The sequence below is a fragment of the Lynx rufus genome, unplaced genomic scaffold (genome assembly GCF_022079265.1).
Source record: "Lynx rufus isolate CCGP_SWC_20201006 ecotype Redwood Valley unplaced genomic scaffold, mLynRuf1.p SCAF_10, whole genome shotgun sequence".
NCBI lineage: Eukaryota > Metazoa > Chordata > Mammalia > Carnivora > Felidae > Lynx > Lynx rufus.
The window spans coordinates 53,999,768-54,288,125 of NW_025814824.1; the positions used below are offsets into that span (position 1 = coordinate 53,999,768).

The 288,358-nt window shown below is 36.3% G+C and overlaps 1 protein-coding gene across 1 annotated transcript; it reads left to right on the plus strand.

Moving 5' to 3' along the window:
- The first annotated feature begins 93,397 nt into the window (after positions 1-93,397).
- LOC124524356 (multifunctional methyltransferase subunit TRM112-like protein) lies at positions 93,398-229,790 on the plus strand. The gene is given in 4 exon segments (XM_047096579.1): positions 93,398-93,572; positions 229,473-229,601; positions 229,604-229,624; positions 229,627-229,790. Coding segments are annotated over 4 exon segments (489 nt in total).
- The last annotated feature ends 58,568 nt before the right edge of the window (positions 229,791-288,358 follow it).

Below are 288,358 nucleotides of genomic sequence, written 5' to 3' on the forward strand. Positions count from 1 at the left end.
GAAGAGCAAAGCCACTGTGTAACAAGACAAAATTAATTTTAATATAAAGTCACTGGTTTCTCCCATTTATCTCCTACCCCAACCTCTCTTCAACCTCTTAGTTTTCTAAACCAATCAGACAATCACATTTACATTTCAGGAACCACAGCCTTTTTGAAAGTTTTTATTTAAATTACAGTTAACATAGAGTGCAATATTGGTTTCAGGTGTATGATATATTGATTCAACACCTAGGAACTACAATCTTTAAGCAAACACTAAACAGAGCTTTCGGACATGAGGTTTCACCTAAGTTTTGAGTCATATGTCCATAGGCACGAGTACTTTATTCCTTAGAACTAACGGAAACAGATTTAGAAGAGTAGAAAGAGAAGGAAAAAGAGACTGTCTCCTTTTGCAATTAAAAATTAACTGATGTGAAGTACTGGCACCAAGAAAAGTAATGGACCAAGTTATGACGTTCTTTACTTATATAATTACTGTTCGTCTATTTATACAGTTACATCTACGATTCCTCCAAGGGACATAAGGCAGTACAAAATGTTAAAGATGTTGGCTGGGGCTGAACAGAAGATGAGGACTAGAAACATGCATCTAAGAACACTTGAACTAATACTTGAATTTCAAAGAGGAGAGAATGGGTGAAATCAGATTGGTTATTTTCAGATCTCTGCTTCCGAATATTGGTCTTGGGATTTGAACTAAAATTACATCCATCTTTCTAAGGGTGTTATGGTAAGTGACAATAAAATGCTGTTTTAAGGTTCAGTTCTAAATTTTGAAATTTCTTATCCCTTAGTATAGATACAGTTTTGAGGGAAATTGTAGCAAGACTGCAAACCTTACCATTTTGTTGCATTTTCCAGTAAGTGGAATCAGGCCACTCATAGAATAAAGGCCACACGTGTGAAAATAAAGAAGGAAGAAAAAAATAAGAAAAGAAGGAAAAATTAAAAAAAAAAAAAGGCTAAGTATTTCCAGCTTAGCTTCAGGTAATATGCCCAGACTTTTTAATTCCAACTGTAAAATGTTTTTGCTGCCTCTTCTTATTGTGCCCTTCTTTGCCCAAAGGCTCTATGAAATACGCATTATTGTCAATCTCTCTTTTTTTTAAAACCACTAATAATTCTTTGCAATTATCTAAGTTCATCTTATGTATTGATTTCTCTGCATATCTATGAGTGTGTGTATGGGTCACTTAAATCCTCATTTTCTCTCCTCATTAATGTCTATTTGCTATTATTTTTGTTATTACTATTCTCTTCCTTGTACAAAAGAAGAAATATCCAAATGATTTCTCAGACTTTTTCTCCTTTTGAAAAGAACAAATAAGACAAAATAAATAAAATCATTTTAAATTTTAAAAAAGGAAAGCAGTCCAACTGCTTGGAAAAGTGATGATTTACGTTTAGTAATCAGCAATATCAACCGATGGGTCATAATTGAACCTATGTTATTATTAATAGAAATCAAATTGAGTGTGTTGTACTCCCTGCACAGAGGCAGGATGGACCCCATAATTGGCTTGGATTTTGAGACTGATAATGTCACACATGTACTAAGAGGAGAAGAAAATGTTTTCAGGGTGTCTGAATGTCTCAGTCTGTTGAGTGTCAGACTCTTGATTTCAGCTCAGGTAATGATCCCAGGATTATGGGATCGACCCCCCGCATAAGGCTCCATGCTGACCGTGGAGCCTTCTTAAGATTCTCTTTCTCTCTCCCTCTGCCCCTTTCCCCTGCTTGTGTGCTCTCTCTCAGAAAGAAAGAAAGAAAGAAAGAAAGAAAGAAAGAGGGAGGGAGGAAGGAAGGAAGGAAGAAAGAAAGAAAGGAAAGAAAGAAAGAGAAAGAGAAAGAGAAGGAAAAAAAGAAAAGGAAAGAAAAGAAAGAGGAAGGCAGGGAGGGAGGAAAGGAAGGAAGGAAGAGACAATGTTTTTTTCCCAAGCACGTCCAAACACGGCTTGAGACAAGGGAGAGGCAACTGGCTTGGGGTGTTGTTACGTGTTATGGTGACTAGGGACCCAAGCTTGGTTAGTTTCTGAGATGGGGCTGGGTTGGCTTGGCATTCCTACTTCTACTAGGAGGGGACACTCAGTCTTTCTTTCTTTCATATTGCCCAGACAGAAAAGGGGAGTGGTGGGGCCTGAAATCTGTCAGCAGTCATATGTCACACAAGGAATAGGAATCTTTATTACAAGTGATAAGAAGGATACTAAAGAGACTTTGGGAATGGAAAAAGCTACAGAAATTTTTGAACAATGGGCCCCTGGGTGGCTCAGTCGGTTAAGCCTCAGACTCTTGATTTTGGCTCAGGTCATGATCTCACGGTTCTCAAGATGGAACCCTGTACTAGGCTGTCAGTGCAGAGCCTGCTTGGGATTCTCTCTCCCTCCCTGTTCCTCCCCCACTTGGTCTCTCTCTCTCAAAATAAACACTAAACAAAAATTTATGAACAAATAAAATAAATTCGCATTGAGTTCAATGGTTACATGCAACTGATAACATCTCACCCTTTCAATGTTTTATAATTGTCTTCTTTATATACTAAGATATAGATGTGAAGGTTATTAAAGCTGTTATGGCACCTCCACTCTTAACTGTCAGGGCTCATTAATTCACATGATGGTTGGACAGTGTCCTTTTACTCACTTATTACTAAAGGATCAATGACAATAAAATACTCAGAGAAAAAAAATTCCGTTAGGAGCATACACAATATTAAAATATGACTTGTGTCTGCTTCCAAAGGGCTATCTTTACACTAGATAACAATTTTGTCATGAGAAGAGCCATATTAATTGATGAGTTAGAAAGTAGTAAATTAAAAGTACCGGGAGAATTGGTTAGATTGTGAAAAGGGGAAAAAACTTCTTCGAGTCATACCTCATACTAACACTGATGCTGATTCCCGATTTAGTATAAATGTAATAAATTTTTAAAAGCTTCAATGCTGAGAATATTCAGTGAACATAAACAGAAAATATGACATCCCAGCCTAGAAATCAGCACCCCGGGAGATTGGCAGACTTGACTACATGAAAACACCACCTGTGCTAGTGGTAGTTCTGGTGATAACAATGATAATAACAATAAAACTCCCATTTATCTATTTCCATAGTAGGAAAGGGAGATTAAGAAAAAGTTACAAATTTCCAGTTATAAAATAGTCATGGAGATGAAAAGGACAGCATAGGGAATAGAGTCAATATATTGACTATATATAAATATATACATATATATGTATATATGTGATAGCCATAATCATAGAACATATGTATACATTATACTGTAGTAACACTGTATGGTGACACATGATGAGTACATTCGTCATGCTGAGCACTGAGCAACATACAGAACTGTCAAATCATCATGTTGTACACCTGAAACTAACATAACATTCTATGTCGACTGTACCTCCATAACAAAAAATAAGAATAAATCTCCCACATCAAGAGGTAGTCGTAATGAAAGAAAAATAGCAACCTGCAAAAATGTGTACAATTAACATTGTATGTCCTTAGAGCTTAAAATTTATAATAAGACAACTTCCGTAGCTAATTAGACAAAGAAAAATTATAAGCCATTTTAAATGAAACAAAAAATAATAGGAGACATGATGATCTCAACAGAGAAAATAGAAATGCAGAAGAGAGAGAATATACTGGCACAGCAGTTTGCAGCTACGGTAACTGGAGAAAAATTATATAATACTCTATCCGGAACAGTGTAAAGATATGGACACCCTCGTGTGCTGCTATTAGAAACACGAACAGGGACATTTGAATAAGCAAGTTACCAAAATATGTCGGAGCTTCAAAATGTATATTCATTTAGTCCCAGTGAATTCGACTTCTGGTTATAACTTGGGGTTAAGTAAAACCCAAATCTAGAATAAAATAACTTCATGAACAAATATGCAAGTTATTTATAATGCAATTTCTTATTATGAAAGACATGCATAACATTCAATATTGGATAGAAAGCAGATGATTTTTAAAAATCTAACCTATATCCATTATATGGAATGCAATGCATGTATTAAAATAAAATAGTTGTTATAAAATGAGATAATAACATGAAAATTCTTATTGGAGATTTTTTAAACCAAGTGCACATTTGAACATTAAAGATGATCACTAGAATGTAGACTCCCCCAAAGGATGGGGGATGCTGTCGCTGTTGCTATTGTCATTGTAACTGACTGACAAATTCCTACCACACAAAACAGAGCCTGGCAACCACGCTGGTGTGGAACAAGTATTTATTTACTTAATCACCAAGATGTTCTGCATTGCTTCCGCATATGGAAATAGAGCAAAATATTATCTACAATCATCAATGTGTAATGAGATTACGGGCATTGTTTTCTTTCTCTCTAACTGCCTATCAAAACCTTTTAAAATTGATCTGTGAAAATAAAATTACTTTTGAAAATGAGGTAGAGGAAGAAGGTGACGGCACCCATGTGCCTTACCCATTCTAACTGTGAGCCAAATTTCTGGAGGTTTACACGGGTAAGGGAGTGCCACACACACAAAGGAAATTTACCTGGGTTGGCAGAGAGGAAACACATTATTCATTATGCTAGTCATGATTTTCATTATTAGACACCACCAGAAATTTCAGGAGGGTGACCAATACAGTCCCACCTGGACAGATACCAGTCACTGTAAACTTGAATACAGATGTCGGAGTAGGGCAAGGGACCACTTCAATTCCATTGACATAAGGCCATTTAGGACTACTCCCATTTGGGACTGGAGTAGGGAGAAAAAGATATAGGAGAAACCTGAGAAACTGATTCACCCCTAAAAGCCTGCAAAAATTATCATGGTGGAATGGGTTTACTAAATTGGACAAACATATTTCTTTTCATTTCCCAGCTAATATGTAGATTAAGGTTTTATAAGAAATATATGATCATTTATAGAAAAAAAATACATAAAAGATGCATTGTATTTATAACCCTTAACATAATATGAGAAAAATCTGTGACCCTGCTATTCAGGAGGTATTTTTTTGATCATATGATTACAATACCCCAGCTATATAAAACATCTCTACAAATTTAAATAAAAAGGTTACTTTAAATAGTCTTATGTAAGGAAAGGGATGAAATATTGAGTTTGTAGCTGGTTAAAGAAGAGAAAGACTATGGCTGTCAGGCCTCCTTTGTGAAAGGACATAATCAATTTTCCTACAGCAGGCATTTCCACACCCGTGGGTTGAGATTACATGCATAAATACTACACATCAGTCTTCAGTTTTTAATGCTTGGACCAGACAGGCTCATAATTTTTCAGAGATACTGACATTATTGATCCGAGTCTTCTCTTACTCTAAATAAAAGGAGTCCAAATTTACCAAAGGGTATGATCTGGAAGCTCAGTATTTTTTAAGGATGGCATGGACTGTTATCAGGGAGGCTGAGTGCCCTCCCTTATGAAGTCCTCAAGAACAGACTGTGCAAATTCTTAGTGGAAATATGTAAGGAATTCCTGCATGAAAGGTCAGGTTACATGTAGATCAACTAGTGATCTTATCATTCTATATTTTTGTCCTATTTAGCTTTACTTGGTTTAGAACTTAACTCTATCAAACTAAGCATTTTTAAAATCTCAATTTTAGCACTAAAATGTTATGGGAAACTTGGATCTTGTGAAAATGAGATATATATGCCTTAAATGATAAATAAAAATGTGTGTGTGTACGTGTTTGTGTTCATACGGGTGTGTGTGTGTGTGTGTGTGTGTGTGTGTAGTATAACAGAAGGGAAATACTATTAATCATTTTAATTGGAGCTGTTTAGTTTAGATGGCTTTAGTTTAGATGGCTTCCTGAAACCAGGAACCCCAATCACTAGACTATAAGATCCTTCAGAGTATTGACTTAAATACGGGTTTTTTTTGTTTATTTTTTATTCTACAGTACTTAGCACAGTGCCTGGTATTATATGTATGTGAGTTTGTGTGTGTGTTTGTGTGTGTGTGTGTGTGTGTATACACACAAACTCACATACATATATATATAAACTGATAAAACACTATACAACACATTAAAATTTTTTATCTACTCATTCCTTCTACTCATTCCTTCATGTTTAGTAGGCATAATTTCTTGATATAGAAAAGTATTACAAAAACTTCTTGTCCTTTTTGCACAACTCCAATGTTTTGGTTTTCTCTCAAAAAATTAATTAACTAATTATGTCGATACTTATTAAATAACCATACTTTGTCCTTAATTTTTTTATTATTCTTTGGCTCAATCAGTATTATTCAATATTATTCCAGTCAACATGCTATAGAATGAAGCATGGGAAATCCAAGATTATTAAGACAGTCTTGCTTTTCCTTTTTCAAAGTCTTACAATTTAGTGTGTATTTTAACAATTTCATACTTAAAACAGTAGTTCACAGTATTATGTAACACAGATATGATATACAAAGTATTATGTAACACATATGATGCAAAAATATTATATGCCTTGAAACAGAAGAGGGATGATTTTTTCCTTTCAGAGAATGGATATATGTAAATGAGTACCGGAAAATAAAGAGATTCTTGAATAGCCACTTAAACAATCTGTAATTTACTTGATAAGTGATGAGTAGGCTTTGAAAATTTGAGAGCAGGAGATAAATGTGGAACCTAAAGATAGTTGATGTAAATGTACTTGTTAGACTGAAGTAGGAAAAGCTTGGTGAAGAGGAATCAGACAAGAATTCTCTGTTAAGAGTAGTTCCAGCAGAAGCCGATTAGTGCCTGAATGAGGGTCATGAGACAAGACAATGAAAGAAAATGGCATGATGAAGAAAAAGGCAGCAAGATTTGGGGAACTTTTTGTGTTCTTTAGTAAGAGAGAATTGAATATAACATTTGGTTTTTGAGACACAAGTTTCACTTTAGAACTATCAATTATCATCTGGATGGAAATTATCTTCAAGATTAGGTACCACATCAGTTTCCTATTGTTTGTAACATATTTCTACAACCTTGGTATCTTAAAACACATTTATTATCTTATAGTTCTTGAGGTCAGAAATCAATCAATCTCATTGGGTTAAATTCAAGGTGTTAGCAAGACTGGCTCCTTCTGCTGACTATGAGAATGTTTTTGTAACTTTCTCAACTTCTAGAGGTCATCTTGAGAACCCTTGGCTCATGGTCCCTTCCTTGTTGAATCCAATCTGTTATTTCTGTGGTCATATCTCCTACTCCTGTTCACTCTGATCCTTCTGCTTCTTTTTCTATAAGAACTCTATAATTACATAAGCCCACTTGAATAATATAGGATACTCTTTTCACCTCAATATCCTTAGCTTAATCACATCTGCGAAGTCTTTTCTGCCATATCAGGTAACCTATGCACGGGTTCTGAGGATTATTAGCATGTGAACATCCTTGGGACCATTATTCAGCCTATTATAGCCATGGAGTCCTGCATTTGGGGAGGAGGTAGAACTTGAGACAAAGACTTGAGAGCCATTAACGTGGTCTGAGAAATGATACTCTACAGGCAAATAAAATCTCCAGAATAAAATACTACCGAGAGTTGTTAAAGAGGCATTGGAGGGCCTGCAGTTAGTAGGAAGAAGACTAGAAGTTGGAGTAATGGAAACATTGAAGTGGATCCTGGCCTGATACTATTCAAGTAAGTTTTGTGAAATGACTTGATCAACTTTGGCAGCTAATGAAAGATTAAGGGGAGAGAGCCGATAAAATCTTACTGAATTTAGCCTAAGAAATTCTGTTTCAAAGCACAGTTGTAGGGATTTGAATCAGATCGATGACCATTGTGTAATGAAGCTGAGAGTGTAAATTTTGACATGATCTTGGATTACACTGAATGACAGCTCTTTTGGTTGCCCGTTGTGTAATCAGTGATAATTTATTTGAAATTCACTCAGGAGATTGAAAATGGAAATAATGATACCTGTGTTGGAGGATTGTTGTGAGAATAAATGGTCATAATGATTATGAAAGTGTTTTGTACATTGTCATCAAATAGAGGTTTTCCACTGGTAAGAATGGCATTATAGAGTTTTTAAAAGATTCACCCTTTTTCTCTGATATAAAAAAAAAGTTTAGCAAACAAAGAATATTAACAGGAAATAACACAGATAATACATTATTAAAATAAGTTCGGCAGCAAATTTGGGGTGGGTTTGTTGTAGGTGTCATTGAGGCTATCCATTTTGTATAGAAATGTTCAGAGGCTGAGAATGGCCAAGATTAATGTTGGGGGAACTTAGTAATTAGAGGGCCTAGTAAACCATTCTCCTGCTTCTAAAGAAATGGAATGCAGGGACTGTTGACTTTTTAGCTGATTTTTAGCTGAAGAAAAATATCTTAAGTAGGAATAGTTTAACACCCTGGCACTGACTATGACTTTTAAGATTTTTGAAAATAAGGATTAAAGAAACATTAATTAAGTGGGAGACTTCCTGTGGATCATCAATAGAGACGGCAAAGTAGACTGGCTGTAAAAGGGAAAGAAGGAAACAAGTAAATCACAAAGGGGTCATACTCATTAAAGACCTATTCTTATTAAGCACTGTGCTGGTTTCAGGAATATATTATTTAATCCTCAAAAAAATCTTTGAATTAACATTATTACTCCCATTTATTGTGCATACAGTTAAAGAAGCTAAGAAACATATCCACAGCCCCAAGGCTAAATGACCGAGCCAAAATTTGTGTGGTTTGCTTAAATTTGATGTTTCCACTCACATCCTCAATCAAGTGCTGAAACCATGTAGAAAATTGGAAGTGTAAACAAAGTAGAAATTCCTTTTATCCAGGGCCTGAGGACATCATAAGCAACCATAGAAAGACCAGGGTAGAAGTACAGGTTTTTATTAAAGTTAGAAGTTATTTAGGTTATCCAAAAAGATATTTTGCCTTTGTATAATGATTTTTTAAAATTGCTTGAAGGATAGTTATCTAAGAACTCCTTCCAGGAACTCTAGCATCAAAAACCTAGATTATATTCTGGTTTGGTTAACGTCTCAAAATGGATAATGTTTGATCCTTAAATAATTTATCTGTATTTGTGAAAGGCGTTACTGGAAAATGATTAAAATCATCTCACTAAATTATTGACATTTGTCCTTCAAGATCCAACTGAAAATTTTACATAGGGCAAACTGCCAATAAGGACAGTGTTTCAGCTAATAGAAAGAGAAGTTAATCTCTATAGTAAGTTCTATTTAATACTAAGTCAGTTTGTATATAACTGTGTTTTATTATTTTATTTTTTTAAATGTTTATTTATTTTGAGAGAGAAAGCATGTGCAAGGGGAGGAGGGGCAGAGAGAGAGGGAGAGAAAGAATCCCAAGCAGGCTCCCACGCTATCAGCACAGAGCCTAATATGCGGCTCAGTCTCATGAACCGTGACATCATGACGTGAGCTGAAACCAAGAGTTGGATGCCTAACTGACTGAGCCACCCAGGTACCCCTGATTGTGTTTCATACCCTTATTCTTTCATTCACTCAGGACTATAGAGTTAATTCTAGGTTCTTGTGGTATAATTTAGCTCTTTCTGAAATAGTCCATCATCTTGAATATTCTCAGCAAGCCTTATCAACTGACATTGTCGTCTCCAGGAAATCCTAAGTGCCTTACATCACTGGCAGCTTTCAGCCCCATCCTCTCTGTGAGGAGTTGTGTTCACAGGAATTGCCACTCTTGGTATTACGTGGACTTAACATCCCACCCACAGTCGACTGTATCACTGACAAATTTTTGACCTAAAAGTTACCATCAATAGATATATATGGAAGCAGAGATAAGGAGCAGCTAAGTCACCAAGTAATTGAGCATTCGTGTAGTCGTGTACTCATGGCTCCAAAATGTTTCAATAGTTGGGCCAATTTAATAGCTTTTGAAGAACCTATAAGGTTACCATTCAAAACAGCCTCGAGTGATTTACTGGCCAACTCAAGCACAGGCTAAAAAGCACTCTTCTTTTTGTAAGCAAGTCTGTATGGACTAAAGAAGCAATACATATGGTCATATTTAAATATCAGAGAGAGTCTGATTTTCCTAAGCCTTTAAACATTTGTTGGGATCATAAGAGAGTATGGTGGATAACAGTTTTTAATACATCTACCTGTTGTTTAGATTAATGGGAAATACTGGTTTACAGAAAAACAAAAACAAAACAAAAAAGCATCCTTGTACTTGTTTCCACTGTTGCTGAATCTCAGTATTGATTCTGGTTGAGAACCAGGCTGAATTCTGTACTACTTAAAGATAGATTGCTTATGAAAATTGTAGGATAGGTAATTGTAAACATTAAAAATTCCAACTATCAGGGGCGCCTGGGTGGTTCAATGGGTTGAGCATTGGACTTTGACTCAAGTCATGATCTCATACTTCGTAAGTTCGAGCCCCACATTGAACTCACTGCTCCCAGTGCAGAGCCCACTTTGGATCCTCTGTCCCCCTCTCTCTTTGCCCTACCCTGCTTGTCCGCTCTCTCTCAGAAATAAATACAACATTTAAAAAATTCCAACTACCAGGTTTTATGAGTTGAATTGTATCTCATCCCCTCCCCCCATCAAAAAAATCCCAGATACATTTGAGTCTTAACCACCAGTACCTCAGAATATTACCTTATTTGAATAGAGTGTCTTTACGGAGCTAATCAGGTTAAAATTACATCATTAGAGTGAGTTCTGATCTAGTATGACCCTTATAAGTATGCCCTTATTAAAAGTAGAAATTTGGACACAGACACACATACAGGGAGAAGACAATGTGAAAAGAGAGGGACGATGGCATCTCAAAGCATGGAATACCTGAAGCTACCAGAAGCTGGGAGAGAACTATGGAATAGATCCTCAGCCACAACCCTCAGAAGGAACCTACCCTGTTGACACCTTGCTTTGGGGCTCCCAGCTTCTAGAACTGTAGGAAAATATTTTTCTATCATTTTAAGCCATCCAGTTTGTTTTACTTTGTTATAGCAGCCCTAGAAAATTAAGCACCAGGTTATTGTGTTTTAAACATGACCATCTTTCAGGAAAGGCACTCATGTACAGCTTCCTGCCTCCAACATGGTCATGTAAGAGTGACCTTAGGCCTGGAACATTTCCTTTCTGGGAGAAAAGACCCCCTCATAGCCTTGCAGGGCTCGTCACTTTGTGAGGGAATATCTCTCGCTGTTGCAGATGGGGTGTATACTACTTGCTCTGCTTAAGCGTGTGCATATCTGTGACCCTCGGGCATGCCACAGGCTTTCCAGATTTCAGACCTTATGAGAGAGGAGTCAATGTCATTCTACTGCAGCACTAGCTGAGCTGTGTGCAGCTACATTACCCCAGTTGGCTACAAAGTGGATCTGCTTTCCATGGATGGAACGACCAAAGCACTGAAAGTGGCTGTGTACTCCTCCTCTCCTCTTGCTATAAGTAAATGTTGTACCACTTGAGCCTGACATGCATAGTGTCTATTCTCAGAAACCTTGAATCGTTTTCCCTGAATTTCATTTATCTATTTTTTTTTTAATGTTTAGAGAGTGCACATGCACAGAGGAGGGCAGAGAGAGAGAGAGAGAGAGAAAGAATCCCAAGCAGGCTTCATGCTATCAGTGAGGAGCCTGATGTGGGGAGCTGATCTCACAAACTGTGAGATCATGACCTGAGCCATAATCAAGAGTTGGATGCTTAACCAATTGAGCCACCCAGGCGCCCCTTACTTATCTATTTTTTAATCATTGCCACACAACCTGGCCACCCAGTAAACTGGAAAACAGCATCCAAAATCTTGGAAACACCTAAAGGTTGCATTAAATAACAGTACAGTAATTACTGGCCAAAAGGATCATGTCTCTTAATGTTTGAGTCATCAGAAATGCTGTCAGGTTAGTAAGACAACTGCCTGGCTGTGTGGCAGTCAAAGAATATTGTCTTGTATATTCTTGTATATTCTTCCAGTAAAACTTTAATCCTTATTTTATATCTAAGCCAATTTTAATGGGTTATTTGATCCTTCCTTCCTCCCTTCCTCTTCCTTCCTTCCTTCTTTCTTTCTCTCTCTTTTCCTTCCTTCCTGTCTCTCTTCCTCCCTCCCTCTTTCTTTCTTTTCTTTCTTTCTTTCTTTTTCTTTCTTTCTTTCTCTTTCTTTCTTTCTTTCTTTCTTTCTTTCTTTCTTTCTTTCTTTCTCCCTTCCTCCCTTTCCTTCCTTCCTCCCTTTCCTTCCTTCCTCCCTCCTTCTCTCTCTTCCTTCCTTCCTTCCTTCCTTCCTTCCTTCCTTCCTTCCTTCCTTCCTTCCTTCTTCCTTCCTCCTTCCTCCTTCCTCCTTCCTCCTTCCCTCTCTCTCTCTTTCTTTCTCAACATGGCAATTCATTAGCAAATTTGCAAAACTACTCCCCTGGTGGCTAGAGTGGTGAGCGATAGGCTGGAGAAAACAAGATGTAGTAAAGCCTTTCTCTCACAGCTGTGGGGAATGCTGACATCAAGTAACCATGTAGACAGAAGAAAGACCCATGCCAGAGGGAATCCAAAAGGGCCCTCAATACCAATGATCCAAGAAAGAGAAAGAGTTGGATTTGGAGCAACAGATGAGAGAGAGAACAGGAAATAAGTACAGAGTACAAGGTCTAGAGCAATGGCTCTCAAACCTAGTCTCACATTAGAACAGCCTGGAGTGCTTTCCAAAGCAGCCGATGCCCAGGTTCCTCCCAGAAATAATTAAATCAGAATATCTGCAGGTGAGGCTTGAGCGGCACATTTTTTTTTTTTTTTTTTACATTTCCCCAGGTGCTTCTAATGTGCAGCCAGGGTAGAGAATCACTGAGCCAAAGCAAGTACAGAATTTTCACGGGCAATTATCTGGAAAACGTGTTACTATTATATGCCTAGGACTTCTTGGCTGATGTACCAGCCTTAAAAATCTGAGACAACTGGACACATTTAAAAGCACTAGGCAAGATACTGTCTTCAACTTTAATCCTCATGTTAATGAAGCTACAGGTTTTTTTGCTCTCAAAGTTAATTGACCTCTATTATTTATGTGTAGAAAATTGCTTTACTTAATGAGTCCAAAAGAACATAATTTTACATGTTACCCTGAATTTAATTGATTTTAATTTTTATCATTAAGTCCCCTGTCCTCCAATATCACTATACTGTTCGATTGTAAAATATTTAAATATAAGAAGAGCCATAAAGAAAATTACAATAAAATCTCAGGTAGCCATAATAATTTTAAGAATTAAAAACATTACTAACACAGGTGAAGATTCCTGGGTGCCATGTCTCAATCTCTTTCACTTAATCCTAAAAGTCAAATCCATAAACTTGAATTTAGTGTTTGTCACTCCCATCTGTTTCTTACTTACATTCTCCTCTCAACCTTGTTTTTGAAATCCATTGTTATTAGTATACATAAGTCCAGCATATTCATTGTTTAAATATACCATCATATAGTTATATCACGATAATTATTCATTCTCCCACTAATGTTATTTAGGTTATTTCCAGTTTGTTGTTTTTTAAAATAGGTTTATTGAGAAATAAGACACATACCATAAAATTCCTTTTAAAACTGTACAACTTAAGTGTTTTTTTTGTTTTTTTTCCCCAGAGTTTTAAAAATATCACAACTATATGATTTTAGAGCATTTACATCATCCAGAAGATATCCCATATTCATTAGACGTGACCTCCACTGCTTTCATTGCTATGTGCCTGGCAACCACTAATCTAGATTCTGTTTCTGTGAATTTGCCTATCCTGGACATTTCATATAAATGAAATCATACAAATGTGGCCTTTAATGACCTGCTTCTTTAAATTAGCATAAAGTTTTCAAGGTTCATCCACACTTTAGCATGTACCAATACTTTATTCTTTTTTTATTGCTAAATAATACTCATTGCATATCTATGCCACATTTATTTAATGTTTATTTATTTTGAGAGGGGTGGGGAGAAAAAGAGTGGGGAAGGGGAGGGAGAGAGAATCCCAAGCAGGCTCCATGCTGTCAGGGCGGAGCCCACAGAGAGACTCCTTTTCAGGAACCATGAGAACTCCTTTTCACCTGAGGTGAAATCAAGAGTCAGAGGCTAAACCAACTGAGCCACCCAGGCACCTCTATCTATGCCACATTTAGTTTATCATTCATCACTTGATGGACATTTGGGTTGTTTCCACCTTTTGGCTATTATGAGTAATACTACTGTAAACATTAATGGATAAGTTTTTGTGGGACATATGCTCTCACTTCTCTTGGGTTTATACTGCTGGATCATTTGGTAACTCTGCTTCATACTGTGAGGAAAAGGCAAAATAGTTTCCAAAAGCAGCCTCACTATTTTAATTATCACCAGCAATATATTCTACTTTCTCAACATCCTCAACATTTCTTATTGGCTTTTTTATGTCTTTATAGCATTCCAAGTGGGTGTGAGGTGTTTTGGTGTTTTAATTTTTAATTTCCATTTTGCTAATGATTACCAATGTTGAGCAATCTTTTACGTGCTTATTGGCCATTTGTGTGCCTTTAGAGAAATGCCTATTCAAATATTTTCTCACTTTTTCATGAATCTGTCATGGTAGACAAGTCACACAGTGAGATACAACACATATCCTGCCAAGTGTAAATGATTTTTATTAACCAATAATAAAAGATGCTTAAATAGAGAATAAAGCTAACTACTACAACAGATACTTTATATGACTGAATATCCAAATGGTTAATAAACTTAAGGAAAAATAATCAAATCTATTAACTTGTAAGTAAAATGAATATTAAAGACACAATGAGATACCAAGGTATAGTAGGATACTAACACATATCCACAAGAATGGCTAATGTAAAAAAGAAGAAAATACCCAATGTTATCTATGATATGATGAAAATGATGTACTCCTGTTAAAACCACTTTGGAAAATTGGCATATTCTAAAACTGAACGTGCTTCATGATCAAAGCATTTCACATCAGGTAAATATATACCCAGGAGAATGGGTATATATGTTTTCTCATCTAAAAAAATATAAGTATTCATAGCAGGACTTTTACTAATATCTGAAAACTATAAATAATCCAAAATGCCCATCAGCAGTATACTGCAAAATGTATGGTATATCTAATGCAATACTATTCAGAAATTAAAACAAATGGACCACAACTTCACATGGTAATATCGACAAATCGTACAAATATAAGGCTGGGCAGAAAGAGAAGCCTGAGCAAAAAGAGCCAGACTGAACTATACTTGGAAATGGCTTCAGAAATCACACTAGTAATTATCTCTTGGTCCAGGTATTACAGATATGGCTTTACTTTATAGAATTCCACTGAGCTGGACACTTATGATTTGTCTACTTTTGATTGACACATATATACATGTACATATATATGCATGTATACACACACACACACACACACACACACACACACACATTTTCCTTTGGAAAAAAATTCTCTCATTCTCTTGCTTTTTTATCTTTCCCTTTCAAGTGACTTCTTCCATACCTTAAAATACAAGCTTTCTAAAGACATGATTCTTTCCCTTTTGCTCTTCAGTGTAGAAACTAGAGCCATGAAGAACTACTAGGAAACTAATTTGGTAAAAAAAGGTATGATGTGATGTGGTCCTAGGCCAAAGGTGATGGGGATTTAAAAAAATCATGAGAGAAGAGAAAATTTCAGTAAAATATGATGGAAGCAGTGAGGTATAAAGGAGAAAACTGGATCAAAACTAAGTGTCTTTATCCCAAGATCCCTAATGGACTCACACAAATTGTATTGAACAAACAATAAATCCATGCACGGGTAAATGCCTGTAAATCCCCGCCTCGTTATTGTGGAGCTTTGTATAAATAGTCAATGTGGAAAAAGTTCTCATCGTGAGTTCATTCAAGATTCCTGTGCACATTACGTACATCTGCTGTTAAATGTTTACTAACTGAAAAGAATCTTAATGAAATCAGGAACAAACTAGTTGAGGGATCATCAAAAAGTTTTCATTAGGAGTATATGTGACTCCAAGCACCAAAATAGCATCTATGTCCATTAGAGAGTTAGTATGTTGTATATAAAGTTCTTGCCAAGCATATGTGATTGCAGAGATTATTATTTAGCTACCAGCTATCATAAAGCATAGAGAATATATGGCTAAAGTGGTTCTCTCAATAATCATCTGCATTTTATCATGCACTAACATATACATTCTAAAAGACAGGAGGGTAGAATTAAGGCCAGCAGATAGAAGAAGATTGCACTGGAGACACATACCAATCATCTTTTATTACTAAACTCTGCTCTGTCTCTGATTTGATTTTTAGCAAAGTATGCTCGGTGATGCACTTTTAGGTTTGAAGCAGATGACATTAGTTATATTACTTACAGCTGCACTGGAACCTCAGCGCAGTGTTATTTCAAGAGACATCTTTCTTTATATACAAACGCATACAGGTTCACGAGATGACTTCACCTATCTCTTTATTTTGCTTTTTGTGTTGTTTGGGAAGCTATGCATTATCATCACCAGAAGGGCCACGGAGGTGTGACATATTACAGATAATGAGGCAATTATGAAGTTCATTTAGGGGTTTGGAAAAGGGTAAACAACAATATATTTACAACACACCAGATGGCAAATGGATATCATGTTTATTTTATATTGTCATGCTAAAATCTTCTGTGTAATGTGTATTCCACTCATCAAGGTGGTTTTAGAAAAAAACACAGTGTACTTGTTTTTAAAGGTGACTCTGCAATTTCCAAAAAAGTGTGTAATTATATCTCTGGAATCAGAGACATTTTAAGCAAATTTAGTAAGTTGCCTTATTTGGTAGCAATGTGTTCAGGAGATATTTTAGCAAAACCTTTCATATACACCTACTGTCTGATTTAACCTCAAATTATGGGTATTCTGGGGCATGGGTAAAATAGGTCATGGCGATTAAAGAGTACACTTATCATCAGGGCCTGGATAGCTCAGTCGGTTAAGGGTCCCACTTTGCCTCAGGTCACGATCTCACAGTTCATGGGTTCGAGCCCTGCATTGAGCTCTGTGCTGACAGCCCAAAGCCTGGAGGCTGCTTCTGATTCTATGTCTCCCTCTCGCTCTCTGCCCCTCCCATGCTCATGTGTGCTCTCTCTCTCTCTCTCTCTCACACACACACACACACACACACACACACACAAATAAACATTAAAAAATTTTAATTAAAAACAGTATATTTATCATGATAACAAAAATTAAAAAATAAATTAATACTACAGGGGCGCCTGGGTGCCTTAGTCAGTAGAGCGTCCGACTTCAGCTCGGGTCATGATCTCAAGATTTGTGAGTTCAAGCCCGGCGCATCGGGCTCTGTGCTGTCAGCTTGTAGCCTGGAGCCAGCTTCGGATTCTGTGTCTCCTTCTCTCTCTGCCCCTCCCCCACTTGTGCTCTGTCTCTCTCTCTCTCTCTCTCAAAAATAAATAAATGTAAAAAAATGAATTAATTAATACTACAGATCAGGAAAAAGTATACTTGTCATGTCAGTCTACGCTCAGTAATGGGTTTAGTTCTAATTCCACCAGAGACATTTCAGGATATTTCTTAGGCTAAGTGAGCTTTTAAAAAATTGTTAAAGAGTAGTCTTGCAACAAATGGTGCAAATGGGCATACATATGCAAAATATCAAAGTTGGACCCCTACCTCACACAGTACAATAAAATTAATGCTGACTGGATATCAGAGCTAAATGTAGGAGGTGAAGCTATAAAATTTGCTCAAGAAAATGAAAAGGTAACTCCTAGAATGGGAGAAAACATTTTTAAATAAAACATCTAACAAGGGCATTGCATTCAACATAGAAAGAGAAATCTTACCACTCAATAATAAAAAGACACGTAACTTGCTTCATAAAATGACCAAAAGAGTTGAATAGAGATTTCTCCAAATAATACAATGAATGGCCAAAAGGCACATGCAAAGATGTCTAACATCGTTAATTATTAGCTAAATGTAATTTAAAACCACACTGGGGTACCATTTCACTAGGATGGGCATAATCAGAAGGGCAAATAAAATAACAAGTGTTAGCAACAAATGCAGGGAAATTGAAATGTTATAGCTTATAAAATTGTGCAGCCATTTTGTAAAAACATTTAGCAGTTTCTCAAAATGTCAAACATCCAGCAAATCTACTCCCCTAGCTATATACCCAGAGAATTGAAAGTGTAGGTCCACCCATAAATTTGCACATTGTGTCACAGCAGTATTATTCAGAATAACTGAAAATTAGAAACCTAAATGCCGATCAAGCGATGAATGCATAAACAAAACGTGGTTTAGGCATACAGTGGAATACTATTTGGAAGTAAAAAAGAATGTGGCACTGACACATGCTACAACATAGATGAACTTCAAAGAGATTATTAAAGAAGCCAGTCACAATAAAACACATCACTCAATTTATATTAAATGCTCAAAATGGGCAAATTAAATTCATAGAGACAAAAAGCACATCAGTGGTTGCCAGGTACTGGGGCTTTGGCGATACGGAGAGTGACTGCTAATGAATATGGATTTCTTTTTGGGATGATGAAAATATTCTGAGATTAAATAGTCGTGATGGTTGCATAACGATGTTAAATATGGAAAAGCCACTGAAGTACACATTATAAAAGAATAGATTTTATAAAATATGAACTATATCTGAGTAAAGCTGTTGTTTAAAACAAACAACAATAAGGAATCTCGTGGGGCACCTGGGTGGCTGTCACTTAAGTGCCTGACTCTTGATACAAGCTCAGATCGTGATCTCACGGTACTGAGATCGAGCCCTGCATCAGGCTTCACACTAAGATTGGTGCCTGCTTGGGATTCTCTCTCTCTCTCTCTCTCTCTCTCTTTCTCTCTCTCTCTCTTTGACCCTCCCCTGCTTCCTCTCTCTCTCAAAATAAAGTTTTTTTTTTAAAAAGTAAGGAATCTCTCTATAAACTTTCATTAAATTATTGCACTAGGGTATATTAAATAAAAAAGTCAGAGAAAAGTGTATATAATTCACAACTGTGTATCTAAAAGAGAGAAAGGGATATGAATATATGCACCTATTGGCTTATTTTTTAATAGAAAAAAATCAAAAATTTAATTTAAAAACAATGGTTACTTATTGGAGGAAGAATAAAGAACCAGGACTGGGGAGATAGAGACAGAAACTGACACTCTAAACATATACTCTAGTTTGTAGATTTGAGTTCAGAACCTTGTAAATACTTTCTACAGTTATGCAGCAAAATTAAATAAAAAATCAGTCCCTATTGAAAATTAAATTAAACAAATGAGGCTGTGTATGAAATTAGTGGCATAACCACACAGAGTGAGACTATTTCACATTAGTTTAAGAGTTTACAGTATAGTAGTAATTCCATCATCTAATGGGATGTGCCCCAAGGATAAAATAACTAAAGGAAAAATCTTCAGCTCTTCTCAGGAATTCTCCTGTTGGTGGTAATGTTGATATTTTCACACTGGCACTGCCATATGTGTATTGTGGGATAAATAAGTAATTTATGCTAGTAATTACTGAGGTCACTGAGAATTGGGGTTTTTGGTGTAGAGAAAAGGGAATAGAGTCACAAGATTGAGGTTAAATAAAATCTCTGTAGTCCTGAGTGGAAGTACCAGTGTGACTATATTTTGTCTTAAAATAAAATGTCTCCATTAACCAATCAGAAAATTTAAAGAAGCATCCATTGGCAAACTATTGTGTCTGTCTCAAACTTCATCCACACTGAATGATCTGACTTAGCAGTTACTGCAAAACCACATTAGAGCTGGAGCAACAAGAAGTCATTCTTGACGCCTGCTACCCCCCTGTGTCTTCAGTCATAGGCATCTTTGAGAATTTCTGCCCCTTAACATCCACCACAGAGCTTCTTACTGAGGAGTGAGAATGTTTATTCCTGTTCACACAGAAACAGAGGCACACTCACACACACGCTCAGTCTATCTCACTCTTCACGCTCTGACCACAGAACACTGTTGACACACAAAACACTGTTGACACTTCTGGTCACCAAACGTGTGGAGGTTTTTCCCCGCACCAACTGATTTTTTTTTTTATGACACCAGCTGGGTGTCCTACAATTTACCTGAATTCTAACCACTATCTACCTGGATACAGAGTCAGATTCCACAGTTTAAGGGTTCAGTCCTACAAGACTGTCCCCCAACTCCAGATCAAATGCCATTCTCAAGTACAGATTGTTGCCTGTGCTTCTGACTGACCAGTTAGAGTGGAGGTTCCTATGACCCCCTCTTTGTCCTCGGATGCCAGTCTCAAGCTCAGGTTGTTATCTGTCTTCCAGACAAGCTGGCTGTAAACAAGATGTTCCCACAAACCCTTCCTTGGGTTTGATTAATTTGCTGGGGCAGCTCACAGAACTCAGGGGAACACTTCAATTTACTGCTTTATTACAAACCATAAAAGAATACAGATGAACAGCCAGATGGAAGAGATGCATAGGGCAAGGTATGGGGAAAGGGACACAGAGCATCCACGCTCTCTCTTGGTGTGCCACTCTCCCAGCACCTCCATGGACGCTCTCCGAATACCATCATTTTGGGATTTTATGGAGGTTTCATCACATAGGCATGATTGACTAAATCAGTGTCCTTTGGAAATTGATGATTCAACCTCCAGCCCCTCTCCTCCCCCTGGAGGTAGGAGGTTGGGACTGAAAGTTCTAACCCTCTAATCACTTGGTTCGTTCTCCCAGCAACCAACACCCCCCCCCATGTTTAGGTGAGGTCCCAAAGTCATCTCATTAACATTAACATAATGAAAACACCTTTATAGCTCTCATCATAGGCTATTCCAAGGGTTTTAGCAGTTCTCTGTCAGAAACAGGGGCCAAGACCAAATACTTATTTCTTGTTATGAATCACAATATCATAGATGCATATACCATGAGTCTCTATTTCAATATAATTAAGAAAAATGTGTTGAAAAAAGAAATAGACCCAGGCATCGGAAGAAATGAGCTCTGACTAGAATCTCTCATTTTGTAGACATTTTACTCTGAAAAGATCTATCATCTCTGCAGGTCTCAGTTTCATCACCAATAAAATATAAAATTTGAAATAATAGTACCCAAGACATTTTGCCTCTGAATTTTATGATTTTATATAGTTATCATGATACCTAAAATGATACCAGATATTTCTCACCAGAAATCCTTCTTAGCAAAATATGAGTAGTGTCAAGTCAATGAGATGGACGTGAAGGTTCAAACCCAGTGGCTAATATCACGGACACTCAAGACGTGGTACGTACCATGATGGTAGTACTAATTTCATAATATTTATTGTTATTTCTCTATTCTTGGACAAGAAAAAATAACAAATGCATTTGTAGGTGCAGGTTTCTGCTTATCATTTTTATTGCTGAAGCAATTTTTTACATGCAAGAGATACAAAGGTGTTTTCTCTTATTCCTGGATTTGTTTACATTTGATAAGCCATTGGTCAAATGCTGCTTCCTATTTGCTAGAAATAATAACAATATATTCAAACTCATTCATCCATCACTGGCTTCCCTAATTTATCATTAGAAGAATACGATAAAATCTTATTTTCTATCTTACTTTTGGTTCTTTGAAAATATTTAAGACTTGATCTGTGAGTAATTGATTCATAATTATTCACAATAATGCTGAGTTGGTTACTCTTGCATGTATAAAAACAACAAAACTTAACTCTTTGCATAAAACATTCTCAAAGTACATAGCCCTTCAGAGGGTAGGCTATAAGATATGTTGAAGAATTTCACTTTATTGTTATTTTTAATTTGGTCTAAAATGAAGGGATTTGTTTTAAATTTAGATATAAACTTTGCTTTTTAAGAGGATAATCTCAAGGAAGAAAACTACGTATTTAGCAACATTATGGCAAAAATGGAACTTGCCAATGTATATACAATTACTTTTATGTAGAAAAAGCAAGCTTTCAGATACTGATAAAACATGCAGCTTATTTATTGAAGGCTTCTCTTAGAGATTAGAATGTATTTACATGCAAGTGTTTTCTAGATCCTAAAGTAATACTGAGTCTGGTTAATTTCAAGCACATGGTACTCAGTTTATAGTCAATTATTTAGCCAAATTTAACTATGACAAATCACATTTAAGTGACAGAATTAGACTCTTTAAGCATAAAACAGTGGGAAGTTATGAAAAATCCATAGGCTTTTTAAAAAGATATACTATATTGAGAAACAATTAGTTTGAAAATACTGAAATGTGTACCTTTTAAGATTAGTAAGTGTGCTATTTATGGTTTAGAGCAAGTTTTAAATTGTGTGTGTGTGTGTGTCAGTCCATTAAAAAAAAATTCAACTGAGTAAATTTGAAGTTGAAGATCTAACGTCTTTATTAAACAATTCACGAATCAGCAGAACCCCATCTAGCAAGTAGAGGGAAGAGGAGTTGCACAAAATGGAAAGTTTTTATAGGAAGGAGGATGGAGCAAGAAAATTATTAGCAAAAAGAAGGACAGTAATTTAGGCAGGATCATCCTCAGAGGAAGGGCAGGGGCAAGTATTGGGTGTATTATCTCATCTTTCTCGGTGTGATGGAGAAAGCACACAGGACAGAGTACCTTACTGATGCAACTTAGAAAGTTCCTTAGCTGACCTGGTTAAGATTACCTTTCTGGGGAAGGCTGAAACTGCAAATAGGTTAGATATTAAATCCTGGTTTGGTGATTTGGACTGGCTCAAAGTGATCCCACTTGGGGCCTCTGTTTGTTTGTTTCAGTCTCTAAAATGAAGACTGTGAAAATATCTCATTATCATAAAAAATTGTTGTACTTCTTGTAGAGACTGCTTTTAGGCAAATAGGCTTGAGCAATGGAATATACAAAGGGCCCACAGGACCTCCTGGCCAGAAACAGACGGGCACATCAGGTGAGCCACCTCAAAATACCCATAGGTCCTAACGGACCAATGGGCTACTTACAACCAGGTTCTGTTACCAAAAAAGAGGGAATTCCATATGTCGCCACACCTCCTCATCTTCCCCCTTTAAAAGCAGCCCTCACCCACTGCCTAGCTGCAGACAACCTTTCCTCCTACGTCCTACCCACTGCCCCCGCCAGACATATTCAATAAACTTCTGTCTCCTTCTTTCTGCCTCAGGTGAATCATTTCACCTCCCCTGCACCAGCTTCCACTCATCATCACCCCAGATTTGGGGCCCCCATCTGAACAAGAGACACTCCATTTTGACACCATACTTTTAATATCCCTAAAGTATAGGTTTATGGGAAAATGAACTATAATTTCTGTCTTAGTTAACTATACATATAGGAAGGCTGGATCATGAGACCATTTCATCTTATTGTAAGTGAGGTTATTATTTGCAATTCTCTATTTTGTCTATGTAATTTCTTTCTCTTACAGCTTTATATCTGCAGATGTAATTTTTACTCACTTTACAACAAATGTGCTTTTTTCTGGTTTTTGTTTTGCTTTGTTTTGGTTTTGCTTTTGATATTTTCTTTGTTTCAGCTTTTATTTTTGTTTTTTTACCATAGACATGCTCTGTTTCAGAGACTGAGTAAACATTTTTCTGGGAGCAACATCACTTTTTCCCTCTGTATCCTTGTACATTCACAGCCAAGAACATTCCTGATAAGAAGAGAAGTCACAGGAGAAGGAGAGGGAAAAAATAAAAAGGAAAAAGAGAAGGAGAAGGAGGAGAAAAAGGCAATTCTAACTCAATAACGATAATGGCAACTGCTGTTTGTATGTGAAAGACTATTTGTGATAGGTATTATGCTTGTTGCCTCAAATATGGTACATTATTTCACTAATTAATGGTAATCCTGTAATATAGGTGTTAATATCCCTATGTTTTAGAGAGGAAAATAGGACTAGAGAATTTAAAGCATTTTCTTGAGTTGGAAAAGATGTTCATCTGTTTGTATGGTATTTCACAAATATTTTGGACTTATCTTCTCCACTTCCAATGTCACCTTCTTGTAGAACTAGTTTTGATTATTTGGGCTGGGTGCTGGACAGAATCTAGATTTAAAAATTAACATGTATAAAAATCGCAAGCACAAAAGGACAACAATTACTATAATAATCATAACACCTTAAGCCAAATAATCCTGACAGAAACAACCATCCTTCAGCCATAGCAACAGTATTAAACTGGGATGTAGCCTTTTATGGAATCTGCTGATCATTAGTAAAGACATGTGATACCAATAATAAACTGGTATGTCAACTTATTTTACAATGTTTTCATGAGTACATCAAATTAAAAGGAAATCTAAAATTTTCTTAAAGAATCCGAAGAGAGTAGAATGATATTTTATTGATGATTTTATATGGCAGACATAATGCTACCTTGGATTTATTTCTTTACTCTTCATTTGAAGACAGAAGGTTCAAAATGTATACCTCTTGGAAATAATAGTGTCTGAATAAATCTATAAAATGAATTTGAATATCAAGCTTATCATTAGTCAAATTTTTGGATGCCTCCTATAAGTGTGTGTGTGTACACACACACACACACACACACACGGCATAAAAATATGCCAAACTATATAGTTAATTCTTCCCCCTTAAGAATTCAGGTGCTACTAACCTACTATTCACTCCTTTCCCGTCTGAAACAAAAGTAGAGAACATTGTCAGGAAAAAAACATTTTCCATATCATTTATCTTTAAACAAGGCTGCATAAGAATATTTTAACAAACAAACCTGTGGCTCCTTTTAATTTTTCAGCTAAAGCAGAAAAACCAGGTCATCACGGATGTGGCAATTAAATAAGTAAGCCACCCTCTGTGCATAGTTTCCTTTCAGGAGAGCTTTCCTTCTTAAAAGAATGTTTTCCCCTATATTTAAAAAGTGTGAGGGTGACATTTTGTAGCCAATTAATCACAGGTGACTATTGCTGGGGTCTCCCCCCAGAATGTTACTTTAGGCTCTGTTTACCGATGAAAAGCCTTAGTCACAAACCATATAAGTGATCAGCATCAGGGCTAGATGCTGTCAGCGGGTCTCCAGGGATATTTTTGCTTTAAAACTTAAATACCTTGGCATTCAAGTAGCAGTAACATTACCAACACCTCACCCTTGATTAAAAATGTATATTCCTTGGGGCTCATGGTCAAGATTTTAGATCTTTCTCCAACTTTCCCTCAGGCATTGCAATCAACTTGAGAGAATAGTTTCTCTTTCTGGTGATTTCAAAGAAATAAGGCCAGAGGTGCTGTTTAAAGGGAAACAGTTAAAAGCATTTTGACACATTCATATCTGGCCCTTTCACGTTTCACCAGCCAAGAGGCTTTTCTCCACAGCTTTTCTCATCCCACAATCTTCTCCCATTTCAAAGTACCCTGTACCTATCCAGTGTGAACATTATTGTATGAGCGCATTACAAGGTTTTTTGTTTGTTTCTTCCACATTTCTGCATTATTTCTTTTGTATTATCTATGTTGGATTTGAGGTTTGATTTTATGGAATGTTATAATCTGGAAAAATAGTTTAGAGCTTTAAGGAAACACACACACTTTCAGATGAAAAACTGAGGCTAAGAAATGTTACATAATATCCCCAAGACTTAATACAAAACATCAGGTACTTCTTCCTAGGCAGGTACTAACTTCCTAGAACAGAGTTAAGACTCAAATTCTTCTTACAGTTTCTAATTTTGGCAGATCAGCTAGTCTGCTAAACTGGCCTTTATACTCAGGTTGTAGTTTACTCCTGTCGAAGTTTCCCATGAGGCTTCTGTGCCTACCAATGATGAGAAATGCCGAGCCTTAATATATTAGACTATAGACATAGAAGTTCTAAAATGTTTTTGTATCAATGAAGGTTGGAAATGGAGCTCAGCCAGACATCCAGAAGCTGTGGTCTTTAGCTCAGGACATGATCAGGGAGTTCAGACAAAGCAGAAGTCGCAGCAATGCTTTGAAGCCAAAGCCATTTTGGTTCAATGCTGGTCTGTGCCTGTTCACATGCTATGACCTGAAAGGTTTCTCATGGTCTTATTGGTCTCAACAATCCCATGTCTCTCTCAAATCATTTGCATTATAAATGATTTAGAAAACAAAAAAGTTGCCTAAGAGCTGGTTTGAATATATACATAAAGTGGATAACACTACTCTTTATTATTAAATTTACTATTTAAATTTATTATTTTTTATTTTATTATTTTAAATTTTTATTATTAAATTTTTATTATTAAATAAATAGTAATAACTTACTATTTGATATTAAATAGTAAACATTTATGAAACCTACTATGTACCAGTGTTCTAAATGCATCTCATATATTATGTGCTTTAATAATAAGACAACCTATGGATTTTGCCCATTATCTTTTTTTTTTTTTGGAACAGCAGGAAAAAGTTTATTAGAATATACGATTAGAAAGGAAGAATGGTAGGAAAGCTCTCTTTACAGTGAAGGGACATTCGAAAGTGAATGCACCACCCATTATCTTTTATAATGCTCAAATGACCCAATAAATTGTGTCCATTTTAAGATGAGAGCAATTTTAAGGGCACACAGCTAAAATGTAACAAGTTGATTTTCAGCTGCTGATCTATCTCACCCCAGGCTCTTTACCATCATCATTTGCCCTCATTCATAAAATGTATTGAACACATATGTGTCAAGCATCTGTTCTGCTACTTTAAAAAAATGAGATTTTTGGTCAAGAGCCTTAGGAATTGGGTATGTGAAACGTTCTTCTAAAAGTCCACTCAACTATCTTTGAGTAAGATAGTTCAGTTATCCTGATAGACTTAAAAGGGATGGACAGGTATTGGGCATGGTCATGGGATGCCCCCAAAGAAAGATAGCACACATAGAATGAAAGGGTTGAATCACAACAAAAGAAATGCACACTTAAATAAAGTGATATATTGTGACAAAATTCATAATCAAAAAGAATATTTTATTACTGGATTTTTCTGGACCTCTTCTCTAGGCCAAAATGAGTGGCAAAATCTTTGAATTTAATAAATAAACGGTGCCTTTTCCCATCAGGCACAAAGGAACTTACACAAAGTGGATTTCATATGATTGCAAATAATGTAAGGCAAGGGGGTTCAGAATACTTTGTGGCTTTGAAATGATATATATTTGTAGGATACAATTTTATATCATATATTTAGCATGCCTTTCATAAATCAATGCTCATGCAATGTAATATTTTCATATTCAGCATATTAAATGGACTTGCTTCATTGTCATTTTTAACCACATATTTGACAAGAATAGAATACTTTGAAATTGAGAAAAATAACTAGTAGGCTGGCTGTTACTTGGAAGTTTTCTGTATTTTTAATGTTTACATTTTGCCACTTAGAAATGTATAAAATCAACCCAACTGAGAGAAGGAAAATTAATAGTAAGGTGGACTTTTCACAACACATTGAGGAGTATGCTGACATAACTAAATGTAAGTCATAGACTCATCTACTGAGCTACAATTTTTGGCATTAATATTTTATATTCACTCATTCAACAAGTTTTCACTGAGGGCCTTCTGTGATCAGGCATTTTACTAAGATGAGTGAATAGAGATAGGTCTCTGTCCACACAGTGGCCAGTCTGTGTGAATACAACATACATACCTACTTTCCTTTCTTTAATAATATATATGCTTCTCTCTGTGTGTGTAGGAAGGTATTTGTGCATTTCATTTGTTTTAGGTTTGCAGTGGATATTCTGGCCAAGCCCAAAGTGCAGTTTAACTTAGGTTGAACACAGAACCATTCTCTCGATACCCCCCACTTACAGTGTCTATTTGCATTAGCTGATGTAGATAGAGGTTTCCATTTTATAACAAAGGCAAATGGAAGAAGGACAGGTGAAGATGCGTTGAGCATCTATAAGGCGAGAGATGACCTTGGACAGACTAAACTGGGAGATGTCTTGAATAACCATGTAGCCAGTAAACCGTGGTGAGATGTTGGGGCTTGATCTGAACGCATAACGAACCAACCTAGATCTTTAAGAGAGGACTGTCTCCCTCTGACTTGAATTTTTAGGAAGACTCTACTACAGATTAAGCATACACTAGAAGAAAGGAGTTGCTGAGACATGGAAGGGTGAGTTTAAGAAAGCTTATGGAGGCAATGTGGAAAAAGAATAGGCCTAAATACTTCTAAAACCTAATGACAGACATTTTTGAAGACATAAGCTGATATTTATAATACACTAAATTAATGAATGTATTTCTACTTTGCAATGGTTTGTAACAACATAATGAGTTTATTGTTGTTGGTTGTTATGTAAAGAGGCATATATTCAAAACTACATGTCATATTTTCATGGTTTTGCAGATTCTATCATGGCTGGATTCTTTTTAATGCTGGAAAGAGGCACTGATCCAGAAATCTTCTTATTTACCATAGCATCCTTGCAAGGTTACTTTCAAATGGTTATTTCAAACTAAGATTTTCTTTTGCCGTAACTGCAACTTCTTAGAATAGATTTATATTTGAGGTGATCTGATTAGCACCAGAGTTGGAGGGATACTGAAACCACATTCTTTTGCAACCACAGACAGGAGAAGAAATAGTTCCATTTAGGGATAATGCTTTTAGAACTTGATATGAAAGGGGGGAAAGTAATTGCATATAACTGCATTAAATTACAGCAAAGCCTGGGCCAGACAAAGATAGCAAACTGTCTAAAGAATTTATGTCTGCCCCAATCCAGGAACTCTCTCGCTATTTAGAGCGACCTCTACAAAAGTGTTAAAATTAATTCTAGGAAAACTATGTCTATAGACTTCCATGATATTCATCATCAGGGCTGCCAAGAGCCCAAATTCTCAGCTAGCCATCTTTGTCTTTGAATGTCTGCATCGTGTCTGCAATTGCCTACTGCAGACCCTGTCCCTCAGCCCTGTGAAGCATTCAGGGCTATGAAAGTGCGTGGAAATTCCTGCCCTCACCTCCTGGGCATCACCTCCTTAAGGCAGAACCTCAAGATATGGAACTTATCTGGACTTCCACAGCAATAAAACACACTTGCTTTCTTTTTCTTACTCTCCCAGTTGGCAGATAATGAATAAATGAACGAATCCAAGTTAATGTGATAATGGGGACAGCAGGGAAGCCTTTATTATACAAAGCCCTGGAAAACAGGGCCAAATTATTCTATTCATTGTAGATTGCATCTCATAGTAGATACAGCATAAAGCTTCCCAGAGAATTAAATAAATGACTTCTAGTAGGGGAACTTTAGCCTGAAAAACTGTTTGGGCACGAGTCTTTTTCAATGTCTCTTTTATCTATCATACCACATCAAATTCTTTGTTTTTCCCATCCTGCTTGTAGAACTGTCTAGAATACATACAAATACACAAGTGTGCCTCCTAGGCTAATGCAATCTTTGGGTTTTCTCTTTAGGCTCCCATTCACGTTTTCTGACGCTTTTCTCTCCTTCCCCATCTACTCTTTTTTCCACCTCACTTACTTTCTTTCTATTTCTTCTTTAAGATAGGTGAAATTATAAAAGTGTCAGTAATTTTCCTATTTTTTTGTATTTTTTTCAAGGTATAAAAGGACTTTTATCATTTTAGTGAAGGGACAGAAGACTAGGTAGTCTAGTTGGCATTAATACAACCCCATTTGTGGATAAAAGAAACAGTGATTTCAAGTGCATTTGACTTACAAGTCAGTACATGTGAAAAAAGGCTATAGATACTGATAGAAAAAATAAAGAGCAATAAAACCCTGGCAATGACCATTCTCTCCCTCTGTGTATGTATGTATGTGTGTGTGTGTGTGTGTGTGTGTGTGTGTGTGTGTGTATACATACAGACACACATACACAACCCATTAGAAAGAAGGAAATCCTGCAACAACATTGGATGGACCTTGAGGGCATTATGCTAAATAAAACAAGAAAAATAAGCCAGACAGAAAGACAAATACTACGTGATCTCCCTTATATGTGGAATAAAAACAAAACAAAACAATTTTTTTTTACATGGAAAACTTGATATGTTCCATGAAAACTCTTCCTCTGGTGGGTCCTGAACTGTAATTTTTGGGTCCTTGGCAGTGAAAAAAAAAAACAAAAAACAATGGCAAAAAGCAAAAACTACTATTGCTCTTTTCATGTACTTTCTGCTTAGACTTTTTAGGTTCCTTCCAGCGCGACTTTGTAATTTAACAAATAAATGGAGAAGAAAATCAGGAGTGCATCTGAGGCCCTGTAAATCACTACTATATATACTCCAGCTCTGCCAGGACTGTTGGAACCTGTGTCGAGCAGCAACGTCATCTGCCCAGCCAAAGCTCACGGTTCTTAGTCACTTGCCGGTATTGAAAGCACTGGTAACTTGCTTTCGAAAAAGAAGCTGACACTGCCAACAAATCTCTGTGTGCTTCTGGTCTCTTCGGACTCATACCCTACCTTCACCAGACATTCTTAAAGGCAACGTTAAGTATCTTTAATTGGCACATATGAAATGCACGGTAAATGGTGGTTTTTATTTTTACCACTGCCATCACCACTGCCCCTGTCACCACAATACTATCAACAGCATTCACACCTCGTTTGTTCAGACCACACTACTTTCTAGAATGGATAAAATAGAAATCCAAGCATTAGTCTGAATAGCTCACTTTTTCACATCAGATATGTTATTATAAACAACTGAACCTTTAGACCTCTGAAGGTTTACTCTTCATTAGCTAGCATTTAGATAACAGGGTCATTTATGCTGTAACGGTTATGGGATGTATCTTAAAATGAATTAATAATATGGCCTTCATTTTCCTTGTTTGAGCGTCATAAAAAGCTCTTTGGCGACTTCCATCTGATTATACAAAAGAACACAATGACCTACATTTAAAGAACTTTCTCTGCTCTAAGGATTGCAGCCTTCAATGATACAATTCAGCAAGTTCTACATGACACTTTGTAAGATATGTCACAGCCAATATATCATAGTGCAGATTTTTCATGGTTATTATTAAATCCCCTAAAACCATTGACTCATGGTGTCCTTGACATAATAAACTTCTTGTTCCTTAAAAATTCGTTACACATGTGCAGTAAACCAGAATTATGCTTGCAACTTACATTTCAATCTTGACACAGAAAAACACCTGTCCCTCAAGTTCAGTATATCTAACTTATTATTCACCCTTCTCTCTTCCAGAGCTCAAAAATTACCAGTTAGTAAAAAGAGGATGTTTTCTTCTTCTGTTGCTTTTCTATACACATTTTTAGTCATAGTATAAAATGTATATCATTTTTGTAGAAAGCGGATTGCAAGAAAATAAACCTTGGGGTAACTGTACCCCAAAACAAACTGAAAAATCTTACCTATCCTACATATTAATTACCACCCATGAGGAATTTTGCTGGGAAAATAAAATATGGATACAGCATGAAGTAGTGTTGTTTGCTACTGGTATGAAGAAGAGATTGCTCCTATAGGTTTTAGTGTCAAGAAAGAGAGAATTGATTTCTCGTGCTGAAGCTATCACATCATCTGAACCTCTGCATTAATTTTGAATACAAATGTCTTAGATAGTTAAAATATTGATCATCTATCAGTCTATTCAAATGCACTGTTTCATCCTTAGTGCCTCTCCATGCATCTCAGATTTTTTAAATATCCCTTACATCCTGGCACTTACAGAAATGGCAAAGTTGTCATCTAGGCTCTAGATCAAACTCCTTGTCCTACATAGCTCTGCCATTAACCAGGTAACCTAGGCTTACTTAAACATTGTGCCTTGGATTCCCCAGAGATATGCCAATGGTCTAACTGAATTATATCAGATAGCATCAGGAAAAGTATATATCAGCATAAAGTATATGGACCTAATACCAATTACACTATAAACAATAATTCATTCTCTTGCTGATTTCCACTGTATTACAGTATTCAAAATGAATCACTCTTATTTTACAACTCTGGAGCTCCACTGATTCCTCTCAGTGACTTTTAAAAGATATTTAATAAGCTGTTCAACAATATGAGTAGATAAGGGTGCCTGGGTGGCTCAGTCAGTTAAGCATCAGACTCCTGATTTTGACTCTTTGATGTATTCTTTGTTTTTTATTTGAGAGAGACAGAGAGAGAGAGAGAGAGAGAGAGAGAGAATGAGCATGCACATACACGAGCAGGGGAGAGGGGCAGAGAGAGAGAGACAGAGAGACAGAATTTCAAGCAGGCTCCCTGCTCCGTGCAGAGCCCGACTTGGGGCTTGATCCCACGACCCTGGGATCATGACCCGAGCTGAAATCAAGAGCTGGATGCCTAACTGACTGAGCCACCCAGGCACCCCTAAATCCACAAAGTTTTAAAACAAATTATTATCAGCTTGTACTGAAAGGGACAAAGGCAGTAAAAATGAAAAGAGGCAGTTTGACCCTTGAAGTACCATGGGCAGAAGCAGGCTGAGAAAACCACTCAGTTGTAAACATAAATATTTTCTTACAGGAAAGGGAGGATGACTTCATGAGGTAAAAACCCAAGCTCAGAAGACAGAGCAAAAAGCAATGGAGAATCATCCACCAGAATTAAGACTGACTTATGACTGGGGAACAAGCAGCTGGCAAAGGGCACTGTTTGGTTTCAGAACTGATGGGATGAATGATTACTGTGCGTCTCCCATTTCCCCCTTTCTGAGTGGAAGGGTCTACTGCCCTTATCTTACGCTTGCCTCTGTACTGAATGCTGAATATAGGGAACAGATAATTTGCCTTATTAGTTTACAGGTTTTCAGAACGAGAGAAAACCAACGGAGCTGCAATTGATACAGCACAAACCAACAAATTCATCCACACCAGCAGCTGAATCAGATAAGGTAGTGCCTCTCAACCTGAGCCTGATTATCTGACAGGATGAGATGGTGGGGGCGGGGGGTGGGGGAGAGTGGGGCTACAAGGGGATTGTATTGAATATGTGGGAGGGATCAGAGCCGTTTGGTTGAAAAGGCAAACTGTGGAAGATTATATTTTTTATAATGGTCATAGTAATATTTCAGTTCAACCTTCTCTTCCAGAATCTTAGCTTTTCCCTATCAGGTAGAAGGCTTTGGAAACCTGAATTACGAAAAGATATAGCAGAAGTGTCAGTGATACTGAGTTGTATGTGAGGACAGGTTAGAAAGACAATTCAGCTTCGACTGGGCTTTCTCTCTTTTAGGATGCTTGTTGTTTTGGAACCTAGACATCATGTCTTAAGGAAGCTTAAGCCACATGGGGAGGTCATATTAAGGTATCCAGATAGATAGCCCCTACCAAGGTCTCTGATGACGGACAGCATCAATTGCCATATGTGTTAACAAACTTTGAGGTGACTTAGCTTCCAACCTTTGAGCAAACTAGTAAAAAAAAAAAAATTAAAAAGAAGCCAACTAGAACAAAGAGAAGCTGTTCCTGCTAAGCCCTGCTCAAATTGCAAACTGATGAAGACAAAAATATTGTTTTAAACCACTAATTTTGTGAATGGTTTATTTTACACGGTAATAGGTTACCAAAACATGCAAAATAGGCATCCTTAAAATGATATCACATCTATATAAATAAATAGTATGATATAAAATAGCATACATACTTTTGGAAGTTAAAAATATAATTTGTAAAAATATAAAATGTTACATATAAAATATATGTTTATCAATATGGACAGGTTTTGAATAGATAATCTTAAAAATGGTAATTTGCCAAAAAATATATACAGGTATATATATATTACAACATTAATATGTAATATAATGAATTGGTTGTGAAACATAGAATTAGTAAAAAAATAAATACTGACTGGAAGAATTTATATAAATTTAGGAAAATAGTTCCCTTTGAGGGGTGAGGGAAATGGAAAAAGAATTTTAAACTTATTGAATATGCTATTTATCTTACATAAAAATTAAGGGAAGAAAAATGAAGATACATGAACTTTACTAAAAGGAGTGGGAGTTATATTTTCAGGATTTTGTTTTGTTTAGCTTTGTTTTGTTCTGTTTTTACAGATAAATATTCATGAAAAAAATTTCAAGGTGGGAAAGAAGAGAATTGACATGGCCCACTGGCCCCAGGACCATCCCAGAAGGCAGAGCAAAGACACAAAGAGATTGGAAACTAAATGTTCTCCAAAGCGAAAATGGGGTAGTAATGGTGAAGAAATAAAGATACAGTATCACAAAATCCAAAACTAAAGAAAAAAAAAAGGCATAATCTAGTGAAATTTGAGAACCTCTAATAGAAAAAGAAATTTCAAGAAAATTACAGGAGTTGAGGACCAAAACAAACAGACACCAAATTATTTATCTACACACAAATAGAATTAGATTTCCAACAACTTTTCATCAATAAGCACAATTCTAGACTATAATGAAGTAAGGTCATAAAAATTTGGGAGAGAAATGAAATTCGCTATCCGGACAAAATATAAATCAAGTCAAAGGGAGCAAAATATTGTCATTTTCTTACAGGCCAAGACTCAGAAATGTTACTACCCAACAACCATTTCCAAAATAATTTCTTGAAAATGTAGTATGTAGTTAGGTAGGTAGATCAATAGATAATTAGATAGGTTTGAGATTTAAAACAAGGGTAGACATGGGGGAGGGGAAGGAAAAAAATAAAATAAAATAAAATAAAATAAAATAAAATAAAATAAAATAAAATAAAATAAAATAAAACAAGGGTAGAAACAAAAACAAATAAAGCTTGATTTAAAAGCTACATAATTTTTTTAAGTTTATTTTTATGTGCACACATGTGCATAAGATGGGAGGGGCAGAGAGAGAGAGGGAGAGAGAGAATCCCAAGCAGGCTCCGCATTGTCAGCACAGAGCCCTGTGTAGGGCTCAAACTCATGAATCATAAGATCATAACCTGAGCTGAAATCAAGAGTCGGATTCTCAACTGATAAAGCCACCCAGGTGCTTCAGGAAAGGATAAATAATTGTTGATTAATAATTTTAAAATATCAATTTGGCATTAAAACTTTAATTCTTCGGGGCGCCTGGGTGGCGCAGTCAGTTAAGCGTCCGACTTCAGCCAGGTCACGATCTCGCGGTCCGTGAGTTCGAGCCCCGCGTCGGGCTCTGGGCTGATGGCTCAGAGCCTGGAGCCTGGTTTCCGATGCTGTGTCTCCCTCTCTCTCTGCCCCTCCCCCGTTCATGCTCTGTCTCTCTCTGTCCCAAAAATAAATAAACGTTGAAAAAAAAAAATTAAAAAAAAAAAAACTTTAATTCTTTTTTATTAAGTAGTTTGAGGTAGAAAGAAAGTTTAAAACAGAAGCCAAGTTCTGATAACAAGATTATTTCCTTCATTGGGAAAGTGCACTTATTAATTACTTTTAAATATTAATGAAAAACATATGTAAATGTTGGTTAAATATTTAAGATAACTAAATAGGTATAGGATGCTTAATAAAAATATCTTTGAAGATAAGGTGTTGGAGGAAACATACAGTAAGTAAAACGCATAATTTACTCATATGCAGAAAATATTCAACAGTCAATAAATTATTATAAAGAACACAAATGATTTAAAAATGAGGTTTACCCATAAATATGCATAAATATACATTTAGCGAACACAGTAAAGGTAAGCCTAACACAATTCTTTGAAAACAAAGACTCACAAATATTTTTTAATCGATTACAGATGTTAGAAAATCTTTCCTTTCCAAAAAAAAAGGCAGAAAAAAGGCTTAAATCTTTTTTTATGTGAACAGAGGCAGAAAAATCAGACAATTAAGAAAAAGAACAAAGCAGTATCAGCTGAAAAACAATTAAATATAAAAGATTTCAATGGGATATGGAGAGGAAAAATGAATAATTCAAGGACAAATATCTACCTTTATGTACCTATAAATATATAACATAATATACCTCTGAAATTTATAACCAAATACTGATAAAACTGTGAAAATAAAGTATATAAATGTATATGCTGAGCACTGTAATTCAAAATGGAATTTTTCTGGAGTATGTAACATAATAACTCAGATAGAGATGTCTTGAGCTATTTTTTATTCAATAACCTTCTTTTTGTAGGTTTCTGGTCAACTCTCTTCTACTCTTATGTTTTCATAAATGAATTACTAGATTTCAAGTTCCAACTTCCACAATTCTATCGCTAGAACAAATAATGATAATAACGAATGGCTGACTTTACAAGCATTTGTGTCACAGCAGTGGATAATCTGTCTTAAATATAGAAAGATTTGAGGCATCAATTATAGAAAAAATATGAAATATCAATCTTATTTTTAAATATAATATTTATAAAGTAACAGAATCTATTAGAACAAATTTACAAAAAATATGAAAATGAAAAGAAGGGGATATTGTTTGACCTACATTCCCAAATTTATTGACTGAAACCTAATAAGAATCCACAGTCTATTAAGACAATCTTCAATACATGTATTTAGTCTCTGTTTTCTTATTGTTGTTGCTTTTGTTTTGTTTGCTTTCTATATGAAGATAGTGAAACATCTTATATTAAAGCAAATATCAATTCCAGAAAAACAAATAGATTCAGTGAATTAAGTCAATTAATATGCATAATGATTTACTGTACTTTAACTTAAAAATAAAAACTATCCAAGTCACAGATGAAATTGATTTCAATTGTATTCTTGGAGTATAATTTTTCTATTTAAAGCTGACTTCTATTCTTACTGGTAGAGGAAATCCATGGAGAAAGCAGGGATTTTATACAGCACAGAAATTAGAACATACATTAAACTACAGACAGCTGCATAAATTGTCAACTCTTCCATATAACACCACTAAAAAAATACTCTGAAAATAAAATTTAAATTAAGCAAAAAGAAAAAGTCTGCTACCTATGGAATTTTACTGCTTTCCATTCAAACTGGATAATTCCTGAAGAAGAGCTCTGAGAGAGCATCATTATACATGTACACCTGCATTGCTAAAACTGCTTAAACACTATTACTTCTGGTGGCAATTCAACTGCAACAGCAGGTAGTTTATTTTTAATTGCATCTGGTGTTCTTAATGCTCTTTGTGACACAGAAGCTGGTGCATAAGCCATTCCATACAGCTATGCAATGTGAATATTTAAAACCATTAAGTACTTTTTTGCAGTCACTGGGTCTTATAACTAAAATATTTGCTCTGTTAAGGTGAACGCAGGTGTTTATAAACTCGTTTTCTAAAAAATGATTTTCAGTTTCTTCAATTTAACAAACTTTTACTAAGCACAGCTTGTGTAAGAGAATTGGGAACATCAAGGGAATGTTGAGTATGGTTATGATGGCAAAGTTTCTAAACTCATGGTCCAATTAATACAGTAGATATATATCTTTCATGCTCATACTAGCAATGATCAAAAGTGCATAAAGAAAAGAACCATAAGAAACTAACCTCCAATATGAATCCACATCTGCTCTGCATCTTAGGCATAAGTTACTAATATCAAACATGAATTACAATGACTGTAGCATTCACTTGAAAAAATACAATTGAATTATCACAAAATGACTCTGTTTATTTCTTTAGATACAGAATGGAAAGTGAGAGGCACCTGGGTGGCTCAGTTGGTTAAGCATCCGGCTTCAGCTCAGGTCATGCGCGATCTCACAGTCTGTGAGTTCAAGCCCGCATTGGGCTCTATGCTGACACCTCGGAGCCTGGAGCCTGCTTTGGATTCTGCATCTCCCTCTCTCTCTCTGCCCTTTCCCCACTCATGCTCTGTCTCTTTCTCTCTCAAAAATAAACATAAAAAATAATTAAAAATTTAAAAAAAGTGATACATTTATGAAAGCTCTGAGTTAGGACTACATTTTAGTATTATTACAAGTCTTGATTTCTCATTATTGAAGCATTCAGAACTTACTGAGGTTGATTAATTAGTAGCCTCAGAGAAAAACAGTTTATAAACTATAATGCCAACTCACTACATTGTTTTGTCTGTGAGTCCATTTTTAGTAAATTTTTATAATATATTTAGCACAGGTCCTGGATATTATGTAATAACATATGTTCCTTTCTTTTACATGTCTTAATTTACATGTCCTTCTTCCCGTCATTTTTGTCTAATCATTAAAAATTGTATAGACCTCACTCAGGACATGCATTTTTTTTTTTTAGAACTTCTGAGTTCCTCTATTTGAGACCATCTAAAATACTAAAGTAGAATTTACTGCATAAAATTTATATCATTTTTCTGTACAGGATCTCATGCCCCCGACTCTTATATTTTACCTCTAATTTGTTTGCAATTTTGACGCTATACTTTTTTTTTAATGTTTATCTATTTATCTTGAGAGAGAGAGAATGAGAGACAGATAGTCTGAGTCAGTGAGCACAAGTCAGGTAGGAACAGAGAGAGAGGAAGAAAGAGAATTCCAAGCAGGCTCCACTGTTAACTCAGAGCCCTATTGGGGCTCAAACCTACAGAACTGTGAGATTGTGACCTGAACCAAAATCGAGTCAAACGCTCAACCAATTTAGCCACTCAGGCGCCCTGAGGCTATACTTTTGATAGCAATCTTCTTTTATGTGTGTAGGAATCTCAAACAATTAAACGCACAGATCAATTACTTCCCTGCAAAAATGATTATCTTACATTTATTTTCTTGGCTTTAATGGAGTCTGAATTAACTTCACATTATTCCTTTTGTCACATTTCTCTGAGTTTAAATTTATCTTTTTCAAATAAACTTATTTTTCTTATTTTATATAATACATATTTATAATAGAAAATGTAGGAAACCCAGAGAAATTGAATGGAAGAAATAAATTATGTAGTGCCCAACTATCTGGAACTGTTCCTTGTTACAGTTGGGCACACATATTACCAATTTTTGCATGTGTGTACATGTACATTTAATTTTCTACTTTGTTGTGTTTTAAGCAAACTATACAAAATATCCAAGCTAATAATCCTGATTTTAAATATAGATTTGGTTATGACAGTTAAGATATGGCCTTTGTAGAAAATGCGAAAAATACAGAAATGTGTAAAATTGTTCGTAACCTTCCATCCAAAGTATATTAAAAATTCCATATAGAGTTGCATGAAACAGTGTGACAAATATTTTGATTTCTAAAGAACATGAGTATATATAATATGATATATAAAATTTTCTACTGAGTCACCTAAGTACTTTTTGTTTTGTTTTCATTTATTTTCTTTTTATTATTTTTCAGCGGAGAAGATGGATAGACTACCTAATGGCAACTGATGCGGGTCACCAAATCATTCTTTATACACTCTTCCAACTATTACTTGTCAAAATTCCTTTCCAAAATATATTTAAAAATCAGCATCCATATGGTTAAGATTTTAAATATTGAGACAAGGATAAAAGTCTACGGAACAGTTTTACATGTGTTACGAAATCAATTGTTTTTCTTTTCAGTTTTCCCTCAAACATCCTCTCTCCATAAATGCAGGTAAGACTCAAACTGTGTTCATATTTGTAATGTAAGTGTCATTTGATGGCCATGTGGCTACACAGCATGAGGTAGCTATGATGAACCATGATGAAAAACGACAGGTGCAAAATGAGAAAAGTTTGCACACAACAACCTCTGCTTTATGAAGGCTTCAGGGTTACCCATCATCGGAGAACCTTGATCTGCTGTGGCTCAAAACAAGGAAGGGAGTCCACCTGTTTTGCCTGAAGCAATAATTAAGATCAAACAAAACATGCTTTGCAACAGTAAGACATGACAAGTAGGTGAGGAAAAGGCTTTTCCAGGAATGCCAATACAAGTCACTTTCTCCAAAAAAAGTCTGGGTTATTATCAAGTAAAGCGCTGTGGTAATAACCCAGCGGCAACTCAGATTAAAGAAAAGCAGATATAAGCAGGTGGTAGAACAATATTTGCATTTCCACAGAATAAATAATTTTAAATATTCAGGCAAAATGAAAGGACAGAGAACTCATTAGTTTGAGCTATTTCCTATGGCCATGATATTTCCACATTTTCTATGGCACCTCACTGAGCTTCAAGAAAAGCCTGAACTGGAGTCTATTTGTTAAATCGTAACTTTCAACATCTGACAGTTTGGCTAGTTGTAATGGGTTAATATTTTTTCTTACACATGACATGTATGTATATATATATGTATAAGCATATGTGTGTGTATACACACATTCGTAAAATACCTATAATCACACGGTGCATTTTAGATGAGAGAGTTGCTTATATAAAGGATGCTTTAGCTGCATCTGTTTGATACATTAGAAAGCTGACCTAGTAACTGGCAGGCACAGTGAATGATTTCACTCCACCCCTCCCACCAACTGAAAATGTATTTAAAATGATCAATCCATATCCTCTACTTAGTGAATCTTGTTTTTGTTGGGGCCAGAGAAATATGGATGGCGGTATTCTCTAAGACACAGCAAACTGCCTCAAAAGGAAGCAATCTCAAAACCCTACACTTTTTATAGATTCTGAACAACTATGATAATTGGACCTAAAATAATCAGTGCCTGTGGACACACATAACCACCACGACAAATAACAGCATAATCTACTCAAGACCAATTAGAACCTAAAATCGGATGGCTTCAAATTCCAAAGTTTAAAAATAAATCCCCAATGCAAAGCAACCATCACACTCTTCCTCTCACTCAGAAGATGGAAATCATAAAATATCTGCATAAATGAAATATGCCTATTGACTATTCATATTAATTATAATAGTAAACCAATACTTCCTAAAATTTTACTTAATTTAAATGTTAATAATGAAAGTAATTTAATATAGTTTGAAAATAGAGAAATAAAAATATTCTTCCATATTCCAATGCAGGCAAGAAGACATTCTGAGTATTGAGAGGAAGTTTCTTTCAATATTTATCCATGAATAAGAATTATAATGTGTAAAGCACCCATAAGAGTTGCTGGCATATTATAAAAACTCTGTAAGACTTTATATAAAAATTAATGAAAAAAGGGGCACCTGGGTGGCTCATTTGGTTCTGTGTCTGGCTCTTGATTTCAGTTCAGTTTGTGATCTCATGGTTTGTGAGATCGAGGCCTGTGTCCCCTGTGATAACAACACAGAGCCTCCTTGGGATTCTCTCTCTCCCTCTCTCTCTTTGCCTCTCTCCTGAGTGTGCACATGCACGCTTTCTGTTGCTCTCAAAATAAATAAGTGAGCTTTTAAAAATATTTGAAAACAAAAATTAATGAAAAAAGTTTGCACACACCAACATCAGTTTTATGAACATTTCAGGTTTACCCATCAGCAAAGAACCCTGACCTACTATGGCTCAAAACAAGAAAGTCCATCTGTTTTCATTTATAGTTATAATCTTGAGACATATAGTGTTTGGCCATGTACTGTTTAACAAAAAGGCTTAACATCTGATTATAATCATTTTTATGAAAAAAATAAAAGAACAGCACATGACATGCATACATATAAAAGGGTATAAAATGAAAAATTAACTTCACACTAAGATTTTCAATCCCACTTAAGAGGCATAACCACTAACATATTTTCTTGTATCTCCTTCCACACAGATCCCTTATATACCTTACAAATGTATTCAGATGTATGTATACATGTTCATGCATGAATGTGTACATCATATTTAGACTAATTTTTCATTAAAATTCTGTATATTATAACCAGTGTATTTTTACAAACCAGTATGCCTTGGAGATATATCATATGTACATGTATGTATGTATCTGTGTATTCATATTTAAATGAGTAAAATTCTCATCTCAGTAGGAACAAGAGAAGTAAATTGTTATTCAGATATGTATCATTAACAGAAAAAAAACCTTACATATAACTTTATACTTAGTGGCCAAATACTGAACTAACTATCCTCCCATAAATTCAAAAACAGGACCTGAGTATTCACTATCACTCCTCCAAAATTCAATTAGAGGAACTACAGAGTTAAACAAGAAAAAGAAATAAAAGTATGCAAATTTCAACCCAAAGAGTAAAGCTGTCAATATCATAAGATGACATGAGTGTTACAGAGAGAAGCCAAAATTCTCTACAGAAAAACTATGACTACTGATGAATAAATTTAGCAAAATTCTTGGATACAAGGTCACTGTGTAAAAATGAGCCTGTATGTAGTTGGCAAACTGTGTTTAAAGAAGAGAGTAATTGGGGCCCCTGGGTGGCTGAGTGGGTTGAGGTCCGGCTTCGGCTCAGGTCATGATCTCACGGTTTGTGAGTATGAGCCCCGTGTCGGGCTCTGTGCTGACAGCTTGGAGCCTGGAGCCTGCTTCACATTCTGTGTCTCCCTCTTTCTCTGTTCCTCCCCTGCTTGTGCTCTGTCTCTGTCTCTCTAAATAAATAAATAAACATTAAAAAAAAAAGAAGAGAGTAAATATTTGAGCCTTTGTGGGCTGCTCAATTCTGTCACTGTAGCATTCCTTCAGTTTGTTCCACACTAGAAGATGCCATGAGCCTCTGCGGCTCTGAGCATGTGGTACTAATGTAGCACTGTGTCCTATTCACATATTTCTAAATAGTCCCTTGTCCCTACCTATTCTGATATTCAATCAGATTTGTTTATCTTGCAATATAATTCCACCTATAACATACTTCTAGATATCCATTAATATTTCTGGTTAAATAGTAGTAACTTTACCCATCTGCTGGTAATAATTCAGTGTTGTTGTTTTTTTTCCCCCTTTGGTATCATGCACAGTTACTTCCATTCATGTCAGGGATTTTAAGCAAGTGGGATATGTCATTTTAAAACCAGTAGTCCTGTCCATCGATTACTCATCCAGAAAAGCACTTCTGTTGGTCTAAAGGGAACTATGGTAAGAAATCCTCATTATCCAAGCTTCTGCCTGATGTTACAAGCACAGTTTGAGAAACTGAGGATTTTTACACTAAACAGGAATATCAACCCCGTATGAAGTACCAACATCCCCTTGTTGTTAATTTTGCTTAACACTTATAGGAAACTGATTGCAGGAGGCACTATCACCAAAACACTTTATTTGCAATACTCTATTACCCCGAGACACTGGCTCTTTCACATGCGTATATTTTAGTGCCACAGTCATCACAGGGAAGAAATTAGGTCATACAGAACAGGTTCGCCCTAACTTCTAACTTTATGTACCATTTGACTTCATAAGAAAACATCAGCAGAAACTGTTCTAAGCATGCTAATAAACTCAAAGTTCCATGTTCTTTAAAGAGATCACATTAAAATAGTAATAGAGATCCATTCTGTCAATGGGAAATGGACAATTTTGGTTACCAGCAAAGGCATATAAGACATGGTCCAATAAATCATTGACAACTATATTAACAGTAACAACTTCATCCAGTAGGCTAAATACAGAGATTTTTATATATTTTATTCTACATAAAATGCTAGGTTAAATGCTTTAATTTCCAGTCACAGCTCAACTGGCATGCATTCACTGAGCTTTGCCTGACCCTCTAGTTCTTTTATCATTCCATTCCACGAAGCTGAATCTACTCAAACTCAATGGTAAATTCAATATCTCTAAATTTCTAGGGTTAATGCTCACTTGAGACAGGAAGAAGGAAAGGGGCTGTGACCTATTATTCTGCAACTTTTCTTTCCCATCTTTTGAAACTCTCCTGAAAGACTATTTTTACTTAGTTCTTAAGATGTAGTGTCTATTAGGTTTCCCCATCATGTTGAATGATTTTTGTTCCTACTGTTAAAGTTTCTATTCTGCTTCCTTTCATGGTCCCTGATGAGCCTGTATCAGGATCTTGTCTTCCTCCTGACAATCTGATCTCCAAGAAGCCTTACTATGGAATACTATGGAACTGAAGCCATTCTTGTTAGACCTATCCAAGACCCATGTTATATTCTGGGTCAGAACTACACCTAGACTTTGAAATGTGGCCTCACTTTCCTAATAAGAAATGTCTAATTTCAGTCTCAGGCTTCAAAGTAGGCATTATATAATAGTATCTTAACTTATAATAATCAATGTCTTTGTCTATATAAGTAAACTACAACTTGGAAACATCATGTAAATGTTAATAAAAATCATTTTTAAAAACAGACTCTTACTAAACATACTCTAATTATACAATCCAAATCACACTTTTTGGTATTTACCCAAAAGAGTTGAAAACATATGTTGGCACAAATAGCTACACACAGATGTTCACAGCAACTTTGTTCATAATTGCTCAAACTGGAAAGCAACCAAGATGTTGTTCAGTAGGTGAATGGGTAAATAAACTGTGGTACATCTAGACAATGGAATATTGTTCAGTGTTACAAAGAAATGATCTATCAAGCCATGAAAAGGTATGGAGGAATCTTAACAACATATTACTAATTGCAAGTAGCCAGTATGGAATTATATATGCTATGAGTCCAGATATATAACATCCTAGAAAAGGCAAAATAATGAAGACATGAAAAACATTAGTATTTTCCACGAGTTAAGGAGGAGAGAGAAAGAATAGAGCATAGAGGATTTTTAGGAAAGTGAACATGCTCTAAACGGTGGATACATGCCATTATAAATTTGTTCAAACCCATCCAATGTACATCACCCATAGTGAAACTTAATGTAAACTGTGGACTTTGGATGATAAGGATGTGTCGTTGTAAGTTCAACAATTGTAAGACATGTACTACTCTTGTAGAAGATGTTGATAATGCAAGAGGCTATGCTTGTGTAGGGGCGGAAGGTATGTGGGAATCTCTGTATCTTCTTCTCAATTTTTTTGTGATCCTAAAACTGCTTTTAAAAAAGTGTGTTTTAAAAAAACCTGACTCTTAATTATATCATAATCCATACATTCTTCTGAGATAAAAATCGTAGCATCATTCATAAATATCTTTTTTGTCCCACCAGAGTGTAATATCACTTGAACTGTTAAATATGAGCTTTAATTCATAACTATCTGAAAGAAAGCCATTTTACATGATCAGAAACTTAATTATTAAATATATAGAAGTTTAATTTCAATATTTGTAGGTACATATAGTGACTCAAATAACAGTCACACCGTATTTCTAATTGCAGATTCCATACAAATATCGTTTTTTGAATAAAAGAGATATTTTCCTTTTACCTGTCTCTGTCAGATGTTTTAATTTCTTTTTTTTCTTCAACTTTTTTAATGTTTATATATTTTTGAGGGAGAGAGAGATGCAGAGCATGAGCTGAGGAGGGGCAGAGAGAGAGGGAGACACAGAATCAAAGCAGGTTCCAGGCTATGAGCTGTCAGCACAGAGCCCAACGGGTGGGCTCAAACCCACGAACCATGGGATCATGAACTGAGCTCAAGTTGGATGCCTAACCAAATGAGCCACCCAGGTGTCCCAGATATTTGAATTTCAATTGATGATTCTAAGATGCTTTAAAATGTTTACAAATTTCTTCCCTTTTAGCTTTCTTCATATTATTGATTGGTTCATCTTTTACCTTTTTGAGTAGAAAAGCATAGAAGTTAGTTATTTCTTATTTTAATAATAAGGAATTCTTGAATTCCTAGGGCATGGAAAAATAAGATTGTTTTGCAGTATATAACCTTCCCACCACAGAAGAGTTTTCTGAGTCTGGCACAAAGTGATGATTTAGCTTTTAGAGCAGCAGTTTAAAAGTAATTTTAAAAATAGGGGATATCATTACAAAGAAGACTATTATTGTGTAGCTTAAGTATTGATTTAATTAAGCATAATAATTTTATCAAGTTAATTATCTTATTTAATTATATAGTACTTATTTAGTACTTATTTAGCTACGTTAATCATATTATACAACATAATTCTGTAATTAACTTAATAACTATCCGATTATCATGATCATCAGTGTCAGCAGAAATGGTCACAGATAAACACAATGTTCCAGGAATAATAGGTCATAAGTTACTCTAAACATAATAGGTCATGTGTTTGCAGAGGCTTGAGGCATTGGTGAGAACTATATTCTATGTTAAGGTTAGTCTGTATTTACCCCAAATCTTCATAAACTGGATGCCTTAGTGACAGTTCAAGCTTAACCTGCAAATGAGACAATGGCTAGAAACCTTGTGAATGTTAAAGGTTGTTCACTGGACATTAAATAGAACACACCTTTGGGGCATCTGAGTGGTTCATTCGGTTAAGCATCTGACTTAGCTCAGGTTATGATCTCATGGCTGGTGAGTTCAAGCCCCGCATTGGGCTCTGTGCTGACAGCTCAGAGCCTGGAGCCTGCTTCGGATTCTGTGTCTCCCTCTCTCTCTGTGCCCCTTCCCCACTCGAGCTCTGTATCTCTCTCTCTCTCTTCCTCTCGAACACAAACATTTAAAAACATATTTTTTAATTAAAAAAAAACATATCCTTTTAACTAGGAGATCATCCATTGTCTGTACATGGATTATAACAAATCTACCTCACATCATATTCACAATTACTTTATTAATCTCTGCAATTGAGTTTTAGAGTTTCCTTTACAGTTGCAACTATTTTAATCTTTTTAATCCATTAATTCCTGCTTTTATATAATTTATAAATATCACCTTTAGATTATGTCCTTGCTGTTTTTAAGGTATTTGATTAAAATATTTAAAATGTATTTTAAATTGTTCTTTATAATAATCAAAACATTTAGAGTTATAGGAGATTTTTCCAAGTGAATATATGCTTATATTTCATATATTTTAATAATTTTATTTACTTATCCTAAATTTTTTTCTAGTGGTATTTTTTTCATTAATGGCCCAAAATTATTGAGGAAAAAACACTGAAAATGAAGCTTAAAGTCTTTGGGTTTTTCTTTCTTGGCTTTTCTTTGTCTTATTAAATGAAATATTAGTTGTATTACACACAGAAAATGCATGCAATTTTTACCTTTTAGAATCAATTAAGGTTTTATTTACAATGTAAGATATTAATTTTCTAAGTCACCAAAGGAATTTACTGTAAGAGAAAATAATTTATATAAATCATTTCTGATCCATCTCTATGGATCAATTACTAATTCAAGGATAGGCTGTAGAAAAGGAAATGGTGCACGTATACTGGTTTTAATAGAGAATGAAAAAAATAGAAATACTCTCTTCTATCCTAATTTACCAATATACAGTATATTGACAAGATCATGGCATTCTACCTCAAGCTGGATGTGATCAATGAAATGTGACAGATCTCTTTACACTGTGATTTGACTACAATTGGGTTCCTGATTGTGTGACTACTGTCTACAAGCAGCAAGTTTAAGTAGTATTTTGTTCTTCAAACAAGCAAGGAATCACATCAAAGTAGAACCACACCAAATTTCCATCTTACTGATCTCTGTCTACTTTGCCTACAATCATCATCAGGGCTCTCTGCTCATTCATGAATGAGGAGCACTCATCCATCTTCCCAAGGTTGTCCATCAAAAGTAGGCTTTTAACTCCAACTTACACAGTAGGGAATAACAGGCTAGTGATTATTAGATCAAATACTCTCATCTGTCATTGGGGCATGACAATGACCTTTTAGTAGTAAGGCTATCAATGAAGAATATAGATGATGAATTCATAGTCATGATCATAAGACAATTCTTAAGATATGACACAGCATACAGAAAAAGAAAAAATGCATATTTATTTTTAATTTTTATTAAAAATATTTTTCTTTAGTTTTTTTCTACTATATTCTTTACTTTTCTGTATATTTTTTCAAATTCTATTTTACCCCCATCATCTCATTTCAGTCTACTTCAGTGTATTCATTTTTTTCAAATTCTCAAACGATTTCCTTTCTTTCTCCCCCCCCTTTTTTCTCTAATCTGTCAAACCACTTTTAACACCCAGACCGAAATACACCTAGGATCTAGCATCATCTATTTAATTTGTGTGTCTGTATATTTAATATTTAATTTTAATATATTTTTTAATTTTAATTTTTTTAATTTCAATTTTTCTACTTCGTTAATTCCTTTTCTCCCTTCAAAATGACAAAATGAAGGAATTCACCCCAAAAGAAAGAGCACGAAGAAACGACTGCCAGGGATTTAACCAACACAGATAAAAGCAAGATGTCTGAACCAGAATTTAGAATCATGATAATAAGAATACTAGCTGGAGTCGAAAATAAATTAGAATCCCTTTCTGCAGAGATAAAAGAGGTAAAAAATAGCCAAATGAAATTAAAAATGCTATAACTGAGCTGCAATCACGGATGGATGCCGTGGCAGCAAGGATGGATGAGGCGGAACAGAGAATAGGCGATACAGAGGACAAACTTATAGAGAATAATGAAGCAGAAAAAAAGAGGGAGATTAAAGCAAAAGAGCATGATTTAAGAATTAGAGAAATCAGTGACTCATTAAAAAGGAACAACATCAGAATCATAGGGGTCCCAAAAGAGGGACAGAGAGAAATAGGGATAGGAGGGTTATGTGAGAAAATCATAGTGGAAAGCTTTCCTAACCTGGGGAAGACACAGACATCAAAATCCAGGAAGCATAGCATACTCCCATTAGATTCAGCAAAAACTGATCATCAACAAGGCATATCATAGTCAAATTCACAAAATACTCAGGCAAAGAGAGAATCATGAAAGCAGCAAGGGAAAAAAAGTCCCTAACATACAAGGGAAGACAGATCAGGTTTGCATCAGACCCAGCCACAGAAACTTGGCAGGCCAGAAAGGAGTGGCAGGATATATTCAGTGTTTTGAATCAGAAAAATATGCAGCCAAGAATTCTTTATCCAGTAAGGCTGTCATTCAAAATAGAAGGAGAGATAAAAAGTGTACCAGACAAAAATTAGAGGAGTTTGTGACAATGAAACCAGCCCTACAAGAAATCTTAAGGGGGACTCTCTGAGAGGAAAGAAGATGAAAAAAAAAAAAAAAATATATATATATATATATATATATATATATATATATATATATATTTGTTCCAAAAGCAACAAAGATTGGAAAGGACCAGAGAACACCACCAGAAACTCCAACTCTACAAGCATCATAATGGCAATAAATTCATATCTTTCAGTACTCACTCTAAAAGTCAGTGGACTCAATGCTTCAATCAAAAGACATAGGGTAACAAAATGGATAAGAAAACAAGATCCATCTATATGTTGTTTACAACAGACCCACTTTAGACCTAAAGACACCTTCAGATTGAAAATAAGGGGATGGAGAACCATCTATCATGCTAATGGTCAACAAAAGAAAGCCAGAGTAGCCATACTCATATCAAACAATCTAGACTTTAAAATAAAGACTGTATCAAGAGATGCAGAAGGGCATTATATCATAATCAAGGGCTCTATCCACCAAGAAGACCTAACAACTGTAAACATTTATGTGCCAAATATGACAGCACTCAAATATATAAATTAATTAATCACAAACATAAGGAAACTCATTGATAGTAATAGCATAATAGTAGGAGACTTCAACACCCCACTCACAGCAATGGACAGAGCATCCAATCAAAAAATCAAGAAGGAAAAAATGACTTTGAATGACACACAGGACCAGATGGACTTAACAGATATATTCAGAACATTTCATCCTAAAGCAGCAGAATATACATTCTTCTCCAGTGCACATGGAATGTTCTCCAAAATAGACCATATACTGGGACACAAATCAGCCTTAAGTAAGTACAAAAAGATCAAGATCATACCGTGCATATTTTCAGACCACAACGCTATGAAACTTGAACTCAACCACAAGAAAAAATTTGGAAAGGTAACAAATACTTGGAGACTGAAGAAAATCCTACTAAAGAATGAATGGGCTAACCAAGCAGTTAAAGAGGAAATTAAAAAGTATATGGAAGTTAATGACAATGATAACACCACAACCCAAAAGCTCTGGGACGCACCAAAGGCGGTCATAAGAGGAAAGCATATAGCAATCGAGGCCTTCCTAAAGAAGGAAGAAAGATCTCAGATACACAACCTAACTTTACGCCTTAAGGAGTTGGAAAAAGAACAGCAAATAAACCCCCCCCCAAAGAGCAGAAGACAGGAAATAATAAAGATTAGAGCAGAAATTAATGCTAACGAAACCACAAAAACAGTAGAACAGATCAATGAAACTAGAAGCTGGTTCTTTGAAAGAATTAACAAAATTGAGAAACTACTAGCCAGTTTGATCAAAAAGAAAAAGGAAATGACCCAAATAAATCAAGAATGAAAGAGGAGAGATCACAACCAACACAGCAGAAATAAAAACAATAATAACAGAATATTATGAGCAATTATATGCCAATAAAATGGGCAATCTGGAAGAAATGGACAAATTCCTAGAAACATATACACTACCAAAATTGAAACAGGAAGAAATAGACAATTTGAACAGACCCACAACCAGTAAGGAAATCGAATTAGTAATCAAAAATCTCCCAAAAAAACAAGAGTCCAGCGCCAGATGGCTTTCCAGGGGAATTCTACCAAACATCTAAGGAAGAGTTAATACCTATTCTCTTGAAACTGTTCCCAAAAATAGAAATGGAAGGAAAACTTCCAAATTCTTTCTACGAAGCCAGAATTACCTTGATTCCAAAACCAGACAGTGAACCCACTAAAAGGAGAACTATAGACCAATTTCCCTGATGAACATGGATGCAAAAATCCTCAACAAGATATTAGCCAACCGGATCCAACAATACTTGAAAAATATTATTCACCACGACCAAGTGGGATTTATACCTGGGATGCAGGGTTGGTTCAATATTTGCAAAACAATTAATGTGATTCATCAAATCAATAAAAGAAAGGACAAGAACCATATGATCTCGATAGACGCAGAGAAAGCATTTGACAAAATACAGCATCCTTTCTTGATAAAAACCCTCAAGAAAGTAGGGATAGAAGGAGCATACCTTGAGATCATAAATGCCATATATGACGACTCAATGCTAATATCATCCTCAATGGAGAAAAAGTGAGAGCTTTCCCCCTAAGGTCAGGAACAAGAAAGAGATGTCCACTCGCGCCACTGTTATTCAACATAGTATTGGAAGTCTTGGCCTCTGCAATCAGACAATGGAAAGAAATAAAAGGCATCCAAATCAGCCAGGAGGAGGTCAAACTTTCACTCTTCGCAGATGACATCATACTCTATATGGAAAACCCACAAGATTCGACCAAAAAACTGCTAGCACTGATTCATGAATTCAGCAAAGTTGCAAGATATAAAATCAATGCACACAAGTCAGTTGCATTCCTATACACCAACAATGAAGTGACAGAAAGAGAAATCAAGCAATCAATCCCATTTACAGTTGTACAAAACACCATAAAATACCTAGGAATAAATCTAACCAAAGAGGTGAAAAATCTATACACTGAAAACTATAGAAAGCTTATGAAAGCAATAGAAGAAGACACAAAAAAATGGACAAAGATTCCATGCTCCTGGATAGGAAGAACAGATATTGTTAAAATGTCGATACTACCCAAAGCAATCTACATATTCAATGCAATCCTTATCAAAGTAACACCAGCATTCTTCACAGAGCTAGAACAAATAATCCTAAAATTTGTATGGAACCAGAAAAGACCCCGAATAGCCAAAGCAATCTTGAAAAAGAAAACCAAAGTAGGAGGCATCACAATCCCAAACTTCAAGCTATACTACAAAGCTATAATCATCAAGACAGTATGGTACTGGCACAAGAACAGACACTCAGATCAATGGAATAGAATAGAGAACCCAGAAATGGACCCATAAACACATGGGCAACTAATCTTTGACAAAGCAGGAAAGAATACCCAATAGCATAAAGACAATCTCTTCAGCACGTGGTGCTGGGAAAACTAGACAGCGACATGCAAAAAATGAACCTGGGCCACTTTCTTACCCCTTACACAAAAATAAACTCAAAGTGGATGAAAGACCTCAAAGTAAGACAGGGAGCCATCAAAATCCTTGAGGAGAAAGCAGGCAAAAACTTCTTTGATCTTGGCTGCAGCAACTTCTTACTCAAGACGTCTCCAGAGGCAAGGGAAACAAAAGCAAAAATGAACTACTGGGACCTCATCAAAATAAGAAGCTTCTGCCCAGTGAAGGAAACAATCAGCAAAAACTAAAAGGCAACCGACAGAATGGGAGAAGATATTTGCAAATGACATATCAGATAAAGGGTTAGTATACAAAATCTATAAAGAACTTAAACTCAGCACCCAAAAAAACAAATAATCCAGGGAAGAAATGGGCAAAAGACACGAATAGACACTTCTCCAAAGAAGACATCCAGATGGCCAACCAACACATGAAAAAATGCTCAACACTTATCATCAGGGAAATTCAAATCAAAACCACAATGAGATACCACCTTACACCTGTCACAATGGCTAGCATTAACAACTCAGGCAACAACAGATGTTGGCGAGGATGCGGAGAAAGAAGATCTCTTTTGCATTGTTAGTGACAGTGCAAGCTGGTACAGCCACTCTGGAAACCAGTATGGAAGTTCCTCAAAAAACTAAAAATAGAACTACTCTATGACCCAGCAATTGCACTACTAGGCACTGATCCAAGGAATACAGGTGTGCTGTTTCAAAGGGACACATTCACCCCCATGTTTATAGCAGCACTATCAACAATACCCAAAGTATGGAAAGAGCCCAAATGTCCATCGATGGATGAATGGATAAAGAAGATGTGGTGTGTATACACACAATGGAGTATTACTCAGTAATCAAAAAGAATGAAATCTTGCCATTTGCGACTACGTGGATGGAACTGGAGGGTATTATGCTAAGTGAAATTAGTCAGAGAAAGACAAAAATCATATGACTTCACTCATATGAGGACTTTAAGAGACAAAACAGATGAACATAAGGGAAGGGAAACAAAAATAACATAAAAACAGGGAGGGGGACAAAACAGAAGAGACTCATAAATATGGAGAACAAACTGAGGGTTACTAGAGGAGTTGTGGGAGGGGGGATGGGCTAAATGGGTAAGGGGCACTAAGGAATCTACTCCTGAAATCATTGTTGAAATATATGCTAACTAATTTGGAAGTAAATTTTTAAAAATACAAAATAAAATTAAAAAACAAAAGATATGACACAGCATAGGGCACCTGGGTGGCTCAGTCGGTTATCATCCGACTTCGGCTCAGGTCATGATCTCAGAGTTCGTGAGTTTGAGCCCCGTATCTGGCTCTGTGAGGACAACTTGGAGCCTGGAGCCTGCTTTGGATTCTGTGTCTCCTCTCTGCCCATCCCTAACTTGTGCTCTGTTTCTCTCTCAAAAATAAATAAATGTAAAGAAAAAAAATTTTTTTAAAAGATATGACACAGCAGTTAGCATTTGTAGGTGTTTTTAGTTGTATCAAATGAAGCCTCTTGAGTCACTTGGCAGTGATGCTGAAAAATTAAGTATTTCAGAATGATTTTTAGGCGAGTTTTTAAGGCCAACCTCCAGAAAGAATCCTAGTTATTTCAAACTCATATTTTGTACCAATATGCACACGAGGTACTCGTAATGGCCATGTCTTTAACATGAGTTCTATTTTGAGATTGAGAAGAAATCAAAACAATTTGATCTATAGCGACTAACCTGCCCCATCTCTTCCTTATGGGTTTTGTTTATGAAGTTCTTCCTTCAGTAGTTCAAAACTTTTACTACCCTGGAACTCCGGCAGTTTTAGTTTAACAGAGACACACAAGTCAAAACTGTGGACCCAAGGCTCAATTCTTTAATGTGTTACTGTTATGCTCCATTTGTATCTTTTTCCCCACAAATTTCTCATTGAAAAAAATAACAACAAACTCATCAAAATCTCATAACATGCATGGCTTTTCCATTCATTAACCCCTCTAACTGAATATAAATGACTGTACCTAAGGCATACATAAGTTGGGCATCAGATAAATTACAAAAAGAAAGCAGTAAAATTTTGTTTCTCTCCACATAAAATGGAAAACATCATGCCAATGATAATATAGATAAAAAATAATCATGATATTTTGCTACTTCTGAAATAAGATATTAAGCTGCTTTTTTCTTTGGTCACTTCTCTTGGAAATGCATATGTTTATATATGCTTAAATCTTAGAAATAAGATGACTGAGAAGGAACAGTTCTAAGTAGAGGGTGAGAAGTCAACCACTATTCCTCTCCTTCCTTTTCCTCGTTCCCTTTTTCCTTCTACCCTTCCTTCATTTAACTCTTTTCAATAAACACTCTATTTAAAGCCAATTAGGGACTGGAACTTATAACAAGGCTTAACATATATTTATTATTCTATGCCAGAAAATGGCAATAAAAAGGCATGTATACCTTATTCTTCAATGGTTTTGCAATCTGCTAAAGGGAAAGATATATGTTAAAAATTACATTATAGTGGGATAATACAGAAAAAGAAAACTCTTCAAGCTAAAGTCTCACTATAGAAAAAAATAATAATACTGTTATTGAGGAACTTAAAGGAGTTTTCAAAGAAGGTGATATTTTATCATGCTTTGGAGGGAAAACTAGAAGTTTTCCAGGTTGACAAGCATAAAAACAAGGATACTAAGCAGAGGAAACAAAGATACTAAGTAAGAGTCAGTTTCTTTGAAGGAAGTCTGTGCTAGTGCATCAAAAACCTGGCTGATCCTTAAAATTAGAAATATCTGGAGATCTTTAGGGGCTGGGAGAGAGAAAAAAATACATGTCATTTCTATACTCCAGGCTTAAAAAATCAAAATCTCTATTTTGGGGGGAAGGTGGGGATTGGGTGTAGAGATCTCAATCAGCCTTGACACAACTCTATAGTCAACTGGATAGCCAACCAGATAGTCAACTGGGCACTGGATGATTTCAGATGGTCTTACCCCTGTCTGGCAGTTGCTGGCGGTTCGCTTGAGTAACAGGAATGATGTGGCCAACATTCTCTCATTATTCATCAGATTAGTCCAGGAAATAAGGTTGTTGCAAGACTTGAAAAAATGTGTCCAAGCAAGCAAATGTTTTTGAAGAGTAAGTTAAGAACAGGTACCATAAAATCTTCTGAATTCCATTGGCAAAGCTGGGTAACCAGGCTAACCCATATTCAAGAGTTGGGAACATAAATTCTACCTCTTAATGGGAGGAAATGCAAAAGTGCATTAGAAGGGCGTGCCTACAGAGGTGGGGGTGGGGGGGCTCGATATGCCACAATACAGTTTGTTATTATTTGTATTCAGAAAGACTTGCAGATCTAATATATATTTTACATGTAATATATGTGTGTGAAAATTTAAAGATGCTGATTTGGGATCACCATCTAGTGTTTTTCTAAGATAACAATATTGCCCTTTGTTATAAGGGTGATGACATTAAAACTTAATTTCGGTGTGCATTCTAGTCTTTTCCTATACATAAAAGCAAACTGTATTATGATAGAAACTTGACACTTTCTGGGAGGCATATGAGCCAATCTCTTTGCCAATCTCTCCATTAGTAAGCATCTGCATAGTGCACATAAGAAAAATGTAAAAGTGACTTTTGTACTGTAGCATATCCTTTCTAATGTATACAGTTCATAAGAAAGATTTGCTCCTTATTATTCCACACTTAAACTTATCAGAAATGTACATGTAACCCTAGGGTTAAAATGAGCTATAAGAGCTAGCTAGCATCATTATATTGGCATCAGACACCCCCACATCTTAAAGTAAGTTTCAAGGCCACCAGGGATATGCTAAAAGATAAAGATTTTCTCCCAGAACTAATGATCACCACTCTTAGGTCATGTCAACAGTTGTAGCAGTCAGTGGGAAGGAAATCAACCAGAATATATATGTGTATGTCTTTGAATATATTTTTATATTTTTGACAAAGATGACAAGTGCAGAGATGATGAGTGGAGGCTGGAGGGACACTGGGAAATGTGTGTGTATGTGGCTGGGGCTCCTGTTCCCCTTAAGCCAATGGCAGGAGTTTCAAGGAATCTTTTTGCAAGTATATATTTCCTGGAGTTTTACAAAATAAGGAAAGCTTAGAGAGGGAAAGAGAAAGGTGAGGAGGCCAAACATCCCACTGTGGATGTCTAAACCTGAAACAAAGCTGAAATAGGATAGGGAAGAAGCTTTCACTTAAAAGAATTTGAAAACTGTGATTATTTCACTGGACTAGATACCTTAATTTCTTAAAGGAGACTGTCCTTTTGACTAAAATAACGTTTAACTTGGAAAACTGCGAAATGTGTTTGTTTTTTAACGCGAGGAATAACTAACATTCAGAGAGGATTGAAGAAACTGGAAACAAAAAAAAACCAAAGTTGTTTCATATCTTTATCCTATGAAAGTGTGGTTTGTTTAACAAAAATAGTAGTTTTTTTAACACCAACACAGAAGATATATTTTCCCCTTTCTTGTCACTTTTCTTATTAAAGTTGAGAGTCAGGTTCTGTTATGAACTGAATTGTGTCCCCCCAAATTCACAAGTTGAAGATCTAATCCCAAATGTGCCTGCATTTGGAGATAGGGTTTTAAGGAGGTAATTAAGGTTAAATGAGATCATAAAGGTGGAGCTTTAATCTGATAGGAGTAATGTCCTTATAAGAGGAAGAAACAGAAGACAGCTCTCTCTCTCTGTAAGTATAATATTCACTTGATTAAACAGATATTGTGTCAGCTAACTCTAAGTAAATTAGTTCTATACAGAAGTATAAATGCATGTGGTATAATACTTTAGGTAAAAATGACAGACAGAAACAAAGAAAGGAGCGCAATAGTCAGAGCACTGTGTATTTAATTTTTGAGTAGCTTCATGGACATCAGCAAACAGAATATGAATACTAAATATAAAAATATTAATGATACGCATCGTCCGATGTACTGATGTATATTGGGCTAATTAAGTGGAGTCCCATTTCCTTGTCTTCTACATAATTACATAATTACAAATGCTATAATATCTGAGTTTTCTAAAGATTATTCCCAATCAACATGACTGAAAACATATCTTAGTATTTTACATGAGAAGATGCTCATTGAAAAAACCAATTAAAATTGTTGCTGCTCTATCTGGCTGCGTATGCTATGTGCCAGATGTTTACAAAGCTGAAATTCCCAGGGGTATTATAATATGGTTTGGAAAGCCTGGAGGATTACTGAAAGAACTTTAAATTCCACTGTAATCTATGACGAATAAAATTAAGAAGTAATAATACTTTAACTTATTCTTTCCATCTGTATGTTTACCAGTTATAGAATTCACCTGGCCAAACTATACTCTTATATGTCACATTTTACTATTATTTCCCAATAACTAGAAAAATCACTTTAACATATTTTGCATGTAGGTAGGTATGTATGAAATGGGGCTATGTAGAATATTGAGAATTAATAATCCTTTTGTGTCATATTTAAAACTTCCATATTTTCTCTTTGTGTATTTGTATTTCATATTCTGTACATCAGGTAGCACCTCAAGTTTGGGTAACACTGCAATAAATTATTATCTTAACTATATGACAAACTCTCTAATATATTTGATTGATATGCTATTCTTGGGAATCAATGAGATTGACTGCATAATTTGTCATACTCTTATAATAGTAACTATTCAACCTATCACCAGTCTAGAGTGTTGAGGTATTATGTATCATTGCCAATAGTGTATAATGCCCCAAGCTAATGATGTGAATAAAATATATGTAGCTGTATTTCTGCTTTAATTTAGTATGGTGTTTAGTCCCATGACTAAATCCATTCCTAAATCACCACCACCTCCATCAACCCAACTGGCTCTGTCTCCTGAATCATCCATACCCGCCACTCCCAAACCTGCCATCACACATTATGATAAAATCAAGGTAAACATTCCACTGGCTCCAGGGAGAGAAAGGATCTGATTTCACTGGAAACAGAAGGACCTGAGATAAATAATTTTATAAAATATTTTTAACATGTGAAGTGCAAGATCAATGATAGCCTTTATCACTTTATATAGTTGATAACATTTAAGAGGTACCACCAAATCAGAATTGAGTAAGATTAACCCATTTTTCACTTCTGAAAGTAATGTAATTAGAGCTCATTATAAAAGGAGTCATTTAGGATGCTATAAAGTATTATTTAGTCACTAATTTGAACATTTTAAGCATCAGAATTAGCTTTATATTTTAAAATATTTAAATTCCTAGAATAAGAATATACATACATTAAGAACTGACAATGAAAATATTCATGTGATCTAATATTACTTTTTTATTTTGTAGATGACAAAACTGAACCTTATGGAATGTGTCATTTTCTTTATTTCAGTAGAATAAAACAGCAAGGAAAAAACCTGGAAGACTCATATTGATCGAAATGCAGGTCAATACCTAATTAAAGCTATTACATACCAATCTGCCTACTTTTCAAAATCCCACTATGACCACCTTGGTCCACCATCATCTCTTGCTTGAATTACTACACAGCTTCCTGCTTGTACTTCTCCTTTCTGCTCTTACCCTAAATAAAGTCCATCCTGCGGCTATATTTATCTAAACTTTAAAAATATAATTCAATCATGGAACTCTATTGCTCAAAACATTCCAATGGAAGGACTAGTATAGTCATGTTAGTCCTATCATTTTAGCCAACCCTCTTGCAGACTGTTAGAAATGAAATCAGACAAAATAGTTTTACTTAAATTTTTGTGTTTTGTTTTTATTTTTTAAGTAAGCTCTATACTCGACATGGGGCTTGAACTCACAACCCCGAGATCAAAAGTCACGTGCTTTACTGACTGAGCCATGTAGCTGCCCCTAAAATTTTGTTTCTGAAAGAATCAGAGAATATCAATGAATTTAAGATTTCTAGATACAAGATCTAGAAGAGGAAATTCAAAAAGGTGATATTAATATTGGAGTCATGTTATGGAGTCATTTGTAGATTCCCAAAGTGACTGATTAGACACTAAAAACCTAAAGGAAGCTTTTGGCAGATTCACAGACTTATATGCAAATTAGATTTCGGGGCTTACTAGCAAATGGTAGTCTGGGTAAAACTCCCAGATACTGACTTGGAAACGTGAGTGGAGAAATGCTAGGAGCAAGAGTGAACTCAAAAATTTCGGGCCCTCAAATCAAGAAATCTTTAATAAAATTAAAGTGATATGGAAATATTATTATCCCTAGCATAGCTTCTAGCCAAATAGAAAAAGAACCAGTCTGAAAAGTGACAAAATCATTCAGATTTTTATAATTTTCTAAAAATGTTAATAATGCCTGCCACTTATGCAAAAACAACCAGTCATAAAGGGAAGAAAGATAATAACAGGAAAAAATCCAACAGAAACTGAAGATAGTACAAACAGATCTATACGAGGTCTAGGTAATAGAGTCATAAAACATAGGCAAAAACAAAACAAATCCTTCTGACATTTAATATTTTTGAAGCAATAAGAGGTGGAGAATTTCAGTGGACTGGAACCTTTAATTAGCAATATGAAAGTATAGAAATAAAACACACAATAACTGAAATTAAGAATCCCATTGATGGCTTCAACAGTAGATTGATTATACACAATTGGAGTGCAAGCTGGAGGGAAGACCACCAAAAAAACAAATAAAATAAAGACTGTAGAAACAAAAACATGTAAGAAAGTATAATGGGAGGTATGAAGCCATGGCATGTGTATAACCGAAGTCTGAGAAAAGCAAAAGAAGAAAATGGGGAAGAAGCAATATCTAAAATGATAACAATGAGGGGGCGACTGGATGACTCAATTGGTTAAGTGTCTGATTCTTGGTTTTCGCTGGGGCCACGATCTCACAGTTTGTGAGTCTGAGCCCCACATCAGATTCTGCACTGCCGGTGCAGGACTTGCCTGGGATTCTCTCTCTCCCTCTCTCTCTTCCACTCCCCTGCTTGCATATTCTCTCTATCAAAATAAATAAATAAACTTAAAACAAATAAATACAATGATAATAACGAAAAGCCCACACAGAATAATGCACACACGTGCGTGTGCTCTCTCTTTCATACACACACACACACACAAAATTGCCAAGCATCTCAAAATAGAATAAAGTAGAAAATTTGTAAAGGAATAAATTTTTAAAAGACAATAGAATTAAATCTAGCCATATGCCATCAACAACATACACAGTTCAGCAATGAAATAATAATCTTCAAAGTTTTAACAAAAATCTGTGAGATGGTCCAAGTAGATTAACACTAACAGAAACATTAAAATCTGTCTGTCAGGATGAAGGAAAAGAGTATTTGGAGCTTCAGGAAGAAATAAAGGGCAAGAGAAGACAAATATATGAATAAATTGATATCTAAACAATTTAACTGAAAGAAAAAAACCAACGTTATAAAAATTGACAAAATAAAATGTTATGAATATAAACATTCCAGTTGTTACTATTTAAAAAAATTCTTATGATATGAATATTGACTATATAAACACTAATGATTATGTTGATAATACTATAAAAGTTGCAACATGGGGAAGTGGATTTAAGTGTTTTAAGAACCATAAACTGCATAAATAGTCATAAAAATATTAATATTAGTTACTAAGTAGTAAAGGATCCATGAGAATTTATAGAAAATTCACTAAAATAATATTAAAATAATGTATTACTATTAAACTAATAAATGGTAATAGACTAAATAATAAACAACAATCATTCAAAAGAAAAGAAAAAAGTAGGCAAAAGTAACTTAGAACATTCATAAAAAATAGAAAACAACATCATACCTTAAAAATAGAGAAACATATCCCAAAAGACTATCCCCTTCCCTGCCACTCAAGTATAGGCATTTGGTGCCCGCTGAAGGCAGAAGGCAGAGGAGAACTAAGAGAAGCAATAGACAAAGTCAAGTGCTGAAAGTCATCATGAGGCAGCGCTTGGCTGATGTTGGGGAAAGGCAAATTAATTTTGAGATTTGTATCCATTTGGTGAAGGCCCATTGTTCCTCCAGATGGTTAAGGGCAGGGCAGGAAAACTGAGACAGAATGGCATGCTCTTAGATGCCAAATATGCTAAAGGGAAGTTTGTGATTCTGTCCTCAAACAAGTTTCAGACCATAGCGAACTGAGTCTAAGTAAAGCAACAGAAAAAAAGTTCAGACCAGTAGAACCAGAGGTTTGATAGGCTCAAACCACCACTTGGTCTCCACTAGCACGAAAGACGACACAGGAGGGGTGCCTGGGTGACTCCCTCAGTTGATCTTCCCACTTTGGCTCAGGTCATGACCTCATGGTTTCTGAGTTTGAACCCTGAGTTGGGCTCTGTGCTGACAGCTCAGAGCCTGGAGCCTGCTTTGTCTTCTTCCCTCTTTCTGCCCCTTTACCATTCTCTCTCTCTCTCTCTCTCTCAAAAGTAATCCTTAAAGAAAAAAGAGGACACAGGCAACATTTTTGAAGAGAATATAGTATTTACTTCAGTAAATAGTATAGTATAGTATAGTATAGTATAGTATAGTATAGTATAGTATAGTATAGTAAATAGTATAGTATTTACTTCAGCAGTTTTTACACATGATGTCTGCTATTCAATAAAAAAATAAGACATTCTCACGTGAAAAATGTGACACTATATAACCCATTGACAAGAGGGACCAGCCAACAAATCCAAAACCACACATGACTAAGATGTTTGAATGATCAATTACAAAACTTAAAATAAGTCTAATACATACGTGAAATAATCTTGTGGGAAAGGCAGAAAACATGGGTTAACAGGAAGAAAATTTCAGCTGAGCGAAAATATTTTAAAAATTGCAAATACTATATGAAATAGAATTATTCGAACATTGGAATAATATTGGAAATATTAGCATTAATATAATAATTATGTTAACAGTATTAATAACATTGTTTTATTTAATCATGACAATATATAGTATTTAAAATATGTTGTTTCATTTTTTTTTAATTTATTTCTTTCGAGAGAGAGAATGAGTGGGGCAAGGGCAAAGAGAGAGAGATGCAGTTGTATCAGTGTTGTGAACGCTGAGCCCGATGTGGTCCTTCAATCTCACAAACCCTGAGATCATGACCTAAGACAAAATCAAGAGTCGGTCGCTCAACTGAGGCACCCAGAAGCCTGATTGTTTTACAGTAAATAATCATAATACTTTATCAATTAAATATGAATTTAGATTTACCCATTTATTTGCCTTTTTTGTTGGTTGTTCCTAAATCTCTACATAACTTTTGAAAATTAGGTAGAATTTACGTTAGTATTAAGCATTTTCAACAATCTCACAGGTTTCTTTTTTGTTCTCTTGTTTGTTTGCTTTCTGATAATGTCCTTATTTCCTTTTAATCTTTAATGTTTTTTCTCATTTTCATTTTTTTATTTTTCATTTTCATTTAACTTCACTTTTATTTGTATTTAAATTTCATTTTTATTTTTCATTTTTAGTTATCTTTATATTCATTTTTATTTTATTTGCTGGGTTTAGAATCATAGGTTGGCATCCTGATGATGTTATTCCAAGAAGGGATAATAAGATCTACTAGTTGGTAAATGCTGGTATTGTTACTAACAATAATCACTGAGGCTAAATTTTTGCCTGAATTTGCTTATTGGCAAATTTGGGATTCTGAGTTCTCTCACAATACTCTCCTTACTCTCTGATTTGTTCTTTAAATTTTTTCTCCCTTTTTAATCCTTATGTATTTGATTGTTTTATTTTTTTGTTGTTGTGGTAAAAAAACACATAAAATTTACCCTCTGAACAATTTTAAGTGTAAAGCACAGTAGTATTAACCATATGTACCTTGTTGTATAACTGATATCTAGAACTTTCTAACCTTGAAAAACTGAAACTGTCTTACCATGGAATACAGATTTCCTTTTCTTTCTTCCTCCTACCACTGTCAACTACCATTCTACTTTCTAAGAGTTTGACTACTTCAGACACAGCATGTAAATGCAATCATGAAGTATGAGTCTTTTCATGCCTAGCTTATTTCATTAAGCATAATCCTCCAAAAGTTCATCTATGTTGCAGCATATAATAGGATTTTCTTCTTTTTCATAGCTGAATAATATTCCATTATATGCATTTATTACATTTTCTGTATACATTCATCTGTTGATGAGCATGTAAGTTGTTTCCACCCCTTGCCTACTGTGAATAATGCTGCAATGAACATCTCTCTTTCAGATCCTGTTTTCAATTCTTTTGGATATATGCCCAGAATTGGAATTGCTGGATCATATGTTAATTCTATTTTTAATTTTCTGAGTAACTTCTATACTGTTTTCTATAGTCTCTGCTCTATTTTACATTCCCATCAACAGTGCATGAGGATCCCAATTTCTCCACATCCTTACCAACACTTGTTATTTTCTGTATTTTCCTGGTAATGGCCAATCTCACAAATTTAAAGTGATATCTCACTTTGGCTTTAATCAGCATTTCCCTGATGACTTTGATGTTAATGAACATTTTCACATGCCTTTTGGCCATTTGTATATCTTCTTTAAATATATGTCTAATCAAGTCCTTATCATATTTTTAAACTAGTTTGTTTTAAATTGGTTTGTCATTAAGTTTGAAGTTCTTTATATGTTAGGGGTATTAATCTCTTATCAGATAATATGGCCACAAATATTTTCTCCCTTTGCACAGGTTATTATTTCACTCTGTTATTTACTCTCTTATTTCCATTGCTACACAGGTTTCCTTGTTTTAGTTTGATGTAGTCCCATTTGTGTAATTACTTTGCTTATATTACCCGTGTTTTCGGTGCCATAACCCAGAAATCACTGCCAATACCAATGTTATGAAGGTTTCTCTTCCGTTTTCTTCTAGGGGTTTCACAGTTTCAGGACTAATGTTTAAGTCTTTAATCCATTTTTAGTTAGTTTTTGTATACGGTATAAGGTAAGGGTTCAACTTTATTTTATTTTTATTTTATTTTTTACATGTGGATAGTTTTCTAAGCACAGTATGTTGAAGAGACCATCCTTATCCTATTGAATGATCTTGGAGCTCTTGTCAAAGATTACTTGACCATATATATGAAAGTTTATTTCTAGGCTATCTATTCTGTGCGACTCATCTGTATGTCTCTGCCTTTTTGCTAGTACCATACCGTTTTGATTACTGTTGCTTTGCAAGACTTTTGAAATTAGGAAATATGAGGATTGCAACTTTGTTTTTCCTTCTCAAGAATTTTGTGGCTATTTGTGAGTTGAGATTCCATATGGATTTTATGATTTTTTTTCTATTTCCACAAAAATTCCATTGGGATTTAGATAGGTATTGCATTAAATGTATAGAACACTTTGGGTAACATGGACATTTTTAAAATATTAAATCTTCCAACTTATGAACAGGATATCTTACCATTTCTCTAGGTCTTCTTTAATTTTTTTCAGCAATAGTTTTTGTTTCAGTGTACAAGTCTTTGCCTCTGGGTTAAGTACTTTATTATTTTTTTATACTATCGAAAATAGGATTTTTTTCTTAATTTCCTTTTCAGTTTGTTCATTGTTAAGGTAGAAAAACAGAACTGATTTTTATATGTTATTACCCTTTTGATTTATTGATCACTCTCTTAAATACTCTTGGTTTCTTGACTTGACTAACTGCCCAATGACGTTTTTATCTTTACAAACCCGGAAACCCACCTCAGGTTGTTGCCTAGATTATTAGCTGCCTCATCAAGAAGATCCTTTTTAGGATCTGAATCATCCTCTTTGATGTTCCCTGGTGAAAATCATTTTTTTAAGTTAACATGAAGTTGCCACTACCACTTCACAAGGAGGAACAAATTCAATAAACTATATTTTCTTAGGCATCACCAGGTAGATCCACAATTTTTGAGCTGTCCCCGTGGATGACTCATCACCCAAGTCCTGGGCTGCCATGAAGTATGAGTGTATGTCTGTTTCCCTTTCTGTAAGGACATAGATTATGACGGTCCCTTGTTGATCAGCTTCCCTGTATTCCTGTGACAGAATATGACAGTGATAGTTTTCTTGTGTTCCACGTGAATCTACTTTTCCTATAAATAGCATTCTAAGGCAGTAAGTCTCCATTTCTTTCAAAACACATTGTTTGTTTTTTGAAGATAATTCCTCCAGAGCAGCCTATTCTAGTGGTAATGCAACCAGATAACAGTAACCAGATGTGAATGCCGGGTGAGCACAGCATAGTATATATACTACACGTCGCTTTTCGTAGCTGAGAACTCTGATTCCTTTTCACTGCCTCCAGTTATTTTTTTTCCCGTTTTCACTATTCACAATGACTTTTTATGGGGCGCCTGGGTGGCTCAGTCGGTTGAGCGTCCGACTTCGGCTTGGGTCATGATCTCACGGTCTGTGAGTTCAAGCCCCGCGTCGGGCTCTGTGCTGACAGCTCAGAGCTGGGAGCCTGCTTTGGATTCTGTGTCTCCCTCTCTCTCTGACCCTCCCCCATTCATTCTCTGTCTCTCTCTGTCTCAAACATAAACATTAAAAAATTAAAAAAATAAAAAAATAAAAAAAAAAAAAACAAAAACTTGTAAGGGTGATTAAACCAACCTCGACTAATTTTCAGGGATTCTATCCCTGTAACTGCAATTATTCCAAAGCATAATGATTTGGGAGTAGAGTGCACATTTTATTTACTTAGGAATATACGTGCCTGAAAGTTATAGTCTACGTGACTTAATGGGAAGGGAATCTGCACAGCATTACACACCCCTGAACTTGCACCCTGGATCTGCCACATGCTAACTATGTAACATTGAGCAGACTAATTTCTTCACGTGGATATGCCTGTCTTAACAGGACATGTAAAATGCTCAATCGTGGCAATTACCATTAGACATGCTCAGGCTGTCTTTCTACCTCTTATTTCTGTATTCCCAGATCCAAACCACTCAACTGCTCTGAAGCCAGTTTCTCATCTGTAGAAAATGAGGAATGCCTGTCCATTCAATCCCACACAGTTGAGGTACAGGTCAAATGATACAATAATACATGAGATCTGTCTGTAAATTAAAAACCCACCCTATTAATTGACGAGCAACATAATGCATTGTGATGAGATGATGATCGTGATCAAGACAAAAGAATATTTTTAGGAAAATTGCTGGTCGTTGATTCTCTGCTGTGTTTATTTAAAAGAAATGTTGTTAAGACAAACTTCTCATAATTAGCATTAGAAGGATGATTTCTAGTAAAAATCACTGCAATTAGTATGCATTTTAATATTATTAAGGCCAAAATCATTGTAACTAAGAACTTATTTAATCAAAGGGAAAAATATTCTGAGGCCTCCATAATCAACTGGCAATTTTAAAATTAAAAAATAATCAAGTGGCTATATAACACAAGTGATACGATTGTTAATAAAGCTAAGCACAAAGTAGATGGAATTTGAAAAAATTTCATGTTTTCCAGAACACTCTGGATGATACTATGTATTTAAATATCTCTTAGTTCAACCTGATAGACTAAAATGATTCATATAGTTTCTTCACATTCCTCAAGTTGAATGTTTATCACAAGTGTCCTAAAATATGTGGAAACAAAAATTATAAACCCCATGTTACTTATTTATTGCACATTAGAAACAAAAGAAACACACAAGTTTCTTTTAGCAATCGTCATTGACAATATCTAAGAAGAATGAAGAGAGATGACCCAGGTTCTTGCGGAAGACATGCCTTGAACTATAATTTAAGTTCTGTGAGGCAGTGAAGAAAATGTTAGCTAAGATTTATATACTAATTCCTTATCCTGACAACATAAAGTTCAACTTCCATTTAAACTGCTTTGCTAACAAGGACTAAAAACTTTCTCATAATTACTGACATTTTTGTACTGAGAAAAAAAACTTGAGAATACAGCAAATTTGTTAGAAGAATGCACATTGCTAGGATGTTAGAACACTGTGTATAGCTGGGTTGTAAACTGTAATAATCATTAGGGAGTCATTTTACCAAACAACCTTAGTGATAATTAACTCATTAAATGATCACTGATTGGGTCTAAGCAACCAAGCTTTTGCAAAATGGCTATGCCGACGCCCTCAAAATTAAAAACAACTTGAAAATTGTCTCTTTCTTGTGAATGTGTTTTCAAACTAAAATTAAGTATCTTAAGAAATTAACTTTAATAGAGATGCAGAGCCACAACTGTTTCAGCAAAGATAGGTTACCTTTTTCCAGAAAACAACAACAACAACAACAACAACAACAACTATCATTGGTTTAAAAACTTCAGCCTTCATGCTAAAGAGTTCTCTTCAGTCAACTTTAAGTTTTTGTGGTAGCATTATACATCTTCATTGTTTTTTTTTTTCCCACACAAACTACTACAAAGTTGGTTTAATTCTTCTATAAAGTTAAGGCTTATCTAAACCATTTTGTGGTAAAAATATTTAAAATCAGTACATAGATGGGGTGCCTCAGTGACTCAGTCTTTTGGGCATCCAACTCTTGATTTCAGCTCAGGTCATGATCCCCAGGGGCGTGAGATCCAGCTGCACATCGGGCTCCCTGCTGAGTGTGGAGCCTGCTTAAGATTCTCTCTCTTGCCCTCTACCCCTGCCATGCACATGCTCTCGCTCTCTAATAAAAAAAAAAATAAAAATCAGCACAAATAAAATCAATAATAGAGTACCAAAACCTGATAGGAAGTACAGAATACCTAGAATATAGAGAAGTATATGAAACCTTATGTATATGCCACTCTAGTTTTTGGCAGACCTTAAATGTTAACATCCCTATTCCATGGAGGTCACAAAGATATGTGGTCTATAAAAGTGGTCCAGATTGATTGAAGCTCTTTCAGGTGTGAGTGACCAGATACATCCTTATAAATATTACATTAATATACATCTACACTTCAATTATTTTCATAATATTTCTCTTTATAAAGGCCATGTTTTATTATTTTTGAAATGGAAAAGAGATAATAAAACATCAACCCAATTATACTGTAAATATGATGCTATAAAATATATTAGAAGCTAATTTTAACCTAAGGCTTATTAAAATGATTAGGAATATATCCTTGGTAATGGTAAAAACCATCAAAGGAATTGAGTCATAGTTAATTTTGTTGTCTCGCAAAAAATAAAATGCCTTTAGGAGGCAGTATTCTATGCTCATTGAGGGCATGAGCTGTGAAAATAGAAATATCCTGCTTCAGACTATAGCTTCACCATTTGTGGCATGACTTTGGGTGACTTGAAAATGTATTTTTTGTCTTCAAATTTCTTATCTAAAAGATGAGGATATGAATAATATGCCTAGTAGGTACTACAAAATGAAGGTATAATAATAACACCTCATGGCCTTGGTATCAGAAATAAATGTCACAATGCATGTAAAACACTTTGAAAATCACCTAGGATACAGTAAGTAATAATTATTTATTATTATCATCATTATTATCACAATTAGCAGCAGCATAATCATCGCCATTATAATTTTAACAGCGTGGCTGTGCCTATGCTTTTCTTTCAAAGCACCATGAGAAGTATAACGTAAATATAAATCAAATGCTCCTCTAGTGTCATCATCACGGTGAGTGCATGAACAGATTAATTTATACTGAAAAGAGCTGCAAATCAATATATCAAAAATGTCCTCACTCATTAGACAACTGATGCAATGAAATGAAGGTGCTTAGTTTTCCCCTAGATGTTAATGTTCCATGAGATGCCTGATGTGAATTAAAGAATTAAACATATTCTGTAACCTAAATGGAAATCGCTTCTCCAGTAATAATAAATAGGTTCTGTGTTACAAAGGAAAAAAAACTGTAAAATTTAACTTGGTTTATCAAATACCCTAGTTCACATCAAAGAGGTTATAAGACTAAAAAATGTTGAGAATTATGGATATCATTGTAACTCACCACTTTTAAGCCACTATCCAAGCTCTAGTGGGAATCAGATCATACAAGTATGCAATTTAATATCAAGGGACACTATTTTCTGCCAGGCAAAGCAAGAAAGAATAATAAAGCAATACCTTCATTATTTGGAATGCATCCAGGAAGCATTTAAAATGGACTCTTAACCGTGAAATTATAAATTACCAAGTATATACACTAAAACTTATGTAATTTCATTATATGAACATCCATTGGCCTTCATTTAGAGACTATTTATTCTCATCACAAATAAAAGTACATACAGTTAAGGTATTTGGTTTTCAAGTTTATAAATGTTGAATAAACTGTCACATTTACTCCAATATTATATACTTCATTACAAATGATTTCAAATGGCTAAAAATAGAAAAAAAATCTGCAAAAATAAGTCATAACTCAAAATGCACAGGCTTAGTTATGAGAAAGGTATTAGAGCACAGAACAGTAACTGATATTTATAATAATGACCTTCACTTATTTAAAAGTTCTTATTATATTTAGTAGGCTATGTTGAAGAATGCCAGGAAATGTATAGCTCATTATCAAGGGACTTCCATCCAAAGTAGTCAAAACCCAGAAGATCGTTACTTAAAAGGCATTACACATTCCGTGATTTGGAAGTGCTATCAAGAATGATTTATTTTTGTATATGGTGTAAGGAAGTGGTCCAGTTCATTCTTTTGCGTGTAGCTATACAGTTTTCCTAAAATCACTTATTATTTAAAGACTGTCTTTTCCCCATTGTATATCCTGCCTCCTTTGTTGTAGGTTAATTGACCATATAGGTGTGGGTTTATTTCTGGGCTGTTTATCCTGCTCCATTGATAATTTATGTGTTTATTTTTGTGCCAGTATTAACTAACAATAAATCATTTAGCTTTTTTGGACGACTAAAGTGTAACTCTAACTATATAAAGAATATTATTAAGTAACAATAAATAATCCAAAGACAAAATTAAAGAAAGGATAGATACGTGTGGTAGATGGAATTATTTATGCCAGTGTTCACTTCCTTTAGTTGTATAATAAATCCACACCCTCGCCATAGATTTATCATAGACAGGATGTTCTTTCCCACCACTGGACTTGGTGCTGTCCATGCATCTTGCTTTGGTCAATGAGATATTCTCAGATATGAAACAACAGAGACGAGAAGTATATTGGTGCAGCTGAACTTTCCCACTTGTACCTCTGTTGTTGGAATGAGAAGAACATGCTCTGTGAAGTGGCTGCCCCATCAGCCTGGGTCCCAGAATGGTGACGTAAGATGGAGTTGCTCCAGCCAACCCACAGCCCCAGAGTCTGAAGCAGAGCTGTTCCAGCTGATCCCAGACACGCAACACTCAGCATAGCCCTCTTAGCTGACTCACAGATCACTGAATATAAGAAAGAAGCCTTACTTGGTACTAAATACTGTGGTGTTACTGTGCAAAAACTAACTAGACAATGGCAAATACCATTGATTCATTTTAAATGAGTCATTGTGCTTTCTCATGAGAGTTTTTCTGGCTCAGGAAATGGGGAAGGAGGTGGTATTTCCACAGTCTTTTCATCTCTTAGTTTCTGAGGTGACTACCACGGCTCTTTAAATTTCAACAAAATGTAGAAGGCATAGTGGCTGGAGCAAACTAGGCACACAAAACTACTCAGACTATCAACTTATTTTCAAGGAGTCCAACAATCTCTTCTAAGTGAATTTATTCTTTTTATGGCCTCAGTGGAGACTGAAAAATCCATGGTTAATATGAGTAAAACACATTTATATAATCTATTTGATTACCTCTAGCTGGAGAGGTACCAGCTAGAGGTGAAAAACACCTATTTAGTTTTTCAAACACCTTTTAAGTAAAATAATACTAGTTCTTACAATAGTAGGAACTCACTAGTTGTATAATTTTCAATAACTTTGCTTCAAAGGTCAATGTGGTAAGAGTAGATTTAGTACCAAGAAGTTCCAAGACAGCAATGATGAGGCAACTTGTTTTAGGTCAGAAGAAGCTTAGAGTCCTACCAAGTTGCTAAGATGTGTTCAAACATACCCATAAGTACTAATAACTAAGCACAGTTATTCCTTGACTGCAAAACCATCTTGTGAATGGAATCTACAAGCTTCAGATGGCAGAACCCAAAGACAAGTAATCAGGCACGATGGTGTTTGTATGGAACCCCATACTAACCAGCCTTGGGTTGGCCCGCTCTAGATTATATGCTATGTGTTAAGAAAAACAAACTTCCATTGTATTTAAGCTACTTTCATTTTGCGTCTTCGTTAATATTTGCAAACGCAGTTTTAACGGATATCTATGGTGCTTATGCAAAATTGAATGACAATATATTTATAACAATAATTTGTAAGTTTTTAACAAACTTTTTGTGGGGTTTTTATGTCATATATTTCTTAGTATGCCAGAGGGATTTTAATTGTATGCTCTATAATTATTCCTATACAGTTTAATATTAATTTTCACTATCTCAACCAAATATTCACATTTTATTAAAAAAACATATAGGCCAAGGTTTTTCTGCAGCAAACTTTTAGCAGCATACACATGGGCTCATTTCTGACATATAATATCTTCACATAATAATAATATTTGGTAAACCCATGGTCACTGATACAGTGATTTTTTCTGATTATACTTTCATTTACATTTTGACTAGGTGCTATATATTTTACTAATTTCTGTGAATAATCAAATGTCTTATTTATTCTTGTGATATAAGTAACAATTATCATGATCTTAATCATCACAATAAGCATATAAATAACCTGATTTTTAGCTATAAATTAACGATCACAAATCTTAGCTAAACCAATACATCACTTGAAATATTTCTCCTTCCTTTCTGCCTGCTTGCCTTCCTTCTCTTTTAAAGATATAAAACACAACAACCTTACTGATATGAATAAGGAACTTGTAACCACAATTTCTTATACTGAACGAATGAAACTACTCCTATAAATTATGCATTTTATACTTGCCTGTGTGTTACAAGCAACAGTTTTCTTAGTGATACACCGAAGCTGTATTTTTTTTTTGAAATTTTTAAAATGATACCTATTAAAGTCAGCACTACTGGCTTTAAAAAGGTCTACTCCTACTTTATACTGAGCCAGAGTATCATTCACTAACATTCTGCCAGTGTATGACCACAAAAACCTAAAAAGACAGGTAAAAATAGTATCCTCTAACGGCCTTGTACACTAAAAATTATCCTGCGTACTAAGGTAATTTCCACTAACCTTACGTTTGATGAGAAAAATAATCGTTGACCCATCTATGCTGACCCTCCTGGAACAGTTAAGCATTCTCAAAGTACATATCCCCCAGGACTGCACCTATCTCCTGGATAAGAAACATGGAAATTGGGGAGCCATTATTTCATAATAGGGAGGCTGAGTATTTACAAGTGGCCATGTACTATTTCCCTACTATTCTTTTTCTTATTTTTGATTATGGAATAGCATCTTCTAAAAAACAAAAAAGGTATTAGTGAATCATTGTGATTTACTACCTCCTAGGCATCTCTAGAACTAATAGGTGTATTTGTAGGAAAAGCTTTTAATATTAAGTGAGAAAAACCGAACACAAAATAGATTTGGCAGGTACCATTTGTTGAAAGTGGTTTACATGAATTAAACCTGTATTGGAAAGATTTAGGTGAAAAATGAACCCACAAGGCAGTCTCTATTCATTTGAGTCTCAAAGACTCTTGAAAACAGAGACCACATAACCAGGAACCTTTTTCCTCAACTCTCAACATCATTTATCTTACCATTTGGATCCTTTTTTGCTTACTGGAAAACAGTATCTATTAAAAACCCAAAGCCAGTCCTATCTCAACACTCATCTGTTGTACTCTTACTTTGGGCAATGCCATGTTTCAGGCTTTGGGAACTCAACAATGAACAAAACAGAAAAAACTCTGCTGATATCTCACATTGTAGTAGAGGAAGATAGAAAATAACTGATAATATGTTATTTATTAATTCCGGTGGCTATAAATGTTTCTGGAAAAAAAATAAAGCGGGGACAGGGTGATAAAGAATTCCTTGAGTGGAGCTAGAGGCCATATTTGGGAAATGTTGTCAGAAAAGACTTCTTAAATAAAGTAACACTTGAGTGGGGACGTGCAGGAAATGAGAAAGCAACCAGTGTGAGTTTGGGGGGAGGAGATTTTCAGCCAGAGAGAATGACTCATGCAAGGGCTGTCATGCTGAAAACGAGTTGAGGAGTTGAGTAAGAGCAAGAAGCCAGTGTGGAGAGACCACAGGAGTGGTGGAGTGGAATGAAATGAGGAAAGAGAACTAGCATTAATGAAGAACCTGTAGGCTATTTAAGAACTTCTATATCACAAGAGATGGATGTTATACCAAAAGAAATGGAAAGCCATTGGAGAATGTTATAAATGATCAGGCTTAACTTTAATAGGTTCACTGTGGATTCCCCAGTGAGGATACCCTAGCAGGCAAAGGAGACCACTTTAGAAACAGTACAGAAAAATGGTCCAAATGGTGACTTGGACCATAGGAATAGTAGTAGACATGGAAAAAAGAGGCCACATTCTAGATGCACATGTTTTTCTCTCATAACAACTATTTGGCTAAAGAGTTTTGCCATAAGGACTTTCAAATTATACCACTTTTCAGACAACTTCTCTGTTTTTTTATGGTACAAGGTCTTTTTGATACAATAATACACACTACATAAATATGCTATAACACATAATATTTCAACATCATGGTACCAGGCTAAGATACTCACTAATCTACTTGACATGACAGTTTCTAGTCAGAGAATATTGTGTGGAACAAAGTAGAATTGTTTCATGTTTGGGTGAACCTGAAATGTTTTGCTTTATAGTCATATTCCAAGAAGACTGTATGAGTAGAATCTTCTCCAAGGCTTTAGTTTAACTTTCCTCAGGTATTTTTTAGTGCACTCATGTTTGGCTCTAAAGATCTGTTTGTTTTTCTGTCATGGTTATATATTTAGTTTACCTTTATATTTAGGGACAGTCTGAGGAAAAGAGCACCATGACCCCTAAAAGATTCCCTCTACTTCTCTTTGAAGGGACTCCTTTGCATCCCTCCTACATCATCCATCACCCACTAACAACTAGTCACTTCTTCCTTTAGAAAATACAGTCAACTCTACATAATGCACTTGAGTGTATAAAAACATATCAGCATATTTAATTACCAGGATCCTATCCATAGTTTTGGCTGCACTTTGTGCTTGCTTTTACTTTCCCTAACTTTTATTTTTTTATTTTTTCATTATTGCTGGAGGGAGAAAAAGGTGTCTTCCTAGGGCTTTTGTTAGCATATAACTCATCATGTGGTCATTCTCAGGTCATGGAATGCACTCTAAATCCATAGGGTTTATTTGGAGATTTTACAAATGTGCACATACAAAAAAGCATATATAACAGGTGCTTACTAGGTATTCAGTTTTCTTGGTGGCTGTCACCAAAACTGAACAACAGTGTCTTTCTCATTTTAAAAATGAAAATACAGTTATTTAAAAGTTACAGAGGCATTCTCTCTCAGAGGTGTCTGAGTGCAGCATCGGCATCAACCCAAAAGTAAGTGCTTCCTTAAATGTGGCATCCTCAGTGCCCAGCAGGCCTCGCCCTCGTCCTGTCTTTTCCATGAATTCTTAACGATTATTATTATTAATTACTTTTTTCATTATTATTAATTTTTTAATGTTTATTTTTGACAGAGAGAGAGAGAGAGAGAGAGAGAGAGAGACAGAGCATGAGCGGGGGAGGGGCATATAGAGAGGGAGACACAGAATCCAAAGCAGGCTCCAGGCTCTGAGCTGTCAGCACAGAGCCCGACGCGGGGCTTGAACTCACGGACTGCGAGATCATGACCTGAGCCGAAGTCGGACGCTCAACTAACTGAGCCACCCAGGTGCCCCACCTTTTTCATTATTTTTATGTGGACTAATGAGACACATCCCCTTAACTTATTTTCCTCATCTACTTAATGTAGGAGCATATCATTGGATTTTAGAGCACTGTTATTTGGTTTCAAAACTTCACTCAACTACCTACTTTCAGTATCGATATAGGCCAATTACTTACACACAATTATGCCTTGGTTTTCTCATCTGTATAAGGATGACATATTTAGCACAGAGCTAGTTTTTCCCATATCTCAGCCCTTCAGTTTCACTTACCATCAAATCCCCACTTGATGACTATGTTTCATCAAGGGTGTGTGAATAATATATCTCTCTCAATCCCTTTTTTCGTTCAAATGATTCAATTCAAACAAATTACTATGGAAAAAAATGAAATCCCCCTTTTGGACACATGCAAAAGGACTGTAAATACAAACAAAAGAAAGGGAGGGAAATGTCCATGTATATAGGTAGACCTCTAGGTCTATGATTGATGACAGTATTTTTCCAGTCTGAAGTCCTCCTACACAACAAAATTATTCCCTCAATCTCACACAGTAGTTGAATTATATTTTCTTTGAAGTTTTTATCTTGTTGTATTTTAATCGCAGTATAGTTAACGTACAGTATTATATTACTTCCAGGTGTTGTTTTCTTTGAAGTTTAAGTGTATTTTGGTTTTTTATTTGTTTCATTTTTAATTTTTTTTAACATTTATTTTTGAGACACAGAGAGAGAGCCTGAGTGGGGGAGGAGCAGAGAGTTGGGGGCAGCGGGGGGGACACAGAATCCAAAGCAGGCTCCAGGCTCTGAGCTCTCAGCACAGAGCCCAACACAGAACTCGAACTTACGGACTGCAAGATCATGATCCAAGCGAAAGCTGGCCACCCAACCGACTGAGCCACCCAGGTGCCCCAAGTATATTTTGAACAATAGAAACTTTGGAGCTGGTTTCCTTAATGATTCAAAGTAGACTGTGATAGATACTTTTATCTACTACAACTGTTTTACGGGGAAAAAAATAGTTTGTGCACTATATTTCTTCATATAACATCACATTTATGAAAAAATCAAAGCACATAACTAAATATTTAAGGTTCTTCTATAATATTCTCAGTCAGTCTTGTACAAACCAATGAAAACAAAATAAAATGTATAGGAAAATTTAGCCACAGTTAGTCGTATTTCTGGTATTAAAAATAAATGTCTTAAGGGGCGCCTGGGTGGCTCAGTTGGTCAAGTGTCCGACTTCAGCTCAGGTCACGATCTCATGGTTCGAGTCAGGCTCTGTACTGACAGCTCAGAGCCTGGAGCCTGCCTCAGATTCTATGTCTCCCTCTTTCTCTGCCCCTCCCCTGCTCGCACTCTGTCTCTCTCAAAAATAAACAAACATTAAAATTATATAAAAAAGTAAATAAATCTCTTTTGACTCAGTAAAGACAATTGGGATTTCTACATGAATCTCTTCAGGATTTGTTTGTCATGACCAGTCTCCAAGAACAAAATCTACTTTGGTGCAGATGATAATTCATGTCTATAGTCCTACCAAGTGCAGAATTAATGTAGAAATGTGGAGTGTATATGAGAGTGCAGGAAGCCTATTAGACTTTAGTCTATGCAGCTGGAAATCCATTCTATATATCTGCACATATTGTCTCCCTATAATTCCAGGTATGCAGTTTTTAAGTTTCTTCATTGTTTTTACAAAGAAAACCTGTATGTATAATAAAATCAGGCTTTAATTAAAATTTATATAATCTGTTACAGAGGCTTGTGCACAGCAGATGTTAAAGAAATATTTATTAAATGGAATAAATGAATAATTACTTGGGTAAAAAGCCAGTCTGAACTAATAAAGATTCAAAATCATGAAATCTTTACAAATTCAGGGTTTGGGGACTTTTTTTTAAGATTTAATGTTTATCAATTAAACACAAAATAAAGTTGTGCATAGTAGCTGTCCATAGGGTGATTGTATAATCACTAGAGAAAAAGTTCAATTTAACACATCAATTATTTTTAAATAAATTATTTTATCATATTTAGTTGTTTGAAAACAGTGTATTCTCTGAAGAAGTTTTAAATACTTTCTTTGTAATCTTGTTTGCATTATTAACTTTGGAACTAAATCTAAATAAACATTAGTTTGCCCACATTCCAATTAAGGGAAGTTTAATTAGCTTTTACTGCATTTCACTGTTTTCCTTGTGTTGAATGAGGGACCTGGGAATATGGCTTTGTTGCTGGTGTAACAAACAGCCAATAATACCACAGGGCCTTGTCACTGCTAAGTGCAGCAAGCATGTGCGGTCTGTGGACGTGGTCGGTGCTGCTGTGCGTTGTCTGTGGAGAACACACCCATTGCTTGAGAAACCACTTATCTGTGTTCTCTCTTTTCCAGTCTTTCTTTCTTTTTTCCCCCCAATTTCTCTTTTCCTTTTTTCTGTGTCATATCCTTGTCTCTAATGTTTTAGTAGCATACGTTCCAAGTCATGAGATAGGAAAGTAGATGAAAGGATTCTTCTTGCCTTTCCAGGAAGTATACAAAGTTGCTCTATGAAGATAAACCAGTTTTTAAGAGTTTAAAGACTTCACTGAAGGGGGTGCAGTGTGGGGAGTATTAGCCAGTCTAAGGAACGTGGGGAGCTAAGTGCAACAAAACATACTCTAGCAGCACCTAAAATGCTAAAAGTTCAAGACTGAGTCATTAAGTTCCCAAAGCCAGAAGGATTTTAACAGTGGAGTAGTAGTAACTTATCAATTTCAAGGTCCTAGAATCATTTCCCCCATTGATATAGAGGGAAGCCAAGTGATTCACGTAAAAAGCTAAATAAAGGAACATTTATTCATTGGCTGATCCCAGACTCCTAAACAGAAGTAAAAAGAGGCCACAAGTGAATGGTTAAAACATCATTCCTCTCATTTTTTTAAATGCACAGAAATAAAGAAATAACAAACCCTCAAATCTGCATTTAAGATTTACATGGAATCACCTATGCCCCCTGCTTTCTAACTTCCTGAATGTGCTTTCCTTCATTTTTCCACATTCAATATATTAAAAAAAAAACAAACAAAAAACGGAGCCATCTGCAAAGTTCAGAGTAAAAATAAAGTGTGACTTCAGAAAACACTCACTTAAGGAATGGTTCAACTCTGAAGGCAAGAAACAGACATTCCTAAACAAGACACAACATTCCTGAGTTCTTCTTCAAAAAATAAATAAGAGGGGCGCCTGGGTGGCTCAGTCGGTTAAGCGGCCGACTTCGGCTCAGGTCATGATCTCGCAGTCCGTGAGTTCGAGCCCCGCGTCAGGCTCTGTGCTCACAGCTCAGAGCCTGGAGCCTGTTTCAGATTCTGTGTCTCCCTCTCTCTCTGCTCCTCCCCTGTTCATGCTCTGTCTCTCCCTGTCTCAAAAATAAATAAACGTTAAAAGAAAAAATCTAAAAAAAAAATAAAAAAAAACAAAAAATAAATAAGAGAAGAAGAGAGAAATCTTTTTATCAAAATCCAGACAATCTAGTGATAAATAAAATAAATAAATCAGGAAGAGAAAAAGTATGACAATAAGATACAGTGAGTCTACATCTAGAATTAATATTCACAACTCAGAGGAAAACTGTTAACATTCTATATAATAGAAATACATAAACCTTATTAAAATGAAAATGTTATCAACATTCAAACATGAGGAGAGAGTAGGTGGGAATCAACCATAGAGGAATAATTTGTTTACTGTTCACAGAAGGGGGAAAATAGTACTTTGCAAATTTGAAACATGGTGTTTAAAAAATGACTACAATGTATAAATGTGTTCTGTAATCTTTTCAATTTGCCTTAGAGGAATAGTCAAGGAAATATAATCCATTAAAATGAAGAAAGTTTTATTTGAAATTCAACAGTTAGTTTGGTTTCACTTGTGCTGTTTCTGTCTTACAAATTAAAGCAAAACTAAATTTGATGGCTTTGTATTAAACAGTTTGTACAGTACATAATTTTCATTTGAATATCTTTCCTGCCTAGTTCTCAGTGTTTCCATCTGCATAGATGCAGAGAAGTGTCTGAAAATATATTCAGCTGAGTTCAGGATAAGTATTTCTCAATGGAGGATTTTCAAGTAATTATTTACCATTTGCATTTTCTGCATTGTTTCCATTCCTAAAATTGAACATAAATAATGTTTATAGAATTGTGGAATCCCTATTCTCAAAACAAAATGTACACTCTCAGAGGAGGTCTATTTAGGACATAAGAAAAGACTGAGAATTGTTTTTTCTACATCTTTGAAATACACCTTAGTTTGAAATAGTCCACAGTTCTCATCTTTTTTAATGTGCTTTTGCAAGTTTTTCACACCTTCACAAACATGAGCTCTTTCTGTCAGTGTGAAAGACATAGCTTATACACACACACACACACACACACACACACACACACACACACACACTGAATGCAGTAAGGTAAATTAACTCATTATAATTTGATGCAAATAGTTTATGTAATTTATTTAACTCAAGCAGAATAATACATAATAAATTAAAAATAATGTCATACTATGATAAAAATTTCCAACACTCCTAAGAACTTAGCGAACACACTTCATCAGGTATGACATAAGCCCATTCTGCAATTTTATTTGGTTTTGTAAAATTTATTTTATTTTTTTATGTTTCAAGTTTTTATTTAAATTCTAATTGGTTAACGTATAGTGCAATGTTGGTTTCAGCATACAATTTAGTGATTCATCACTTACAGATAACACCCACTGCTCATAACAAGTGCCCTCCTCAATATCTATCACCCATCCAGCCCATCCCCTACCTACCTCCCCTCCAGCAACCCTCAGTTTGTTTGCTAGAGTTACTAGTCTCTTATGGTTTGCCTCCATTTCTTTCTTCTTTCCTTCCCCTATGTTCATATAATTTGTTTCTTAAATTGCACATGAGTGAAATTATAAGGTATTTGTTTCTCTGACTGACTTAATCTCGCTTAGCATTCTGCAATTTTATATCCTAAGTCACTGAATTTTTTGCCAAGTTCATTTTTAAAGTAACATTTTTTTTCTAATAATCTGTTGAGATAAATTTGAATTTTACAAAATCCACATGCTGCACATTTTCTCAGTTCATTTTTTCCACACGCCATTTGGATGGTTGTCATGTTTGACCTAAACGCATCATTCAGTTGCTCTGCGTCCTGCTCTAACTCTATAGGACTGAATGTATGTTCTGTTTGCTTGGTGTCTTTTCTCATATTTCTAGTCTGTTTTCAGTGTGTTTTTATTTATCTTGGTCTGTTTCTTAGGGTGCTCAGATCTAGAAGATAAGTCAAAGCCTTTCCCATTTGATCTGCTGAGGCAGCCGGCAGGGGCAGCTTCTAAAGCGAGGACCTCGGGGCGCCTGGGTGGCCCAGTCAGTGAAGCACCTGACTTTGGCTCAGGCAGTGATCTCAGGGTTCCTGAGTCTGAGCTCCTCACTGGACTCCACACTGACAGTGCAGAGCCTGCCTTGGATTCGCTCTCTCTCCCTCTGAGTCGCTCTCTGCCCCTCCCCGACCTGTGTGTACACCCTCAAAATCAGTAAATAAACTTTTTTTTTTTAAAGGTGAGGAGCTGGAAGATGCCTTCCTGCAATCTCCTCAGGGGCTTGGGGCTACAGGGGTCAGAGGTAAAAAACTAAGTAGAATGGAGATGAGTCTGAAGAGCTACTGTTTTAGAATTCTTCACTGAGGTCACAGGGATCTGGGATCAAGCACCTCCCCGAAACCAACACTTTGAAGTTCAGAACACACTGATTTCTGGAGGCTAGTCCAGCTCACAGGGGGAAGAGTACTGCTCCTTGCTACACTTCAGTAGCACCTGACACTTCATAGTAATTAATCATAAATCGTGAGAGGGTCGTAGTATCATGGGCATCCCACAAGAAAATAAATACAGATCCTCAATGGCATTTTAATGGTGTTTATAAACAAAATTTATATTAAATATAAAATTTGCAAAGTTTAATAGCATTATAATGTATTATATAAATGCCCCATAATTTCTTTAACCATATCCACATGATTTTTAGCCTTCTGCAAGAAAAAAAGTGTTTATTTTAATAAAACAGAAGTTTCTGTTATGGCAATAATTAAACAAACATTTACACAGTGCCTGTAGTAAAAACTATACCAATCTAAATTATATGTGGATAATTCCTCCTACTGCATGCAGAAAATTGCTTACAGACCAGGCTGTACAGAGACCATGCTGGGTCCTCTTCTCATGTCATCTATCTCCCCTCCTGCTGATTCTCAGAAGCTTTTGTCTACCTTGTACTGCTCTTGACCTACCTTGCTGTGCAGACTGGTTTCCTCATTTGTCTATTTGTTTCTATGATTCATTGACCTCTTTCTCATTTCCTTTTTTTTTTTTCTAATTTTTTTCTTTTTTTAGCTTTGGATTGAAGTACATCTCTGAGTTTACAGGAAAGTTTACTTTTTATCCTGAAAGGGCAGGGCTAGGGGTTGTGCCTGGTGTCCATTTACATAACTGAGATATTTATAGAAGTAATGGAAAATATGCACAACAAAAATGATAGAAATGTTGAAGCTTGAAATGTTTACCTAAAGAGGAGCAGCACCCTTTAGTCCCACAGTTGCTCTCCTTGCCTATCTTGCGTACATCTTTTTTTTTTAATTTTTTTAGTGTTTATTTATTTTTGAGAGAGAGAGACAGCACGAACAGGGGAGGGGCAGAGAGAGAAGGAGACACAGAATCCGAAGCAGGCTCCAGCCTCTGAGCTGTCAGGACAGAGCCTGACGCAGGGCTGGAACCTACGAACTGTGAACCGTGAGGTCATGACCTAAACCGAAATTGGAGGCTCAACCGACTGAGCCGCCCAGGTGCCCCTCCAGCACATCTTTTATTTGCAGAATATCACACCTCTCCTCATTCTGTTGACTTTCCTTACTATCTGTAAATCCTTCAAATACACATGTCAAACCAGTCTACATCACAGCAGATTCTCCGTCACCACCCCTCTGTCCATCTAGCCTCTAAAGAGGACTGTTCAACTGCTCATTCTATAGGGAAGGCAATCAGACACATTGTATCCTAATCCCAAAGGTATGAAGCCCTCAGGAAACCAAAAGCCAATGAAGACAAAGTACAGGAAGGACTGGAAACCCCACAGGACATTTCAGATTCAAGACTTCCTCCACATTCCCTAAGCCTTGCTCCTGGACTTATCCTTCAAAATAAATCACTGGGCTCTTATGTTGTTTGGATTGTCGGTGTGTTTCTTCTTCCCATTTGTCTTTCCCTTCTCCATTGCACTGATCTCTTTCCTCTCTCTCTCACACACACCTATTTTGCATAAGCTCACATTCATTTTGTGGCACACAATATATGTATGTGTGTGTGTGTGTGTATGTGTGTGTATACACACATACACACACACACTTACTTACTTACTTATTTATTTATTTATTTATTTATTTATTTATTTATTTAATCTAAGAAAGAGTTACCTTTACACAGTATAGAATCCCCCCTCCCCAGCACTGCTTATATCCCTTGGTACACCAGAGTGGTTAAGAGCATACAGAGGGGAGCTAGATATTCTGGGCTTAACTCCCCAACCTGCCATTACATTCTGGTATTTGGCAAGTTACTTAAGCACTCTGTTTCTCAGCTTCCTCATATTTAAAGGGGAGGTGATAATAGTAGCTACTTCATAGCATATTTCTGAGCATTAAATAAACAATATATGTTCACACTTGGAAGCGTCCCTGGCATATGACAATGTCATTGTTATCATTATTACCACTGAGAAGGAATATATACTTGGAAACAAACCATCTCTTTTTAGGATTTCCTATGTCTTTGAAACAAAACAAAACAAAACAAAACAAAACAAAACAAAACAAACGATAGGGAAATTCTCAATTTTACAACACCTCTGAACATAGCCCGACCAGGAGCCAAATAGGAAAAAGCAACATAGTCATAATTTGAAAGCACCTGTTAAAGGTTGCCACAGGGGCCAAGTGAAAACTAAAAATTCCAGGGCAGCCAATCCATTACATATGGGTAACTGTCTACAAACATCAGTTTTGTTGTTCAATGACTATTATTCCTAACTGTTCAGGTTCTTGATACATAGTTTGTGGATTGCAATGTAATTTGTACTGTTCCCAAATCATCTCTGCAAATATTATTATTTTTCTATTTCCTCAGTTGAAAGAAAAGCTTTGAAAACGATTTGCTTCACATGTGGTGTAATAATAGCTTTCACATAAATAAACAAGTTACTTTTATTTTATTTTGTGAGTAGTTATTTTTATTCTCATCAGTTTAGACTCTATCCTGGTAATGTGTCATGGGCAAATAAAAAAATGTTTCCTGCAATCTAAAACTGAAAAATAGCAACATTTTTCTGAGTCTGGCTGTGTTTATTGGCAAAGTAGAGTTACAACAAAATGCTCTGGCAAGATTTTATCAATCCATGCTGCTAGAATATGTCACACTGGAGAACAATAGCACCACGCAGGGAAAAAAACAAAACAAAACAAAACATGAATTAAATACTTTTTCTTCTAAATAGGCTTGAGTCTAAGCCACTTTGCCAAGTATTTTAATTGTGCCCTGAAATTAAAACACAAATCCAAATTCTAATCCCCATAAGCACTTCTCCATATTTGTGTAAACTGTGCTGCATTGCTATGAAGTTTCTTATTATTGGGGATATTTAACCTCATACCGTTTGCCGCAACTGGACAGCTGGGTCTGAAACAGAGCACGGTCAAATTGGTAACATTTTGCAACACAGTAAATGTTTTTTTAATTCATGAGAACGACAGCGGATGGGGCAGATGCTGAGACCCTTTTGCTCTACAGACTTGAGCTATGCATCATTAGCCAACCCAACATGTTTGGATACTCATCTACAATACAGGAGCGTGATTTGTACACCCGCATCCTCCAAACCATCCAGCATATGCTAATCAACTGGTTCAAGGAAAACATTATTCCCAACCTCAAGGTTAATAAAGAAAGAGTGGGCATTGACATTAAACTGATTAAAGCAAAATTCCAATGATATAGACACACTTTGTAGTGTATGTGTATATACGGTTATCGATTTCATATGAGGAAATATTATGTAGGAATAGTTTTCACGGACTGTCTAATGCAAGTATAGAACTATACAGGTATATGTATATATACTGTATATGTATATAGATCTGACATATACTAGTTTTGGTGACATATTGGATAAAAATCACAGCATTGTGTGATATACTCATTAGTGCATATTTTCAACAGCGGTAATACACTTACCTAGTTGATGGTAGATAAATGTACATTAACTTTAGAAAACTGAGGTGAGTTAAGAACTAGCTAGGCCCCTGTAACTGTCTTTGTCAAACTATGCAATGCACTCTATCTAGAGACATTTTTGTCCAAAAAATTTTTTCTATATATTTCCTAGGTCAGTGGGAAATTGAGACTGATTGGAAATCACTTCAATAAACTGTCTTTTAAACAGAATTCATAAGTTACACTAGTCCAAGGCTCCTAGGTAAATGTGAACATTAGAAAAACCTATGTATTTTTTACTGTGAATATTGATCAAGTTTTAACTAGAACAGATATTTAGGAAACAATCATATTTAATAATGATGAGAAAATGATAAACATTTATTTAGCGCTTGTTGGTCACCACTCCTTTTTTAAATGTATCAACACACGATTCTCAGAACAATTCTGTAAAATAGGTATCATTGTATTTCCTATTTTACAGTTGAAACACCTAAAGAACAGAAAGGGTAAGTAATGTGGCCAAGAATCACCAGTTACTCATTAATGCAATGGGGGTTGGACACTACCAGCCAGCTCAATCAGTTCGCCTCACTGCCTCTTGTGTTGTAGAGAAGCAATCAAGGGTTTTAATCCAATGACTATGTTAGTTATCGCCAGAGCAGTGAAGGTCAGAAATAGTTAGTAAAACTAAATTTTACTTTGCATAATATATAAATGGATATATTATCATTAGTACCAGAAAAGATAAGATAGCTTGAATGTGATGATCTATATGAAGAACTACTTGTAAAACATTTATTTTAATTATTTCTAATAACAAAAACAAAGGAAATGACATCTCAAAGTCCCCTTAAGATAGAACATCTGTTTGCGCGCGCACGCGCGCGCGCGCACACACACACACACACACACACACACACACACACACACACTCCTCTCTACGGGAAACTTGCTATTTAAACAATTTATTCAATTTTCTTTCCTTTTTTTTTTTTACTTTTGAAAAATGTTTTTAATGTTTATTTATTCTTGAGAGACAGAGAGAGAGAGAGAGAGAGAGAGAGAGCGCACAAGCCAGGGAGAGCAGAGAGAGAGGGAGACACAGAATCTGAAGTAGGCTCCAGGCTCTGAGGTGTCAGCACAGAGCCCAATGTGGGGCTTGAATTCACGAACTGTGAGATCATGACCTGAGACAAAGTAGGACGCTTAACCAACTGAGCCAACCAGGCACCCCATCCTATTTTTTTATTTCAATTTTTTTTTAGCCTTCCACCATGGCATTCAATATTATTTTTCAAAAAAATCACTATGAAATCTCTCTGCAACTACCATTTGTTTAACCATCGTCATCTTGTAGAAAATGTAAGCCTTTTTAAAATATGTGATTAAGGGGAGGTGCCTAGGTAGCCCAGTCAGGTAAGCATCCGACTTTGGCACAGGTCATGATATCACGGTTTGTGGTTCAAGCCCCATGTCGGGCTCTGTCCTGACAGCTTGGAGCGTGGAGCCTGCTTCAGATTCTGTGCCTCTCTCTTTCTGCCCTTCTCCTGCTCATGCTCTGTCTGCCTCTCACTTTCTTTCTCTCTCTCTCTTTCTCTCTCAAAAATAAATAAACATTAAAAAAATATGTAATTAAGAACATTGTAAATAAATCTTAGTCCACATTTCTTATAGGGTTCTTAAAAAAATAATTTCTAGATAAGAAATTACTGCAGAAAATAATATAAAATTGTGTATGACCCTTGATATGTACCACAAAATTGCCTCCAAAAAAGAACGCTTTAATTTATACCAGTGTATAAAAGCTCCTGTCACCACTAATAATATGTTTTGAAAATGTTCTGCTAATTTAGAAGGCAAAAAATCCAATCAATGCTTTAATTTGCTTTTCTTTCATTACTTACTGAGGTTGTACATATTTTCCAACGTCCTTAGCTACTTTTTATTAACTGTGAGAATGAATTTGCATGCTTTTATTTGTAATACCAAACTGATTTGAACTTTCTAAAAATGCCAATGTTAGCTTTTTTTTCATGTATGTTGTTCTGTGGGTTGTTTTTACATTTTATTTATGATAAGAATACATTTTACCATGCAAGTAATAAATTTACTTGTAGAGGGACACCTGGGTGGCTCAGTCTGTTAACCATCCAACCCTGATTTCGGCTCAGGTCATGATCCCATGATTTGTGATTTTGAGCCCAGCATTGGGCTCTGTGGTGACGGCATGATGCCTGCTTCAGATTTTCTCTCCCTCTCTCTCTCTCTCTCTCTCAAAATAAATAAATAAACTTAAAAAAAATTATCTTGTAGAATTGTCAAGTGTCACTAGATCATATAAGGGCAAAAATGAAAGTACCTCTTTTTAAAATCCACCAATAGCATTTTAGTCCATTCATGCATAGATTCTTTGTTCTTTTTTGTACTCCTTTGAGTGCATTCCACTTTACTTTGCTTACCTCTGTCCTCACTTTACATGCCTCTCTTCCTGCCTCTTCTCTTTCAGGCATAACTCTCTCTATCACTCTTCCTCCTTTCCCTCCCCATCCCTCTCTCCGCTCTGGGAAAACACCTTTATACATACAAAATGGAATCACTGGTGATCATACCCTAGTTAATTCTTCCACCACCCACTTTCCCCCCCACTTAATCATGGGCATCGTTTAGTGTCAAGACATATGGCATCGCCTTATTCACTTTAGAAGTTGGGTAGCGTAACACTGAACAGATGTATTGTAAACTTTGTACCCAGTCTCATAATTATGGACACTTGGACTGTTTCAATTTTATAGCTTTTATAAATCAGTACTTTTATAATTAATACTAGCAATGAATCATCAGGCATATATCTTTGTGTATGTCCATTGTTATTTTGTTATGATTCTTAGGTGTAGGAAATTAAAGCTTTGTGTAGCAAAGTTTGGTTTCACAAATCTTCCTCTTGGAATCAGCACTTAATGGAAATCCAGAGACCTAAATTCTTGTACATTGCTGAAGCATATTAAAAATTTTAAAACTCTTAAAATTTATACAAATTTATTGTTTACTTGTGATATTTTTATTAAAAACCAAAAAAAAAAAAGGGTGCCTGACTGGCTCAGGCAGGAAAGCAGGCAACACTTGCTCTCAGGGTTGTGAGTTCAAGCCCCACACTGGGTGTAGAGATTACTTAAAAATAAAATCTTTAATAAAATTTTTTTTCTTCACCTTATAGCTTGGTTTTAGAACATTTCACTTTAATGAAAATGGAACTAGAAAATTGGATGACAAGTCTTTACTAAGAGGAAAAGTCAACTGATGCCTCTTCCTCAATGGTACTTTGGGAAAAGCTAAAATTAATTCAAAACCACAATTCAAGTTCAGCATTTAGAATAGAAAAAGCTACTTATATGTTTTTATTCTTTTATTTTTAAAAGCTGACTATTTTTAAACTATTTTTTTCATATGTAAGTAAAACACATTCATTTTTGGAAATTAAAAAAAAAACAGCATACAAAGAAAAAAATTAATTTCACCCATAATCATGACACTCAGAAGTAATCTTGCTGATATCTGAATGTCTCCTTCCAGATATTCTCTTTGCGTATACAAACATATGCAAATAAACTACTCACACACACTATACACACACACACTATACACACACATACACATTACGCTATATTTATTATATTGTACTTCAGGGTTTTACTCTTATTAGTATCCAATTTTGTTTTTAAAAAATATATTTAAAGATTACTAAACTATTTAAAATTGTTTTAACATTTATTTTTGAGAGACAGAGAGCACGAGTTGGGGAGGGGCAGAGAGAGAGAGGGAGATACCGAATCCGAAGCAGGCTCTAGGCTCCAAGCTGTCAGCACAGAGCCCAGCGCGGGGCCTGAACCCACGAACTGTGAGATCACCACCTGAGTTGACGTCATACCCTTAACCGACTGAGCCGCTGGGGCACCCCAGATTATTAAACTATTTAGCAGAAAAGTCATGATTTTGTTTCGGGTCACCAACTGAAAAAATTGTCTAGTTATTTAGTCCAAACACAGCATATTCAAAGCATCCCTGTTGCTATGTTTGTGTGTTCACTAACCACATTCAAATCCCTGAAAATGAGGAAGTTCACTTAGGTTCTCAAACCTAAGCACTGGGACTACAACAGTGACATGACTTTAGCTACTTGGGTTTCAGAATACTAAAAATAGGGTTAAGTGTTATCAGACAACTGGTATCATTATACTGTCAAATAATACTTAACCCAGAACATATGGTTACATCTGAATGAGAAAATCCTATAGAGCGGTGAAGACATACGTTTAAGACAAATGAAAATATCCAAGAGAACTAATCAGCAGGTTGCCATAATACATTTTATTTACATGAGCAAAGAAATTCTGATTTCATATGCATAAAGAATCTTTGGGGGCCCCGGGTGGCTCAGCTGGTTAAGCACCTGACTGACTTAGGTCATCATCTCACGGTTATTGAGTTCAAGCCCTGCACCTCTGTGCTCTCATGTCAGCACAGAGCCCACTACAGATCTTCTGTTCCCCTCTCTCTCTCTGCACCTCCCCTGCTCGCTCTCTCTCACTCTCTCTCTCTCAAAAATAAACACACATTAGAGAATTTTCTGTTTCTTCAAAGACTACAGGCAGCAGAGGTGTGAAAAGTATCAACAGGATATTTGTTCTACAATTTAAATTTTTCAAATGACTCTGGAAAATAGAAACCTGAAAAGCTTCATCCCAATAAAAGTGACTATTGGAGCTAGGGTCAAAGTGATAGGAAAAGTGCAAGAGAACGCAAGAATAGTTGAAGTAGGAAGGACTTCAGGATTAATAAAGAAAGAGGGAAATTCGGCAAGGTCAGGAAGAGCACATTGTGACTGAAGTATCGCAAGCTGCCAATAATCAGACTGTGTCTATGAATTCTACACTCTCTACAAAACAACATTTCTCAATAAAGAAATTGACAAATATTCAGGAAGACGACCATCTAACTTTTTGAATTGTTTGATTTAAGCTAAGCATTGAGAAGTACCTCATTTAATCCTGAGTGACACACTGTGGCATCTTATATCTTATGAGAGGTTGAAAGTAACCATATGCAAAATAGTTGTCTTTAATAATCTTAGAGGCAGAATCCAAAGAATCTAGGAAATTTTTAAGCTAGCAACAAATGAGAAACATGAACATGCAAGTAGAAAATACTGAGGTAAACATTATGGTATCAGTAGGTATTGACATTAACGAAGCAAAGTCAATTTTATCCTGGGAGTCCCAGGAACATTCATTTACAAGTCTGCAGGAGGAAGCCTATGGCGAAGATCAAAACAGCAGCTAAGGAGGGTAAGAGACAAACAATTTTGATATTTGATCAGACTGAGATCTAGGGTATCTTACAGGTATACTTGCTTATCCACGTGAGTTTTGAAAAAGTACCACGCATGGTGCATGGTGATTCTACACAGGGCTCTTTAATCTATTTCAGCTCTGTGTGTGGTCTAGGAAAGGGATAGAAGTAAAGCTACTCTTTAACTAAAAATATCCTTAGGAACAACAGTGATGTGATGTGTATCAGGGAGGGCACGTATGAGAGGCACTTAAAACTGACTGAAACTGAAATTATTTGTGATAATATGTTACTGTTATCAAATATTTCACCATAATACTTCAGTTTCATTTAAGTATTTCAAATAAGAGTGCTTTTGAGGGTGGTTTACTTTGATTTCAACCAAATGAACAAGTGAGCCATATTTTCTAACTACTTTATGAGATAGTAAATCATGTTAAAAATCACATATAAGTTCTACACATTAATGTAGAATGTTTAAATTGGATGAACATCTCAGTAATCTTAATTCATGTCTCATCCACTTAATGTTCATATATATATATATATATATATATATATATATGCTGAAAATTAAGTCAAAGTCGATAAAAAAGGATCACCCTTTCTGTTTCTCCTCAAAGGTTGGAAATATAACAGAGAAAATATTATAGCATAAAGATAGGTAAATATTCTGTATCATGATTGAGATAAGCTTTTGAAACCATGGCTGATATACTATACTTGCCTTACCATTGCATTCTGAATGTATCCGATAATACAGAAAAGCTTCCTTTCTAGATTATTTTCATTTCTCATCACTTGGTTATTTGCAACATTTGATTATTCTTTCTCCTTGCTAAATAAACTAATGCTGCTTCTAGTACTGTTCCTGATTCAGAACTTAATTAAATTTGCTTTTTCTTTTAATCTTAATCATCAGGGTTAGCTTAAGAGTATCTTCTGAATTTGGATTCACTATTTTCCTAATATGTCTTTCCTTTCTCCCTCTGGGTTGATGAACTTTTTATCCACAAATAAACTCTGAGAAGTGTTGAACTATACAATCTAGCTTCTAAGTCCCTCTCATTTAATATGTAAGGAAGTCTTAGTTGTAGGATTTTTCTTTTTAAAATTGCTAGCATGTGAAAGTAAATCTTATGGAAAATAAAATGGGTGTGTGTGTGTGTGTGTGTGTGTGGTCACAAATCTTAAACAACTTTGACCCAGTAATCATAATTGTTGGAAATTATGCTAAGAAAAATTTTCAAAATATATATATTGACATTTATTATAGCATTATTTACAATAATGGAAATGGAAAGTAACATATTATAATGTAAATATGTCAGGCAGTTAGCTCAGCATGGGAAACTGATTAAGTAGTTTACAGTTATTTAAAATTATATTATGAAGTTTGCAGTTTCTGTCAAGTTGGCAAATGACAAGGGTACCTGGATTCTCATGATTAGACATGGAAAACTATAGAGGCAAACATAGGATAACAGAATTAATGAGAACAAACTCACTCTAATATCAAACCAGTTCAGGTGATTTGGTTACCATTCCACTGGTTTCTCCTGATCTCAGCAGACTCCCTTCATGTTTGACAGTCTTGATCCTCTATTCACCCATGTCTCAAGATTCAGCATATGACTGAAGGGAGGAGCCACTGCTCTCTGGTTTTCTGGAAAATTCTGATACCTCTCTGGAATTTAATCTTTAGGCTTTTATTTTTTTTTAATCTCCAGCACTTTGTTGGCTTTAAAAACACATGACTTTCACTATATCCAGTTTAATCTAACCCTTACAATACAAACAATTCTTTGGGAGGTCTGTATTCTAGCTGGAAGCAAAATACGTGGAGACAAAAAGCTCTCATTCATTATAATAGTGATAACTGCTATTTATTGAATACTGCTGTGTGTCAAATCCTATACAAATCACTTTGCATACAACAGCTCAATTAATGCTTAAAAATAGGTAGCGGTTCCATTTTAAATCAAGAAATGAGAGAACAGAAGTTAATAACTATATATAAGTATCACACATCTAGAAAGCTGTGCCACAACTGAGCTTTGAACCCACATAGAATTTGCTCCAAAGATGAGACATGATATTGATTTTGCCTGATGTAGACAACATATAATATAGTGTTACAGCCTGGAACCTGTCAAAACATCTTATGGATAGAATCAACAGGGGCCTAGGGAGGTAGACCTGTCCCTCATGTAGATGCACAGAGACTGCCTCCTGACACACCCAAGATGGAAGAACCATGTGTCTTAAGCTGTTGATGATGCCAAAATCACTCTCACTATGCTGACCGGCATTATACTCAATGAATCAGGAAATGTGAAGAAGCAACAGAAAATGGGAAGAAGCAGCTTGAATGCTACATGCTTTCATCCCCTGGAGCTAGACAGGACAAGGATAGGCAGTGATGTACAAAAGCTACTGAAAATTAACAATTGATTCTGGGCATTCGAGAGATGATTCTTAATTTGGGAGCATCAATTACGTATCCCGATTTACATTTTAGAGACAGGTATCAGAAGGGTAGAAAAAAAAAAATTCCACTGGACCTGAAGAGTGCTGCAGCAACTGAGAAGCCAATTAAAGTTTGATAAAATTGCAGAAGATACAAACATCTCTTTGGGCAAAATGGATTCAATCCGAACAACAGTGTTATCAGCATTAGCATGAAACAATGTAATAAGAAGAGAGATCTGTGTAAAAAAAAAAAAAGTATCCCAAAAGGAATAAAACTCTAAAAAGGAAAACAGAAATTCAAATATTTTTCTCTGAATCAATACGTTACAGTGGGAGAATGATAATTGTCTAAATTGACATTCAGATTTTCCAACTAAAATGTAGATTTTTATCTTCCTGGCATTCATTTTATATTCTCTGAGCCAAAGCTCATAAAGATAAATGCAACATATGTTAGAGATGGAAATGATTGTTTTGGCAATGTCTGCAATGTCCTGAAGCTCCAGAAAAACTATGTTTTAGGTGTTTTTCTCACGTTGGCATAAATTCTCAAGGGTGGGAAGGGGATATTCCTTCAAAAGTTGAAGAAGTTTGCCTTAAATCTAAAAATAATTTCCACGTCCTTGGCTTTCTGTATGTTTGACTGAAATGCCATTAGATGTTCAAATTCTCGTGTTTTATTTTAAACCAACTCCAAGCAGAGTTTTTTTTTAATTTTCTGTTAATATTTGATTAGTTGGTATGATAGAGCAATATATAAATATTAACCACTAAAAATTATACATCGGGTTAAATGAATTAACCGGTATGTAATCCAATTCTCCCTTATTCAGCCTTATATTCCCCTGTCTCTGGTTCAGTAATCCCAAGTTCTATACGTGTTCCCTCATTCCTGCCAGTACACATATGTCATATGCTATTGTATAATTAATCAACTCTTGCAGGGAGCAAACCATTTCTTAAAACAGCAAGGGCTGTATTACTCCCCACTTTCAAAACACGCTAAAAAGTTATTCGCCTGCAGGCAAAGATTAGAAATGGTGCCATATCTTGTGGAAGGCAAGCATCAGTTTGTGAGCTTTTTGTCTCGGGTAAGGTTCTAGTAGACTCTAAGCCCGGGATGCTCATCTCCCCATATGTAGGAGGAAACTGTACCTTACAGCTGGAAAGTTCATGAGAGTCTGGGGTTTAAAGATCTGCAGGTTTTTCTACCAAAATATAGTCACAGGTCACAAAGTCACACTCTTTCTCCATTTAGGGCACAGACTTCGGCCCAGAAGACCTACAGAGGCCTGCCTTGGTCTCTGCTATAGCTGTGCTCTCCTTACAACTACAAATCAGTCAGCTTTTCCCCAGGTATCCCTGCACCTGCAGAACGAAGGTGCTCTTTATACAATGCCATGGAGGTTTTCCGATTTTCCAAGGGGCCATGAGTTAACAGTCGACTAGCACGGGCTTGTCATTTTCTTTCTTTTTTTCCAAGGATTCAAAGGCTACTAACCAAAGCCAGGCAACACCTCAGCCCTGCAAAATACCATTGCCCTCTAATGTTTAAATGCCACAACCATTATAGAAGTCAGAGTTTCAAACTTCACCAGCATAGGATTCCTATCCACCACAATCAATTCTTAGCGATACATTTTACAACCTTATGGAGACTCTTGATCCTGCCACAAGCCAGGGATTTTTGCCTTCCCACTTTGTCAGCCAACAGGGTCCTTATCACCGACAACGAAAGATCCAGATCCACATCCAGAATCCCATAAGCAGCGTGTGCTTCCTGTGGCCATTCTCCCCACTCTCTCAGCCTAGGCTCTCCCCGAAAGGTAAGACTTTCAAATCAGTGGTGTGTGTCACGTGTGGGTTATCATGGGGCGGGAGCATGTAGACTGCCCCCAAGAAAGTTAAGACTGAGACCACAAAAAAAAAAAAAAAAAGGAAATTTTTTCCACCCGCTCTCAGATGTTGTTAATCAAGTCTTACTCTTGATAATTTCAGATTTGGCAACGTGTCAAAGTTCTATGTTGGACTTTCAGAGTGATCACAGCAGAAAGACACAGAAAATCTCCAGGAGAAAGATGGAGTCCTGATGAAATGAGAGAGCTGTTCACACCTCCACAAAGCTGGTTGCAACATCAATGGCTGACGCGAACACACAAACAAAAGACTGAAACACACAAAAAGTGCTCGGGACACTTGAAGCAGTGGACCAGAGGCATATATTTTCTGCTCTATAAATCCCTGAAGAGATTCAGGGCATGAATTACAACAATCTCACCTGATTTGTCATCCATAACCTCACACCTTTTCATTTTCCGTCAACAGTTAGGAAACATTGTCATTCCCTCTCCGTGTCAGTAACCAGGTTCCTCGAACCTGCTAATGCCAGGAAACTGTCTTATCATCCTATGGGATCCAGAAAACCATGACTCCTTCAAAAGATCCAGACCCTCTCCTCAGTAGGAAGTGAGTAATAGCTCTTTCAAATTTTAGCGTCGTAAAATCCTTTCTTTCTGTAGCAATTTCTTTACTCACCACTCCTGACACTGAGCGTGGTTTCCCTCCATGGCCTTGAAATTCATCTTCTGTCCTTTTGGAATCACCTCATCTACTCCTAAACCTGGGCCCACAGAGGATTTTCTCACGACTTTCGGTGCGTAGAATATAACCATGGCATCAGTCTGCAGTTACAGGACACATAAGTAACCACTCTCAAAGGCAAAGGTATTAATACTTCAAATCTAATTCAAGTAACTCGAGTTCTTTCCTCATTGATGGCACTTCCTACAGTTTCTTAGCTTTCCCTTGATTATTCTCTAGGAATTTAGTGTTGGTGTCATTTTCTAGGAATTCACGCTCAGGAACGTCCACTTGAAAACAATTCTACACCTGAAGCGAATATTACACTGTATGTTAATTAACTGGAATTTAAGTAAAAACTTGGGAAAAAATGAAACATTACTTTTAAGCCACACTGCCCACTCACCTCCATTTTTCTATTAATAATAATTCACCTGTTACTCCTGCTTCTTAAGTTCAATTTGAAAAAATAAAGTAACACCTCCTATTTTCCAGGTAGTATGTTAAGGGCTAGGAGCAATAAATACATTACACCAGTCTCTTCCTTGGAGGATATTGCTATTGAATTAGAAGAAAAACATTATTCAAAATGAAATCATAATGTGGAGAAGGATATAGAATGTGATGTTACTATGCTTAAGAATGTCAAATTTTATATTTAGATTCGCACATAGTGACTTAAAAATCTATATGAGCATTTTTTAAACTGGAAAGAATACTTTCTCATGAAAACAAAATCACGTGTACATTATTTTAAGGAAGCAGATGGAAGAAAAACTATTTCTTTATACCAAGTATCTGGTATTGTTTTGGATGCTTGTCATACATTGTAATACTTCATTTTTACATGAGAATATCAAACTGTCAAGATAACTATATTATGCATCCTGTCTTATAGATGAGGAAACAGATTAATATCAGCCAACTTATCTAAGGCCACATAACTATTAGGTGGCATCGCATATCTTTTGTTACAATGTATCACTTTTTAAAAAATGTTTCTTTATTTTTGAGAGAAAGCAGGGAGAAGGGGTGTGAGCAGGGAGGCAGAGAGAGGGAGAGCCTCAGAATCCAAAGCAGGCTTCAGGCTCTGAGCTGTCAGCACAGAGCCCGACGCGGGGCTCGAACTCATGGACTACGAGATCATAACCTGAACCGAAGTCAGATGCTTAACCAACTGAGCCACCCAGGGGCCCCATACTAAACAATATACTAGTTTTCTGATTTTGACGTATTGTCAATCACTGGAAATCTTAAATTTATATTCTATAACTACTATTTTCACTACTCCTACCAGCATTGTTTTGTTTGTTTCTCTTGTTCCTCTACCATGGCCCATTAATTCTATTATTCCTACTATTACTACCGCCATTCCATACTGTTATGCAAAATACCTACTAGTAAACATGAGTCAACAGACTTAGGTTTGAATTCCAGTTGTACTGTGTACTTTTTGTTTTACCCCTGTAAGCTATTACTTTAAAATAATTTATACAATTCTATAAGGAAATTCACTTGCAAAAATACAGATAATTTCATCACTGAGAAATATTAATGTTAACATTCTCATGTATTTATTCATTTTTTTCCTAGTGAGTTTGTTTTAAAAAATGAAATGCTATAAATATAGAAGGAAAATTCGTGCATTTGTGCAATTTTGTGATAACTTCCTCAGGATAAATCTTAGAAGTGTAAATAATGACTCAATGGTTATAAAAATGTAAGAGATTCCTTTTAATATTTCCACATTGCCTTATAGTATGAGTTTACCTAATTTCTTAGTAGTGCTTTTAAAAATATTCTTATGCTACCATTTATTTCATATGTTATCTGATTAATCAATAACCGTACTTTGTGGGTTTTTATTTAGCATTTTATCAAATATTAGTGAGCTTGAATATGTTTTAGTAATTGTTGATGGCTTGAATCTTTGAAAATTTTTCTTTTCTATGTTGTTAGAATATTACCTTTGCATTTTCATATCTTATTCTTCTTACTAAATTACTAGTATCTTTAAGACCTTGATACTTATGTTTTTAATACCTTTAAGATAGTTATCCTAATTTTTCTCTTTTTTCTCATTTTATTTGAAAGTTAACTTTCCTGTTATGAATTTTTTTTCATGTCAATGTTTTAATTGTTTTCCTTTACGATTTCTTACATAGTGTTATGCTTGTAATCCCTTGCCTTTTATTTTAGATTTATGTTTATACATTATTTTACTTCTCATGAGATTTTATTATTTATTTTTTTTTTTAATTTTTTTTTTCAACGTTTATTTATTTTTGGGACAGAGAGAGACAGAGCATGAACGGGGGAGGGGCAGAGAGAGAGGGAGACACAGAATCGGAAACAGGCCCCAGGCTCAGAGCCATCAGCCCAGAGCCCGACGCGGGGCTCGAACTCACGGACCGCGAGATCGTGACCTGGCTGAAGTCGGACGCTTAGCCGACTGCGCCACCCAGGCGCCCCGAGATTTTATTATTTAAAAAACAATTCTAAGAGTCTTTGGATTTAATTTTAATTTGGAACATTTTATGAGAATGGAATATAATATTGTTTTTATTTTTAATTACTCTAAAATCACTAGTTTTCCTAAAAATATTCTTTACTTCTTTCCTACATAAAAAAAGACCATCTTTATATATGGTAAATGCTCCTATTTAGATCTGGATCAACTTCCAAGGTTTATATTAGTCTATCTACTTTTGTAGGACAACTGATATTTTATAATTATTTATTGTATTTTAATCAGTTTAAATACATGATTATGCTATCCCCACTCCTCTCTTTAAATTTTTTTTTCAAAATGTTTCTAGATATCAATATTTAAAATTATCTAAAAAGTACTCATGGATGTGGCCATTACCAACTTACTAGGGTTCTTCTTCTAATTCAATGAGATCTAAGTTTCTATGAGGATAGACCACTGGCTAACTCTGTGACCATGGGTAATTTACCTACCCTTTCTAATTCTTTTCCATCTGCGGAAGGAAGTAATGCCTAATATTTCTTTCATGAGGCCAAATACTAAAGAACATAAAATGAGATCAAACATGGCATTACTTCTACCAATGCTTGGGATAAACTTGGAATTTGGTAACTATCACTTCCTTTTTTTCTTTTAATGTTTATTTATTGTTAAGAGAGACAGAGAGTGAGCAGGGTGGGAGCAGAGAGAGAGGAAGACACAGAATCTGAAGCAGGCTCCAGGGTCTGAGCTGTCAGCACCAGAGCCCGACACGGGGCTCAAACTCACGAACCATGAGATCATGACCTGAGCCAAACTTGGAGGCTTAACCAACTGAGCCACGCAGGTGCCCCCTGGTAACTGTCACTTCTTACGTGATTCAAGTGATGAGGAGGAGCATGCAGCCTGCTAGCAAAGCCCTACACCTTTGATGCAACTTTCATTTTAATGACCCCTGACAACACACATACAATGGCCAATTCAAGGCTTCTAGCTTCTCAAAGTCTCAAAACTGGCACCACTCAATTTACACATATTCATGACTTACTCCTTGCTGATCAGAAGTTCTGCCCTTTGGCTGTCATCATCTCCACTTGTTTCCCTCTCTGGTGGGAAAAGACTAAAGCCTTTTCTGCAGTATTTGTCAAATGCTATACCCCCCACGCTCTAATTGATTCACGTAGCCTGAACTCCCAAGTGTACCTTACCCCTTTATTCTGATTGTCTACGCTTCTTTTTTATGTTTTCTCCAGAGAATTTAATGCTTAGGTACATATTGCTTCCTATGAGTCACTGTATTATGCTCATTATTGGAATAAACTCATAATATCCTTGAAAGGAAATAAAGCAATATTATTATCTCATCATTGATTATCATTGTTTATACATGTTACTCAATAGATACTAATAAATTGATAGAAATGAATTCATGAAAGATAATGAAAGATAATGGAGAGATTGTACTATCTGTGACAGATGATGATTGGTCTAAAACTAAGATAACATTTCCCTTTTTATTTTGCTTCCTTACTATCTGATAATTCCCAAAGATTTTATAGGACATTAAATTGTTTTACCTTTAGAAATTAACGTTATTTGTCAACTATACTTAAATTCAAATTTTTTAATGTTTATTTATTTTTGAGAGAGAGAGAGAGAGAGCAAAAGCAGGGCAGGGGCAGAGATAGAGGGAGGACACAGGCTTCAGGCTCTGAGCTGTCAGCACTGAGACTGAGGCAGGGCTTGAACCCTTGAGCCATGAGATCATGACTTGAGCTGAAGTCACTTAACCATCTGAGCCACCCAGGTGCCCCTCAACTATACTTAAATTTATAAAAGCACATTATTTCATGGATTGCAGTTTCCATGGGAAAGCAAAACACAAGGAGCACAAAGTAAAAGGATTTAATTATAGCTAAATTTCTTAAATTTAAATAACTCTCAAAATTGATTTGTGTTGCACATCCCACATTCTAAATGATGTACCTAAACATTATTTGTTATTTAAAATGGTTTCCGGCACATAAAGGCATTCCATTGAGGCAATTAATAAATTAAAATAACTCAAAGAATAATCCAAGAGAATATGTAAGGTTATAAAGATCACCACGCTAATATCTCTTTTTTTCACATTAATGGTTTGGAATTAGTGATTTAAATACAATAAAAATATTCAAGCCACAGAAACAATTTTCATTCTTTACTTATGTTCTGCATTAATAGTGTCATGTTTCATCATTATTGCCCTTGACCATGGGTGTGAAATTAGATGAATCTTACTGTGTTTACAAGTGATAAAGAGAGTTATGTCTCCAAATATTATTTTATTAGGAAAAGAATAAAGAAAGACAGAAAATGAAGTGTCCTGTGAAGGTCACTATTTACACAGATGAATTCATTTGCAAGAACACACATAACAAATCTGTTCCTTTATGTATTAACAAAGTAATTTCATGGTTGAATAAATTTATGTAATTAGCTATCATGTTTTAGCATAATAGTGCCTTTATCCATAGCTGGTGAGTGATATTTAAACTTTCCAAAACGTAGCCTCCGAGTAACACAGTAGCAAGTGCTTCTTAATAATGGTAAAATATGTGTACAGTGCATTGTGGTTTACAAGGCACTTTCACATGCATTGTCTAATGTAATCTTCAAAATAACTAAGACAGTTACTTAGATGCAAGTGTTCTTTCTAGTGAGCAAGTGTAGAAGTTGAAACACTGGAATATGAAAGATGTCTTTCTCCCGAGTCACTGGCTACAGAGTTAAAACTAAAATATATCTCTCCCGGTTCCTAATTGTACTTTTCCAAGTATTTTTTTTTCCTTTCATGTTTGTGTCCTAGGCCCTATAAACTAAAAATATATATTCAATCTGGCAATAGGGCTCTGACTTATTTTGTCTTATACCTGACCTAAACCCTTTCACCCTACCTTTCTAGATCTTTATTCCGTCCTTTAAACTGCCCACTGTTTTAAGTTTTATTCAGCATTATCAGCTTGCATTGACTCCATTCAATAACAGTAGCTAGTTAAGATAAAATTTGATATTTTTTGTAATTAACAGTATGTTGGAATTTAAATTTTATACAACCAATTTTAATTTTCTGCTTTGCCCTTAAATGTCTACTCGACTGTGAGGAATATCTCTTGATGTATTTATTATCAAGATTTATTCAATTTGTTGTATTTATTTCTATATTGTGTTTATAAAAACTCTTCCTTATATAGTGATAATAATATGTTCTACAATAAGAAATTTTTCTAATTGTCCTATCAACCTATAACTAACTGACAAAATTCTATCCTGAATTGAAAGTATTAATTCATTAAGAGTATGTTATTTAAAAAAACAAAAGGGGGGGTGCCTGGGTGGTTCAGTCAGTTGGGTTGAGTGTCCAACTCTTGGTTCTGGCTCCAGTCACGATCTCATGGTTCATTAGTTTGAGTCCCACCTTCGGCTCTGTGCTGATGATGCAGCGTTTCCTTGGGATTTTCTCTCTCTCTCTCTCTCTCTCCCCATCCCTCTCTCTCTCTCTCTCTCTCTCTCTCTCTCTCTCTCAATAAATAAATAAATAAATTGAAAAAATTTTAATGACAAAATCACCTTCACTTTTTGGCATCATCTCATTTCTTGTAAACAATAATAATGTTTAGACATAAAAGTTAAATTTCTTCCATTACTACCATTAATATTAACACAGATTATTTTAAAAACATTAGCACCTCTATTTGTTATTAAGAAATGACAAGAAAATAAGACTAATACTTTTCAATGAACTATTAACAAATAGAAGGGTCCAAAAACATAAGACATAAGGCATATGAAAGAACAAGTTGTCCAAAAATGATCGGCACTCAGAAGGCCTGGTTATTTTAGTTGTTGGTTTAGTTTTACTGTATTTGGTTACTGACTTTTACAACCAAGAATTTATCTGATTAGTTTTAATTTTAAGCAATTTATCATTAAGAATTATATAGTTGGTATCCCTCAGTGTAAAAAGTATGATTGTTTTCAAAGTTTAAAATGCTATTTACTTATGTATACTTACATTAAGAATATGCCATGAAAAGATATTGTACTCATCCTTTAAAACTTAGAATTTATCTGGGGCGCCTGGGTGGCGCAGTCGGTTAAGCGTACGACTTCAGCCAGGTCACGATCTCGCGGTCCGTGAGTTCGAGCCCCGCGTCAGGCTCTGGGCTGATGGCTCAGAGCCTGGAGCCTGTTTCCGATTCTGTGTCTCCCTCTCTCTCTGCCCCTCCCCCGTTCATGCTCTGTCTCTCTCTGTCCCAAAAATAAATAAACGTTGAAAAAAAAAAAAAAGACTCAGAATTTATCTTGAAAAACATTAGGCCAGTCTTGAATATACCATGGCCTTGAATGACTTGAGGTATGAATAAGAATAACTTTTCTGCCAGTAAAAGTAGCAGATTCATAAACAGTTGGAGTTTAATAAATTATCTTTGAGAATGTTTCTAATAAATAAAACTTAGCTTTATTTGCCTTACATTTTCATATATAGCCCTATAAAGCCAGCATTGAGTAAAAGCAAAATTTTTAAACCTTCCTAGTAAACTTTTGATTCTCTGTGCATTTCTTAGATGGGAGTTCAATGGTTGCAATTTTTTTTCTCTTTGTATCTCTGGGAAGTCATAAATTGTCATCTCACGCTATAATTATTATAATTACTATTGTTGCCAGAGCTACTAATTATTTCAGATACACTATGCTCCAATGCCTTAACCTTCACAGTCAGTCCATCTCATGACACAATTGATAATTTGGAAAAAAAAAAAAAAGTATGTTACTGCACCTGCAAATTACAAGCGTTCTCTTTCTACCCAACAAGGAAGCTACAAATAACACTCTTTAAAAAATTAACTAACCCACTTTGAAGGTCTGCCTCCTGGAGCTAGTCCTGGTGACAATGAGATTTGGGACCCAGCAGAAAGTAGACGGTATGCTAAAATGTTTCACTGAGGAGATGGTGGAAGAGATTATTTAGAGATGTGTTTGTTACGCATAGGGATGATAAAATACTCAAAACTAAAAGCAAAATGTATTTACCAATTTGACAGGGCAAGAGTGAAGGACAGTGTTATCAGAGCATGAAAAGACTGTAAGGTCTAGAATAGAAGCCATTTAATAGGACTATAACCATGGAACATTGGCAATGCCAATGGGAGAAGAAACTACCTTAATTTCATATTCCACACTCCTATTTTCTAATAATGTCTATTCTTAGCCAGAGCCAACCAGATATTTAAATCCAAAAACGTACCGAGTTGAGATCTGTAAGAGCGAAACTTCTAGTAGCCTATAAAGGTCAGAAAAAGTCAGGGAATGGATTTGGGGATGGAGATTGAATACAGAATAACCAGCACAAAGAGAATGATGTTCCACCTTGTTAATAGTGAAAATACTGTGAACTAAATGAGACAACACCAAGAGGTAATTCTAGATACCAACCAGAAATGCTGAAGATGCCAACAAGTAATACCAAGTGTTGGTGAAGTTGTAAAACCATGAGAACTGCTTGCAAGAGAGAAAATTGTTATAAACACCTCCGAAAAGAGTTTTCAATTGTTTATTATCATTGAAAATATCAATACTCCATCATGTATCAGTCTAATTCTAGGTATATATCCAACAGAATGTATTCACAAGGTTACCAGAAGACATTTATGGAAATATTCATAGCAGCAGTATTTTTAATAACTACAAATAGGAGTAATTCATATGTACATCAAGAGTAGGATGAATATTAAACCTCAATAAAACTTAAAAAATTGAGTGGATAATGAAATTGTGATTTATCCAATTAATTGAGCAGCAAAAAATTAGTGAAAATGAAGGATTGCACTTACATACAACAATGTGGATAAATCTTACAAATGTAGTCAGTGAATGAAACACACATGAAGGAGCATAGTGGATGATTTTGTTGTGTAAAATTTTTATAAATACAAAACTGATTCATACTCTTTACAGATATACTATTAGATGGTAAAACCAATAATAGAAAGCAAGGAAATGATTACCGTAACAATCAAGACAGTGAGTACATTTCAGAGAAGGTGAGAGTTAACAACAATCAGGATGTTATATGTGGGACCTTCTGGATTTACAGAAATGTTCATTTTTTTTTTTACTTACTTGGTAGCATATTGGTATTGACTCTGTGATAAAAATATTGAGCATGGCAAAAAAATCTTACAGAATAAAATTATATTTGCCATTTGAAATGGGTTTTAAATGTATAGGGGAAAGCAACAATGAAGATTTTCTCAGCCCTGTGATCTGTGCTTTAGTGACCACTTCTTTCAACACTTTACCAGTGAGCAAATAACACCCACAGTGTACCTCAAAAGTTCTTCATTTCAGGGGGCAGTGTGACGTTTGGAAGAATGGATTTGGGAGGTAGAAGATATGATTTTGATCACTAGTCTTACATTCATTAGCCAACATGAGTTGGTGATTGGCAGTTTACTTAAAGACAAATGGAGTTTTCACTTCTTTGTAAAATGGGGATAAAGGTAACTAACTTCCAGAGAAGCTGTGATGAATAAGTGAGACCATCTACTTGCAGAGTAGGTAAAATGCATTGTGAACAATCCTGGACTCCAAAATGGTCACCGTAACACAAAATTCAAAATGCTCTTTATGCTATGCTCTAAATCTAGTGAGGGATTCTTCTCCACTGTCCTCCTGTAGTAACCTGCTTCATTCTCAGAAATATCTTACTTTTGAGGCTAAGATCTGCCCTGGTCCTCACAGCCTGAAACAAAAGCTCCAGCTCCACTACTCTCTGCCCATGCTTGGCTCTCTGCTCGGTCCCCTCTTTAACACTGCCTTATGTTTGTTTTCCTTTGAGTTTCTCTATTAAAAATCTTAAAGTCAAGAGTACCTGGGTGGCTCAGTAGGTTAAGCACCTGATTCTTGATTTCGGCTCGGGCCATGATCTCATAGTTCCTGAGTTCAAGCTCCACATCAGGCTCTGTACTGACATCATGGAGCCTGTTTGGGATTCTCTGCCTCCCTCACGCTTTGCCCCTTCCCTGCTCCCTCTCTCTCTCTCAAAAATAAATAAACATTAAAGAAAAACATAAAGACTTAAAAAAATCTTAAGTTCAGAAAGCATGTCTCATCTATTTCTGTATCTCCTAGAGAGTGTTTCTCACTTAAATAATGGGTACCCAGGGGCGCCTGGGTGGCTCAGTCGGTTAAGTGTTCAACTTCAGCTCAGGTCGTGATCTCACAGTGCATGAGTTCAAACCCTGAACTGGGCTCCATGCTGGCAGCATGGAGTCTGCTTGGGATTCTCTCTCTCTCTCTCTCTCTCTCTCCTTCTCTCTCTGCCCCTTTCTGGCATGCTCACTCTCTCGCTCTCTCTCACTCTCTCTCTCTCAAAAATAAATAAATAACTTAAAAAAGAAATAATAGGTGCCCAAAGAGTGAACCTTCCTGGAAGAATGTATGGATGATTGCTACCAAAAATCTCTCCTAGCACTGTTGATTTTTTTTTTTAATTTGAGAGAGAGACAGACAGACAGACAGACTGTGACTATGAGTACAAGCTGGGAAGGGCAGAGGGCAGGGGAGACACACAGAGAAAATCTTAAGCAGGCTCCACACTCAGCATGGAGCCCTACACAGGGCTCAATGCCACGACCCTGGGATCATGACCTATGCTGAAATCAAGAGTCAGACACTCAACCAACTGAGCCACCCAGGCGCCCCATATCCTAGTGTTTTGAAAGAGGGAAGTTGGATAACAACACAGATTTTTAAGAAATACTTGATTTAAAAATGTACACATTGTCCCTGGTCAAACCAGAAAGGTATAATCCCAACACAGATGGAATTTTTATCTTCTTCCCTGCCTGCTTTACTTATATTTTATTTTCAGAAGTTTAATATTCCCAGAATCAAGGGATTTAGAAAATCAGATCAGTGTGGTAGAAACAAAATCAAAACAAAAGGAAAGAACCTCTACTACCTCATGTTAAGATAGATGTGTAATATATCTTCTTTGAAGGCAAAGAATTTTTTTTAACTGAATCCAAAGTACAGAATTAGGAATGTAAAATTCACACTTTTGATCTTAGACCTCCATTTTTGTATCGTCAGGTGAAGCCTTGGGGCTGCTAAAGAATACTCATGGACTTCCAGACCAAAAACAGTTTTAAAAGAGGCTTGGAAGCAGAGGTTAAGGACAGACTTTGACACGTAAAAAGAAAGAGAGAGATCAGAAGTCACTGTATTCAATTATACATTCTTTTCTCATCTAGTGCTGGATCTCACCCAATCTTAGTAATCGTAAAACAAATAAATAAATAAAAATGGTCTACATTTACTTCTTTGTATATCAAATGTGAATGTGTAATTTAATGCAGACTTAAGATTGTCTGGGTCTCATCTTATGTTTTAATTTTATTTAACAACGGTGATTTGTCAAACAATTAGGCTGTACAAGGCCATTGAAGAGCTACAATAAAGTATGGTTTTGAATTAAACCAAAATAGATAAATAGATAGATAGATAATAAAAAATATTTTACCATGTTAATAAATTTTTTCCTTGGTACAAATTGATACATTATTTTTTAAATATATTTGCATATTATTTCTGGTCAAAAAAACCTCATAGCATATTTTAAGTATATCATTTCTCACCAAGTATAATGATATCTCTAATTATGTAGTCAAATTTCTAATGGAAAAAGATATGATACAGAGTGGGAAGTGTTTCTGACAATACTGGGTGGCCTCAAAGACACTTCATCTTGAAAAGATGATTATGTTGCTGGTCTAGAAACTGTACATTGTCACAACATCAAGGTACAATGAAAATTTCAGGCTAAATTCAACATAATTCAATTAACAGGTAGCAATTAATTATTTTTCACTAATAAGAAAAGAGCCATGAGCCTTTCCAGTTATGGGAATGTTTACACTCCCATGAAGTTATGTTTTTTCCTGGTTTGAGAAAATAATTAAGGATGAAGTCATTGATTGGTATAAAATAATAAAAGTATGGGTATGTAGTTATTGAGTGATATTTCGGTTAGAACATGAGGAAGCTGACACGATATCTAGGTTCCCTTATAAAGGATTTGTCAAGATCATTGTTTTCTTTCACCCAACAGTGTTTGCTACCCTCATTAATGATGATGCATTTATTTTCAGTTAGTTACTACCTATTATAACAACAAGGTATTCCTAGATAATTAATAATTGCTGGTGTGCTTATGTTTATTTGGTCAGTGTTATAGAGGACAAACTTGCAATTAAGTTAAATGAAGCAGCAGATATTAAAGCAGTTAAACTCAATACATTTCAGCATTGTTGTTGTTGTTGTTGTTGTTTATTTTCCAATTTAGAATATGCATCTTTTTTTAATTCTGCACAGGAGAAATGATGCTTCATGGTTAATATTCCCTAAAGCAAACCCTGGGTCTGATGGTAGAACCATGCTATAAACTATTTTGTTTACATCACAATTTTATTTTCCACACCAGTTTTGCTATATTCCCTTTTTGCTTGCTTTTTACGTGATAAATCTGCCTTCTTTACTATTTTTCTAGAAAAAAAAAATTTGCATCTTCAGAAGGGCAATTGGTTATGGCTTTCTATAATGTGGGACTGAAGCAGACTCTGCTTCATTTGTGGAAGACTGATCAAAAGCCATTTTTATTTTGATACTAGATTTCCTTTGTACACAAGGACTTTAATTATGAGATTTTAGTAACTGGTAGAAATTTAGTAATATAATTTCATAATCACAACCTTGGGTAAGTTATTACTATGTTTCTCCATTTCCATACTGGTAGAATAAAAAACGTTTACAATATTGCCTGGTATATCACAATAGTTGTGTTTAATGGAGTTAAGCTATAATGATCATCATTAGGTAACAGATTCTCTTCACACATACCTAAACGGATGGAAGCATGAACATTCATAGATGTCATACCAAATGCAACTCAATGAAACCTCAAAATACTGTGTCTTCCTTAAAGAAGACATTTGAGTACAGTTAAGAATTTTATACATCTCGAGGCACCTGGGTGGCTCAGTCGGTTGAGTGGCCGACTTCGGCTCAGGTCATGATCTCACAGCTCGAAGGCTCAGGAGTTCGAGCCCCACGTGTGGCTCAGTGCTGACACTCAGAGCCTGAAGCCTGCTTCAGATTCTGTGTCTCCCTCTCTCTCTGCCCTCCCCTGTTCACGCTCTGTCTCTGTCTCTCTCTCTCTCAAAAAATAAGCAAACAAACAAAAAAGAATTGTATACATCTTTTTATTATGGTATGTCTCTATTTGGAAAGATAGCAGAAGCTCAAAATGTCCTTGTGTGAGAAGGCAGATTAAAGCAGTTCTGATTATGTAGTCTTATTTTAATTGAAATTTTTGTTGACCCATCAAATCCATCTTGAGTACTTTTTCAAGGAAAAAATTAAAAATATACAAAGATGGCACCTGGGTGGCTCAGTAGGTTAAGTGTCTGACTTTGGCTCAGGTCATGATCTCCCGGTTCGTGAGTTCAAGTCTCTCATCAGGGGGGCTCTGTGCTGACAGCTCAGAGTCTGGAGCCTGCTTTGGAATGTGTCTCCCTCTCTCTCTGCCCCTAACCCACTTGTGTTCACTCGCGTGTGCTCTCTCTCTCTCAAATATAAATAAAACATTACAAAATTTTTTTAAAAATATACAAAGAGATGTAAACATGATTATTCACTGCAGCATTGTTTAAAGCGCTAAAAAATTGAGAAACACCAATCTATTCTATAGTAGCTTGTTAAATGAGTTACAGTGCATCTATCCATTTAGTGTTGTAGTCATTAAAAATGCTTGAGAAAAAAGGTCATGTTATTGACTTAAGATAACCAGATACACAACCATGTATCTGCATATGATTGATCCTCTCTCTTTTGTGCACACACACACACACACACACACACACACAAATGCACAAAAATGTTTTCAATCACATACAAAAAGTATGGAAGAATCTTCAATATAATGAAAATAGTAGTTATATTTAAAGTTGCAATTTCAGGGGCGCCTGGGTGGCGCAGTCGGTTAAGCGTCCGACTTCAGCCAGGTCACGATCTCGCGGTCCGTGAGTTCGAGCCCCGCGTCGGGCTCTGGGCTGATGGCTCAGAGCCTGGAGCCTGTTTCCGATTCTGTGTCTCCCTCTCTCTCTGCCCCTCCCCCGTTCATGCTCTGTCTCTCTCTGTCCCAAAAATAAATAAACGTTGAAAAAAAAATTTTTTTAAAAAAATAAAGTTGCAATTTCAAGCGATTTTCAATATTTTTCTGTTTATTCTATTATTTTCTAAATAAGCCCACTCCATTTTGATGACCACAATAAAAGATTTTAATTATTTAAAGCTAGACCAGAAGATTCTGCAATTAATGAACAATTAGATAGTATCCAATGAGAAAGAAATGCAAAAAATAATATAAAAATTCTGAAAACATAGTAACTAAACTGAAGGAATCCTTACAGGTCAGAGTGAACCACACTTAAAAAAATTTGTTTTACATTTATTATTTATTTTTGACAGAGAGAGACAGAGCATGAGCGGGGGAGGTAGAGAAAGAGAAGGAGACACAGAATCTGAAGCAGGCTGTAGGCTCTGAGCAAGCACAGAGCCTGATGCGGGGCTCAAACCCACAAACTGCGAGATCATGACCTGAGCCGAAGTTGGATGCTCAACTGACTGAGCCACCCAGACACCCCCAGAATGAACCACACTTTAAAAGAGAAATGCATCCAGAGCCCACCTAAGATGGAAAATATCAATAATTAAAAATCTGAAAATATAAGAGGAGAAGAAGATGTAAGGGCAGGAAACCAGAATCCCATTTCAATTTATAAATAAGAAAGTACTTAGGAAAGACATATACTGCATAAATGTAATTTTGAATGTATATAGGTTAGCTCAGAATTCCAAAAAAGATTAGAGATTGCAACATGAAATGTAAAGCAAGAGATATGCTCTGAGAAGAAAAAGAGGTGTATTTTAATACAGTAGAAAATAGCCAATGTAGAGACTTTTCTGGACTTCGATGGGTAGGGAAATCTGGAGACAAGACGGAAGCATTCCATCAGAGGTTATAATACTGTCAAATCAAATCAACACAGATAAACAGGGGCACCTGGGTGGTTCAGTCGGTCAAGCATCTGACTCTTGATTTCAACTCAGGTCACAATCCCACAGTTTGTGAGCTCGAGCCTTGCATGAGACTCTGTGCTAACAGTGCCAGAGCCTGCTTGAGATATTCTCATTCTCTTTTCTTTCTTTCTTCTTTCTTTCTTTCTTTCTTTCTTTCTTTCTTTCTTTCTTTCTTTCTTTCTTTTCTTTTCTTTCTTTCTTTCTCTCTCTCTCTCTCTCTCTTCCCCCCCCCCCCACCATCTCTGCCCCTCCTTGGCTCCCGCTCTGTCCCTCCCTCTCGCAAAAATAAATAAACATTAAAAAAAACAGAGATAAAACATGGAGTTTGGTTATAGAAGGTGACTAGTTCAGCTAGAGTAGAAAATATAGATTGGGCCATGATAGAAATGAGATTAGAAATTTAAGAAGGGTTAACGTGAAGGAAACTTGAAAATAGATCTCAAGCTTAATTTGGTGAACAATAATAGCAACAGTATCACAGTGTGTGAACACTGAATGGGGTATCAGACATTCCCTCCAATTTTCTGCAATTTTTAATGAGAAAACTGTTTACATGTCTTGATCATAAGGATGGTATCAAGGTCTGAGTGCAAATCATATTCTTACCTGTGACAGAAACAATGGGATCTTGTAATGATGACCTATTTGGGGGACAATAATCTCTAAACTATACGGAGAAAATATTAGCAAGAGTAATGGAAGTAGAAACAAACTAGAAAGATCCAAGAGTACCTCCAAAGATATGTGTAAACATAAATGCTGAATATGTTACCTGGAAATGAGAGTGAAGTATGAGTCTTAAAGAATTTTCAAATCAAGATGTGACAGAATTTAGGGAATATAAGAATTAAAAAATAAAGAAAAAGCCATCAATTCTAGATTTCTGAGCTAGAAGACTTTGATACAACTAGGCATTATTCAAAGCCAAATTGCTGAAAGCAATGACATATATATGGGAAACTGACATACAGATTAGTGATTAAGAGGAAGTAATCACGCCAATTTAAGTCTTTATAGGCATATATGGAATCAAAATTGTGGGATATCACACTGTTTCTGTGGGTTCCTTTTTAAAAAAACTGTTTTCCAGAAAACCTTGAACCATGCACATAATCATAAAGAGGATCTTGGGCTTTGAGGAATGCATTTCCAAATATTCAATTTACTCGTTTGTTTCTTGGAATTAGTCATGTTTCTAGGAAAAAACAAGATTAAATAAAATGAAAATTATTATGTCATTGGGCCTCTCATTCCAAAATGGAGACCAAAAACCAAATTGAGATTTTCAGAAGATATCAGTCAAAGAACTAATCTCAATCTCTCTCTCTCTCTCTCATTCCTTCACTTCCTCTACTGTCCTCTCCTTTCCTGTCCCTCATTTCTTATCACCTTCCTGCCCCTTTCTTTTTTTTTTCAATTTTTTAATGTTTATTTATTTTTGAGAGGGAGAAAGAGACAGAGCATGAGTGGAAGAGGAGCAGAGATCTGAAGCAGGATCCAGGCTCTGAGCTGTCGGCACAGAGCCCAACGTGGGGCTCGAACCCACAAACTGTGAGATCATGACCTGAGCTGAAGACGGACACTTAACTGACTGAGTCACCCAGGCATCCCTTTCCTGCCCCTTTCTTATACATACACACTAGTACCAGAAGTTTGGAGAAAAAGTAAATATAATACATGTAAGTAAATATTGACTTGACATATTATAGTTGTGTAAGTTACAAACTATAACTCATGAAATTGAAATTGCCAGTACGCTCAGGCTTTTGCCCTTTGTTTTCCTCTTCATCAATTCTTAATTCATCTTTGCTCCTCTAAATGCCTAAGACATAAAATTACCTACTTACTTTCATCTACCTTCATCTCTGGGGAAATCAAGGGCTCCTATCCTGGTTTCATGAGGCCTTACTTACCCTTTTGTTCAGGCTAACCTACATCTAAAATAGCCTTTGACACTGCATGACGCCATCTCTTATCAGCATTTCTCATGACAAGTGTCTCCTTTTCCTGGCTTTTTTATATCTTTTACCATTTCTCTTACAACTTTTATAACTGATCTTTTCTCCTTTCTCAGACAAATGTCTGTTTAATTAGAAGCAATACAGGGCTTTCTCTGGGAGCAGATTAATGATAGATGTATGAGTGTATCTATGGAAGGTACCGACATTCAAATTAAGTACAATTCAAAAGTTTTACAATGAAATCAGATCACAAGAAAAAAAAATAAAGCGATGAATAATCTACCCATGAAATATATTCAAAGAACTATGCAAATCATTTACAAATGTGTGTAACATCTAAACATATTATGGTTCAGAATGCGTACTCGCATTTGTTAAATTTTATTTTTTTAATTCACTTTGAAATACTCTATTGCTTATATATTTTTACTCTGAAAAAATTATTAAGAACATAAAATTGTCATATAGAAATATAAAATGGAATGTATGGTAACTTTTATAGGCCCAATAAAAAAGGATCTATAAATAAATATAAAAATTTTAATCAATCAGGAGGATTAAAAATAGGTTAAGGTTCCACTCTGTAATTAGCAGAAAAACAGAGCATGTAAATCATCTATTTTGGGGGTAAAATATACATGTGATCAAACTATAATTTGATGCATACAATACTAATTTTTCTTCCAGAGGTCACTGAAGTAATATCTATAAATTCTCAATTTTTTAACAATTTTTTATCAATAGACAATATATCTCACTACTTTTCTACATTGTTGATTAAAATTGAACAGGATGAGCCAAAAGAAAAATGTCTCCTTCCATTTGACAATCATTGATCATTTATGCCATTGTTTCTGGATAATATAGTTCAGGCAAAGCTTTTAAAAATTGCATTTATACATCATCTCAGTTTTTAGCCTCTCACCCAAAGATGAAATAAGACACTTAGAGAGTATTTTGCTAAAATATAGAAACCATATCTTTTTGTATATGAATGCTGCTGGAAATCATATCATTCTGGTATTACTTATACCATGTGGTAAACATTGTACAGGTACAATAAGCTGTTGACTGAGTGGTCCAGTCACAAGGTAGGGCTAATGGCTCATTCTACTAAGCGCGTTGTGGGTAGAGGTGTCATGTGTCTGTTCCAGATCAAAGTATAAAGAATCACTGTGATGCCTGCCCAGTGTCTTCCCTTGATGCAGCAACTAAGAGGATGCATATCCCAGATGGTTTAGTTAGTAGATGCTGAAGCTTCTGTCAGCCTGGATCCCTGAGTGACAGTGTGGAGAAAAGAACTCCAAAAAAATATGTAGATACATTTTCGCTGTGTTAAGCCCCCGAGATTTGGGGGACTGTCTTTTATTACCATATATCCTAGCCTAACAAATATGAATACGCCAGATACTCTTATTTGTTAATTTGTGTTAACATTTCTCTGGAGTATGTGTCAATCTTACTTCTAGCTGTCTTATCTAATTATTTGCCTTTATTTTTTTCAATTATTTAAACTTGTAGAGTCAAAATAATATTCCTGTTTCTACTTCCCTATCCTGCCATAACCTAGAAAATAAATTTTAGTCATACAAACATCTTTATCAAAAAACTTCTGAATCTAAAACATCCATAAAGTTAAGTGAAAGCAGAGTTGCCATTCTGTGGATTGTCGGGTTTAAAAGGGGCCATCTAGAAAGAGGTGCAGAGCAGATGAGTTATTTACAGTGGTAGAGAGAAAGATAGTTCTAATTGATTTATTTGAAAGTTTTCTAACATAAATGTATAAAAAATTTATATTTAGACCACTTGAATTTCAATAATATGGACATGTTTTATTTTAAACCATATAGTCTTAATATCCAGTATTTTGAATAAAATAATGAAAAACTCACTAAAAAAAAATGGTCCCAAAGACAAACATTGACAGAAGAGATGTGAATATCTTCAAACTTGTGAACAATGTTCAACTCACCAGAAACAAAATAAATATAAATTAAAATAGCAATGAGATACACATTTGACTATCATATTGGCAAACACTGAAAAAGCTAGAGAAAACAGAGTTGGCATGGTGTGAGGAAACTCACTATTTACAGATAGCTTTCTGAAGTGAAGAGTGGTGCAAATTTTCCTTCATTTTATGTCAAAATACAACAAGTATTTTCCAGAAAGTTCTAATTATAATGGAAATAAATGGAAGCAGCTTTAAAGTCCAAAATAAGATACTCAAAAAAATAATAATAAGAGGACTTCATATGCAATACAAGGGAATCACTTACTGTTGGGTTAGAAACACATTTAAAAACAAAAAATTTATTCATTTTTAATAAATATTTATTCATCCTCTACTTCTTATCCTATAATTGCATCCAGATATTCAAGTCACTGAGGATGTAGTGGTGAATAGACGCATCCCTGCTCAAATGTAATACATAAATTGAAGGAGTGATAGAGTAATGAAAATGGAAATCTGGATGATATGGCAGGGATTCGTGGGTGACGTAGAGAGGACTGTGAGGTAAAACTTTGCTGACAAGGTGTAATATAACTTGGACCTAAAAGACAAGCAAGAGCCTTAGAGCCTTACATAGTGGAAGGAAAGTTCATCTGGACAAACCAAGACAGAAGCTCTACCAAGGAAATGAGCTTGGTGTTCAAAGAACAGAAAGCAAGCAAAGTTTTGAGCCATAGGTCATGGGAAGAGTCCTGGGGAACAAATTCAGAGTTAAATAACCAAATCAAGGTACTTTAAGGCTAAGGTAAGAAGAATGGACTTGAGCGGCAGAGGATTTTTACCAAGGGACGTAATCTAGAGGTGTTGGCATTTTAGAGATCATTCTGACAGTTGTACCAAAAATGAACTGTAGAGGGAGCTAGACGGAACAGTTCTAACCAGTACAGCGAATACCACAGTATTAAGAAATTAAAATGGTTTGGGACCAGTACGGCAGCTGTGAAATGGAAAGTGAAATAACTCAATATACGTGGTTGCTCCTGTCTTAAATATAGGATTTGACGGAAAGGAGGATTTTGCAGGTTTTTGATAGAGCTACTGAGTGGGTTTTATTTGTTGTAATGAGGAATACGGGGGTGGGCAGGGGAAATACATTAGGGATCCGTGGAGGAGAGAAATCATGAGTCCTAATTTGGTCATTCTGAAAATAAGAAAAAATTGTTAAGTAGGCTACTACATATATAAAGTTGGGGCTAGGTAGATTGGTCAGAGAATATGTTTAGGAGACCTCAGCACAGAAATGGTTTTATCAAAACAACAAATGAGAACACTAAAGGAGACAGTATAGAGAAATATTTTGTAAGTTTCTTAGTTGAGGTCCCTTTAAAATCTAAGCTCCTTAATATTAACCAAAACTCAATCATGTTTTTTTCTATTGCCAGAAAAATATGAAACTGAAGCTGTTATTTAATAAGTTATAGATAGTCCTGTAGTACCACATTTCATATAAAGACCATTCACCAATGTTTGTTTTTCTTTTTTTAATTAGTAATTTAGAAGTGAAGACTTACTTTGTTTTCTATTAGGGTAGAAGAAATCTAATAGTATTCTGTTTAGGTTTTTTTTTTCAAGCACTATGTGGCACAAAGCTATTTTTTCCCCTAAGACTAACCTGACTAAAACATGGATGACTACACTCCCTCTGTGAGCAGAAATCAACCTGTTCTTGATTTTATGTGAAAAACTGGATGGTAGCACTATTTGGATGCACAGAACATTTGAATTTTTTTTGTCCGAAGTGTTATGATCAACAGTCATTTTTAAAACTTCATGATTCTACTGACTACTTTCCTTACCAGAACCCAGACATGAAAAGTACTCATGTCTTCTCAGAAAAACAAAACAAAACGAAACAATCTTGCTGTGCTGAGGGAAATATAAAACCATTATTTAGAAAACTGTGTGGAGGGATTGCAGTGCCTCAGACCTAACTCACTGGTCTCATTACATCACCCTTAAAAATTACCTCTAATTCTGCCTCTTCAGAACACATGGATTTTACTTCCCTCCAACCCCCATACTTTGGCTGAATCATTTAGGTTGGAATAAACATTCTGTGGGGGAGAAAACATTTTATCACTCAAAAACTTATATAAGTGAGGACATCACCAAGGCAGATTGAATATTGGCTGCTACCACAGAGTCAGAAATGGCTTTGATAGTGAATGGATTTAAGCTGATGTTGTTTCTGCTATTATATATATACACACACACACACACACACACACACACACACACACACACACACATTATATATATGTGTGTGTGTGTGTGTGTGTGTGTGTGTGCCCTAATTTCTTAAATTGTCTTTTATGCCTGGGATTTCTAGAGAAAAAGAAACAATGGCTTCATTGTAGGGACTTGACCTGGGATCAAATGACTTTATCTTTTTCCTTGCCATTGATACATGTAAACATGATTTACTGCCTAATATAGAGAAAAAATTAGCTAAATGAAATTCTAGAAAGGATAAAAGAAAAATATTGCATTGGAGCTGTATCTTTTGATTTAATATAGTTTGAAAATGAAACGGTATTTATTTTTACTGAACATATCAACATGGAGATAAACAAAACTTTATTTTCGAAAAGACAGGGTATCCTTATATGTAGAGTTCTAAGAACATAAACTACTCTCTCTTTCCTTTTTATGTTTCTAAGGACCTGAATTCCTGTGTTTAATTACATTTAGGCAGCACATATTTGTGTAAGCATTATCAGTCGCTATTTGGAATAAATATTAAAAGAAACAAGCTAGAAATATCATCGATTGTCTTGTCCGGACAGTAAATTCTAAAATCACTTTGTGTATTCAGTATATTTTATACAGGCAATTATAACTGCACATCTTCAAGAGTATGAGTTAGATTCTTGTTAGTCTAGAATATAAACATAAATTTTCAGGATTTTGTAACGGACACCAACACATACTCATCACCCTAAAGCCCAGTATTTCTTCTTTAAGAAGATAATGCTGAATGAAGCCAGCCACTTCAACCTCTTTTCAAGTTTACATAAAACGAAAGATGAACATAAGAAATCATGTGAATCTCAGAGGGGCTGAGTCTCTGTTAGAAAATATGCCCTCTGTGCAGAAGCTTTTTATCTTCATAAGGTCCCAGTAGTTCATTTTTGCTTTTAATTCCCTTGCCTTTGGGGATGTGTCAAGTAAGAAATTGCTATGACCCAGCAATAGCACTGCTAGGAATTTACTCAAGGGATACAGGAGTATCCTGTGCATAGGGGCACTTGTACCCCAATGTTTATAGCAGCACTCTCAACAATAGCCAAATTACGGAAAGAGCCTAAATGTCCATCAACTGATGAATGGATAGAAAAAATTGTGGTTTATATACACAATGGAGTACTACGTGGCAATGAGAAAGAATGAAATATGGCCCATTGTAGCAACATGGATGGAACTGGAGAGTGTGATGCTAAGTGAAATAAGCCGTACAGAGAAAGACAGATACCATATGGTTTCACTCTTATGTGGATCCTAAGAAAGTTAACAGAAACCCATGGGGGAGGGGAAGGAAAAAAAAAGAAAGAGGTTAGAGTGGAAGAGAGCCAAGGCTTAAGAGACTCTTAAAAACTGAAAACAAACTGAGGGTTGATGGGGGGTGGGAGGGAGGGGAGGGTGGGTGATGGGCATTGAGGAGGGCACCTTTTGGGATGAGCACTGGGTGTTGTATGGAAACCAATTTGACAATAAACTTCATATATTGAAAAAAAAAAAAGAAAATACGCCCTCTGTGACGTCTGGAAAGGATTCATTTCTTCCCTTCCACTCCACTGTCTGGCAGGGCTATTCAGGGCAGACTGAATTGCTGGTTAAGCGTCATGCTATACATTCCACAATCAATGCACTCACCAGCATGCACACCTGGCTTTCAGTGGTGGGAGGGAGCAAAAGTAACATTTAGAGGCTGCTTCTTGAAAGAATGTTCTGAACAGGCACACAAATGAATTTGACATATTCCCCTAGGACCTCAGGAAGAAAACTGTAAGCTTAGGTATCTGTCTCGCGATGCCTTTCCTATACGTTGAGAAGTAGCTGGAGATTAAGACCTATTCAAAGGACTATGAGATTGTTCAGCAAATTTCAGTTTTATCCAGATTGCAGTGCCTTCTGGAATCTAATTATAAGTGACCAGGTCATGTCTAAAAAGCCCCTCGGAGTGCTTCCGTCACCGAAACTCACAGTCAGAAAAATGACAAATAAAGTATAGTTCTATTATTTTCGTGGTCAAAATCTGAAACTTCAAAAATCTGTCAGTGGATCAACTTGTACCCCCTCTAAAAATCTTTTAGCAAGCCAGAATTTTGAGAGGATTCTGTTCTACTGTCAGAAAATTTTAAAATGGTGTTACTTGTGCAAATGAACTCCAAGTAACTCATGATAGCACCTTTTGTGTAAAGCACAGGGCAGATTATATATAATCTTTCTGGTATCTTCCATTATTACCTGGGTTTTAATAGACCTGCTGTTTATTGATTTCTCTACCTAAGTAATCATTCTGGAATTGATGCATAATGCTGCTTGGGCTAAATAATTGATAGCACGGAGATTTACAGCGAAAGCTGTGACAAGCCAGAGGATGTGGCAGAAAGAGGCTTTGGCAATAGAGCAATAAATGTAGTCAGAAGAGGCCGGTGCTGTCAGGATAGGAATATCATATGATTAATTGCTCTATTACTTCTCCTTGATCTATAGAAAAGCAAGAGGGGAATAAAAAGGAGTCAAAAATAAAGCAGCTTGTTGAACGTAGCTGCTTCTTATTTATTCATTGGAGTAGAGGGGGAGAGGAATGTGCCTTAGTTTCTGTCATTTCTTTATTTACCAAAGGCAGACCCAAGAACTGATCTTGTTGAAGCTTTACAGAAAACCACTGCTATTCCATAATTAAAGATTCATTCATGTTACAAGGCTATTCAGAAAGAATGTCCATTTCCAATGAATAGCCATCACTATGAACGTGGCTTACTGAAGGAAAATAGTAATGGCAAAACTGTCAATACAGAGACCATGAAATGCATCAGAGAATAGTTACGATGCCTGAAGGAGATTCAGTAGTTAAAATACGTGTTGGCTTTGTTTTTAATTTTTGATGATAAATTATATTGGAATTCACTGTATTTATGGTGTGTTATTAGAAAGTTATACTCTAACTTTATTACACACACACATTAATGACTTCACAGAAGGAGAAAAATCAGTTTTACATTATATTGTAGTAAACAATTTCAATATCACAAATTATTCAGATTTACCCTCTTTATGTTTAGTTATTTGTACTGCAAATGGGAAAAATAAAATTCAAGAACTTTTCTACAGTAGTCTCATTTCTCAGGAAGTCAATTCTAAATTTTAGTTCAGTTTTTATCAATGTTATCAAGAGTCCAGAACTCTTTACCTGAGGGATAGTCCTGGTTATGTGCGTATCATGTCGAACAGACAGAAGGAAATACGTAAAAAAACACATACAGTGGGGTATATTTTAGAACCCTTCAGTGCCAAAATAAAAACTCAGTAATTTGGTTCTGGTAGGATGGGTGTGGAGAGGCTAGAGCTTCATGTATGCCTTCTGTAGTTAAGTTTACTTTTTTTGGTTTCCATAGCCACCATCTTATAACGTGTGCAAATTTGACTACCTCAGCTACTCCCAATTACTTCGCTGTTCTGAATGATCTTTTAAGCAGGGTATATCACATGAGAAAACAGCACAGCTCATCTGTTTAGTACAGTGCAAACTATAATCGTGGATTGTTCTTTCCCATTCATCAAAATAACGTACATTTCTGATATTATTTCTTTCCTCCATCTCCTGCCCATCATAAAATTTTACCTCCATGTTTAAAAAATAAGTTTTGCGAAAAGGTTGCCTACCCATAAATTTAAATAGTAGCACTGGTCTTCAACCCTTTAACATGATATGTTGGTTTTCCTCTCATTTAGCTTTAAAGATGATGGGGTGCCCCAGACACTGTGAACGGGGATTTGTTAAAAATATATGTGAACACTTTGTTCTTATTACTATTTGAATCTGTGAGATAAATGTCAAATATAACTACCTCTACTGAAAAAAGAATACTTACGTAAAATAAATAATTAATAATTTATTCCATTTTACTTATCCTTCCAGTATCCATTTTAAATCTTATACCAGATCCTTTTCCAAAATTACTATTAGTTACTGAAAAGGAGCACTTTGTTAATGTACAAACGTAGCTGCTGGAAATGTATTAGTTTACTAATTTAGGACATAATAGCCAAGGCCTATAATAGGTGCTATGAAGAGACAACTACATCTTATTATCACAAAGAAGATTAAACGTAATTCAGATTGTCTTTTCTTTCCCTCTGTTGACACTTCACTTCAACTGATATAAAATGAATACATCAGACTGAGCGTATCAGACACTATACAAGCCAATAAATCTGGATCCTATCTAACTCTCCAGATTCATGGAATACTAATTTCCCCTTAGCTTTTTAGGATCCAGTTCATGTATTTACGTTCCTTCTATTCCTCCATTTTGGGCATTTACATTGTCCTTGCCTTTACCAGAAATGGTCTGCTCACCAACTTTGCAACATGATCTCTACTTGTTAGAAGTCCTACCTGAAATGTCACTTCCTGAGTGAGGACTTCTCTTACACACAATCTGCAGGTAACTGTCTATTGTATCACTACTTTATAGCATGTATCAGTATCTGAAAGTATCTCTTTTGCTTATTTTCTTGTCGTGTATTTTTTTTCTCCCATCATTTATCTATTGTAGTAAGCAGAAAAATGGCCTTCCCAAGATAGCTACATCCTAAATCCTGGATCCTGTGAATATATTACCTAACATGGCAAGAGGAACTTTCCAGGTGTAATTAAAATGAAGGACCTTGAGACAAGGAAGGTCTCCTGGATTGTCCAGGTAGGTTCAATTTAATCACGTGAATCCTTAAAAATGGAGAACCTTTCCTGTCTCTAGTCAGTCTAAAGGAGATAAAATTACAACAGAAAAGCATGAAAGAATGCAACATTGCTGGCTGTGAAGATGGAGAAAGGAGTCCCAAACCAAGGAATGTAAACAGATTCTCTTCTAGAGCTATCAAAAAGGTACTAGTCCTGGGGCACTGGGGGGTTCAGCAGTTGAGCATCCCACTCTTGATTTTGGCTCAGGTCATGATCCCAGGGTCGTGGGACTGAGCCCTACATTGGGCTCCACATGCTGAGCATGGAGCCTGCTTAAAATTCTCTCTTTCACTCCCTCTGCCCCTTCCCCCAAATCACACACTCTCTCTAAAAATAAAAAGAAAGAAAGAAACAAAGAAAGAAAGAAAGAAAGAAAGAAAGAAAGAAAGAAAGAAAGAAAGAAATGGAGTCCTACCAACACTTTGATTTTGGCCACTGAGAACCGTGTTGGACTTCTGACCTATAGATTTGTAAGATGTGTGTGTGTGTGTGTGTGTGTGTGTGTGTGTGTGTGTGTGTCTGCATGCATGCTAAGTTACCAAGGTCATGGTAATTTGTTAGCAACAATAAAAAAACTAATACAACTATAAAACCCTTAATATAAGAAACCTCATCCATCTGTTTCACTCTATGGCCAGAGCCCAGAGATGTGACCGGTACATAAATAGTGCACAATAGTTTTTTTTAAATACATAAATGTATGTAGTGATTAACCAGAAATAAACCTTTCCTTAAAGTGACATAACTGATAAGACATTTTCCTTTTTTTTATATAGCTAACTAATATATTAGGTAATTTCTGTTCTCCATTTTTCTCTCATATATTGTGTAAAAGTCATAAGTCCTACACTAAAAAGAGTCAGTTGTTACTAAAGATAACCTCTTTAACTTTGGTGCAATGAATGACTAATAAAAGCTCCTTCTCTCACTCCCCAAACATTTGCAAAAGTAGAGAGAAAAATCAGCACCATATGCCCATCTCTCAACCTCAATATTTATAAGGTTGAGACAGTCATGAGAACTATTCATGATCAATCTTGCTTCCTCTCATTCCCACACATTTCCCTCTCTTCATATTATTCTGAAGCAAATCTAAGAACTCATATAATTTCAACAGCACATATCTCAGTTTGTATCTTTACAAGATAAGGACCCTAAATACTTTGGTAAACATTTTCTGAAGTTCCCCGGGGATTTTGCACCCTTTGATTCTGAGGTAGGCCCTCCCTGTGATTTGATTTGGTCAATTAGAGGTTAGTGGATGAGACGCACAGACGCTTGAACCAATTTTTACATGTTTCCTCTGACTTACTCCTTCCTTCTGCGTGTGAGAACATGCCCAGAGTAGCCTACCAGAGCAGGAGACCCACATGGATTAGAGCCAAGTCACCCCAGCCGACCATGCTAAAACCATCCTAGCTCAGCTTCTAGACAGCTGACTCCAGACTTGGAAGTCCAACTATAACTACCTGCGATTACCCTCCTACAGACTTGGGTGGTAACAAAGTTATAGTTGTAAATCGCTGAAATTTGAGTGCAGGTAACAAACATGATGGCAGTAGACAAGTGACACAAGAGCTCTATTTATACATCAGTGATGGGGTAATGGGCATCCACGAACTCATGTTTACTGGGGACAAGATCCAGGTTTGGAGAGACCAAAATCTTTGGAGAGTTGGAGAGCCTCATTTTAGAAAAAGAATAAATACTAAAGTAGGTATGAAAGTAGATATATTTTTAGAAAAAGGAAATAATTAACAGAAGCCTTGTGAATATAGATAACTTTCTTCTGAGCTTTATTTCATCATTCTACCAGGAATGGTTGGACAGAAGTGCTTTTTTTTTTTAATGCTTATTTATTTTTGAGAGAGAGAGAGAGAGAGAGAGAAAGACACAGAGAATGAGTAGGGAAGGGGCAGAGAGAGAGGGAAACAGAATCTGAAGCAGGCTCAGCACAGAGCCAGAGCCCAACTTGGGCTTGAACTCAAGAACCTGGAGATCATGGCTTGAACTCAAGAACCACAAGATCTTTACCGGAGCCTAAGGGGGACGCTTAACCAACTGAGCCACCCAGGCACCCCACACAGGAATACTTCTTAATTGCAATCTGGCTTCCCAGAACATTTTACAAACTCCAGCACCCACAGAGGCCCATGTGCATAAACAACCTAAAAGCTTAAATTTGTCAGTTTCACTTTATATTTACCTAACAAGAAGGTTAAAGGAAGCACTATTAAAATAAGATAGTATTCTAACAATGGCTTTTCTGGTGTTTCCACGAATGATTCTGGGGTAAGAAGCAAGCAGGCAAAATTCCTAGGTATATGTAGAATCACCATGTTCATGAAGGAAGCTATGTTGTTCATGTTTCAGAAGTGAAAGGAGCTGCTTTGTCCTTCCATTAGTTCTGTGTTTCACATACTTCCGAACTTCTGGTACTTTTACACATTTTATTTAAGAATGAACTCAATTCCAGTGTGTTCAGTTGTGATACCACTGAAGATCTGACAGGGCCGCTGGGAGGAACACCTTATTGGATCTTAACAGTGTGCTAATTACTTATGACATTTATGTAAGAAGACAATTGTGCCCATGGGGAAAAAAAAAGGAATACATTCTTTTTACTGATTGCGTCCCTAATCTCAATTGTATATGTCACCTGAGATAGGATGAGATATTCAAAATACAGAAAATACTTCCTTCCTGAAAATGCCAAAACCATTAGCTTGATTTGCATCAGTAAATGGGAGTACAAAGCTGAACCTGTATTGATGACAATATCAGTGATTTGAAGGTTGATTATTTTTTTATTTCTACATCTTTGATTTAGCAGAGCCTAAACTTTTTCTTTTTTTATTTTTTTTAAATTTATTTATTTATTTTGAGAGAGACAGAGAGTGAGTGTGCAAGTGGGGAAGGGGCAGAGAGAGAGAGAGAGAGAGAGAGAGAGAGAGAATCCCAGTCTTCATGCTGTCAGCATGGAGCCCGAAGTGGGACTTGAACACACAAATCATGAGAGCATGACCTGAGACAACATGAAGAGTTGGATGCTTACCTGACTGAGACACCCAGGCGCCCCTAAATTTTTTCTTCCAGCCTCTTGCCATGGGTGTCAAATGCAACTCATAAAATTAGATTGTATAAAGACATTTTGGACCATCTTTTTTATGGGATCCTTTGTTTCAATCTTTATTTTTTCCTTGCCTATAGCAAAGCAGATACTTATTAAAATTAATGTATTTCTGAAATATAAAACAAAGAATGTAAAAGTGCCCAATATTTCAACTCTCGCTCCATTCTGTTAACTGGAACTGCGCTAAATTTATTAGTGTTGAAAACTTTAATAACCCTTACCTTTTCCCAGCACATGTGTCTAGCAAGACGAGCAATAAAAGTACTCATAAATTCTCCTGTAAATTTTTCAAAGTAGTTTAAAAAATGAATGATTTGAACGTCAGATTTTTTTGTGTTTATTAGAAAGGTTATTTACTATGTATTGTTACTTTTCTGGTAAACCAGATTGACAATCAATTATATTCAATATTAAAAGAGTCATTTATGTGGTTCTGGTTCAACTTACTTTCTATGGGTTTACAATTCTGAGTATGTATTTTCTTAGCTTTTAACCTATGTATACACCGCACTTTTATTACTATCCCAGGAGTGTAATAGTAAACATGGGTTATTTTATGTTGTGGTGAACTTCAACTCTCAGTGGATTTAACTAAAAAAGGTCAATTTCTCATTCACACCACATGTCCAGTACCAGTTTCGTAGGGATGTTGTTTCTGGTGGCCAGTCAGGGACCTAGACTGATGGAGGCAGTATCATTTTATAACAGATCATATGACCCTAGGCTTCAAGGTCTGCCATTGGGGAAAGGGAACAAAGAGAATCACATAATGCACACAGAGCACATCTAACTATGAGAATGGGTAGTAAAGTTCTCCCATGTGCCAGAAAAGAAGGGGGAATCAGGTGAACTGGTGAGCAGTAGTGATTTACCAAGGTTTTTGTACCCAAAATTGTGGTTCATTATCTTTCCCATCATTTTCTTCTTGTGAATAAGCCCCAATAAGTGATTCACTTTGAACCTTATATAATTATTTATATCATGCAAAGGAGAAAGCCAAATCAGATAAAATTTTAATTAAGTATTTAAAATCATAGAGTCTTCCAATTATGCTTCTGGCCATTTCTTTTTTCAAACCTGGAAGACAGAACTCTCCATTCACATCACTGTTGCAAAGGGAGGACACGTATTAAACCAAACTACGTTAATTTTTGCTTTGCTGTCTAATAAATCATGTGGGTAATTGTATAGCTGTATAAAATAGATTTTAAAAATTCTTTGTACTAATAGATTATGAGGGAAAATGTTCTATTGCCAATAAAAAGGAGAAAGGCAGTATCAAGTTGAAGACTTCAGTAACTGAACAATATTAACAATTATTTCAAAACATAATACAATTAAAGATGTCTTATATATAGAACTTAAGTGTTCAACCCAATCAAGATTGATTATTAAGAGCTTTTGCGGGGGAATTTATCTAGTTTCCTTCTCATAAATGAATACCACTTAATCTTCTGGGTATCTTAAGGTTCGTGAAATTGATATTGGGGTGGTGGAATGAGGACAAAAGATTTCTGCCTGGAGCCTCATAAATCATCTACATTAAAAAAAAATGTAATGACAGCCACTCTCTTAGATGCTATTTTTGCTGTCGGTGTGCTAAGTTCAGCATATTTTGCCAACTATTTCTTTAAGGTATGGGTTTCAATAATCGAATTACTCTGGGTCTGGGTAGTATAAGTGTTCTAGCATCTACCTGTAGGAAAATAGAAACCAAAACAAAAGTGTGGGTTCCAAGAATGAGGCAGAGGATTTGATTACTGGAAAACTTAATTTAAGCATTATTAATCTGTGTCCCATTTTGGTAATGTGTAAATCAGCTCACTTTTTTTTGATAACAAATTAAAACCAAGACCCTGAAAGAGATGAGGTTATTAACCCTTGTTCCCCAGCCAATTCCCATTTAGATAATTGCACTGTGCTGCAGAGCTAAATTCTGCCAGTAATTTCATTTTGAAAAATAAAATTAGACAGCAGATTCTGGCACCCTTTTCCAAATTGTACTGTAGTTCTATAACTGTACTGTTCAACAGCTGCTATGTTCCACCCTGTAAGTGGTTATGTTCCCAATTTTCCAAAATAATTCATTTTTGTAAAAATAATACATCTCATTTATATAGAGCACTCCATTTCATGATGACAATGTTATTTCCATTCAACCCACATAAACAGTGTCAGTAGGAGACTGAGGATAATTTCACAGATAATGAAACAGATGCCTAGAAAAGAGAAAGTAAAGGGCACATGGTGAACCATAACTCTACTTCTTTTCAAAATGATCCCCTAAACCTTCTCTAGGATGCTTGTATCTGCCCACAAGGTTTCTTTATTATGTCTCTACATGGAACGATAGGGGAGTCAGCTATATCCCATGGCAGATGAAATTAGAAACATAGGATGCATGAAAAATGAAAGCAAATATATACAAAAGTCCAAGAATATTAACCAGCCTTCTCACATGCCTAATATCTGTGATCAATTTGGTAATTCTAAAATATATAAAAGGCATGCTTTTTAACTTAATGATACAAATGAGTAAAAGAGGGGACCATGTGATTGTGCAGGTTAGGCACAGTCATGGGTAGAGGGGCAAAGTTGCTCTAACAGTACAGTGTGTGCCCTAAATGTGATGTCCCTTATCCTCTTTGCCCATCAATCTTCTTCAGACTCCTTCTACAGATGTTAGCAAGACTAGTATCTAGTCTACCAAAAAGACACAGGAGTACAGTGGTGGAAGTCGTGTCTTTCTCCCTAACAAAAGTAAGTGCAATTTTGCTCTGCTCTTTTTCAACTTTTATGCCTCTGATGCTTTTCCTTGACCTGTTTCATCAGCTAATACTTCCAAAAACATATGAAATAGTGGCAAGGCATAGGTTACTCTTAGAGTTTTGGATAAACATCTAATAACTTGTATAAAGATGAGAGCTCAAAAGGTAATTTGTATTTCATCATGTAAAAATCCATCTGTTCCCATTTTATTGAGTGGTTTCACGTAAGGAATAGGATTTGAATTTTGTCAAAATCCTTTTCGGCTTCTAGTAAGATCATGATATGCTGTTGTTTTATTTTTCCTATTAGATCAATGTAAGATATTTAATGGATTTACTAATACTGAATTACCTTAGCATTTCTAAAACAAACCCCACTTGGTCATAATGTGTCATAACTGTAGTATACTCTTGGATTCTTTTTGATTAAATGATAGTTCAGATTTTTGCTTTGCTCTTCATAAATGAGGTTGGTCAACAGTTTTCTTTCTTGTGCTCAACATTTTTCAGGTTTGGGTACCGTTCTTATAACTGCCATATAAAATTTCTGAAAGCTTTACTCAATTTTCAATGCCCTCAAATAGTTTAAGTAGCATTGGAATTAAAAAAAAACACAATGAAGTATTTAAGAATCCCCCTGTGAAACTATTTTGGGGCTACTGCTCTCAGGCAGGAGAGCTCTGCCACATTTTTCTATTTCTTCTATGAAATTACCCTGTTTGAACTTCTGTTTGGATTGAATATATCCCATTGGGGCATATTTTATTTTCCTAGAAAGTTATGCATTTCATCTAGATTTTCAAATTTATTTGCATGCCCTTTTGTTTTTTGAGGCCATTGTCTCCTTATCATGACTTACTTTGCATATACTTGTTTCTGCCCTTTGTTTTCTATAATTGCTTTTATTTCATGATTTTTAAAAGTTGTTCATTCCAGCTGCTCCTTAGTTCTACTTTTGTCAACAATAACATTAAAAGCTGCCTTTATTGGGGCACCTGGGTGGCGCAGTCGGTTGGGCGTCCGACTTCAGCCAGGTCACGATCTCGCGGTCCGTGAGTTCGAGCCCCGCGTCAGGCTCTGGGCTGATGGCTCGGAGCCTGGAGCCTGTTTCTGATTCTGTGTCTCCCTCTCTCTCTGCCCCTCCCCCGTTCATGCTCTGTCTCTCTCTGTCCCAAAAATAAATAAACGTTGAAAAAAATTTCTATAAAAAAAAAGCTGCCTTTATTAAGTTGTCTCCATCCAATATTTTGATTCAGTTTAACTATCTTGAATACTTTGTGTTCGGTATTCATTCGTTTTTAAATTCTGAGTGCACAAGTGGAGAATAGAGTCTATTTTTGTTGCATTGTGTCCAGAGAATGTTTAGCATTTCTGTATTTCTGTGTTTATGGAGATTTTCTTTACGGCCTGATATATTGCAAGTGTTTGTAAATGTAGCATGAGCGAGTGCATTCCTCCCTGTTGGGATCTGGAGCTCACTATAAATCTCTGAGATCAACTTTACTGATTGTGTTGTCACGGTCTCTTCAATATTGGAAAATATTGTTTTTCTACTGATTCTGTCTTGATCTCAAGCTTGTGAAGGTTCCTTCTGATTCTTCTTGCATCACTTTCTTTTTTATGCGGTTATTGCTATGAGTATATAAATATTCACAAATTTCTTCACCATGAATTTTTGCCTTTGGTGTTATAAGGTCCTCTTTCTATTAAATAATACTTTGGGGCTCATGCCTGATTATTTTACGGTCACTGTATATTTTTCATGTATGTGTTATTTTTAACTTTTCTGAACCTCTCTTTTATTTTAGGTATGTTCTTTTGTACAGGGCACAGAGATGGTTTCTGTTCTAAAGTCTTTCACTATATGTATTTTTATCATTTTTAAGAAAGTTCTTATCTTCTAAATGTTTATTTATTTGGGGGCGGTCAGAGAGAAAGAGGGAGAACTAGAATCCACAGCAGGCTCCACACTGTCAGTACAGAGCCCAACGTGGGGCTCGAACCCACGAACCCTAAGATCATGACCTGAGCTGAAATCAAGAGTCACATGCTTAACCAACTAAGCCATCCAAGTGCCCTGAAAGTTCGTATCTTCTTTTATAAAAGCAAACAAACCATACAAACCAAATATATGACTGCAATTTATGTATGGGGACTCAAAAACATAAACTTTGAGCCAATACATATTAATTAATCTATATGTTAGCTTAATGAACTGAAAGAGATAATCTCCATTTTAGGAAATTCATTTTTTACATAAGGCCTAAAATCTGTATTTCTCTGATTCCATGCTTACCTATGTAACCCTAGTAAAAAGGAAAAGTATACTAAAGACCTGAGGGGCCTGAATCATATTTTCTATTTTACAAATTAAAATTCCAACTATGCTTTCACTTAAAATTATTTATATTTGTAACACCTTTGAAAACTATTACTCTAAAGAATCATTTAAACACCGTAAAACATATAATACATACATATAACATACATAATGCCTATGTATATAATTCATAAATAATTTGTGTGTTTTAAAAAGTGGGAAATAAAGTAGGAACAAGCAATGGGTGTGTAAGTATCACGAATTATAAATTTACCATGATAATAGAAAACAGAATGCCAAAGATAGAATTGATACATTATTTTTAAAAAGTCAAAACCTTTTATTTATTTATTTATTTTTTTATGTAATTTATTGTCAAATTGGTTTCCATACAACACTCAGTGCTCATCCCAACAGGTGCCCTCCTCAATGCCCATCACCCATTTTCCCCTCTCCCCCACCCCCCATCAACCCTCAGTTTGTTTTCAGTATTTAAGAGTCTCTTATGGTTTGCCTCCTTCCCTCTCTAACTTTTTTCCCCCTTCCCCTCCCCCATGGTCTTCTGTTAAGTTTCTCAGGATCCACATAGGAGGGAAAACATATGGTACCTGTCTTTCTCTGCCTGATTTCACTTAGCATAACAGTCTCCAGTTCCATCCACGTTGCTACAAAAGGCCATATTTCATTCTTTCTCATTGCCAAGTAGTATTCCATTGTATATATAAACCACATCCTTATTCATTCATCAGTTGATGGACATTTAGGCTCTTTCCATAATTTGGCTATTGTTGAAAGTGCTGCTATAAACATTGGGGTACAAGTGCCCCTATGCATCAGCACTCCTGTATCCCTTGGGTAAATTCCTAGCAGTGCTATTGCTGGGTCATAGGGTAGATCTATTTTTAATTTTTTGAGGAACCTCCACACTGTTTTCCAGAGCGGCTGCACCAGTTTGCATTCCCACCAACAGTGCAAGAGGGTTCCCGCTTCCCCACATCCTCTCCAGCATCTATAGTCTCCTGATTTGTTCATTTTAGCCACTCTGACCGGTGCGAGGTGGTATCTCAGTGTGAAAACCTCTTATCTTTTATCTTGTCATGTGCTCCACATATCTAATCGTATGTATGTTTTTCCTTCGGAAAGTGACAGGAGTTAATTCCATATTTCAAAGTATGAGCACTGGTGAGTGCCCAAATGTTTGTATGCACTTCCATGTTTACATAATTATGTGCTTGACGTGCTATTTTCTCTGCCAAAATTCTATAGAGTGCTTTAACTAAATCACTTTTGTTGGCCATATCTTTACTGCTTCTGTCCCCTAACACAACAAAAGAATGGGAATCAAAGGCTGTCTTGAAGGTGCATTTGCCCCAGGAACGAACATTCTGCACCAGGTAGTCTAGCTCCCCCCAGAGGTGAATGAGGAAACCCGCACAGAAAAATTGCATGCTTTCTTGCCATGCAAAGCATAAATGGCATCTCATCATTGTTTCTATTTTAATTTCTATTTTTCTAAACTCAAAAAGGAAAAATACCTTCTGGTTCAAACTGTTATCCATAGCAGGGCACCAATTTTAAGAAATAAGGTATATTTATATAGGATTTATATAGTTATAAAGGATTTCAAATTCACTTTAACAACTATGCTCAACACAGGAATATGACTTATCTATAAAGATAAATTTAGACTAATTTGATTTATGAGTTTAGGAAAACTAAATCATTAAGCACTTCCAATGTCTCAAAACTTACCCAGTTTATTATTCTGACTCTCATCTGCCAGCCCTTCTCGTGCCCTGTTCAGCTTTTGTTCTCTGTGCCTTTGAACACTACTTTTGAAACCAAAATAGGATTTTAAATATATATAACAGAAATGCTTCACCTTGACCACTTTGAACTAGGTCAATCTGAAGTGCAGACTTGGAGGTGAATGATTCTAAAACCCATTAATCTGTAAGGCCCCAAGTGTCTTCTTGCCATTATTCTTTGCTTTGCTATTTTATATATAAGCCACACATCTGACAGGCAGACTCTGAAAAGGTTGGCTTGAATCTGATATCCACGGTCCTCTTCCGTTTGGGGAGAAAACGAATTTTATTGAAGAAAGCAGTTTTGCGTTATATCACAAGTTAGAGAAATAGTCATTCCTCCAAAAGACAGAAAAAATGAATCCAGATGAAATGAATTAAACTGAAGGGGCAAAGGGCTCCCTCCACTTTCACTGCATCCATCGTGTCACTGTCTTTTTTGTGGGCTCCTTTTTGTTTTTGACCAAAAAAATCTTTTTGGTAATAAGCTACTCCCATTAGCTGATCTGGATGGCTGAGGACTAAACTTTGTAGAGATTATATAATTAACAATTTCGACAAGATACTGTAACGTCTTACCAAATTGCATGTGGTTTTTCAAGAGAGAAGGCTGAAGAGAGTAATTCACTTAATTCACCAGATATTTTCAACAAATTATTTATGATCATCACTATATGTCAGTACTGTATTAGGCATTAGGCTTAGTCCTACTGAGCTCACATTCTAATGGGACATGATCTACTAGTGTGGAAACAGATCCCTCATCAAATGTCACTTTTCTGAGGAAACTCTCATCAACTTACATAAATTATCACTCCCTCACATCTTATCTCCCTTTGATTCTCTTGATGACAATTTCTGACACATAGGATTTTATGGCTAGTTTGCTTATTTATTTAAAGGTGGAATTTCCCAGAAAACAGGCATTTACGGATCACTGCAGCTGAGCCATGTAGTGAAAAAGGTGAAAAGATAGTTCACCCTGAGCTGAGAACTCCTGCCTTGTTCTGACTTACCACAAGTTGAAGAAACCTCACCCCAACCTGCTCTCCTCCCTCATTTGTGTGTTCTCAGAAGTGGGGAATATACCATCAGTTTGTGGGAACTCTAGAACCCAAATAACTCAGTAGACTGATCTACAAATCGGAGGTAAGCATCTCCAGTGTAAGACAATCCCAGCAAGTGCTTTCCCAAGCAAACCAAAGGCGACTTAGAAGTGGGGAGGCAGAGTTGCCAGGGGAGAGAGCGCTGGGGCTCTGAGTCAGGGTAATGGGAAATAGAGGGTGAGCAGAGATACGGCGCTGGACCTTGATGACGGGTACATCTTCAGAGGAGTGAGACTGGTGACCTCCTTCAGAGAATGCAGTAATTTATATTTAAACTCTGGACCACTTTCCTTGCCTCTTGTGTACTCAATAACAAAGATCTAGCTTCCTGTCTTTTTCCATAAAAGGTCCATGGCTTTCTGTCAACTACCTGTCACTCAACGACAGCCCTTTGGCTGACTGCCATTTCATACTTTTAATGCATTCATCCTCCAAAACAATTCCACTTCTGTGTTTCAAAGGCCCAGCTGGAGAGCTCAGAGAGATGAGTTCATCAAGAATTTGAGAAATACATGTGCTTGAAAGTGAAACATACTGAGCAAGAGGCACAAAAACCGAAGGGGGACGAAATAAAAATACAGTCAAAGGAGAGTTCTAACAACAATATAAATATATGATAGCAAATTCAGGTCCTCATCTCCCCCTCTGTAGGTCCAACCACATCTGCAGGATCTCTGAAATGCAGTATTAATGATCAAGGAGAAAAAAAAAAAAAAAAAACAACAGCTTGGATGCACAGGAGGCATACAACAACATTCTAAAATCAATCATGGGCAGGGGCATCTGGATGGCTCAGTCGGTTAAGTGTCCGACTTCGGCTCAGGTCACGATCTCGTGGTTTGTGAGTTTGAGCCCTGTGTGGGGCTGTGGGCTGACAGCTCAGAGCCTGCAGCCTGCTTTGGATTCTGTGTCTCCCTCTCTCTCTACCCCTCCCCCATTCATGCTCTGTCTCCCTCTCTCTCTCAAAAATAAATAAACATTAAAAAAAATTAATTCAATCATGGGCTTTTTTGTTCTAGGAATCTCTCCCTGTTCATGTGGTTCCTGTTCTCAATTATTGCTGGGAATTTAGTGTTTAATACGAATGAAATATTTCCACTTATTCTCTCCTGCTGTTTCATTTTACACTTATCATTCTATTGGTTAATAATAGAATATAAAAGCTACACATTGAAAATGATCGGTAATTTACGGATATTACTACAGAATTAGCCATCCTCACATGAGTTTTTATCATATTGAAAGTAAAGTCCAATATATTTAAATTTAGCAGCTGTTCATACAATGTCTTGTTTATATAGCATACCATCTGCTTAACTTAATCCTTTAATATTAACATTCAAAAATACAAAAACAGCCTCTTTTCTGAAATGGAACTACCAATATGGAATGATTATATTGCCTCTATGGATGAAAAATAATCTATATATTATATTTAATAATAGATATGCATTAGGCACATATTGTGTAGGAAAAAAAAAACTATCAGAGGCATCACAAACATAGCAGCCAACAGAACAGGTAATATCTCTGTATTAACTGAATGTATCCTCTAGGGAGGGAAGGATGACAGAAAACAAAAGAAAAACAATGTAGAATGTGCCATATGTTGATGAGGGATAAGAAGGGAACTGAAGTGGGGAGAGGAAACCAGAAATGGGGACGAAACGTGATTTGAGAGGTTTCCCCTAAGGAGGTGACATTTTGACTTCAAATCTGAATAAGATGGTAAGAAACCATAGAGGCATTTGGAAAGAAGGGCACCTCAGAAGAGCTATTCGCTAGGGCAGCCCATCTTGGGTCAGGACATTGCAGGTAGAGTAGGCCCGTGGCTTGAGCCGAGCAAGAATGAGGGAAATTCATAGGATAGGAGGTGGAGAAGACAAGCCAGCTTGTACAGGTTTTTACAGCCCATCACAGGGATTAAAAATATTGTGTATTAGAAATATTTTTGTCAGTGAGCATTTTCTTTTCTAAGAGAAGTATCTTAATTTCCTGATAGAAATAGGAGGTCAATGGAGGTATTCATCACTCTGTGAAGGAAAACAGAAATTTTCCTTCATGTTTGCTGGCATTTTCTTTACCAAGAAATATGTTTTTCATATTCTTCGACATCCCAAGTTTTCAATAACACCTCTTTGATGCATGGTCTTCTTAATTTATGATTTTCAAATAAAGTTCTGGATCTTGGTCAAATGGGTTGATGTAATTGCCTGTGCTGGAGCAAGCATCCCCTAAAAGTTAATGCTTCCTCATTTCCTTAGTAAGGAAGGTCTCATTTCCTTCAGAAAGACCACTTTGTATTTTCGCATTGCATTATTTTCACTGTACTTACTGTGAATGGAAGTCTTGACCTTATTGTGATGCTAACAACTCCCTTTCATAAGCTGAGTTATTTGCAAATCATCTTTCATTCTCCTGACATAAGGAGAACAGGCCCAATATACCCCTTCTCCTGAAAGGCTGGCTGAAGAGGAGATGACGAGAAGGAATCTCTGATCATCCTGCAATATCTGATTCCTTAATACATGGTGTTGTTCTACACAGGAAGTGAAACAATGTATCAAAACATGCCTGATTATTATTACTTTATTATTCAAATCATCATCATCCTTATGCTTTATCATATTAAGGCAGCCTATGAATATGGTAGGTAATGCTTTGGCTTCCCAATCTTACTTTGGGCTGATGACAGACGTGCAGGCAATTACATTCTCATTTAGCCAATCTTTATTTTTGCAGATATTTCTGGTTAATCTAAGTGCACATCTTTAAATTCAACCTAGTGAGGGGTGCCTGGGTGGCTAGGGCGGGTGAGCGTCCGAGTTCGGCTCGGGTCATGATCTCACAGCTCGTGAGTTCAAGCCCCGCGTGGGGCTCTGTGCTGACAGCTCAGAGCCTGGAGCCTGCTTCGGATTCTGTGTCTCTCTCTCTCTGCCCCTAACCCACTCGCATTCTGTCTCTCTCTCAAAAATAAACATTTTTTTTTAAATTAAAAATAAGATAAATAAATAAATAAATAAATAAATAAATAAATAAATAAATAAATTCAACCTAGTGAAATTGATCTGGTTATATTTATTCTACTCTTCCCTCCCTCTGAGGCTTTTTTGGATACTGATGATCTCAATACAGGCAGTTTTTATCACTCTAGTTTCCTGCCATCTGATAATTTGTAATAAGTGTCAGCTAAGGCCTCATTCACATTATGATAAAACTGTTTTAGCACAATGCAACTAGCAATATAAAACCCTGCTGTGTAATACTAGATTATTCTCTGTCCATTGGGGTTGACTTCCATCCTGAATGTGATACACCAGAGAAGATTATTTATCCAGTTTAAGATTCTTTGCAAATTCATCTTTATAAATAAGACCCAAATTCACTTTTTTCACTTATAAAAGTGATACAAGCAGCATCTTTGCCACATGTCATTGCCAAACCCACATCTTATATACTTTTTTAATATTATACCATCACAGGACAAAAAATCAAGATGGCACATGACACTGCAATAGACCTAGCCCTTTATGAACCCATTTTGTCTACTGGGAATCATTCTTTCCTCTGTATACAATCACGATCATAATATGCATTCATAATTGACATTACTTTTTAGTTTGTCCTCCACATCACTTCCTGATTAGGACTGATACTTCTTGAGATATAATTTTATTGTTTGCAAATGGAGAGATCATCCTTGCTACCTACTCATCTCAGAGGCCCAATAACATTAACTAGGGTCTTTGTGAGATCTATGGGAAAAGGGCATTGCTGTGACAACCTGCTATTATTGTCACGGCCTCTTAATAACTCATTTTCCTTTAAGAGTGCTATGATCTGGATGTTCCCCAGCTCCTTAAATACCCATAACAGCTGCATAGCCACATCTTCTAATAAATGTGCTAAGAACTTAAAAGCCATCAAATGTTTCAAAATCCTTAGTTTACAGCTATTCTGCTGACACAGTGCAAAATTATGTCAAGTGGTCAATTTCAGAGGATTCCCAGGAGTCTTCCAAGTGGCTTCATTTAGAAAACCCTTGATGTTAGCAAGTACATCGACTTGGACTTTTGTCAAATTTTTACAAGAGCATGGCTCTGTTCCAGTTTTAGGGCATCTGTGTTACATTTAGCACCTTGCGAACTCTGCTAATAGCCTCTACGCTGGTTCACAAAAGCTCTATGTCATGAGTTGTAGAAGATCCTGTCAATTAAGACATTGTAATGGTCTGCATATTTGGATAAAGATTTGGTTAGGATCACTTCATTGTTATGATATCTACTGGGGTCGAGACATTATATTTATATTGCTAACAATTTTTAGATTACCAAGTTTGACTAAAATATTATTTTTGGTTTTACCTATTTCAGAAAAAAATGTAAGAAGAAAATAAAATTGACTTAGCTACCAACCACCAAAAGAAAAGCAATTTTCATCAACTTTATACACATGTGAAGCTATGAAAAATGTTGTCTAAAATTAGTATCATGAGCCATATGTAATTTTGGATCACGTCTTTTTACTATTACATAATTGTCTCTCAACGTAGAAGATACTCTACAAAAGCATGACTTTCATGGTTAACTATATTTTAACATTTTCCCACCTGAAAATTAACTCAACATTGGTTATGATTACACACTTGGATTAATGCCCATTTTTCAATATCATAACTACTTTAGCAGAGAATATTTGAATACATAAAATATTCTGAATATGTTTAATGTTTTTACAAGATAATTCTCAGAAGAAAAATTACTTTGATAAGTGAAAATACATTTTTTAAAGCTCTCGCTATAAAACTATCAAATTATCTTCCTCAAGTGTTTACACTTTTACACTTTTGTTGATAGCAAGTAGTAATTACGTGCTTCACACCAAGACTAACCATAGTAATTTTAATTATATTTGTTTGCCTTAATTCACATATTATTGATTACTGGCACAATTAAAAATATGTGCAGTTTACTTAGCAATTGATATTCTTTGTAAGTTTTCAAAACTACTTTTGTATTATATTGAAGTTTTTTCCTTCTTTGTCCATTTTATTTTTTTAAGGGAATTTATTTATTTTCAGAGAAAGAGAGAGCACAAGCAGGGGTGGAGCAGAGAGACAGAATCCAAAGCAGGCTCCATACTGTCCACACAGAGCCCGATACGGGGCTTGAACTCAAGAACCACTAGTTCATAACCTGAGCCAAACCAAGAGTCGGATACTCAACCAACTGAACCGCCCAGGTGCCCCTCTCCTCTTTGTCCATTTTAATGTTTCCTGTCTTCAGTTATATTTTTTGTTATTAAAAATGCCATCCTATTCTATTCTTTTTCTTTCCCAGTTGGTTCTATTTCCACCCTTTCTTTGAATCTTAACTTCTGATATCTTATTTATGCTGTCAGTTTGCTTCTTTTTTCCTAGGAATTAAATAGATTTTTTTCTGTTGTTACCTTTAAGTTATTGAGACTTCTCTTTCTCTATCAAAGTCAAAATGCATACCTATTAAAACAAGTTTTGTAACGTAAGCACTTTAGCATTTTAAGGTAGGTTGTTTGCTCTGTGTCATCTTACTACCCAGTGTTTCCTAACAGTAGGTGGTTTTTTTACTCGTGCTTTTATTAATTTTAGCTCATCAGTCATTTCTGTTATTCACTTTATGTTATGTTTCATGTGCATGCTAAGCCAAAAGAATAAGGCTTTCTGTTTTCCTTGATTTGGCATTTATTTTAAGTCACCTCTTTCTCACTCTTGCTTCCTACATTATACTCATTTCCAAGTTGCCTGGTGTGTTTCCTGGTCAATGTTCATAAATAGCTATATTTCTATTGACTTTACACATCTGATAACGAGGGGGAAGGAGGAGAGGGAGAGAAGAAAATGATACACTGACGACAAAAGCTTAACACTTCGTTCAGCAAACAGTGCACAACACACGCACATGCACACACACACAGAATGTGAACTATCGTTGTATCTTAAAGTGAGTCTATTCTCCTTAATTACACATATAGTTGGTGAGCTCACTCTACATACTCAAGGTTATTTTCAACTTAGTGATACTTTTTCTATTACATTTACTCCTTGAATTTAGAACACGTGTACTCACATTTATCCCCCACCCTTACCACCTCTCCCTCCTGCCATCCCTCCCTCCTTCTCTCTTTCTCCCTCTGCTTCTCCCCCCCCCCACACACACACACATACAGGACACATTAAATCTTCTACCGCACTTTTAATTCATTAGGTTTTTTTGTCTTTGTTTGCAGCGTGTAGCACGTTATCTGCAGTTCACATTGTCTGATTTTGAATTTGGCGATTTTGTTTTTAATATAAAATCAAGCTTCCCCTAATTACGTTGTCCTATATATGGCCTCCACTCACTCCTTTAACACCTCACTGGGTTTTAATCTTCTTTGTGGCACTTATGACCACTTAGCAAGTTATAAATTTATTGTCTATCAACGAGGGACTCTGTTGGTTTGTTCATCGCTGCTTTCACTATCGAGAACGGTTTCTGGCATCAATTGCCACTCAATAAATACTGCTAACAAATGAATAAAAATCAATAAATGAATACTCAATATTTGATTTACGACCATTAACTAGGATCCTATTGCTTATTCCCCGATCCAGTGGAGTAATTTGCTTTACCCCCTTAGCTTCCTACATCTCTTGAGTTTTCACATAGCTTTATTGGCAATTTGTTAATATATAAGCTTTCATCAGAAGGACGCTAACTTCACTGATGCACAGTTTTTCTCTGCTTATTTCAAGGGTACCCGGAAGAGGGCTGGGAACTTCCCCATTTCTCTAATTGACATGATTACCTACAGCAGGAGCACACTGTGAAAAAGCTCTGGTTTTACATAGAACCCAAGTTGCCAAAGGTCGACATGTCCTACTCTCTCTTCCCTAGCTGCAAGTATACTGTCCACAGTCATGTTCATAGTCCTTAGGTAGTTAAAAATCAACATTTGATGGGCTGACCTAAATTGGAGCTCTTAGCACGCAAATACTTGGAATGAGTTTGGAATACTTTTGTGTCTTCATAAGCCATTCCGTGTTTGTATGATGACAAATTACCATTCACACTATTTTCTTCCCAAATACAAACTCATTTTAACATACTGTACATGGGGGAAAAAAGGCAGAATGTTTCATTTGACTGGCATATGAAAGGTACTCTTCTCTGTTTCAACTACCAAATCACATTTTCCCTCTTTTTCAGTAGTTCTTTGGTAATTTCAGTTGAAATGGGGTGGGGATTGGTGAAAAGACTTAAAATGAAGTACACAAAAATAATCATGAACTAGTAACCGATAGCTAAAAGTATTCTTAAGGGCTCTTACTGATTACTATAGCTATTCTAATGATTCAGGAATACTCATAATTTTATTGGTATCTTAATATATCCACAAGCTGGGCAGAGCTACAAGAAGCTACTGGACAAACATTTCCATCACGTGTGTAGAATACCAAAATGTTTGACAATTTCTAAAAAAACGTACCAAAAACCTACGATGCATTATAACATAATATGTATTAAAGTCAATAAAAATTAATCAAATATTTGGTAAGCTAAAGCTATGAAAAACAATAAATTTGAAATTCCTACATAGTTTGATAAATACTAAGTTTAATATGCTAGTATAATATGCTGTATCCTTGAAAATGAATAAAAAACAAATATATGCCAGATATAGTTATCAATACTAATGGGTTTTTAAGCTGAAGGAAAAAAAATTTTAATGCAGTTCAAATACCATTTACATAAAGTTTAAAAAGAAACAAAATATTATATTTGTGTACATGAAACATATAAGGAGAATAAAAATATGGGAAACATAAAATTCAGAATCATTGCTTTCTCTAGGTCCTAAAGACATATGAGGGAAGCTCTACACAGCTTTGGGTAGGGGGGGTGCTTCATGAGAATTTATTTAATAATACGTTAAAGTATGAAACTAGGTACATTGTTTATTTACAAATATATATGTAATATTTTGTATTATGAAATATTTCACAATTATAGGAAATGGGAAAATCTTCACACCAGTTAAACAATGTTATTATTTAGCAAAAATTTTAGACTAAATAAATTAATAAAATGATAGATAATTTCCTATAGCTGTTCATGTCATTTCTTTGCTCTTATAATATCTCTCTTTTTTCAGTCTCTGCATTTTCAACATCTCACCAGTTTCCAGTGGATATAGAGAAAATTTTATCCACAAAACCCTCATAATTTGTCTAGTAAGTTGTATCTCACTACCTATCAATTTATCTTATGTTTCAATATTTTAGCTACTTTATTTTCTTATGTGTTTTTCATCTGAAAAGATAATATTCCTTTCTCAATATGGACTTCTTCACAGAAGCTAATACAATGTCTCACATATGAGGGCAATAATAAAATTTTGAAACCTCCAACGAATGAATATAAAACATAATTTGAAATGTACTTTTGTCGCTTTTATTAGAGGGAGGTTTTTTTTCAAGTTTTTATTTCAATTCCAGTTAGTTAACATACTATGTAATATTAGTTTCGGGTGCAGAATTTAGTGACTCATCACTTACAAAGGACACCCGGAGTCCATCACAGCAAGTGCCCCAGCCGGGATTTTTAAATGAAACACTACATCGTATTGATTCTAAGATGATTTTTTCCCGCCTGTTAGTGTCTTTAAAAACAAAGGCAGTATAGATTTTATGATAGGGAAAGAAAGGATTAAATAGGCAGAGATGGAAAGGATAGGACCTGAAGTCCCAGGGTATGGAAAAGCATGTATTTTGGAATGATGCTGGGAGTGTCTCACCACAGCAAACCCCCTCAGGCATAAGGTTCCTCTTAAGAATGTAACAGACACCACCCACACCCCCACAGGTTTCCCCTCCGGAATTTGACAAAAGACCTAAGTACCATAGACCAGCCCTCATACAACAGAAACCAGCCCAATAGGAATGGACAACCCAGCACCTAGAGTGATCAAGCCAGTAAGGGTAGAACCTGAGAAGCAACAAGGGGGAAAGGAAGGGGGAAGGCTGACAAGAACCTTATAAAAAAAGGACCCTTGCCTATAGTCCTCGGGCATTTACTTTCGAATGTCCCCTCTTTGTAAAGAGAGCTTTCCTACTCTTCTTCCTTTCTAATCTTATATTGTAATCAACTTTTGCCTGCTGTTCATTTTGTGCCCACCTCTGCATTCTTCAAAGTGGTGAGACAATGAATCCCAGGTATTGTGGGAAAAAAACCCTGCAACAATTTCACATAATATGGTACTTGAATTCATATATGGAATTTCATATTCCAAACAGAAATTTCTATTCTTCTGTTTATGTGGGGTCTCTAAGACCATTTTACTGTAAGATTTTAAAAATAAATAAATAAATAAAGATATTTATAAGCTTTTTTTGTGGTGCTTAAAATGGAAGAATTTCTTCTTTAGACAGGGAGAGTTACTGGAAACAATTATCTAGGCATTACAAAATACCATCGATATTTATCTAGATAATTAATTCTGATAACTACCGTTTGTTTATAAAATAGGCTAGCTACCTATTCTATTAATAGTTCTACTTTAGGGCTGTCATTCTACTCTTTATTTGTACTACTTCTCCAAACAGATATTCTAGGTAATGATGGCTTGTAATTCCCCAAATATATGCGTAGAGAGCAACTTTGAGGTACTTGCTCTTCATGCATTTACTTAACTTACCAATACAATAGTAACATACTCATTTCACAAGGTGAAACCCATGTTTTTCTTGGTAATAATTTCATTTAGGAATTCAGCACACACTGAGGACAACCACACATGGAGGTGAGCACAAGGGAACCTAGCCAACTCTGAGATAACCATCTTGAATTCTGTCCGCAAGAGGTACTCTTTGCTGAGTTGTACCAGGATAACCCATTCAATTCCTCTACTTTGACCAATGAACACACAGGTAAAATAAAGTGAAAATGCATTATTCCTCCCAAGGTTGCTTTCTTGAGGGACATGGAAATATTCTTCACCCCTTTGCATATGCAGGGACAGGAAGACTGGGAGCCAGGTCATTGGACTGCTACAAAAAAAGCAAAGTTTTCCTGCCATCTCACGATATTATTTATCCTTGAATGCTGTGGTTTTATATAAAATTTTAAATAAATCTGATTGTTGACTAAGAATGTAACTCCTATTTTTATTTTTCACTGGTACTCTGAGAATCGTTTTCTCAAAAAAATAGGAAAAAAAATGCTGATCTTATGTAGGTATGTGCAAAAGATTCTAAATTTATGCAAAACCAGTTTATCATTCTCTAGAGAAGATGAGGCAGGGACACGGAGAAGGAAGAGAGAAGTCAGAGAGGCCAATGCCCAAGAGGAATGATAGAACAGGTAAGAGGAATATTTGAATGGAAGGAAGGAGTATTTCCCACCTTGATGAACAATTAATAGAATGAAAAAAGACTCAGAAAAAGTAGTTTCCTCAAACATTAAACTCTTATCACTGATGCGGTTTTGGAGGGGTGGGGTTCCAGAGCTTATGGCCAAGAATGAATTCTTGAGATGTCTCCTGTGCAAAAAAGAGATTTTATTAAAGCACGAGGACAGGACCCATGGGGCAGGAAGAGATTCCCTGGGACTGTAAAGAGAGACTGATTATGTATTTGGGAGTTGGGGGAGGTAAAGTCAAGGGGAAGTTTCCAAATGGATTTTTGTATGCTAAGGAAGACTCACAGGCTACTAGAGGCCAGGCTATTGTCAAGCTAAGGCCATTTTTCCCTCTGGTAAAACATTAACATTAAGATAGCAGGGAGTAGGGAGAAATGTTCTGCTCTGAATGTGCCTCAGATATTTGTCAATGGGCAGCAGGTTATAAGGAAATTTAATTTTATCTGCCATTTTCTTCTACCTCTGTTTCCCACATCAGTCAGCACCACTGCCAAATATCTATCATTACATGGATGTTAGCAAACCTCACCCTCCCTCCACAAAACAAACAAGTTTGAAGACTGCATAGACCTTGTGTATAATGGGATGTGAAATAGAAAACCCCCTCCTGAGCAAAAGAGAAGTGAACAAAAACAACCCATTGTTTCCCTCCGAATGGAGTAGTAGGTATCCTGCCCCCCTTATATTGTAATTGACTTCCATTGTAGAAGTACTCTTTGCCTATTTTCTTTTTGAAAAGGAGAAACAGATCATCACTAGTAGTCAACACCCTACAGGCTGCAAGAGGAAGCAGATACGGCCACCAGGTGCAAGTACATAAGCACACACAGTACTCGTCATTTCAGTTTCATTGGTTTGATGAAATGTATTCATGTTATGATGTCAGTCAAGCCATACTGGGAAAACAGTTTTTGTTTGTTTTGTTTTGAACTTTCAGGTCACTTCTATGTTGAGCCTTGCCTTTGTTGTATCTCTCGGCCTGCCTTTGGCTAGGACTGTATAAACTGTAGCATCCAGGGGCGCCTGGGTGGCTCGGTCGGTTGGGTGTCCGACTTCGGCTCAGGTCATGATCTAACGGTCCGTGAGTTTGAGCCCCGCGTCGGGCTCTGTGCTGACAGCTCAGAGCCTGGAGCCTGTTTCAGATTCTGTGTCTCCCTCTCTCTCCGCCCCTCCCCTGTTCATGCTCTGTCTCTCTCTCTGTCTCAAAAATAAATAAATGTTAAAAAAAAATTTTTTTTTTAAAAATAAAAAAAAAATAAACTGTAGCATCTGAACGGATGTTGAAATTTTCTGTCCTGCCATGATCATAACCTCCATTTCCTTTCTTTCTTTTTTAATTTTTTTTAACGTGTATTTATTTTTGAGAAGAGAGAGACAGAGCATGAGCAGATGAGCAGAGAGAAAGAGGGAGACACAGAATCTGAAACAGGCTCCAGGCTCTGAGCTGTCAGCCCAGAGCCCGATGTAAGCCTCAAACTCACAGACCGTGAGATCATGACCTGAACCAAAGTCAGATGCTTAACCAACTGAGCCACCCAGGTACCCCACCTCCATTTCCCTTCTTAAATGATCATAGTAAAAAAAAAAAAAATTCCCTATGATCTTAGATCCAGTGCAGTAATTATGCTTATGGCCATCAGGGAACAGAAACCTCATTCCTAAGATTCTAAGTATCTGCTCCTGACTTCCCGTAGAATTTCAGGTCCATAGAGTGCTGCCATTAAAACGTATATTAATGTTTTGCTTCTGACAATATTGTAAGATAGGTAATCTGAAAAACCATCTAGTTATGAAAAATCTGCACACACTAGGAAAATATAAAAAGCATGCTTTAATTTGCATAGTAGGTTTTATGTCAGTAATAGAGTTCATTTTGCATAATAGGAAAGTAGCTTCTATAGGAATAATCTTCACAAAGATAATTATAGAGATTAGACAAAAGAAAAACTATTTGAGGCACTGTAGAATTATGAAAACTAAGCACAATATCAGGAGAAACGTGATCTTTGAAGGAATCCTGTATTTGCTTCTTAGTGCTGTGTACCAAATTCCTACAAACTGATCTTAATACAACACTCCTTTATTATCTCATAGTTCTGTTAAATAAGAGACCTGAACATGTTAGGCAAAATTCTCTGTTCTGGTTCTCACAAAAATGATATCATGGTGCCAGACAGTTACGTACTAATCTAGAGCCCAGTGCCCTCTTTCAGGTTCATTCAGACGTGGGCAGAATTCAGTTCCTTGATGGATATCATCAGGGAGTTTTCCTCAGCTCTAGATCCTGCTCTTATGTTTTTGCTATTGTCAAAGCCAACAATGGAGGATTTTTTTGTCCATAAAATCCTCCCTAATGCTTCAAATCTCTTTCACCAAGGGAAATTTCACCAAGGGTTTATATTGAGCATGTACTCCAGGGGAAAGAATCTTGGGAGCCATCTCAAAATTCTGTCTACCACAGAACCACTCCAGATAAATGCTCATTTACTTTTTTTCTCAAATTTTTATTTAAATTCTAGTTAGTTAACATATAGTGAATGTTGGTTTCAGGATCACGATTTAGTGATTCATCACCTACATATAATACCCAATGCTCATAACAAGTGCCCTCCTTAATGCCCATCACCCATCTAGCCCATCTACCACCCACCTCCCTCCATCAACCCTCAAGTTTTCCTTTAGAGAGTTAAGAGTCTCTTACGGTTTGCTCCCCTCTTTTCTTCCCCTCCCCCATGTTCATCTGTTATGTTTCTTAAATTCCACATATGACTGAAATCATATGGTATTTGCCTTTCTATGACTTATTTCACTTAGCATAATGCTTTCTAGCTCTAGCCACATCGTTGCAAATGGCAAGATTTTGTTCTTTTTGATGGCTGAATAGTATTCCATTTGTATTATATACCGCATCTTCTTTATCCATTCATCAGTCAATGAATATTTTGGCTCTTTCCATAATTTGGCTATTGTTGATAATGCTGCTATCAATCTAGGGGTGCTTGTTCCCCCCTTTGAATCAGTATTTTTATATCCTTTGGCTAAATGCCTAGTAGTGTAATTACTGGATCAGAGGATAATTCTATTTTAACTTTTTGAGAACCTCCATACTGTTTTCCAGAGTGGCTACACAAGTTTGCATTCCCACCAACAGTGTAAGAGGGTTCACCTTTCTCCACATCCTCAGCAATATCTGTTGTTTCCTGTGTTAAATTTAGCCATTCTGACAGGTATGAGGTGGTATCCCATTGTGGTTTTTTTAATGTTTTTTTTAATGTTTATTTTTTAGAGAGAGAGAGAGAGAGAGAGAGAGAGAAAGAATGAATGGGGGAGGGGCAGAGAGAGGAAGAGGCACAGAATCTGAAACAGGCTCCAGCTGCCAACACAGAGTCTGAGGTGGGGCTTGAGCTCACAAACCCTGAGATCATGACTTGAGCCAAAGTCAGACACTTAACCAACTGAGCCACGTGGTCTCTCCTCTCATTGTGATTTTGATTTGTATTTCCCTAATGATGAGTGATTTTTACCATGACAGCATTCTACAGAGCACAAGAATGCTGAGTGACTATATCCCAAGTAGAAAGCCAGTTTTAGTGTCTTGGGATATTAGAAAACAAAGACCAGAATGTCTAGAACAGCTGGAAATCAAGAGGAAAATTTTCAGAAAAGAAGTCATAGAAAGGAACAAAATGCCTATATATGAACTGTTAAATTTTTGATTGACCCTTATTTTATTATGTTAATTTGGTAAATAGTATTGATTAATTTTCCAATGTTGAATCAGTTTTATGTTCCTGAGATACATCTCATGCTGTATTACTTTCATACACCCCTGGATTTTATTTAAAAGTATTTTGTAGAAGATTTTTACATGTATGTTCAGAGAGATATGGATCTATAGTTTTCTTTTCTTGTAATGTCTTTATTGGATTTAGTATTAGGCTAACATTGACCTCAAGAAATGAGTGGAGAATCATCCCCTTCTTCTGTAGTCTAGAAGAGATTATATTAATTGGTATTATTTCTCTTTTAATATCATGTAGAATTTTCTAGTAAAGTCATTGTGGACTGAAGTTTTCTTTTTTGGAAGGTTGCCTTTTAGTTTCAGATCCAAACTATTATTGCCAAAACTGGCATCAAGGAGCTCAGTCTCTTGTCTTCTAGGAATTTTAGTTTTAGGTCTTTAAGTATTTAAATCATTATGAGTTTATTTTTTGTGTATGATACAAGGTAGGGGTCCTGTTTGATTCTTTGCATGTGGCTGTCTAGCTTTCCCACCATAATTTATTCAAGAAACTATCCCTTCTCCATTGTGTATTCTTGGCTTTTTTGTCATAAATTCATTGGCCATTTCTGCATGAATTTATTTCTAGGGCTTCTACTGTGTTCCATTGATCTATGTATCTGTTTGTATGCTAATATCACACTGTTTCAATTACTGTATCCTTGTCATATAGTTTGAAATCAGGAAGTGCAATGCCTTCAGTTTTGTTTTTCTTTCTCAGTATTGCTTGCTTATTGAAGGTCTTTTTGGTTCCACACAAATTTTAAGGTCGTTTTTTATATTTCTTTGAAAAATGCTATTGGAATTTTGATAATGTTTTCCCTGAATCTATAGATTGCTTTGGGTGTGGACATTTTGATAATATTAATTATTCTAACCCAGGTGCACAGAACATTTTAGCATTTACTTGTGACTTTCTTCAATTTTTTTCATCATCTTATAGTTTTCAGCGTAAGGATTGTTTCTGGCTTTGGGCAAATTTATTACTAGGTATTTTCTTCTTTTTTAAAAAAAATGTTTAATCCAGTATAGTTAACATACAGTGTCATGTTAATTTCAGGTGTACAATATAGTGTTTCAATAATTCTATAGGTTACTCAGTGTTTGCACTCTTAATCCTCCTCATCCATTTCACCCATTTTCCCACCCTCTGGTAAGCATCACTTTGTTCTCTATAGTTAAGAGTCTGTTTCTTGGCATTTTTTTTCTTTGGTGAATCACCAAATTCTATTCCTGAAACCAGTATTACAATATTTGTTAACTAACTAGAATTTAAATAAGAATGTAAAAAAATAAATAAATGAGCCTAAAGCACTGTCACTACCCTACTCAAAACCTTCTGCAGGCTTATTTTAAGTTTTTGAAGTTTTTTTGGTTAACTAATAAGCTCCTTCCATGCTCTTACTACCACTTTCCATAACCTCTTTGACATGACTAGTGTCCTCCGATGATTTTATTTCACTCACAATGGCTGTTTCTCAAGCATATCCAGAATCCTTCTGCCTCAGAGTGCTTGCACTCACTGTGACCTTTACCAGAAATACTTTTCTTCCATCTGTTCACATACTTTTTCTCATTTCTTTCACATTTTTCTTGCATTTAACTATCTCAGGAGATTCAGTTCTTATATCCCCAACTTGTAAGAATATAATTCCATAAAAATAGCAGTTTTAATCAGTTTTATTCCACTGCTCTCCTGCCACCACCTAGTAGATGCTCAGTAAATACTCGCTGAATAAATCAATGAAAGAATTCAGTATTTCTCTCTTAGTAGACTAATAGCTTCATGATTTTATAATAAAAAACAACAGTTGGTCTCTACAATAGCTGATGACATAGCTGAAACTTTACCCCAATGACTTGGAGCAACCATATGGTTCAAGGTAAAGAAAAAAAATCTGTCCTGTTTCTAAAGGATGAGTATCCTAGAGGAGCTGAAACACCAGTCTCTGTTGAAGTTCAGCGTGTCTTCTCACATGGCTCTTTCCTGGTCTTTCCTAACTTCAGAGAGATATGAAATCAAAAGCCAAATTCCAAATACAATGCCCAGACTCAATGCAAACGGGATATCCAAAGATGTTTATCCTATTTAAAGTCCTGAACAAAAATTTAATGAATAAAACATTATTTGTATTTCACAAATGTCTGATTAGGCAACCACAATGACAGGTGACTTTATTCTTAATGTGTACAAGAATCCTTTTGTTGCTTGTGCAAAATGCAGATCCTCTGAACCCATCGCTAGAGATTTTACTAGTCAATTTTGGGTTGGATCCAAGATCTACATTTCTAACAAGCAACCAACACTATCTATGATGTCAACCAAATAGCAAAACACATTGAACAACACTGACATACATGTTTGAAAACTGAATGCATTACTAATAGTGGTTACTTCGAGAGTATGTCATATATCTTCCTTAAGAACCCACAGCTATAGCACACAGCTAGTTAAAGATGCAAAAATTCTTATCTCAGCCTTGTCTTTTCCATTTGAGTCAGGTCTAACAATAATACAATATCTAATTAAGAAAAATGTTAATTATCTTCATTATCATTTATTTATTTAGGGGTTGGTCATACATTTGCAATTAAAATCAATCCATCTATTCAAAGTTGGCATTTCTAAATACCATCTCCGCTCTCGAACAAATTACTTACTTTACAGCACAACAAACCATATCATACCCAAACATCTCTGGGGGTCACACTGCACTCAGACTGAAGATAGGATACTACTGATAATCAAAAAGACTGTTCTGGGATAACAAGTACAGGTTCATTTATTGGAAATCAACCGGGAAAGTCAAAAAGAATAAGAAACCTCACTTACTAGTATCAGTTCTGCCACTGGCTAGACTTATTTTCTTTATCTGTGAAATCAAAGAGCTTGAATAACAATTTCTACTTTCTTACTTGCTCAAGGTTTTATCTTCAATGTAATATCTTTACAAACCAAGAAAATAAACTCATGAAAAATTTTGTCAAAATTTAAAAATAAACACTTTTTTTTTGAGAGTGAGCAAGCAGTGAGGGGAGCAAAGGAAGAGAGAGAGAGAGAGAGAGAGAGAGAGAGAGAGAAAGAGAGAGAGAGAGGGAGAGAGAATGAATGAATCTTAAGCTCCACGCTCAGTGCAGAGTCTGACATGCAGACTCACTGCAGTCATTCCATGACTGGGGGACCATGACCTGAGCCAAAATCGAGAATTGGACAGTCAGCCGACTGAGCCACCCAAGCACCCCCCAAAAATAAACACTAATTTTTAGATGAAATTGTTTTAGTGATCTAGAGAATTAATTCCTTGGGAAGTAACTCCACTTAATTCCGTATAGGTTGTGTACAGCAGATCTCACTAAAAATTTATGGAAACTAATTAATGGTATGTATTCATATTCCTCATAATTATGAATATTTGTCAGAGGAATAAAATGTATTTAGAGAACCTATCAGTGATCTCTGATGTTGCTGGCAATCTAGCGCTCATTCTCAGAGACCACAACCTTGTGAACTAAAATGGATAAATCTCTTTACTTCAAAAGCAAATTAATCCCAGTTCCTTTTTGAAGACCTCAAGTCTGTGTCATCTACCTGAAGACAAGAAGTTATAAAAATGACTGAACTAAAAAGGGAAAAAAAGTCCTTGGAGAACAATCACTAATCTTTACTGCATTAAAACTGGGTTGTGGTGGTACTTCATGGTAATATAGTTCTCAGGTGAATACTGAAAATTACATGTAAGAAAAATAAATCTACACAAACCACCTTGACATCATACACATTTTTATTGTCATAAATTCCCAGACCATAGTAGATCATTATTCATGGTGATTATAAATTAATGAATTATTAGTGCCCTTAGCTATAACCATTGTTTTACCTTTTATGAAACAAAACGTAGTGCAGAGTTGTCAGCATTTGTACATCTATTGGATTTTTCCTTCTCTCAGGAAACTCTGGCATACCATATGGCAGGGTGGTCTAGCAATATTTAGAACGTGATATCTAAAAGAAATGTAAGGTACCACAAAGAGTTTTCCACAAAGTGTATTTGTAGCAATTCGTAGAGTTAATCCAGGCGGCTCTAATTGTTTCCTAATTTCCTTCAGGATCCCTGGAAGCAATTTGGGAACTGTTGAATTTATGCCGCAACTTACTTTCCCATGAGTTCTTAGACCCTCGCTACCAGTCCAGATGCCAAGAGTAACTCATGGAGTCTTGACGGCACTGTGCTTCACGGTCCATGAGGCCTCATTTCGGGTGCAATAATGTATAGAAGAACAACAAAACGGATGGGGTGGGAAGGTGGGGGAGAAAAAAAGAAGAAAGGAAAGAAGGAAAGAAGGAAGGGAAAGAAAAGGAAATTAGTGAAAAGGCAGTATAACAAGTTAAATCATTTGAAAAAGACTGGAAGGTCATAGTAGGGCAACATCATGGAATTCTTTGAATGCACAGAGTGAGAAACTTAAGAGGTGTACAGCAAGTGACTTGAGATTTAACAACTTGTGGCAAACATCTGGTGACCTGTTCATCCTCTATGTCGCAAATGTTTGTTTCTTGTCAATATGAAGAATCACACCAAGATATATCCATTTGCCATGATTATAATTGCTGCAAAAATTTGGCTCATTTTCTTCGATTTAAGAAACATAGATTCGCTTTATAAATGTCTACTGAAAAAGGGAGGAAGTAAAAAAATAGGAAATTTATAGTTTTCACTTTCTCATATTTCCTGTAGCTCCACAGCAGCTTGTTTTTTGTGAAACATTTGCTTCATGCTGTGAACTGACAGCCAGTCTTCACAGTGCAATTCTTCTTAAGTGAGGACAGTTCAACATCTCTCTCTTTTTGGCAAGGAATCAATAGTGCATTAAATTCTACAATGTGCATTCTGTTGGCAAAATCTCGCCATTTGCAATGACATGGATGGAGCTAGAGAGTCTTCTGCTAAGCAAAATCAGTCAGACAAAGACAAATACCATACGATTTTATTCAGATGTGGAATTTAATAAACAAAACATATGAGCAAAGGGAAAAAAGAGAGAGAGAGAGAGGTAAACCAAGAAACAGACTCTTTAACTACAGAGAACAAACCAATGGTTACCACGCAGAAGCAGGATGGGTGACATTGGCAACAGGGATTAAAGAGCACCCTTGCTGTGATGAACACCAGGTATTGTACGGAAGGGCTGAATCACTGCACTGTTACCCAAAACTAATATCACACTGTAGGTTAACTAACTGGAATTTAAATAAAATTTTAAAAAAATATTTTATTGTATTAATTTGTTTTCATGATAATACTTGAAATTTACAAGGATAAGCAGATGGCGTCTGTCCTGAATTGGGCAAAGATGAGATCTAATCTAACTTTACAAATGAGGGATCCTACCCCTAGTCTTCCCAGTCTCTGAACAGTTTAGAAAACCCAGAGAAACTGAAGATGCTACATCAAGATCAAGAGTTTATATAAGGAAGAACAAAAAGTTCACTAATACAATACATAACACCAAAAAAAAAAATGAGATATTTGGTTTTGTTCTTGCTAAATTAGGGTATCTCATCTCTTGTCTGGGAACAGAGAGAGAAGGTTTCCTTAACAGACCGTTTTAGGTTTTAGAAAAACCCTGCTTAGGCCATTATTAAGAAGATTAATTGTTTGAGGAAAGAGGAGCACAGCTCATGGCTCTTGGAGGTCAAAACCAGAGTAGACCAACAGTGGGTTAAAATGAAAGTCTTTATGTTTAACTTCTTTAAGTGGAAAAGGCAGGTGTGAGGTTCTGTGCTGTATCCATCTTAGATATGTAGGAGAGGGTGGGGACCTTGATTTACAGACATCTGATGAGCCAGTGTCTGATTGGGGAATTTGTTAAATCATCCAGAAAAATCACACTTGCCTCATTACTTCACTTCTGTTCTTGTGGGCACGATGAGGGGATGGTATGGTCTACATGCAGGACACTATAGGAATATGGACAGGGGATATTAAAGAAAGGGTTCTTTGAAATGAAGCTAAAATTAACTAAAACTCTAGATTGATGATGTATCATGTCCACTTACTAGACCTCTGTGTATCTTTATTGCTTTTCAACTTTCATGTTGGTGAAGAAATTTCACTCCTCAAGTTTTGTTTTATTGACTGTAGTTCTTTTGTTTTCTCCTGTGAAAATGCATATACGTGGGTCAATAATCTGTTAGTTTCTGGGCAATATATTGATCCTTCTATTTGATTTTCTGTTGTCTTTGTCTGTCTTCCAATATACTCTCATCTCTTTGAATATTTGCTAGAGTAAACTAATATGCTCTAACAAGGAGTTTAATTATATCTGAGCTGCATAATATTTTGGGCGTTTTATCTACTTGAACTCAAAGTGAACCTGAACCTGGAAAGCTGTTGCTGAGACTAGACTGCTGATGGAAACAAAAATATGTATCTCTGGTTACTCATTAAATGTAAGAGTGTATAGTTTTTAAAATCATAACTAGAAATCCATGATCATAAGGCTCATTAAAATTCATGTGTATAGAGTGAACACAACTTTTAATGGTATGATATCTTAAAAATTCTAGGGGCACCTGGGTGGCTCAGTTGGTTACGTATCTGACTTCAGCGCAGGTCATGATCTCGTGGTTTGTGAGTTCGAGCCCCACATCGGGCTCTGTGCTGACAGTGTAGAACCTGCTTGGAATTCTGTCTTTCCCTCTCTCTCTCTCTCTGCCCCTCCCCTGCTTGTGCTAGCTCTCCCTCTTTCTCTCTCTCTCTCTCTCAAAATAATAACTTAAAAAAATTCAAGTTCTATTCAAGTGCTTCACAGATTGAGTGATTTAAGAAAAAAATCCTAAATTAGGAAAACACTAATCACAAAAAAATGTCCAAGAAACTAATTTCTGTAATTGAATTCTATATTTCCAAATTTTTAAAAATAAAATGAAAAAAAAAAATAAACCCAAAAGAATAACAAAGAGAAAAAAATACCTTAGAAAGTTTTAGTTCTGGTAATGGTGGCATATCTATTTATCAGAGCAATGCTCCTTCATTTGACAATTAAATACTTAAAGGGGAGCCTGTCTGAAGTCACGTGAGAGCAAACAAGACCAGAAAAAAACTGGAGGAACTTTGACCCTAGGGAGAAAGGGAACATTCATAAGAGTGCCCAAATTTATACAGATTTTCTACTGAGGGGACCACAGTGTCTCTAAAGTGCTCTATCTATAAGGTTCACATCAAAGTCTTCAGACTAATTGGCCTCTTAAACCAAAGGAGATTGGGACTTTCCAAATTATGGGAAATTGAGACTGGGTAAGTCAGGAAAAGGACAAAGCCATAGTGGAAAGAACCCCCAAATCTGCATAAACTCTTCCACTAAATACTTGATTAACCCCTGAACTGTTCTTATGCGGACAAAACCCTTAAGAGTTCAAGGAAAACAGTATATGGGAGCTGAGAAAAGATTTCAATGGCTGCCCACCACAGCAAAGGCAGAATTTGGTATTTGGTTCCCTTCAAGTAAACATAGTTTAGAAAATACCTAGTGTCTTTTGCTGACACCCCAGAGTACACAGCTTTAGGAGCAACAAATGTATTCTTGGACAATGGCTGCATTGTAGGATTATGGGCAAACTGAAAGACCCAACCTAACAAAACAAAACAAAAATAAAAACCCACAGGAGTCTAAGGTAACCTTCTGTAAGGTTACTGGCAGAAAAATAAGAGAAGCAAAGTTTCTGTAATACTCAGAAAAAAAAATCCAAACATATCCAAATTATATCCAAACTTTGTATGTAATACAAAGTTACCACTGTGTAGAGAAACAAGGAAATATGAATCATGGGCAAGGGAAATACCATTAGATAGGAAAATAAACCCACGAACTACAATGTTAAAAGTAGCACAAACCATGAAAGTGATCTGCTAAATATAAGAGTTGATGCAAGAATATGGATAAAATGAGTAAGTAAATAGGAACTTTAAGGATATGTAAAAAGGAACAAAACAGGAAACATAGCACTGAAAACTAAAATAGAAATTTTTTAAATCACTAGATGAGATTAACACATCAAAGTCAACAAACAGAATAAAGGAAACCAATATAGGAAATAGAAAACTAACACATATTTAGTTAAGCCAAATTTGGCAAAGAAGAGCAGAAAAAATGTTGTCAAAGGACAGAAAAAAAATTATACCACGCAAGAGTAATAATAAGAAAACTATCGTGATTATATAAATTCAAAACAGAATTCAGGTTGTGGAGTGTTACAAATTATTTCATAATATTAAAGAGTCAATTAGTAAGAAGACATAACAAACTCAGTGTGTGATGTAGACGAAATACAAATCTAAAACAAGAAAATAAATACATTTTTTTCTCATGAAAGAAGGAAGAAACTTCCTTTCTCCCCATTCTTAGAGCATTTACTTTGGAAAACTTATAATTGTGGATTTTTTTTCCCCTGCCCCTCCAAGATGCAGGTATATCTTTTGAAAAGATAAATAAAGCCTCTCACCAGTGTCACAACCCAGAAATCTTTTCCTCAAGGAAAAGCTGTCTGGTAATATAATCACCAAGAAGAGCATATCCTTACTGCCCAGTCTCCTTGGAAGGAGAAGGGCCTGACTTGAGCTGGCTCCAAGTTTGAAACCTGCCACAGAGATGCAAGAAATTCATTTTCCTTTAGAAAAAGGCAATTAGCAAACACAAGTGGCTAACCAATTACCAGATAAATTTAGGATGAAGTATGTGTGTCACACGTGTTTTCAAGTCCTCTTTCTTGAGTTCTCATTTATCTTGAAAACATGTATGAAATGGGTCATATCTGCCTGACTATATAAGAGAATGAGATTTCTCTGTTTTTGTGATTTCTTTAGTTGATTGCCATCATACACATCACATTCTGGATTCATGCTTATTTAATACCAAAACTGTGTTTTCTTCAACTCTTTTTTTTTTTTTTTTTAATTTGAGAGACACAATCTCAAGCAGTCTCCACGCTCAGCACAGAGCCAATGCACGGATTGATCCCACAACCCTGGGATCATGACCTGAGCCAAAATCATGAGTCGGAAGTTTAACCAACTGAGCCACCCAGGTGCCCCTTCTTCCACTTTGTGGAGAGATATGCTAGTTTGTCAAGAGATTTTGTTTCAAATTATGTTGTCCCAACTATATGTACAATAACAGAACTTTAAAATACATGAAGCAAAATTGGTAGGACTAAATGGAATAATAGTAAAATCTATCCTTATATTTTGATTTTTTTAAACTTTCCTCCCTCAATGAGTGACAAAAAGTTGATAAATTATCAATAGATGCTATACCTGATTTAAAAAACACTATAAGGGGCGCCTGGGTGGCGCAGTCGGTTAAGCGTCCGACTTCAGCCAGGTCACGATCTCGCGGTCCGTGAGTTCGAGCCCCGCGTCGGGCTCTGGGCTGATGGCCCGGAGCCTGGAGCCTGTTTCCGATTCTGTGTCTCCCTCTCTCTCTGCCCCTCCCCCGTTCATGCTCTGTCTCTCTCTGTCCCAAAAATAAATAAACGTTGAAAAAAAAAAATTAAAAAACACTATAAGATAAACTGGTAAAATACAAAATGCATGTAATTAATATAAATAAAATATAAATCAATTTTATAAAACATTACATTGAATAACGTCAGAGTACACATTTTTTTTCAAGTTCAACTAGGATATAAGACGTACCATAAAGTACTCTTGGTAAATCATTTCAAACATTGAAATATAAAATATGTTCTCTGACAAAATGTAATGAAATTGAAAATAATTAAGATTTCTAGAAAAGCCCAATATTTGGAAATTAAGCACCACACATCTAAATGAACCAAGGGTTGAAAAGGAAATCATATAATTTGTGGTTCTAAGAGATAAATGTAATATTTTATACTCATATTAGAAAAAATGTATTAAATTCATTGACTAAACATCAACTTTAAGAAACAAGGAAAAAAAGACAAAAGCAAAGCTAGTAGGAAAAGGACATAATAATGAATGCCAAAATTAGTGAGTTGGGGATAGAAGTAGAAAAAAAAGAACAAAACTGTAACCATCCTTTGAAAAGGGCAAGAAATTTCCAAACATGCTGTAGAATCATGAAAAAAAGGAATATAAATATGGTAAAGAATGAGACAAAGGATAGCATGGAAAAAATGGAAAAAATTCCTTCATATAGTGATTTAGGAAAATTAATGCAAGATTTAGAAAAATTGTTTCAGGGGTTCCTGGGTGGCTCAGTTGGTTGAGCATCTGACTCTTGATTTCTGCTCAGGTCATGATCTCAGGGTCATGAGAAGGAGCCCCATGTGGAGCTCTGCGCTGAGTGTGGAGCCTGCATAATATTCTTTCTCTGCCCCTTCCTCACTCAAGTATGTGCACAGTCTCAAAATAAATAAATAAATAAATAAATAAATAAATAAATAAATAAATATTGTTTATTGTTAGGCCTACTTGTCATCAAGCATCATTCTATGATCACAAAGTTTATTTGTACATTGATAAATACTATAATAGTAATAATAATTCTATATTATAAATTTGTTATGTTGTATTTAGTATGTTTTAGTAATTATCATCTATTCATATTTACTCCTTCCCAATTTATTTGCAATTTTATTAAAAGCTTTAAATTTGATTTCATAATGACAGAATCTGATTTAGAATTCAAATTTCTTTAAAGCTCTGACTGTTTAAGACACCTGACATTTCAAACCATCACTTTCTACTCAGGCAGTCACTTGTTTAAAAAGATGTGTATTCATGCACATATGTGTGTACATATATTTTATACACATTAAATGTTGTAACATGTGGATGTGGCCTAATACAATTGGATTTCATATTATCTAGATAAAATAATCACATCGCTGTAGTAGTTAACTATTGAAATTGTGATACTTAATATCCAAGTAAAACCTTACTCTTACATAGGTATTTTGTCACAATTTATTTTATTTTTTTTAACATTTATTTATTTTTGAAAGAGAGAGAGAGAGAGAGAGAGAGAGAGTGTAAGCCACGAACCACAAGAAAATGACCTGAGTCAAAGTCAGATGCTTAACCAACTGAGCTACCCAGGCTCCCCAATGTTGTAATCTCTATTAAATATTGAACTATTAAGATTAAGAGCAGAGTCACATGATATTCTAGGGACAAAGCTACTGATGCACAAATAAAAGCCGCATGAAATTCTGAATCAATAGGCTTTCTTCATATAAACTCATGTGAAAAAAAATGAAATACTATAGTGTCTCTTAATTGCTCACCACTTTTTACTGGCATGAAATTATACTGGCCCATCAGTGGAAAAGGCCAGCTTATTTACACAGTCACTAGCCTAGAAATTCACAAGTGGCAAAAATGATTGCCTATAAGTGTCCTATGTTCTTTTGTAGGAGATAGTGACTTCCACAACTTCTTTCAACTAATCCAATTAGGATATAGTTTTTCACACACTATTTCTGTAACACATGTTAAAAGAAAACAAAACCTCCAAACTCCTCAAATGAGTATAATCTTTAATGCATTATATACACAGTCTCTCTAACCAGCTAAAGAGTAGAGATTTTAAAAACTCAGAATCATCTGTTTAGTAAAGAAAACACATTTAAACCTAATTCTAGCCAATGAAAAACAAATCACATTGAGACAAAATGTGATCCCCATGCTGTTGAGAAACCCAATGAGCCCATATTCAGTAACTGGCTACAGCAGGAAATTCCACAATTTAACTGTTCACTCTCAAAACTTCAAAGGATTTCTCTTATTTACTTTCTAGAGAAACACGACTCAACGGTTAAGTGTCTAATTTCAGCTCAGGTCATGATCTCATGGTTCGTGAGTTCGAGCAGCACGTTGGGTTCTGTGCTGAAAGCTCAGAGCCTGAAGCCTGCTTCGGGCTCTCGCTCTCGCTCTCGCTCTCGCTCTCGCTCTCGCTCTCGCTCTCGCTCTCGCTCTCGCTCTCGCTCTCGCTCTCGCTCTCGCTCTGCCCCTCCCACCACTCACGCTCGTGCTCTCTCTCTCTCTCTCTCAAAAATAAACAAACATGAAAAAAGAAAAAGAAACAGAACTGAGTAATTACAGGATGGTCTTAAAATCTCCTAATTACACATTTTATTTTCTAATAGTCCACACAAAGCATTAAGAGTTTCACAGTCAACGCACAGTTAGATAGGGTTACAAACATGCACTTTCAGTCTGGGTTAAACTATAACAAAAATGAGCAGAAGTAGGTCTGCTTTTGATGGAACAAAGGGATCTGCATTTTCAGATGTCAGTATTCATGATATGTCTACTCTCAAAACCAGGGTGATGAGAAAAAAGATGCATTTATTACACAATCATGAGACTGGTATGATACACAATTTCAGACACTGCTCTTTGAAAAAGCACACATTTTTACAAACCCATATCTTATCATTCTTACTGTATATATTTATCAAGTATTGACAAGAGTTTAATTGAAAAATTTGGCAATTACTAATAAAGCTGCTATAAACACCCATGTGCAGGATTTTGTGTGGGCGTAAGTTTTCTACTCCTTTGAGTAAATACCAAGGAGTATGACTGCTGGATCTTATGGTAAGAGTATGTTTAGTTTTTTGTAAGAAATTACAAACTGTCTTCCAAAGAGAACATACCATTTTGCATTCCCTCCAGCAACGAATGAGAGTGTATTTATTGTTCCCTGTCCTCCAGCACTTAGTATCCTTAGTGTTACGGATTTTGGTGTTCTCATAGGTATGTAGTGGTATGTCTTTACTACTTTAATTTGCATTTCTTTCATGACATATGATATGGAGCATGTTTCCATATGCCTATTGGCCATCTACCTTCTCTGATGAGGTATTATGCCTCACATTTTAAATCAGATTATCTGGTTTCTACTGGTGAGTTTTATGAGATCTTTATAAATTTTGGTAACACATAGCTATGGGACACTTAAAACGTGGCTAGTCTGAATTAAAGTGTGTAGTAATTATAAAATAGACACCAAAATCTGAAGGCATAGTATGACAAAAACAAAAAAAATCTCACATTTTTTACATTTCTTGTAATTGAAATAATAATATTTTAGGGAATTGATTAAATTAAGCACATTATTAAAATTAATCGTATTTTTTCTACTTCTTTTTAACGTGGCCGCTACGTTTTTCTTTTTTTTTTAATATATGAAGTTTATTGTCAAATTGGTTTCCATACAACACCCAGTGCTCATCCCAAAAGGTGCCCTCCTCAATACCCATCACCCACCCTCTCCTCCCTCCCACCCCCCATCAACCCTCAGTTTGTTCTCAGTTTTTAAGAGTCTCTTATGCTTTGGCTCTCTTCCACTCTAACCTCTTTTCTTTTCTTCCCCTCCCCCATGGGTTTCTGTTAAGTTTCTCAGGATCCACATAAGAGTGAAACCATATGGTATCTGTCTTTCTCTGTATGGCTTATTTCACTTAGCATCACACTCTCCAGTTCCATCCACGTTGCTACAAAGGGCCATATTTCATTCTTTCTCATTCCCACGTAGTACTCCATCGTGTATATAAACCACAATTTCTTTATCCATTCATCAGTTGATGGACATTTAGGCTCTTTCCATAATTTGGCTATTGTTGAGAGTGCTGCTATAAACATTGGGGTACAAGTGCCCCTATGCATCAGTACTCCTGTGTCCCTTGAGTAGATTCCTAGCAGTGCTATTGCTGGGTCATAGGGTAGGTCTATTTTTAATTTTTTGAGGAACCTCCACACTGCTTTCCAGAGCGGCTGCACCAATTTGCATTCCCACCAACAGTGCAAGAGGTTTCCCGTTTCTCCACATCTATAGTCTCCTGATTTGTTCATTTTGGCCACTCTGACTGGCGTGAGGTGATATCTGAGTGTGGTTTTGATTTGTATTTCCCTGATGAGGAGTGACGGTGAGCATCTTTTCATGTGCCTTTTCATGAGCATCTTTTCATTGGCCATCCGGATGTCTTCTATAGAGAAGTGTCTATTCATGTTTTCTGCCCATTTCTTCACTGGGTTATTTGTTTTTCAGGTGTGGAGTTTGGTGAGCTCTTTATAGATTTTGGATACTAGCCCTTTGTCCGATATGTCATTTGCAAATATCTTTTCCCATTCCGTTGGTTGCCTTTTAGTTTTGTTGGTTGTTTCCTTTGCTGTGCAGAAGCTTTTTATCTTCATAAGGTCCCAGTAGTTCATTTTTGCTTTTAATTCCCTTGCCTTTGGGGATGTGTCAAGTAAGAAACTGCTACGGCTGAGGTCAGAGAGGTCTTTTCCTGCTTTCTCCTCTAGGGTTTGGTTTCCTCTCTCACATTCAGGTCCTTTATCCATTTTGAGTTTATTTTTGTGAATGGTGTGAGAAAGTGGTCTAGTTTCAATCTTCTGCATGTCGCTGTCCAATTCTCCCAGCACCATTTGTTAAAGAGACTGTCTTTTTTCCATTGGATATTCTTTCCTGCTTTATCAAAGCTTAGTTGGCCATACGTTTGTGGGTCTAGTTCTGGGGTTTCTATTCTATTCCATTGGTCCATGTGTCTGTTTTTGTGCCAATACCATGCTGTCTTGATGATGACAGCTTTGTAGTAGAGGCTAAAGTCTGGGATTGTGATGCCTCCTGCTTTGGTCTTCTTCTTCAGAATTACTTTGGCTATTCAGGGCCTTTTGTGGTTCCATATGAATTTTAGGATTGCTTGTTCTAGCTTCGAGAAGAATGCTGGTGCAATTTTGATTGGGATTGCATTGAATGTGTAGATAGCTTTGGGTAGTATTGACATTTTGACAATATTTATTCTTCCAATCCATGAGCATGGAATGTTTTTCCATTTCTTTATATCTTCTTCAATTTCCTTCATAAGCTTTCTATAGTTTTCAGCATACAGATCTTTTACATCTTTGGTTAGAGTTATTCCTAGGTATTTTACGCTTCTTGGTGCAATTGTGAATGGGATCAGTTTCTTTATTTGTCTTTCTGTTGCTTCATTGTTAGTGTATAAGAATGCAACTGATTTCTGTACATTGATTTTGTATACTGCGACTTTGCTGAATTCATGTATCAGTTCTAGCAGACTTCTGGTGGAGTCTATCGGATTTTCCATGTATCATATCATGTCATCTGCAAAAAGTGAAAGCTTAACTTCATCTTTGCCAATTTGGATGCCTTTGATTTCCTTTTGTTGTCTGATTGCTGATGCTAGCACTTCCAACATTGTTAAACAACAGCAGTTAGAGTGGACATCCCTGTCGTGTTCCTGATCTCACGGAAAAAGCTCTCAGTTTTTCCCCATTGAGGATGATGTTAGCTGTGGGCTTTACATAAATGGCTTTTATGATCTTTAAGTATGTTCCTTCTATCCCGACTTTCTTGAGGGTTTTTATCAAGAAAGGTTGCTGAATTTTGTCAAAGGCCATTTCTGCATCGATTGACAGGATCATATGGTTCTTATCTTTTCATTAATGTGATGTATCACATTGATTGATTTGCGAATGTTGAACCTGCCCTGCAGCCCAGAAATGAATCCCACTTGATCATGGTGAATAATTCTTTTTATATGCTGTTGAATTCGATTTGCTAGTATCTTACTGAGAATTTTTGCATCCATATTCATCAGGGATATTGGCCTGTAGTTCTCTTTTTTTTACTGGGTCTCTGTCTGGTTTAGGAATCAAAGTAATACTGGTTTCATAGAATGAGTCTGGAAGTTTTCCTTCCCTTTCTATTTTTGGGAATAGCTTGAGAAGGATAGGTATTATCTATGCTTTAAACGTCTGGTAGAACTCCCCTGGGAAGCCATCTGGTCCTGGACTCTTATTTGTTGGGAGATTTTTGATAACCGATTCAATTTCTTCGCTGGTGATGGGTCTGTTCAAGCTTTCTATTTCCTCCTGATTGAGTTTTGGAAGAGTGTGACTGTTTAGGAATTTGTCCATTTCTTCCAGGTTGTCCAGTTTGTTGGCATATAATTTTTCATAGTATTCCCTGATAACTGCTTGTATCTCTGAGGGATTGGTTGTAATAATTCCATTTTCATTCATGATTTTATCTATTTGGGTCATCTCCCTTTTCTTTTTGAGAAGCATGGCTAGAGGTTTATCAATTTTGTTTATTCTTTCAAAAAACCAACTCTTGGTTTCATTGATCTGCTCTACAGTTTTCTTAGATTCTATATTGTTTATTTCTGCTCTGATCTTTATTATTTCTCTTCTGCTGGATTTAGGCTGCCTTTGCTGTTCTGCTTCTATTTCCTTTAGGTGTGCTGTTAGATTTTGTATTTGGGATTTTTCTTGCTTCTTGAGATAGGCCTGGATTGCAATGTATTTTCCTCTCAGCACTGCCTTTGCTGCGTCCCAAAGCATTTGGATTGTTGTATTTTCATTCTCATTTGTTTCCATATATTTTTAATTTCTTCTCTAATTGCCTCGTTGACCCATTCATCCTTTAGTAGGGTGTTCTTTAACCTCCATGCTTTTGGAGGTTTTCCAGACTTTTTCTTGTGGTTGATTTCAAGCTTCATAGCATTGTGGTCTGAAAGTATGCATGGTATGATTTCAATTCTTGTATACTTAAGAAGGGCTGTTTTGTGACCCAGTATGTGATCTATCTTGGAGAATGTTCCACGTGCACTTGAGAAGAAAGTATATTCTATTGCTTTGGGATGCAGAGTTCTAAATATATCTGTCAAGTCCATCTGATCCAATGTATCATTCAGGGCCCTTGTTTCTTTATTGACCGTGTGTCTGGATGATCTACCCATTTCTGTAAGTGGAGTGTTAAAGTCCCCTGCAATTACCACATTCTTATCAGTAAGGTTGCTTATGTTTGTGAGTAATTGTTTTATATATTTGGGGGCTCCTGTATTCGGCACATAGACATTTATAATTGTTACCTCTTCCTGATGGATAGAACCTGTGATTATTATATAATGCCCTTCATCCTTGTTACAGCCTTTAATTTAAAATCTAGTTTGTCTGATATAAGTATGGCTACTCCAGCTTTCTTTTGACTTCCGGTGGCATGATAAATAGTTCTCCATTCCCTTACTCTCAATCTGAAAATGTCCTCAGATTTAAAATGAGTCTCTTGTAGACAGCAAATAGATGGGTCTTGTTTTTTTATCCATTCTGATACCCTATGTCTTTTGGTTGGCGCATTTAATTCATTTACCTTCAGTGTTATTATAGAAAGATACGGGTTTAGAGTCATTGTGATGTCTGTATGTTTTATGCTTGTAGCGATGTCTCTGGTACTTTGTCTCAGAGGATCCCCCTTAGGATCTCTTGTAGGGCTGGTTTAGTGGTGACGAATTCCTTCAGTTTTTGTTTGTTTGGGAAGACCTTTATCTCTCCTTCTATTCTAAATGACAGACTTGCTGGATAAAGGATTCTTGGCTGCATATTTTTTCTGTTCATCACATTGAAGATCTCCTGCCATTCCTTTCTGGCCTGCCAAGTTTCAGTAGAGAGATCGGTCACAAGTCTTATAGGTCTCCCTTTATATGTTAGAGCAAGTTTATCTCTAGCTGCTTTCAGAATTTTCTTTTTATCCTTGTAATTTGTCAGTTTCACTATGATATGTCATGCAGAAGATCGATTCAAGTTACCTCTGAAGGGAGTTGTCTGTGCCTCTTGGATTCCGATGCCTTTTTCCTTCCCCAGATCTGGGAAGTTCTCAGCTATGATTTCTTCAAGTACACTTTCAGCACCTTTCCCTCTCTCTTCCTCCTCTGGAATACCAATTATACGTATATTATTTCTCTTTAGTGCATCACTAAGTTCTCTAATTTTCCCCTCATACTCCTGGATTTTTTTATCTCTCTTTTTCTCAGCTTCCTCTTTTTCCATAATTTTATCTTCTAGTTCACCTATTCTCTCCTCTGCCTCTTCAATCCAAGCTGTAGTTGTCTCCATTTTATTTTGCAGCTCATTGATAGCATTTTTTAGCTCTTTCTGGCTGTTCCTTAGTCCCTTGATCTCTGTAGCAAGAGATTCTCTGCTGTCCTTTATACTGTTTTCAAGCCCAACGATTAATTTTATGACTATTATTCTAAATTCACTTTCTGTTATATTGTTTAAATCATTTTTGATCAGTTCATTAGCTGTTGTTATTTCCTGGACGTTTTTCTGAGGGGAATTCTTCCGTTTCGTCATTTTGGATAGTCCCTGGAGTGGTGTGGGACTGCAGGGCACTTCCCCTGTGCTGTCTTGAATAACTTGTGTTGGTGGGCGGGGCCGCAGTCAGACCTGATGTCTGCCCCCAGCCCACCGCTGGGGCCACAGTCAGATTGGTATGTGCCTTCTCTTCCCCTCTCTTAGGGGCGGGATTCAGTGTGGGGTGGGGTGGCCCGTCTGGGCTACTTGCACACTGCCAGGCTTGTGGTGCTGGGGATCTGGCTTATTATCTGGGGTGGATCGGCAAGGTGCACAGGGGTGGAAGGGGTAGGCTCACCTCGCTTTTCCTTCGGAGATCCAGAGATCCGCTTTGGGAGGGGCCCTGCGGCACCAGGAGGGAGTCAGACCCGCCTGAGGGAAGGATCCGCAGAAGCACAGCTTTGAGTGTTTGGGATGTGCAAGCAAGTTCCCTGGCAGGAACTGGTTCCCTTTGGGATTTTGGCTGGGGGATGGGCGAGGGAGATGGCGCTGGCAAGCACCTTTGTTCCCTGCCAAGCTGAGCTCTGTCGTCCAGGGCTCAACAACTCTCCCTCCCTTTGTCCTCCAGCCCTCCCATTCTCTGAGCAGAGCTGTTAACTTATAACCTTCCAAATGTTAAGTCTCGCTTGCTGTTGGAACACACTCCCTCAGGCCCCTCTGCTTTTGCCAGCCAGACTCGGGGCCTCTGCTTGGCTGGCGGGCTGCCCCTCCTCCTTGGCTCCCTCCCGCCAGTCTGTGGAGCGTTCACCACCTCTCCGCCCTTCCTACCCTCTTCCGTGGGCCTCTCGTCTGCGCTTGGCTCCGGAGACTCCGTTCTGCTAATCATCTGGCTGTTTTCTGGGTTATTTAGGCAGGTGTAGGTGGAATCTGAGTGACCAGCAGGAAGAGGTGAGCCCAGCGTCCTCCTACGCTGCCATCTTCCCAAGATCCTCCCCGTTTTTCAAATTAAATATGTTGTTCACACATGTAATATGTTGAGGCACATATAATCTGTTATGTTCTAATGACCATAATGTAACATTTATTCAGGATGTGATGTCTTACATAAAACATTTCTATCTTTGACACATATACACATTGTTAAAATCCAATTCCAGCTTGGTTAGTTTTAGGACTGCTTTCAAACAAACAAATAAAAAACTTATATTTTAAGTCTGTCTTGTGGCCAACGCTGCATCTCACTTTCTTTGTTTATAGTGTTCTGGGAGAACTGTTAAACTAAAAATCCTATTTATATATCCTCACGAACCGAAAATTATGCATGAAAAAGTGTATGGTATTTTATGAAGAAAAATTTGCCGTAGTTTCTACTTTTGAATATAAAGTAATCAGATATAATTACATAATAAAATACATACCTATACATATTAAGTGAAAAAATTAGTAAAGGAAGTCTAAGACACCAGTAATCTATTGAAGAAGCAATCACCAATCATATTTTACATACTTTCTATCATTTTTATTTTAAACTTTATAGTATAAAATGTAAAATTGAATGGTGCATATTTTCTAAGCACCAATCTTGAAAGCAACCGAGAAAAAAATCCCAAACTTGTTTTCAGAATTGATGTTTTCACTTGAAATAAACTAAGCGCCTGTCGTAACGCTTATTAGTAGAAAACTCCCTTTAAATTATTGTAGTTTAAAAAATCAACACTACCTTAGGCATTCTCTGAGATATGTTTTTATAAAGTTACAAAGATGTTATGGATTCAAATCTGACTAAAACACATTGATTTTAAGGAAATATCTTTACAACCCTATACTTTAAAAAACTTTTACTTAATGACAGGTTATTACTGAAATCCTGCCTAGGATCCCTGGTATGTTCCTTAGCCAATTTTCGTTGACTTACAACCCACTTATGCTGGTAAAATCCATATTCAGCCTTGCATTTTTAAATCCTGCAAAACATGTCTAATTTAAATAGAATTATTCATTTAAATGGATAGCATGTGTCTATTAACCCAGGTATATATTTTTGAAAACTTGTTGTCTTTTGGGAGGATTCCAACAGCTCTAATTCAATCATGTGGAAAGTACTGATACTGGCATTTATTGTTTAACTGCATGACTGCCAGAGCAGATTAACCACTACACACGTTTCATATGATCTATCAGTTTACTGGAGACTTAAAAAGAAAAAGAGACCACTGAATATTCTCCTAGATAAAATGTTATTTTGCACTTTAAGAATGAATGTCATAATATCCTGGGGCTACTCATCCATCTTTCATCAAGGAAAGTCAAGTCTATTTTTCTAACCACTGAATTTATTGAATCAGTAAAGTTCTTGGTACCGACTCAATCATGGTCATGGAAACTACTGCAAAGATTAATCATATATTCTTTATTTCCTAAGAACCAGTGATATAGGTAAGAAGTCACACCGGAAAGATTTATCTACAAATGCATATTCCAATCACGAACAACTGGAAGAGACTTAAAAAGCATCACCACGTTTTATAAACCTCATTCCAAACAAAATGAATTGAGAGTGACCTAACAGAATAGCAGAGAGGCATTAAATGAACAAACTAGTATGAATAGCCACCAACTCTGATATTATTAAAGCTAATCTGATACATTTTTAAAGTGCTTTTATTTCATAAAAAAAGAATTGGCTTTATTTAGTATAATGAATGTTTCTTGAGTGTTTTCTGTAAATTCAATTTGCCATCAATATTGATCCCATTTACTGGCTGCCCCTAAATCACATGAATAGATGCAAAAAGATTTGGAATTGGATTGCATCAGTTTGCAAAGTGCACATAGTTCAAAACAAGTTCTTTTCAAAGCCCTTCACTGACTCCTTGAAGCTCTTTCCAATTCTGAGACTTTCGAGCTTCAATGCTTTCTGATAGCTGACCCCCTTTCCATCAATTTTATATCACAAAAATTATAAATTACCTCGCATCAGACACAAATCTTTTACACTCTGTTTTTATTTGTATCACTCTTATATTCCGTGCTCCACAATATTTCATTCTCGCCCTCACAGATCAGAGTCAACCCTTTATGCACCAGCTTGCCCTTCATCTTTCAATTCTGCTCTCTTCTACAGCAAGTTAGGTGCCTGTACAAATGAGCTAAGTTTCCACCAATTTCTCTACTCCACGCCTACTATAACTGCATCAACCAAGAATCCTACAGATTTAAAGCAGGAAATCATATCTGCATGAGTTAAAATATTCAAAATGGGCTTATAGCATATGACCTCAAGGATTTGGTTTATTACTGGTCAGTGAGTAGGGAGGGTCAGTATTTTGCCTGGCCATGCGGCTAGTTATTTGGTCCAAAAAAGATCAGGTAAATACAAAGTTCGCCCCAAGTGAAATTCATCCCTATTACCAGTGAAAATCTATGTATAAATTTAAAAACAATAGAACAAGAAGGGACCTTAGAACACAAGCACTCTATCATGTTTCAGTTTCTTCTACAGCATCTCTATCAGCCGAATGTCAATCTGCTTGGATACTTCCACAGGAAGTGTACTCACTACAGCGCAAATCTGTTACAAAATCTCCAATCACCCAAGGGCCTAGGACAACTAAAATTTTACAAGAACTCCACGTTCCCCCCAACAAACCAGCCTCTTTATTCACAAAAGCTAAACGCAGCAAAATCCTCAAATAGTTTTTGACTATTTTAATGGTACAATGCCTTCAGAAAAAAATTTCTGTAAGTACATTTCTAAAAATGGGGAAAGGGATCTTCATATATTCGAAGAAGGAGCATTTAATCACAGGTCAGAAGGATAGAAGAGAGATGACAAAAACAATGGTGAGAGAATGTCTGGTTCTAATTTAATAGCTGCCATTGCTTCCCAGGTGGGAGAGGGAAGCTTGAGCTGCACATGTGTGTCTGAGGAGAAAACAGGGAAGGGGAGACATAACCATTTTTCTTACTAATCTTCCTGTCTCATATGAAAACATGCTCAAGACAAAGTCCTTAAAAAGTAACACGTTCTCAGGTTATCATGTAAGGTAAGGAGCTTGGAAGTCACCATTTCATCCTAACAACAAGCAAAAAGCTGAACAAACTAAAAAAAAAAAAAAATCAATACCTTTTTTTTTTTTTCCATCTGGAAGAGAGGGAGATACAAGGCAAACTACCACCTCCAAGGTTGGAGAGAGAGTAGAAAACCAGAAGCCATGACTTACCAGGGCAGACAGTCCTGACTGGAGCTGCTACAGGAGCAAGTGCCGGGTAGGAAAACCGGAACTGAAATTGATTACTTGCCTGAGGCTAAGTGTAGACAACTCAGAGAGTTATGGAGTTCAGAGGAACCCAGGCATGGGACACCCTCATGTTGTGTGAGGTTCATTTCCAGGAACTTAACAAGGCTCTCAGAGTGAGTATCAGAGAAAAATCCCCTAATGCATCTGGCAGGGGGGAGGGGAAAGTAACTACGCCGTAATACACAGGTGCACTCTGCTCTTCACAAGACAAGCCCTCAGGAGAAACTAGTTAGGGAGAGCCCCACCTGCTGGGGTGTAATCAGAGCCTAACTGTCCTGGGGAAAGAGAAATCCCCAACAAGGGTCAGCTGTAGCCTTCCATGTGCGGGAAGAACTTCAGCTCACAACAGCCATCCTATCTTAAGTGGGGAGAAAAAAAAGACTGGGAAACACTTGTGAAGTTTACCATCCAGAAACATCGGCTCACGAAAAGACTGAGGCCAAATCATAGAACATTACCCATTCCCATCACTCAACACCACATTACTACAGGACTATTTATAGCAGTTCCTTTTACCCAGTAGATCACTGTGTGGCTCTCAGGAAGAAATTACAAATCACCTGAAGGGGCAAAAAGCTCAATTTGGAGACATAGATCAAACATCAGAACCAGAGTCAGATACAGCCCAGATATTGAAATCTTCAGACCAGTATTTAAAACAACTGTGATTAATACGCTAAGGGCTCCAATGGATAGACAGCATGCAAGAATAGATGGGCAATGTAAACAGAAAGAGGAAAGGTCTGAGGAAAAAACCAAACAGAATGCTAGAGATCAAAAAGCACTGTGACAGAAATGAAGAACTGTGAAGAAAGTCTTTCATAGGCTTATTAGTAGACTGGACACAGCTGAGGAAAGGATATCTGTTGAGGATATAGCAATATAGCAACCTCCAAAACTGAAAAGAATGGAATATTGCTCAACCATAAAAAAATGAGATCTTGCCATTTGTGACAGCAAGAACGGTCCTAGAGCATATGTGTTAAGTGGCATAAGTCAGACAGGAAGACAAATACCATATGATTTCACTTATATGTGAAATTTTAAAAAAAATGAATAAACAAACAACAATAATAAAAACAGGAACAGACTCATAAATACACAAACTGGTGGTTGCCAGGGGAGAGGGTGGGTAAAATAGGTGAAGGGGATTAAGAGGTACAAACTACCAGTCATAAAATAAATAAGGCATGGAGATAAAAAATACAGCATAGGAAATATAGTTAATAATACTGTAATAGCATTACATGGTGAGAGATGGTGACTACACATACCATGGTTATCATTGAGGAACGTTCAGATTTGTCAACTTACAAAAAAAAAAGAAATAAAGACTTTCTCAGAAAAATAAAAATTGAAGGGGTCCGTGGCTAGTAAACCAGACTTGCAAGAAATGTTAAGAGAAGATCTTTAGAGAGAAAGAAAACAGCTCAGACTCAGATCTACATGAAGTATGGAAGAGCATCAAAGAAGGAATAAGTAGAGGCAAAATAAGAACTTTCATTTTTCTCTTATTTGTAATTGGTCTAACAGACAATAGTTTGTTCAAAATAATAATGGCAATAATGTATTTAATAATGCATGCTTACTATACATCGTATACACACACACACACACACACACACACACCCCTATATATGTGTATAAACGTGTGTATATCAGTATGTCTTGATTACAGTAGCTTTTGAAGTTTCGAAGTCGGGTAGTTTCGGTCTTCCATCTTTGTTCTGTTCCTTCAATACTGTGTTGACTCTTCTGGATCTTTTGCCTTTCCATATAAACTTTAGAATTAGATCGCCCAGAGTGAATAGTAATGTAAACTATGGATTTTGGATGATTACGATATGTCAACACAAGTTTATAGTTGTAACAAATGTACCACCCTAGTGGGAGGTGTTAATAATGAAGGAGTCTATATACATGTGTGTGGTATTTGGGGGTATATGGGAAATCTTTATACCTTACTTTCCATTTTTCTATGAAAAACTCATTTAAAAAATAAAGTCTGAAAAAAGTAGCTAAGTTAAAATGAGGCTGTTGGGGCGCCTGGGTGGCGCAGTCGGTTAAGTGTCCGACTTCAGCCAGGTCACGATCTCGCGGTCCGTGAGTTCGAGCCCCGCGTCAGGCTCTGGGCTGATGGCTCAGAGCCTGGAGCCTGCTTCCGATTCTGTGTCTCCCTCTCTCTCTGCCCCTCCCCCGTTCATGCTCTGTCTCTCTCTGTCCCAAAAATAAATAAACGTTGGAAAAAAAAAAAAAAAAAAAAAAAAAAAATAAAATAAAATGAGGCTGTTAGGGTGAGCCCTAACCCAGTCTGACCGGTGTCCATGTAAGAAGCAGAAATTTGGATACATGAGGAGACACCAAGATGAACACTCACAAAGAAAATATCAGGTAAAGACAAAGGGAGAAGACAACTATCTGCAAGCCAAGGAGAAAGGCCATAAGAATGAAATGAACTCAGCTGACACCTGCATGTCAGACTTCTGGCCTCCAGAACTGTGAGAAAATAAATTTCTTATTTAAGCCACTCAGTCTGTAGTATTTTGTTATGGCAGTCATAGAAGACAAATACAAAACTCAAGATACGGTATAATGAAATGGCACTCTACTTTTGTAGACTTGCCCCCAAAATGGGTAGCCACAGTTTATGAGAAAAACATTAGAAAATTCTCATAGCAAATTCTACAAAATATCTGACCAATAATCCTAAAAATGATCAAGTTTATCAAAAAAAGGAAAGCCTATGAAATCTTCACAGCCAAGAGGAGCCTAGGGAAACACGATGACTAAATTTATCCTGAATGGGATTCTAAAACATAAAAAGATGTTAGGTTAAAAAAAATGCTATAGAAATCTGAATAAATGTGGACTTTAGCTAATTATATCAATATTCGTTCATCATTTGTAACAAATATACCATACTTGCATACATGTCTATAAAGAGAAAAAAGACTGCAGAGTATATAAGAACTATCATCACAATTTTTTAAATCTAAAATGATTTAAAATTTTTTTTATTTGTAAAAAGAAGGAATAGGGACTGGTTTAGATGAAGCATCCAAATGCAATGAATGAACCATGATTGGATCATGAATTAAAAAGAAACCTCAAAAAAACTGCTTTTTATTTAACAAGGTGCAATTTAAGTATGATGTATACTGTATATCAAGTGATATTTTTAAAGTATTATTATTTTGTCCTTAGGTGAGATGATAGTTCTGTGGAAGATACATAGCTCTGGGGTGATGTAGAAGAATATCCTATTAGGAGATACATACTGCAGTGTTTAGGGTAAAAGTGATGCTCCCAAACTTGCAAATGGTTTGAAAATGTTTGCAAAAATACATATTGAATTATACACGCGTGGCAAAGTATAATTAATTGCTAAATTTGGGTGAAGGATAAGTGGGTATTCACTGTACTCGTCTTGCAACTTTACTATGGATTGCAAAATCTGGAAAACTTTTTTAAAAAAAATTACATCAAACAGATTTATTCTGAGAGTTGAAGATCTTTTAGCGTTTTACTTTTTACTAAATGGCAGTGTGTTAATGTCTAAATAAAGTTGGGACTATTTGACTCTCTACCTCGATTTCAGTTGCTGTGCTTCCATTCTCTGAGTCATGACAAGTGTCTGCAGTCCTCCATGTCCTAGGAAGAGGTTTGACATTAAGTGATTTAATTTGATGCCCCCCTGCAGATTTGAAAGAGCTCGCTGAACAATGCATCAGAGCACCTGAGATCAACTTTGGGGACCGAAGCAGTGGGAATTTAACAAGTTACCTGGTCACTCTGGGTTGTGGGCTGGAAGCAGATGGTGTTATCTTCCTCGCCCACTTTGCATATGGCAAAAACAGTTTGCAAAAAAACAAGTTCTAAATAAGTGTACTCATCATTTTCAGAATAGCCCAGATAAAGAAGTAAACTGAGGCAAGCTCAAAATTGTCAAAAACAGAAGAGTTTATTTGGGAATGGCAAGGAATTGCAATTTGGGACCTACAAACTGTAGCAAGCTACACGTGAGTCCACGATTGGATAATGTTATGGAGACAACGGGGTTTCCTTTTCCACTGAGACAAATTTTTAAATGATCCTTATGTTCAAAATCTGTGAGACGCTTTAGTCCTGCCAGCAGATCTGAGGTTTGGTAAATGGAATTCTTACAATTGCCCCCTCTAATAGACGTTAAGTATATTCTATTCATGGTTTACATGTTTTCACATTGGACTGAAGCTTTCCCATGGAAGCAAGCATCTGCCCGTTCTGTAGCTAAAATCCTGTGAGAAAAGATTATTCCCATGCAGGGAACAGTCCTTGAACCTTATGGTAATTGGGAAACCCACTTCACTGGTCAAATACTTGGACAAGTCTGCACCGTCTGGCCAGCTCTTCAGCATTTTCATTGTGTTGCCATCCTCAGTCCTACGGACTGGTGGAATGTACAAGTGGAATTATTAAAACTCATTTAGCTAACTTAGTTGGAACACTTCAAATACCCTGGCCAAAGGCACTACCATTGGTTCTTGTAAATCTTAGATCTACTTTCTTTGGGATACATAAATTTCACCTTTTGAAATAATTACATGATGCCCATGCACTTAGCCTGTGCTTCTTTTGATCCACAGCTAATAAAGAGGGATACACTTCAATTTTGCTAAGCTCTGATCAAATCAATAGAAAACAATTAAGCTCTGGTAGAACAATCCTTCCACGGTATACTCCTGGGGACAAAGACATCAAGCATCACACCTTACAGCCAGGAGAGTTCATCTATTAGAAAAGACATCTCCAAACAGACTCTCTTCAACATCACTGGAAACACCCCTATCATGTGTTATTAACCCATGTGCTGCAAAACTTGAAGGAATAGCATCCTTGATTCATGTGTTGTATTTAAGAATGTCCCCAAACCTGAATGGACCTGTAAACCACATGGTGACCAGAAACTGAAAATTTTTAGGGACTAGAAATTTTGAAGTACATGACATCTGAAACAGACAGCTCACCCAAGATATCCGACCAGGTCTGTATAACTTTCTTTTTCTCTCTTTCTTCTAACTCTACATTTAGTTAAATCATGTCATTCAGGCCTTTAATTATTCTTTCCCTAGTTTTCCTATAGTCCTTTACTCTAGCTTTAACACATCCTTTTAACCCTACCTTACAAACACTCTCTGATTCTGCTAAATTTACTGGCATTTGGAAATGTTCTAGAGCAAATACTATTGATGATTCTGAATTGGTGACCTGGCCGCTATCTTTAGATGGATGGTAAAATCTATCTGGTAAAGATGTAGGATTTTCCTTGGTAACTTAGAAATCACACATGTGCTCTCTTCCCAGAGACTGGCACCAAATATTATGGCTTTCCAATGAGTACCCCACCCCCAACTCATAAGGGGCTATGCCTCACTCAGACCTGGACTCTTACTGAAAATGTTTATGTTTCCAAAAACATGATGGGAATTGGCAAAACCCTAGGGTATCTCTCACAAACTGTTTGTAGCTATACTATTTTATATGACTCAGATGGAATGAAATCAATCCCTGTTGGAATCCATAAGACTATATCATCTCCTACATGAATGTATTTTTACGGTGGGGGCCAGGAAAACTGCAATATTGGAAAATGGGAAGCTGATGTGCTCCCCACTCGATGGTGCTTCATTAGGAATTGACCAAAAATCTGGGGAATGGTGGAAACATAATTCAATTTACTTGTTTCCCTAGGGATCTTCCAAACGTCCACCAAAATCTTTCTCATACTACATCAGCTACTTGTTACTGCAGATCTATGGAAATGCAAGGTGCTCACATAACCGTTTCCATGCCAACAAACCAGATTATAGTGTGATCTGTATAAATGATTACATTTGTGATCATGAGAGCCCCTGTATCATTCCAAGGAAAAGAATCTGGGCAAAGGAACACAACTATGCCTCATCCTTAGAAGACACTGAGTATCTCCTTTTATGTAGAAGAAACATATATTCTACACCTCCCCATAATTGAGGGGCATTATGGAATTATTGCCATCACCCCTGATGCCAAAATGAGAAGAAATCTTCCCTCTACTACTTAGATACCTAATCTGGGGTCTCTCTCCTATTGATTTAGAATGACTTGTTGGACTTGGGAAGGTTATGACAAAAATTAACGAACAACAGCTGAATGACATAATTAATCAGTGATGTTTTCTTTGATCCAAAGGGAGAAATGTGAAAGAATTGCAATCTAAAATGGAACCAGAGGATCTAAAATGGAAAATCTCATATATGTTCCCTCAGGAAAACTGAACTTAAGAACTGAGAGACTGATTTCCTATGAATGCCTGATATGCAGAAGACTGATTATATTGGATTTCTCTTAAGTGATAGGAAGTTGGTCAGGGGTTGCCTTATATTAACCCTGGGGAGTTTTGCATATGGTATCCAGAGACATGAACAAGAAATGACCCAGGTTGGGCTGGTCTCGCAAAACAAACTGAGTTGAGCTTTGTTTGTATGACTGGACCAGTTCTGTCTGCTCAGGGAGTTTTCAAAGCTGGTCTCATTTGCTTTTGATTTTCACAGACTCTAACTGAGCTTCCCTCTTTACATTCCCTGCTCATAAATACAGTCTATCCCAAACCCTCAACGGACTCGCCTGTAACTTTCTACAGTTTGCATGTCCTGAATTCCAATTCCTCTGCTATTCCTGAATAAACTGTTTTGGACGATTTTGAGCTTGCTTTAGTTTACACATCTTTATTTTGGTCGACAGCCCTTTCTATATATCACTTTCGTTATCCAAAAAAATATGTTAATTCTGCCAACATTAGAATATCCAGAGGGGCAAAAGGAAATGGAAACTTCAAAATAGCTTAAAGCTTAACTCCGCTATCGAGGTTGCTTTTAGTCCTTTGAGAAACTTTCATATGAAAATGCACAGCCACTTTAAAGAAAAAAAACAAAAAACAAAAAAAAAAACAGCGTAATAGGAAAGAGATTCTGTTCGTTTATCAAGTGCCCAGTACTCAGGAAGTATTTGTAATGAACACTCAGCTTTTTTCGGAAATTTCACTAAACAATGAATTGTTAACGTCTTTCTAGGTCTAGCCAAAAAATCACTTTTAACGGTACACTGCATGGAAGTGTCTTTTCACCCTTCTATGTATTTCCTTACACTAAATTTATCTTGTGTCTTCTTACGTATTTAAAATCTATCCAGGAAAAATCTCAAATATTACCACTATTAGTGAATATGCAATAAATAATTAGAATTTGACTTATTTAGGCTGATTTCTCAAAGTTAAATCTCCTTACATCAGTCCTATTAAAGACTAATCCTATTGATGTAAACTTTTATACCTAACTTCCTAGCTTCTAAGAACGTTACAACTGAAGCTCACGTTGAAACTATACATGTCACATTCCTGGGTGTTTTTCCCATTGCACACTGGAAGGCTGTTCATGCCCCACTCTGCCTTATCTTTATTGAAGCAGGTAATTTGCAGCTTGATGCTTCCTCTTTCAGACTCCTTATTTCAGATACATTCCAGGGTTTCAATATTTCACAAAGTATGGCATTCTCCTAAGTGTTTTCAAAATTCTGAAGAACAACATTCCAGCCTGATCTCGCTTGTGAGAGACTCTTAAATCCTTGTTCTAGTGGATATTCCTTTTGAAGTTTTCTATTCTGGCATATTCTTTGATGGCATATTATATTGTTTTAAAGTTTTCTGTTTTCTTCTTTCTGCATTAATAATGTAACTTTAATGATCTTTGAAGCAGCAAAGTCATTCAAGATTCCTTGACATCTGAGTTGCTATTTTTATTTTTTAATTCATCTGACAGCTTGCTGTCTGGTTCATTGTTATATTTAGACACTTCTTATTTTTTTCTCAATATATCTGTATGTACTTTCCTTTCCTTTTTGCATCCTTCTATCCCAGAACTACTTTTTTTTTTTCCTCATAAGGATGTAAAGAGACTAGGGGTGCCTTGGTGGCTCAGTGTGTTAAGCGTCCCACTTCAACTCAGGTCATGATCTCGTGGTTCATGAGTTCGAGCCCCGCGTAGGGTTCTGTGCTGACAGCTCAGAGCCTGCAGCCCGCTTCGGATTCTGTGTCTCCCTTTCTCTCTGCCCCTCCCCCACTCATACTTTGTCTCTCTCTCAAGAATAAATAAACATTAAGAAAAAAATTTTTTAAAGAATGTAAATAGACTATATCTATCTGTGGCAGATTGGTGAAGTGCTCACAACTCCATTTCATTTTATTGGTTCCAATGGAACATTTATATTTTTCAGCCTTGCTTGTAGTAGGTTTGGGACATAAGTCATGTATTTTCTTTTGCATTGCCAGGGTTTTCAAGACAGGAAGATCTGAGTGTGAATCTAGCTCTGCTGCTTGTGAATTGAGTTATTCATTTTTTAAAAAATAAATTTTCTATACAACTTGTATCATTTGACCTGACGATGGAAGGGGGTGTCTTCTTATGCTCATTTGTACTTGCAAAACATTTTCCCTTTCTTTGTAAAATTCTTCAGCTTTGATTTTCACTGCATCAGGTTATACCAGATGCTACTTCTCTCTTGTCTGGCCATCTAAATACCCCCAAGAACACTCCATTTTATTCCTTAAAGGTTTTAGCACCTGGGTCATTCTCAGTCTTTCTAAAACTACTAGCTTCATCCTTGGTGATTTTAATCTCCTCTTTGATGTTCCTTCCAATACACTAACCTTTAATTTTTTTTAACTCTTCTCCTCCAAAGATTCTGACTTCCACCCTCTATTAGCCACTCTCAGCTGTGGTCACATTTCACCTTTAAATCACTAGCAAAACCACTAATTTGTCAATATACTCACCCATGAATTATATTCTTGTACTAATACCTCCCATCGTATTAGCTTACTTCCACTAGCACTCTAACAGAAATAATTCATCACCATTTAGACTAATACTGTATTGACCGTATCATATATTTAACGTTTCTCCTCACCTTCCTCACGGCTTTACTTTGCTCCTTAAACTGTTTAAAATCCATTGTCCACAACTAAATTACTTTCTTCCACATGTACTCAACTTTCATGTCCCAAGATTGCTTCTTCACACTAAACCTTATTAAAAACAGTTCCCCACATCTTCTGCATCTACCTTAACAGCTGAAGATAAGTAGAGAATAAGCCAGCATCATGTTGATTGGCCCTGTTTTCAACTTATAACAAACAATCCCAAGGAGGCCTTAATTCTGCAAAGAATTTATAATGCATTTCCCACTAGTGGGAGGATATGATCATTTCAGTCATGGATGACTATTTCATAGAGGCTGTATAATGTAGTTGCTAATATCCCAGATGTCTATTTGACATCTTTACTCGAATCTTGAATATTCAGTTTGAGCTTGTCATCTATAAAAATGAACTCATCATCTTTCCTCCAGATAGGTCCCTGTCTTCACATCTCATTTAGGGCCTACATGATCTGCCCATCCTCCTGATACTGAACACATTCCCTCCACATGTTCTCTCTCCTCCAGCTTTATTGGTTTTTACAAATATCTTGCTGATTTTCTGCCTGTTTGATTAACCAATTGTCAATTTATCAATTTATCGCATTGTGGCCTCCAATTGTGAAAATGGAATTATCTATTTCTTATCAGATTTCTAAGCAGATTTTACCTGAGCATCACTTTCAATCAAGTTGGTGAAATTAACATTTATAGACTTAACCCCCAAACACTAAAACACACATTGTTTTCAGATCACAATGATCTTTACCAATACAGATCACATTATGGGCCATAAGGATGCATTAACAAGATTACAAGTAAAGAAATCATACAAAGTATATTCTCAGACACTTAAATTACATTAAATATCAATAACGGAATTATAGGTAAGAAATCTCCAAATACTTTGAGATTCAACAAAGTACTTCTAGATAACATATGGGTCAAAAAATAAAATTCAAGATACATTTAAATTATTCCCAAAGAGATGAAAATAAAAATGCAACTTATCAAAATTTGTGATTTGTAGCCAAAATAAAGTATACATAGAGATTTATAGCTTTTAATGGATCCCTTAGAAAAGAAGGGTGATTAAAAGCAATAATCTAAGATTTCACTTTAGGAAAGTAGAGAAAGAAGGTCAATGTAACCTTAAAGCAAAAGAAGAAAGGAAACAAAAATTATAGAAGAAAACAAAATTGCAAACAGAAAATCAATGAAAATGAGAGCAAACCACCAAAACTCATACAAGGTGAAGTAGATAATCTGGAGAGGCCTTGTAACTATCTAAAAAGCCGAATCAAAAATTACTAACATTCCAAAAACAAAAACAAAATATCATACTAAGATGGTTTCAGTAGTGATTTCTATAGAAAATTTAAGGACAAAACGATACCAATTATCTATAATCTCATCCAAAACACATAAGAAGAGGGGATAATTCCCTTCATTCTATAACACCAGCATTACCTAATATCAAAGCAGATAAAGTCACTGCAAGAAAAAAAATCCATAGACCAATATCTCTTATAAACATGGATTAAAAAATCCTCAAAATATATTAGGAATTGAATTCAACAACATATTAAAATTACTATGCATATAACCAAGTGAGACTTATTCCAACTATGCCATGCTGAATTAACATTCAAAAATCAATAAATGTAATCCACCATATCAACAAACTAAAGAAGAGAAATAATGTGATTATATAAATTGATGCTGAAAAGCATTTGACAACACTCAACACCCATTTAGTGATAAAATCTTTCAGAAACTAGGAATAGAGGGATACTCTCTCAATTTGATAAGGAACACCTTTAAAATTACAGCTAACATTGTACTTGGCTTAGTGTGCACATGTAATTTTCTCAGCTCTGATAGCTGAAAGGGCCTAAAAGAAATGATACCCAGTAACAATGAGCACACCTAGTGCCCAAATTTGGTTTCTAATACGATTCTCCAATAAAAGGAACAAAGTCTTCAAGGAGAAAGTACTGATTCTAGGAGTGGGGCAGTAAATATACAAAATGACCAAGGTACATCTCATAGCACCAAAATATAATGAAGTGCTAACATACACAGATAGATAGGGATACGGCAAAGGGGCACAAAATCCAACTGAAAGAACTCCTAATAGCCAAAGTGGAACAACTGAGTAACAAAGTGAATAAGGTAGTGTTGGATTATGACCCAAAGTCTATAAGAAATATCTATGAGTCTATATTAATATAATAAATGGGGCTAAGGAGAAGCAATTCATATGCAGAAGAATTGCAAATAATTTCTGTAGATACTCTGAGCTCCACGTAGCAACTTCCTTCCAAAGAGCATTGCATGGCGTATCTTTATAGTGGAGAAACCTGGCAAACACTACCTCAGCCAGATGATCCATATGAACGCCAATATGAATTAGTCATGTTAATAGCATATACCTTGATACGATGCGATGAAAATACTAATTTATGTCTGTGAACTTCCTCCCCCAAACCCCAAAACCCCATCTAATGATAAGACAATTACTAATAGAAGGGCCTCCTGAAATATATCTGATCAACATACCTCAAAATTGTCAAGGTTATCAAAGAAGAACTTGAGGGGACACACAACAAAATATAATGAGATATTGCAGATAGGATCCTGGCTTAAAACAAACAAACAAACAAACAAAAAACAACTATGTAAGTACAAATAAACTATGGATTTAATTAATTACATCAGTATTGGTTAAAGAAATTTAATGATGTATGATACTAATATAAATTACTAATAATAGTAATTAGACAGAGTGTGGAGTATATGGGAAATCTCTCTACTATCTTTACAATTTTTTTATAACTCTACAACTCTTATTTAAAAAAAAAAGTAGTTTAAAAAAATTGCATACTGCAGGATCCAAGAAATAGTGTATAAGCGTCACTGGACCTATATCTGTTTGTAGCCAACACTCATAATGAAGTTTCCTTATCTTTTTAAAAGAATTTTGGTAGTGAATATAAGCTTAAGATCAATGTCCAAACTTAACAATTAAACTTAAAACTATAGTGGCCTGGAGTAACTCTAAACAGTATTAACCAATATTCAATTTGTTTTTAAATTAAAATAAGTCACTCTATTATCAACCACAAGAGCCTAGAGAACATTTGCATTGATATAGACATGATCTAATTTTTGAATATCATCATATCTTACATATGTTACATATAACAGAGAGGCATTCTGAATAATTTCTCAAGGAATAGTTCCCAGCACTATAATTCACCCTGGGTGATATTATTAATATATTTATTACATGCTAGTGCTCATACTACTAGGTAGTAAATATGTGATAGGCAAAAATGTATGCTAGAAAATATCCTCGAAGCAAGAGATATGCAAACTGTTGTCAAGAGAGGATTCAAGTCCAGGGGCATAAAAACTGAAAGAGGATTCAAGAAAAAGAATCAACTTAAGACAAGACAGACAACAAAGGAGATAAAGAGAAGTTAAGTACAAGATCACAAAGTGGTTGGTATTAGGTAATTCAATATAGCATCTAAATTCAGACATATATATATATATATATATATATATATATATATAAAGCAGTTTCCTTGATCTAGACTTCAAGTGAAAATTATTATAGGAATGTATATTTGTCTAAAAATAACATCAAAAGGATCATTTCAGGTATCAGGAATAGTAGAGGTAGTTGTTTTTACATTTTCAAGAAAAACCAAAAATTGCTAAGTACAATTCTGACAGATGATCATATATGGAGATAGTAAAGAACCAGTGAATTTAAACATGAGAAATAGTCCTGAATGCTCTCAAACTCTGAATGTCTATATGTAATCACAGAAAGCAATGATTCCATGATCAAAAAGATATATGGCAGCTACACAGACATTAGCACTAAAATTAATGAAGCAATATTCATAATCCAAAGTTTGAAAAAATATTTGCAACAATTTGAATTATGCCAACAATAATATCATCTTCCTAACTTATTATTAAATTCTGGGATAAAATCCAACATAAATGTTTTGATGAGCCAATATATTTACAGAAGAAACATTTTTGTGTGTTTCACTCACATTTAATTAATGTTCTAAAAATATTACTTCAATGTGATTTGTAGAGATATAGGTGTAAATACAAACATCAATTTATACCCAATGGATTTTCAAACCAAGTAGGTGTGGTGCAAAGGCTGATGTTATTGCTTCTTATATCCATGGGCACAGGTAAAAATGTTTAAATGTAGCTCTAAATGCTCTAATTTGATTCTCAGCTTTTTTGCGTCTCTGACAAATATCAGAGTGTGATGGAACTAACATACCCACAGCATACACGCTGAGCAATCTAGGTTCTTACTCTGTTATATAAACATTCAGTATCAATTTGTGTAAAACATTAAAAGTCCACTTCCTCTAACCAAATTAATACTGAATTTTCCTTCCAGAAATATATTATGATGGTTCTTAATCTTCTACATGCCATTGAGAAAATATATATTTTCCGTGTGTCTTAGACTCATATGTAATAGACTCAATACCAACCTCACAGCATTATTAGTAAATAAAGACAACGCGTGTGAAAGATTTAAGAGTGTCTGGCTCATGGCGATTTCAATAATTATTAGTTACTGTTGTCATTTTTATTAATCTATTAGCATAAACTGGTCTTCGAATGTTGTAGTTTTTGTGTCTTTGCCCACATAGTGCCACAAAAGAGAATCCTTTTCTCTTTTGTGAGAATCCATTCCTTCCTGCCAATCCAAATTTTATACTTCCTTTAGAAACTGGTTGACTCCCCATCAGCACTCCTGCCAGTGGTTCTCTAACTCACATCACTTAGCACCTGGACTATTCTTCTGTCAACTCCGTATCCTCTTACCGCATTCCTGTTACTAGTGCCTTTGTTCATGACTGTAAATCTTAATGAACTGTGTTTTATTTTACTTATTGAACTTTAAATCTGTTCATTTGAGTCCCCTCTCATTTTTCTTGCCTCTACTCTCCTCAGTTCTCCCAAAATTGAACTAACTTCTCTATCCACCCAAGGCTTCGCTACCAGTAATGAACCAAAGTAGCAAAACGTATCAGGCAATATTACATAACCCCCTGCCCATCGTTCTCCTACACATACATGTACTTATATACACACGTACTGTGTGTGTGGATGAGGTATCTTAGTTCAGGTACCCCAGAAGCAGACAAGGGTTCATGTGTCAGAGATTTAGTAAGAATGTGCTCTCAGGTGAAATGTATAAAAGAGTGGTAACCTTATAACTTAGTTAACTGGAAAATAAATAACCCACTTTAAATGGGCAAAAGTTCTGAATAGACATAACAAAGAAATATGACAGTAGCCAACTGATAAAAGAAAAGATGCTCAGCATTATATTTACAAGAATGTAAATTAAAACCATAATGATGTACCACTTTATATTCACTAGATTGACACGCAAAAAGAGAGGGGTAAGTGTGCAGAAGAACTGATATCCTCATACATTGCAAGAAGACGAGTTAAATGAGAAGCTTCCTATGTGAAACAGTTTGGTACTTTCCCAAAAATTTTAAGTAAATTTACTACCTGACCCAGCAATACCACTCCTAGGAATTTAAGCAAAAGAATGAAAACACAGGACCACACAAAGACTTACATGTAATGTTTATAGAAGACATATATGTAATGTTTATAATACCTCCACTGAAAACAACCAAATGTCTATAAACCAGTGAGCGAATAGTAAACTGTACAGTATCCATTCAGTGGAATACTATTCAGCAATATAAAGGAGCAAAGAACTGATACCTGCCATGTGGATGATGCTAATAGTATTATATAATTCAGGCACACACACACACACACACACACACACACACAAAACCTCCCACATATTTTGATTCCATTTCTATGAATTGTTCATAAAAAGAAAGAAAGTACAGCAGTGGTTGCTTGGAACTAGGGTTGGGAGGGAATGTAGAATGACTAGAAAGATAAAACCCTTTTGGAGTGCAGAAAATATTCTAAAATTGGATTGTTGTGACTGTCCTCTAACCCTGTAAATTTATGAAAAATTAAAATGTACAGTTGAAAATATGTAAATTTTATGGGGTGTAAATTATTTTTGCATAAAGGTGTTTAAAAAAATTGAAATTTGGGGGCAACTGGGTGGCTGTCGGTTAAGCATCCGACTTTAGCTCAGGTCATGATCTTGCAGTCTGTGACTGAGCCCCGCATCGGGCTCTGTGCTGACAGCTCAGAGCCTGGAGCCTGCTTCAGATTCTGTGTCTTCCTCTCTCTCTGCCCCTCCTCTAATCGTTCTCTCTCTCTCTCTCTCTCTCTGCCCCTCCCCTAATCGTTCTCTCTCTCTCTCTGAAAAATAAATACACATTAAAAAAATGTTTTTTAAATTGAAGTTTGTGGAGACCTCTCCCTATTTCACTGGTTGTTACTAGTTACCTGCTGATAAGGGGCTCCTCATTTTGGAAGTGAATTTCCACTGGCAAATTCTGTGTTCCCGTGATTTCTAGATTGTTAAAGATCCTTTGTCTCCTCACTCCACCATCTATGCACTGCTGGTAAACCTGGGTTGTTTCTTTTTTGAGTCTAGTGTCTACATGGTTTTACCATGCCATTCATCTTGTGTTTCTTGGAGATTCCTTATCATACGGTTTTATTAATGATGTTATCCATGTAATATTTATTTATTTTGTTAATCCCTGCTTCTTTTTCCTGGAGAATTTGGAGGATAGCGTAATTTAAAACTGCGTGCTATCATTATCCTTCCCCATAAAGAAATCTGAATTATCTTTCAAGCCGTAAAACAAAAAAATAGTATCAAAAACAAGAGACGATAAACATGATAGCATTCATAGTGCTAGCCAAGCATGCCACAGAAGAGATAAACAATGCACAATGTTGCTGCAAATGTCAAGGGAAGGAATCAGAAACTAGTTACACAAATATTTACAACATAGTCCCACAGTGCCTTTATGGAAACATTGATAGACGTACAATTCATACTGTACCAGCCCTCACTTCAACTGCCTATTTTATACATTTTCAGCACCCAATATAGAATCCACCTTTCTTTTTTGTCTCCCCAAAGAAAACCTCCCTTGAACCACAAATTCTGAGTTAGCTGGACCTCCATTTACAGAATTCCCTTTTAAATTTATCAGATTTATTATATAAGTGGTTGTTTACTTATTTGTTTCTCCCTCTAAAGTGTGAGTGATTAGAAGCTAGTGGCTGTGTTAATCTTATTTATCTTAAACCCAGCAGCTCAACATATGTTTATTGAATTAATTAGCCATCTAATCATTCCTTCATTACTGAGTCTCGATGTATGTAAACCTTCATATTTCTTCATTTTAGCTCTATTTTCTATGGTTATATTGACTCTTAACATGTCGGCAGTTCACATATTTGCCTTGCAATTTTATTTAAACTTCTGATTTTTATTTTCCAACCAAAATTTCTATATTTTCTTCCTGCTTTGAATGTCCATGGCATGTTGTTTAGATCTGTCTCGTGATAATTCTTTCATCCCATTTTGTGCAATAGTTGTCTTTGTATCTCATCCTAGCTACTAAAATTTAAACCATCTGTGGAAACAACTGGGACTTTCTAACTTATTTTTCTTTGCTAGATTTTGCATACAATAACTCTATACTATGTGTCTGATTAATTTAGAATAATTTAACTTTATTGAGAATAAACATTACTAAGCATGTGTTAAACATGAGATACAGTATGTGCATTCTATCAATTGCTTGATCTGACTGACAAAATATGAGGAAGCCACTGGATTATTGTTCAAAGCCTGTCTTCTAATAGATGAAGCAGAAACCATATTATGAAATAAGCATAGGTAAGAACTGCTACTTTCTTACATCTATTTATTTGTAATGCAGAGATATCTGATCTACATTCTATGTCTTGAAAAAGCAGAGTATGATCAGTAAGGCAGCAAAATGAAGACTAATTGTTATGATTAAAAAATAAAACCACTTGTGGCACCTGGGTAGCTCAGTCGGTTGGGTGGCCGACTTCAGCTGCAGTCGTGATCTCACAGCTCATGAGTTCGAGCCCCGTGTCGGGCTCTGTGCTGACAGCTAAGAGCCTGGATCCTGCTTCAGGTTCTGTGTCTCCCTCTCTCTCTGCCCCTCCCCACTCACTCTCTCTCTCTCTCTTTCTCTCTCTCTCAAAAATAAATAAGCATTACAAAAAGTTTTTTAAATAAAACCACTCAGTTTTTTTTCTCTTTTGTGGATAAAACTCCTTCAAGGTATGCTTTATACTCCCTACAAAACTACCCAGGAGATGCAATAATACATCATCTATTAATTAATTCTCAGTAAAAAATTACAGATTAAATGGTATATAATTTATTGAATATCCTTACATTTCTTATCACAGAGACTCAACATATATTTTGGCCAGTTGTTTTTTTTCCAGTAAATATATACACATTTCATTGAACATTTCCTATAGTATTTGTGAGGTAAGACTATGTTATTGCTTTCCTTAGCCTTAGTGTCCATAATATCTTCCAAGCTTTAATGATCTTCTTTCTATGAACAAGATGCTCTACTTTGCACACCTGAAAATTATTGGTAATTAATATATTTGTTTCAACTATTTCCAGCCATAATGAAATAATAAAAATTTTCAATCCTGTTTACATACTGATGTACAACTCATTCCAAAATTGGACAGCGATAGGAAAAAAAAAGAAATATTTAGTTTATATAACTTGTAAAATAGATGCAGTAGTCTTAAACTAAAGGCAACCAATACAGTCCAATAATGTATCAAATATTAAATCAATATACTCAACAGAGATTTATTTCAGGAAAACACAGATGTCTAAAAATTAAGAAAACATACAAATATAGAGATATGATGTATAGTCACATGCATGCATATGATGAGTTGCTTATTATTTTTTATATACTGATCATAAAATTAATGTTAGCATAAACTGAAAGAACTGAAAGAAATATTGGCTAAAAGGAGAAGTAGGGGGACCCTGTCCTTTCCTTATCCCTCAAACACGGCTGTCTTGAGGTCAGATTACTTGGAACACCCAGGAAATTGGTGCAGAGAGAGCTGATTTCCCTTACTATTTTGTAAGGGCTGTCTGAATAGCAGGAGTTGGGATTCCTGGTCAGGGGACAAGAGAGTGGGTGGTGCCATTTTCCCCCAAACATCACTATGGTGGTACGTCAGAGAGCAGCACCGTGGCCCCCAGTGGAGGCGGGACCCATTTACACCAAACCCCACCCCTTGGTGCCTGGGAACCGCTTATTTACTGGGATAAGACTGACTGACCCAATGCAGCCAGCCTCTTCTCTAAACCAGCACAGCCACCAGCCCCAGGCACAAACAGACAGCTCTTTTTTGTTCTTTTTTTCCTCCTTCTTTTCTTTTGTAACCAGGCTCCTAGTTCCTTTTCCCTTTTTTGGGGTCAGCCTCCCCCACTCTTTTTCCAGGGTTACTTCAACAAAAAAATCAAAGCATACCTAGTTAAAGGTCCAAATACTCCACAACTGTAAACAAGGAGAAGTTCTGCAGAGGACTGACCAGTGGGAAGGAGCAGCCAAAACACAACAGCAGAGTGCACACGGCATACACCAGAAACACTTCCTGGATTGCCAGGCTTTGGATGGTGTATGACCCCTTGTAAAGTTAGTAGTACTCTCAGGTACAGGAAACATAACAAGCCTTAAAAACATGCAATAGACAGAAACTTAGCCAAAATGACAAGATAGAGGAATTCTCCCCAAAAGAAAAGTCAAAAAGAAATCACAGCCAGGGACTTGCTCAAAACAGGTATAAATATATCTGAACAAGAATTTAGAACAACAGTCATAAGACTACTAACTGGGCTTGAAAAAAGCATAGAAGACACCAGAGAAACACTTGCTGCAGTCAGGATGAATTAAAACATGCTATAACTGAGATGCAAAATAAACTAGATACAGGGACCGTGAGGACGGAAAAAGCAGAAGAGAGAATAGGTGAAATAGAAGATAAAACTATGAAAAATAATGAAGCTGAAAAAAAGAGGAACAGGAAATTTCTAAATCACAAGGGGAGACTTAGAGAACTAAGTGATTTCATGAAATGAAATAGAAGTATTTCATACTATAGAAGTCCCAGAAGAGGAAGTGGGGAAAAGGGGCAGAAGCTTCATTTGAACAAATTAAAGCTCAAAACTTCCCCTAATCTGGGGAATAAAACAGGCATACAAGTCCAAAAGGCACAGAGAACTGCCTTTAAAATCAACAAAACAGGTCAACACCATGACAAGGCATAGTGAAAACTGCAAAACACAAAGATAAAGAGAGAATTCTGAAAGCAGTTAGGGACAAAAGTTCCTTAACCTACAAGCGTAGACATGTAAGGTTAGTAGCAGATGTGTCCACCGAATTTGGCAGGCCGGAAGGGATTGGCAGGAAATATGCAGTGTGCTAAATAGGAAAAATATGCAGCCAAGAATCCTTTATCCATCAAGCTGTCATTCACAATAGAAGGAGAGATAAAGGCTTTCCCAGACAAAAACAAAAACAAAACAAAACAAAACTAAACTAAACTAAAGGAATTCATGATCATTAAGCAAGCCCTGCAAGAAATTTTAATGGGGTCTCCCAGCAAAGACTATAAAGGGTCAAATAACATCACCAGAAACACCAAATGTACAGACAACACACAATGGCACTAAATTCGTATCTTTCAGTAATTACTCTGAATGTAAATGGACTAAATGCTCCAATCAAAAGACATGGGGTAACAGAATGGATTAAAAAATAAGATCCATCTATATGCTACCTACAAAAGACTCATTTTAGACCTGAGGACACCTGCAGAGTGAAAGTGAGAGAATGGAGAAGGCCAGAATAGCCATACTTATATCAGACAAATTAGATTTTAAAACAAAGACTGTACCGAGAGACAAGTAAGAGTATTATATAATAATTAAGGTGTCTATCCATCCAGAAGATGTAACAATTATAAATATTTATGCCCCCAACTTGAAAGAACCCAAATATATAAATCAGTTAATCACAAACATAAAAAAACTCATTGATAATAATACCATAATAGTAGGGGACTTTAACACCCCACTTACAACAATGGACAGATCATCTAAGCAGAAAATCAATCAGGAAACAATGGCTTTGAATGACACACTGGGCCAGATGGACTTAACAGATACATTCAGAACATTTCATCCTAAAGTAGCAGAATACATATTCTTGAGTGCACATGGAACATTCTCCAGAATAGATCACATACTAGGTCACAAATCAGTCCTCAACAGGTACAAAAAGATCGAAATCATACTATGCATATTTTCAGAACACAATGCTATGAAACTTGAAATCAACCACAAGAAAAAATTTGGAAAGCCCGCAAATACATGGAGGTTAAAGAATATCCTACTAAAGAATGAATGGGTAAACAGGAAATTAAAGAAGAAATAAAAATATATGGGGAAGCACATGAAAATGAAAACAGGACAGTCCAAACCCTTTGGGATGCAGCAAAGGCAATCCTAAAGGAAAGTAAATTGCAATTCAGGTCTGTCTCAAGAAGCAACAAAGTTCTCAAATACACAACCTTACCCTAAAGAGCTAGAAAAGGAACAGCAAATAAAACCCAAAGCCAGCAGAAGGAGGGAAATAATAAAGATTAGAACAGAAATAAATGATATAGAAACAAATCAATACAAAAACCAATAGAACCAATCAATGAAATTAAAAGCTGGGTTTTGAAAGAATAGACACATTGGTAAACCTCTAGCCAGACTTCTCAAAAAGAAAAGAGAGAGGACCCAAATAGATAAAATCACAAATGAAAGAGGAGAGATCTCAACCAACACCACAGAAATACTATGAAAAATTATATGCCAACAAACTGGACAATCTGGAAGAAATGGACAAAATTCCTAGACACTCACACACAACCAAAATTCAAACAGGAAGAAATAGAAAATTTGAGCATGCCCATAACCAGCAAGGAAATTAAATCAGTTACCAAAACTCTCCCAACAAATAAGAGTCCTGGGCCAGATGGCTTCCCAGGGACATTCTACCAGACATTTAAAGAAATGTTAACACCTATTCTTCTCAAACTGTTCCAAAACACAGAAATGGAAGGAAAGCTTACAAACTCATTCCATGAAACCAGCATTACCTTGATTTTAAAACTAGACAAAGACCCCACTTAAAAGGAGAATTAAAGGCCAATATCCCTGATGAAACTGAATGCAAAAGTTCTTAACAGGATACTACCAAATTGAATTCAACAGTACTTTAAAAGAATTATTCACCATGATCAAGTGGGATTTATTCCTGGGCTGCAGGGCTTTTTCAGTATTCACAAATCAATCAATATGACACACTACATTAATAAAAGAAAGGATAGAAACCATATTATCCTTTCAATAGATGCAGAAAAAGCATTGGACAAAATACAGCATTATTTCTTGATTAAAAACCCTCAAGAAAGGAGGGATAGAAGGAACATACCTCATCATCATAAAAGCCATATATGAAAAGCCCACAGCTAATGTCATCCTCAATGAGGAAAAACTGAGAGCTTTCCCCAGAAGGTCAGGAACACGACAGGGGTGTCCACTCTTATCACTGTTGTTCAACATAGCACAGGAAGTCCTTGTCTCAGTAGTCAGACAACAAAAAGAAATAAAAGACATACAGATTGGGAAAGAAGTTAAACTTTCACTGTTTACACTTAACATGATACTCTAAATGGAAAACCCCAAAGGCTCCACCAGAATACTAGAGCTGATACATGAATTCAGCATAGTCACAGGATATAAAATCAACTTACAGAAACCAGTTGCATTTCCATACACCAATATTGAAATATAGAAAGAGAAATCAAGGAATCAATCCCTTTTACAATTGCACCAAAACCATAAGATACTGAGGAATAAACCTGTCCAAAGAGTTGAAAGATCTATATGCTGAAACTGTAGAAAGACTATGAAAGAAATTGAAGAGGAAACAAAGGAATAAAAAGACATTCCATACTCATAGATTGGAAGAAAGTTGTTTAAAGGTCAATACTATCCAAAGCTATCTCTATATTCATTGCAATCCCTATCAAAATAACAGCAGCATTCTTCACAAAGTTAGAACAAACAATCCTAAAATTTGTATAGAACCAGAAAAGACCATGAATACCCAAAGTAATGTTGAAAAAGAAAACCAAACCTGGAGGCATCACAATTCCAGACTTCAAGCTGTATTACAAAGCTATAATGATCAAAACAGTATGGTACTACCACAAAAACAGACACATAGATCAATGCAACAGAATAGAGAACCTAGAAATGGACCCACAGATATATGGCTAAACTAATCTTTGACAAAGCAGGAAAGGGTATCCAATGGAAAAAACAACAACAACAACAACAAAAAAAAAACAGTCCCTTCAGAAAATGGTGCCGGGAAAACTGGACAATGACATGCAGAAGAATGAACCTGGGCCACTATCTTACACAATACACAAAAATAAACTCAAAATTGATGAAAGACCTAAATGTAAGATAGGAAACCATCAAAATCCTGGAGTAGAAAACAGGCAACAACCTCTTTGGCCTTGGGTGTAGCAACTTCTTATCAGACATGTTGCCGGAGACAAGGGAAATAAAACCAAAAATCAACTACTGGGACCTCATCAAGACAAAAAGCTTCTGCACAGTGAAGGAAACAACCAACAAAACTAAAAGGCAACTGAGGAATGGGAAAATATATTTGTAAATGACACATCAGATAAAGGGTTAGTATCCAAAATTTATAAAGAACTTATCAAACTCAACATCTAAAAAAACAAATAATCCAGTGAAGAAATGGGCAAAAGACATGAGTAGACACTTATCCAAGGAAGACATCCAGATGGCCAACAGACACATGAAAAGATACTCAACATCACTCATCATCAGGGAAATACAAATCAAAACCATAATGAGATACCACCTCATACAATGAGGTGTTAGAATGGCTAAAATCACTCAGGCAACAAGAGATGTTGGTGAGGATGTGGAGAAAGATCTTTTTTGCACTTCTGGTGAGAATGCAAACTGATGCAGCTAGTCTGGAAATCAGTATGTGGAGATTCCTCAAAACATTAATAATAGAACTACCTTACAACCCAGCAATTGCACTATTAGATATTTATCCAAAGGATACAAAAATGCTGATTTTGAAGAAGTACATGTACCCCAGTGTTTATAGAAGCATTATAAACAACAGCCAAATTATGGAAACAGCCCAAGTGTCCATTGACTGACATATATATATATATATATATATTCCATATATATATATATGGAATACTACTTGGTGATCAAAAAGAATGAAATCTTACCATTTGCAACAACGTGGATGGAATGGGGGGTATTAAGCTAAGCAAAATAAGTCAGCCAGAGAATGACAAATATCATATGATTTCACTCATAGGTGGAATTTAAGATATACAACAGATGAACATAGGGGAAGGGAAGGAAAAATAAGAAAAGCAGAGAGGGAGGCAAACCACAAGAGACTCTTAAATACAGAGAACAAACTGAGGGTTGCTGGAGGTAAGGTGAGTGGGAGAATGGGCTAGATGGGTGATGGGCATTAAGGAGGGCATTTGTTGGGATAATAAATATATATTTAATACATATATATACATATATATAATATATATGTAAGTGATGAATCACTGAATTCTACTCCAAAGCCAATGCTACACTGTATATTAACTAACTTGAATTTAAATAAATTTAATTTTAAAAAAGAAATATTCCCTAATAAAGTATATCCTTCAAAATAATATTAAAATAAAGGCAAATAATTTCAAAAAACAACTAATTGATTTACTTTATGCATTGAACGGATAGAAATTTATACAGAGAATTTTTATAAACACTTATGAAAACCACTATAGGCCCAGTATAAAAATCAACAGTGGCCGTGAACTGCACATTTACAATTTATTTATAATTCGAAAAATAAAATAATTGATAAACATGCTGAAATGCTCACTGTATGGGATAAGAAGCATTGTATGTAATTTCACCATTCTTGTCGCAGCTCAGAAAGTGAGGATTCAGCTTAATCTTTTAGCCTGACTCATTCTGAATCATCATCTTAGAGAGGTTTATCCTATGCTGTAGATGAAATTTCCATTAAAGTTTTAATTTTAATGAGTCCCCTGAACCAGAGAAAATAGTTGAGTCAATAAAATGCAAGTTCTAGCTTTTAATATGGGATTTTAGCAAAACAAAATAAACCACTTGGAAAGTATCACACCCTCGCAAATTGAAAACTAAGGACATGGAAAGTGGGTAGCAAGCCCTCAAATCCTAGAACAAAGTGCAAAGGGTAAGAAACCTGAGCCCATGCCTGACCCTGGCTCCACCCCTCTGCCTGGGAAAAAGGTGGTCAGCAGGCCTGGCAGTTCATGATCCAAAAGCAACCATCAGCATCTACAATGGACTGAATGTTTTATGCACCTCCAAAATTCATCAGTTGAAATCCTAACCTCCAACGTGATGGTGTAAGGATGGTATAAGGCTTTGGGCGTCACTAAGTCATAAGGCAGAGGCCTTCTCCATGGGATTAGTGCCCTTATAAGAGTGATCCCAGGGGCGCCTGGGTGGCTCAGTCAGTTAAGCATCTGACTCTTGATTTTGGCTCAGGTCATGATCTCACGGTTTGTGAAATGAACCAGAGCCCCATGCCCGGCTCTGCACTGACAGCACTGGGCCTGCTTGGGATTCTCTCTCCCTATCTCTAAGCACCTCCCCTGCTCTCTCACTCTCTCTCTCTAAATAGATAAATAAACATTAAAAAAAAAAACCAGTGATCCCAGAGAGCTCTCTTGTCCGTTCTACCATGTGAGGACACAGCAAGAAGAAGACTGTCTACGCCCGAGGAAGCCGGTCTCACAAGGCACTGAATCTACTGGTGCCTTGATCTTAGACTTCCCAGCCTCCAGAACTATGAGAAATAAATTTATGTTGTTTACATGCTGCTCAGTCTATGGTTTTCTGTTACAGCAGCCCAGATGGACTAACATAGCATCCATCACCTCTGCTATCAGCTACATCTATCTGACAGGAGGCAACAGGAGTTAAGTGTCAAATGACCTGTGAACAAACATGTTGGAGAGCAGTGACTTGCCCTGATGTCTTTTTTATCCACGGTCACTCAAAGAAGAGTCTGTGTCTCTGGAGTGTTTAATGTAATAGAGTTTGTGTCCTGTGACTGAATCATGAAGTTGGAGATAATAAGTTGGTTTTAGTCTGAAACAAATGTGTTCTTATGAGCCTGTTACCAAGTCCCAAACTTTCAGATTTAAGAGAATGCCTCAGGAAGGCCAAGGATATCTTCTTTTGGCTCTATGCCAAGTGACTTCAAAATCATCCTGTGACAGGAAACATTGGTGTACCATGTGCAAGAGAAATTGAACTAAGAATGGATGTCAGAAAGTTTGCAATGTCCCCCCCGCCCACACACACACACACACACACGCACACACACACACTTTCTCTTCTTTCTACCCTTCCTGTCTCAAATAGCAACTGAAATTGTGAAGAAAGCAGAAAATGAGGAGGGAGAGAACCAAATGCCTCATTCTCTGAAAGTATGCTCATCTAGCAGAAGGGAGAATATTTGAAATTAAACCAAGTTCAGAGTTTGTACTGTCTTATTTGTTGTCCTGGGCATTCTATTTACAGAAGTGACATTTTGTTTGTGATTTTAAAGTGCTAGCAAGCATGTCTGTTATCCTAAAGCAAGCAGAAGTCATAGAGAGCTGGAACACTGATACAAGGAAAGGAGAAGATTTTCTCCAGTCGGTAAAATTATAACAGATAGTGGGAGGCGAAAATCCATTCTGCGTTTTCAGCACAATAAACACTCAAACTTGTTAAAATACCAATTACATTTTATAAAGACAGAAGCCTATGGGGAAGGGCTCCAATTCTCCATCATGTATGCTCGAGTGGGCTAATTCTATCCTGGGGTGTAATATTGGAAATAAAACTCTGATGTTTTGAGTCATGCCCTACAACCTAGTTTAGCAACAATAGAGCTGAGACATTCCTATTCTGCTTATCTCTTTCCTTTTCAAAAGCAGCAAAAGAGGAAAAGAGTAAGAGATACTCTTATTCTCCTTCAATTGCAACAGATACTCACTTATTCATTCGTTTCTTAACTATTTAATCTAATATCTAGTTTATATATGCTTGGCATCAGAAGGAATTTGGGGCTGAGCATATTCTCAGCCAGGAGAAATTTGCCTTTACAACTAACTTTACTAAATGATGATCACTATATTAAATAATGACCATCATATAAACCTTGATAACCTTATAAAAATATCCCTCTTTTTATTTGTTGGCTTCATAGCATTCATTAATTTTCTTCATATGTGTGCATGCATGCACATATATATGTGTGTGTACATATTATATATGTATATATGACTATTTATTACCTACTTCCTCCAGAATCTGAGCTTTATGAATTTAGTAACTGTCTAGTTTTTACAGCACAATAATACCCAGTGCTAGATTACAGTGAGACTCATGGTAGAAACTCCATATATAGAGAGGTAGTAAACATGCAACATATATGTATTCAAATCAGTAAAGCTGAACCAAACATAAAATGCAACTTATGTAGTTAACTCATGAGAAACAAAGCTTCCAATCTTAACTCTTGGAATCTTAGCTATTCCTATACATTTCTGAACATTTTACTAGAGGTTACTCTTTAATAACTAACTCAAATTTATCCAACCTCTGTAATTGTTCTTTATGTGGTAAAATGGTAGAATAACATGTTGCCCATTCTTTAAAGTTTCTCAGAGAATATTGTTACCAAAATGCCCATTGTTACCAAAATGGTTACTAATTCTAACCATTGATGTAATGGTGATGAAAGTTAGAAGAACAAATAGAAGTGTAAATTATTCCTAAGGTATTGGTGTTAAAAATAGCCACCAAAAATTCAAAGTTTAAAAAACCATAGAAAGTTTATTCTAGTTACTTATTGTTGTCCCTTTTAAGGGGAAAACACCATATTTTACCTAACATTAAGGGTGAAATTGCCATTTTCAGCACAATGCTACCATGGTCAGATCTAATAGGGTAATCTTCTAATAATCACTAATGTCAGATATGCATAGAAAGCAGGCAAAAAGCAGTTCTCTTTACGATAAAAGTTCACTTCCATAAATGCTACAGGTAATAAATTTAATCAATATTTTTAATTTAAATAAATTTGCTCTGACAAAAGTTTGGCATTAGCTATTTCACAAACATTTAACTAGTTCTCATACAAATCTAAAAAGAAATAGGTGTTGACATATAGCTCTTTCTTGTCACATCTACTTGTTTTTCTTTAATTAGCTTTGGTCTCAAAATCGATGTGAGTCCAAATCAGCTTTTAAATAACCTTCTACATTGCTTGTGTCCTACCTCATTCCATCTTGCATACCTTTTAAATATGTGTTTGTAATATTTAACTGCCAGTCTCAGACAATAAATAATCTTTAAATTAATTACAAAGTTGAATTTGTTGCATACTCTAAAAGTGATGGGGTCACTATAACATAAAAATATATAACTCCAATGCAAATGTTATGGCGAATAGTTAGACAACATCCTATCATAAGTGTTCTGATTTCTACACAAATATATTTAAGGCTGTCTTTCTTGAGAAATAACAAACCAGTGTGTTTTGCCCACTTTGGTAGTGACAGAAGAATGTCATATGCAAGAGAAATTTAACTCCTTTGAATCTAGTTTTCTCTTGGACTATATCAACACACTTAAAGGAAGACTTTAGCAATATGTCAGTACTTATAATAAGCTTTGAGTAAATAAAGCTTATTAATTGGGTTAGTCAAATAATGATACCTATTGATAAAAAATTATAATTTCCAAGTCAAATCTGAAATAAATCCAAATAAGAACTTTAAAAGATTCTTAGTTCTTTCATGATGGTAGATATCATTGTATTTTATTCATTATTTTTTAAAGAACACAAAAGAACAAAACATATATAGAAAGATAAAGGGTATTAATGGAATTTTTGTTGAAATACACGAAAAGAGTGAAGAATGTTGATGGCTTTACTATATGAAAAAGTAAACAAAAAAAGGAAAAAGTAAAAAAAGAGAGAGATACATTGTACTATCGTGATCTGTTGATCACTGTCCGTATGTTATTGAACTACTTGAATTCTTGGGAGATCAGGAGATGATTAGAAATCAAACACATCATTAACTGGAGCATCACTTTAAATACTTTAACAATGACTTATAACATTTTACAGGTAAAAAAAAGTATTCATATTACAGAAAAAACAGCCCCCCAAAAAATGAATACCAGAGCATATGCCCAATATTCAGAGTTCTTGATAACAACCTATGGAGAATCTCGATGAAAGCTTCTAGAAAAATCTGAAAAATATCTTGAGGATATAATTAACTTGGCAGTCCCAGCAGGGCACCCTGTGACAAGCATCTCTTCCATTTGTCTTTACGAGACTCTACCAACAACTCCCTTTTATTATATCACTCGCCATGTTCTGGAACAACTACACGGAAATACAATGCAGCTAACCATTCACTTTCAACAGTGTCTCTTGGTTGCCACTTCCATAGGGCCAGAAGTTTCATAACTTCTCTATGGAGAAAAGGTGCCTTATCACACCAGGGACTTCCAGCTCTAGCCATGCTCACGCTCCATGCTGCGTGCTGTGTATTAGTTGTGCCTTGGGAAAAATTGTGTGTTTACCCATATGTTCACTTGTATTTCTGGGACATTTGCAAATGAGGTGGTGCTTGTAAATGTTACAGGTTTATGGGTTTATACATAATTCAGTGTTGTCAAATGTAAAAGAAGAAACAAAATGCAACTTTTGCAAAAAGAAAATTAAATATATTTATCAAGTCTGTTGATATGGTTGAATTCTATTGATAATTTTGGACACATTTCTTTTAGAAAGTATAATCATTTTCCAAGATTTATTTAAAGATAACTTACTCCTAATAATGTGTGGTATCATGACATGCAGTTACCATGAAAAAAATAATAAAGTATGTACTCAAAACAAAAATCACATAAGCAACCTTCACGTTTATGCATGAAGAAGCAGCAGGTTCAGAATTATGGAATAGTTTGTGTCCAGACGGTCAGTTAAAGGATGGAATATACTGTTAAAAAAAGTTTTACTTCTCCAAATGCCTGAATTTGTTAACTAAAGGTAACCTAACAAAACATTTCAGGTGAAATTCCTATTAATTTACAATCATTTTATATGTTGTTTCTATACTTGTACTTTCTTTTAGATACAAACGTCATTTTCATTTTCTTTTATTTGTTTCTTTTCCTTACAAATTTTTTTCAATGCTTATTTCTTTTTGAGAAAAAGAGAGAGAGAGAGAGGGAGGGAGGAAGCGGGGAGGGGCAGAGAGAGAGGGAGACAGAATCCAAAGCAGGCTCCCAGCTGTCAGTACAGAGCCTGACACAGGGCTCGAACGCATGAGCTGCGAGATCATGACTGGAGCCAAAGTCAGACATCCAGGCACCCCTAATTCTTTTCTTTTTGTAATCTTTGCTTGGGTTTTTTTTTTTTTTTTTGGCTACTGTATCTTTTTTTTCCCCCTATGGGTATTATGCCAGAGAGCTGAGTTTCTTACCCATGTAAAGTTTGAGAACAGATTGTGACCACTTTGGCCCCAAGACCTCCAAACATCCAGTTTACTGGATAAAACTGCATGGCTTCATGTGCCAGAGCTCCAGTTACCCTGAGGGAGACTTCAGAGTGAAAGAGCTACTACATGGTTCAATTACTCTTTTGCCCCAGTATTCAGCTGAGATGACCAGTTTGCACAAGAGGGCCACCAAGGACGTCCGCCAGAGTTTCCTCTGGTTTCCCCCTACCCAAGCACAGCTGTCAAGAGTGCCAAGAATATCAATGAGGAAAGGACGGTCTTTCAACAAGTGGTGTTGGGAAAACTGGACATCCACATTCCGAAGAATGAAATTGGACTCGTGTACCACACACAAAAATCAACTCAAACTGGATTAAAGACTAAAATGTAAACTCATAGAAGAAAATATCAGGCAAAAGCTTCTTGGCTTTTGGTTTGGGTAATTTCTTGGATAGGATACTAAAAGCACAGGCCACAGAATAAAAACCAGACAAGTGGGACTACATCAAACTAAAGCCTTTTACACAGCAGAGGAAATGATCAAGAATGAAAAGGTAACCAACGGAATGGGAGAAAATACTCACAAAGCACTTCTTTGATAGGATCTTAGTATCCAAACACATGAGAAACTCCTACAACTCAATAACAAAACAAACAAAAAAATGAAAAACAAAAAACAACACAAAATAACCCGATTAAAAAATGGGCAAAGGACTTGAATAGACGTTTCTTCAAAAAAAGCATACAAATGACCACCAGGCATATGGAAAGATGCTCTCAGCTTCCCTAATCATCAGAAACATGCAAATCAAAACCATCACAATGAGGCATCTCCTACCTGTTAGGATGGCTATTATCAGAAAAAAATAAATAAATAACGTATTATAATAATAAGCATGTGGAGAACATGGCAACCTTGTACACTGTTGAAAGGAACAGAAAATGGCACCGTAAATATATGGAGCTTCCTCAACAACACGAAAAGAGAATTACCATATGATTTAGCAATTTCACTTCTGAGCAGATGCCAAAAAGAATTGAAATCAGGATCTTGAAGAGATGTCTGCCCCGCCATGGTCCCTGCAGCATTATTCACTAACAGCTGTAGAAACAATCCAAAAGTCCACCAAGAGAAGAATGGAAGAAGAAAATATAGTATATAAATACAATAAGATGTGTCATGAGTGAAACACGGGTGATGGTGCAGCTGTTTTACTTGTTCAAAGTCATCAGAATTAGAGTTAGCAGAACTTTAAGACCCTGAACATACGTTAAAACTTATCTCTTTTCTCCCCTGTATTTTACAGTTATTTTGAGGTTGAGAGAATCTCAATCAGGAATTACTAAGCAACTCACATGTAAGTACCTGTAGCTTCCTTCATTACAAAAACCTCACAGATTTGTCCATGAATTTCTTACAGAGAGGCCACAGGAAATCTCTAAACAACGGTTTCACAAACCATGTATTGTAAAGGAACATAATAAAGCAATAAAACACAAGTTTTGATACGACAACTTCCACTCAAGTAAGTGTGCCCGTCCAAAAGCAATGTATTTTTTAGTATAAAAGTAGTGTACATTTATTGTAGAAAATTTCTAAAAAAGACAAAATTAAAAAAAGAAAACCACCAACAGTTCCACTTACCAATTAAACTACATTTGGCATATTTCTTTCAAGTGTTTTTATTTATTAATTTTATAAAGTTGTGTATATATATATATGCATATACATATATTTACACACACACATACACACAACTCACACAAATACTTATAAAATATATCACATATTTTTGGATTATAAAAGCAGAAATACACATAGGAGAAAATTTGGAAATATCAGTAAAAACAAGAATTATTAATTTAGTATACATTTTTCCTACACATATATCAGTCTTTATATATATTTTATATTAAATGTTATTAATAACACTATTCTTTCTTCTTATATATTTTCTCTTTATCCAATGCAAATCTTAAAATTACAATAACTTATCAACTAATAGTCTAAAATTTGTGTTTCTCTGTCTTGCATCTTTTTTAAAGATGTCTTGCATCTTTAAAAAAATAAGTTTTTGTTTAAATCCCCATCCCTCTCTAGTTACTAACTTATCTTGCTTCTCCCCTTAATAGCCTCTGTTCTAGAAGCCTTCTGCTTAAGCCATTCCCTCAACCCACTGCAGTTTATTTCTAACCCCCCAGCAGATCATCAGGACTTCACACACAAAAGTCACCAGAGTGCCATGTTGACAAAAGTTAATTAATGTTTCTCTGTGTTTCTTTTACACAGACTACACCTGCCTCCATTACTTACCAGGCCTTTGATAGGCTGATCAGATCCTCCCTAACACTCCTCTTCCTCGGCCTCTGGAGGACTGTGGGCTCCTATTATCTTCTTTCTTTCCGGCCACTCTTAGGCTGCTCTGATGACTCATCTGTCTGGATTTCCACATATAATGTTGGGGTTTCTCAAGGCTCAGCCCTCAGTTATTTTCTCTTTTCACTCTTTCTTCTCCTCCTACTCAATATCAGCCACACCTTTATTTGGAAATTCCAACTATACACCAATAAGGTAAAACACACATACACACACACACACACACACACACACACACACACCTTGATAATGAAAGTTATTTCTTACAATAGGGATTATCAACAAACAGAATGTCAATGAAAAGGCAATTAGTGTTGAACCTTCCACCTACCTTATTATGACACAATCACTGAACTGATTCATCATCTATCTCTCCAGATTTATTAAGATCTTAGAGGAGGATTCTAATATTATTCTAGTGAAGAGCAAGTGTTCCTAAGAAAATCTTACAAAACATTTTAGGGAATACCGGACAAAGATCAGCCTCTCTTCTCAACCAAGAATACATGAACAGAAAACCACAACATAGGAATATGTGAAAAGGATTCACATACAGAATCAAAATATAGAAGTAATGAATTAAACTTAGGCAAGAGAAAAAGGAAGAACATATTATTGAAGAGTATTTATTAGAAGCAAGAGATATCAGTCTCTATGTTTTTTTCCTATAATTATGAACCTTAAACACTTAACTCCATTTGAGATTAAGGGAGAGTGTATTTCCATATCCATATCCACTATACCTGTATCTGTATCTATACTTACGTTTCTCTTTATATATCTAAAGAATTGAGGAAAGAATATAAGAAAACAAAAATAATAACATAAAGTGATTAATATCACAAACATTCTAAAAGAGGGAATGTAAAAAATAAAAATAGAGTAAATCTTGGCAGTTTTAAACAAATGACAAACAGGCAAATACATTTCAAGAGAGTACTGACAAAATGTCAACAATGCATGCTCAATATTTGGATTACAAAGTGTGGAAAGAGTAAATAGGAAGCAGATTAGAAGATGTAGTCATGAAACCCTTGCTCAAGCTGAAAAAAGGCTGGAATCCAGATATCACAGAGACTTGCAATTCTTTATAGAAGCTAAGTTGATATGGGGGGGAACATTTTTCCCTTTTGTTTTGTTTTTTCTTAAATTTTGTTAGTTTTCCTGTTATTTTGAAAGAATTCTACAAACACTAAAGCCAAAATTTAATAATAATTAAGTTTATCTATAAAGGGGAATACAATTAGACCATTTACAAAAGTATTCTCTGTAATAGTGGATCCCAGCACACAAATAAACAATAATTATAAAGTTTTATAGTAAACTAAAGGGACTTGCAATGTCTTTAATTATCCAATTTGTCTTTTATTTATCAAGACAACTGAAAGCTATCCTCATACAAGGGCCCAAAGGAATGTCAGCTATATATTTTTTTTCTAAAGCATTATTCAAAATATATTCAAGGTAGTAAATTGAGTGCCCCAGAGACAGTGCCAGGAGAAGTGACAGACGGGCTGCCACTGAGCAAAAAATAAATAGATGAGAGAGAGAGAGAGAGAGAGAGAGAGATTTAAGTAGTCAAAGGGATACTAAGTAACCAAGAGGCAAATGTTATCATATGCATTCAAAAGAACAGATCTGCTAAAGAAAAGTAGCCTGAATTCAGAAAAGTGGCTAAGGACTGTCACAAAGGGAGAAGTGTAAGTCTGTATCCCTCCTAAAAAGAAAACAAAAGGGAATCACAAGGAATCCCCCACCCCACCCCTGGCACCCAAAAGACATTCTCTAACCATTTTCTTGCTTTGTTTTTAGTATCACCTCCAAACCAAAGAAAGCATCTGAGTCTAACTAATGGCTATGTTTGCAAAGAAACTTTAAGACATGAAAATATTGCTATAGACAAGTGGCCTTATTGTAAACAGAGATTACTAAAACAAAGAGAAAATAGGAAACGGATTTTATTGCAGACCAGACTAGAGGAAAATTTTATGTAGAAGTAAAAGAAATTGCCAAGGCTGAAAAATACAAGTAAAAAAAAAAAAAAAAAAAAACCAAGAAAAGATACACTAGATGAGGAAAATAGTAGCAGGAAGATCAAGATTATGACAGAAACTCAGTTATTCCCAGTACATTTGTTTTCCTGTATAGAAGGAAGCTAACTCCCTCCTCAATAAATAAATAAATAAATAAATAAATAAATAAGAAAAGAAAAGAAAAGAAAAGAAAGGAAGAGAAAAGAAAAGAAAAGAAAAAAGAAAACTTGAAATGCAAGGCTGTATCAGATTCTTCTGGCCCAGCACTATATTAAAGGGCTACTTACTCCACCAGGTATAGTATGTGAGAACACAATTTGGTGGACATTTAAAACATGTCCTATTGGTTTCCAGAAACAACACACATTGATTACATGTGGAGTTTTTTTTTTTTCATTTTCAGTTATCTTTCATTGTGAAGCAACTTACATAATTATTGTTATTTTTTTTACCTGAATATTATTCTGTGATTATAAAAATAAATGTAGCTATTACGTTGACATTCTAAATTATTTAAGAGAATATAGTTTTACCAAAAAAAAAAACATAGTCTGGCTAAAAAATGTACCACAATAAACAAGTCAAGAATGCGAGTGATAGGAGTAAGCATGGCGTCTACAGATGAAGTTCTAACTCAAAATCTCTCTGTGGCTTTGAGGAATTACTTAAGGTTGTAAAGCAGGGCTAATAACAGTAACACCTTAAAAAAAATGCTTAAGTGAGACAATGCATACATAGATTTTAAACAGAAGAGAACACCACCAGAAACTCCAACACTACAGGCAACATGATGGCAATAAATTCATATCTTACAGTACTCACTGTAAATGTTAATGGAGTAAATGCTCCAATAAAAAGACACAGGGTAACAGAATGTATAAGAAAATAAGATCCATCTAGATGCTGTGTACAAGAGATCCATTTTAGACTTAAAGACACTTTCAGCTTGAAAGTAAAGGGATGGAGAAACATCTATCATGTGAATGGTTGACAAAAGAAAGCCAGAGTAGCCATATTTATATCAGACAAGTTAGATTTTAAAATGAAAACTTTAACAAGAGATGGAGAAGGGCATTATATCATAATTAAGGGGTCTATTCACCAAGAAGATCTAACAATTGTAAACATTTATGCTCCAAACATGGAAGAACACAAATATATAAATCAATTAATCACAAACATAAAGAAACTCATTGATAATAATACCACAATTATAGGGAACTTCAACACCAACACCACACTTACAACAATGGACAGATCATCTAAACAAAAAATCAAGAAGAAAACAATGGCTTTGAATGACACTCTGGACCAGATGGACTTAACAGATATATTCAGAACATTTCATCCTAAAGCAGGGGGATATACATTCTTCTCCAGTGCACATGGAACGTTCTTCAGTATGTCTCCTATCACATACTGGGACACAAATCAGCTCTCAACAAGTACAAAAAGATTGAGATCATACCGTGCATGTTTTCAGATCACAACGCTATGAAACTTGAAATCAATGACAAGAAAAAATTTGGAAATGTAACAAATACTTGGAGACTAAAGAACATCCTATTAAAGAATTAATGGGCTAACCAAGCAGTTAAAGAGGAAATTAAAAAGTACATGGAATGTACTGGAAGCCGAGCTAGCCCAGCCTGAGTGGCAGGGCCCGGGCTGTGGACGGATTGGTGACTGCAGAGCGGCCCACGACAGTGAAGCTTCTTGTACACCCGCTTTTAGGTAATTTGGCCTTATTAAAGTACCTGGGGTATTGTCTGTTGGGGAATGCCCTCGGCAGGCCCCCTGGGAAAACAACCATTAGGGAAGAAAATAAGGTTCCGCAAGAAATTGTGCGGCCTTACACTTAGCCGTTCCCATCCCCTATGGAGACTCCTCTACTAACGGGAAGGATAGCCTCATACCTTTGCCAGCAAAGAGGGCCTGTAAAGAAGAGACATACAGATTAGAAAGCCTCACTCTGGCAACTAAGGAGTGTATCTCTTGGCACAGGTGACTTCAACCCCTAGGCCCACCTGGCCCCCGGAGGCATTCCAGATTATGACTGAACCTAATCAGTTAAGGTTAACCTAATCGGTTAAGAATGGTTCATTGGTTCCTAGGTGCATTGTCTCTCTGAGATTGTATGAGGCGTGGGTTTCTAAGGCTTTTTCAGCCCCTTTCTGGCACCTGGACCGAGGCAAACACATTGTTCTTCTGGCCTCATGTGGTTAGGAGGTCATGACCCTGTAACTATTCCACCTGAGGTGCTGAGAAATGGAGGGCCTTTCACGAGAACAGCAAAGTGAATGCTTTGTAGATTATAGATAAATGCAGATGCTTAATGGAATAATGTAAGAAATTATAATCAAAGGGTATGCAGGAAAGTTAGGGGAAAATCACCATGTTATTTCTTAAAGGTTGTTTATACATAGGAACATTTTCAAAATTAGGTAATGTTGGAAATCACTAGCATATATAATGCCCCGTTTACCGCAATAAATGGGCCAGTTCAACACACTGCTGTTGCCTGTGTCCATTTTTATTTTTGTTTTTATTTTAGTTTTTTATTTTAGTTTTTTTATTTTAGTTTTAGTTTTTTATTTTAGTTTTTTTTTAATTTTAGTTTTAGTTTTTTATTTTAGTTTTTTTATTTTCTAGTTTTTTTATTTTAGTTTTGTTTTATTTTCACCGATGCCATTCTTCCTTCGGGAACCCCTGCTTGCTGGAGCTGGTCTCTGGCAATGGAAGCCAATGAAAATGATAACACCATAGCCCAAAACCTCTGGGAATGCAGCAAAGGTGGTCATAAGAGGAAAGTATATAGCAATCCAGGCCTTCCTAAAGAAGGAAGAAAGGTCTCAGATACACAACCTAACCTTACACCTTAAGGAGCTGGAAAAAGAAGAGCAAATAAAATCCAAAAACAGCAGAAGACAGGAAATAGAAAAGATTAGAGCAGAAATCAATACTATTGAAACCAAACCAAAACAAAACAAAAAAACAGTAGAACAGACAATGAAACCACAAGCTGCTTCTTTAAAAGAATCAGCAAAATTGATAAACCCCTAGCCAGTTTGATCAAAAAGTAAAGGAAGGGACCCAAATACATAAAATCAAGAATGAAAGAGGAGAGATCACAACCAACACAGCAGAAATAAAAACAATAATAAGAGAATAATATGAGCAATTATATGCCAATAAAATGGGCAATCTTGAAGAAATGGACAAATTCCTAGAAACATATACACTACCAAAACTGAAACAGGAAGAAATAGACAATTTGAACAGACCCATAGCCAGTAAAGAAATAAAATTAGTAATCAAAAATCTCCCAAAAAACAAGAGTCCAGAGCCAGATGGCTTTCCAGGGGAATCCTACCAAACATTTAAGGAAGAGTTAATACCTATTCTCTTTAAGCTGTTCCAAAAAATAGAAATGGAAGGAAAACTTCCAAACTCATTTATGAAGCCAGCATTACCTTGATTCCAAAACCAAAGACCCCACTACAAAGGGGAACTACAGACCAATTTCCCTGATGAACATGGATGCAAAAATCCTCAAAAAGAGACTAGCCAACTGAATCCAACAATACATTAAAAAAATTATTCACCACGACCAAGTGGGATTTATACCTGGGATGCAGGGCTAGTTCAATATCCTCAAACCAATCACTGTGATTCATCACATCAATAAAAGAAAGGACAAGAACCACATGATCCTCTCAATAGATGCAAAGAAAGCATTTGACAAAATACAGCATCCTTTCTTGATAAAAACCCTCAAGAAAGTAGGGACAGAAGGAACATACCTTGAGATCATAAAAGGCATATATGAACGACCCAACGCTAATATCATCCTCAGTGGGGAAAAACTGAGAGCTTTCCCCCTAAAGTCAGGAACAAGAAAGAGATGTCCACTCTTGCCACTGTTATTCAACATAGTATTGGAGGTCTTAGCCTCAGCAATCAGACAACACAAAGAAATAAAAGACATCCAAATTGGCCAGGAGGATGTTAACCATTCATTCTTTGCAGATGACATGATACTCTATATGGAAAACCCAAAAGATTCCACCAAAAAACTGTGAGAAAAGATCCATGAATTCAGCAAAGCTGCAGCATATAAAATCAATGCACAGAAATCAGTTGCATTCCTATACACCAACAATGAAGCAACAGACAGAGAAATCAGGGAATTGATCCCATTTACAATTGCACCAAAAACCATAAAATACATAGGAATAAATCTAACCAAAGAAGTGAAAAGTCTATATGCTGAAACTTATAGAAATCTTGTGAAAGAAATTGAAGCAGACACCAAAAAAATGGACAAAGATTCCATGCTCCTGAATAGGAAGAACAAATATTATTAAAATGTCAATACTACCCAAAGCTATCTACACATTCAATGCCAATCAAAATAACACGAGCATTATTCCCAGAGGTAGAACAAACTATCCTAAAATTTGTATGGAACCAGAAAAAAACCCGAATAGCTAAAGTAATATTAAAGAAGACCAAAGCAGGAGGCATCACAATCCCAGACTTTAGCCTCTACTACAAAGCTGTAATCATCAACATGGTATTGGCACAAAAACAGACACAAAGACCAATGGAATAGAATAGAAACCCCAGAATTAGACCCAAAAGTATGGTCAACTAATCTTTGACAAAGCAGGAAAGAATATCCAATTGAAAAAAGACAGTCCCTTTAACAAATGGTGCTGGGAGAACTGGACAGCAACATGCAGAAGAATGAAACTAGACCACTTTCTCACACCATTCACAAAAATAAACTCAAAATGGATAAAGGACCTGAATGTGAAACAGGAAACCATAAAAACCCTACAGAAAAAAGCAGGAAAAGACCTCTCTGACCTCAGCCACAGCAATTTCTTACTTGACACATCCCCAAAGGCAAGGGAATTAAAAGCAAAAATGAACTATTGGGACCTCATGAAGATAAAAAGCTTCTGCACAGCAAAGGAAACAATCAACAAAACTAAAAGGCAACCGATGGAATGGGAAAAGATATTTGCAAATGACATATCGAACAAAGGGCTAGTATCCAAAATGTATAAAGAGCTCACCAAACTCCACACCTGAAAAACAAATAATCCAGTGAAGAAATGGGCAGAAAACATGAATAGACACTTCTCTAAAGAAGACATCTAGATGGCCAACAGGCACATGAAAAGATGCTCACTGTCACTCCTCATCAGGGAAATACAAATCAAAACCACACTCAGATATTACCTCACGCCAGTCAGAGTGGCCAAAATGAACAAATCAGGAGACTATAGATGCTGGAGAGGATGTGGAGAAACGGGAACCCTCTTGCACTGTTGGTGGGAATGCAAACTGGTGCAGCCACTCTGGAAAACAGTGTGGAGGTTCCTCAAAAAAATTAAAAATAGACCTACCCTATGACCCAGCAGTAGCACTGCTAGGAATCTACCCAAGGGATACAGGAGTACTGATGCATAGGGGCACTTGTACCCCAATGTTTATAGCAGCACTTTCAACAATAGCCAAATTATGGAAAGAGCCTAAATGTCCATCAACTGATGAATGGATAAAGAAATTGTGGTTTATATACACATTGGAATACTACTTGGCAAGGAGAAAGAATGAAATATGGCCTTTTGTAGCAACGTGGATGGAACTGGAGAGTGTTATGCTAAGTGAAATAAGTCATACAGAGAAAGACAGATACCATATGTTTTCCCTCCTATGTGGATCCTGAGAAACTTAACAGAAGACCATGGGGGAGGGGAAAGGAAAAAAAAATTTAGAGAGGGAGGGAGCCAAAGCATAAGAGACTCTTAAAAACTGAGAACAAACTGAGGGTTGATGGGGGGTGGGAGGGAGGAAAGGGTGGGTAATGGGTATTAAGGAGGGCACCTGTTGGGATGAGCACTGGGTGTTGTATGGAAACCAATATGACAATAAATTTCATATTTAAAAAAAAAACAGAAAAAAACAAACAAGGAGGGGAACAAAACATAAGAGACTCTTAAATATAGAGAAATAACAGAGTTGCTGGAAGGGTTGTGGGAGGGGGGATGGGCTAAATGGGTAAGGGGCATTAAGGAATCTACTCCCTGAAATCATTCTTGCACTACATGCTAACTAATTTGGGTGTAAGTTAAAAAATAAACAAATTAATTTAAAGAAAAAAGATTCTAAACAAAGAAAATGACAAGCAATTAATAAATATATTTATCATTAGATTGTAGTGCTTGGTGTCTAATAATTAGTCTATAATAGGCTTACTTGAGAAATTGCATACTATCATTAAACATTACAAGAAATAGAAGAGGATATGTGCACATTTTGATTCTTAGTTCAGAGATGCCTTTCAAAGCATGAATTTGAAAAAGAAATAAGGAAAATATTAGTATTATCATCATTAACAATATAAAGAATACATTGAGCATATGTCAGAAAACTTAACCAAGAAGGGATACAAAATGAAATTAAATGGAACAGCAATTCAAATGTTCTGGTAGCCACTGCTCTAACACATTCTCCTCCAGTGAATGTATCTGGGCAGCATCAGAAATATTGATGCATAAAGTAGAAGTTCATCCAGCATCTTGAAGGAAAATGAGTTAGTCCTCTCCAAGTGCCTTATAAGTGCACATCAATTCTGGAAACCACACTATTTTCCTTAAATATCTAAAGTACTCATATTTCTTGAAAGATTTACAGTGTTATTTACTTAAAATATTCAGTTAGACTCTAGCCACTGTAGAGTCTGTGATATTTGGATGGAGAAATAAAAATAAATATTGCTTTTTCTCCTTCTTCCGAAAGATTAAATATGCTTTTTCATTAAATTAATTCTTTCAAAACTCATGCAGATTGAAATGTGGAAAAGATGTCAAACTATAACATAAAAATACACAGCTTGCATAAGCAGGAATTATACAGCCTCCCACTGATTTCTCACCCTGCTGCCCAGTCAACCTTATTTCCACTCACTTCTCTTTTGCTCATCACCCCAAACTTCCATTTTAATCTCATCAGGAGGCAGCTTTGGTTTAGTTGAAAAACAAAACAAAACAAAACAAAACAAAAAACCAAAAAACAGGTAATCTGAAATCATGTAGTTATTACTTTTTTTTTTTTTTTTTTTTTTTTTTTTTGGGACAGAGAGAGACAGAGCATGAACGGGGGAGGGGCAGAGAGAGAGGGAGACACAGAATCGGAAATAGGCTCCAGGCTCTGAGCCATCAGCCCAGAGCCCTACGCGGGGCTCGAACTCACGGACCGCGAGATCGTGACCTGGCTGAAGTCCGACGCTTAACCGACTGCGCCACCCAGGCGCCCCTAGTTATTACTTTTAATAGCATTTCCTTCTCAAAAGTTTTGTGAGCCTGAGAATGTTAGTTACTACAGGCTTGACTTCCCTCACTATTTTTACCATACCTAAAATGCAATCTTACATTGTACAGTGTAGTTATTAAGGGTACAGCCTCTGGGATTAGTCTGCCACTAATAGCTGCGTAAATTTAGAGTTAGTTAAACTCTGAGCCTCAGGGCAAAACTCTAGAAATGGAGGATAAGGGGAGTCTTTATTTCATGTGATTTTCTGTGGATTAAATGAAATAATTCCTTTAATGCTCATAACTGAGCGCCTGGCACCCATTGAAAAATCTCTGAACATTAGTTATTATTTTTGCAAGGTTTTTATGCTCAGTGATTGAAATGATATCCATTTCTCTCCCCACTTTTCTCTCATGTATCCCAGAATATGTGGAAGAGATTATTCCCATTGCAGTGTACCCAGTTAACTTCATTTTATTTTAATCCTTTTGCTTTACAATCCAGAATCTTGTGCTTCTCATTCACCTTCCTATCCCCAGTGCCTGCTAGGAAACCTCACACACAGTGGGCACTAAATACATTAATTGTAATTGTCTCATTAGCCCAGTTGGCACTTTTAAGTAGCTCTACTCACACATGTCAGCTGTTATTACTCTAGAACTTCTGTCTGTACTTTTCCTGAGGTTTTGGGCACATCACCCTTTGCTAATTCTCCACATCTCTAGAGACCTCTACAAAAAAATCTGGTAAATACATTTTGATGGCTGTGAGAAATAAGCCCACTGACTCAATTAAAGGAAGGACGTGGAGACTCAGAGCACAGTGAAGCGAGGCTTTAATCAACCTTCTTGCAAGAGCGAGTGTCTGATGGACAGGCACAGTTGAGTCAGTTACAGCAGGCAATTTATCTCCTAGCGTGTAAGTCCTTCTGATTCCTCACTGGCTAAGTACTATGGAAATTACAGCCTTACCTGGAAGTCAGTTTTTTGGCACACGCTCATTGCAAAGCCCGCGAAAATAAGCCCATGAAATGGGGAGAGGAAGAAGAACTAGGAAGTGAAGTGTCTAAGGGTTTGGGACTCCATTGTCGGGTGGGGGTGGGGGTTGTACATATTTCCGGTAGGTTGTAAACCTATAGTTAACTAGAGGGCACAGCTTTCATTTGGTATTTTGAAAATGAATCATCTCACTTCTCACATGGCTAACTGGTTAGCAAATGAATATATGTATTTTAATAATCCTAGGAGTACTTGAAGACAAATATCATTTGCTTTTTTTCAGTATGTTTGCATGATTACATTTATTTCCTGGGAACCATTTCATACATCAAAACACTGAAATAACTGGATTGTTCATCTCAAATTAAAATGGGGTAATTTAGTATATTAATAAATTATCTGAGACATAAGTTGTTGAATACTGGGGATAATTACTTAGAGGAAAGTGAAAGTATTAGAAATTCTAGTTAGGATTCAGGTTGGTGATTTGATCCAGGTTTTATGTTTGCTGGTACTAAGAAGGCCAAGAAATTAGGTAATTTGCTATCTAACAGGATGTGCTGATGGTCATTTATAGCCTTTTTTTCTCATTATTGCCCATGGAAATGCTTTTCTTTTGTAATTCTTCCTTCTTATTCATTCATTTTCCTACTTTACTCTCTTGGCTTAGGTTCACTTACTTTCTCACGCATGTCAGAGGGGAACGACCGACAATCTTGATGTGCAGAAAAGACGTCTAAAAAAAATGATCAGGATGAAATAACCTAACAGCTTGCCTTTGAAATCTAAAAGTGAAATGTATTTATTTTCTCATTATATAATGGCCTGCTCCCAGGATATCTGGATGCGGCTCTGTTGAGCTGGGGGGTGGGGTGGGAGGAAGCTAGCAGGACAATCTGTGAGCCCACAAATCTCATTAAAATGAGATTATTTTAAGAGGGTGTATCCACGTTCTACAAAATTGATTAGGTTTCCTAGGATTTTGATTAAGAAATTCTGACATCTGTAGAGTATCTTTAAAAGGTTATGCCTTCTGCAATAACTGGATGGAAATACTTATTGTGCCATTATAATTTAGAAATATACCATTAAATCAAATACTTTCTTAAAAATATAAACATATTTCCTGAAAACTGACATATCTTTGAAAGCCTGTAGTAAGGGATGCTATCCACAGTTTATTTTCAGTTCCTAACTACTTTCCTTTAAACTGAACTTGTAAATTATTGTTTCCATAAAAGGAACGTGGCATATAACACATACTGCTACAAAATAAGGAAATGTAAGAACATGCTGAGAAAGATGGAGAGCCACGGGGCTTGCTGGAAGAAAGAGAGTCTAATCCTAGACCTCGGAATGATTGGAAAGGAGAAAAAACTGGCCAGAAACCAGCTAAGCCGTTGCATAATCCATGAAGAAAATGACTAGCTCTTAATATATACCTCAGTACACATAGGAGGGATAAGTTGATGGTTATAAAAGGAAGGTGTTTAGAAATAGTGACTGTAAGATTTACTCACCTTTGGTATTGAATGGGGCAGAAAAAGAGGCTCAACTCCACCGAGTCATGCACCAAATGCATTATGATGATACCAGTCCAACTGCCATTACTAAGACCTACCCAAGATGCCAGGGGACAAGGGCAGTAAGGGAAAAACAGACAGAATCTGGGATCCTTGGAGTCAGGGGAGCAGGTAGCTCAGAATCTGCCGGAGGAGGCAGGAAAATGGCAGGAGACAGGCCTTCAGAGCTCAGGCTCCAAGACCCAGATACATACTTCATTGGCTAATTGGACTTCACTTACAATACAAAGTCAAAGAGAAAATCATTAAGAATTACACTCATGAGGGGCCCCTGGTGGCTCAGTTGGTTGTGTCAAACTCTTGATTTCAGCTGAGGTCATGATCTCATGGTTCATGGATTCAACCCCTGTGTCAGTCAGGCTCTGTGCTGACAGTGAGAGCCTAATTGGGATTCTCTCTCTCCCTCTCTCTCTGTTCCTCCCCCACTCCCTCTCTCTCTCTCTCTCTCTCTCTCTCAAAATAAATAAAAAAATATTTTAAAAAGCATTGTTTCTCCTTTCTAAAAAAACAAAATTAAAAATTACATTCAAGAAATACATTTCAAGAGAAGCCTGGGTGGCTCAGTCAGTTAAGCATCTGACTATCAATCTCAGCTCAGGTCCTGATCTTATGGTTTTGTGAGTTCGAGCCCCACATAGGCTCTGTTCTGACAGCACAGAGCCTGCTTGAGATTCTCACTCTTTCTCTGACCCTCCCCCACTCACACTCTCTCTGTCTTTCTCAAAATAAATGAATAGACTTTAAAAAAAGAATGTTAAAAAAAAAAGAATTACATTTCAAGATGGCAACTGCAGAGTATTAAATCCAAAACTGTGGGGGCCCTTCTGAGTCTGAGGCTGTTGGCAATTGCACTGGGCACATGAGCAAGAAGCTCTGGAGCTGAGCAGTGTTCGAGGTATAGCAGATAGAGTACTGATAAAAGGGAAACAAGTAAGCCTCACCAACACAAAGTTTATATTCTAGTCATCAAGGACACCTTAAACAAAATCATTACATGTTATACCAAGTTGGAAGATAGGAAGGTCCATGAAGAAAAAAAAAAATCAAAGAAGAAAGGATAAGGAGTGATGGGCATAATAATTTTAAATAAGTTGGTCAAGGAGGTCTCATTGAGCAGTTGAGAATTGTCCAAAACTTGAAGGGATAAGGGAGGCATCTTGAAGAAGCATGTTCCAGATAGAGGAAGGAAAAAAGTCATGGTCTGCAGCATGCATGAATCATTTAAGGAAAAGAAAGAGGCTAGTGTATTGGAGGAGAATGAGTCATGTGAAAAGTATGGGGTGTGGGAGATAAGCTTAGGAATCCCCCTGGGCTTACACCAATGGGTTAACAAGGCATAAAGAAATACAAAGCCATAGAATGCTCACACCCGAGTTTGGGTAAACCAGAGTGGCAACCCAAGAAGAGGGAGGTGCAAAGGCACCCTAAGAATAGGGAGGTGTAAAGCCGCTAAAAATAGGGAGGTGAAAAGGCACCCCAGAATAGAAAGGGGTGCAGAGCCCCCAGAATAGAGAGGAAGGGGAAAGACCCAAAATAGGAATGGGTGCAAAGGTGCCCAATACATAGGTATATGAAATAAACAAGATTAGATATTCAGGGTGGAAGCACCCCCAATTTAGTACTATAGCAGAAAAGATGCTTTCATAAGAGGATAGGGCCAAGTTAGGTAAATTGAACTAAGGACCCCTGAGCTGCAGGCAAAGCAGCCCAGAGCAGAGATGGTTAACAAAAGAAAAGATGCCTTATTAACCCTGAGGTTATTTCCCCCTATCTGTGTTACCCCTAGGCTAGCTAAGATAAACAGGTGCTGCCTCATGTCCATTGTAAACAACCTTCCTCCCGACTGCCCAGCACTCAGATTTTGTTTTGTATTAACCCAAACCCCTAACCCTGTATATCTTAAGACCCCCTTTCCCTCACGTCCACAAGTTAATGTTCACAGATTCATTGTTGCTTTGGGCACATCCATCGCCATGCTTATAAGCCTTCTGATCCTGATAAAAACAGGGCAAGGATTCTTATTCAGGGCTCTTGTCTTTTCCCAGACATTAGCCATCACCTGTTTTTCTTCCTGTGCCCCACTTTCTTGCTAAACAAGAGAGAACTTTAGACTCAGAGTCTACGACATGGGGACAGGAATTTAAGATGAGATCCAAATTTTAAAAGACTCCAAACTGTAGTGATCTGTAGTCCACCAACATGACTTTGGCTTTCCCTTTGAATGAGCAAGAAGGTTACTGGAGAGTTTATAACAAAGTGAAATGATTCCTCTGTCTTTGAAAGGAATCTCTCTGGCTGTTCTATTGAGAAGAGACAGTAATGGTTCAAGAGTTGGAGCAGAAAGCCAAGCAGGAAGTTATTGCAATGATACAAGTAGGACTGCTAGTGCTCCAGCCATTATACTCACATCCCAGGCAGCAGTAATTACGTAGAAGCTCATGCCCATTTAACTTCTGAGTGAATTTCATCACAAGACAGTAGCTTAAGAAGAAGCAGAGTAGGAAATCACGATGAAGTGATTAAAAGTATGTGGCGCCTGGGTGGCTCAGTTGGTTGAGCGTCCAACTTCGGCTCAGGTCATGATCTCAAGGTCCGTGAGTTTGAGCCCCGTTTCAGGCTCTGTGCTGACAGCTCAGAGCTTGGAGCCTGCTTTGGATTCTGTGTCTCCCTCTCTCTCTGACCCTCCCCCATTCATGCTCTGTTTCTGTCTCAAAAATAAATAAACATTAAAAAATTTTTAAAAATAAAAGTAATAAAACCTTTCCCCAAACATTGGAGATTCAAGAACTGTTTGCTCAGTTTCTACATCCACTAGGATCTGGGATTGTATCATTTTAATTGATTCTCGTGAGGTACAGTGACTAATTGCGGCATAGACATGGAGATGTCTAAGTAATTGTTATCTGTCCATGCTCCTATGTCCATCAAGGAGGACTTTCCAGTTTCTCTTTTCAGAGCAAGGAGGAGCATAAAATTTCAGAGAATGCACTGAAAATTTTGTATTTAGTCACACATGTGTGACTCAGAGAATTAAAGAGAGCTGGACTTCTTAAAAAAATACAGTTCTCAGAACAGGAACTGCAAACCCACTCTAAACAAATGTCCTTTTGTACAGTGACAGCTGCCAAGTTGTCAAAAGCGGAAAGTCATTCATCAATATTCCTGTCTAGAAATGTTAGTCACTATCAAATAATCCTGCTCCCTTGTACAAAAGCTTTCCTGCTCATCTCCTATATTTATATCCATGCTGTTAAAAACACTTAAATGTTGCAGGATGTATTTAACAATAAATCTAAATATACAATAGCTGTACCAACATCTAACAAGCAGATTGCCATGTAGGACTGACAAGTTCACGTCTACAGCCACCTAAGTCTATAGGTCGAGTATACGTTGAACTTTCAAAAATCCTTTGGTCTTTCTGGGAATCTCACATAAAAGAAAAACAGGAATATCCTATATTTTACTTGGATATGTCCTCTATTAACTTTATTAACAATCTCAATTCATAAAGTCCCATTATCTCCTAAAGAAACACTGTAGGTAAATTTAATTAAGCATATTCTCCCATTCGTGGCCTTTTCTCTGACTGTCCTACCACACTGTAGCTATTGCCAAGATGGCTCTTCACTCCTAGAGATGTACTGGAACCCTCAAACCCAAATCTGAAAAATCTCAAATGCCCAAATTAACCAGGAACACTTTCTACTACATAGACGCAAATTTTGTGAACCGAGGCAGAGCCTGAAGTAGACTGACCAAAGTTTGAATATTTGCCAGCTCACTTTCCAGCAATGTGACCATAAAAAAATAAAAATAAAAATAAACCTACCTATTTTTCCATTTAGGGAAGCATGTTAAAATTTTTCAGGAAACATATTATTTTTCCTGAATATAATACTATTGCATGATCTTTACTGAGAAAAAATTAAAGAATTCTATAAAGAAGAAAAAATTTTAAATTGTCCCTGTAACTCACAGATAACCATTATAAATACTTGGGGTCTTTCCAGCCCTTTAAAAGAAATCTATCTTTGATGACAAGATTTTTTTTCTTGAAGTTCTCTGGCAATTATATTCCTGTCACTGTATCTGAAGTTTCACTGCTCCTTCATGACACATGTGACTTAATATCTTGTCTTCAGAAAATATCTTATACCATGTGCTCCCTCAGACCCTCATTCAAGGTTCTGAAAGTCCATTGTAGTTTGGAAAAAATACCTGTGAGCCTAAGGGATGAATTCCTATTTCTACAAGAGTCAAGATCTCAAAGCCCAGTGACAAATTAAAGCAAGGATTCTCCACCCCACACCCCACCCCTGTGGTCTCTTACCCTTTAAATTTGTAATTCTACGGAAGATCTATCTTTCAGCCATTGTGTCTGTGGCTTTATGCAATAGAACCTTAAAACTGTGGCAGAAACTATTATTATTCAGTGTTTATTATAATTAAATATAAATAAAGTCTGTGTTTAAGACAAAAATCACCTCAGTCCAAGCAGGTAGTTTGAAACAGCTCAATTTTTATCTATTACTTACCAGAATACACTCTAGAAAGTTGTGATCTTAGGGTTATGGGGAAAGTTACTAATCTATTTTTGTTGTTTCAAGTGTTTATTTAAATTTTAGCTAACATATCCTAATCAATTTTAAATAAAAGTGTCCACAAGATACTGATCCAGCTAGTATACAGAACCACTTTCAGGAGCCACTGGTTTAATCTAATCTAAGAACTATATAGTTCTTTCTAAATTTTCATATTCTTTTGCAGTGCAGTGCAGTAGATTGTTTGAGCCAAAATTTAAATGCTGGTCATGTTAATGACAATAGGATCCTATTTCATACTGAGAAATGCATAGCAAATGTAAGGAAGGACTCAGACAGTGATTTTCACTTTTTCACAAAGAAGCAAGTATTTTAAAAGTCCATATCCTGGGCTCTGTTTCTGGACATGATAATTCTGTAGACATTGACTTGGTAATTTGCAACTTTAAAAAATATCCAGGAGATCTTTATATAATGTTTCTTTGGGAAATATACTCAAAGATAGACAATGCTCCATTTGCTTCAGGTGATTAAGACCATTAGAAGCATGCTCCATCTATCATTAATATATAGCTCAACATTATGTGAAAAATAACAACAGTAGAGTAATAATATTGCAATCTGATCTTTTGTAATATCTATTGCCATGACAATTCAACACACCTTTCAGCCTGTAACTGTACATAGATAGGGCGATGATAGATGATAGATGCATTTACTTATACTGATGTGTGTGTGGTGTATTTGCATATGCATCTGGGGAGACGGAGAGGGAGGGAAGGAGGGAGAGGGGGAGAAAGAGAGAAGGCAAAGGCCTGTATTACCTAAAGATCAGGGGTTTTTCTGTTTTATAGAGTTTTTTCCTAAAAGATTTTTGCAAGTTTGTTTGACTTCATCAATCTCTTCACTCAATCACATCAGAAGAAGAGTCCTTGAGAAGAGGTTTAACTTTATAAACAGGTCCTTGGAGGCAACTGTTGGAAAAAATAACTCTTAGATTGATCTTCCTATCATGCTTGGAAATAGTATTAATATTGATTCCCAAAGGAAGGTGGCATAAAAATGGTAACAGAAGAACAGTCATGTTTAAAAAAAAAAAAAAAAAAAAAAAGTCCTGATTGTAAGTAAATCATTCTGCCATAGCACAGAATCATTTGAAGTCACTGTAAAAGCTAGAGTCCTGCTTTGTGTCACTTTGTATAGTGTACGATACAAATCCAAAACATATTTCTTAATAATAGAATTACATAATAACATAGATTTATTATATATTTATGATAATAAATATACAATTATATAGGTATGTTAAATAATTACAAATATATTTAAGTTCTTAAAGCGGTTTCAATATTTTCTGGCTTTTTGTACTTTTTCTTCATTAAAATAGTGACTTGTTATTTTTAACATAGTGAATTATGTTTGATCTTTTGCCGTTAGATAATAAATAGCGCCCCAAGCAGCAGCAGGGTAAGCTAGAAAGTATGAAATGGATATGTATGGCTGTGTCTTCCTCTTCCATTCACCCCCACAGACAGTGGCCCCTGCTTCCTTCTCCTCCAATTCTGTGCAAAGCCAGCTTAAGAAAGAGCTGATAATATTGAACACTCCAAATTACAAAGGCGTAACAGCCTTAAGATGTTATTGTGCAAGGAATATTTACATCTTCTAGAAAATATTTTTCTTTTATTTAGAATTATAAATGAAAATATTATAGTGTAGTCCATCTTGCAAAATGCATGACATTTTTATGAAAAACACTCCCCCTTTCTTACTATATATTCTCTTTCTCAGAAACGACCTATTTCAACTCTTTCACTTGATAATTTCACATTTAACTACATGTTTCTAAGTAATGTATTTATAGTATTGTTTCTGATTTTTAGTTTTTAAAAATATCCAGTATGGATTTAGCTGGTCTCTTAAATTATAAATCAAAACATCCTTCCATTTCTCTAGCTCCTCAATTGAGTTATTAATAATGTTTGCTAAAGTCAATGCTTGGCAATGTCTTTATTACATTATAAATAAAATGTTTTGCTGAAGTACATTATGATTTCTTTTTCATTTTCTTTCTTTTCATTGTCCTTTAGGTAACAATTATTTTTGTTTTGTTTGCTTTGTTCTTTGTATCTTAATGTATCAGTAACGACTTCCAAACTACCAATCAGAATTGTAAATTTCCTCTTAAAAATATTAAAAATCATCAAACATCCTATTTGGTGTGTTTTATTTTTGAAAATATTTCTTTGGGAGTCCTAAATCCTTCTTCTCAAATCTGGACTCTGAGAGCTGAATTGTTCTCCAAATTCAATGCAAAGTTGATATCTTGGGCTCTTCAGTTTTAATTTTTGGGGGAGATTCTTTCCCAGATACAGCTTTAATCCTCTGTTTCTTAAAATATATTTCACTCTTTAATTCATTGTCTCATTTTGGTGGAATGCCTCTTTCGGTGGAGTCCTTGGAAAGAGCACAAGAGAGGAAATTTTTAGATACCTTGTATGTCTGAACATACAATTTTTAGATACCTTGTACGTCCCTCTCTCTCTCTCTCTCTCTCTCTCTCTCTCTCTATATATATATATATATATACTCACACATATATATACACATACATATATATATATATACATATATATATATTTTTTAGGATTTTCTCATTGCTCAGATTCCTTTTTGATATGCCTTTTAAAATATATTTTCTAGACACTATCAGACCTATTCAATCTGGAAAGATATTAATTATTCAGTTCTTCAAAACATTTTTAAATTATTTGCCTGATAATTTTCTCTCCTCTAGCTTCCCAGTTCTCTCTCTCTCTCTCTGGAATTTTTATCATTCAGTTACTGGACAACCTATAGTTATTCCCTAATATCATTACTTTTTCACTTTTACTTTTCATTGCATGACCTTTTTTCCTACTCTTTGAGAGAGTATTTCAATTTTGCTTCCAATTCTTTCATTCTTAATTTCTGCTATAATATTTTATTTTTTGTGATGTTTATTTTTGAGAGAGAGACAGAATGCAAGTGGGGGAGTGGCAGAGAGAGAGGGAGGCGCAGAATCTGAAGCAGGCTCCATGCTCTGAGCTGTCCGCACAGAACCCAACACGGGGATTGAACCATGAGCTATGAGATGATGACCTGAGCCAAAGTCGGAGGCTTAACTGACTGAGCTATCATATTTTAAATATCCATCAAGCCTTTTTATGATTTTCCAAATTTTATCTTTAGCATCTTTTTTCTTATGTCATGGAATATTTTCTAATTTCCTCTGAGAATATAGATATAAATATTTATTCCTGTTTCCTGTTTGCATGCTCACTTGCACTCATATTCTCTCTCATTACACACACACACACACAACACACATATATATATGTCATTTCCTTTACATCTTTTCATTTTGGTCTTTGCCTTTCATATTGAATTGCTTACCTAAATTTCCTGCCATTATTTGCTATGAACTCCTGTTAGTAAGAAGCACTGGAAAGTATATTGAGGGTCTGAATGCATGACCAGGGCTTGCAAACTGGAGGGTGGTCTATCTCCAGTTGACATGTTTTGACAGGGGAACCCCTACAGTCAGTATCTTTAAGAATATTACCTTGTACAGGCTTTTATCTAGAAATGAAACTTTCACACTCCTAATGATGGATTTTAAGCCTGACAGTGATAGGTAACTGTGCAAATGGGCTGATGAATCTCACAGCTCAGTGTATTGCATTTCACTTAATACCCCTGCTATCATCTGTGACTAACATCCCAGAGTCTGGATTCCTTCTAGTATAGTATCTAGTATGACCCTTGATAGAGTGAATTTCTCCTGTTGGCACTGAGCAACTGTAGTTGCCAGCTGTGCCAGATGTGAAAAGGGATCAGGTAACAAACAGCATCTTATACAATTAAAACAAAACTTCTCCACCTGAATCTCCATTTTTGGAGACCCCTGTTGCCTCTTGTATCTGAGCCTTTCCATGGTTGAATATGAATTGTCTGTCTTTTGCATTTTCCTGACCACTTGTTTGGATTTCTAATTTCCCTGCTCTTTTAAATCACTGAACATTCATCTACCTGTTTTCCCTCTTCCACAAATATATTGTGATCTCTCCTTCCCTTGGTCCCTGTGCATCTAGTCTTTACTAGAGCAATTATAGTGAGTATTGGGAGAAAGCAAAGGTAAAAGTATGAATCCAGTCCTTTGTGCTCAAGGGATGCTCTGCTATTTAATTCTACTTTTGGATTTCAGACATAATTTAGCTAGTAAAAAAAAAAAAACAGCTAATTTTGTATTTTGTACTTCTTGAAATCACAGTAAATGTGTAGGCCCTTACTTTCCTGTGTTAATTGTGAATCAGGCCACTATATGCACTTAAATTCCATTTAAATGATATTTATATTCATAGTGTAGCCTTTTTATGAATTTATAGGACTTTGTATATGGCTATCTCCTGTTATTTTAACGTTTTCCTAATTTGTTGAAAAATGTGTTTTCAATTAGATTGTCTAGTAAATGTTTTAAGTGTTAGGGCTACAGAAACAAAATACTTGTCCATCACTTCCTTTAATTACATTTTCTAGTGATCATATTAGCAGACTTGGGAAAATTAGTAGATATATCAAAAGCAAAATACCATTACATAACTATGAATTATTTAAGTTTCAGTCTACACAAAAGTATACAAAACAAGACAAACTGAAATTATGGGAAAAAATAAACAAACAAAAGGAAAGAATGAACAGTTGATTCTGCGGCCCTTCCCTCTAGTCTGAGGGACATCTAAGAATTTGACCCTTAGTCAATTCCTCTTTTACCAAAGATGGATCAGCTAAATCTACCATCACTGTCAATAAAAAAATTCACACAGCTCATTCACAAATGTACATATTATCAAAATTATGAAAGCTGAGGGCTCTGTTTCATTGCTTCAGGATCTTTGCTCATTGCTTTTTTTCTGAAATACCACTTTCAGAATGTAAGAAATAAAGGTCAGACTGATAGGGGTAGATTATAAAGCAGTTGCTTGAAAAGTGCAGGACCAGGCACTAAGGTGATATTGCCTATGATTCTCAGACCAACATGTACTAGATATATGAGTTGGCAATGATTTGTTTAAGGAATTAAAGATTTTGACTAGTGACATCATTAACTGTATTAACCAATAACATCATTATTTATTAGCAAGCAGAAACCCTAAATTTCTTTTTTTGGGGAGAGAAAGAGAGAGAGGCAGAGAGTGAGGGAGAGAGAGAATCTTAAACAGACTCCAAGCTTAGCATGTAGCCTGACGTGGGGCTTGAACTCATGCCCCTGAGATCATGACTAGAGCCAAAATCAAGAGTCAGACTCTTAATTCATTGAGCCACCCAGGCATATCAGCAAGCAGAAACTCTAAAGTGCCATCCTTCTTCAAGTCTCTGTCTAGACTCCTTGATGCAGAATAGCTTTCTTTGGATATGAGTACATATGATGTCTTTTCCTCTATTGCTAAAGGAATTCCCAGACATTTGAGTTTAAAGCCTAAATTAGGAAAAGTGTCTATTCGTGTCTTCTGCCCATTCTTAACTGGATTATTTGTTTTTTGGGTATTGAGTTTGATAAGTTCTTTATAGATTTTGGATACTAACCCTTTATCAGATAGTCATTGGCAATTATCTTCTCCCATTCTGAAGGTTGCCTTTTAATTTTGCTGTGCAGGTGCTTTTTATATTGGTTAAGTCCTAATAGTTCATTTTTTGCTTTGTTTCCCTTCCCTCTGATGACATGTCTAGTAAGAAGTTGCTACAGCTGCTGTTAAAGAAGTTATTGCCTATGTTCTCCTCTAGGAGTTTGATGGTTTCTTCCCTCACACTTAGGTCTTTTACCCATTTGAATTTATTGTGTGTGGTAGAAGAAAGTGGCCCAGCTTCATTGTTTTTTATGCTGCTGTCCAGTTTTCCCAACACCATTTATTGAAGAGACTATCTTTTTTCCATTGGATATTCTTTCCCGCTTTGACAAAGACTAGTTGACCTTATAATTGTGGGTTCATTTCTGGGTTTTCTATTCTGTTCCATTGATCTATGTGTCTGTTTTTGTGTCAGTACCATACTGTCCTGATGACTACAGCTTTGTAATATAACTAGAAGCCCGGAATCATGATGCCTCCAGCTTTGCTCTTCTTTTTCAAGGTTTCTTTGGCTATTCAGAGTCTTTTGTGTTTCCATACAAATGTTAGGATTGTTTGTTCTAGCTCTGTGAAAAATGCTATTGGTATTTTGATAGGGATTGAATTAAATGTGTAGATTGCATTGGGTAGCATAGACATTTTAATGCTATTTGTTCTTTCAATCCATGAGCATGGAAATTTTTTCCATTTCTTTGTGTTCTCTTCCATTTCTTTCATAATTGTTTTATAGTTTTCAGAGTACAGATCTTTTACCCCTTTGGTTAGGTTAATTCCTAGGTATCTCATGGTTTTGGTGCAATTGTAATTGGGATCGGTTTCTTGATTTCTCTTTCCGCTGTTTCATTATTGGTGTATAGGAATACAACAGATTTCTGTACATTGATTTTGTATCTTGAGACTTTACTGAATTTTTGTATCACTTCTAGCAATTTTTTGGTGGAATCTCGGGTTTTCTATATAGAGTGTCACATCATCTGCAAATAGTGAAAGTTTGCCACATAGATGGCCAACAGATACATGAAAAGATGCTCTACATTAATCATCATCAGGGAAATACAAATCAAAACTACAATGGTATATCACCTCATACCATTCAGAATGGCTACAACTAACAACACAAGAAATAATATGTGTTGGTAAGGATGCATAAAAAGGGGAACCCATTTGCACCGTCGGTGGAAATGCAAACTGGGGCAGTCGCTCTGGAAAATAGTAAGGAGGTTCCTCAAAAAGTTAAAGAAAAGAACAGCCTATGATCCAGAAATTGCAGTACGAGGTATTTACCCAAATGATACAAAAATGCTGATTCAAAAGAATACATGCACCCCAATGTTTATCGCAGCATTATCAACAATAGCCAAATTATGGAAAGAGACCAAATGTCCATCGACTGACGAAGGGATAAAGAAGATGTGGTATATATATTTATATATAATGGAATATTACTTAGCCATAAAAAGAATGAATTTTTGCCATTTGCAACGATGTGGATGAAGCTACAGTATTACGTTAAGTGAAATAAGTCGATCAGGGAAAGACACATACTATATGATTTCATTCATATGTGGAATTGAAGAAACAAATTATCATAGGTGACAAAAAAAAGACAGGAAAGCCAAGAAATAGAGTCTTAACTATAGAGAACAAACTGATGGTTACCAGAGGATAGGTGGGTGGGGGTATCGGTTAAGTAGGTGATGGGGTTAAGGAGTGCACTTGTGATGAGCACCAGGTGTTGTATAGAAGTGGTGAATCACTGCGTTGTACACCTGAAATTAATATTACACTGTATGTTCATTAACTGGAATTTAAATAAAGACCAAAAAATAAGAAGAAGAAAGCCAAAGTTATGGCTAAAATTTTGGTTCCATTAAAGTCAATTGAAGAAAAGATGGAGAAAAAAAGTGAAACATATTTACTCTCTTTGCTGACTACCTTTTAAGTTCAAATTAGTTTCAGCTTTAGATAACTAACAAATAAGCAAACAAAGCTAGGATCCTAATCAAGGTAGAATTTCTCTCTTACATAAAAATTCTGGACGTGGGTAGTCCAAGGTTGGTGTGTGCATCACCAAGGAGATCGAGTTTATTGCTTCATTCTGCTGCCACACCCAAGCTTGGCATCCATGCTTATGCACTGCATGGTACAAGAGAGCTGCTGGAGCTCCGTGCACCACATCCAAATCCAGACAGCAGGACGGTGGAAGAATGGAAGGACACAGAGTGTTTCTCGCAACTGGGTTAACAATATTAACCACCTTCTATAATTTCTTTATGTCATATTGGCTCAAATATTGTCTCCATAGCATATCTAGGTATGAAGGATGGGAAGTGTTGTAACTCAGTGAAAATACTGAGTGCCCAAGTAATATTCATGATCTGCTCCTAAAGAAGGAGGAAGAAATAGATAGTGTGCAGCAATTAGCAGTCTAAGATGCTTGCATTCTTTCCCCTGCAGCGTTTCCCCACTGATACATAAACCTTACTAATTTGCTATGATTGTCAATTCATAAACCTCCCTAGATCTGCCCTCTTATTTTCTGCCCCTATGGCTTCCATTTCCTGCCTTATTACCCCCATGTCCCTTCTATTCCCTTACCTAACCATAATTCAAAACCAGTCCATCTTTTTATATTCAGTTTATTCACCCTAAGTAATTTTATGTTTACGGTAGTTTTGAAAGTGGCAAGACTAATCATTTAGTTTTTTTTCTTCTAAGATAACTGATAAACTGAATCATGATGTCTTTAGCTTATACAATAGAGTTACCTTCCCTCTTTCGGCCATGCTAGCTGTGAAATAAGGAAAATTTCTAACCTTTTCCAATGATATGGTAAGATCTTCCTTGTCTCTTCTTCTTCCTTTCAGAATAAAAGGAAGTCTTTGTGTCCACAGCTGTGAGTCTTTGTTCTTCTTTAAAAATGTCTGGTTTTGGGGCGCCTGGGTGGCGCAGTCGGTTAAGCGTCCGACTTCAGCCAGGTCACGATCTCGCGGTCCGTGAGTTCGAGCCCCGCATCAGGCTCTGGGCTGATGGCTCAGAGCCTGGAGCCTGTTTCCGATTCTGTGTCTCCCTCTCTCTCTGCCCCTCCCCCGTTCATGCTCTGTCTCTCTCTGTCCCAAAAATAAATAAAAACGTTGAAAAAAAATTTAAAAAAAAAATGTCTGGTTTTGTTCTTCCAAGATTTTATTCAAATTCAAGTTAGTTAACATAGTGTGTAATATTGATTTCAGGGGTGGAATTTGGTGTTAATTCATGTTTGCAAATTCCAACACTGAACCACATGTTAAATAAATGAATCTTTACACACTTGGGTTTTATATGTATGATTATACTAATATACTAATTATGTGATACTAACAATATATTGCAAAACGTTTAAGGAGTATGGAATGATAATGTATTATCTGCAGTTTCAGAGGAAATAAAAATAAATTTTGTATTTTCATCATATAGTTAAAGATTAGCAGGGTAAAAATAAAAATCTAGAAAATTATGTCCAATCACCTCTCCCTAGAACTGTGCTTGTCAAACTATAATATGTATAAGACTTACTTAGGATCCTTGATAAGACTTAAATAGGATCCTTGATAAAAACCCTTGAGCTTTATAGGCCTCATCCCTAGAGACTCTGATTCAGTTCATGTAATGTAGAATCCAAGAAACTGTGTTTTCAGTCAGCACACGAAGGTTCACAGACAGGATACCAAAAGGAAAAATTGGCAGGGGGGCTGACAGATCAAAGAGAACTCTCTTCACACAATAGGGGTTAAAAGCAAACAAACAGTAGAAAAGGAAAACATCAATACATCCATGTTAGAGCCTTCTCTTTTTCAAGAGAACATACTTAAAAGACAGAGTGATTATAAAATATAATAAAAGAACTTTCCAATTTTTAGAGAAGATTAAAGGGAGAAGAGGATTATTGTGCACTCAGTGAGAAACTGAAGCCACATTATGTAAAATGTTAAAAGACTAATTTATATCCAATATACAATTTGGCAGCGATTATATTTTGAACCAATCAAAAAATAGAAGCAAATTATGATAAACATTGCTATCAAACAAGGGCAATATAATGATTAGGTCGGTGACATATTTTTCCTCATCAGAAGACAACACACTAATTTTCTATTATGTAAATGTAAAACTTAAGAGTTCTAACTCTAGAGACAATTCCAATACCTACTAATTATATTATAATAGACTTTTTTTTCCAAATCTCAGTTGTTTCAACCCTAAAATTAGGATGAAATTGTTCACTAACTCATGAGGTTGTGCTGACAAATCAATACAACATGATAATACATGTAAGTATGTAACACGGTGTCTACTGCATGAATGTCTGATATTGTTAGACCTACAATATACTCTCATGTCTTCCAAAGCTGTCTTCCAAATAAATAAGGGTGATAAGGGTGAGATCAAACAGTAAATCTGCACAGACTACAGCTACTGGGGACAAAACAAAACTCTGCTATACAAAGGCTTTACCTAATCATGGACTAAGAATGTTCTATAAGGATCCAAATACTCTTTAAGATTTTGACTGTCTGAAAAAAATCCTTTAGACTAGAATGAATGTGGAGATGAATAATTACTGAAAATCCTCTGGCTAGGGAATACCATGCTTCTCTTCCCTACTGATACTGCTATCCTTTGTTCATATATATAATCTCCCCATGGAAAAGGAAAAAGGACTAGACCACTTGTAAGAGAAACCCTCCACTAACACATCTATTCGTGTGACCCCCTCCATTGTCATGGGTATGGTTGGACCTGAGCAATTAGCTGAGCAATGCTTTCCCTAAAGTCTTTCCTGCTTGACAATCTAGATTCATGAACTGGAGAGAATGTTTATTACCCTACCTCCTAGCCAAACTGTATTTATGGGTTGCCTGAATCTAGTTTACTTGCCTTCTTAAAGCAGGTACAAATTATCCCACTCAATTTTACTTGGTGTTTTACAGTTGAGTGCTTCAATTTGTCACTAGAAGGAGAGAGAAAAACTAGAATAGTAGAGCCTTTAGGGTTCATCCAGTATAGGACTTAACGAAATGTCCTGTAAAAATTAAATGGCTGTTATTGTCATCTACCTGCTGGTAGCAACCAAATCTGTATTCCAACCCAAATATCTCTCCTGAGTTTCAAATCAAAAGATTGAGTTGCCTCCTGGGCTATAAAACTGTAATCTCACAAGCAACCCCTAAACCACAAATCATTCGAGTCTCCCCAAAACTGTTTCTTCTACACTGCTTTTCAGTAAATGTCATCACTGGAATCAGTTACCATGCCCTGGAATTTTCCTCTCTAATTCTTTATATCTTTATATTCACACTAGACACACTAGACACCTCTTGTCCGGGTTGCTAATACTGCAACCCAAATTATCTCCTTTCCGTCCTGCTCCTATTCCAATGTATCCTTTGAACCACCACCAAAATGATGTTTTAAACAATTCTGAAATGCTCTCTCTTGTGTGTTACATCTTCCAGCTACCATCAATGGCAGACAAGATGAAGGGCCATTTTATCGGCATTCTAGTATGCCTTTATGATCTCAGTCCAGCATAGGATCATCTCCTGCCATGACTGTCAAAGCTTCCCAACCAACGATCACCACACATCTCTCACCAAACACATAGGGGTTATTTAGCTTCTTGCTACAAGGGAGAACACACATCAGAGGAACACTGGAGTGTTTCTGTAAAAGGGAGTTAGAAGGAGGACTGGGTATCTATCTAATCTCTCTCTCTCTCTCTCTCTCTCTCTCTCTCTCTCTCTGTCTATCATCTATCAATCTATATATTTTTTTATATATCTAGGAGGCAGGGAGTTCAAAGTGGAGATAGACTTGTCACTGGTAAAGAAACCGCACTCATGCATGCTTTCCTGAAGAACAGGGTGTTTCATTAACTTTCGTGGTTGCAAAGTATCCTTTCCTCTGTCTTACTCATTTGCAGCCACAGAGTGGGCTTCTCCAAGCACTGATTCTATTCTGAAAAGTTTTTTATGTTTTCTGTGGAATGTTACCGCCAAGCTGTCAGCTTTCAGGGAGCTGCTAAGGTCATTTTCCACTTTCTCACCACCCATGCCAAGTTCTGCCTCCTCATTTACCCAACACTGTGCAGCCCCCTGAAAGACATGTGCTATCCATAGTTTATGAGTCTTGACGGAAGCATTTCTCAGAGCTTGAGAAACTCCAATTGTACTTTTTCCAGGACTTCCTCCTACTTACCCCTTAGGATTATTTTCCTCCTCTCATGTGCATGTGTGTATGAGTTAACATATGGAAGAAATACATAAATGTAATAGCACTGTCTTTTTTAAAACAAACGAAACAATATAAAATTAAGTGAAATAAATTGTCCATTCACTAATCCATTCACAAGCCATCTTATTCTTCTTCCCAGTTTCAAAATGAGAATAAGATTATTGTATTCAAGGCTACCACCTTGAAAAAATGATAATACACCAACAACATAGAGATTCTCATTTTCCTAGGGATAGATATGCAACCAATGAATCTAAAAGTTATTTATTATTAAAAAAATAAAAATAAAAGTTATTTATTTGGATTTCCAAGGGTTTAATAATACATTTAATAATATATGTTTATTCATGTGTCTTTGTCAAAGATGTATTTAAAAAGAAAATGATTTTCCCAATTCAACTATTCTATAGATAAGATTAAAAAAACTAATCTTGACTTTGAAATCAAATTCTCTAAAGATATGTCAAAACAAAGTATTCTGGAACTATACAAAGAAAGCATCCCCATGAATTCTAACAACTGGGAGAAATGTATTAGGATATACAATGTTAAATATACATATACATATATTCATATATATGCATATATTCATAAATATATTGATATATTCATATATATATGTTTTTAAGTTCACCAAAGTACTACCAGCAGTAGCTTAAAATCCAAAATACTGTAATGCTTTAAAATCCTCTAAAGAATCCTGTTCCATAATCAATAAATCTTCATATCCACCTGTTAATTTAGCCAGTATAGTACCATTTCAGCAAACTCTCAGGAGTGACGAAATAAAAACAAGAATTACTGCAACAATGTTAGCTCAGTATATATAAAATGAGCTACGTCCTCTTAGTCCATTAATAGAACCTTTGGGGAGCCAAGCAGTTAAAAGTAAATTAACAATAAAAAACCCAACTGAATCAGGCTTTGACGTGTGCACATAGCTCACCTTCTTCAAACAGAACCCCAAACATAATATGAATTAAATAAGTAATAGTAGTCTAAAAATTTCATACAATAATGGGTAATACAATGGTTGGTTTAATGCATGGTTAACACAATGACAGTGTGTAGTGCTGCCTGGGAGCAAGACGGGCAGAGCGCTGGGCCCCTTGTTCCCCGGGGCAGAAAGATGCTCTTTCACCACCTGCTGAGCGTGCCGGTGTTGGGAGTGGGGCTCAGGGACCCCCCCGGGACCCCCCCCACCGCCCCCCACCGCCCCCCTCCCCCGAGCCTCCAGGCCACCGAGGTCTGAGGCAGTTCGACAGTTCGACCTGAGGCGGGTCGAACCCTGCGCAGTTCGACCTTGACTTCGTGTCCCGTATGATACCCGAGGTGGAGCGGGCAGCGCTCCTGGAGGTGGCCACTACCTTGCTTCTGGTTGAAGTGCCCGAAAGGCCGATTCAAGGGAGGAGCATGATGAAGAATTTCTAAGAAGATGTACCACTCGCTGCTGGAAGGGGATGTGTCAGAGGGCACTTTGCAAAGTCCCGAGGGCGGACGTCTGTTCCGCCACACCAGTGGGATCCCCAATATGCTGCTGAATGTGGAAGGCGCCCAGACTTACCTGTGCCAGGTAGCGGTTTTCATCCTGTGACCCTGCGGAACTCTATGTATATTTTGTTTGCTGGTGCTGCCATGTACCCCAGTCTTTGATCCAGTGACACACTGAACATACAGTGTTCCTGAGCTTGATATTCTATTTTTTCCCGCTAAAGTTTCAAACACCGCCATCCCCCAAAAAGGAGGAAGGATTAAACCTTATACTTTGTATAATGAACTAGCTAGAACATAATAAAAAAAGAGACAAACTTTAAACAATAAATCATAAACGTTAACTGAAAACATAGTGTACGAGCTACCTGTAAACAGTTAATAAGGAAAAATTCTTCTCCGTGACTAAATAAATAATAAGAAGGATTTTCAGATAGAGGTAAAAAAAAAAAAAAAACAACAAAAAACAAACTTGGCCGGGTGACCGTTCGTTATCCAAAGCAGAATTTAAGTTCAATTTTGGATTTACCTTAAGAAGAATCAATCCTAATGTAAATTAAATGTTAAGCAGAAGATATAGAGATCATCTGAAATAGGATAAAATCTTCCTCGAGTGTAATTACTTGTAAAATTATAATTGGCTTAAGGGCAACCCCAATTACAAATGCATTCCAGCTCAACCATAACTAAGTACCTATAAGCAAAACCATCTCTTATTACCATAATGGATTAACCTATATATGCAGAGAAAAATGTAAGTAATAAATGCTGCTTTGGATAATCCCTTATCAAAATGGATGAGCCATTGATAGAGAATAGATAGAAAACATTTTTAATGTATTAATTTAACATACTGTAAATCTGAAACATAAATGTGGTAAGAGAAGATAAAAAGTTAAAGTAAATGAACATTAAATCTTCCTTCTATTTGCTAAAGGAACCCATAAAACTTAGAAGTATTAATTGAATATGAAAACTAGTTATCTAAGAAATTAAGGAATCATTCTCTGAATTAATTATTTGGGTTGAGTGACCTCAGAGCATAGAAAAGCCAGCAAATGATCAAATCTAGACTAATCACTCAAAATACATAACCATCATGAGTTGAACCAAAATTTTTATCAATAGAACAGATTTCTAAAGTGGAAACAATGAAATCCTGTTTTAGAGGTCAAATTGATGTTAAAATTATGGCTTTATTGTTGCATGCAGATATGCTTAGGATGTAACTTCCATTAAAAAGGTTCTTTTGTTCCATCATTAGAATTCTGTGTGGCCTGAGTTCAAACCAGAGAAGTTCCTTTTGGTGTCTCTTCATATAAAGATACCTCATAGTATGAAAGGACTTGACAAATAAGGTCTATTCTGCAAAAGGGTCTGATACTAAATAGATTTATATATAAGATATATATATATATATATATATATATATATATATATATATGTGTGTGTGTGTGTGTGTGTGTGTGTGTATACACATATATATATCCAGTAATAACATAAATTGAAAACTTTATTTGCAGGGGCTCAACTTTTTTATTTCAACAAGAATGCTGCTAATTCATTTGCAGTTATTAATTACCCCATTAGCCTTGACCTTCTTAATGCTTAACCAAAAGATTTAGGTCATGCTGAATTTCAAAAATAAATGAATAAAGTAATCTATATGGACTTCAGCCACTTGCAGATGCCATACAATGATATCTCAAAGAACAATTTCAACTTCTAACTTTACCAATACTAATATGGATTATTGCACCTATTATTGTCCTGACCTCGCTTAAACAAGTGTGAGCGTCCACACTAAGATCATATCCACTAATAGGATTAAACCTCAAACTACCATTTGTATGCATGAAGCTTAGCTGTGTAGACAGTTAAGCTCAGAGCATGCCCTCTAACTGGAGCTGTGTGAACATAACCCAAATTCCACATGAGGTCACATTGGCAATTATTCTGTTATATTTAATAATAACTACACATATATGCACCTGTGCCCTTTACATTAATAACTACCTTCCCTAAATAACAGGCTTTGATCTACTTCTTACTTTTGGGAAGAGTGGCAGAAGCAGCCCACCCAAATTTTATGTAGCTGCTTCTTGAAACTCAGTATGGAAGTTCTACCTCCCAGCTTGGTGAAATGAATAATTCTCTTCTGCCCTTATATTTGTGGTATAAAGCTTATTCTTAGCCATCTTACATAGACTTCTATCTACTTTTGACTGTACTCAACACATCACAAAGGGGTCATTATATTGACTACTTGGTTTTTAAACTAGAATAGAATAGTAAAGACAACTAATGAAAGAGACAGCTAATTCAGGCTGACCTTAATCAGTGAGGGTTTTGATTAGGAGACGCTTAGATTTATAACTGATTATAATTGATTATTATTGCCCCTGCCTTAATAATAATTTTCTTCATAATAATGCTAAGCCCATTAGTAGTATCAAGTCTTAATATATTTTTATCTCTTTAGCTGCTGGGGTGTCTATCACCTGAGCCTCCACAGTCTAAAGGAAATAAAATTTAAAAAATATATTATAAACACTATTTATCAACATCATCCTAGATTTTGATATTAGAATTATTACAAAACATCATACACAAATTGTGACAGCATCTATGACTCACTACTAGTTATAAACATGATTTCAAGGAAGGTGTGTAATTACTGGTCAAGTGTTCACAATCACGTTTTCTATGCCAGGTAAAGCTTTATTTTGCATCTGATCACTTCACTTTTGAAAGTGACCCTAATTCTGACCCTTCTGATTGGTCTCTGTCTTTATATAATAATGTATTGATACTGATCCTATTCTTGTACTAATTTAGTACAACTAACTCTGAATCTTAGCTTTGCATTAAACACAGCAAAGAACAATTGATCCAATAGTGTCACGTCTATTTTTTTTAACGTTTATTTATTATTATTGAGAGACAGAGAGAGACAGAGCATGAGCATGGAAGGGGCAGAGAGAGGAGGAGACACAGAGTCTGAAGTAGTCTCCAGGCTCTGAGCTGTCAGTACCTAGCCCAATGCGGAGCTCAAACTCAAAAACCAAGAGATCATGACCTGAGCGGAAGTCGGATGCTTAACCGACTGAGCCACCCAGGCGCCCCTAGTGTCATGTCTATTTAACATCATTCACCTCTGTAATTAGTAATTTCACATTCTGATTACTACAATTACTACATATATACAGAAAAATCAAGAACATGTGAATTTGGTTGTGAAAATCTACAACTGTCCACTTGTAGTTTACAATGAAATGCTTTCCCGATCAATCAAATTGTTACTATTTGACCCTAAAATTTTATTGTTACTAACACTGCCTTGGACTTCCCAGGCTATCAACAGAGAAATGAAGTAAATAAATATAATAAATAAAATAAAAATAAATAAAAAAAAATAAAAGCTCTGAGTCACAGATTTAGTCTACAAATGAATTTTTAAAAGTCTTATAAAAGTAAAATTAGTCTAACCACAAAACAAGTAACTCTGACACCCTAGATAATGGGTTTTACCATAATTACCTAACACCTCTATCAATAGAAACCTCTCAGTCTCATTCATAATAGCCCTTCTAAGCTTTTTAACTTATGCTATATGATAACTTCACTACAATTTTAGTGGGCATAATATCATTTTTTATTTATTATAATGCTTTATTAGAACTAAATGTTTAGCACTCCTTTTAAGAATTGTAGGCAAATGCATTTTATTTTAATGTCAAAATTCTCAATCCATATCAACTTTAAAACTTACTTTCCCACCTTAAGTATGGTGCTTCAAAACAAATAAAATCTAAAGTAACTATCTCCTAAACCCTCACTATCTACACCCTTGGCAGGAGATACAAGCTGATTATCCCCATTAATACTAGTTGTTGCCAAGTTCACCTATCTTAAGTGCCTGTTGGGTGCCTGGATGGCTCAGTCAGTTAAGCATCTGACTCTTGATTTTGGCTCTGGTCATGATCTCGCAGTTTGTGAGTTCGAGCCCATCATCAGGCTTTGCACTGACAGTGTGAAGCCTGCTTGGGATTCTCTCTCTCTCTCTCTCTCTCTCTCTCTCTCTCTCTGCCCCTCCCCTGCTCACTCTCTCTCAAAATAAGTAAATAAACTTTAATAAATAAATAAAGTGCCTGAAATCACCTCAAATAATGCTATATTTCAATGTTTGTTTCAGTTCAAATAATTTTAATCCAACATTCACTAACACAAAATTTATCCTGTTCTATATATTATTTGAAGCAATGTTAGTTCCAATATTTATTATTGCCATTTGATGGAGAAATAAGACCCAAAAAATGAATACAGGATTCTACTTTTCATTATATAAATTAATAGGATCCTTTCCACCTTCGGTAGCACTGAGTTATGTTCAACATCATAGACTCACTACCTTTACTTATAATCCTGTACTTCCAAATAATCCCCAATAGGTGATCTCATAAATTACTATGACTAGCATGCATAATGACACTTATATTAAAAAATACCTCTGGGGGGTGGGAGGGAGGGGAGGGTGAGTGATGGGTATTGAGGAGGGCACCTTGTGGGATGAGCACTGGGTGTTGTATGGAAACCAACTCGACAATAAATTTCATATATTGAAAAAAATACCCCTACAGAGACTATATCTTTAACTACCAAAAATGCACATCAAAGCATAAATTGCACCAATTATGGAATGAGATTATAAAGGCAGTGCCCATATCAACTTTGATAACACTTACTATGCCTTAATATGTCTTAGAAAAGGTCTTCTACTAATGGATACCTATGACATTCTTTAAATATTAATTAAAATATGCTACGTAGTTTATTTTATCTATTTGCTTTTGGGAAACATGTGTTTTGAATTCCTATCTTTCTATAATTAATCACTAAAATTAGTAAATCTATATTCTAGCCACTCCTCACCTCAACAATATGTCACTTGATTATGCTCCCTGTACCTACTTACAAAGAGAATTCTCAATAAACATTACTATGGACAAGATTGTTCTTCCATACCATTCTTCATTCTGTACATAAGAAAATCTGAACAGACAGTTATCACCAAAATCAGCAATTTAAATTATTAAATAAAACTATTCTTGGGGTCCCTGGGTGGCTCAGTCGGTTAACCGTCCGACTTCAGCTCAGGTCATGATCTTGAGGTTCGTGAGTTCAAGCCCCGCATTGGGCTCTGTGCTGACAGCTCAGAGCCTGGAGCCTGCTTCGGATTCTGTGTCTCCCTCTCTCTCTGCCCCTCCCCCACTCACACTTTGTCTCTCTCTGTCTCTCAAAAATGAATAAACATTAAAAAGAAAAAAAAAAAACACTACTCTCTTATTCTTTTAGACCCAGCTTCCACTCAGTTCAAATGCAATAGGATTCTGGTCCCTGCTGTGGAAACACAAGTATCAGTAAGTATCCTGGATCCGCGTTTTAACAGCTTCCTGTCTATAGCCTGAGTGTCCCCAGTGTCCTCCATGCTTACACATGTCTAAACAGCAAAAATAAAGAGTACCTCTTGCTTGGGCTCTTTCCTTTTATGATTTTCCAGGTATACCTAATGAGGTAATCATCATGCAGGCAAGTATCTCCAGTGAATCCATCGACTCTAAATAGAAAAGAACATTTTCCTAATAATAATGATCCTAATCATCTTCTAAACAAAATGGTCATAATTACGAATTAGGGACAAAAGTGAGGAACAAGAGAGTGCATTATAATGCAAATACTTAATGTGAATATCAGAGAGGATTTGCATTGCTAAAGATAATGGACAGTCTCTGCAAGATGTTAAAGTATTTTTCATAAGACCTGTTGTTATGCTTTCTCATCTAAATAACATAACACTGTTACTTAGTCAGCTTTGAAATAACTGAGGGCTGTGAAGTAAATCACTAGCTGACAGTCACATCACGCTTGCTAAGGCAGGTCTTTATCAGTTTGCCCACTGTAACACTCTTGTACAGTTGATCATTAAACAACACGGAGGGTTATGTGCCCCGACCTACCTCACTCCCCACAGCTGAAAGTTCACATACAACTTTGGACTCCCCAAAATGTAACTTCTAACAGCCTACTGTCAACCAAAAGCTTTATTGGTAACATAAACAGTTAATTAACACGTTTTGTGTGTTATATGTATTATATGTTGTAATCTTCAAATAAAGTAGGCTAGAGAAATGAAAATGTTCAGAAAATCATAAGAGAAAATACATTTACAATACTGTATTGCATTTATCAAAAAAAAAATCCACGTGTAAGTGCACCTGCATGGTTCAAACCCATGTTGTTCAAGGGTCAACTGCGTTTGATTTGAATACGTGTTCTACTTTTATACTCACATTCTGTACATAGAAAAATCATGGAATATTCTTATCTTTCCTTCTAATCCTTCCCATTCTCCACTACTGGTATTGCCTAAGCTATATTAAAAGATTTGACATTTGATAAGTAAATGTATTCCAAACATTAAAGTGTATACATTATCTGTTGACAATCAGAATTTCTGGGAACCCTCAAATTAAATTCCACACATCTTACCTACAACAAAAACCACCGTCACACAAAACTTGAGTAGTGAGTTCCTTTTTTCTGCTCTGACCCAGAGATGTACAGTAATTCCACCGAAAATGCTAGATCCTACTTCATCATGGTATGCTATGGTTAATGTTTTTGTCCGGTGGTTTTCTGCACCCACCCAAACTAGTGATTGTTGAAATGGCTGCTCTGCTCCTTAGAGCTAATGAAACTTCTCTTTTCTCCACTTATTTTCTTTTAACAGAGAGAAACAGAACAAAATAATATAAATAAATCAACAAGGTCCTGACTCTAAGAGTAAGACTGCATGTAAGCAATATGAACAATCACATACAAGTTAAGTGGAAGGATGCTTCAAGCATGGGTCTAGCAACTCACTCAGTCCCACTTCCCAATATGGGAGGGGGGGAGCTCCTCCTGAGTAACAATTAGTCAGAGCTTGCTTTTAACACATCTATATCCTATGAGCATTACAACTGTGTTATTCAAATTTTGTTTTTAAGTTTATTCTTTTTGAGAGAGAGAGAGAGACAAAGCGTGAGTGGGGGAAGGGCAGAGAGAGAGAGAACGACATGGAATCCAAAGCAGGCTCCAGGCTCTAAGTGCCTGATGCAGGGCTTGAACCTACCAACCGCGATATCATGACTTGAGCCGAAGTCGGATGCTTAACTGACTGAGCCACCCAGGTGTCCCCCAAATGCTTTATATTCCTTTTTTTTTTCTTTAAGTGTCATGAAATGAGAGTGTATTAAATTCTCCAATTAAAATAATTCTATCCATTAACACTAATATTCAATATTTTTTTCTGTATAGTCTTCAATGCTACAAACTCGTGCAACTCTATTTCTAATTATACATTGATATGAAGAGATCAGGTAGATGAGGAAGAAGGAACAACATGAACTGAAGACATGCAGCCATTGTGACAGGCAGAAAATGGAAGAGTATATTGTGTGACAGAAAGCCAAATGGAGAAAATATTTTCAGGAGGAAACCTGATTGGTTGTGCCAAGTGCTACCGATAAGTCAGGTAAGAAGAGGGCTCAGAACTGACCTTTGGACATAGCAGTGTGATGGTTATATAATGGCCTGACAAGAGCTATTTCAGTGGAACCATGGAAAAGCTCAAATGAAGTGGGTACAAGAGAAACTAGGAGGGGAGGAATTGGACTCTGCAAGTATACCGAGTTCTTTTGAGGAGCTTTCTTAAAGGGGAAAAGAGAAATGAACAAAATTTGGAGATGCGTGTGAGGTCAAGAAAAAAAATAAAATAAATTCGGAAAATTAATGCACGTTCTTAGGCTGATAGGAAAAAGAAAAGCTCGAAAATTGAGGAAAGGAAGGAAACAGTTGTTGGCAAAGTTTCCATGAGTGAGAGATGAGGCATTCTAGCACATGAGGAGAGGAACTGATGGCAGCTGAAAGCACAGATAACTTTCCCCTAATAACAGAAGTAAGGTGAGTATATGGTGCTGATGAAGGTCATCTTCTAGAAGTGTGTCTAATTGCTGGAAAACTGAGAAGCAAGGTCATAATCTGACAATACAGAAGGAGCTTAGAGATTTGAGGACAGTGAAGGCAGAAAAGGATAGTTTCAGAGAGTAGAAGAGAAAATGGACAAAGGAAATGTCTTATGATTATTGTTTTATTCTGTTATTTAATTTGTTTTCCTCTTTTCTAATATTTAAATGAGGACAGGTCAATTTTACCAAGCTTGATATTTGAAAAGGAAACTTTTTAAAAAAATGGAAGAATGGGGCGCCTGGGTGGCGCAGTCGGTTAAGCGTCCGACTTCAGCCAGGTCACGATCTCGCGGTCCGGGAGTTCGAGCCCCGCGTCGGGCTCTGGGCTGATGGCTCAGAGCCTGGAGCATGTTTCCGATTCTGTGTCTCCCTCTCTCTCTGCCCCTCCCCCGTTCATGCTCTGTCTCTCTCTGTCCCAAAAATAAATAAACATTGAAAAAAAAAATTAAAAAAAAAAAATAAAAAAAAAATAAAAAAATGGAAGAAGAAAAAGTACCTTCAGTATATTCTACTTAGTTCTCCTTCATGTCTGTCTGAACATCATTTGAATGCTCCCTAAGGAACAGTGGGGCTGAATATTGTAGATCTTGATTATTAGTTCAGATAGCAGAAAAAAACTATCAAGAGATCTAATAATGTGGGCAGTCACGACTGGGGAGATACATTTCTGCTCTCTGTCTCTCTAATTCCGTCTAGACATAGTTTTAAGCTTACTAGTTGTGGAAGTCAGCCCACAAGATGGACTTCAATCATTACTGTCTCCTTGTATTCATATTTTTGTGTAGTTTCTTCTTACTTTGAATCAGGACAGGTCTGTGTGAGCAGCAGCTACAGTGGAAGTATGATTTCCGCGGGTAGACCATAAAAGGCATTGCACTTTCTGCTTTGGCTTTTTGGATTGCTTATTCTGGGGGAACCCGTCCTGTTGTGAGGACATTTAAGCGGCCGCATAGAGAGGCCCATGAAAAGGCACTGAAGTCTCCAAATGATACTGAGCACCAATACACTAACATTGCAACAGCATCTCCTAAAAGTGGATCCTTCAGCTCTAATCAAACCTTCATGTGGCTGCAGGCCCAGTCGATATCGGCTTGCAACCACAGGAGAGGCCCTGAGCCAAGTTTCCCAGCCAAGTCCCTTTTGAACTCCTGACCCAGAGAAACTGTGAGAGATACCAAATTATTATAGTTGGGTTAAGACACTAATTAGCGCTCTTACTAAACGCTAGTTAACTAATAAAGGAGAATTTATCCTTGGAGAGATTATGTAACTTGGCGAGACTTTATGGTAAGGAAAACTCCTATAGCTCACTGATTTTCTCTTTTCTTCAGACTCCATACATTGCTGGTAAGAGTCTGTTGGAATTTGCCTCCAAATGGGTTGGTCTCCCTTTCTCTTAAATTCTCACAATATTTCCCCCACACATCACATTTATTTTTTAGTTTACTCTAGATGAAAGAGAGCATTGTCTTAATCCTTTTTGCATTAATTCTACATTTCAAAATACATTAAAAATGCCATGCTGATGCCACAGTAAATATACCAAGTGGACTATAACAGTAAAGAACACTAGGGACCCTTGGGTGGCTCAGTCAGTCGAGCATCCGACTTCCGGCTGAGGTCATGATCTCGCCATTGTGAGTTTGAGCCCCATGTTGGAGTCGCTGTCAGCACAGAGCCCACTTCAGATCCTCTGTCCTCTTCTCTCTGCCCCTCCCCCACTTGCTCTAGTTATCTCTCTCTCAAAAAGTAAACATTAAAAAAAAAGGTAAAGAACACTAAATATCTACCACATAAAAATGATCTGTCATTACTTCAGAACATCAGAAATAGGGAGAACATAAAATACAGATATATTTTGGGGCACCTGGGTGGCTCAGTCAGTTAAGCGTCCGACTTCAGCTCAGGTCATCATCTCACAGTTTGTGGATTTGAGCCCCGCGTCGGACGCTGTGCTGACAGCTCAGAACCTGGAGCCTGCTTCGGATTCTGCGTCTCCCTCTCTATCTCTGCCCCTCCCCTGCTCATGCTCTGTCACTGTCTCAAAAATAAATAAACATTAAAAAAAATTAAAAACAAATACAGATATATATAAAAAATAGCAAGCTATGTTAACGATATGCAAAGAGAGACATAGATAAGGTCACTTTGACTGACTGAAAGCCTAAGTTTGTCAAATAAAGGGAGTGAGCTGATAAAATCCACACCTTCCCAATTGCCAGTACAACTGAGGGATCATCTGCTGAACAAAGATAAGCCATAAAAGGAAAGCAAAGGTATCAGATAAATTAAATTATATTAAAGCAAAACACAAAATCATGATATAGCACTATTTTTAAGAAATCCAAGAAATATTTTTTTATTCCATAGAGAGCTTCATCTTGTTTATATTTCAAGATTAAATATCTTAACATCATCATCTTCTCCCATTTTACCATAAGAGTTTCTGAATACTATTCATTCAATCAACAAGTATTTATTGAGCCCCTACTACATTGCAGCACTATTCTAAAAACTAGAAATAGAATAGTGAATAAGAAAGACAGTCCTTTCCTTCATGGAGCTTAAAACTAGTACAGATAAGGGGCGCCTGAGTGGCTCAGTCGGTTAGGTGTCCGTCTTCAGCTCAGGTCATTATCTCACGGTTAATGGGTTTGAGCCCTGCAATGGGTTTTGTGCTGACAGCTCAGAACCTGGAGCCTGCTTTGGATTCTGCGTCTCCCTCTCACTCTGTCCCTCCCCCTCTTGTGCTCTGTCTCTCTCTCAAAAATAAACATTAAAAAATAAAAAAAAAAACCTGGTACAGATAAAATTAACAAATAAGCACATTACATCAAATGAGTATTAGGTGCTATTAAGAAAAATTAAAAAAGTAAGGTGATACATAGTCAAGATGGATGGGTCTTAATGCAGGCTGGCTGCGTTCTCGGACCCAGAAAGGGTCCCACAGGACCAACCAAGAGGGTCTTTGGCTTTGAGCAGGATGGAAATCAAATGCAAGCTCAGAGGAAGTGTGAGCAGAGTTTATTGAAGACAGAGCAGATACAGAGTGTCTGGGAGATTCAGGAAGGAAAGGAGCGAGAGTCTTGTCTTTGCTTGGGACCTGGAGTTTTTATTGAGGATTGTGGTCTCCTCAGGCAACCAGGAACAAAGATGAGTGTTTAGGTGTTCTTCATTAGTCATTTATGCCCCAAGAGCCACAGATCTTGGTGAGACAGGGGTCTTGGTGAGTCAGTGGTCTTGGAAAACGTTCATGATGATCCCACCTGGTCACTCCTTAGATGTTACCTATTGTGCTAGAAGACTCCAAAGAAATAACTAACTCCTTGACCTTTACCATGAGGACATACAAGATCTGTTCTATAAGACATGTGTAAAGTGGGGGTGTAGGGCCTATTCAAGAATAGAAGTAGGGAAAGGAGCAAAATAGCAGTTTTTCTTGGAGTCCCTTTAATTTCCCTGTCTCAGTCTATTTAAGAGAATATGGTCAAAGTCTAACAAAGTCAGTTGTTACTATTAAATGTAAAATAGGTATAGATTTGATTCTCAACACTTGAATGCATAAACTCTCTTTCCCCATGTTCCAAATTGAGTTCAATTTGTCTTTGAGGACTTCCTTATCTTTACCCTCTCCTTGAATGTTTAATAAGAAATTCAATCAGTCATTTTGCAGGAGACTCTTTCCCTTTCTTAAGGTCATGTAGGACTCCAAACTTAATAACTGTGGGAAGCTTGAAGAAAGACCACAGATCTATGGGTCATGGCCCCCACACAGATGTTCAATGTCCAAGGCCACATAGGCCATTCAAAGGCATTCAGTGACTATGCTCTGGACCATCTCCCAGCTTTCTCATTACTGTGATTTTCAAGACTCTGTCACTTATACTTCAGTCCCTAGTATGCCCCCTTAAAATGCCCCCTTAAAATGTGCCTAAACCTCTGGATCACTGTAGAAGAGGGAAGTACATGTCTGTCTTTGACCTCAAAGCATTCAATTTACAAAACTTGGGGAATCTGTATGTCTTCAGAGTCACCTGTCTCCTTTTTAAAAAAACCTAGAATCCAACCAGGCTCAGACAGTTCAGCTTTTACCTCCCTAAATGTCTTATTTCAAGAGAGTAAGGGAAAAAGAGGCAAAGAATTCCTGGTATTCTTTCCTGATAAGCCCACAGGAAGTTACCACAGCACATTTTTCAAGGAGGTTATCTGCCACAGATACAAGAATAAAGAGGAATTAGATCAGCTTCCTCCAGTTTTTATGGAATTACACCTGTCAGAAATCAAGATTTGACTACTAGACATCACAGTGTATTTGTAGCAAGACAGAGTAAGCTGGAGGAACATTGAGACATAGCACTAAACTTACATATTTGGTGCCAATGAAACTCAATTTGGGTTACAAAGCCGGCTGTAATAGATATAGAAATCTCTTCTCTTCCTTAAGGTAAATATTTCAAAATGGGGAATGAAATGAAATATCAACGAGTCTTAATATTCTGAGTCAGTAGAGCAAAGTGGGAAAGCTCAAATGCTCAGACAGCCAAATAGATGGTCTCTGTAGGTGCTCAAAAAGAACCATGATCAGAAGCATTGGGCTTCACAATGGGGGCAAGACTGCTAGTCTTAGGGAAAGAAATTGATAGTAACAAGACTATGGATTTCTAAATAAGCTCTTGGCAAAGAAGAGTTCAAAAAATAAAACAAGCAAATACATATAGATTGTTTTACATGGAATGCAAAATAGAATATTGTTCAAGTTTAGACATTCTTGACAAGGTGGGTAAAGGCAAAACACTACATGGAATGGAGTGGAATGGGTTAAGAATACCCTTTTTAGGGGAAATCTATAAACCTCAGGTTACCAAGCATAGACACATATTCCACCATTCTCTCACCATGCCACAGAAAAGCCACATGAGGACTAGGTAGGGCTGGAAGTAACAGCCAGGCAGTGGTGCTCCACAGAAGGGAGCACATATTCTCTCTTCCATATCTAGTTATGTGCAAATTGGTGCATAGTCTTGGAAGTGAGGTATAAAAGGAAAGCACCTAGGCACTAGAAAGTCTAAATATAAATGCCAGTGGATTTGTCCGAATTGTCTGAGAAGCTATATTTAAGCCACTAAATCAGCATTCCTCAATCATGTTTTTATTATTGCCTTCCCCAAATAGCCTTTTATAGACACTTTGCTCCTAATATCATCCCTAATGAAATTTTAATACCCAATATATTATATTTCTATTGTGCACTATATGTATGTCTGTGCTTTATGCTTAAAAAGATTTTCCTCACTACTCCCCTCTCAAGAACCAATTCTCACCTCCTTGGGGGTGTTATGACCACCACTGAGAATGCATGCACCAGGGAGAGGAAGGGGATCTCACCTATCTGGAGGTAAGTTTGGGTGCCATTCCTCCCATGAAGGAAATGTGTCCTTGCTCATGGTCCACCTGGGTTGGGACAACCTGAGCTTCTAGTGTGACACATATGATAATCCTTCTTTTCTTTCTCTATTGTTCATCCAATAAATATATAAGTAAAACAGTCTTAAAAACTTAGCAATCAAAGCCAAATTGTTGATTCTGTCATTACAGTGGTTTGAGGTCTTATTGCCTAACCAGTAGTGGTCATAAAATATTTTAACAACTGCCCTAGAGATATTGATGTTTACATTTCTAATTGAGTTAAACAGACACCTAGATTGTAACACACAGCAATTCCAGGTTTAGATATATTCCCAAGAGAATTGTATTGTGCGTCAGAATGTCCAAACCCATTTTGATTGTGATAGTCTCAAACTGGAAACAGCCCAAATATCTATCACTAGAAGAATACTACTCATCCATCCATTAACAGAAATCAACTATTGACAAGTGTAAACATGTGTCAAAAACATCATTTTGAGCAAAAGAAGCTAGGTACAAATGATCCATGATATATGATATATATATGAGGAGTTCATAATATACGTTGTATGATTCCATTTATACGAAGTCCAAACCCAGGCAACACTAATAGATGTGATAAAAATCAGAATAGTGATTGCCTGGGGCAGGGAGTGGGTTGATAGAAAAGGGCCATGAGGAACTTACATTAGGGGATGAAAATATTCTATGTCTTGATGTCAACATTTGTCAAGCTGTGAACTTAAGATTTGTGCATTTTACTGTATATAAATTGAAGCTCATAGATAAAAAGATATTGCCACCAAAGTGATGTTGTCAGCAAATGTCATGGCAATTTTCATGGTGGAATCCATTTTTAGTTAAAAAGTAACTTTTTCTGCCAAGAGGAAAATACTCTGTAATTGCCATTGCTGCAACATAGCAGAAGATGCTGACGGAGCAGGCCGGGGTGCTCCAGATAGAAAGCTGCCAAGCCAGGCAGACTGACAAAAGACATTCCTGACTTAAAAAGGCACCTGTTTTGTGCACAGCAGAAGGAGATCAGCAAACAGGCTGTACGCAAAGTGAACTTTGAACATTTAGCGTCTACATAAAAGGCCTATGTGAAGTCACATTTCAGATCATGAAATGAGGAAACAAAACATTTCCAAACAGAAAATGGTAGGTGATCGGACCCCACAGGACTCAGAACAAAAGGGTGAATTCAATGGATGCAACAAAAGAAAAACAGAGGTCCAGCCTCATTCACAGCAAGGATTATGACTTAACCCAACACATTAAAGAGAATCACTATTTCCTTAATAGCAAAGAGCTGGAAACTCATGAATAAATTTATGTTCATATGAATAAAATTATACAAAACATAAATTGTGCATAATAAGATCATGATTTTCTTTACATTCTTTTGAATGGGTTCCATCAATTTCAATGACCATATTAAATAATATCTACAGTAAAGAACCTATCCAACTATTGTTGCAGAGTTACCTGGACTGAGTGCATCCTACCTATTAATTCTACCTGATTGTGCTAAAGATTTTCCTTTAAAGCACAAAGCATTGCACTTTCTCCCTGAAATCCATACAGGCCTGAACACTAGAGCAGAACTGATCCAAAGGCCCGAAGGTCAAACACGGAGCAAAGTGAAGGAAGTGTGGAGCTGATTTATAACTTACCAAAGCCTTGCTCAGCTCTATACCTAGCTTTATAAGATATTAATAACAAAATCAGACCCATGTTTTGTTACCATGTTACAATTGAAAGAAAATTAAATAGAGAAAGAAACAGTATTTTTTTTTATCACTTTATAGTAAAAGAGGAAGCCATTTGAATAAGTGCAAAAATGTGGCCATCTTGTAAGGAATACATTAGATGGCTACATGTCGCTTAACACTTTCACCTCAATTTTATTCTTTTCTTAGGAAACATAAAATGGAAATGTATCCTTTTCTTGGGTAACAGGCTTTCTAAGACTCAGTCTAGTGAACAGATTTGAGATTTTCAATACTTTGGTGATCACAACCATTTTAAAAGTCAACCTAATTGGTTGATCAATCTTAAGCTGGCCAGATTTGTGTGAAAATAACCAGTATGGTGAAAAAAGAGTAGATAAATACAAGAGATATTTGGTGACCATTTTTTCCATAGCAGGTACCAGTGAAAGTTTTATCTAAGACAACAGTTGTACAGTTGTCTGTTTTTCCTTTACAATCCAAGGAACGTTTTCAGTAAATCCTTTAAAGGGGAGGCCATAAGTGTTTGGGGTGCTATTTAAAGGATTCATATAACAATAAGCAAAACATGAGTAGGTAAATGCATTATAAACTTGTCAGCCAGGTAGACAAAACTCTTGTAACTCGGTCCTGCTGCTATGTGGCTGTGGGAACTTGGGCAAGTTACATCAACTTCATTTTCCTCATCTATAAAATTCAGATAAAAATAATCATCTTCACAGTATAGATAACCCTGAAGGATAAGTAGGGTAACATAACAAAAATACCTACAACATGTTTAGGCCTAGAACATGTGGCTTCCTGAACCCCACCATAATATCACAAACTTGGTGGCTTAAAACAATAGTAGTTTATTTTCCCACAGTTCTGGAAGCCAAGAGTTCAACATTATTTTCAGTAGGCCAAAATCAAGGTGTTGGCAAGGCCGTACTCACTCTGGGGCTCCAGAGGGGAATCCACTCCTCATCTTCCAGCTTCTGCTGACTTCCAACATTGTTTTACTGGTGTTCCCATCACTCAATTCTCTGCCTTGTCTTCACAAAGGCCTTTCTTCTCTGTGTATCTCCTTTCCCTCTCTCTCTTATATGCTTTTGACAGCATTTAAGCCTCACCCAGATAACCCAGGATGATCTACTCATCTCAATATTCCCGATCATATCTGAAAAGACCCTTTTTTCCAAATAAGGTAACATTTACAAAAGCTAAGGATAAGGACACGGATATATCTTTGGTGGATTGGGCATTTTTCAGGCTACTGCAGTGCTCAATAAAAGTGAAGAGGCTTTCTCTGGCATATATATGTGAGCAAGAGAAACACGAATTTTATCTTCTTCACTGCCTGAAGCCATACTTGTGGGACTGGTCTCTCAGCAGTGGGTACAAAAATACATATTTCTTCACTAAGCCTGAGAATAACCCAAAGTCAAGGAAAGCCTTAAAGACATTTCTTTTCCAGCCATCACAAGTATTCTCTTGAGGTGCCTGGGTGGCTCACGTTTTTTTTTTCCTCACAAGAATGTAAATAGACTAGGGGTGCCTGGATGACTCAGTCGGTTGAGCGTCCAACTTCTGCTCAGGTCATGATGTCCTGGTTGGGGAGTTCGAGCCCCACGTGGGGTTCTGTGCTGACAGCTCAGAGCCTGGAGCCTGCTTTAGATTCTGTGTCTCCCTTGCTCTGTGCCCCCCTCACTCTGTGCTCCTCCCCCACGCTCTCTCTCTGTCTCTCTCTCTCTCTCAAAAAATAAACATTAAAAAAAAGAAGTATTCTCTTAAAAAAAGAGAAGTATTCAGATTACTTTGTCAAGAAGTAAGCACTCAACTAAACACAGCTTAAAGAGCAATATTTCACAAGTAATAATAGTACATATATTTTCTGTGAAGCTTATATTTGTATAAAAATGTGGAACATTCACACATTCAGTTATTTGAATTTGGTGTCTGTTGAAAACAAAGCCAGAAAAGTGTTGAGACTTTCAAAGTAGGCCACATATGTAAAACAAAACGCGGTGAAAGTACCTAGCTTGGCAGATGGCTCAGAGTGAAATCACAAAGTGGTGTGGTGAGACATTTAATTAAAAAAAAGCTATGATAAGCTGTCAGCTAATGCATTATTAATTGCTCTAAAAACTACTTCTCACCAAAATATACTAAAAGGCAAAATCTTTTGCACACAAATATATCCTAAAGCGCTTTTCTTATCCCATCCAGAGGATGCCTTTTTTCCAAAGCAAATTAGAAATCTTAAATATTAGACTTTCATAACCCATCTACATAATAATTTATAAAATTTTTGCACAACAACCATTCTTTCTAAGGTGTCTAAAGTGGTACTTATGTAATTAAAATAACAAACAAAACAATAGGTATTCTCAACCTAAATTTTCCTTTATCTAAATTAAAAATATTGATGATGGAAAGTTGAAGGAGGGAATTTCCTTCCATCTTTTGATCATGCATTTTTTTCAGTACAGTCAACGAATGGACTCTCTAATGATACGCTATCAGTTCCTCTCACAACTAATTTCTAAAATGAACAGTCCTCTTACAGTCCAAGTCTTCAACGATACAAAATCTAGCCTAGCCTCGGTATTAGGCATGACCCTTTTAAAAACATTATGGAACACTCTGGAAGGCAAGTTGAGATGTACCTTCCTGATAGCACTTAGTGCTCCTGCTCCCAGATACACTCCAGATTCACATACCCATCACTTTGTATCAGAACTCTAGGGCTTTCTGCTTGGGTGCATCAAAACTAGCACAACCCAAGAAAGTGCTGAAAGCAAACAACTTTTTATTACTTGTTATAAGTAAGGAGACAGGGAGATGGCTCTCAAAGTACTGTCTCTGCATGGGGTCAACATGGGAAGCTTTCATTCAGGGTGTTGGGGTGGGTGGGGGCAGGGAGCTCAAAGGGGTACTTTTGGTTCAATTGTGCATGTCTAGCATGTCAACATATTAAGCACACATTGTCTGCTAAAAAATGGCAGAAAACTCCACCCATAGGAGGAGATCTTAGTATTATAAAGAACTAAAGGTAAATGGGACAACTCAGGAGGGCTTCTGAGGAGGTCCTCAGCTCCAGTCTGGCTTAAACTGGCTCATGTACGAGGCTATCAGGTGAAACACCTAGTTGGTGTCTCCTTGTCTGAAAGTGTTGGCTCTTCAAAACAAAACACATTCCTTTCTTGCTTTTGTGACTTCCTCTCCTCCCTTCTGCTGATAGCTTCCAGTCCTCAGATTGGAGTAACTGTCCCACTGCATCCTAGGTATAGCTTGAAATCTCAATTGTTGACAGCTTTCCACCCCATCTCCTGATGTCCGCCTAGTTGTGTAGGATTGTAAATTTGAAAAATCAACCCTTTCATACCCTGAGATCTTTAGGCAAAATGAAATTACCCTTGCCTTGAACAAGTTGATCAGAAAGACTTTCAAGAAGTTGCTAGCCTTGTTGATACTGTAAACTAGGATGCAGTGAGGGTGTTACTCCAATCAGAGAGCTGAAAGCTATCAGCAGAAGGGAGGAGAGGAAGGGACAAATGTAGGGAAGGAATGTGTTTTGTTTTGGAGAACCAACAATTCCCAATAGGCCTTTCTTTATGTAAGCCAGTTTGGAGTTGACACCTGCACAGAAACCCCCTCCCCCAGTTGTCCTGAAGTCACCTTTAGGTCATTATAATACTAAGATTTTGTCCTATGGGTGGAGTTTTCTACTATTTTTGAACATACAGTGTATGCCCTAGCATGCTGACATGCTAGGCATGTGCAATTGAACCAAAGTACCTAAGTGACAGAATATGTATAAGTTCCTTAATGTACATGCAAGCTCCCTGCCCCTCGCCCCTAATACACTGAATAAAAGCTTTCTGTACTGACACCACAGGGAGACAGTACCTTGAGAGGTATCTCCTGGATGCAGGGTCTCTAAGCACAAAGGTCCAGAAAGGATTCTTGAGATGTTTTATGATGCAAAAGGGTGCTTTTATTATAGCACAGGGACAGGACTCCTGGGCAGAAAGAGCTGCACTTGTGATTGTGAGGAGAGACTGATTATCTAAATTTAACTTGTGGGGGGGGGGGTAGAGATAAAGTGTCTCTATAGGGATTTCTGCACATTAAAGAAGAATTATAGGACCCTGGAGGTTTGGAGGTCTTATTTTCAAAATAAGGTTGCTTTCAGTCTCTAGCAAAACATGAGCAGTAAGGCAGCCATGAGTTCCTTGAGGAATGTCACTCTCTGCATGCCTCAGGTATTTGTCAGGGCTGCAAGTCGTAAGGAAATTTAATTTTAGCTACATTTCCCCTGCCTTTGTTCTCCTCATCACCCCTGTCTCTTTACTTGTAACAAGAAATAAATGTTCTTTGCTTTCAACACTTCCTTGGGTGTGTTCAATTCATTGTACCTCCAGCAGCAAATCCTTTAAGTTTAGTTACTATACTACATTTAATGTACCTCCTGGTTCCATCACTTCCTCTGTATTTTAAGCTGCTGCTGCAAAAGCGGAGCCTTTGTGATGTCATCTTGTCATTCCTCCCAACACCTTGCTCCGTTTTTTGTGTTTTGTTTGTTTTGCTTTTGTTAGCCTTATTATTCCTTGAGTAAAGTGAAGGATCTACTTGGCCTTGGTGGTACATCTGTTCCCTGTGTGGTAGCTTAGGGAGAAATGAGCTCAGCAGGTCTGATATAGCCTTGTTGCCTTAGGAAAGGTAAAGGATGTGAGTTTTTTGATGACTAAGCCTGTGGGTAAGCTTGCCAGATAAAACACACAATGCCCAGTTACATGTTTATTTCATGTATACAAGGAATACTATCTTAGTGTATATTCCAAATATTGTTTGGGGCATACCTAGACTAAAAAACTATATTCATTGTTTATCTGAAATTCAAATTTAACTGCATGTCCTCTTATTTTTTTTTTCCCTAAATCTGGCTACCTTGGTCACATTTCTTTCTCTTCGGTACCTTAGTAGCTCAGCAGGTTCATGGAATATAGCTCCCTGGAAGCATCCACTTGAGAAAAGGTATGCATAAGAAAGAACTAGTGTAACCCCACCTAATGTAACCCTGAGAAGGTTCCATTGCTTTTGATTCCAAAACATATCTGCTTTCTTACAGGGGTGCCCGAGTGGCTCAATCAGTTAAGCGTCCGACTCTTGATTTCAGCTCTCACAGTTGAGCCCTGTGTTAGGCTCTGCACTGACAGCATGGAACCTTCTTGGGGTTCTCTCTCTCTCTCTCTCTCTCTCTCAGCCCCTCCCCTGCCAATGTGCATGCTCTCTCTCTCTCAAAATAAATGAATAAATATTTTAAAACACATATCTGCTTTCTCATATACAATCATAGCTTTCATCTGACTGGCATATTTTTATAATTAAGTTTATCTTTTTCTGTTATAAAAAATGTAATTCATGTTCATTATCAAAAATTGAGAAGTCAGAAATGTGGGGTGCCTGGGTGGCTCAGTCAGGCAAGCAACTAGACTGACTCTGATTTCAGCTCAGCTCACAATCTCACAGTTGTGGGATCAAGCCCTGCATGGAGCTCTACGCTGGGCATGGAGACTTCTTGGGATTCATTCTCTCTCTCTCTCTCTCTCTCTCTCTCTCTCTCCTCACTCTGTCCCTCCCACACACTCTCTCTCAAAATAAATAAATTCAAAAATCGAAAAGAAAATTCAGAAATATGTGAAGTCACTTTGTGCTCCTGCTATTTAATAATGATAATAATACTATTCATAGTGTATAAGTTATTTATTTCATGATATCATTTAATTCTCACTACAGAAGTGTAAGATAGTTCTATTATATAATGTACTTTTCTGAGGAACCTGGAGCTCAGAGAATAATTTGTAGAGAGGATGAAGCCAGTAAACAGCAGACAAAGGGTCTAAACCAAGATTTCACTAACTCTAGAGTCTACTCCACTGTGCTCCCTCTGTGCTTTTAACATGTTGCTATATTTCATCCCGGGCTTCTTTCAAGGACTATTCTGCATATTATTAATTATAATAAATATGTAGCTTTCCAAAAAAAAAGAACTTTTTAAAAACATTTCTCTAAGGAAGTATAATTTTACATACAGGAAAAGGCCCAAACCTCTGCCATGAAACTTTCCTCTATTCTCTTGGCCATCCTCACCTTTCCTACCCAATATGGTTAATGTGCACATTTGGTTTTCCACAAATAACACATAATCTCCCAGAAGGCACATATGATGGAACTAATCCCCCATTCACACACACAGTTGAGCACAGAGCAATAGTCCTATTATTCTAATAGCCTCTAATTATGTACCTCTATTGTGAGAGGCTCTTCACACATATTCTTGGCAATCATCACAACAATCCTGCACAATAAATATTCTGTACATCATAAAGATGAAGAAACTGAGTCTCAGAGATGTTAGCGAGCACTCTCAGGGCACAAAATACCTTTGTGGGAATGAGAAGAAGGATTCCTTACTTCTAGGTGGAAGTTGCTCTGAGCATCTCCTGGCAAGTAGATCATTGGCTGATCCCTCCCTGGCTGAGAGAATTTGGGCAGGGCACAACCTGCACAACCAGACAGAGCAGCTCTGTGCAATATGACACAGCTACTAAATATCTGGGTTTAAAGTCAAGTTGTCTGGCACCCAAACACATATACAGCCACTATGCTATGCAATCTCTGATTCCTCCCTTTTCGCTACGAAATCTGATATATAATTTTGCGGTATCTTTGGAGCTACTACATCAACATTCCTCCTACAATTCTCCCACAAGTCTCCAGCTCCTGCTCCAGACTTAATGACAACACCCATGGCTGTTTCATCTCCTTGCTTCTGCCTCTGAGTCATATTATGCTCAATGCTTCAGGAGGAAAAATACCTTAGTATCAGGAGTTCTCACATTAAATACTAATCAAGCCCATCACTCCCTGATTGAAAGGCATGGGGTTAACTTGTTTCCTGTGTTAAGAAACACCTAACAAGCTGAGCAATTTTAATTCTGGACATATACCTTGATATTTCCATTGTTCTCAGGGCATTTGTTTTTTGTTTGTTTGTTTCAATTTAAGGCGACTCTTACAGTAAACCCATATGCAAATGAAGGAGACCTATGTAAATGAACAGTTACCATCTACAGTGTTAGGCTAATGCCAGACCCGCCTGAGGAACTATAGAGTGTGTTGAATTGTGCAGCAATAAATCAATTGCCTCACTGTATGGCCATGGTTATGGTAATGAACAAAGTCCTTCAGCAAAGACATTCTTCCTTCTCCAGACTAGGTTACAGTATATAAAAATAAGCTTTCCCAGGATCATGGGCTTCCCTAACACGGAAAAGTCAATACTCTTGGTCAATTCTCAAATTTTAGCCTTGGAGAACTAATCAAAAACTTAGAAGTTATATCCACTTGTACCATCACTTGTCTTTGATCTTACACTTATACAGAAATTCTTTGCATAACTTGTTTGCTAGTGAGTTGTAAAATTAATTAATAGACTCAGCACAGGTCTGATGTTGTTTTTATTAGCACTCAAATCTGATCCAGTTTTTCCATCCTGCCCGTCATATAATATTTTACCTCATTTGTACATCAAGCTTAATTTATTTGAGTTTGCCTAGTCTTACTAAGTTTTCCAAAAATAATAAACAAGTATATTTATGAAACATAATAAGATGTCCATATAGAATCATAACCTTTTAGAGTTAGAAGTAACTTTCTACAGTATCCAGGCTAAATTCTAGAGCAGTGCCACCCTTAGGGAGTGTGTGGCCTTGAGCAAATATTTTTTGTGGGTCACTCATTTATATAAATAACTTGATTAAAGATTTATTAGGAAACTCATGGAACCATAAGAGTAGTAATTTATTGATAAAAATGTAGAACAATGAGTAGAGCAGAGTTACTAGTGTATTTATTTATTTATTATTTTTTTTTTTTAACGTTTATTTATTTTCGGGACAGAGAGAGACAGAGCATGAACGGGGGAGGGGCAGAGAGAGAAGGAGACACAGAATCGGAAACAGGCTCCAGGCTCTGAGCCATCAGCCCAGAGCCTGACGCGGGGCTCGAACTCACAGACCGCGAGATCGTGACCTGGCTGAAGTCGGACGCTTAACCAACTGCGCCACCCAGGCGCCCCTACTAGTGTATTTATTATTGTCCAGTCAGTGGACATGAAGATTCCACCTGGTTCGCAAGCACTATCTCTTTCTCTTCAAGTCCATAAATTCTCTTATGTTCTGTATTGTGAAATATGCTACATCTCCTAACTTGAGAAAAATGTAGCAACGATTACTACTCACAATGCCACAGCTTTATAGAACCAGTTTCTCCTGAAATAACATGGAACTTCTTGTCCCTAGAGTTCTATAATACCATTTACCTAATGCTAATTACATCATTTCTCATAATGCTATGCTATCCATTGTTCTACCCATGAACACTAACCTGCGCTGACTCTCTTAAAAGTTATTATTCTGCATTGTTGACAATGACCATGAATGCAAGTGTTAACTGGATTAAACAGAAAAATCTAAATACTAATTCATTTTATGGTCATGCTAAATTTATCATTCAGAAACTTATGTATTATAGATATGGAATAAGACATCTTTCACTGCTTTCTTAGAAGCTTTGACCACTGCTTTCTTAGAAGGCAATTTATTTCACTGACCCTACCCATATTGACCATACCCCTGCTTTCCACACACAACCAACAGTGGAAGGACAAAGGGCTCATGGGCGGAGGAATAAGTGGCTTCATTCACACAAGGCTTTACCCAGCATGGCTTAAGAATGATCTGGGATGGCACAATTTCATTGTGGTTGGATGCAAGAGAAGACACCAACTGAAAGATCTCATTGTCTTTGAGGGGCAAAAGTCATGAAAGTCCTTAGAATAAATATGCTCTACCACTACTAGAAAATGTGGCACAGAGACTATATGGGGTGACCACCAAGAGTGCCAGTGGCACGGGGCACACAGGATAAAGGATGCCTGCTGCTCTCAGTTGCTGTACATTAGAGGCTGTATCAAGGTTGAAACACACATAAATGAGAACTCACACATAAAGCCACACACATGGCTTTAACTCCAATGTTTGGCAATGATGCATTGGTAATCCAGAACTTGAACCCATTCTTTAAAATGAATGAGAATCACTCAAAATCAGCATGTTAGCACCAATCAGAAAGCTCTATCTTATACAATCTATTGAAAGAAATACCAGGCTGGTCAGTGGGAGCAATCAAATTGTAGTCCTAGACTCAAACATAGGACCCTTGAACAACTACATGTATCTCAGTTATGGATTTCCTTGGGGTATATGGTCAACCTCTTGCATGGAGCTAGAGTTCAAAGAGCATCCAGAAGAGGACTGGAGAGTGGGGCCCACATGGGTCTTGGCACTGGTTTGGGCACCCTACTAGATACTGCTGGCCATGACTGGTCCCAAATAATTGAAGGAAAACTTCAAAAATTTTCTAGACAGTCTCCAAAGTGCATTCCCATTTGAGTGCTTGTCTGGATCTAAAGGAGATACTAAAAACAATGAAACTCCTCAAAAGTCTGTGAGAGAACTGCTTCTACATCTCAGATCTTCCAATATCCAAGGCTCTCATCCTGCTAATGACTATCCCACGAAATTCCAAAACTTGAAATAAATCTACTGGGCATTTTTGTCAATCCAAAAATTTATTCCTACCTATAACATCTCCAGTAAGCAGGCTCCTGTCTCACACTTAAATAGTTCCAGTTATAGGAAACTTACCACCTGCTAATACAACATTTATTCTCCAAAGGGTAGATCAGAGAAGGTGCTATTAAAACTTTGTGTTCCCATGGCTCTTCATTATGATTTTCCTTCCAATATTTGAGACTAAAAGTGAACCTTTGAATTCCTTAGTATTTGACTCCCCAAATAGGTTGTCATTATTTTTTAGATGGAATATAAGTAATTCAGAACCATTTATTTATTCATTTATTTGTCAGAGCTCTGACAAATTTTATAAAGCAGCTGATGAAGAAATCAGAGTATAAGTTTGCTCTGTGTCTAAAGGAAATACTTATTCGATGTTATATAATAACTATATGGACAACTGAATGAATATAAAATGACATTGACAGAGAGTGAGGAAAAAAATCATATTCAATGTCTTGATTATATCATGAAAAAGACTCTCGGTACTGGCACTCACATAAGCTAGTTATATATACATATATATAAAATTAAGGTTAAAAAAAGCCCTGAATTTTTTCAAGCAGTGCCTGAAACAATTATAAAATAAGCACATATGGTTTCTCTTAAGCCATTTCTTTCTAACAGCTGTGAATGAAATCCCAAGAGAATTCACTCCAGGAAAATATGCTTTAATACTGAAATTGAACTCAATGTAGTCACATTTCTCTTTGGAGGTCATGGAAAAGTCGGTTGAGAAGTTATAGGCTTCATGTAGTTAGCTCCCTTCTACTTTTTTGCCAATAACTTCTTGCCTGACATGTCCTCAGTCATGGCATAGGAAGGTAAAGAGTGAAGAATACTTCACTGTGATGATTTCAACCAGCCTTTAGGTATAAAAGAGAGATTAGATATTAACAAAAAGTTAGTCTATACCAAATTCTTAAAATAAATTTTCCAGATTGTAATGGGCTCTACTTACTGGAAGTTTTGATAGACTAAAATGTCTTTGATGCACCAATTTGAGCTAATAAAAAAAAAAAAAAGAATTCATTTGTGTGAAGAAGCTGGCCATTATTACATTGCCTAGTTTTGGTAGGTGCACATGAACTACAGAAAAATGACTACAATTACAGGCCCATGAGTCATACTTCTGGGTTGAGATTCTAAGTCTCCTATAAATAGCTCTACAACTTTGGGCAGGTCACATGAAAGCAGTAAGATCTACCTAATAATAGTAATTTATAATGTACTTTACAGTTCAAGCGATATTGTCACATCTGTTATCTCATTTGTCCTCATAGCAACTGTCTCAGAATAATAAAGTTATAATTTCTTCCATCCAACATACATTTACTGAGAATTTACTTTGTGTCAGGATATAATAAATTGAAAAATGTAGACAAGGTCTGTGCTTTCATAGAGACATCATGCTAATAGATATAACCAAACATAGCATGTAAACAGTGGTATACAAGGTAATTTCAGATAATAATAATTGTTAAGAAGCCAGTAAAGTTGGGGCTGAGTCAGGTTTATATGGAGTAATCAGTGAAGACATCCCATGGAAAAGTGTTACTTAGGATGAGAAGTTGAATGCAGAAAAGAAGTCAGAGAGAATATCTGGGTGAATAGGGATAAGGGGATTTTCCCAGATAAATGCCCTAAACACTCAAGTATTAGGTAGTTTTCAAAACAGACAAAAATCACCCAACATTAAATACATGTCTTTTTTTTTTTAATATCAATTATACCTTAATAAATCTGTGTGTGTGTGTGTGTGTGTGTGTGTGTGTGTGTGTGTGTGTTTTGTTTTTTGGGTTTTTTGCTGGTTGTGTTTTGTTTGTTTTTGTTTTGTTTTTGTTTTTGTTCTTGTTTTTGTCAATTGAAGGGTAGTGAGGACAGGGAGTATGGAAAGAGAAGGGGTCAGGGAACTAGCCAGGACCAGAATCCTTCTGGAGTATTCTGTGCAAATTCATAATCAGTAAAAGACCCATCCCAAGGTCACCTGAGAGCCAGGACTAGACTAGATTTTCTCCCACCAAATACATTACTCTTATTGTCTATAAGATGCCTTCCTTGACAAACCATACTGCTGGATAGAACCCAGCAAAAATACCTTGTTCACTTTAAAATAATACCCTCCTTGAAAAACATATCTTTTCATAAAGATACAATCTTATTATCATCCTCAATCATTGTTGAGTAATTCTAGTATAGCACATTCACACCTAAACATTGTGTATATTAAAGTTACCTGTTCTACCAATAACACTGTGAAGATAGTAATTAAGTTCTTTTGTTAATGATGAAAGTTAGATATAAACTATTTAGAAACTAACCTAAAGTAACCACATCTAATAAATGGTAGACTTAACGTAGGAATATAGTTCCCGTAGTGTACATTTTGACGGAAGACATCTTAAATGCTTATGGGAGAATATAAACACATATTCATTTCACCAGACATCCCCCAGGCATCTTATTCAAACCTCCCTCTCAAGCATTTGAGAGCTTGTAGGGGTAGAACTTTATGATTACCATAAAATTTGTCTTAGAAAAGCTCAGAGTATAGCCAATGTATGATTAATAAAAAGGTTGCCAGGCAGTGATCTTATTACCAACAGGCTTATGTTTATCTCAGTTGACATCACGAATGGTGGGGCAGGGACCTTATTTTTCAAGCATGAAAAAATATGTTAAAAAGTGGTTCAGAATGCTGAGGTTTTGTGGATCAGACTGTTTAAGTGTCACTATGTTGGAGAGTGAGATGGGGTAGACACAATAGTGGTGAGGTTTATTTTCTAGTGAGTAGCTGAAATTAATTTCAATCAACCACTAATAAGGATACTTGTCAAATTTCTTATTGTCTTTTTTAGAATTAGATACTTCTAAGACAAACACAAGAATATTCTACTGCTTTCACATAATGAAACCAACATATACTAATTTTACAACATAATAATTAAATTTACAGACCCTAGGGTCAGACTGCATGACTTTAAATTCTAGTTCTCTAGGTAATAGCTGCAAAACCGGGCAAAATATCAACCTCCAAGTGCCATGGTTTCCTCATCTTAATTGAAAATTATGTATGTACTTTATGATAGTATTCACGAGGATAAACGTTACACATGTAAACATATTGAACAGTACCTGACACGGAGCTATGGATTGACACCAGAAATAAAAGGTGTTATTTTAATTATCATCATTGTTATTGTATTTTATGTATTTTATCAATTTAATATTGTATTTTTTAGTAACCCTAAGGCTGGCTCAAACTAACTGCCTGACCGTATAGTGGATGTTATGGAAATATGTCAACCTTCAGATGAGTCCAGTGTCTTTTTCTTCCATGTAAATAGCACTTCTCTGAATCCTGTTTTCCTTCCAATGCTATTCAAAAATAGCAGAAGAAATAGCAGTTTTTTAGAGCAGCTTGACATTTGATTACTAACTGTGACTCCTAATGCTTTTCCATTGTCCACAAAATGATGAAAGCAATTTTTTTTTCCTGGGCACTATAGCTATGAAAGTAAAATCATCAGGAATTTTTGTCTCTTTTCAGTTTAATGAAATTGCATAGTGAACTGACTATGTTCCAGACATGCTTTGGCTTTGAATCCCAGAAATAAATGATAGAGAGTCTGTAAACTTTACAAAATGACAATTTTTTCCTCCTTTCCTGGTAATTTCATTCTTCTGTTTCTCTCTTTTAGTCTATCTGAAAATTAACAAAAGGTAAAAAGAACTCACATATCAACCCTGTCAGGTGTTGGTTCAATAGCCACTAGAACAACAGAAGAGTAGGGAGGGGAAAGCTTAAAAGTTGCCTTGTCTAAGTGATAAGTTCTTGGTCTGTCTTTAGAAATATGTGGCAGGATGCCTGGGTGCCTCCATCTATTGAGCATGACTCCTGATTTTGGCTCAGGTCATGATCTCGTGGTTCATGAGACAAAGCCCCTCATCAGGCTCTGCACTGACAGCACAGAGACTGCTTGAGATTCTCTCTCCCTTTTTCTTTGCCCCTCCACAGCTCACGCTCTCTCTATCAAAATAAATTTTATTTTTTATGAATATAATTTATTGTCAAACTGGCTTACACACAACACCCAGTGCTCATCCCAACAAGTGCCCTCCTCAATGCCCATCACCCATTTTCCCCTCTCCCTCACCCCCCCATCAACCTTCTGTTTTTTCTCTGTATTTAAGAGTCTCTTATGGTTTGCCTCCCTCTCTCTCTGTAACTATCTTTTTCCCCTTCCCTTCCCGCATGGTCTACTGTTCAGTTTCTCAAAATCCACATATGAGTGAAAACCTATGATAGCTGTACTTCTCTGACTTATTTCACTCAGCATAATACCTTCCAGTTCTATCCATGTTGCAGCAAATGGCAAGATTTCATTATTTCTCATTACCATGTAGTATCCCATTGAATATATAAACCACATCTTCTTATCCATTCAGCAGTTGATGGATATTTGGGCTTTTTCCATAATTTGGCTCTTGTTGAAAGTGCTGCTATAAACACTGGGGTACACATGCCCCTATGCATCAGCACTCCTGTATCCCTTGGGTAAATTCCTAGTAGTGCAATTGGTGGGCCATAGGGGAGCTCTATTTTTAATTTTTTGAGGACCTTCCATAATGTTTTCTAGAGTGGCTGCACCAGTTCGCATTCCCACCAACAGTGCAAGAGAGTTCCCGCTTATCCACATCTTTGTCAGCATCTGTAGTCTCCTGAGTTATTCATTTTAGCCACTCTGGTCAGAGTTAGGTGATATCTCAGTGTGGCTTTGATTCATATTTAACTGATGATGAGTGACGTTGAGCTTCTTTTCATGTGTCTGTTGGCCATCTAGATGTCTTCTTTGGAAAAGGGTATATTCATGTCTTCTGCCCATTTCTTTACTGGATTATTTGTTTTTCAGGTGTTGACTTTGGTAAGTTCTTTATAGATTTTGGATACTAGCCCTTTATCCAATATGTCATTTGCAAATATCTTTTCCCATTCCATTGGTTGCCTTTTAGTTTTGCTTATTGTTTCCTTTGCAGTGCAGAAGGTTTTTACCTTGACGAGGTCCCAGTAGTTCATTTTTGCTTTTAATCCCCTTGCCTTTGAGGATGTAAGAAATTGCTGTGGCTGAGGTCAAAGAGGTTGTTGCCTGCTTTCTCCTCTAGGGTTTTGATGGTTTCCTGTCTCTCATCCATCTCAAAATAAATTTTAAAAACTCAAAAAAAAAAATTAGAACTATGTGGCAACAACAGTATCCAATTATGATTTTCACTAGTCTCATTAAAGGCAAAGTATGTATCAACTCTTGTCGTGACTCTATATCACTTTTAATCCTTCCACTAACTAAGTAAGCTCTTCTCATTGTGCACATTGAGGACACTGTAATCTCGATTCTAGTGACTCTAATAAGGTCATTGGTCACACAGGCAGAACCAGAGACAGAAACCCTGTCCCTCAGATTCCAATCCTTACTTTTCTCACAATATCCTGTCTGCTTTCATAGACATCTACCCATGTATTTCTGGATGTCTTCTCCCTGGGTGCAGCACTTAATTCAGGGAGTTTGTGAAGACTGAGGTTAAATTCATGAAGATTTTAGATTATATAACACAATCAACTCCTAGCAGTGGTGAACATGACTTTTCCAGGTTTATATTGCCACACCTGGCATTTGAGTCTGAAAAATTAAAACATATCAATGGAATGAGACTAGTGAACCAATAAACAGGAAAGAGGAGCTGAGATTATGAGGAATTTACTCCTTGATGACGGAGAGCCCATCATTTTTAAGTATTTTAAAGCACTCTACTGGATATTTTATAAGGCCTAGGCAACACACAGCCTGTTGTTTAGTGTATTTGTGGAACTTTCAAAGCAGAAAGTTTATCACAAGCTGAATTTCAATATTATAACATGGAGAGACAACAAAGTTGAATTGCATGATTGTCCCAAATACTTGTGATAACTTAAACTCGGCTGCAAACACAGGGTGAATCGCAATATTATGAATTATCTTCCCCTTAAGCCAAAAAGCACTAAGGACTTAATTAGCCCAAGACAAATAAATGCATAGAGATTAAATGGGAGAATATAATGACAATTGTGTTGATATTAAAATTCAACTAATGATGATAATTTTTTTTCATTTTATATTCCATTGGTTTTCAGCTAGTAATAAAACACAACTTGAAAATACATATATATATATGTATGCATATATGTATATACGTATATATACATATATATGCATACATATATATATGTATATATATTCATGCGTATATATATACAAGTGTGTGTGTATATATATATATATATATATATATATATATATATATATATCAGCATGGTTTGACCCTTGCAGAAGAGATGACTTGCTCTGCATACTTGGTTTATAGGCTGGGCCTACGCCATTCTGAACTGTCTGAATTCAATAGGCAAGAAGCACAGAGGGCTGATGGCTCTCCACGGCCTTCCCCGGACTCTAGAGAGCTCGTGATATGTAAAAGCAACCCTGATAAATGTAAATACGGCTCTTTACGAGACCACTGACAAATTCACTCCCTCGTTTAATGAAAAGCTGCCAAGTGAGATAGTATTCCTAGGAACGGTGCAAATGTTCCACCGTGGGGATAGAAAAAACAAAGGCCCAGGACACATATTTTGTATACAAAAACAGAAAGCATCACATTTGTAGGAGCTGTTGGACTGATGAACTTCTTTCAGATATATATGCAGCCATGTTTTTAGGAAGGCACTGAAAGTACCCATTCAAGAACATCAATCAAGTACACCGCTTAAAAATCAGGCACTTAAAAAAACAAACAAAAAACAAAAAAACCAGTTATCTCTTCCCTAATGTGGAAAAAGCTCTATTCATCATGAGCTATTGAGAAGATCACATAGGTAAAACATGGCACCACTATTTTTCATTTAAATCTTCTGTAAACTTGGATGGGGAAAAGAAATATGCTCTTAATCACAGGGGAAGAAGGCAGGGAATTTTAGGAGAATTTAACCGTACCCCCTTCTGCTACAAACAATAAACTGAAGTCCTACAGTATACGTGCAATGGCGTGCATGTCATAAACAGACAGGATGTCAGTGTTGTCTCAACTGAAACTTAGGTTAAAATATTGATTGGTTTTGGTTTTGCTTTTTAGTTACTTCAATCAACTATTTTGCAATGTGGATCCTATAACAGAGATTGAAAACTGGTTATGGGCTTAGTCCCCACTTGGGTCAGAAGATTGCTTTTGTTCTGTTGGTCCACATGTGAGGCTTGCCTCTCAGGCTAGGTAAAGAAAGATCAGGAGCTGTTTTCTGGTTATTCTACTCTATTCCAAGGCATTTGACTGCAGCCTGAAACTCCAGCTGTTTTGCAAATAAGGAGGGTTTGTAACATGGAGAGAGGCCCAGAGAGGTTATGTGGATCGCTACAAAATCTTCAGTGTTGCTAGAAAAACACTGAGAAATGATTCTATGTGAAGAGTGGAGTATTCTTATTTACCCAATGTTAAGCTCTTTGAAATAAAAGTTTCTTCGGAGCTTATCTAAAACCATTATGAGTTTCATAGACTGATTTAAGAACTTCTGTTTCCCAGAAAATAAACACGATATGAACAAATACAGCAACAAAAATCACAACTCTATCCTAAATCAAACAAACACATCAAACTGCTTCTCTGACTTACTGAAAACAAGAGGACCTCACAGGAGTCTGGATTTAGAAAGATTTTCTTTGTAGTCCGACAAGAAGTATTTTCCTACTGATAATCAGATTTAAGGGAAAAGTGCTGCTGGATAGCTGTGCCCAAGATTAAATGGATCAGGATCAGATAAAAATTTTAAGATGATTTTTTTTCTGTTCTATTTTCTCCTCTTTCTGAAAATATCTGACTTAAGAACAAAAATACTGCAAATGTACTATTTTTAAGGAACGGGATAGACAAGTGATAATCACAGGGTTGTTAACATCTGTTTACTTCCAAACACGTACAAACACATACACACACAGGGAAATAACGCTCTTAGTCCAAATTTTACTGTTTTTTTTTAATCAAATACATGATCAGGGTTATGTTTTTTTTTCTCTTTTATAAACAAAGACTACTGTGAATCTTTTTTTCTAATTTTTTTAATGTTTATTTATTTTTGAGAGAGGGAGAGAGACAGAGTGTGAGCAGGGGAGGGGCAAAGAGAGACAGAGACACAGAATCCGAAGCAGGCTCCAGCCTCTGAGCTGTCAGCACAGAGCCCGATGTGGGGCTCGAACCCAGGAACCGTGAGATCATTACCTGAGCCAAAGTCAGATATGCTCAACCGACTGAGCCACCCAGGCACCCCTGGGAATTTTTTTTATATTTATATCTTGCTCAAACGTTTCAGAAAATTAGCATTATTCCTACCTTTTGAGGAAATAAGCAAGAATATAGTTTTAGAAGATAATTTACAATCTTGCTTATGTTGTTGTCATTAAAAATTGTAACACCTGGAAAGGTAGTGATCATATTTCAGCTTATATTTAAAAAACAAATTAAATCAACAAAAACAATTTTAAACAATCTTAGAAGAAACATGAGAAACCTGAACATTTATAAAGGTAGTTTATTCTACTTTTCTCCATAACATAAACAATCTCTCCATTTAACAAAAGACAACACAATGACCTGTGACAAAGACTCTGGGGAAGTTTCCCAAGTGAATGTGTTGATGAAAGCAAGACTATGGTTCACATGTCAATTTAAGGCTTATTAGATCATATAAAAATCAGTCAATATATGAAGTATAGCAGGTCCAAGAACTTTATGAAGTGTTTAAATACTATGTCTTGAAATTGGGAAGAAGGTATTTTAAAACTCGTTTCTCTGACAGATTTATCATCTTTTGTAACTCTTAAAAATATATGTTTAATGGGGCACCTGGATGGCTCAGGTGGTTAAGCAGTTAAGCGTCCAACTCTTGATCTCGTTGCACTCTTGATCTTGGTTCACATCATGATCTCACAGGCTCGGAGTTCGAGCCCCATGTAGGGCTACATACTGTCAGTATGCTTGGGATTCTTCCTCCCTCCCTCCCCTGAGCTCTCCCTCTCTCTCTCGGAATAAATAAACTTTAAAAAACTTTTTAAATAAATAAATAAATGTTTAAATGAAAAGGGACAAAAAATAAAATAACATGAAATGGGTGTTTTTGTTTATTTAGCTTCTCTGCGTAAATGGCCATTGCCTGTGTAAAATTGGGTTCGTGTTACATAAATCCCGGCATCCCATTCTGTGCTGTATTATGTAGCACCCAGTGCATAATCTGTCCTGATGAACCATCTTGGTCAAGGTAGCTGTGCATAATTAGAGGCAGAGAAACAAATGACAAATCTGAGTAGTACTCTCTTTTCTCTATTGGCTGCCAGTACAGTCATCAGACTGAGGCAAGTTCCACTTGTGGAGGAAGGCAAATCGGCTTCATTTTCTTGGCTCCTCTACTCTCGAGCCTCATACTGCAAACCGCAATATGGCAAGGGCATGGTATTACGTAGCTAAGAAAGTTGGAAGGGGAACCCCATACATTTACACACCCGGGTTAAGAAGAAGCCTCTGCTTTGGTATGAGAAAAAAAGCCAGGCATATTAAAAAAGAAGGAAAGAAAGAACTCTGTTTACTTGGGTTTCTGTGGCATTATCTCCTGTGCATGTCTCTCACAGGGACTTCATGGGATCAAATAGAAACAAATGAAGGTAGAATCAAATGCAAGTGTCTCCTGCTTAATATTAGTAAACTGCTTATAAAAGTTAAACATGTCTCCAGGGACTTGGATCCTGTTACATTGTGTTAAAGAAAAATTATATTGCATTATACTACTATCCCAAACCTCTATTTTCCTAAAATGTGACCAAAACAAAGTAAACTGCTGATAAAGAAACTAAATTATCATTAACAGGTAGAATGATTAAAATAACCAAACAAGATGGTCAAAAAAACAGGGTTTTTTGCTTTGTTTTCATTTTATGATGTAACAAGCAGAGTTTTTGTGTTCTACATTTATAATTCAACATGGCAGAAAAATACTCAGTGGCAAATATATTTGATGGAAAAATATGCAGAAAACTTTACAATAAAATACAAGGCAATCTATGTATCTAATTCTTTTGCTTCAGGAAAGTTCAAAATCAAGGAGGAGGGTTAAAGCAAATTTTATTTTTTTGCATTCATTCATGTTGTTGGATGTTGGTTGCTTTTTGTTCTTTTCAATTGTTCAATAGAATGTCATGTTATGATTATAATGTGGTCTGTTCATTCACTTTCTAGTTGATAGACATATGGAAGCTTCCAGTTTTTTGCAATAATGCATTGAGTGTGACAAACATTTTGTACGTATTGTTTATGCTCTTAAAGGATTTTTTTTAGTTTATTTATTTTTGAGAGAGAGAGAGAAAGCACCAGTGAGGGAGGGGTAGAGAGAGAGAATGATGGCACAGAGTCGGATGTGGGGCACAATCCCAGAAACCGTGAGATCATGACCTGAGCCAAAACCAAGAGTCTATGCTTAACCGACTGAGCCACCCAGGCACCCCTAACACTTATGCTTTTAAATCTTTTGAGTAAATACCAATAATAAAATTGTTGGATCATAAACAAAGTGTATGCTTAATTGAATAAGATATCGCAAAAGGTTTTCCACAGAGGTTGTACTTTCATATACACCCCCCAACAATATGTAAGAGAAACAATTGCTCCCTCTCCTCTCTAACATTTGATTTGTTAATCTTACTAATATTAGCTATTTTAGTGAGAGGTGAGATTTTATTGTGGTTCACTATGCACTCCTCTGATGAATAATAACGTTGAGAATCTCTCCATGTGGTTATTACATATTTGTGTATTACATGTTTGTGTGTTCTCTTGTACGAAGTGCCTGTGGAAGCTTTTTGCCCATTTTTTACTCAGTTGTCCTTTTTGGTTATTGACTTATAAGAGTTCTTCTTGTAACGTATTATTCCTTTGATGAATACATGTATTGAGAATCTGATTACTCAGTCTTTAGTTTTCTTTTTATTTTCTGTGTGTTTTGATGGTACAGTTTTTACCCTTGATGAAGAACAGTTCAATGTTTTTACATTCTAGGAAATCTGAAGACTCATTCACATTGCAATAATGTTCTCCTATGGGTTCTTTTATGAACTTTCTATATTTAGCCTTTACATCAAGGTCTGTATTCTATCTCGAGTTAGTTTTTGGTATGGTGATTTTTTTGTATAATGTGAAGTATAAGCCATGATTCCATTTTTTTTCTGGCTGGTCCAGAGCCAGATGTTTACAAGATTTCTTTCCCCAGTGAATTATATTGGTACTTTTGTCAAAAATCATTTGAGTATGTTGAGTCCATATGCTGAGTGCTTTTCTTCTATTCTTCGCTCATCTATCCTCAACCTCGTTACTGTTTCTCTACTTCTTTGCTCCTGACCCAGCTGTCCACTTGCACCTGTGTTCTACCTCCTGTAACTTATTCACAACCTCACGTATAATCTGTAAACAGGTTTCCTTCACTTTGCCTTAATTTATTCCTCAAAGGCATGGCTAGATCTCTCATAATGGATATCACTCCATTGTCTTCTGGTTTGCATTGTTTGATGAAAATTCAGTGGTTATTCTTATAGGTCTTTCCCTGTATAGAATATGTAACCACTAATCCTGAATAGTAATAGAATCTACTCTTCTATCTTTAGTACACTATAGTCTGAAAATGATGTACCTAGGTATGTATTTCTGAACATTTATTGTTTGTGATTTGTAGTGCTTAGATTTGTGGATTAAAGTTTTCATCAAATTGAGTAGGTTTTAGCCAATACTCCTTCCTATATATTTTTTGTCCATTCTTCTCTTTCTAGGAAGAAATTACAAATTATACCTACCTTAGACTGTTTGATACTGTCCTGTATATCACTGAACCAGTTCAGCTTTGTCATTTTTTCCTCTTTTTGTCTCATTTTTGGACATTTGATATATCTTTGCACTAACCCTTTCTCCTATGGTAATCATTCGCCTGTCAAATCTTCCAATTTATAGAATTTATATAATTTAGAATAGAATGTATAGAATTTATAGATCCATTGCTCCTTCTGTCCTGTGATTTACATTTCTGTGTTTATTCACTCATTTTTCTATATATTCCTGCAATACTTTAAGCATATTAACAATAGCTATTGTAAAGTTGTCTGCTACATTGAGTATCCAAGTCATCTCTCAGTTGGTTTCTGTTGGGTAAATTTTCCTTAGATATTGGGTCCATATTCTTGCTTTTCCATATAACTTGTGTCCTTTCATTGTTATACTGGATATGGTATTGATAAGAAGAGTGATGGCTGGATAGTAATACTGCATATTTTTCCTGGAGAATAGAGGCTCTTTCTTATATCTCTCAGCTAAGTGAAAAGTATTCAAAAGAATTGAATTGGCCTGTGATTTCACTTTAGTTTAAGAAGTTTGAGCACAGGAGTACACCAGCTCACTAGAGACAGTGTTATCTCCAGGAGATAATCAGTGGTGATTATTTAGCATCACTGATACCTGAGGTGATGACAACTTTGGGACTGGACAACAATCTGACTAGACACATAAAGGAAACACTGGGGAAAGAGATGTAACTAGATGACTTTGAAAGCTAGAACGTACTCCTGAAACTCTAGAAGGCCATGAAATTATGTAGGTATGTGTCCATATCCAGGGCTGGATAAATCCCAGAAAAGACCTACATGTTTATCTATATCTGACCTAGAGGCTCTGTACAAACAAGAAATGTAGGTTACGGTGGAGTTGGAAAACGTCTGTCCTAGCATTAAAAATACCCTCCACATGTACACAGAAATCCCCGACAAAGTTCAGATGGCTTACTTGTTCTAGACATTTCAGGGAATTTCTCTACAATTATTAGATAATCACTAAGACCATTGCACAAGGATTTCAGTGGCCTCATATGACAAAGAACACAGACTTTACAGAATTAGTTAACGAGGGGCGCCTGGGTGGCTCAGTCAGTTGGGCATCCAACTTTGGCTCAGGTCATGATCTCACAGTCCGTGAGTTTGAGCCCCACGTTGGGCTCTGTACTGTCAGAGCCTGCTTCAGATTCTGTGTCTCCCTCTCTCTCTGCCCCTCCCCCACTCACACTCTGTCTCTTTCTATCAAAAAGTGAATAAAGGTTAAAAAAATTAAGAAAAAAAGAATTAGTTAACAAAAGTCACTACGTAACAATTTCATCAACGTCCTTCAGCCAAATGAACAGATAAACAAATGTTAAGGGTTTGCTTAAGAATGAATTTTTGTTGGAGTGCCTGAGTGGTTCAGTCAGTTAAGCCTCTAACTTTGGTTCAGGTTATGACCTTGTGCTTCATGGGTTTGAGCCCCACATTGGGCTCTGTGCTGACAGCTCAGAGCCTGAAACCTGCTTGGAATTCTATGTCTCCCTCTCTCCCTCTGCCCCTCACTGCCTCTCTCTCTCTCTCTCTCTCTCTCTCTCTCTCTCTCTCTTTCTCAATCTCTCTCTCTCTTCTCTCTCTCTCAAAAATTAATAAACATTACTAAAATCATTTACAAGAATGTAATGTTGTTTGTTTTGCAGTTCTCTCTACTTTAATGCTGAAAATACATGTAGACATATCATATGACATGGGAAAAGCAACTATGGGTAGAGTGTTATACTCAAGAGAAGGCATATGAGGTAGCAGTAGAAGGAAAAATGTAGTGGTAAATATGGCTCGGATCATCAAAAGCCTTGTATGTAATGTGAAGATATTTTCATTTGAACTTCAGAAAGATCTGAGATTCTGGGATGGTAGGTGGACAGGTGGGTCGGTGAGCATGCTGGTCATCTTCAATTTGCCTACTAGCTCTCCACTTTTCCCTTTTGAGGTTGAGCTGTATGACCTGTATTGATAGGCTCCCTTATCCTATAACTTCTGGTTGAATTTTACCAAATAGTGTCACTGGTAGATCAGGGGGAGGGATGAAAGACATGTTGGAGTATTTGTTCAGATTCCATCTCTGGGAGGAGTGAGGGTAATGGTGGACGGGCTGTATCCTTCCATCAAGTTTTCAGTTAATTCCTAGAATCCCTATTCACATGAAATACTATTCTGGATTTGGGAACACTCCTCCTCTGCTTATTGCATCTTATAAAAGGTGATGGGGAACTCTGTAATTACTATCCTTTGTAGACGTAGGTTTTTTTTTATGCTCTACTCACATCTTGGTCCTTTAAATTCTTCCCAAATTACCCAATTTAAGTATGCATCTGTTTCCTGCCATAATTCTAGATAAAAAAAGGAAGAAATAAATTGATATATACTATTGCATATCACAGTTTACAATAGACTGAAGTAAAGAAATGTGTGCAGGGTCAGGAGGAGGTCAAACTTTCACTCTTCGCAGATGACGTGATACTTTACATGGAAAACCCAAAATATTCCACCAAAAAACTGCTAGAACTGATTCATGAATTCAGCAGTTTTAGGATATAAAATCAATGCACGGAAATCAGTTGCATTCCTATACACCAACAATGAAGCAACAGAAAGAGAAATCAAGGAATCGATCCCATTTACAATTGCACCAAAAACCATAAAATACCTAGGAATAAATCTAACCAAAGAAGTGAAAAATCTATACACTGAAAACTACAGAAAGCTTATGAAAGAAATTGAAGAAGACACAAAAAAAAAAGGAAAAATATTCCATGCACCTGGATAGGAAGAACAAATATTGTTAAAATGTCAATACTACCCAAAGCAATCTACATATTCAATGCAATCCCTATCAAAATAACACTAGCATTATTCCCAGAGCTAGAACAAACAATCTTAAAATTTGTATGGCACCAGAAAAGACCCCAAATAGCTAAAGCAATCTTGGAAAGGACAACCAAAGCAGGAGGCAGCACAATCCTGGACTTGAAGCTGTATTACAAAGCTGTAATCATCAAAACAGTATGGTACTGGCACAAAAACAGACACTCAGATCAATGGAACAGAATAGAGAACCCAGAAATGGACCCACAAACGTATGGGAAACTATTCTTTGACAGAGCAGTAAAGAATATCCAATGGAATAAAGACAGTCTCATCAGCAAATGGTGCTGGGAAAACTGGACAGCGATATGCCAAAAAATGAGCCTGGACCACTTTCTTACACCATACACAAAAATAAACTCAAAATGGATGAAAGACCTAAATGTAAGACAGGAAGCCATCAAAATCCTCAAGGAGAAAGCAGGCAAAAACTTCTTTGATCTTGGCTGCAGCAACTTCTTACTCAACACATCTCCAGAGGCAAGGGAAACAAAAGCAAAAATGAACTACCGGGACCTCATCAAAATAAAAAGCTTCTGTACAGTGAAGGAAACAATCAGCAAAACTAAAAGGCAACTGATGGAATGGGAGAAGATATTTGCAAACAACATATCAGATAAAAAGTTAGTATCCAAAATCTATAAAGAACTTCTCAAACTCAACGCCCAAAAAAACAAATAATCCAGTGAAGAAATGGGCCAAAGACATGAATAGGCACTTCTCCAAAGAAGACATCCAGATGGCCAACTGACACATGAAAAATGCTCAACATCACTCATCATCAGGGAAATACAAATCAAAACCACAAAAAGATATCACCTCACACCTGTCAGAATGGCTAACATTAACAATTCAGACAACAACAGTTGTTGGTGAGGATGTGGAGAAAGAGGATCTCTTTTGCATTGCTGGTGGGAATGCAAACTGGTGCAGCCACTCTGGAAAACAGTATGGAGGTTCCTCAAAAAACTGAAAATAGAGAACTACCCTATGACCCAGCAATTGCACTACTAGGCATTTATCCAAGAAATACAAGTATGCTGTTCGAAGGTGCACATGCACCCCAATGTTTATAGCAGCACTATCAACAATAGCCCAAGTATGGAAAGAGCCCAAATCTCCATCGATGGATGAATGGATAAAGAAGATGTGGTGTATATATACAATGGAGGATTATTCAGCAAGCAAAAAGAATGAAATCTTGCCATTTGCAACTACGTGGATGGAACTGCAGGGTATTATGCAAAGTGAAATTAGTCAGAGAAAGACAAATATCATATGACTTCATTCATATAAGGACTTTAAGACACAGAACAGATGAACATAAGTGAAGGGAAGCAAAAATAGTATAAAAACAGGGAGGGGGACAGAACAAAAGAGACTCTTAAATATGGAGAACAGAAGGTTACTGGAGTGGTTGTGGGAGGAGGGATGGGCCAAATGGGTAAGGGGCACTAAGGAATCTACTCCTGAAATCATTGTTGCACCATATGCTAATTTGGATGTAAATAAAAAAAATATTTTTTTAAAAAAAGGAAAGGAAAAAGAAAAGCCTAAAAAAAAAAAAAAAAAGAAATGTGCGCAGGAAGACACTACCTTATGTCTGCTCAGGTAGTACACAGACATGATGAAGAAATGTACCTTTGTGTGAAGAAAAATGTGCTGATTCTTCATGGGAGGTGAAACTACACCAAGATGCTCTACCTGTTGAGCTAAGCATGGGCTGGTTTCTGATGTTTATGATATTGTGTATAGTGATGCCATTAACTAAGGAAGAAAAAACAAGAAGAGGAAATTTCACGTGGTCAAATCTGTTGAGCTCAGTTCCAGCATACTAAATTTAATATACTTGTATGGCCACTAAAGGAATAGAAAAATTAGGAAAGAATGCTATGAGAAAGCCTAAAGAGGTGACTGCTTCCAAAATGAAATAGCCACTCAATGTCTAAAGCTGCAGAGATGAGGTAAGATAAGGACCACCTGGCACACATGTATTTTAGTAATTTAGAGATCATAAAGGTAACCTCGTCAAAATTGTTATCTCCTGATCAGAGGGAAATCTTACCTTCATTGGTTTGAAGAGTAAACAGGGGTGATCCCATAAAAAGGTAACTAAGTTTTTCCCCCCCCAAATTAAAAGAGACAAAAAGAAAGTTTATCGGATCTCAGGGAGGCGGGGGGAAGAACTATCTCACAGGAAATCTTGAGAACGAGTTACCCTTTCACACAATTACGAACAAGTGACCTGCAAAGATCAGTCAGATGTTTAGGTCAAATACCTTTATTTTACATGGGGAAGCAGAGCCCTTCCCCCCTCCAAACTCAATAAAACTGGGGTAGTTTGTCTAAGATACCACATCTAGGTCAGGAATTTTGATTCCCATAGCAATGACCCATCAACAACATTATATTTTCAAACCACTGGAATTTTATCTATTTAATGTGCTACACGTAACTGTGTTTTTATTTAAGGTATTCGTATTTAGCTTACTTGAATGTTGGTTGGAACTGAACAAAATGGTAAATTGTAGATACGTTTTAATATTCTGTATATGTTGAAACAAACATTTGAACTGCAAAATAGAGTGTCAGTAGAAATTATATTACTTTCACTTGCTTTAATGGCTAAGGTTTTGTTTACAAGTAAAAGTACATCGCCTCAACCAATGTTAATTGTGAAAATATTAGGAAATCAGTTTATACTTAAACATTTTATTTTCCTTAATTTTTTAATAGCTGGCCATGTCTTTTTAATTTTTTGAGATATATTTGACATGTTGTAAAATTAAGGTGTGCAACATGTGGATACATTTATATGTTATAATCTGGCTGCCATTATAGCCATAATTGACATCTCTATCATATCACATAATTATCACATAATGATAATTATGTGATGTATGGAAGTAATTAAGATCTAGTCTCCTAGCAAGTTTGCTAATTGTAATGCAGTATCGTTGTCTATATTTACTATACAATGCATTAGATTTTCAGGGATATTTGTTTACTGATTGCACATTACATGAAAGTAAACAAAATCTTCAATTATATTTCTTAGATGTGAACAAGTCAACCAATGGCATATACACTGGTCATACTTGCAATGTGACATAAGATACTATGTTGTTTATTTCATGACAGTCTAAATAACAGCAGGAGTTTTTAATCAGTCTTCGTATTTCAGAAATATTGCTTTTCTTCCTTTGAAAATAAATTGTATCAACTGCTATTTTATTATTCTTATTTCGTTTAAGGATTAAAGTAATGACACGATAAACCTGGGATTTTCATAGTTTGCAAGTTTTTTGACCTTCTAAGTGAATGGCATTGCCTCATAGATATCCAGTAAAACAATATATCCATAATTTCAATAGTAGTGTTTACAAATTTTGTTGAATGTGAATATGCCAAAACAAAATCTGTTTAGATCTGTTCTCACCTCATGAATAGACTTCTTGAAAAGAGTTTGGTAAACCTTAGCGTAAAACCCCATTACGCTTTCCCTGCACAGGAGTTACTTACCCATGCAGGGTGATACAAAATTCCAAAGCTTTATCCTTCAATAGAATTGGGTGTGAAAATTTAAATGCAGTGCTACTATCATTTAATTTCAATATTTCAAACTCTAAATGGACAATTATAATTTTGACCAAGTGATTAAATTTCAGTTCAGTTTCTCTTTAATGGAAATTTTATTAACTGTCATCAAAGACTCCAAATCCTATTCCATAAAATAACCCAATATCTTTTCTGAACTACTTATTTAAAATTCCAGCTAGACAGAAATGCATTAGGATACAATTAAGTACTGGAAAATCGGTGCTTTTATTCCAGTTTTTTTGACCTAAAATCAGACGTTTGTACCAAATGATTAATATTTAAAGTGTGAGAAGAATTGAGTCTTTGGAGTTAAACTATGTTTTAGGTATATAATTTGCATAATGTACTTTGCCTAACTCATCATGAATCATTTTTTAATATATTTGAACACTGGCTGAGCACATAGCACAATTATGAGCACCTGAGACTGTCTCGGTGCAAGAAAAAAGAATACATTTCTCCATATTTTACTGGCTCACTAAATGCTATCCCCACAGAGCTACTGAAATTCTTGAAGTGTGTTCATTTGCAACAGGGAGAATGGCTTTGGCAAGAATGCTGTGGTGTGCCACACAGAGACCTTTTGTCTCAGATCCTGACAGGTTGAAGTGTCACTCATTCAACTAACACTTTTATTATTATCTCCTTCTATGTGCCCAGCATTGTGGTAGGAACTGGAGTGGGGGAGTGATCACCACTTGTACCAAGATGGGGAAAGGAGAATACTAGGAGATGAACGTAAGAAAAACATAGTAAGGCCACACCGCAAGGGGGTTAAGTAAGAGGTGGGTCAGCAGTAAGGAGGAAAATTCCCTCAGTCTACTGTCTCCTCACTTCCACTCCGAGTGAGAGCAGCACCAAAACTCATCAAAAACCTAAACAGAACACTGTATACAATATGTTATTTTTTTATGTAAGAGTGTACATAAGAATATAGAGATATATTTGTTTGCATTTGTCTAAACAATCACTGGAATCATAATGAAACCCTAGAAATACAAAAATGGTTATCCGTACTGGGAAATGGGAACAAGGTAGAAGCAGGACTTCTCTGTTAAGCATTTTTTTATACAATTGTGACTCTTGGGTCATATAATTATATTATTTCAAAGCAACTAGCAATTTGTGAGGGCAAATAGATAAAAGAAAGCGTGTTGGGATCTTGATAAAATGGCAAATGTGTTGCAGCTACTTAGAAATAAAATCTATTATTTGTATTATAATGTGCTTTAACATATACTCCATAGCTGTCCAATCTCTGGGGAATAGTGTCTGGGATGCAATAATAGTTACCATATATTCAGGACAATTTCTGTGTCAAGCCACACAATAATGTTTCGCTTAAGATATTCAGCAAGTTTAAAATCTTGTTTTTATTAACTTCTGGTTTTTGCTTTCACGTGAGGAAACCAAGTGGAAGAGAATGTGTAAGTCCCCAAAAGCTCAGTCTGTGTTGCCCCAAGTTGCTGGAAACTCGAGCTCCCATTCTCCAAATGGAATGAATGAATACAAGGAAAAAATCCCAGCAGGAACAGTAACTTTCTCCTCCTGAAGAATACCTCTCTTGGGGCCCCAAGTGCCTTTCCCACACAAACACCTGTAAACAGCTGGCTCCCAATTCCTGATTGTCACTAAACACAGAAAAGATTAATATTTTTATACTAAAATTCCCACCCCCACTTTCCAGAAAAAGAAAGAAAATGAAACTCATGGGGATAAAGAATTTCTCAGCTAGAAAATAGACCCAAATTTGAGGATCAAGAAAAATTCCCGTCCCCACGTGACTTTATGTCAGATCTTAGGAGATGGGGAACCTGCGGCTTCCCTTGTTTTCTTACTAACTCTGGTTTACTATGGTTTTTCCTTTCTTCCTAATCCTCCCTTAATCCAATTTGTGTGATGTTGCACAATTTGATTCTCATCTGGAAGTGCAGCAGGTAGGGAGCCAGGTGGAATTTAACCTTGCTTCATGATACTCACTGCGATGTCTGTACCAACTTTGTTCAAAACCCAGGCTGAGCATCAGTCTCTGCTGGGTTTACTAGAACTTTCAGAGATGGGTCCGTAACCAAATGGCGTCACTGTGCCTGAACCAGCCAGGAAGTGTCAGGTTCTGCGGAGTAGATCCTTCTAGTCCATGTGCCCATTTCAACCTCTCTAGCTTTCAAAACAGCATAACCTGAATACTTACTTTACTAAAACTTCAGTTACTGGTACAAAACTGTTGTAGCATAGTTCAGTGGAGGTCAAGACAGAGAGGTGCAGCCACTTGAAATGTATGTGCACCAGAGGGATGGATACAGTTTAATGGATGCCTTTCAAATGCCAGATTCTATGCTAAATCCTTTGCAAATATTATTAAATACATTGGGACCCCTGGGTGGCTTAGTCAGTGAAGCACCTGACTTCAGCTCAGGTCATGATCTGGCAGTCCGTGAGTTCGAGCCCCACATCAGGCTCTGTACTGACAGCTCAGAGCCTGGAGCCTGCTTCCGATTCTGTGTCTCCCTCTCTGTCTGCCCCTTCCCCGCTTGCACTCTGTCTCTCTCTGTCTCTCAAAAATAAAAAAAAAAAATTAAAAACATTAAAAAAATAAAAATATATATTTACTATTACTGCAAGATAATATTACTGCATTGATCCCTTTTACACGTGAAGAAAACAAACCTCTCCCAACTAATACTGTTTTTTCTTTTTCCCCAATGGCCCATTAGTTACCACTTGGCAAAACCAGAAGTCAACTCATGGTGTTTCAGATTTCAAGGCTAGCTCTTTTCTATAATCTCATGCCGTTATTCCTTTAGAAGAATAAATCTAAAAAAAAATGTTATTAAACACTAAATTTGGAATCAGTCATAGGGCAGAGCAGCCAATGACAACCACTCTGAGTATTACTTGCAACAAAGCTAAACAAAAACCGATTTCATAAAAACAGAGCTTTTATCTCATAAATTTTGAATCTCAGTTGGGAGGATGATAATCTCTGTAAGGCTCACAGAAGCTACATGCTGATAATGCTGCATTTAATGAAGGTTCTGATCAGTTAACATGAGCCCCAGACGAAGTCAAACTGCATGGTGCAGGTTCTAGAGAAACAATAATAATCAGTTGAATTATAAATGCAATTCATTTTGGAAAGAAATAGGGAGATATGGGAAATGTCTTCCACATGTGAAAGTGGTGCTGTGGGAAAAAGGGAGATGTTCTGTGTGATTCCAGAGCAATGTTTGCTCACCCTGGCTCAGTTCAAGAGTCATCTGAGGAGCTCTTAAAAAACTCTCACACCTGGACCCAATCCTACAGAGATTGATTTAAATGGTTTGAGGTAGGGTTTCGGCTTTTGAAAAGTATCCTAAATAGAAGGCAGGGTTGATAGCCAATGCTTTAGAAAGAAATGAGAGGACTAACAGGTAATAGTAATGGTGAGACAGATTTCACTGATCCCAAGATGAACATCAAATTCAACAGTGATTTTGAGTATGTAAGAAAAGTACAAAGATAATCACATGAATATGGCGTACTCCTTCACAGTCTTTATCCACTAAGAACTCATGCAGTGGGAAGAAAATGTGTTTGCGTGGAACTTTAGTACACTACATACTATAATAAGAGTTGTGCTAATTTAATGCACATCATAAAATCTAATGAAAAAAGAAGAAACCCTAAGTACATTTCAATCACTTTTAAAGACCAGAGCAGAGTTAAGCTGGAGTAATGATTTTAGCATAAAGCTTAAAATACAGAAAATGGAGATATGTCTATCAATACAACAATGCAAAAATGCTATCTTGAGAAGCCGGGTGCTTTCCATAAATGAAAATACTCAAAAAAATGGAGGACATTTTGTTATATATATAAGCATTGGGTAGGAAATTAGATTAGACAGTACTAACAGTTAGGATTCTCCAGGGGAAATCAAAGCAGTAGAAGAATCTATTGATACATAGATGATACATAGATGGATAGAGAAAGAGAGAGAGAGGGAGAGAGAGAGAGATGGTAGGCAAATTGACTGACAGTCATAGAGAAATAGATCCATAGATAAACTAGATGGATAAATGGGTGAAAAGATGTATAGACAGACAGTTGGACAGAGAGAAAAAAAGAAATTTATTTTAAGGAATTGGTTTATTCAATTGTAAGGGCCAGTGAGTGAGACTGGTAGGACAGGGCAGCAGGCTGGAAGGTCTCAGGCAGAGGCAGAACTGATGCTGCAGTCTTGGGACAGACTGTCTTCTTATGGAAACCTCAGTTTTTCTCTTAAAGCCTTTCATCTGAGTGGATGAGGCCCACCCGTTATTATTTAGGAATATCCTTATACTTAACATTAACTGAATATAGATGTAAACGGCATCTACAAAATACCTTCACAGTAATCCCTAGATTAGCGTTTGATTAAATAACTGGGCATTATAGCCTAGCCAAGTTGACACAGAAAACTAACCACGTAGCAACCTCTAATTGTTCTTCCAACTCTAGGAATTTATAATTCCAATTAGAAAAAAAAAGACAGAAAAAAAATCCATTCTTCTCACTTGTAAGCCTTCTGTCCAGATATAGTATATGCAGTGGCCATGCCCACTACCCACTCTATGTTCTAAACGATTGTCATCCTTCTTCATTATTGCCACATACCTCATTTATGCAATCTCATTAGATTGAAATATCGATAGAAAATTACTAAGAGGTCCAGGCCTGTCCCAACACTGCCCTTTCCAATACTTCTTTCTCCTTCCTTCCTTCTCTCCCTCTCCTCTTTCTTTCTTTGTTTCTTTCTTTCACACAGCTGACACAAAATGTTACATTCCTTCCAGGCATGCAACATAGTGATTCTCTGTCTCTGCATGCTCTGCTGTACCACGTGTCACCATACAACACTATTACAATATCATCGACTCTATTCCCTATGCCCATCCGTCACATTTTCCCTCCCCGTAGCTTCTGTCAATGCTGATACATGCAAGGAACAAGAATCAGTTTTGACAATAAAATACTAAGTTATTTTTAAAATCATATTATCATTATCCCAATACAGGATTTGGCTAAAAGTAGGTTTTAATGGCTTTATGTCACAAATCTAAGCAAAACTTCCTCCCTCTTAAGATTTACACCCCAAGTTAAATTTTGGATTCTCATGACCCTTTGGTGGTGTGTGCAGGGTAAGGACTAGAGGCACAGATGCCCAAATGGGACCTGAATGGAGCGTGACAAGTAGTAGAACCCAAAGCAGGTATGGAGGACAGTGAAAACTGGGTATGAGTATATGACACTTTTTATTCTCAAACCAACACAACCTGAGAAGGAACAGATTTTTCCTTATTTGGATTAGCAGTTTCTTCTTAATCATATAGAGGAGACACTAAAGAATAGGTGAGGAAAAAAACCCACAGTGGCCAAAAGAGAGGGGCGGGGGCACCTCGGTGGCTCAGTCAGTTGAGCCTCCAACTTTGGCTGAGGTCATGATTTCATGGTTGGTGAGTTCAAGCCCCACATCAGGCTAACCATTGTCAGCACAGAGCCCACTTCAGATACTCTGTTCCCCTCTCTCTGCCCTCCCCTGCTTGCACTCTCTCAAAAATAAATATAAACATTTAAAAAAAAAAGAGGAGCTGGGATGTCCTCACCTGTCACTGCAGTAGAAAAAAATAAGAAAAACTACTACAAATGTTCCAAATCATTGGAACATCCAGCTGGGTGTGTATTTGGGTTTAGCTTTCGGTTTAGTTAAGAGGCAGGCCTTCATATAATTTTCTAATTCAGGAAGTTGTAAAGATCACTGGGTTAGGACATGTTGAGTGCATTAAACATCAAAATTACTAGGTTACAGTGAATAAGACTATTTAATACTTAATAGACTATCTTAGAAGCCTATTTTAATAGGCAATATTACTTTTACTTTGACTGGAATTAGGAAATACCCAAACAGTGACACTACTCACATAAATATATTTGGTTTTGAAAGGAAATGGTGCAAATGTAAAACTCCAGAGAAAAGGAAGTAATCTGTAATAGAAGGAGCACAGGTCTGGGACCTGGCCCCAACTCTGCCCAAAACTAGCTGGGATGCACAGGACAAGTCACTGAACATCTGGAGCCTTTAACCTCTTCCAGAAATTGAGTACACGAACCACATCTCTAAGACCCTCCTACTTCTACAATATCATGAATCTTTTATCTTTAAATAGGTGAGTACATAGAGATTGATTTTCTGAACACAAACCTTCCCTATTAAAATTTGTTCAGAGTCTCCATTGTCTTTACAACAACCCCTGTAATATGAGATCTATATACAGCACTCCTATCTCTTTCTAGTTATTCTCCATTGCACTAAGTTCCAAGCATGCTGAACTTCTCCCATATTCTCACGTGCCCAGGTTCCTCTGTGTAGATTCACCCTCGACAAACATTCAGAGGTCAATCTAATTTTTTTATATTGGATGAGACAACTTGCAGTGGTAAAAAGGAAGAACCTGAATTCATAGTCCTAATTTTTATTGGGAATTATTCTCATGAGCAAATCCCTGAGCTTGTCCTCGAGGGAAGAAAAATTCAAAGTATGAAAAGATGCCTGTTTCCCCCAAGCAATACCCACAACCGATGTCCTGAACCATGAAGAGGCTCGGGAAAAGTTAGTATCCTTAAGATAATTGCACCTATACAAAATGTCTCAAAACCATTGTCTGTGACCTAACAGAAGAGAGATGTCCTGTTAAAGGACTTATTTTCTCTGCACTCAGGGATTGTGAGATTCCACAAGTGTGTGGTCACCTCAGTAGCTTTAGAGAGGAAAGGAACATAGGATTCTGTAGCCTGAGTAACTATAGAGAGAGCACTGAGCGCTGAAATGTGGTCTTTCCATAAGCTAAAAACCTAGGAATTCCCTTAAGGCCAGAGGACATTTGAGACATAGTCATAGGTAAATAAAGTGACAAGAGATTTATGGTTGAGGGGGAAAAACCCAGTTACAATGTAGTAATCAAGGATAAAGAGGAGAAATACTTTCTGTACACTTTTAGGAGTCCGAGATATGATAAAAGTTCTCAGTTATCAAATGGGGACTTCAGTTCTACCATTTCCTAGTGATAATGTCTATTACTTAAACCTCTCAATTTTGTCTTTCCTAGGATGAAGCATGACCTAAATGAACTGCAAGTTCAAAAGTTTTTAAAAAGCTAACACTTACCAAATATTACTATGAATTAGACACTCTACTAAATACCAGATAGATATAGATATATAGATATAGATACAGATATACATACATACATATATACATACAGTATTAGTCCACACTTAAACCTGTGAGGCAGCCATTTTTACTCTCATTTTACAGACAAGGAGATTGAGACATACATAGAGATTAACTAACTTACCACACAGTTAACAGAGGGAAAGCCATATGGACTCAGAAGCATCTTACACTTGAAGTAACTATATTATTCAGGGAAGACTTACTTATCTAATACCCAAAATCTCAGTCGAATGTTTGTGTGTGTGTGTGTGTGTGTGTGTGTGTGTGTGTGTGTGTGGTGTGTATGTTGGGAGGAGAGACAAGAGGGACATTGGCAACTTACAACTTATGACCCATCATGCATTACACTTGGCTTCCAGGGTGTCTACAGGGAGGAAGAGAGAGTGGAATTGTGTGAAGATGATTTAAATGCAAAGGTAGTATCACCCCTTATACCCATTTTCATGGACCTGAGGTCAGTCCTCTGGTCAGCTAACATCAAGGCACTGAGGAAGCATGTAGCTATGAGCAGAAAAAGAGCAGGAGATACCCATTTCTGTCACAACAAAACAGGGGTTACATAGTGAAGAAGTTAACACAAATCTAGGGAAGTGACACCATCACACAACATTATCATTCACCAAGAATATCTCTTTACTATGAAAAATCCATTTCATGCTTGTCTACTTTGGTAAATCGCAAAATTGAGTTTAAAATTGGTTAAAAATGAGAGTGATCACAAGAAAACTAAAAGGCATTTGATGTTGATAATCAGAGGCTGGCATTTGCCCAGATGTTAACATAATGTAATTCCAGTTCATGATCAAGTAATCTGTATTATTTCTCTTCTTGGAGAATGGATGCTCACCTCTTGCATGCTGTTCCTGTCCTAATAAATGCTGAAATGTTTTTTTCTTTTCAAATACAGGAAAAGTTCCACAATGAATACCACTGTAAACTATATTCTTTAATAATATCTACTCCAAATGAGGCAGCATTTAGAAGGTATGTCCAAAAATATCAGAGCAAAACAACAGGTTTTTCATACTTGCTATAACCACTGAATTCGAACGCCTTAGCAAACTTTTAACAAATCAAAGATTTACTCAGGTAGTTGCTTTTATACCCACCACAGAGCAAATCAAACGATCTGAAGAGAGGGATAAATGTAAAGTTTATTGTTTCATAATTGTTATACTGGGATAATTTTCTCATTTATAATACTTTATATTCATATTCAACACTGTAAGAAAGTATCTTGCTGTTTATGATTGGTACATTATAATAAATGAACCATCAAACACTTTCCCATTCATAAAATTTTGTATTAGTGTTTGATGATATCATTTGAAGATCACTGCAATGTACAAATGAGAGACACCTTTTTAAATTTAAACCTGGGGAAATGTGATTTTTTAAAATTGTCAGGATAGAGAAAGAACTATATACAAACAAAGAGTAAATTAAAAGACATACAAAACCTGGAAAAGGAATATTGGAATCAACGTGTGAAACTATTGCTTTGTATTTATTTACTTTTTTTCTGGTTAATTCAGTGTCCAAAGACTATGAAAACTATACCAATCTTAAAACAGAAGCCATTGCTCCTTTTTATTGTTTATTTTTTTCCACTATGAGAGGGTGAGTAGTGATTTTGAGTTTTGTGTGTATTTTATACTTCTTTACAAACATAAAGCAGCATGATGAAAGAATAATGGCATATTGGTTAAAAATTAGACTCTCTGATCCCCCATTTACTGGCTGTGTGACCTTTGAGAAGTTAGAATCTTCCAGAAGCGATATTTACTGGTCACTGGTCACAGCAAGAGGGGATAAGAAGAGTCATTAACTTACAAAAGTTATCGTGAGGTATAACTGAAGTAATACATATAAAGCACTTGTAACAGAGCAGATGTTATAATCTCAATGCATATATGCCATTAATATTATCATTATCAGCTATTCTTATCAACCAGAAACACTAACTACATTTATTTCCCCATCTTCCTCTTTTTCTTCAAAGTTTGTTCACATAGCATTACAGCAGAAACCTGTTTTATCCAAAACACTTAGCAAAAACAAAAGGTGGTGACAAGTAAAAAGTGATGTATCCAGACCTCTGGATAAAGCCTGCAGGCTACATTCCCTTTAGTCCTATAATCACAGTACTAGCATGATCTTTAGGAGGGAATGCATGGTCTGCACATGGCATTTTCAACAATATTAAGCCTGGAATTGTTGAAAAGTCTGTAATTGAGAAAAAAAGAATCGAAGTAGATGAAAAAGTCTCAGAACTCTGAGCCTAAAAATAACAAAATATAATTCTGCTGGGAAGGATGCAAACTAATATCTCCAGGGATGCATAAATAGTAATAGATATTCAATGAGCAGAGAAGATAGAAAACCTTATTAATGGATGATTCCTGGGAGTGTTAATGGGAAACAAATTAAATGTGAATTTATACTAAAACATAAGAGTTACAAAGAATAGAGTGAAATGCTAAAGGCTTAATAACAGCAAAGTACTTATTTCACTGGAAACAACTGATAGGATCTATGATTAGGCAATCATGTACAGGCAACTCTTTTTCTGAGAGAAATATCCACACAGAAAAAAAAAAACTCACACGTAGAATTCTTTTAGTGAGGGGTGGTGAAAAAGAACCATCAAAAGGCATAGTCCCCACTGACCAAAAGGCATTGGGAGAACATCAGAAAGCACCCTTGTTGGAAGATAGGAGAATATGTGGATATTCAGTAATTAAGATGGTTAGGGGGAAAGTAAATTTAGGATGAGTTCTTACAAGCACCCTTCTTAACAAGACCCACTGTATAAGTTTCCAAGAAAAGAAATACATATTAATCCACTGAACTTGTATATAATTTGATTGAAATATTACCCAGGAAGCGTGTGTATGAGAACAAAAACTATTTTACTAGGGAAATAAAGTGTCTCTACTTTCTGAAGGTGAAAACAGGTTATAGAACCTGCAAGTGACCAAAACAAGAAGAAAACCCTATGTATCGTTATAATTTATTTCACAAAGATAGTTTTGATTATTATAAACACAGCAAACTTGGGCTTCAGGGTGGAGATGGTGGCAAGCAAGAGGCGCTGCCTTGGCCTTCCCCAAAAGTCTCAATAAAGTACTTAAAATTAATTATTTTGTATCTTGTTCCCATTCATTTTTGAATGGAAACTTCCATTGGCATGGCAACCTCCCAGCCTAAGCAGCTTCCGTTGTGTCTGCTGTCCAGTCTGCTTTAACATCTTGACTCCAACACAGGTTATAAAACACAGCCTGACTTCCTAATTTCAATTTCTTCTTTGTCACCAATTTGTTCAAATCTGTTCATGGCCCCCTATTGCCTAAAAATTCCTTAAGAAAGGAAAAAGTTCACATTAATGTTGAGATTTCCATGTGTCTAGCACTGGGCCACTTTTACATGTCTCATTCACTAGAGTTGTAGATGGGGATTACTTTTCCCAGTTTATAGATAAAGAAGGTTATATACATCACAGTGACAAAAAACCTATTCCATCTTAGATCATTATGCTTTTAAATTCCATAGCCTTATCACCACTATACCTTGATGCTTGTGTTTGTTTATCTAAGGGAAGATGGTTCCATGTTTCCTCCCATTATTAGAAATGTCTACTATCTGTAGAAGTCAGCTCTAGAAAACCTTGGCAAATATTTAAATACCTATAAACATGGAAGTAGTTAGACACAATTTAAAGTTCTGCTTTACCAGGCACCCAACCACACATAAATTAATCCAAAAAAAAAAAAAAAAACTCCAATAATTTCTGTCTTTCATTGGTAGTTTTAATCAGTGTAGCACATCACAAGATCTTTTTATTTTTATTTTTTTATTTTTATTTTTAAATCTTTTTTTTACATCTTTATTTATTTTTGAGAGACAGAGAAAGAGAGAGCATAAGCGGGGGAGGGGCAGAGAGAGAGGGAGACACAGAATCTGAAGCAGGCTGCAGGCTCCAAGAGCCTAACGTGGGGCTCGAACTCATGAACTGCGAGATCATGACCTGAGCCAAAGCCGGATGCTTAACTGACTGAGCCACCCAGGTGCCCCACAAGATCTTTTTCAGGCTGTGTTTTTTTTAATTTATTTTTTGCTAAACTGGCATGGACATATCCCTCTCACAGCTCAAACCTACAAAAATATATCTGCAGTCGGAATCCGGGGAATGAGCTCAGAAAGAGGATTGGTGTGTCTTTGATAATTTCTACAGAATTCTGATCTTGTCTACTATTTCAGATTTTTTTTAGCTCTACCCCTTATGTGAGGAAAAGCAGAAATTCTGTCCAACTGTCCTGATTTAGAAAGTTAAGGCTTTTATTTAATAACCAACAGACTTCTCATCATTTCCAGGAGAGAAAGAAAAGCCTCTCAATCTCTGATCACTCATTTCAAATAGCTAGAAGAGATAAAATTACAAGAAGGGGTCACAAAACTTTGTGAACTTACTGGACTGCTGAAATGTAATGAGCTAGGCTGAAACAATTGAGGTAATAATGTGGGGAGACATAGTTATAATGGATATTAGATCACATGTTGGGATGTCTCTTCTCCCAACCCACCCTGCCCCTCCCCCAATTTTTGGTCATACTATAGGTTCTAAAATCTCAAGTTATTTTCCTCAATCAGTTCTTACATTTTTCATTATTACACACTATTTCTTAGAGATTTTACCTTTATTGCAATATTAGAACAATATGTGCATACATCATAACAAGAGCATAGAGTATGAAATAAAGACTTGTGTAGAGGTAAATTAATTAGACAGTGGTCCCAGGGAACAAGACTGAGGGACCAAGAAACTGAAAGAAGGTAAGGAAGCAGCATAACCAATACAAAAAAATCACCTAGTTGACTGCGTCTGTGAGCAACTAGAATATTTGATCCAATTACAACATTCTTAAGAACATATAGAACATGTCATAGATTCATCTATCACTTCTTGTCCTCCGTTGTTTAAGAATTGATCCATGAGGAAATAGTTCTCTGAATTTTGGAGTTGCACATATATGAGTGCATTAATTCTTTGGCAGAGTCAGAGAAACTTGTGGAAGGGAAACACAAATGCTCTCTAAATGTTTGAGGCAAGGCAAGGTACTTAGGGCTAAAGCAGTGGAAGCCTGCAGGGAACCTTATAGCTATGACTGGTCTCAAGGACCAGGCCAAGAGAGTGAGCTCTAAGTATTCAATACAAAATATAGCCACGGACATGTGGTAAATATTTGACGTCTACACCATCACAGAACAAAGGTTACTACCACTCATATTACAAATATCTTTAGCTGATCCCAAATACTACCCTGCTTTATATCTCACCTTCACCACGCTCCCCATTCTTGGCTGGGTTGTGAAGGTATTATTTCTGACATAATGGAGGAAGAGAATATGTAGGCCCTCTCTTTCTCATGTCACATCCATGTTTGATGCTATATCAGTGTTGCACTGATGGTGAACAGCAAAAGAGACAAAAATACTGATGCATCTCTCTAAACTTTTCGTCAGAAATATGTCTTCTTTTTGTCTGAATTAATCAGTCTTTGATGAACACGATTCCTATAAATACATAGCCAATGTGGAGAAGGAGTTGGTAGAATTTGATAAAATCAGACAATGCAAACTAAACATCAATTTGATGCCCGAATTAACCAAATAATTACGAACCCTCTGCTTCCTCCTGTACTATGTGAGCTTTGCCTAAGAATTATCCTGGGGATTTATGCATGTGGATGCCACCACTGTAGGGAGTTTCAAAGATAAACTATATTTAAAACACACATAAATTCTGTTGAATTGCATTTAATTAAAACATTCATAGTATACACATAAGTGGCATAGTGATATTTTGCAAATTACTGAGTGCCAGAGAAATTCCTAGCCAACCCAAGTAGTTACTGTATTCTATGCCTAATGCTTGCAAAGATTCTGATTCATCCAGGGAACATTTATATGCAGACTATAACAAGTAAGCAAAGCTTTGTCACTCTTCTGATTAAAGGAATTGATTTGACTTTAGGAAGAGTGACTTTAATTAGCTGTGCAAATGCCATTAATTCCAATTAATCTTCTCACACTGTCAAGACAAAAATCCTAGGAGAAGATAAATTGCAGCAAATCAATATAGCCCTTGTTTTTACCAGGAACAGGTGCTCGAGAAAAGAGGAATGTCATTAATGGGTGTCTATATCAAGAACTATTTAAACAAGACAGTAATTCAATGTGAAAAGCTTCTAGATGATTTCTTATATCCTATTTATATATCCCTTAATTGCTTTCAATTGGACAGAAAGTATTTACCATAGAGATTTTGAGAATTATCATTACAATTCTATGGAGAACTCTACTACAAATTCAAATCATTTTTGCTACTACTGAAAATCTAAAGATTAAGACATATGTTTAGATACATTGTACTCTCTGTGTATTTTTAGTTCAAATACAAGCACAATTGGTTAATATGGTAGCAATGATTAACAGTTACCATATCAAATTAAAACATCACAGTAAACTATCAATGAGTGTAAAGACAAGTATCCAAGATAAAAAAGGTTAAAGTAAAAAATTTTCATGTGCTGAAGTCAGAGATATTATCCATGTCTTTATGGGACATTGAAAAAGTGTATATCATTAGAATACATATCATATTTTCCAAGGTCTGACTTCAGTTCTTACCAATTTTTCTCTCATTCATTTATTCTCCATGCAATTTAGTTTTTCTCTATTCCAAAAGTTATGCTAAACTGATTACCACCGTCAGGCCTTTACGTTTGCTTTTCTTCTTTCTGGATCCCACCATGTACCTTCCAGCGAGCATCTCTCCTCATGGAGACCAAGTGCCCCAACACCCCACCCAGTCTGTCCCTTGGTAATTTTATTTGCATTTACCATTTAGCGCTTATCTTACCTGAGATCTTTAGGTTTTTTTTTTAATTTTTATTTTTGAAAGATAGGCAGCAAGCACAAGTGGGGGAGGGGCAGAGAGAGAGGGATACAGAGGATCCAAAGTGGGCTCAGCACTGTCAAGCCTAACATGGGGCTGGAACTCAAGAACAGCAAAATCGTGACCTGAGCAGAAGTTGGACACTTAACTGACTGAGCCATCCAGGCGACGCTGTTAGTTTTCTCGTAATTACTTTTCCCTATGGCTCTTCCAAGCTCTGTGAGGCTACCCTGTGGACATAGGCTCACCACCATATGCATACTCTGTATGCAGTATGGTGCCTTACCCAGAGTGAACACTCAATGCAAAAATAAATAATAAGTAAGAAAATGACTAAACTGTAAACACAGACACCTTCTTAAAAGTAGTACATAGTACCTCTAAGTCACCTTCAGGCTCGGTGATTTGCTAAAAGAACTTACAAAACTCAAGATAGCTATTATAATCATGGTAACGCTTTATTAAAGTGAAAAGATAGAGATGAAAATCAGCAAAGGGAAAACGCTCAAGGGGTAATGTCCAGGAGAAACCAGGAGCAAATTTCCAGGTGTCCCCTCCCAGTAAAATTGCATGAGGATACGTTTAACTCTCTCAGCAAGGACGCGTGACCATGTGGGCCAAGTTTTACAACACGAGAGAAATTCCCCCACTCTTTAGTGTCTAGAATTTTTATTGAGGGTGCAGGTAGCACCCATATGGCTGATCTCAGATATTCAAAGCCCAGGCCCCCAGAGCAAAAATAGGTGTTCACCATAAATCACACTGTTAGCATCAATTTATTTGGTCACATTTATCAGGCAAACAAAAACACTCTTACTGGGGAGCATACTCCAGGGGCTCCGAGCTTATCTCCCAGGACCCAGTCAAGGGCCTGTGCTAAAACCAAGCCTTTCTTTGGAATGAGCAGGTTTCCAAGAATCCAGGCCTGCTAAATTAACCTTTTCCTTGCTTGCCATGTCTGCACCTAACTGGCTTAGAACACTCCCTGATTATCTGAAAATCCTGTTGCAGAGCTCCTAATATCATTGCTGACATTTATTTAGCACAAGTCTGATCAGATTCATCAGACTCTAAGCCCCAGGGAAATGGAGCTCCAGGGGACTATCTCCTCTCTTGTCCCTAAGAGAAGTCAG